Consider the following 250,902-nt stretch of genomic DNA (forward strand, 5'->3'; position numbering starts at 1 on the left):
AATTTGTAAACATTTTTAATATAAAACAATACATTCATTTACTAAGCACAGAACAGCATAAAACATTTTAACAACGTTGTTATATTTTTGAACGCTTTTGAACTCGAGTTATAGGAGTTTAAAACGGCACCTCCTTTACAGTCATAACGTCAGTGAGCGCGAACAGCCAATGAGCTGCTTCACTCACCATCCAATCAGCACTCAGTAACAGTAATGCTAACGTCCTGCTGCCCAAAACCCGTTTGCTGTAGAAAAAAGGAAACATACAGTTTAGTTTTCTTTGCTTTTTTAGTGTACGTCCTAAAATTAAAGGAAGGTTCTGGGCAAGTGTTTAACTCCATTCACCCCCATTCATTGAGGTCTCGCTCACAGGCGCCTTCTAGCATTTTGCAGTCCTGTTTTTGATAAAATGGGGGAAATAGGAAGAGGCCAGGCTCCTCATAAACCGGCTCTGCTCAGGCTACACAACTTAACATGACCAGACTGAAAGAGGTTTTCACATCTTTTAATACTCTTCTGATCATCCTGAAGGCTGACAAACCACAAAGTGATAAAAATGCTGTCGAGCGGTCCTACTGAGCATGTGTATAACATTAGTACAGCATAGTAGCTCAGTGTTGTAAATGTTTTATTGTGTTTTTAATGTTAATTCAGTACATACTTCTAATAATCTGTACATATGCCTAATATTAATACCCCTTGATAAGCTGATTTAGGCAATCAGAATAGCCTAATAATTATTAATGCTGGGAGCATTTCTTGATAAGGACATTTGCATGTTCCCGTTCCACTTTAAATGATGCAGCATTTACATTCTGGCACCTTATCCTGCATTCACACTTCTGACCCTACGTTCACACTGGCAGGTGACAATTTGCTTACGTTGCTCCAAGTTTGTCTCTTATGGGTGTGTCCGAGGTCTCACAGGGGTTGTCATGTGTGGCTGTGTGCATGGACCAGCTTCTGACAAGACAACGTAACAGCCAAAACAAATACTATTTATGTATCGCTGATTTTTTCTTAAAAGTCTTTATTAAATATGTATCTTATTAAATATGTATCTTATTAAATATGTATCTAAATATAAAATAAATTTCATTAATCAAAGTTAATTAATTTAAATTAGATGCAACTACAAGCTAAATTACATGTTTTACAGTTTATTACACATTGACCATCCAGTCACTTCTATTTCCACCTGAAATTTATATATCTGGATAAGCGAATACATATAAATACAAGGCCTAGCCTGACCACATTCATTCAGCAACTATGACTCCCGAATTCGCTAGACTCTTGGCAATTGGTATCTGCATTGGAAACACCACCGTTCATACAGAATGGAAAGGTCTCTCTTCCATGGTAGAACCACACTGTTGAGAATAGGAATGAAATGCTGGTAGGAATAAAAATTTCAGAGAGTAGAAGATGGGGATCTCAGGACCCTGTGTCTACGATTGGTCCGAATATCTTTGTATAAGGGATATAAAAATGTTAGAAAAACGTTATGTAAAAATTAATAATTAATAATTTTAGTACATATATGACACAAATATCATAAGTGTAAAAAGTGGGAAAATATGAGTGGTACCAGTCCAGTGAATAAAGTCATGTCAGAATTAGATAAACTTGATAATAAATATCAAGTTTATAGTAAGTACTATTAATAGATTTGGTCAGTTCTACTGTGGAGGAATGGAAAGCGTTGTGTTCTTGTTTAGAGGCTGCTAACTTGCTAACTGGTCAGTTGTGGAGAGATGTCCTAGGGTGCTATACTAATTCACTGCTCACACTGTAAAAAAAAACTTAAAATTTTAAGACAACTTATTTCACAGCTTCTTAGAGTTAACTCAGCTTGTGGGAATAAATGTTCACCAGTGTCCTCAAGTTGTCACAAATGTAAAACTTTTAAAAATGTAAAGCTTTTAAGCACTGCAGTTTATTAATTCTATGTATGTCATTGATTTAATTTCTAAGCAGAACAAACCAACCCAAGTTCTCTTCCCTGCCCAATCCAAGCAAAAACCAACCAATAACTGTCCAAAGCAGTCAGTGAGTTAGTGATTTTTAAATCAAATGTTCTTTTCAATGTCAGCAACATTTTCCTGACATTTTGCATCCCACTGCAATCTGGTTAGTTCCTCTAAGAAATAAAGACAAAGAAAATAACACCAAAACTGTAAATTCTGCCACAGCTTAAAATGGCTTTCACTGCCAAACTGAGAAAAGAAAGACGAGAGGACATAAAACAAGAAGAAAATGAGGCTTCTAAAGCAACGAGTGAACTTCAGTCTGGCTCACGGAGAGAGCGATGTTGGATCAGTTAGGCAGGTGATTATTTTGCATAGCACATCTGAAGCTAACAAAGTACAACAGCCAAACAACTATTTAGCACCAACAGCAGTTCTAGCCAAGCCAGACATTTTTGCAGGCGATACTTTGGATGGAACACTGAAAACATGGTTTTCAGGCTGTTTGGCTGTTGAATAAAAGCTTCCTACCCTTGCTTGAGAAATAAGGTTTGATTTGGTGTTTACATTTTGATACTCAATTTTTTTCTCTATTTTTTTAAATAAACTTCAGAATTCAAAATAATATTGAATGACACAACAAAATACAAAGTAAGTAAGAAAGACAAACAAAAGCTATAATTTATTTCAATTCAAACATCAAAAACACTTCAAGTCAACTTCTGCCCTGTTTTACTTTTTACAGTATAACTAACTAACTAATGCTACTTCAGGGGAACCAAGGATTGTACTCTGAAAAATCCTGAAAATTCAGTTAAAATATGAAATTCACCTCCTTGCTTGCTGCACGCACTAACACACCACCACCACACCAGTGTCATTGCACCCAAACAATACCTGCTCTGTGGGGGTCCTGTGGGGTCCTGACCAGTTAAGAACAGGGTAAAAGGGGGCTAACAAAGTATGCAGAGTATGCAGAGATACACAGTCTGTAATTGTAGAACTACAAAGTGTGCCTCTTTAGTAAGTGAAGCTGCTATACTGGACAAACAGCATAGAAACAAGGAGATGTTCCTAATGCAGTGTTCAGTGAGTGTATAGATTGTGGCACTATGATTGGGCCCAGCTTCCCCTGAAGCTGACCAGCATACCTGCATCCGAAACACAACATAAGCTTATTTTTCTATCAGGGTAATCTTAGCAAACATATCAGTTATGGATATGCTGTGTTTTTGCAGCTTATATCCCCCCCTGGCCTACCCATTAATATGTTGCGCTCAGCCAAAATGCTTGTCCTGGTGATTCACCAGTCCTGGTGATTCACCATGCTATTGTTTATTCATAAATGTATAACATATTTTCTTGTTTAGTTTTACAAAACAGCACTTATGGTTAAAAAGAAACCAGTGCAGGACTCTGACGGATGATTGTTAGATATGATTAGTATTGCATTCTTACAGCAAAGTATTGTTAAGGCAGGACATTGCAGTAGCTGGTTAATAGCTAATTTAGCTGTAGCTAAATTACATTCATGCCCACTCAATGTGCAGCAATCATGCTGTGTTAGGTTTTTGTTGGATTGATGCCTTTTGATTGCAGCCTAAACTGGTTCTAAAAAGCTTATGGCTTAGGTAATGAAATACAGCATCTGATGTGTAAAGCAAATCTACTTCTCAGATGTAAATCTTCAGCTACAGAAACACGTCACTTATTTACAGTTTGTATCTAGCCCGTGGGCCAGTAATTTGTGATCCCTATAATAGGCAGTATTGCAACTGAGGATAGACAACTTTTCAGAACAACTAATCCTATTGCCAGTGTTTGCATGGCTATATGCTTGAGTTTATGCACCTGTTAGCACAATGGTTTTGGCCGAAATGGCCGAGCCCACTAATTAGAAGAGAAGCCACGTATTTTTGGCCACATAGTGTATATACTCCACTTTATGTCTTTTGCACAACAAAATACTGATGACTACAAATAGATGTGCACAGATGTATGTGGGTGTGTGCACTGTGGTTGGTGACATCAATACATAATCTCTATCATATGGTAATTAACATCCAAGGGATGCACACATACTACAACCCACATGTCTCTTATCAGTGTGAGAGGAGGTGGACATGAAATTTGCTTGCCTTGTCTTTGAGAACACTGAGTCCTACGTGAAGTCAGAAATGTGAGGTGAAAGGTTTAGACACAATAGTTTTTTGCACTGAACCGTTATTTTCCCTGATACTTGCATTAGCATTGAGACAATGTTTTAAAAATGAAATTACAAATTACACCCGTGAACATAATGGCCAGTGCAGTGGCTTGTGTGTGAGTGTGTGTTTAGTACTCCAGGCTGTCAGCTACAGACTGTCTACACAATAGCTATTTTTGGTTGCAGCAGACCACACTTTCTAATCTCTAGCTCCCCAGTTCTTTTTCTTTACATCCATTTCTCCTGAGAAATGAGTTAGCCTCTTACTCTAAAGAGGATTTCATAATTGGATGAACAAAGAATAGGTAACCTGGACATGAAATCAGTCCACCTACAGTTTAATCTTTGGAGACACCAACGCACTCACTCTTTTCAACCAGGCACAGCCTTTTCCAATCGCACGTTTCACAATCCAGCAGGGAATATTATGAGGTATCTCTGAGCCCTCATAACCAGGCAGACGATCTAAACACTAACCAAAGATTTGTAACTGTATTTAAATATATTAACAAGGATGGAAATATTGCTGAAAATTCCTACATAAGTAAGACTCCAGTTAGCTACTGTAGTGATTATAATATTCAAGGAACTTACTAAAGCAAGTGTAAGCTGTTTATTGAGACGTTTTGCTATGTCATTGGAAACAAAATAAAGCAAAACAAGATCTTACTTGGGCAAAAAAATTACAAAGTTTTGAGTGTTGAGACTGATCACAGAATATTCTGCTAGTGTACATTTTTTACATATCGTGTCCTGTTTAAGGCACAAGGCTCAGTAAACAACATGCATTTCAGGATTTAGATGATTATACTATAAGACTTCTTTGTTTTCCTGTTTCCAGCATAATTGTTACAATCTCTGAAGGGCTATGCATACACTCATAAAACGATGGTTCTTCAAGGGTTCTTGAGTAAAGGAAATGATTCTATTTAGAACCATGGGTTCTATTTAGAACCATTTCATGGTTAAATGGTTTTTTGCATGGTGTGGAGGTTCTTCAGATTGATGGAGAATGTGTTGTATAAGGTTCTATGTAGAACCTTTTTAAAAAGTCAAATTCTTGTATACATTTAATCTACCCTTTAGTACCTTAGTCTTGACATTTCATTTACACAGAGATTTAGATGAGAAACCTCTAAGTATATCATGTATAAAGAGTAAGCCTCACAAATGGATGTATTCCTCTGCTTCTCTTCATCTGTTACTGTAAGAACAGTTATATATTCTTCACCTGCCATGTTTCAGATTAAGCCTTTTCTCATAAAGTGTTGTTGGCCGGGTCCTGACCATGATGAATTAATTTTGCCATAGAGTGTAGTAATGTACGTAATGTAATTGCAAAGAGGAAAGGTGCTGTTTCCCTTTTTACATTTGAATTTTGCCATCTTTCTAGCTTTGTGTTTGATAATGCAATTTTCAAATGCATTATTAGAGAGTGTAAATGCAGATAGAGTAAATTACATATTAAATGTTATTTGGACCCCATGGTTGCATAATCACAAAGCATAGCTACGCAATTTTGGAAATACATTTAATTTAAATAAAACTACGTGGAAAGTGTCTAAATCTCTGTGTAAATGAAATGTCAGTGCCAGTATATCAAATGGCACATTAAAACAGCTGTAAGTAAGTAAGTTTGTTGTGTGTGGGGTAATGTTATCCTCCACTAAACTTGATGTCTCTGAACACATCATGGCTGAAATGTAGCATGAAATGTAACCAGCCTTTGTTCTAACTGGTTTACAAGCTAAAACACCCCTTTGTTTTTACTCTGTACGAGTATTAAATTTTAAAGTAGTAAAGTAAAAGTGCTGTAACATGTTCAAGAAATGTTTTGGAAATGTTAGTTCATGTTACTGTTTCTTCAGCATTTATTTACGGGTTATTGTAAAAAGGGCTCTGATTGGGAAAGCAGGATAGTTTCTCCTGTGGGGAAACGTGGTAGAGAAGAACTGAGAGTCAGTCGAGAGCTTCCTGATCTTGTCAGGAAGAGGCTGTTTGACTGACATGCCAATTGACAAACCACAGCCTGCTCTTTTTTCACAGTGTGCAGGGGGACATGAAGGTGTTTGTTTGTTTCCCACCTGTGTGAATAGCCAATCAGAGGGCAACTGACAAAGTCTCGATAGTTGTGTCTTGTTTACACATCAAGCTGAAAATAAACAATTAAACTGAATCATGTACAAGTTGTCAAGAATTTATTTTAGTGATTGATCTTCTACCAGTTTCATCACAAGCTAATAATTCACAAACATAACTGTTTGGCATAGCCAACAGGTTTCCTGTAATTATAATGTTCCCTGTGTCTCTTTTGCTTCTCACTGTTCAAGTATTACATCTCAGAAAATAGCCAAGCTGCTCTTTCAGAAATCTTTTAGAAATCTCAGGAATCTCTCAACCTCTGTCAGAGTAGAAGGACTTTTTTTTTATTTATGTCCAGAACATTTTACAATGAAATGTTTAGTTAACCTTCTTTTCTTCTTCTTCTTCTAATCTTCTTTTCCTTCATTAAAACTTTAAGGCACATATGTCAGGATCTGGTCCTCGCGGGCCAAAACTCTGCAGTCTTCAGCACGCTGCATCATTAAACACACCTCATTCAGCTCATCAGCTAATTACTAAGTCCTGCATGAGCTGAACTCAGAGCATTAGATGAGGGTAAATGCTTATCTCTACAGCACTTTGGCCTGGAAGTTTTCCCAGTTTGACATGACTGCTTTAGGGTAAGCAAGCCAAACACATTGATTAGCTGATTTGCTGTCATAATTTTGCCCTACAAAAGTTTCAATCTGTCTGTGAAACTATTTCATATTAATCATCGCGAATCAACTAATATAATCATCATCGTTTTTTTTAAGTAAAAATGACATTAACTTACATTTGTGTCTAAAATTGTTGTCTTGCACTCTCTGCTGTTTGTGTGCCCTGTGTTCCGCTGTAGGGAGACACATCCCCCTCTTCTTCTTCTTTTGCAAGACACCAGTGCATTATGGTATGCATTGGAAACTGTAGCGTACATCATCTGTACACTAAAATGTGCGATGTATTATGGGTCTTTCATAGTGAACTATCTGGGAAGTGAAATTTACCATTGAGATTTTGAACAATGCTACAAAATGACTAACACTATATAATGCACTCTTTGTGTGACAGGGTGAAACCACATAATACAAACAGTACCAAATATTAAACAGTATGTAAAAGTAGTACACCACCAGTAGTAGTGCATTCAGTGGTGTAGTATGTATACTATGTGGTTTTAGACACAGCCAACCTTTTGTTTTTCCAGCTAAATTCTAACCAGCAAAAGTGAATGCAGCTGCCTGCACTGGACATTGTGATGAAAAATGAGCCTTGCAAGATATTTATCTGTGAGATTCACAATCACCTCCCCCTACACACTGTACCAAAAAAATGAGCTGTGACTGGTCATTTTGCAAGTCAGTCAACCAGCCTCTTCCTGACAAGGTAGGCATCTGATCATCATGTGGTGAAAAGCATCAGACAGAAATCTAGCTTCCATGACTATGGCCAGCATTGAGTGCAAAAGATACGTAGTCTTAGCCTCAGATGTTCCACCCACACAGAAACAGAGTGTCAGAGGTTGAGACTAGTACTGTTGAGAGTAAATGTAATTTGTTACTTTCCACTTCTGTATATAAATATATTTGAATTATATTTTGTTACTGGTACATTTCTCTCAGAGACACGGCACTGCTGACACGTATGTTTATTAAGCTGCAAACACAGATGTGAATTTGTTTTGTTATTCTGAGAAGTGGTGAGTCTATATCTTGGTGTTTATCTGGGTAGAAGACTGATGGGAATTAGATACAAGAGATTCCGCTGCCTCTGTATCTATTAAAAAAATAAAGGAAGGCTTAATCCGTGAATGGTTACTAACTTAAATGAAAGCAAGTCAACATGGCCTCTTGGCTAAGCTTTCATTCTTTTTATGATGTATTTCTTTAAGGCTGCTAAGGCAGAGTGCTTGTTCTGCAGGCAGTACTTATGAACAAATGTAGCTCAGAGCCCTGTCACACTTTCAGAGAAGAATCTTGACAAATGAATATCATATAGCTGATGAAAATAAAAATAATATTTAATCAGTATTTCCAATTAAGAAAACAAGTGAATGTCTGTCACTGCATTTCCAAGGAGCACTCAAATGCCACAGTAGACCTGTGAAGTCAAGTGCCATTTTGTAGTCCAATATAAGAAACTCTAAGCAGTTTTTTCTCTATGGGAGAAAAACATTTTCTCTATCCCTATCATGTCATGTGGTAAATAAAAATGTCAAAGCTGATACTTTTTCTCCTATGTAGATTTTACATCCGGACATCACTGGACATTGTCCTCTGAATCAAGAGATCGCTAAGTATTCAAAATACAAATATTGCTACATCCATGCTACAAGCAAGATAACATCCCTGATTAAGATCATCATACAAATCCAGAGAGAAAATGTACTTCAGACACAATATATGGACTTTGGAACATGCTTGTCTACCATTGGCACAATAAAAGAGAACAAAAAGGCAAAAAATCAAAAAGTTCCAGATGTCCTCTAGAGTTCTACAACATGACCGATGCAGATGAATGTGTCTTAGAGAAAAGTTTAAAATACAAATAAAAAAAATGGACAGCTTTTGCTCAGCAAATCCTTTATTGTTGAACTGAGCTGTCTTATTTCCACCAATCACAAATGTATCTTTACCTGCCAAAAAGAACCCATCTTTTCCAAATGTTGTATACAAATCTGTCCCCTTCATGCATTTATTTGAGTCAGCTTCCTACTGGAGAAGGAAGTGGTTAATAATCTCCTGGTTAATATAAACAGCTATATTTAGATGTCATGTGAATGAAACAATTGAGAATGAATGTGAGCTCAGCCCTGTGAATGAATGGGATATTGTTCATTAAACATTATAATCAGTTCTTTTCACACAGGCCTATGGCCAGTTCAGAAGTGATTTCCCCCCTGCTCAAACTCACTGCATAATAAAAAACCAGCTCCACATAAGACTTGTTTGAGAGAATGTAGTAGGCAATAACCAACCATTAGCTCTTGGGCTGTGCTCTAGATTTCTAATCACACTCTAGCTTCCTGGATGGTGTTCGGTATTGAAGGAAGAAACTTCTGCTCAGATTTTTTTCTCAACAGGGGAGAGACTTACAAACGCCATCTGTATTCAGGTGGAGTAGTGTCGGCTCTACCTATCAAGCCACATAAGCATAACCTAGGGCCTGTGGCCAGGGGGCCCCATAACAACTTCTGAGTTATTGCTGTACTATTATGTTGTCTTGCAGGTGGTGGAGCATGTGCCTCTTTGCCCCTAAATGACAAATAATTTAACTCAAGAACGGCGGTAAAATGATGTGGATTGAATTTTAGCACCTTTTAGCATCTTTGATGATTGCTGCATGTTTAACTGGCCATGTCTCTGACTGACTGCTCTCAAGCCTTGCCTCATATTCTTGGCCCTTCATTCACTGCTTAGCAACCGATTCTATCTGTCATTCACTCAATCAAATCTTCAGTTCAGCAAGCACGCCAAATTTTGAATGTAAATCTCCACATATGATGATAAAATGTACCTGTACCCGTTATTTTCTATACACTTCCGATGACAAAACAGAAATAAATTTGAATTATTCTTTGTGGTTAACATCACCACCATCTGAACTGTGTCTGCTCGAAGGTGAGCCATTCCATTTGGTGGTTAGTTGATAATATGAACTAGTTTGATGTATAATAATCCGTGTACAACAATACACCTGCAAGAAGTCTGTTGCATATTTTGAACCCTGGTGTATTTTTAGCTGGTGTGCTAAAAAAAGGTTAGTCTTTGCTGAACCATCCAAATTGCTGTTCACTTGCAATAGTTATTAACATATTAAAGGCTTTTACAGTGCTGGATGTGCTGTTAGCTACTTTATTTTAAGAAATTCTTTTCTGTTATAGCCTGGCTTGTGGTAGCAGGTTTAACTCAGTTATCCCACAAGTTTGTTGTGTTCCTTAGCTTTTTATTACATTTTATTGGCTGCCAGCTGCTATGAGAATCAAGATTAAGCAGTCAGAATTATGCATTGTTCCTGTGAAAGTAATTCAGTTTAAAAAGCTTCAATCACTGTTAACTATCAAGATATTGTGATATTTTTATTTGATAGTGTCACTGACATTACAAAGTTGACTGATGTTATTCTGAAATAATTATAATAATACTATGTTAATAAAAGCCAATCTAATGGTGTATTAACGTGTGATGTAAGATTCCTTGTTTTATTCTTTTTGAATACTGGTTGTTGCTGTAGATAAAGAGTTATGCTGTAGTTGATGTTTTATCATTTTGGTCCATGTGTCCCATTTCAAATTTTCAAGGTTTCTGCATGGCATTGTATGAAAGCGTGATGTTTATAATGAACATCCAATGTCTCAAAACATGAGGAGGAGTCACCAAAGAAGAACTTATATTACCTAAGCATGTAGTGGATAAAACATTTATAATGGAAAAAGCAATGCTGTTGTCACTGCCACCAAAGTTAGATCAAACTAAAGTTAGCTGGATAAGCAAGAAATCCTGTGTGGTGAGACAGACCCTTGGATCATGAATGCTAAGAAGGTTTGTAATTTAACCCCCTAATATCCCAGGCTTATTACACACCCAAGGCTTAGTATTCAGTAACTACAAGGACTACAATGCAAAGTAGCTGAGCTGTTCTTAGGTTATAGACATATGAAGTAAAACTTTGGGCCTTCCAGTAACTTATTAGAACCCCAGAGAGCGTTCAATCATCAGCAATACACAAATTAGCCAGTTGTACATTTCCTTAATTTTGACAGTTTATGGTAGTCATTGTTATTAGTCACCCTTTAATTTCACAGTACATCAGCTAGTAAGATGGGGGGCCCCCCAAAATAATTCTGCTTAGGCCTGCCAAAAAGCTAGAGCTGGGCACAAAACTCCAGCAGCTGTATTCAGTCAGTGAACTTGTCACTCTCTAACATAACAGGAAACATTTTTTTAATAGCGGAAAGTGCTGTCACGAGAGAGCTGTGAAAAAAACAATTGTCTTTACCATCAAAGCCATTACTGAGAAAACATCCAGGAAAACTTGAGCTGCACCACTGCATCTGTATCAAGCAGAGGGAGGACCATTGACAGTAAATAGAGTCTGGACCTAGTCACCCTGCTCTTTTCAATAGGCAGGCACTTCAATCATGGCACTTCTTAAGTGGCCTTTCGTGCAATGGATACCAGGAACACACAAGATTGCACTGGTCCCTGGATGACACAAAACAGATTTTTTTAAGATTCAAGATTTTTCAATTTTCACTGTAAATCACAAATTCAAATCTGTCCTGTGGTGTGTGGAACTGTTAGCCTGCTAGCTGTCACTGAGCCACTGTCATGTGTAGTTTTTCTTCGGTATTTCCTAATTCTGATTTCACAGCCCAACAGATGGAAAAAGAAATGTATTTATTTGGTGGAAGTGTAAGAGCCAAATAGTGAACATATATGCCATTATGACAACCTACCCAAGCAATTCTACAGCACTGAGCATGGTTAGCCTAACTGTGCCTTGGAAACCATGCTGAATATGTCTATAAGCATTGAGTGATGAAGTGCGTCCATGTGGAAACTCGGAAAGATGGTCATTTGGAACTGTTATTCAGAACTGTTTGGTCCTACAGTGGAGAAGAGACTAATGGCATCAGGTGGCAGGGACAACCATGGTCGCTACAACAGAGTGAAATTTGGGGTCTGTCCAAATAGTTATGTGCAAGTGCATGGTAGTCAGCTCTGCGAGTATACTTAGGGAGGCTATTGGCTACATATTGGGCAAAATCAGCAAAAACAGCTGGCAGTTTGATAAAATTACTTGTGGCTTACTAAGCTACGGCCAGGGTGAGCAAAGGACTCCGCTCCCAAGAATCCATTCGAGGATGATAACATGCATGATTTATCCACTAGTTCATCCTCTTAATATTTACGGGCAATAGAGATAGCAGTTATTAACTGTAAATTCAGAACTAGCCATAGACATTGTTTTTAAATATTGCTGGCGACAGTGTACATTTTCAGAGTTGGTAGATGTAGCACGGTGTGTGCTACCCCGGGCTCAAGGAGGACACTGGAGGCAGGATTAAAGGTTGCAGCAGCCATCTCTTTAATCCAAAACAACCAAACAGACAAAACCAAACAATACCAAGAACCTAAGCTGGCCACTCTTCAGTGGCTTCAGTCCCTTTATCCTCAATAAGGAGCTTTCCAGCTCCTCAGTCTCTTGTTGCTGCTGCGTGTCCCTCTCTCTCTCTCTCTCTCTCTCTGTGTGTGTGTTCCCTCTCAGCTCTTTTAAAAGGCGCTCACGCTGCCAGCCCGATCAGCATCGCCTGGCTCTCATTAAGGCAGCGCGAGCACCTGAGCCGAGAGGGAACGAGAGCTCGCTGCTCCGCCTCCTCGTCACCGCCCCCAGCTGGCGGCTCAGCCGCCCGGGTCGAAGGTGAGGTGTAGTGGAGCGGCCTCGCTGCGTAACAGGGGGCGGGGCCCAGGCGGCGGAGCTCGGGACTCGCTTCTTCCCCTGGTGCCTCTCGTTACCGGCACCGTCGTCGTCTTCCTCCTCCCGCCGTCACTCGCGCCACTCTGAAATACTCTGGCTTTGCGCTCCGCCCCCTCCACACTCGCGGCTCTCTCCCTGCCGTCCTGGCCGAGGTTCGTCGCCGCTGGGTGTTCGGGCCCCGCCTTCCTGCCGACTCTCGCGGCCGTCATCGTCGGGGCCCGGGGGGCGGGCGCATGCCACATACCCCCACCACCCAACTCAGGCCGGGAACCGGACTGAGCCATCGCACCCCCCCCGGGGGAAGACCCAGCACAGGGCGGGAGGGTGGGAGAACCCGGGGCCTCCGCAACTTCTCCGGCGGCAGCAGGCGGGGCCTACGTGACTCCTCCGGCGGCAGCAGGCGGGGCCTCCGCGACTTCTCCGGCGGCAGCAGGCGGGGCCTCCGCGACTTCTCCGGCGGCAGCAGGCGGGGCCTCCGCGACTCGAGGGGAGAGTCGGTGAGCTCCGAGCGCTCTCGGAGCAGGGACGGGAGGGGAGAGACGGTGAGCTCCGAGCGCCCTCGGAGCAGGAAGGGGAGGGGACAGAAGGTGAGCTCCGAGCACCCTCGGAGCAGGAAGGGGAGGGGGCAGAAGGTGAGCTCCGAGCACCCTCGGAGCAGGAAGGGGAGGTGGGAGAAGGGCTCCAGTCCTCCTGGGAGCTGGGACTGGAGGCTCGAGGGGTGGTGAAAGGGGGGCTCCGGCCCCCATGCACACCGAGGGTTGCCGCTCCGCCAGCAGGCTCCTGACCATCTGACGGGTTGCCACCTGCTGCTCCTCAAGCTGCTTCCAGTGCTTTTCAGCATTCTGGAAGACAGCCTGCAGCTCCCGCCAGCCGGCCAGGTGCAGGTGTACCAGGGTCTTGATGGCCTCCTCTTCTGCCGCGGAGACTCCCTCAGTGTGTTGGCGTCCTCCTCCCGGGTTTCGGCACCACTGTAGCACGGCGTGTGCTACCCCGGGCTCAAGGAGGACGCTGGAGGCAGGATTAAAGGTTGCAGCAGCCATCTCTTTAATCCAAAACAACCAAACAGACAAAACCAAACAATACCAAGAACCTAAGCTGGCCACTCTTCAGTGGCTTCAGTCCCTTTATCCTCAATAAGGAGCTTTCCAGCTCCTCAGTCTCTTGTTGCTGCTGCGTGTCTCCCTCTCTCTCTCTCTCTCTGTGTGTGTGTTCCCTCTCAGCTCTTTTAAAAGGCGCTCACGCTGCCAGCCCGATCAGCATCAGCTGGCTCTCATTAAGGCAGCGCGAGCACCTGAGCCGAGAGGGAACGAGAGCTCGCTGCTCCGCCTTCTCGTCACCGCCCCCAGCTGGCGGCTCAGCCGCCCGGGTCGAAGGTGAGGTGTAGTGGAGCGGCCTCGCTGCGTAACAGGGGGCGGGGCCCAGGCGGCGGAGCTCGGGACTCGCTTCTTCCCCTGGTGCCTCTCGTTACCGGCACCGTCGTCGTCTTCCTCCTCCCGCCGTCACTCGCGCCACTCTGAAATACTCTGGCTTTGCGCTCCGCCCCCTCCACACTCGCGGCTCTCTCCCTGCCGTCCTGGCCGAGGTTCGTCGCCGCTGGGTGTTCGGGCCCCGCCTTCCTGCCGACTCTCGCGGCCGTCATCGTCGGGGCCCGGGGGGCGGGCGCATGCCACAGTAGAGGAGAAAAAGAAACATTTCATTTTGAAGCAACCATAAAATCACTGAATTTTGAACTAGAGTAGAAATGTCGACAGCACAGACAGTCCAGCTGCTTAGCATCAAAGTCCTTATGGGAAAATCTGTTCACTTGGTGGCCATCTTTGCAATGCTGCCAGGCACTTATTTCTGGCCTTGACCATGCTCTTTTCTCTTTGAATGGGATGAGATCACAGTACACGAAACTGAAGGTCAAATTACCATTTCAAAAACATGTTTGAAATCAATGGTAAAATCAGACAAAAAGATTTATAAATAGTTTGTAGTGTTTGGCTTAATAACAAGCAGGAAACATGTTGTTTTCTGGTTATTTTGGCTACTACACTTGTGCAGTAGTCCACAATGAGGGTTTTTTTCCCTAAGCTTACTGGCTTTTTTTCTTGAAGGCCAGGACTTTCTTCACAACTAGATATCAGGCTGAGCATCACAAGCTTTCCCATTCAAATTTCAACCAGTCACCAGTGTCATCCTCTGTAGCGTCTCTGTTAGTTAGCAATGCTAGTTCAGTTAGCCTTTTCTGTGGCATTGATGTTTTTGTTGAAAGTGTGTAACTGGCAAATATCTACAGAAAGATTCACAGAAAGATGTTACTGAATTAGCAATGTTAGCTAATGGCTCACAAAAGATGAAACTCCTCAGCACTGTTTTGGTTAAAGTGGGGGCCTGGCCTATCTGTACAATACCTAAATAGGTGTATCCACAATGAACAGAAACAGCTCAAAGGAAATCTGGGAGATATAGGAAATAATGCATTGTATTTTTTTCCAAATATTTGTTGTTCAGAGAAATAACTCTAATAAGACTCCCCATGTGATCTTCTTTATAGCATAGTCACTAAACAGTATTTCTTCCATATTGTAGTAAAGATTCACATTGTAGAAAAGGTAATATGAGGTTTGGTTGAAAATGCATACAGATTTAGAAGGTAGCAGCACATTAGACCCCTCCATCAGGCATCTTCTAAAGTTGTTCAAAAGATGTGGAAAGTGAGATTCACAGGGCTGCAGTCAACGCAGACCTGTTCTCTTGAGCAGTGTACCATGCAGGTCATACCAAGCTTAACTTTCATAAGCTCTAAGCCTTGATGGAGGATATGATTTTGAAAGCACACACAATGCAGGCCACTGCCGCAGTTTGAAAAGCCTGTTTGATCATGCTTAAGACTGCTTGCATTTCTTTGTGCAGGACAAATATATGAGGTGTGTTGTCTGACTCATGCTGAAGTAATTAGATATGTTGTGAAGTACAAGGAGCTTTCAGATGACGCTTTAGACATAGCTTCAAGTAGGGTAGTGAGAGGGTAGCAAGGTAATTAGCTGAGGCTTAAGAGAAAAATCTCCTCTTCCTTGCACAATATGGTGAAATGCCATGGGCTTCCTCCAAAAGGGATCATTTAAAAATCAGAATAAAACATGTAACAGTGAGACGTTAGAGGAAGAATTATGAAGAGAAAAAGAAAATAAGAGCATGTACACTGCATAAAAAATGAAAAAGCTAAAAGACAAGAAATAATCAGTGATTTAGAGGAAAAAATGACTTAATGCTAGTGAAATTACCTGTTTATAAGTAGGTTGTAGTGTATCAAGTTATGTAGTCCCAGTATATAATGTGTATTTCTGCAAATATATTAATTAATTAATTTATCTTCTTAAACCACCTGATCCAGCTAGTTGCAATAGCTAGGTCGCAGTAGCAATAAGGAAAGCAGAGAATCCCAGACAACCCTGTCCCTCGCAGCTTCCCCGGTCTGGGGGACCCCGAGTTGCTCCCAGGCCAAGTTAAAGATATAAGCCCTCCAGCGGGTCCTAGGACAACCTCGGCATCTCATCCCAGTCAGCCATGCCTGGTAAACCTCCAATGGGAGGCAGCTAGGGGGCATCCTAATCAGATGCCTGAACCACCTAAACTGGCTCCTCTCAATGTGGAGGAGTAGCGGTTCTAATTTGATCTCCTCCCAGGGCTAAGCTCCTCACCCTGTCAAGAGTGTAGCCTACCACCCTGTGAAGAAAGTTCATTTCCGCTGTGATCTCATTCTTTTGGTCATTACCCAAAGCTCATGACCATAGGTGAGGGTGGGGTAGACTGACCAGTAAACAGAGAGCTTTGCCTTATAGCTCAGCTCCCTCTTCACCACTACAGTCCGGTACAGCGACTGCATTACTGCTGCCGCCTGTCCCAGCCTGCAGGTGATATCACTATCCCTCTTCCCATCACTCGTGATCAAGACCCCGAGATACTTAACTCCTCCATCTGGGGCAGATCCTCTCCTCTTACCTGGAGGGGGCATCGCATCCTTTTCTGGAGTTAAAATCATTCTGGACAGTGCCTCTGCCAGTCATTCCAGCACACCCTCACTGTTCACTTGGACCTACCAATCTACCAAAGATCTGGCTGCCAGTCTTCCCTGCCATCTGATCCACCACCAGATGGTGATCAGTTGACAACTCAGCACCTTTCTTCACCTGAGTGTTCAAAACATATGGTCCCAAGCCAGGTGAAATGACAACAAAGTCAATCATTGACATTTGACCCAAGCAGCTCTGGTACCAAGTACACTTATGAACATCCTTATGTTTGAACATGGTATTCGTTATGGACAATCCATGACTAGCACAAAAGACCAATAACAATTCACCATTTGGGCTGCTTTAGATCAAGCAGGCCATTCCTTCCAATCACCCCCTCCAGGTGAAATCTCCCAGCAAGACACAGCAGCCAGCCGGGGCTTGTGAGTATCCTCACACCCGCCTGCCGCCTTTCACCCTGTGCAAATCCTGAGTGTTTGAGCCCAACTATATCTATTTGGTAACGCTCAACCTCCCGCACAAGCTCCAGCTCCTTCCCCCTCAGTGAGCTTTTGTTCCACATGTCAAGAGCCAGTTTCCAACGCAGGGGTCCATGCTGCCAAGGACCTCCCCACGATCTCCTACTGCACATGGTCCCCCACTGCACATGGTCCCCCACACTGAACCTTGCATGTGGTGGGCCTACACTGTTGCCCCATGGCCTTTTTGGGCTGAGTCCAGTCAGGTTATATAGGCTGCCCAGCCACCAAGTGCTCGTTGAGGAAGACTACCCAGGCCTGGCTCCAAGGGTAGTTCCCAGTAAGATGATCCCTAGACCACACAAGCCCTTCGCCCATGCCAAGGCTCCGATCCAGGAAGGGATCTACAAAAACAGTAAAGTGTATTTGCTAAATCCTTCTTGTGCTCTTGCAATACTGGTTCAGTATACTGAAGTATGTACTTTACGTATTTACCAAGGTGTACTCAAATATATGCTTTGCATTCTATGTCATACATCTCTAATATACAAGTATTTCACCTGTAGTACACAATAACAATATTCGCAGTAGAGCGCGAAGATCACAGCCTTGTCCCTTGAATACAGAGATTTCTCTGGATTTTCTGAATCTTTTAATAATATTAGTTACTGTAGACTTTAAATGATGTGCACATCATTGCATTCTGTTTTTATTTACATTTTGCACAGCATCCCAACTTTTTTGGGTTGTAAGCAGTTTTAAAAGGAAGCAGTGCGGGTTTAAAAAATGTGAGAAATTCCATAAAAGATTAACCCGCAGTTCAGTTGGATATTTTTATCACTATTGTGCTCCAAAGGTGTGAAGATGCAAACAAAAGAGCAGTGAAGAAAAGAGCCAACACAAATGTAGATTTGATACTGGCGATATGAATGACTTTGTTTTTCCTAAAAGAGATAAGAAGTAATTGGATCGGCAGCCAGCAAAGATAATTCCAGCACTGCATGTGCCTGCTTTGAAATGCTTGATGGAGCACCAGTCTCTCTCAGTGCTCATGTGAGGGATCAAAACAAACATTTAATTCTTAAGCTCCCTTTTTCCAAATAACAAAAGCTCTTTTCTGTGAGGCAGAATTCAATTTCCTCCACATCTTACAAATGCAAAGCAGCTATATAAAAAGGCAAGCTCTCATTTATCAATAAAATACATTAATAAATTCCATTGCATCACTATTCCCTGCTTCAGTGCAGTTTACCCCCCTCAAATTTTCTGCAGAAAGACTGCAGACTTTCTACCACAAGTGCTATGTCTTCAGTTTTGGCACGACTGCTAATCTTAGTGGCTTGATCTTCGTGCTGTAATAATGGAGATCAAGACAAAACACAAGCCACGTTTACATGCAGCCTGATAATCCGTTAATAATCCGACTAATAGCTCAATCGGAATAGAACACGTCCATGTAAACACCTCAATCGGAATAGACTAGTCCGATTGAGGCCATTCGGAATACAATTTATATCCGATTGAACGAGGTGGGTAAACTTCTAAATAATCCGTTAAATAGAAGAATAATAGCCATGTAAACGCCTGAATCCGATTACATTCCAATCGGAACGTGTAAGTATGTTCTGCGCATGTGCGTCGCGTCATGGCGAAAGTTTATACCGTTCAGCATGGCGGAGCAGAAACGGGTCTGCAGAGGAGACGAAGTTTATGCTCTGAGCTTTAAAAGACGGCGGTGGGACGGACGTCCAGCTTATGAGTCTCAGAACACGACGTCTTCCTCTCGCCGCTTACTTTATAAGGACATGTGAAGCACGTTTTCCTGAGTCTGACATCATTTTAAAGCAATTAAAACACAAGCCCGCCAACTGGAAACTCATTTCACGCGGACTGGACCTCACGTGATGTTCGCTGTCATGGTAACGTTTACTCTAAACGCTACTCCACGCATGCGCGTTATTTTGCATCGGATTACTTGTAGTGAGCATGTAAACGAAGATTTTCCATCAAATCGTTGAATAGAGTGCATATAAACACCTCAGTCTTAATCTGTAATCGGATTGTATTCAATCGGATTGGCAAAAATCTTTGCATGTAAACATAGCCACAGACAACAAGAAAATGGAGGATTTGTAAGATTGACTTGTAATACACCCACAGGAAGCATCTTGAAAGGGGATTCTGTTTGCTGCCTTTTATTAACAGGCAAATCGACAATATTATAAACCTAATCAAATTAAGGACATTCACCCTCTCACACTAAACTATTTTCCTCTTTCACTCTCATTGTTTCCAATTTCTTAAGCATCAAGCTATGAAATGTAAGAGAAGAATTACTTTTTTTGGCTTGCTCTAAGCCAGGGGTGTCCAGTCTTATCCACAAAGGGCTGGAGTGGGTGAGGGTTTTTGTTCCAGACAAGAAGAGCACACCTGATTTCACTCCTTTAATCAGTCAGTCTCAATCTTTAAACAACTGATCAGGTCCTGCTCCTGCTTTGTTGCAATGAAAACCTGCTCTACACCATAGGTTCCCAGCCCTGGTCCTGAAGTACCCAGTCCTGCACATTTGAGTGTTTTCCTGCTCTAACACACTCAACTCAGGAGGGGCTTTTTAATTAGCTGGTTAGTTGGATCAGGTGTGTTGGGAGCAGGTTTTTATCAAGAGAAGAAGCTTCAATTACTAACAGTTTAATGATATTTATATAAGGTCAGTGAATTCATCTTTAATGATTCATGCATGTTTAACCACGCCCCTTTCTTTGACAGACCGATTTCAAGCCCTGCTTCATATAAAGCTCCAAATATGATCATAAGATGTTCCTGGAGGACACCCAATCTGACATACTGGAAAAAGGATATTGTTTTGTACCCATTTACAAAGACAAACACTAATAAAAAAAGATCAGCTTTGGATTGGTCTGTGTGGTAAACCTCACCTCACACACTACAATCAATGACACCTCTGTTTGGTGAGTCATTTCAGTTGCTGTTTAGTTGGTACTATGACCTACTTTGAGTAAGAGGCAGTGTGTACAGAAATACTCCTGTAAAAAGTCTGTTGCCTCCTAGTGTATTTTAGTTGGCTCACTAAAAGTTTACCACAATTTTGCACTTTTGAAATTAATATTAACATATTAATTGATCCTACCATGTTGGTTTTGCAGTGACTTAAACAGAGAAAATAAAATAGGCAGTCTACCTGAAGCAAACAGGAAAAAGAAAACAACAAAAAGGGGGAAAAATGGCCAAAAATATCATAGGTCTGTAGGCTTACTTTTCAGATGATAGCACTGTAGGTTAAAATTTGAAAACATATTTTCTTATTTAAAATGGCAGAGGGAAATCAGTAGGTTTTCATGTTGGATGAGTAATGGAGGCTGCTTCTTCAGAGGAATAAGTGAGCTGACACTGACCAGTACAGCACTTGATGCTGATGAGAACTTCTTGTCTTCTACACAAGGTATTTCTCCTCAGTGGATGATGTGTCAACATGTTACTTTGTCAGAGAAATACATTTTCATTTTTCACAGTTTGTGAACTTTGCTATCATCATCTACAGTAGCAAAAAGCTGGACAAGAGCAAGCCACACTACCTTGGCCTACACAGTAACGTCCCTAACAACATGTCTTTGGCAACGACTATGCAATGACTACCTTAAGATGTCCTATCCTACTTTTAAGACTGAGGCACTGGGACGGTTGCTAGCCAGTCACAGGAAATAGGGTGTCATAAGATCGTTAGGATAGCCATCAATAGTAACCTCCATGAAGCTTTGAGAATCTGGCCTCCGAAGTTCAACCCAGAATACTCCCCATAGTGAGCCTTTATTAACATTACCATTTTAACATAAAAAGAACATAGAAAACTATATATTATAACAAACCTATAAGATTTTTTTACTGCTGCAAAAAGAATAATAGAGTCAAAATAATCTATAGGGAGAGGAAAATTGCTTTGGAGAGTATTGCCTTTGAGACATCCATCCATCCATCATGAGAGGGTTATGCACCAACTGTCTGCAGGTCCTGATAACTATGTGGGGTCAATCCTCGTGTAAAGTGTCAGGGGCAAGCACACAGAACTCTTTACATTTACATATCTTTGGCCTTTTTCTTAATGTCCACACTTTCTGTTCAATACTGACATTTCTCTGGTCATTTATCCCTCTCTTTCATTAAGCTTGGCATTGATTTGCCTGCAGCATTCAGCCGAGTAGGTGTTTGTTCACATTGACAGAAGCAGGAAGACATCGAGTTCCGTGAAAAGCATGGGGAGTCTCGAATGCCCTAAAATTACCCATTGCACTGCTGAGTGGAAACCTCAAACATGACCTTCCTTTAGAGAATCAGGTCTGCACCGCTGGTCGCTGCTGATCTTGCCTCTCAGTCCGTCACTCTCCACTCATCTGGAACAAACTGGGACTAGTGGCAAAGTGAATCCAATATCAAAGCAGTCATGTGAGGAGAGAGGGGAGTCTGGTCTTATTAGGTTAACATTAATAAAAAGAGCACTACATTCTGTGCAGCATTTTTGAAAACAGTCAGACAGTTCAAATTAGTTGCAGTGCTGTTCCACTAAACAGACCACATCTATATGGCAAATAGAATTCTTACACTGTTGTTGGGTGTTTAGCTGTACCTCTTGAGTTCCTGGCTCGCGCAAGACGGTCCTGAAGTGTTTGTGTGTGGATGGACAGGTCATACAGATGAGGGATTGGCTACGATCCTTAATCCCTAATCAGGTGCGAACACAGCAGCCACAGGGTTGTGCTCACATATTACTATATTACATCACGAGGAAGGAAAGTAATTCATCAATTCAACAGGCACTGTCTGAGCTGAACTGAGGTGACCAATGGGATGATTAAAGAGTAATCTAGATATTAAAGGGGCAAGCAGAGGGAAAACAAAGTAATCTCATTATAAAGTTTTTTGAACATGGCCATCTTTGGTGCTTTCAACCAAATCATCATTGCATTCAAATGTCTGCTAGCAAGACTTTCTTAAATCAGCTCCCACGCCTTGCTGTCCCTGGTCACGATGCAGGCTAAGGAGGGAAAATGCCAAAGAGGGTAGCCTACCTTGCATGTCTTTTCAATAAAGGAGAAGAAAAGATTTTAAAGAGCAGCTGGACAAAAAAACGCTGAAAGGAATTCAAAAGGTTCAGAAGCTTGCTGTACAGTGTGGGGTACATGGAGATGTTTACATGAAAGGATAATCTTCACTGCCAGGTTTTCAGACCAAATACCAGGTGTGAACTTTTGTGGACGTACTGTTGGAGTAAATATGTAATGTATTTCACATTTACAGCTCAAAAGTGTTTTGAATTTAGCAAGCATCAAGCTTTTCTCACTGTCATTCAAGGATCAGTCTAAAAATTGGCTGACATCAATGATTTTTAAGTGATTAAATGATGAATACATTGTGTAAGTGGTCCTACTAGTGGGTGTATGTGTGTGTGTATTTGATAGAGAGAGAAAGTGAGGCAGACAGAAACTGAAAATCTCATGAAACGCTTGTCTGTGGGGGAGGATGAGCGTGGTCACCAGAGTGTAAGAGAGGCTGACAGTGCTAATGACCTACTCTGCGCTTAGGTTGCGTCCACATCAGCCGAGAAGAGACACAGGGTACACCCACACACCAATTTCTATGCACAACACATGAGTATAGAACACCATAACCTGTACAGAAAGAAAACCCTACACATGGGATACTGCATGATACCTTAGCAGTGCTCAGCATAATAATTTCACATGCCTAATCATATTCTCCACACACCGTGTGCGAGTGTATGAGTGAACAGACACAAGCGGAGCACCCCATAGTTTAATTGGGCTCATAAATAACAATAGAGATAATAGCCCCAATTAGCGGGTAATTAAAGCATGCACCATTGTGACAAACTGTGATTAGCCTGGGGAGTACAGCTCTGCCAGGTGAGTTCAAAAAGCAGAGCTGTCACTTCCGATGAGTGACACACACATAGAGATTTAACAAGTCATCTGCACACTACAATACACACGACTGCAGAGGCGGACAATTTCATGACCACAGCGTCCTGCTCCCCTGACAGTGCAAATCACACATACTCGCTGAAATGAGGGAAGAGAGGCAGAAGAAAAACAAAACATTAAAAAACAAAAAGTGAAAAAAAGGAGAGCAGAACGACACAGGCAGCAGTTCACGAAACAAAGGATGATCAAAGCAAGATTGTGCAAAATTTGGCAGCAGAAGAAGAGGTCAGCAGCTTGAAACCCAAACAGTGACCACGATGGAAAACTAAGAAAATGAGTGAGCAGCAGAGCTGTGGTTATAAATCACATTACTAACTGTGTTACTGTACTGTGGATAATTACAGTCATGCTGGTCTAAATTGTAGAGAATTGGTTACATTAAATAAATGATCAACATGGCATTGTATAAGTTAAAATAGGATCTGTTCAACACATAGATTTCTGAAAAACCATTGTTATTTTGAATGGAAGCTAATGGAACAAGGTTTTTTACAAAATAATTTTGAACCATCTGTGTTGTTCCAGTCACCATGAAGTTTTAGTGCAATGTAATGGCTAGTTGGCATTTTCGAATTCTGTAACAAAATTGGAAAAAATAGAGATTATAATGATAATAACAATAATAATAACAATAATATTCTTTATTTATACAGCACTTTTCATGCAGCTCGAAAGTGCTTTACAGACGGGTGATAAAGCTTAATAGTAATACAAGTAATTATGAAGACTAATTTAAAATCATATTAGAAAATAACACAGATCAAATTAAAAAGATAAATACCAAGAGACGTAGAGTTTTAATTAAACACTAAATTAAAAATGTATGTTTTTAAATGTTTTTTAAAAGTGTGCACTGAGCTTGACTGCCTAATAAAAGGTGAAACTGATTTCCACAGTTTAGGAGCATAATAACCTAACGAGGCCTCTCCACGTTTTCTGTATTTTACGGAAGGTATTTGCAGAAGGTCTGCAGATTTAAGATGTTGCTGCATTTTGTACAAGTTATAGAGGATGTATTGTTTTCTTAGGTTGCCCCAGTAAAAAGAGCATTGCAGTAATCAACTCTGCTTGTAACAAATGCACAAACAAGTTTCTCTGTGTCCATGTTTACATGCGGGATAAAATAGAGCTCAGAGTCTAAGATTACACCCAGGTTTCATACTTCAGGTTTGGTATGTGATGCTAAAGAAACAAGATTCTTATAATGCAGATTTCTCTGAGTTTTAGTACCAAGGATCTCTGTTTCAGTTTTTTTTATGATTTAGTTGTAGAACATTTTGTGGCATCCACTGAGAAATATCTGACACACAGCTGGTAAGCCTGTGTACAGAGTTTTGATTATCAGAAGGAATTGAAATGTGTAATTGTGTATCGTCAGCATAGCTATGAAATTTGATGTTATGCTTCCTAATGACATCATCTAGGTAACATGTACAGAGAAAAGCCAAGGCCCTAAAATTTAACCTTGAGGGACACAAGAAATGTTACATTTTTCTGATGAAGGATTTCCCATTGAAACCACGAACTGTCTTTTAACTATATATGACTTAAACCATTCTAAAACTGTGTCTGAGAGGCCAGTCCAGTAGTTAAGACAGTGGATTGGAATCATGTGATCAAGGTTAACAAAAGCTGCACTATGATGCAATAAGACCATAATAAATGAATTTTGTGCATCAGCGCTGAGCCTGAGGTCATTGACAACACAAACCAATGCTGTTTTAGCACTATGGTTAAAATGAAAACCTGATTAAAACTTCTCATATAAATTGTTTGATATTAGATAAGGATTTAATTGTTTGAAAACAACTTTAAGACATTACTTAAAAATGGAAGGTTTGAAATCGTCTAATATTAATAATTAATAAAATTATTTAGTCCAGAGGGATCCTTCACCAAGGCAGTTTTGAAAGCATCTGGAAAAGCACCTGTTGACAGAGAACAACTTACAATAGTTAAAACATTACTTTGAACATGATCAAAAACCATCTTAAGGAGAGAAGTAGGAACAGGGTCAAGATACAAGGTTTTGTTCTGAAAGTGATGATATGCTGACTAGAGATGCCAATAGGAAATGAAAATCTTAATATCTCTGTAGTACTCATTACTTTACTTCTTAAGCACTCTCTATATCCCTTCCAAATCCATACACCTTCCTTATGGAAATATTATTCAGACTGAGATGAGTCAGACACTAAGGAGGTAAGTCACATGTGTGACAACATATTGATCAAAGTGAGAAAATCTGAGTTTTATTTCACAGGAGCTACATTTCAGAAACAGGAGAAAATAGCTTAAGTCTCACTCTGATTTCAAACTGGACTTAACCGTGTCTAGGAGAAGTACTTGAGATCAAGAGAAGATCTCATGTAGAATATTTCGCTCCTCTGGGACAATTGAGTCCAAACTAAATAAAGGATATAAATGCTTCATGGAAAAATTTCTTGATGGCTTTCAGAGTACAATAACATCTACAGAGTGATAAATTGATGGATAGGTGAAATGAACTATAACGCTAAATTAGCAATGTTAGCAGGATATGTTGAAACAGCTTGCTAACAGTAAAATAGTTTATACTAATAAGATAATTTGAACTAATAAATAAGTTCACAATGTACTGTATTTTCTTCTTTGCTGTACACATAACGATCTGAAAGAAAATACAATGTTCATTATTTGTTTGGTAATTTAACATGCTATCCTCAGGTGTGGAAAAGTAATTGTCCTTTCTAGTGAATTCAACTCAATTACAGGGATAATTGGAACCATCTGTTTGAACTCTTTGGTAAACAATCAGGTCTGATTTGCACTCATTCCGCTCGATGTAAATTTGATTAGCTTTGGCCCTTAATATCAGAGTGAAGCTGGAGGATAAACAAAATGCAGTGAGGCAAAGCCTTTTCTAAAGACCTTTGCAAGAAAAAAGAAAACATGCTATGGCGTGACCTGCCCCAAAGGTATCAGTTTGACTTTTAAAATGGTGCTGACAATACATACATTTATATGAGGCTTTATGAAAATAACTGAAAATAATACCTAATCCCTATAGTCATAGATAAGAGTTCATCTATGAATATAGGGATAATTTATTTCCATGCTGCCTCACTCCCCCGTTATGGTTATTATTCAGTGGTGTTACATGATGACACAACTGATTTAATGACAAAGGCCATAAACCAATAATCTACAACCCTGTTTCCAAAAAATTGTGACACAGTGCTAAATGTAACGTATGTGTTAACGTATACTGCCATCCAGATGACGTCTTTTTCAGGGAAGGCCTTGCTGATTTCAACAAGACAATACCAAACCACATTCCGCAAGTATCACAATATCATGGCTCTGTGGTAAAAGAGTTTGTGCGCTGTCACCTATTGAAAACATTTATGAAACAAAATATGACAAAGGAGACCATGAACTGTTGAGTAGCTAAAATCCAATATCAAGCAAGCAAGGGAAAACATTTAACTTTCAAAATTACAGCAATTGGTCTCCTTAGTTCCCCTTACAGAGTATTGTTAAAAGAATAGGTGATGCAACACAGTGATACACATGCCCCTGCCCCAACTTTTTTGGAACATGTTGCTGGCATCAAATTCAAAATAGGCATACATTTTTCAAAAAATAACAAATTTCTCAGATTTTACACATTTGAAATGTTAGCTAGTTAGTCATGTCATCCATTAAATTCTTCAAGCCTGACACCATATTTGTGCTAACAACACACTCTCAAGAAGCAAACATTAGGCGTCATCACTTGTGTATTAAGAAGCTTGATTTGCAGTTGAGTCATGCAGCATTTGGCTGGAAAACATAATGAGCAGCTCATAACAGAATGAGAAGCTAGAGATGGGAATCAGTACATGACACAAAGCTCAATATTGTCATAATACGATTCCATTGCTGTATGTAAAGATTTGTGATATGCTAAGTATTGTGATATGGCATATTGCAAAATATTGTGATTTACACTATGTTCATCTCTCCACAGTCTTTTTCAATGAAGTAAAACAGAAATGTGAAGCAAAAAAAATGAACATTCAAAAAATTGAGCAAATGTTTTATTCAGAGAAATTTATAATGACATGAGTAATGTATTAGCAGTCTCACTTTTTTGGCACATGTTGGTATCCTCCAACAGGGGATCAAAACCCTGTTCTCCTGTTTGCAAGGTGAGAGTGTTCGCGCTACACAAAGTAACCAGTAGCTGGGTCTCAATCAAGCTGGTGAATTAAATTCAAGAGAATTTAAGCTGTTTTTCATTAGCTCTGTACAAGAGAAAAAAAAAAAAACTCCTTACATCACATCTATAAAAACACATCTAGGAAATATGAATCAAGTTCACTGAGACAACGTAAATGTTAAGCAACTTCTCATTACAATTTTGTATACATTTATGGCTATATTTTACACAGAGAGAGTGCAGAGACAGAATGCACCGGCAAACAGCCTAGGATGGTCATGCTGGGTGACCAACATACCAGTATCTAAAACACAACATATGCTGTGTTTTGCTGGTCAGCAGCAATGGAAGCTCAAGTACTACAACACTGATGATCGCTAAACACTACAATCACTGCTGCTCCGTGAAGAAGAAGTGCATATATAAGGAGAAGATCAGCTTTTGCCGTTCCATACTTATAGCATCTATGTAGATCTAGAACCATTTCGGTTCTTTGCAAGGTGAAATTGTCCTTCTGACTGATGGTGAATGTGTTGTATATGGTTCTATAAAGAATTTATTTAAAAAAATGGTTCTATATAGCACCAATAAGGGTTCTTCTGTTGTCTGTGTCAGGCTTATAACAATAGAAGAACTATTTTCAAAAAGGTTCTAAAACTGGCCTAGCATTGCCCAAGTCTGTTGGGTTAAGTTTCTACCAGCTTTGTACACTGCTTGGGGGACCTTAACTTAGCTCCAGGTTGTTCAGGTTGGTTGGATGGAGCTTGTGGATCGCAATTTTCAAATAAGGCCACTAATTCTCCATTGGATTGAGATCTGGATTCTGACTTGGCCATTGTGGTACATTCACCTTTTTGTTGTTTAACCACTGCTGTGTTGCTTTGCCTTTGTGCCTGGGATTATTTTCCTGGTGAAAGGTAAAGATACTGTATTTTCTCAAACTCACCATGTCTTATTGTTGTAACAGGATCTAACACTGAGGACGCAATAAAAATGTTGCACTAAAATCTTTGTGGCAGCTTATACTTCAAATTGTCTGCAATCTCTGTCCAAAAGCAATCCAAAAATAGCAAGTAACAGCTTGCCTTCATGGGAATGTGTTCTGGGAGGTGTGATTTGTCTGGTTACAATGAATGTTGTCTTTGTAAAAGAGATGCCAGCACTATCCACTCTAATTTGTAGCACATGGAGTGACAACCCAATTAAGAGACATAAGCATTGTCTGTCACTACTTGTTAATACCACTTAGTTTCTGAATGTAGGAAAAAAAGACTTGTTGCTGTTGGTCTGTAGACATACCCTCAAATGGAAGTTTGATTTATTTCTCCTCCAGATAGCCTTATTAACCCTTAACATCCCATCCTATTACATACCAAGGCTTATTATTCAGTAACTACAGGGACTCCAATGCAAATGGGTTGAGCTAATCCTAAATTATAGAAGTTTGTAATCAATTGTTGGGTCTGCCAGTGGGTCCATGGCTTTTTAAGGGGTTAAATCATAAGCTGAGACTCTGGAATTCACAGACCATTTCCTACATAGCTTTTACAGTTGCTATGTGTCTTATTGCACTCAGCAGAGTCTCAAAAGGCCATATTGTGGGACAGCTATTGAAATGCAATACCATGGGGGTCAACCAAATGTGTGTTCTGTCTGTTACCATTCAGTCAAGCCTGAACCAAACCCACAGGAAAATAGATGTCTGGGAAAAAGAGGGGTTCAAAGCTGTATTTATGAAGCACAAACTACTTAATTCCTATAAAGATTTTTTTTTTGGTTAATTGTTAATTGTACACCTGGACAGTTCACACAAAACAGTAAAATTATAAACTGCACAATATACAACTAAGCATTCTATTCAACTAAACATCTATTAAATATACTGTACTGAATACAAATTCAATTCCAAGAAAGTTGGGACAGTATGCAGAATGCAAATAAAAGCAGAAAACAGTGATTAGTGAATTTTGACATTTGATGTACATTTATGCTCATTCCAAATATGATGCCTGCAACACACTCCAAAAATATTTTCTTTAACAGCACATAATGATGACACAAACTGACACAAGTTCTCAACTCTGTTGCATTTTGGACTTTATAATGCATCACATGTTTTCAGTAGGAGACAGGTAGCCCCTGCACTCTCTGATTATGTATGGATTAAGTATGGATGTCCCTGGAAAAGACATTAAAATGCAGCATATGTTCTCTGAAATGTGTATATATCTTTCAAATGGTGCTTTCACAGATGTGCATGTTACCCACTAATAACAGACCTTGGCTTTTGAAATTTGTGCAAATACATGCACAAATTAAGGTAACACCCATTATTTCCATCAACAATCTGAAAGGTTGACTTGTCACACCACAATACACGTTTCCACTGTGTATCAGTCCATTTAGATAAGCTTGAGCCCAGAGAAGTCGGCAGCGTTTCTGGACATTGTTGACATATGACCTCTGCTGGGCACAGTACAGTCCTACCTGCAATTGTGGATGCAGCAACAGCATTTATTAACAACAGTTTGCCAAAGTATTCCTGAGCCCATATGGTGATATCCTCATAGAAGCATGCTGGTTATTAATACAGTGCCATCTGAGGGAACAAAGGTCGCAGACATTCAGTTGTAGTTTTTGTTCTTGCAGAGATTTTTCCAGATTTCCTGCAACTTTTAATAATATTATGTACTGTAGAGGGTGAAATACCTAAAATCCTTGCAAAACTTTATCAAAGAAGAAGTGGTGAACTTTGACCTATCCTTGGTCATAAAGGACTAGGGTTTTACTAGATGCTCCTTTTGTACCCAGCATGATTACATCACCTCTATTAAAATGCTTTCAGAACATTTAACAACATTCCAAGTCTTAAATTATCCGTGTCTCAACTTTATTTGAAATGTGTTGCAGGCATCAATTTCAGAATGAGCTTAAATTTATGAAAAAAATGTTGTTTTTATTTGCATTTCACAAATTGTCCCAACTTTTTTGAAATTGGGTTTGAAAGAACAAATTCAGATTCAGCTAAACAGATTAATTTGTGCATGTATTTTGTTTACATATTTCATTAAAGAGCTTCAACCTGCATTTAATTAAACTTCTGCACTTTCCCCAAAAATGTTTGTAGTTTATCGATTCCAAAACAAAAAAGACTGTGATGATGTTATAAACTTCCCTTGTGAAGTGAGCTGAACTTCAGAATGACAGCGAGGTAAACCCTCAATCGTAAGAGCTCAGTTAGGAAGGGCCCGACATTCCTTTTATTGTAAAAGGGACAAGTGTGATTATTGCCCCCAGAGATATAATATATGAATATATTAATTTGATTTGAAGATTTAGATTATTAGTATTGGGCATTATTTTACTACAGTGTGTGTGCTGTATGCCTGAGAGGCAACTGGAGACACTTCCCTTTGGGGATTGTTCTGCCAGCACAATTTCACCAGTTTAAAGCAGACTAGGGTGAATTGCTAGCCCACATCAGCCCAGACAACAACTCAGCTGTCAAACTGGGGATTATTTTCATCCTTGAGCTTTCATTTACAGCTAAAAGAGGACATTATTGTCTAGATAGCCTGCTATCTCCAGCTCTTCAGCGATGTCCTTCAGAGATGAAGACAGGGGCTCTGAAAAGAAACAAGTGGGTGTAGCATGGTCAAGCCCCCTGATGGCAGGGTCAGAGGCATTCCCATTCTACTCCTGGACAAGTCAATTTGCCTTGAATCATAGATGCACAGAAACTGCTTTTTCAGTCTGAAAGTTAATGCTGATGAACAGGAGTCTAGGGAGAACATTTAAAGCAACTTCTGAGATGAGCCCTAAAACAGAGTTAAGCACATAGAAAAGACAAAAAACTCAGAGTTTGGTATTTGGTAAGTACACGGTACTTACTTTCACCAGTTGTATGTGCCTAAGAGCATAATGTGTCTATAACCAAATACAGTTTGTTTCAATGAAAATAATAAAAAGATACCTGTTTTTTTTCTATTGCTGCAACAGTGTAACTGATAATGACAGTCCAAGTTTTCCTTTTTAGGAAACTGTTCTAGAGACACTTACTGAGTCAGAATCATTCACAGTGGTGGTGATAGGAACCAGACGTCCACCTCTAAAAGCTACCTAACAGAAAGTTATTACATGAAATGGTTATGAATACGCTGCTTGATGTCAGAGACGTTGTTTAATGAGAGTTTTGTGATAAAGTTTTGGCCTGAAATGTCTTAATCCATTCATGGTGGATGGACATTCCATATAAAAACACAGAAGGCACATGTAGGTTCACTGGTGGTTTTGTATAGTAAATACAGTCTAATAATGTCTATATTCATGTTATATACACTGTGACCCCTGATTCCTGTCACCACCACTATAAAGAAATCTGAGTATGTAACTTTTTCTACAGTGAACTATTTTGTATCACTCCGGATGACTTTGTTTATGTGGCAGTGACAGAATTATGCAAAAATTGTGAAAAATTGTTGGAGTTCCCCTTTAAGTAACACAATATATCTTACTCTTCTAGCATTATGACAGGTAGGGAAGGTATTCACAAATGTAAATATATATGCCATAATCTACTTTTGGTGAGAGTGTTCTTAGGTGGAGACACAAACAAACACTTTTGGGTTTTGCAAATTGTGAATTAAACATAGACTTAAATTCTCTTTTCTCAGTACATTAAACTACCAACTCGTGTCTCTCCACCTTTTGAATGCAGTTTAGTGCTCAAGGGGGCCAGAACACTTTGTACCTGAATGATCAGTGGACAGAAGAGTGGTTGACAGGCTCAATGATTTCTTTTACCATAAAGAGATTGTTGTGCACCTGTTCATTGAGCCAAACAGCAGAGGCAGCTGGAAGCAAGAGGACCCCAGAGAAGATATCTGGACAATCCAGGCATGGTATGGCCACAGGCATAAAATTGTTGTTATGGCACTATACCTGCTGAGCTGTGAGAGACTTCAAAGAGCTGCCAAAAAACAACAGACCTGAAATAAGGAACCTGTTCTGCAGGAAAAAGCCAGTGAGATGTGGAACATGATGAATGCAACCATAACATCTCAAAAGGACTGTGTTCAAGCTAAAACTTACATGTAAACTGCATATTAAATAGCTGGACATATTACAGAGAAAAAATGGAAGGAGAAGATGTGAAACTGGGAGAGGTGTTATGATAATGTGACATTGCACCATATCTTAATGAAAACTCAGAAAATGTTCTTTGTATATGGATCTATGTATATGTGAACAACTGAGACCACTTGCCAGAGACAAATGATGTGATGAGAATAAGTCTCAGACACATCAGTGGCCATGAAAGACTGAATATCTTGCATATGAATTTCAGCCATGGTTCATCATTTTTTGTACTGCAAGTTGATGCCGTTGTATCAGAAATTATTATTTTATTGATTTTGGTGGGCACAGTGATGTGATCACTTACATCGAGACATTTAGGTTGTTTTATAGCTTTTTACAATTGCTAAGAAGCATTTTTCAGTGCCAAGTTCACTTGTTCAAAACTCTACATACTCCTTTCTGCAGAAACATGTAGCTCAGCTCAGCAGTTCATTTTATGCCCAGAATGCTCCGCAGCTGCAAAAACCCTGCAAAAACATCCAGTACATTCATTCCATCAAAACATGAACACTAGTGTTCTTACAACAGGAACACTCTGGCAATCACAGCAGTCACCTCAGAAACACTAACAATTGTACACAATAAGGCAGAGCCTTGCTTTTGAGGTTTGAACTGATGTTAAATACGATTTTGTTCATATAAACAAAATTTTTGCTTTGCATTGTTGTTTTAAAACCGGTTAAATTGTTTGTTACCACATGAAATTAGTTTTAGATTGAACTGACAAACCACTTTTTACAGGGAATGAGAAAAATCAGAAAAAAGATTGGTTTATCTGTATTGCATAAGAACAAATTAAGTAATAGAAACTACAAAAATCAGTATTTTATATTATCTAGCAAAGAAAAAAGGTATGTCATGGATACTGTAATGATTACTGTAGCTGGTATGCATCATCTGGCCACATGCTCTCATCCACATCACACCTAATGTCCTCTCTTGCTTACACATGTACAAATAAGCACATGCTTATTATGTTATGGGCCTATAATGAACCAATTGTTGTGAACAACTCCAGAAGTGACCCCTTTTCGTAGTTGCATAGGATCAGCTCAGATGGAAATCAATTGTGATTGTCCTATTTACCTACATTTAGCCAGCAGTTTATCTCTATAGCAATTCTCATTTGGGGCAGAAATTGTACCATTCCAGGCTGTGAAGGGGATGTCAGTACCTTTCGGACCCTTCTCAAGGAACTGAACTGGGCATGGTTGATGTTCATCTTTACATGAGGCTAAAGTTAGCTTCCTATTTGCCAGCTTCTTAATAGAATGTTCTGTTTCAGAATGTAACTGCGGCACCATTTAAGGTGAAACGTAAAATTCACAAAACAAGCTGGCCAATAGGAAGCCAACTTCAGGACAACTTGAATTCAAAGTTATTAGTCTGCTCTGCACATTTCACTCCGGACAGTTTCTTAACCCTTGCACAATATCAAGTAAGCTCCACTCAGCGTTTGACACTAAAGATACTGAAAAGAGGGGCAGTTCTAACTTTTTTAGCATCACAACCCCAACAGCCACCTGTAAGCAGCAGCCATGCTGTGTGATTTTATCCAGTTTTTGATGGTTGAAGATCATCTTAAATTGACTAATTAAACACTAATTAAACACTAATTTCATATGTTAATTATACATGGCTAAATCTAACTAATAAACTCTTGATCCACTTTGGCTGCATAGTTGCTGGTAACCATGCTAGCTAGTAGTATCCATAAAGGTATCTAGACAGCTTGGTGAGTCACTCAGTAACTCAAAATGTAATCAGGCAAGGATAAGTGTGAGAGAAAGCTGCATATTCTCAAAACCAAAGAAAGCGACACAATCAAGTTTTAATATGTGGTCATATAGAGACACATTAGACATGTTATACATTATTATTATGTATTATAAGTGCCTTCCTCAAGGGTCCATCAGTAGCAACTTAGCGGTGCCGGGCATTGAGCCCACAACTGTGATCAGTGCCCAGGGCTCTAATCACTTAGGTTACTTAGGTTACCTCCACTGCCCCTATAATGTAACAATTGCACCCATCATTCTTGGGATAAATTTAAGATTAATTGCAGCAAGAACCAGCTTTATATCATTAAAGGGAAATTCTTATTTAACACATTTAATAGTACTACTTAATAATGTAACAATTTAACACCCCAGGTGGGCTTTTCTGGAATGTAAGCACTAGCTGAACAAAGTGTGCTCAGTAAAATGAACATCAGCCTTTTATTGAATACAGAGAATTAAACACTGGAGACATAATTTGCAGAGAACAGAAATGTCTGAAGAATACATCTCAAAATTACCTACATCTGGCAGTGCAGAAGAAGACATTGACTTATTCTCTGAATCCATTGAGAGCTTCAAAATTCTAAAGGTATTTTTTCTAACCAGGCCACACCACCAGTTCTGTTTTCACACTCATGAGAGGCAGTTACTAGTTACAGTTACTGAAGAAGACATATTGATGGTTTGTCCTCTCCTCTCTGGCTATTTTCAGAAGCTAATCTTTATTTATGCTTGTATATCCGTGAGGAAAATACTTCCAGTTTAATTATTTAAATACAGTTCCTCCTTCTCTTTTAGTGTGTAATTTTATTCTGTTTTGATGGTTTAGCTCCTGGACTGCTTCGTTGTTGCTCACACCTCATTTCAAACTTTGACATTTTTATACCAAATAAATCCCAAAAACAGAAAAATATATCTCCTATAAAACACCTCACTTAGGTTGATAGATTCTGCATGTACTAAGAAGTTCCACTGCAGTTGTATAAGGAACTGTAGGGAATACTTTAGGAGTTTTTGATCTGATACTTCTATTCTGTTTTTTTCTGTTTCCATTTATTTTGGGTCATTATTCCAATAATGTAAATTTATCTTGAGAATGGGCACTTCTGATTTATCAAATTGGAGTGGGATTCTTGCTTTAGTATTAATCTTTTTTTTGTTCATTCACAGATCTTTTGATATTTCTAATTGCATATTTTGTATTGTAGGCCCTTCACAGTGATTTCTTAAACTGCTTGTCTTTTAGCTGCTGTGACTCTCAGTAAGAGCTTTGAGTTCTTTTGGAGAGAATTTCTTCTTTTCTACAACTTGTCAAAACATGCTGAGAGGATCTGTATATTAGTCTCTACAATTCAAATTAGCTGGTTTGAGGTTGTTGTCTTTTACATTTCAGCCCATAGTATTTCACAGTTGGTCTAACATGTGTAGGTTGTTTTTTTGCCATTTCTTAAACCAGGAATTACTGATGGGGACATTTCTATTAGCACGGACAGTACACAGATTGGGGCTATTTTACGATGGACAGGGATCTTGGTCTGTAGTAATGAAACACCTTAGCATTCTCTCTGTTGGGCTTTTGGACAGCAGGAGTGCCAGAGGGACCAGGTGCACTAGAGTTGATACAAGATGGTCTATTACTGACGAGTGCAAATCAGTTTTGTGCAAGAGGCAAATACTCTACCTTAGTTAATGTGGACATAGCAAAGATTTTTTCAGCTTAATGGCCATCTTATGAGCTGACCTATCAATATACCAGAGTGATATACTACAGATTAGCACAGGTGCAAAATATGACATTTACACTCTGATTAGAACAGCTACAGCCCAGTATCATAATTATAAAAGCTCTTCAAATGAACGATACTCTACTCTCTGCAAACAAACGGCACAGTCAGTTTTATTTGACACTAAAATACAAGCAGTAATTTCTGAAAAGTACAAAATGTAAAAATTTTGTGATAGCATGGGAATGCAGTACATGATTTCATTCACTGTGATCAGTACAAAGAGTATTGATTGCATAACAGTGGTTTGTTTTTGCAGTCATTTCAATAATTACTATGTTATAAAAGGAATGTCAAGAAGTATTGGCTCACTATATAAGAAGAATCATAAGGACTGGAAAACACTGAGGTATGGACATTATCAAATCTCAGTAGATACTGTTCTATGTTTATGTATGATATGATATATCATACACACATGATAAAAATATAAAATATTTCTGCCAGCTTTTTCCACATAAATACATTGTACTATGACTGCAAGATACAAATTCTAGGAAAGCCAGCATTTTTCAGAACATTATACTGCAACAAAACGTTGCTTTTTATGAGTTGCACCCTACTCTGTAGCAGGTCTAGCATATAGGTCACAAATAGAGAGTCGTGTTTTTGAGACAGCCAGAGCAGGGTAAAGCGGCTCAGAGAATGTATGCTGGAAACTGTAGAGCAAGGTAAGAGTGCCCTCTTCAGCCACACTGTAGAATGTCAAGCAACCCTCCTCAAAATCCAAGAGTATCCCCACCTTCTGGAGTCCAGTGGCACACACAGCTGAGGTCATCTTGTCATGCAGGGCTTCCACTTTGCCCTTCTCACACACCAGGCACCAGGAGTTTGGGTAGAAGCCAATACGGCAGCTATCTTTCTGTCCCTTTCTGACTATCTGCCCGTCGCTGACACCCACCTTCCAGCGGCCCTCATCCAAAGAGACCTCCACCTCCCAATAGTGGCGGCCCTGGCACAGCGCCTTAGAGCCCAATATCTGGGGGAAGACAGTGAAGCGAGACTCATTCTCTGGGTAGGCCTGCTGGATCTCGTTGTACTCCACCTGTCTGTTCTCAGCAGAAAGGAGCAGCTTTGGATGAGCAGTGTCAGGATCCAGAGTTGGACTTATACCATCTGCAGGAAATACAGGACAAAAGATTGAAGATAGATTATCACACACTGAATACATCGAGCTCATGGTTTAGAAATAGCATGTTACAGTGTAATAACAGCCCAATTCAAGAGGCTTGTGTTGGTCTACTTCTAGTCATAGATGTTTGCTGAATGGGATCAAGAATACTACATGTTGCACTTGTATAAAAAGTCCATTTGTGCACACCTAATCCATCTAACCTATATCATTAAGTTCTCTTAAATATGGGAGCTCAAGGAAACACATTTATCGTGATTTACACTAGTGAAGGACTTACACAGCAGTCTGAACGGGTCCCTGTGAGGCACTGATATTATTACAATCTCAAGTCTTCTCTCGGTCCAGTCTTGCAGGCAGTCCAGTCTGCCTTGATTAACTTCCTCAATGGGCTCCAGGTTGTCCATAGGGTTTGATAGGCTATTAAAACTAGAGAAGGTTGGGGACATGAAGAGTAAGTGTTACTGGTGAATTTACTGACTAAATATTACCAAACAGACTTTGGCAATTGTCTCTAACATATTGCTCACTGCTGTTCAGGAAAAATCATGTACTACAGTAGATACAGGAAGGAGCATCCTCAGGACATGAGTAGCCATAATCTTTGAAGACACCTGCTGTCATATCCACAGTGGCCAAAACAAAAAAAAGCCCATATACTACATTGTCTTCAATTTTTTACACTTATGATTTTTGTGTGGTACCAAAACTCATCACACATCATCAAAACATCATACCAAATTATGATATTACCAAGCTGATGTAACATCATCAGACAGCTCATCAAGCTTGGAGGTGAACATTAACTGCCAATTCTGTTACGTCAGCTAAGATTCCTGTGTTGGCTAGTGTCACAAGAGAGAGCTTGTGAGGCTGTGGATGACCAGTGGGATCAAATTCAGCAGCGCCACTCGCCACCACAAACTTGGAAGGACCCATGTGTACATAGCCTTTTTTGACTGAATTTTACTAGTCTATGTTTGTGAACCAATCCAAGTCATTGATTTGCTATATACTTATGAATCACCAATTCTATCTTGCATTTTTGAGTGTTCTTATTTTGGTTAAGGTTTTGTGTTGCTGGTAATATATGTTTGTGCAAATGTGTTGATCTATTTAGATTATTTTACCCTTTTTACCAATTTTTAAATTGTTTTATTTTTATGTTCTTCTAAATTCCTAAAAGTTCTTTTCGTTTTAAATTTCAGATTTAAAGTAAAAAATTTGTTTACTTTCCATTATAAATTCCAATTTTTGGTCTCCTTTTTTTACCTTTCTTGGTAAATCACATCATATAAATGAGTGTTTTTCATACACTTCTAAATCTTTTCAAATTACCCAACACGCCACAAAAAACTCTTTAAAAAAATAACGTGGGTAAAAATAACCATCTTACTTACCATTCGGCAATCTTTCTGTACTCCTGAAAAGAAAAAAAAGAATTTTGCTCTTTTAGAGTGATGATAATAAAGCATTTCTCTAGTGTCTGTACAACCAATTATCACTTAAAGCATTCTTTTAAAATCTTCATTTCCCAGCAGCCCTTGCAGCTAGTCGTACCATGATGAAGGCCTGTTCCTGAGGTCGGGATGCTCCATGTGCATCTGCTAATCTATGCAGTGAGCTGAAAGTGCTCTGGATGGTTCTAAGTCCATGATTCAGTGTTTCGAGTTGGTCTTCAATGCTTCCCAGTACTCTGTTCTCCTCCTGGGCTACACAGCGCAGGGCCTGCTGTTCCTCCATTTCCAGGGCCTCCCGCATGGCTTGATACTGCTGTACAACAAAGGCCCGTGTGCCCTCCACCGCCTCCTACGAGAATGACGGCGGTAGGTGAAAGGTAGGAACATAAACACAGATACTTAGCGTTTAGGACTACAAATAATATATCTAGTTTATCTCAAGTACAAGAACTAGGGATAAATTACAATTTCCTAGAGTCTAGTCAGACACTTTAAGCAGCTGTATTAGAGGATAATCTTGTGAAATCTCCTGTACAATTTCACTTTATCAAGGCTAACTAAAACACTGCACTGCAAGTCTCTGCACAAGTCGTGTCCTGATAAATCAGCATCTCAAGTACCAACAATTACACTTACCTGAATATTGCTCTTTCTCTCTGTGAGCTCAGTCACTCTTTTCAAGACAGCTGTTTCTTTTGTCTGTATCTTCTTCATTTCACTATTCAGAGTGGCCTAAGAAATCAACAAATTTCAGATAAGCAAGCAGACATGTGGAATGACTCAATTATTAGCCCACTGCATATGACTACAAAGACTTTCAATTTAGTGACGAAACAAAAATAGCTATAATGAAAGGAGCTATATTCAAAATGAAGCTATAATAAATTATTACTGTTCTGTAAGACATTGGCCAAAATGCTTAACCCATCACTGACAAAGCAGAACTGTATGATGCCAAACTCCTTCTGTCTTTGCTCACCCTAAGCTCTTTCTCAGCCTCTCTGATGCTGATGCAGGCATGGTCCTTATGTGAGCCTATTACAGTGCACACAGTGCACACGCACACCCCACAAGGACGGCAGTAGATGCGGTTCATCTCCTGGTGCTCTTGGCACCTCCAAAGTGACACATCCTCCACGGCAGGCACAAGTGGGTGGCTCTGGAAAACAGGTGATTCCAAATGGCTCCGCAGATGCTCTGGGCACATAGATGCCCCGCATACCAGACAGGTCTTCACAGCTGACCTCTGCTCTTGACTGGAGCAGTAGTGGCAAAGCACTGAGCTCTCACTGGAAGGCCCCTCCTTACCAGATACTGGAGATATGTCATTGTGAGCTGGGACATTTTGTGACTGTTCCATAGGACGGCCTGAGGAGGTTTTGGCTTGTTGAGAGGACTGATGAGGATGAGTACTTGCTGGTGATGCTGGTTTTTGTTGGGGCCTCTCTATTCCACTACAGGATGGCTCTTCCAGATCCCCCTCTCTCATAGGATTCTCCAGTGATGATTCACTGGTTGAAGCCATGTTCTTTTTAGATGGTGTGCTATTTACTGGGGATGTAGCTTCTGTTGAGGATGTGTCACAAACAGGAGCTGTTCTTTGGTCTTCTGATAAAGGCGTTCCTGTGGCCTTTTTCTTTTTTGGTGGTGTATCAGGATCAGAAGAATCATTGATAGTGACTGGGCTGCTGTTGGATGGGCCTGTGCCAAGCCTGTAGCCTTCACTGGACGTCCTGAAGGTAGCTGAACTAAATTTCCTTTTCCCAAGCACATTTTTGGGGGAGTAGCGTGCAGAGAGTCTTTTCAAGTCTAAAAAACACAATGGCGATGGTACAGTTAAATATATGCAAAGATGAACTATAGAAACCACTGAATAAGTACCAAAACAGGGCATGGACAAAACAGACATTAACAGTATTTAATGCTGCCTCTGCAGACTATAATTATCAATAAAGATTAATTAAGTAATATTAGAAGCCCAGTTGGTAATTATATGGTAATTATACCATCCAGGGAAAATGCAAGCTGTACATTAAGTATGCAGCACTCACATGTGGTACTTTGTAACTGAATTTGAATCATGATGATACTGTTTATCTATGATTCTGCAAGCGATACCTGTTTGTCTAAATTTACAGTATTGTCCAAGCTTATTGTTTAACATTTTATGTTATATAACATTTTACAGCCCAGCACTGCATCCCTCAGCCTCATCGTTTTTTTCCCATGATTTTATATCCCTTTTGTGTTATCCATCAATGTTCTCTCACTACAGTACCCAGCATGCATTGTGTAAATAAGTCATTGAGAATCTTGTCACGACAATGAAGAAATCCTGACTTCTAGCATAGCCACTGATGTAGAGGCTAATAAATACAGATGTATGATATTTAGCTTCCTTAAAGTGACATTAACTATCTGTCTCTTCTTCCTCTTTAGCCCTGATAGTTTTTCAAATGTCTTCAAAAGTTTTGAAACCAGAAAATCTCGCTCTAGAGACTACTGTGGCACCACTGGAGGCGAGTGGACATGTTTAAAACAGTATATCTATTACTGTTTACATATTTAATTTTGGCCAGAGTGCTCTTTTAATGCATTCCCTGGTTTATCAGCGCAAAAACATAAAGGAATGTGAAATAACACGTTCATTACTTCTAAAGTGAAATCTGCATTGCAGTATTTGTTGTAGCCTTCCAGGAAGTGAGGACGGAATCATGGATCAAGGCTGTGTCCAAAACTACACACTACCATAGAAGTCCATTCATTAGTGTACTACGTTTAGTGCAATAGTGTGCAGTTTTGGATGTTTTTTTTTTTTAAATGTACGCGTTACAGGTCAGTAGATGTGATGAATATCGCGAGAATAAACTGCATTATTTAAATAACAAAGCTGTGGATGTAGCCGTCATTGCGCGCCAAACTGTTACCATCTAGATCAGGCCTAGTGTAGCCTACACTAATATGGCGCACTTCGTCCAGTCGAGAGGAAAACTGGAAGGCACAACAAACGATACAATTCATAAAAAGTAGCTGGAAAAGCGAGGTCAATGTACTTCTGTGCACTGCCGCAGACGAGGAGGCTCCATATGGGTCTCTGAAGTCTGGAAGCTCCAGGTATTCGTAATTGCATTCGGGGCAATAATAAGGACCCGTAGAGGAAACGCTCCACAGTTCTCCAATGCAGCCCTGACAAAAGCGGTGCCTGCATCCTAGTGTGATCTGATTCCGACACTCGCGATGACATAACGGACAAATACCTGGATGGTCAGCTGGTTTATCAAGTGAAGACCCCATCTGATCGGTTTAGCAATGCAACGCAGCACGACTGTTACAAAGAAACGAAACTTGTAAAATGCAGTGGGCGGAGACAGTTTACTCTTAAAGTGACAGGACCGCTGTATTCGCCGTCATTGCACAGTGAACTCTTGTGCTGTGTTCGGGTGCTCATCGGAAGGTTGTATACATCACACGGTTAACTAGTCAATACAACTTAACTCCGATCGGGTGCTTGTCCTTAAATACGCCCGTTAAATGGGGAAAAACATGAAGATCTGGGGCCACACTCTGAAATCGGTTTAGTTACCATGACAACTTCAAATGTCAGTTCAGCTACACAACCTGATATTCCGTTATTGTGTTGCAGTGCAGCCTAAAGCCTAAGCGTGTCGCCAAAGCGTACCTTTCTGACACAGTTGTCCCGACATCAAGGCTAGTCTGAACCAAACATGCATTCTTTTATACAAAAGCTTGTATTTGATAAAAAGCAGCAGTTTAAACGTATATAAAACATACTGAGAAAAACCCACAAACACACAAGCTCTAACTAGTTTTTAATCTCCCTAAACAGATTTTAAATGTACATAGCCTTTTATTTTAGAAACGTACAACAAAAGAAAAGAAAAATATAACAACTGAGAGAAAAATATAATGACTAGGCCTAATATAAAATGATTTTATAGAAAATGTTGTTGCTGACACTGTGCTAGATTAAAATTATTTACTAAACCAATTTACAAAGTATAAGTAAAGAAAGGAAGGAAGGAAAAATGGGTAAATTGGACTGTGAGTGGAAAATGAGCAATGTTATGTGGAATTTTGTCTAACACGCCTGGCAAACGCTGAGCAAAACACCATGGTGGACCGCTAGCTTTGCCATCAGCGGGCCGACAGGGGTCCGCATTCCTCTTGCTTTCAGCGAACTTGGATTCCAGGACATTTTGTGAAGAAGAATGGAGTTCGTTCTTTATTGAACAGACAACCAAAATTCAGGATGATCTAGGAAAACCCTGGATGGGTGAAAATGCTTAAAGAGATAGATACAACACATTCTCCATCAATCTGAAGAACCATTTTACCATGTATAGAACTATACAGTATATGTTTCACTGTAAGATACTGTGGCTTGCTGTTACTTTCCCAGTGCAAATATTCAGTTTAAGTAAATTATTTTATAAAGCAGCTGGAGTCAATTGATTGTTGGAAGCAAGCTCTAAATCTAGACTTAAACATTAGCTTTGAAAGTAAACCTTAGACACCAACATTAGATAAATTTTGAGTGGTATCAAATGCTACAGGTGGCCTTAAATGTAGCAAGCGTTTATTTTTAAATACTGTAGCTGAAATATTTTTTAAAAGTGTCTAATAATGGCATCTGCTGTGCACCTGGTTGTGTATACTCCTACAATATACATTTTATGATCAGGGACATAAGGACAGAATTATTTACAAATTAAGCTTGGACTGATTGCAATGATATCCCTCTGTTGGAAGATTTCATAACTACCAAATTTGAGTGTCTTCAGACCGAAGTTTCCAAGTAATTGCACCATCCCAGTTTTGGTCACTGGAGTGAATATCCACTACTGAAATAAACATAATATGTACAGCAACAAATGAATAACTTGGAGGTTGGATTTTATGTGTAATAAGTTACAAATATGTCATATTTGGCAACTGAACTTTATTGGGACAGCTCCACTTGCATGATATGTTGGTGGTCAATTAGAACTTTTCACACGATCAGAAAATATGTTTTCATCCCAAAGCCCTGAGAACATGCACAAATGGGACATTTCATGTATACAAAAACAAACACAGAGATAAGTTATGGATGAAAAGCGTAAAAGTTATTAGAAATTGTAATCCTGCAAAGAAAAGCACTTGAACACATTGAATTGAATAATATTAGCAAACAACCACAAAGAAACAACTAATTTCAGTCCATACTACTGTCAACCACCTAACTTTATAGAAACCTTTACATTATTAAAAAATTTGACACAATGTGTATTCCTGGGTATTTATAAAAGCTAGTACACTCTAGGGCTAATTAGAAAATGTGAAAATGCTTAAGTCAGATCAATCCTTTTTCCTTTTCATTCTGAAATGCAAAGATCAGGCTGTGATTGTAAGAAAAAAATCATTTACATACACAGTACATGAAGAAATATCTGATTTGACTTGATGTCTAAATGAAGTGTAAAACACATATTTCAACATCTGAAACACCCAAAAGAGAAACTGAACATTTCCTCTTCCATAACTGGCTGGAGTCTTTGCATGCTTTGAATATTGAATGCTATTAGTCAAACTAACAATGAGTTTGTCCCTCAGTACGCTGGGGCGGCATTACGGACGGCACAGCACAGTACCATGGTGAAGATCATCTCGAAGACCTGCAAGCAAAAGAGCAAAAATGAAAGAAAGTAATGAGAAAACAATATCCACTTCACCTTCTGTCAAGGTGCGTTTTCAACAGAATAATTCCAATATTTCTCACTCAAGCACTACTTAATTTTCTCGTAATCAAACTGTTATACACAATGCATACAGCACACGTTATTAAAGGTCATGTAGTATGAATTTGAGTACCATGATGACAGCAATGACGAGGGCAGCCAGACCAATCACATGGAGTTTCTCGGTAAACAGGTCTCTCAGCTTTGTGTGGCAACTCTGAGAAAAAGGACATAAAGCATTAACACCATCTTCAACTTTAATATATATACTTTGTCTGCCACATTGCTGCGAATAAGGGTGAAAAGAACAATAGTCATGTAATATTTCTCACCTTTATAAAATTGTGCAACTAGTCAGTGCTCCTACTGAAATGTACAGTGTATGTTTCAATGTTTATTTCTCAAATAGTGATTTATTTATTTATTTTTTTATTCAAAAGACATCATCATAAACTGGTGTGAAAGACTGAACAATTTTTAACACAATATTCTGCCCAAAATCATGTTATTTGTTATCAGGGTTATTACTGTAAACTAAAAGATTTTTTTAGAAACTGACATACTGACATATGTACCTGTGAGACGAGTGGATCGACTTCTCCTTTAGGACAGAGAGTGGCTTTAACAGCCAAGAATAACACGTTGTCATCTCCTTTACCACAACACTCGAGCTGAAAGAGAAACAAAGGAACCATTTTAAAACCATGCCACAAACTTCATCAAAACATTGAGCTTCAGTACAATTTTAACTCTATATTCTCCACCTCCAACACACACGCACACACACAAACATTACAGACAAACATCACTGCCAGAAAACAGATGAATTTAGTTGATCACAAAAGTAGTTGTAGAGCCATGAGGAAGTCTTCATAACATGGTTATGAGGCCAACAAGAACAAAAAGCTTATAAACTCATTTCCAAAAAAAGTTGAGACACTGTGCAAAATATAAATAAAAACAAAATACAATCATGTGTAAATTATTTAAACCCTATATTTCATGAAAAGATCAAATTGAAATTGGAAAGAAACCATGTCAAATATTGAAACTGAGAAATTTGAATGCTTTTTGAAAAATATATGCCCATATTGAATTTGATGCCAGCAACACATTTTGAAAAACCTGGGACAGAGGCTTGTTTACCACTGTGTTGCATCACTTCTTCTTTTAACAACACACTGTAAGCGTTCGAGAACTGAGGAGATCAATTACTGCAGTTTTGAAAGTGAAATGTATTCTCATTCTTGCTTGATATAGGATTTCAGCTACTCAACAGTTCAGGGTCTCCTTTGTTGTATTTTCTTTGATAATGTGCCAAATGTTTTCAGTGGTGACAGGTCTGGACTGCAGGCAGACCAGTTTAGCACCCAGACTCTTTTAATATGGAGCAATGCTGTTGTAATACATGCAAAATGTAGTTTGAGATTGCCTTGCTGAAATAAGCAAGGCCTTCCCTGAAAAAAGACACCATCTGGATGGCAGCATATATTGCTCCAAATCCTGTATATATCATTCAGCTGTCATAGATGTGCAAGTCATCCATGCCATGTGCACTAATGCACCCCCATACCATCATGGATGCTGGCTTTTGAACTGTTTGCTGATAACAAGCCGGATGGTCCCTCTCCTCTTCAGCCCAGAGGTCTCAGCATCCATAATTTCCAAAAAAGAACATAAATTATGAGTCATTGAAGGACAGGACACTTTTGCATTTTGCCTCAGTCTATCATAAATGAGTTCAGGCCCAGAGAAGGTGGCGGTGTTTCTGGATCCTGTTTGTATGTTGTTTCTTCATTGCATGGTAGAATTTTAACTTGCAGTTGTAGTTGCAGTGACAAACTGTGTTCACAGACACAGAGTGGTTTTCAGAAGTGTTGCTGAGCCCATGCAGTGATTTCCATTACAGAATCATGTTTGTTTTTAAAGCAGTACCGCATGAGGACCCAAAGATCACGGCCAGACAGTATTGGTTTTCAGTCTCCATATTCTCTGAATCTTTTAATGATATTATGTACTGTAGATGATGGAATCCACAAGTGTTTTTCTCTTTTACATTGAGAAACATTTTTCTTTAATTCTTGCACTATTTGCTTGCACAGTCTTTCACAGAGTGGTGAACCCCTCCCCATCTTCTGAAAGCCTCTCTGGCATGTTACTGATCTGCTGTCAATAAACCTAATTAGTTGTGAGATGTTCTGCCAGTTGTTTTTTAGCATTACACAACTTTACCAGTCCTTTGTGGCCACTGTCTCAACTTTTTTGTGTTGCTGGCATCAAATTCAAAATGGGCATATATTTTTCAAAAAACAATAAAATCTCTCTGTTTGTACTATTTTCAATTAAATATAGGTTTTAAATGATTTGCACATCATTGCATTCTGTTTTTATTTGCATTTTGCACAGCGTCCCAACAGGGTCATAATAGGAGCTGAGCTAAAGTGAGTAGAGGAATGGCCTATATGGCTTACAGTTTCATGGAAGACCAACAGAACTTTAGTAGCGGCCTGTCTGGTGACTGAGTCCACTGGATCCACAGCTTTCATGTAGGCAGCATCATAGAAGCCGATGAGCTCTGTGGAGATCTGAATAGAAAATAACTGCAGTTAGCTTTGTATGACAAAATACAGCAATCATTTGTACAACTGTGTGGGGTCAGTGACATGTGAGTGTAATGTGTGTTCATGTACCGTGTCCCTATTGATGAAACCCCATATTCCTGCTGCCACTTCGCAGGCAAACAAGATCACCAAACATGTGAAAAACTGAATGAGAGAGAGAGAGAGAGAGAGAGAGAGAGAGAGAGAACTTAATGTTACAAGAGTAAACAAGTGAACTACCATCCTTGTCTTAATGAGGGTCACTCAAGCAATGGGCAACACAACACATTATTTGGTCAAGAAACATGCAGTCTAACATATTAGTCACTTATTGAAAAAATAGTTCAGGATTTTTGTCAGTTCAAGATTTGATTAACCAGCCTACTTAATCCATCCATTCATCCTAGACAGCAGAACACACATTTAGAATTTTAGTACATCTTGGTAGAATCATGCGAGTAAAGACTGGTCAGCATTAGGTTTAAAATTGTGCTGAACTTCCTTTTAACAGGAAGTGAGCAAAAGGAAAAATGAAAAATGTAACGATCATTCTATTTGTTATAAACATCTTGAAAGGAAGATTTATTGGTTTATATGTTAGGAAAACCTCCTTTCTGATGATGTATCTCAGAGGTGGAAGAATTTTTTGAAAGATTTTTTTTTCTAGCTGGCCTAAATTCCTTTCACAAAGAAGAAGTCTGATGAGCAGTTACAGTTAGCACTTTATCACTGAAGCTAACCATAACCACAGATGTATTTATTAGCCTGTTAATGCATGCTGGGTATTGTAGTGTGAGAACATTGATAGACGAAATCATAAGAACAATACAAAATCGTGAATTCTGTCAAACTGATGAGGCTGAGGTATACAATGCAGCGCTACAGAATACTATGTGACATAACAGCATATTAAATGCTAGTTTTAGGACAGAATCCCTGCTGAAATGACGAGCACAGAACAGCATGAACTCCATGCTGGTCTATGCTGGTTTATGCTGCCATCTGGTGCTAGTGTAGCTGGTCACCCAGGATGGTCAGGGCCAGCATCCAAAACACAGCACATGCTGGTTTTGCTGGGGACCTGCTGTGTTGATCTAGGCTGTTTTTTTCTAAAAGAGATAGTGGCTAAAATGTGATTCTCTGGTTACTATGTTGTCTGGCTGTTTTATAAAAAAAACAAACAGTACGTACTGTTCCAAGTAGGCACTGAGACTCTTGAATGGCACCGTAGCAACCAAGAAATCCAACAAACATCATCACAGCTCCAACAGCTATCAGGACATAAACACCTAGAAAAATGACCAAACATTTATGTGCATGAGCAGGATGTTTCAAAAGCGTCTCTTCAAACATCTTTTCAATTATTCACCTCAGTTTATTGAATTGTTGTGTGGGCATCCAGGGTTCCCCTTTATTCAGCCGTTTCACTGTTCTAGTGCATATAGGTATATGTAAGTAAGCGAGGCCCATTCCATTTCATCCAGTGCAATCAATAAGCTGAAACGCATAATTAACATTTACTAACAGGCCTGCACTTGTATGAGAAAGAACTCATTGCAAGAAATACACATAACCTTAATTCAGCTTGTGAGTTTCTCTAAAAGATTTTGGTCTTTATATATGTATTGTTGACCAAACAGATTTAGCATATGAAGTTTGCTCCACTCTTGTCACACAATGAATCTCACATCTTTATCATCCTGTCCTGTGAAACTTCCTCTTCTCTTTGTGTCTGCATTTTAATCACTAGCTTCTCTCCCCTCCAAGCCTTTACTCCCTCCTTTTTTCTGTATAAGACATGATGTTGTGGTCACTGGGGGCTGACATCTAAGCTTCACAATAATCTGCATTTCTGCCGCTGCCTTCATCACCACAGCAACATGTGGAGGGGGCGTCAAAGAGTAGTTCAGCCTACTGAAAGGAAAGCAATTACAACCATAGGGAAAGCCAGACTAAACAGAATCACACCACATCACAGTCACAGTGGTCTGAAACAGATTTATATAAAAGGTGAACTGAGTCAGAATTGTTTATAGAATCAGACATATAAATTATTTAATGACAATAAAAGCTACCTCAGCTACCTCATTCAGTTAAATGGTAACGAACACATTGCCTGATACCTGTGACATTGTTTTATGATAGCTTTTAGATGGTTTTGGCATGTAATGTATTTTTTAAAACACTGTCATGGCGGAGACATACAAACCCAATTCCAAAACATTTGGGACAGTAGGAAAAATGTAAATAAAAACAGTTTTCGGACTGTATTCACTTGAAAACAGTACAAAGACACAATATTTAATGTTTCAACTGATTAACTTGATTATTTTTTGTTAATATATATGATTATTCTAATTTTGATACCTGCAACACATTCCAAAAAAGTTGGGACATTTATGTGCATGAGCAGGATCACCTTTCCTTTTAAAAGTCTTCAGTAATCGTTTGGGACACCAATTGTTTTCCCATTCTTGCTTTATATAACACTGGGTTCAACAGTCCAGGGTGTCTGTTGTTGTATACAGTGCTTCATAATACACCTTACATTTTCAATAGGAGACAGATCTGGATGGCAGGCAGGCCAGTCTAGCACTCGGACCCTCTTTCTAAGAAGCCACACTGCTGTAACGTGCAGAATGTGGCTTAGCACTGTCTTGCTGAAACAAGCTGAGATGTCCTTGAAAGAGATGTTGTCTAGAAGGCAACATGTGTTGCTCCAAAATGCCTGTGTACCCCTCAGCATTAATGGTGCCTTCACAGATGTGCAAGTTACCTATGCTATTGGTACTAACACACCCCCATACCATGACAGATGCTAGCTTTTGAACTTTGTGTTGATAAGTTGGGATGGTCTTTTTCTTCTTTGGCCCAAAGAAAACGTCCATTATTTCCAGAAACAATTTAAAAGGTGGATTTCCACTTAGCTCTCACTTTTAGATGAGCTTTAGCCCAGAGAAGTTCTCCAGATTCTCTGAATCTTTTAACAATGTTATGGACAGTCGATGATGAAATCCCATCTACTGTTGGAACGTTGACCCAAACTTACTCATAAATGACTGAGCCTTTCATCAATACTCATGAATCAGGATAGCATCACCTGTTACCTATTCACCTACTGAAAGTTACAAAATAGGTGTTTCTGATTATTCCACAAACTTCCCAGTTGTACATTGCCCCTGTCCCAACTATTTTGGACTGTGTTGCAGGCATGCCATTTGGGATTAGCATATATTTACAAAAATGAATGAAGTTCATAAATACCTGTAAAATATGTTTACAAATTGCTGCTTTCTGTTTTTATTTGAATTTTCCATACTGGCCCTAACATTTTTAGAATTAGGTTTGTACATGCAGAGCATTACAAGACAAAACAGTAAGCTTATTCAGTTTTACCACTATTGTACCATTATCAAAATTACATGCAGAATTCAGAAGACAAATGTAGGTAGTTTGCCTTGGATAGTAAATAGAATGGCTATATTTGTGTTGTAGATCCAAGACAGCAAGTTTCTCTACAATGCACTACTTCACATCTAAACACTCTGAATGAGTTTACATTCCTTAACATCTTAATCAAGGACACACGCAAACACACACATACACACACATACACACACATTCCAACTCTGGAAGTTATTTACATAATTTTGATCTTAATTTTATTAACCCTATTTTAGCACTAATGTCATGCATTCCAGCTAAAGATGCTAATGTTTATTAGTGAGTCATGATGATATTGGCAACAGCAGACAATTGCTCTGAATACTAATGTCAAACAGATGATGGTGGTGTTATTTTGATGTCCTGTGTGGAGAAACTGGAGTTAATCCAGCATTAATCCAGAATGGAAAAGAAAGAAACAGAAAACGACAAAGAACAAAGGTTAAAATCTGTTTTTCAAAAGGCAGGACAAAAGAATTGTAGGATTTCACATGGCAATCATGGCTACTGACTCTGAGTGACTCCAAATTTCAGCTTTTGAACATTTCTAAGCTGTTATGATTTGCCAAAGTGGCAGGGCCTAAGCATATTTTTGAAACAGTTTAACCAGCAGTTAAGCAATCCAGCGTACTAAAAACATCCACTGCACGTTCTAATTTGTGGAGTAATGAGCACATGTGTAGGATTATTTGAATTACTCATGGGTGTGCAGTGGAAGCCCAGAGCATGATTGACAAGATGAAGGAAGAAAAATAAAGTCTTGATCTTTCTCTTCTTTGCTTGGGTGGGCCAAACCAGCCAGCCAACCCCTCAAAATCAAAAGAGAACATCGGTGCTATAAAAAGCTAAAGGCGGAGGGCACTGCAGTTTTCGCCTTGTAGTTAAACTCAACAGACGGAGACAAGCAGACGGCCCCTACGCAAATGAATGGCCACTAACTGCAAGTTAGTGCCCACAGTAAGAGAAGCACAGAGGCTGGATGAACTATGTATCCTCAGCAGCTGCATGAATCTCAGGGTACATAAAGTACAGGGAGTGTGTGTGTATGTGTAAGGGTGGAGTGTAACACACCCTGTGGTAAAATTGTGCTTCTCCCTGGTCTAAAATTAGGGCCACTCTCCACTGTATGGGTGTGGTTCCACAGAGAGTTGTATTTATATAAGGGCGAAAGGGGGGTACATTTACAAAAAACATATTTAAGTATGGGAGGCACTGAAATTCTTTAAATGACAAAAACTTAAGACTCTTTAAAACAGGTTTGCATAGAGTTTAGGGGTCCGGATACCACTGTGAATCATAAAAGATAATGTGAATCAGAAATCATAATGCATTTTCTTTCCGCACCGTCACGTTTGTGAGTGAAACATGGTATGATAGTTGGGAATGGTGGGAGGGTAATGCAAAACATGATATGACTGGTTAATTGTTGGTTACATTTTTCCCCTCCTGCTGGTGCAGTGTGATGTAATCAAAGTTCAGAAGACGTTTTAGAGGCAGAAAAACATTACTGCACATCCATAAATTTACAGGAAAACAAGAATGGTGTGAGATGATGAATATGCTGGGTGCTTAATATAACTAAGCAAATGATTTTGGATTCAAGTTTCCTCCTAACATATGAGGGAAATTACACAATAGATTATTTTGATTGTGTATAAAAATGCCCTAAGACCAGTGAGGAAAGATAAACAGTAGTTTATAAATAATTGGTAATTTATTATCTATTATTGTGGATTGCAAAATGATCTGCAAAGAATCCATGTTTGACCATTTAATACACATTTACCGCAAAGGCACTCAGACACACACACACACACACACACACACACACTTATTATATATGATCAACAAAACGTAGTTTTACTGAGTTTGTTAAGCATTTGACTATGTAGACATAGGAGCAGAAAACGTTGAAATTTTGTTGAACCCTTTATGAAATCATCAAACTAAAATAATAATATTACTAAGGAGAAACAAATGGCCCAAAATATTTCACTTCAAAACATAATGTATTAGGTAGCATCATTACTTACACTATACTGCCTTCATCATTTGCCGAGCACAGTCCCTGAAGGACTCACTTTGCCTAAAATAGCTTGTTAAGAATGAATTGACAGATGTATACAAAAAGAAACGTTTGTTTATTATATTATGACTTTAAATTTATAATCCTGTCAGTAGTGTGTAAGCACACACACATCATGACCCAGTGGTCCATGCATTCTTGTGGTTATTAAACTACACAAAAGACAGAGGATGTACGCAGGTCCTGTTTCCTGTCTCTCTCTCTCTTTCATATGGTAAAGTGGAGGTTTCAGGACTCATTGTTCACAGCTCACTACAAGGGAAGCCAGTAACATCCTAAAAGACCACCCTGGTACCAACTACAATAACTATATGGATTATATTTATTTATTTATTTATCCATAAATGCTTCATTGATGCCAAGTAATCAAACGGTTTGTTGATTTGAGTGATGACAGCACAATTCCCAATTAAATCAAACATCTGCACAACAACACACTTTACAGTCCAGACAGTCCATGTACACTTTCAATATCCACCTTTTCTGAGTATTACATATTAGGCCTTATAGATTTACCAAAGCAAAACTTCAAGTGACATTTAAGTGACTAAATAAGATAAATATGATGTAGCCTCATGGTATGGCTCAGATTAAGATGCTTTGTCATTTGATATAATAGGTGCAATCATTCTCTAAGGCACACATAACCACCCCTATTTGTTGGGGAAAACTAAGGTCTATGCTGGCTAGCTTAGCCATGAAGTGGAAGTGCAGTAGTACTAAACGTACATTATATAAAGTGCATGTTCATTAACTGATTTTTATTACATTACACCTTCTTACTGGTGGGTTGAACACTTTTGATCCAGCATATGAAATATTACAGCATCAATCCTTATGACTTACTGATGTAGAATGTTCCTGGAGCTTGGGTCCCCTCTAACTGAAGCATCAGGAGATTGCTGGTTTGAGCATCATGGCGAAGCCACAGAGCTACTCCCAAAATAACACCCCCAGCCAGCTACAACAGAAAAAGATATGTAAAGTAAGAAAAACAAGCATATGACTGTACACTCTCTATTAACAGGCAGTTCTCTAGGGATGAATCAGTCATCTGGTTAATCCATCTTCTAAGGTCACCTCTTCCACAAATAATAGGCCTGACAGTTTTTAGGATGTTTGTGTTTTGAGTACTATGTTCGTGCGATATTTAGTGGGTGAGAGAGGAGCCTCTTTGGTTTCTGGATGTCAGCGGTTTATAAGATATCTTTTGGCGTATCAGTGATCTCTATTCAATTGTTTGTTGAGCAGCAGGAACCCACAGCTCCGGTGAGAAAAGTGAGGCTGACACTCTGTGACGCTCGGTCACCAGTGGAGCACAATAAGTGGAAGTACTGCATGACGGTTTGCCACTTTGTTGCATCAGATCCAAGAACATGGATCTGATGAAAAAAATAAAAAGATGCCACACCTCTAGCACAACTGGAGACTGGAATAAAAGTTGTGCATTTGTGCATGAAATGAAAGAAGCCAGTCATGAGCTTTGAACTCTAGGTTTGTCTTTCCAATGCTGGGTAAAAAAGACACAAGATTAAAAAGGAGTGTAGTGAGCATGAAAATTAAAGGGGATTTACTTCACATAATTAAATCATTAAGAGGTCCACAAAGTCATCCAGAGTGATTTGATGTGAAATGCCCTGTACTAAAGAAACTCACTGAGTCAGAATTGCACACAGAGCTGGTGATAGTAACCAGATGTTCAAAGTGTTTAATGAAAGCTCACAGAAAGTTCTTATGTGAAATGGTTACAAACACACTGCCTGAATTATTATTTTACAATAGTTTTAAGACCATTTAGGTGATGTGAGGCAAAATAGAAATGATGTGAATATCATCAATCCAAAAAAAAATCAGAAGACACATATAGGTTCACTAGACATTTTGGATAATGAATACAATTTCATATTTGCATTGTAGATATTGTGACTCCTGGTAACTACTAAGTCAGAAATCTGAGTCAGAAAGATTCTCTACACCATTACACCATTTACAACGCAGCATCAAACCACACTGAATGACTCATGTTTATATCTCAAAGCATGAAGTGTTTCCTTTTGAAACATCAGTGGAATTCCACTTTAAGTTGGACAGATCTGGGCTGAAAATGGTGCAGCAAAATTAAACAGCAAAATGTCAGTGGAAGATGGAAAGACGCAAAAGTGTTGAAGCCACACAGTTTCTAATATTGTTGCACTCACATTGTATTTTGCCATTCTTTCCTCAAACTAAGAACTATATTGTCTTTTGCTAAAAAAAAAATAAAATACACCACACAAAAGCCTGCACTGAGAGGATAGGGTTTAGAGACCTACACATGCCACGTGTAAGTATTTCATGATCATTCCTCTGGCAATGGCAAATCCAGTTTTATTATCAAAGCAAATTGTTTATTCTTCACCTTTTGGGATTTGCCACTGGAGCGCAGTTCATCAGTTCATTAATAGGGAATAAACCATTAAATGTCAACATTCATAATTTATCATATGTTGCTTCAAGAAATCAGCTAAGACTGTAGCAGTAAACAAGATAATTAGCTTGGGAACAGGGCTGGAGTCAGTCTCAGAAATAAGGCTACGTTTTAGCATCTTTCAGTCCTGCAGATGTTATTACTGCTCTCTAAACGTCTTTGCTGTGTAGCTTCGACTGTACAGCCACGTAGTCGCCACTCTCTTTATATCAATATTAACCAAACGACTTCTGATTTCACACACTATGAAAAATAGTAAAAGAAGAGGACTCGTTTTATGCACACAGCTTATGTCGCTGTTGCTCTTTTGGCATCTTCTCCTGCTGCACATTAAGTTTTGGCAAAGTCACCGGAAGAACACAGAATGCTGCATGACTAGCGCTGCTTGGGAAAAGCTCATGTCTGTTACACTCATGGTCTTATCTGATAGAAGTTTCCGGATATTGAATTCATGGCTTGATTTCAGGATCGTACAAACAAACAACAAACAAACAAAAAAAACTTAATATAATCTACAGCAAGCGCTGCTGCTGCAGCATCAGCGATAATTTAGATGAAAATAATATCATTTAGGTGGAAACAACTGTTTTTTCTCGGTTTCAAGCGCTGAAATATGTTCATATGCTCAGTGTAAATCCACGCGTTCTCTCTAACCGGCTTTAGATAAAACTACATAAAAACAAATCCAAGATTTTTTTCCGCTATAATCTGTGACTGTGAATTTCGATATTACAGACATCTTATTTTTTAACTCAAATGTTAGTTTCCGTTTTAAAGATGCCTTAGGCTACTCAAATAAATAATGCATAAACTCACCCAAAAAATGAAATTGAAGAAAAAAAGCATGTACTTAATACACTGAGAACAGCCCGTTAGAACCATGGTTGGCTGAGGATCCTCGTGAGTTCCAATGAAACGATGCTGGGTGTAAATTAGCCTCAGAAATGAGTCTACAAAAGACTACAAAAACCATCCAAGCAGGGCTGCGTGCTGTCAGAGGGCTGTTCCACACTATGTTCATGTCACACACAGGAGCCCAGTGAAGGTAGAAAACTGAGACGGCCCACAATTTGAGGCCGTGAGGCGGACACACTGTGCCTCTATCACACAGCCCCACATCAGATTCTTTAAAGTGAGCTTCATTTTGACCGAGCAATGTTTTCCAACTATAAACCATTTAGGAAAAAAGTCACTGTGTTTACTCCTTACTCCTCCAGTTTCCGCTCAACTCTTTATGTGCAATAACTGCCTCAAATAACTGCGACCCAGTTGTGTCACTAAACTCTTGAATGCTCTGCCAGATCTTTATGGCAGACTCTTACAGTTTGTTTTCAGGGTTTTCTAACTTAAGTGTCCTCTTCGATAGGCAGGGGTGTAGCATCAAAATTTACCAAATTTGGGCCCCAGACACAGCTTACTTGCTGCATTGAATAAAATTCTGTGCTTCTTTATCAGCTTCTGCTTGTTACAAATGACTGCAAATGTAGCTAATTTCACTGATATGGCTAATTGCTAGTTAGCTTATGTTACAAAACATTTACTTTTGGCACTTTAGGCTCACCTGTTTTCTGAAAGAAACGAGTCAGAAGTTGTTTGCCCATTTATTGCTTTCTTGTTTGCCACTCCTTTTGTTTCTGAAATCTTGAGTTTGGTTTCATTTTGACCAGGTCAGAATTGGTACACAGCCGCTAATGAAAGACATGCACGCCGGAGGACTGAAGCACTTTTGAACTTATCATGGAAGATGCAGGTGTTTATTGTTTATTTCTACAATAACAGAAAGTAACAAAATTAGAAAGCAAAATCAGTTTATTTCTGAGGCTTTTGGGGTACCCCTCCCCAACCAGGGGGGCCACCTAACCAGGGAGGGCCCTGGTTAGTCAGGTCCATCATTACCTGTGGTACGATGCCCCTGTCAACAAGTGAAATGCATTCTCAATTGTGTTTAAATCAGGAGACTGACTAGGTCAGTCTATAACTTTTGACCATATGTTTCCAATGAACTTATTGGTTAAGTGTGTGCTGTGCTTACGGTTATTGTCTGCAACACATTATGAACCCAGTGAGTTTGGAGGCATTTGCTTGGACATTGGGAACATAAGCTGTTTATGTACATTTCAGAATCAGCTATACTGGCCCAAGCCATGGTGCTGCCTCCAACTTGCTTAAATAGATGGAATTGTGTTCATAGGATCCTTTGCAGTCCCTTTCTTTCTCCACACTTTTCTCTCCCCATCACTTTAATAAAGATTAATCTTCACCTTATCTTTTCATAAAACTTTGCTCCAGAACTCTTTTAGCTTTGTCTGTCTTTGCGAATTAACGTAAAATGAAACTTTAATTCAAACAGATTAAAATGTGATCTCAGCTTTAAAATGTGATTTGAGCATGGTTCATTAATGAGTTGTAAACCTTACAAATAGACATTACAACATTAAAGGAATGCTTCTCAAAAAAGAATTTAAACAATTTTCCATTAGCCCAAACATAATTCATCAGCCAGAAAGATGTATTTGGTGTCCAAAATTTGCTTCTTCAGTTTTGCGCTGGAGCTAAGATACTCATGTAGCTAACAAGTAATGGATGTCCAGTTTTGGTGGCAAACTTCTAGTATATCAGCCATGTAGCTCCAGAGCAAAATAAAGAAGCAAACTTCTTGTACCATACATGCCATGGCTGTTCAAATATGTCTGGGACTGTGGCATAGCCAGAATTATATGGAAGGGGGAACTTCATTATGCTGTGATGCTGGACAACCACCAACTAGTCCACTGCATTGTAGCTACTATAGTAAGAGAGAGAGAGAAAAAAAACTAAATGTTAAACACAACACAATTGCTGACCTTGCATTTATTTTATTGTCTAGTTACTATAACAGCTGACAGCATACCATAGTGAGTACTGGCTAATTAACCATAGGTCTTTTACAGCACTACAAGTAGTCTAGAACCTTTACCATTTACTTAGCTTGCTAGTAACCTAGCAAGTAAAAAGGGTTGTGCTGTGCTTTATTGTAGAGTTGATTTATAACTGCAATGTTAATATTACAGCTGTGTAACAATGCCATGATAGCAACCACTGAAAACTGGAGGTCAAAGAACAATTGGCTGTCACTTTTATTTTAAGGTGGTTAAAAAAGCAAGATGATGCAACTCATCCTGTACTATAAGGGGAAGACGAATTACATTTTATAACAATTTCATTGGCATCAGAGGAGTCTTTTGGTCTTTTGAGCAGTCAGAAATCTCAAAGGGCCCAATTGAAGATGCTTAGGCCCCCCTGAGATCCCTTCATAGCTAACCCCTAGTTTGGGCTTGGGAAGAAATCTGAGTTTTTGGTAAACCATTATTTGAACCCTAGAATAGACATTTTAATAAATTTGTTGAAAACAAACACACCTTTACTTTCAATACTCTTAATACAATACGGAGAGTTCCCAGGACTAGAATATAGGGTATAACTTTGGACTGAACATTGCAGGGGTTGAAGAGGACCTCCTTTGGCAGTCTTGCTTGCATTACAGCCATGGGAAAGAAACGGCAAAAGCTAAACACCTTTTGGAAATATGCAAAAAATATAAGGATTTATTCTTACCACAATAATTCCAATAACAAAATGACATAGTTTTATTGGTTAGATTAAGTGATCTAAGGTATATTAATGAAAAATACCGACATGTTTCTAGGCAGAGTTTGTTATGTGTACTGTTGTCACAATACTGTGTCCTCAAAATTAAGGTCTTAATCCTTACAGCAAAATATTATCTATACTGTTGTTGATCCTTTTTGGTCGTCAAAAAGGCCCAAAAATGCCTTCATTTCCACAGGAGGCTGAGGAGAGTAAACCTCTCACATCAGCTCCTTTGCAACTTCTACAGGTCCACAGTGGAGGGCATTCTGACCAACTGCATCACAGTCTGGTATGGCAGCTCTACTGCTGCAGAATGGATGGCTCTGCAGAGGGTGATAAAAACTGCCCAGTTCATCACTGCACCTGTCCTCCCACAGGACATTTACAATAAAAGCTGTCTGAGGAACGCCAGTATCACCTCAGACCCCACATACCCCAGCCACATCCTGCACTCATTGTCCATTTTATCAGCTCCATGTACCATATAAGTGCACTTTGTAGTTCTACAATTATAGACTGTAGTCCATCTGTTTGCTATGGAAATGGCCTGATGCACATGCTACAGTCACTGGGGATTTTCTGACTGAATCAATTATTTTACGTAGCACTTCTAAATTTCTGATTCTTGGTGATTTTAACATTCATGTTAAAATTTATCACCGCCTGTCCGAGCCTTTAGTAGGAGATGTTATTATTGTAACTTATTGACTCTTTTAATCTGACTCAGTCTGTTACTGGCCCTGCTTATGAGCATGGACATACTTTAGACCTTGTTTTGTTATTTGTTTTCTCAGTGTGCAATTTAGAGATAGCAGATGCATGTTTGTCTGATCACAGACCAGTCTCCGCCCACAAACTAAACAGTTTGTCCCACTTCTGCCTGCGCAGTTTCGTTAAGGTGAACTGACATCCAAGATCTGACATAGTCTATTCACAAATACATTATCCCCTGCTGAAATAACACAGGAGTCATGGTCATCAGGCTCACTGTGTGCCATTTATTGCCAGTAAACACAAAGCAAGAATGGTTACTTTTGGTGTTTTGCTGGGCTCGACAGCTGTGGCCATCAGACTGAAGGCTCCGCCAACTCTCTTAGCTACAAGAATTTGATGTGATCAGTTGCTTCGCAACTCTTTAGAATGACTTTAATTATTTGAATTGTTTTTATGTTATCATTTTATTTTGTTTATACACGTGTATATGTCTATGTATATATATATATATATATATATGTATATATATATATATACGTATATAAATCATACATATGCATATGTAAATCCTACACACACACACACAAATATATATATATATATATATATATATATATATATATACATGATTTAGTGATCGGTTTACTTTACGTTTTACTTTATTTAGGCTATTCATTAATTTGCAGGCCTGCAGTAAGCTAGTTCCAGCTGCTCCTGCACACAACATTGAAAAATTTGCCCCGTGCCACAATATATTGTGGCGGGTCCAGCGGAAATCCGCAGAAAGCAGACCTCTAGTCTCAGCCATGGCTCAATGTTGACACTTGTGCATTTAGATAGGAATGGAGGAAGGCAGAACGGAAATGGAAGAAAGATAATCTTCAAGTCTCTTACCAAATCAGTGTATGTGAAAGCTGATATGCCAACATGATCGCCAAACATTCACATCTTATTAATTCTTTTTAAAACAATCAATAAGATACTGCATTCTACCATTATATAAACCCCTGAGGCAACTGCTGAAATTTATGAAGATTTTATAATTTTATTTTTTATCCGCAAAATTGACAATATAAGAGCACACATCTCATTTTTGGCCCATGACCCCTCTGACTTACCTACATGTTCTGTTTTCCTTAATGAGTTTGAGCCTGTGTCAGTGTTTTATCTAACTGATTTGATTATGCATATGAAGCCTAACACTTGCTCCCTGAAAGCACTTTCCACACGGTTCCTCAAAATGTGCTGCCATCTGTTGGTCTATATAGAGTATTTTGTCTATAATAGCAGTCTCATCAATAGCGTAGTTCCTTCTTTTTTAAAAAATGCTCACTAAGACTTTTTAAAAAGCCTGGCTTAGATCCAATGGTCCTCAACAATTTTAGACCAATATCTATATTACCGTTCTTGTCAAAAGTTTTGGAGAAAGTTGTCTTTCTTCAACTTTCTTCATTTTTAAGCATACATAATATCAAGGACACATTTTAATGACCATAGTACTCTGTCTGCTCTTCTTAAGGTATCTAACAACTTACTTTTAGCTGTTGTGCTATTTTAATTTTGTTAGACCTCAGCGCAGCCTTTGACACTGTCTTTGACACACCACTTTGTTGGATTGCCTGAAGTGTGGTGTTGACATCCAGGGTATTGCGCTGAAGTGCTTTGCCTCTTATCTGGAAAATCGACCCTTTTCTGTCAAGATGGGTCACTTTTCCTCCTCCTCAGTGCCTGTTACTAGTGGGGTACCTCAGGGCTCTATTTTGGGTCCTATTTTGTTTTCTTTATGCATGCTTCCTCTTGGTTTCATTTTTCAGAAGTACAAAATGACCCTATCACTGTTATGCATATGACACACAGCTCTACCTCTCGCTAAAACCAGGTAAAAATGGCTCTCTGCACCCCATGTTTGATTGTCTGAGAGATAGAAACTGCTGGATGTCTAAGAACTTATTTAATCTAAACCAGGACAAAATGGAAATTATTATTCTCGGAAATCCAAATCCAGCCAGAGCTATAGCTAATGATCTGGGGTTATTATCATCTTGCGTACATAGCCATGTAAAAATCTTGTTGTTTTTTATTCTGCTCTTGAGAAGCAAATAAATGTTGTTGTGAGGGGTAGCTCATTTCAACTTATGAGTATAGCAAAAATTAAAAGCCCGGAAACAGTTGTTCATACTTTTATTTCCTCTCGTATCGAGTATTGTGACTCGTTGTACTTGGGAATCTGTCCATCAAGTTTGTCACTTCTACAGCTGGCCCAAAATACGGCCGCTAGGCTCCTAACTGGTACTAAGAACATGACCTCCTCTGCTTCTATTCCACCTCACAAGCCCTACAATCTTCTAACTAGTTGCTCTTAGCCATTCCACACTCTCGGATGAGATTCAAAGGCGACTGGGCCTTTTCTGTAGCTGCCCCAAGACTCTGGAATTCTTTTCATAAAGGAATCCCCCACAATAGACGTTTTAAGTTAAATGTAAAAATCCATGTATTTTCTCAGGCATTCGTGTTTTTTCAGTGACTTTGCATTCAGTATCTGTTCTGTCTTGGTTTGTTCTGTCTTGCCAGTGTAGCTCTTTTAATTTGTCTTATTGTTTTTATTTGAGAGGTTTTTGCATGTTATTTTCCTTGTTGAATGTATTGTGTAGTTTTGAACAGTTAATAGTGGTTATTTTAATTGATATTATTGTGCAGCACTTTGGCCAAAACTTGTGTTATAAATGTGCTATAGAAATGAAGATAAAAAATAAAATGACTTGACATTTCTCAGTCCAGCAGTGACACTGAAGTGTTTAAAAACTCCAGCAGCACTGCTGTGTCTGATCCACTCAGACCAGCGCAACACACACTAACACACCACCACCACATCAGTGTCACTGCAGTGCTGAGAATGATCCACCACCCAAAAAGTAACTGCTCTGTGAGGGTCCATGAGGGTCCTGACCATTAAACAACAGGGTAAAAGAGGGATAACAAAGTTTACAGAGAAACAGATGGACTACAGTCTGTAATTGTAGAACTACAAAAACTACATATATGGTTGGTGGAGCTGATAAAACGGACAATGTGTGTAGAAACAAGGAGGTGTTAATGTTATGCCTGTATTTCTGAACAGCTTATGTCAGTAATTGCTGTGTGACGATAAGCTTGACGTTGGTCGATGTATGATAACAATAATGAAAGTTAAATTGAATAATGTGAGATTAGCACGTACATTATGCTCATTTTCACAGAACAAGCTCCTCACCTATTAGTGCTAAAATTAACCCAAACTATTACTGGGTCTATTGGAATAAAAGGGGACTTAACCCTAGACATGTTTCTGTGGGGTCTTGAGTGTGGGATGTTCTGGCTGCGACGTCCTGACGTCTCACCACTAAACCAGACTAAACGCTGCCTGCTGTGTTACCGAAGGTGTCCGAGGCGCGCGCCTGACGGAGAGGGTTTCTATGTCTGACTGGACGCGAGACTTCGTGGTTGTAAAATGAGCTCTTCAGAGGAACGGTGTCAAGGGACAAAACGACCCGCATCTCCAAATGAAGTATGTCTGATCCAAATAATTAGCTAACGAAGCTCTTTCTAAAAATATCCAGCCATTCAGACTAACACAGATAGCTAGCTGCTAACTGTAAGCTAACCTATATAACCTAAGGTAGTCATTAGGCTCTCTGCAATGTAGCTAGCTGGCTAGCGTGCTAATTTCTTTAGCTATTTATCTTAGCTACTTACCCACACTTGTACTCTATCAGTGTGTGACACGGGCCACTTGCATATTACAAATGAACTGAATTACTTCAGAATATATACTGGACTTGCAGTTTACGTCGTTTTCGCAACAGATTGTTCCCCCCATGCAATCCCTTGGCAGGACAACCATTAGCTGCATTTTCTGGTAGGCTATGTAGTTAGCTAGCTAGCAAGGCAAGTTTTTTTAACAACCATTTTTATTTTAAGAACCAATTTTAGTAAGTAGACCAAATATACAGTCGTTTGGTTTGAAAAAAAAGTTCTGTTTACTTTGCTAACTAAGTTACGATTATGTGATCTTGCAGCATCGTCCAAACAGTGACATGCTAGCTAGGTAGCTACTTGCTGAAAGTAGTTAGCTAGTCATGCTCTTAAGGGACCTCTCAACAGTGTCAACAGCTACGAGTAAACTAAAACTGGTTCCATAATTCCTCATTCTGTTGCACAGGCAGGATCCACAAAATGGGCATCAGCAGACTTGGGAACAGATGAAAGGAGACAGAAGTTTCTGAGGCTGATGGGGGCAGGAAAGGTGAATATGAAATTGACCCAAAGTAGTTGACAAACACAAACAGTTTTGCAGACACTATTGAATCCAGTGATCATGATTGATCTTTGTACAAATTAAAACGTGTTACCTTTTTGGCATTTCTTATTAGAAAGAGCACACTGGACGCCTTGTTATTGGAGACCACAAATCAACATCCAATTTTCGTACGGGTGGGTAAACGTAAAATACAAATCTAGTGCATTTTCTTGACCCAGTTTTGCATGTGCAGTGTTTCTCCTTTGTGTGTCATTGAGGAATTCATTGTCTTGATGTGAAATGGTTAGTCATAGAGAAACTTGCAGACTCTGATTTCTCTACAGTGGTTCTACAGGGAACCACATTTTCTAAAACAGAAATATAGCTATTTTTCTGCAGTCCAAAACAACATACATGTGTCTTGAATTTTTAATGTTAATAATGAAAAAAAAGATATTTTCTGGGTACTATTTTTTTTTCTTCCAGGAATGGATTTAAAAATATATATATTAGGTCAAAGCTTTATCTCAAAACTAACGTAAGAACTTCATGGACACCAGGCGGTGTAAGCATTTCATGTAGTAACTTTCTGTGAAGTAGCTTTTTAGAGGCATTAAACGCTTGAGATTTCACTTTAAATCCGAATTACTTCTACGTTTTGATGATTGAGTGATGCAGATATTTGGAAACTTTGTTGGAATTCCCCTTTAAAGTGAGTTTAATTCACAGGATGCTAGCACAAAATATGAATTCCAAGATGCCTTGTTCATAGTGCTCCAAACAACACCAGAAGGATAGCGGTTCGTTCATTTTTGATCAGTATGAACGTTCACATGTTCTGAACTGTCACGTGATCACACTTATTCCTGAACATTTAACCTCATAGAAAATTTAGTTTCAGTACTAATTTAACACACTTTGCTGTAAAGTTCACAAATTTCAGACCTCTGTGTTTTGGTTAATAAGATGTGTTATGTTAGGATTGGAGCATTGCAAGATGAGATGTCTCAGGGGTAGAGTTGGGCACCCTTGTTCTACATGATTACCCATTTGGATATCTGTGTTGAAATTCTTAATTGTCAGTTATAACATGCTTTTTCTTCTGCATGGTTCTATGGTCTCTCCAGGTGCAGAAGATCAGAGGATGAACTCTGAGCTGGAGCACCAATATCAACAAGGACTAGATGGCAAACTTTCTGGCCGGAACAGGAGACACTGTGGCTTAGGTTTCAGTGAGGTGAGAGCACATTCATCCTGTCAAATCAGCAGCTTTTTATCAGCAGGGCCATTTCTTGCTGTAAGTGGTAGCAGCAGCTGCTTAGTGCCCCTGAGCCACCAGGGGGCCCAGGAAGTGGGCAGTTGCTTTTGCCCTTTGTGACAATTAATTGTGCTCCAGACATTTGTTCAACATTAAGTGATATTGGCCACCACTAGAATCATGATATTGTATCATTATCTTGAGAAATTACATCACAATATGCTTTTCTCAGCATATCGTTGATATTGTCAGCACTTAAACAACACCGACAAATTCCATGTTTCATTAGAGCATAATTAGTCCTGATTAACTGTATTGGGTGAAGCATGTTTATTGAAATATTGAATAAAAATAACTGTACTTAGTTTTTGATATTTTTAAAATGTGACTCTAGTGGGGATTTTTTTCAGTTTTAACTTATCCAACTTTTAAAAAAAAACTAAACATTGAGATACATGTGTTGTGAAAATGTCTTCAAGCATTGAGATACGTATGTTTTGTCATATTACCAACCGCTGACTGATATTAGCAGAAGTTTAGTCTAGTTGTAATGCTGGGGAAAATTCCATTCTGTCATATAAAATAGGAATGGGGTGTTTGGGGGCCCCAAATATTTAGAAGCGGTCCTGTTTCTAAAGACCCGTAGGTGGGCCACTAGATGTGTATGTGAAACTGTGGCCATTGTATTTTTGATTTTCGTTTTTACCAAAAAGTGCACCATTCATAGCTCTGTGTGCTGTGTCAGTTTTTAATAGTTTCCCTTTCTATGTCACAGCCTGATCCACAATCTGAGAGTCAGAGCACCGTTGAATCAGGAAAGCCGGACAGCCCCAACCTGACCTCTGAGAAGACACATGAACAGCAGGAGGATCAAGAAAAGACACATTCACCAAGCACAGACCATGAAAAACAGGAACAGTCAAAAAACACGAAAGACTCAAAGGAGGACAAAAAAAAGACTTTTAAAATGGCGTTTGTCAAGGCATCATAAAACGTCTCAGTAATGTCTTCAGATTCTTTTGTTCTTTTCTCCCTAAAAAAAGGTCCCTCCAGTGAATGGCAGAGAAAGGGCAGTTTTTAACCAAAACTGAAGCGTTTTTTGAAACATCAGTTTGTCTGTGCCAAGCAGTTTGGATCTTGAAGGGTTGCAAAGAGGATTTTCCTCCCTTTACTTTTTATATGTGCAGACATTCTGAAAAATAAAGCCTGTCATTATATAAAATTATCAGTATCAAGTGTAAGCAAATAATTGTCCTAACATCAATAAAGCTAAGAAGAATGGAATTTACATCAGTACACGTGGCTCATCATGTATCATGAGAATGTATAATATTAGTGGTATGTCAGTCGTGTATGTTGCAATATGATTGCAGAAGGATATTTGTTCATATTTGACAATCTGAAAAGACCATCAATAAGGACAGGATATCGGAAGACTACAGTTACTTAATACATAATTCAACATAATACAAGAGACATTTTTATTTTGAATATACTGAGAAAAAATATAATTTGAACACTTTTTACTGAAACAGTCACGAAACAGAAATCTGGCATAAATGTTATGAGACCACAATCTGGCAGCATGACTCATTTCTATGAAAGAATTCTGGATTTCTAAAATTAAAACTCCTGCAAAATGGAAGTAAAACCAAAAGTATTGCATTAATATTTTTGATCAGTATATTTATAAAAATAGCACCTCTTAAGATGTGTGCTATAAAAGTATCAAGTATGATTTGGGCAGTATAAAATACACAAACCCCATACCATGGAAAAAGTATTTTAATGGTACAAATGTAGTATTTGGTGATTAAAAAATGTGAAAATGTCAGAAGACACATCTGATGCAGATACAGATACAGGAGGTGACAAACTAACAGAAGCAAAAAAGTACTTCAACTTTGAAGTAACTAGATGACGATCACAAAGGCAACCACAGCAGTGAACCATATTAACTGGCAGCATTTGTCATTTATAAAATACTTCAGAAAACTAAGGGTCAATTCCACATATCGAAGTGCCCTGAAAGGACAGTTACTAAACACCAACCTTTAACCCATCACGCCTCTTCCGAACATGGTGGCTCCATAATGTGGTGTGTGTTATGTGGGAGTCAACTGGTATGTTTTTTTTAACAGGCAAGGTCATTCAACATTTAAGGTCATTTTAGATGACCAGGTGCACTCTATGGTGCAAACACTGTTCTTTCATATTGCTCCCATATTCCAGGATGACAATTCTGCCAGATACACAATAAACAAGTACAAGAGGGGTTTCATGAACACAGGAACGCCAGCCTCTGTAATCACCAGATCTAAACATCTCTGAACTTTTATGAGAAGATTCAATGTGAAGAGTACAAAAAAGACATTTCCACCTCCTTCATCCTTTAATTAATTTGAGGTGTTTCTTATTTAAACGAAAAGGTCCAATGTCTCTACACAAAAAAAAATAATAAAAACAAAAAAAGGCTTGTAATGACAGGCAAAGGGCTCTTTTGCTGGAGTAATATTTTGCTAGGTGCTTCCATTATTATGTCCCCCTGTAAGTAACTGCTTTATCAAAATACATGAAGTCTTTCCATCTACAACATGCAGCAAACTAGTAATTATCCTAACAGCAAGAATAAAAGCTTCTAAAAATTGCTAATAAAAAGTTATGCAGGCACAGCAATTTAAAGTGCATCATTAAATATTAAATTAGAATCAATTAAATACGAAACAAAATTAGTTTTGTCAATATTAGATACAATCTTTGGCAATTTAATATGTGTAAATATTTGTTGTGAATCAAAAATTGTTCAAACTTTAGGAATTACACACTGAAAAACAGTACACATTCTGCTGATTATGTACAATCTTCACATATCTTCATATACTGCTTTGGCTGAGAAGAGAAACAGAAATGACAATCAAACTCAACAGACAGACAAACACATTAATGCTGGGTTTGCTAGTCATACATTACATTCAAGAAAGACCTTTGCATGTTTAGTGTCTGACAGAAAGTCAGAGTCATGTAAAAGAATCTGATGGATTATAAACAATCAGCAGTGCATTTTACCTTCATGCCCAACTGTTGCATTTAATAGAAAGGAAAGTTACAATTTTGGGGCCATTAGGGGCCTAAAGTCACTGAAGTGACAAACATACCATTGCTTTGAAGGATCATTCTCAAGTAATGGATCTTGTAAGGCAGAGGCCTAGTTAAGAGCATATAGATGGCAAAAAAATTAAAGGAAATGAAAAGAAAAACCTGAATAAATACAGGACAAAACAAGAAAACATTACTGTCAGAGTTCTAGCCATATTTCAAATAATTTCGAATCAGGTAATAAATAAGTAAACAAAATCACTAGTTTTAATTCAGACTCTTATTCAGTCTGCTTATCAGGGCGTAATGATTGGATGATGGGATACTGGCCCACTAAATAACCATCCTGACACCAGGTCTGCCTCTGGTGGCTGAGGACATGAACAACTGTTCATGTCTGCAGCCACACAGGTCTCCTAAATAGAAACTGGTAATCAAAATGTTAATATCTGACAGTATATTTACTTTTTCTATTTAAGCACATATAAAACCACACAATGTTATACTTTTGCACTCGAGTAGAAATGTACTTACTCAAGTCATATTTTACTAGTGGTGTTTCCACTACCACTAAAGTACAGAATGTTTGTTATGGAACATGTTTATTTGCACATACAGGAAAATATGTATTAAAATTATCTGTTAAGTTCACTTAATTATCATGCAAGTTAAATCTTCCACAGAACTGATGTATGCAGCTTTTAACTAGGCCTTATCCTCTGCTTTATAAGCTCTATTACTTAGGAGTGATGCTTCACAACAGCGTTACAAATCGAACAAATGCCCATCATTTTAGTTTAAGGCCCCTTTTATCAGTACTATGTCACTGACGTCAATCTTATCGTCATCTAGCAATTACTGGCATAAGCTGTTCAGAAATATTAAACTGTTGCTTTATGATACTCAATGATTATGTTTATTACGCTGATTATTTGTCATGAAGTTCCTGTGTTTGTAGCCCTCAAATAAAATGTAACTTATACTTCTCCAGGTTAACTAAGCTCAGAGATTTCATACTGGTTCACCTTCTGTGAAGAGAGTGGGAGGCAAAGTCATGATCTGCTCCTGCTGCTGAAGGACATGGTCTAGGTCTGAGAAGTCCAGCTGCTCTGAGCCTATGGGAAGCAGTGCAGGTGGGATACTGAAAAGAAAGAATTTTTTTTTTCATTTTAAAGAAAAGAAAATAAGAGAGCTATTTTAAACCATAAGATCCTATACAATAACTGGAGCTTAAAGACATTCTCTCTTACTTAGCAATATCAAGAATTTTGAAATCCATGGCAGTATTTTATGCATTTTAGTAAGTATATCATATATGAATCATATAATATAAAAAGTCATATGAGAAAGGGTAACATACTGCCATCACTTATAAAGCACATAAACACTGCAGAGCAGGGAGAGCAGTGGTCCCCATCTTCAGCCCTCAAAGGACAAAGTCTAGCATGCTTTGGTAACTTCTCTGATCTAAAACTCCCATTAAACCTAGTAATTAACTGAAAGATTTCCTTCCTAAGGAGGGAAATCTGCTAGATTCCAGGTTCCCACAACCCCATCTCCACCTCAGCTCAGTCATTCAACATAAAATCCAAATGTGTCTAATGAATGAAAACTAACATAGCCAGTCAGTGCAATGCTTTCATTCATATATTCATTAGTACCTTGATTTAGCAAGTAGGTTCTTTATCTTTTGCACATTGCGAATGCGTTCCTCTTTCTCCTCCTGGCTTAAGGGTTCTTCAGGCTCTGTCTCCTGGAAGCGCTTTGGTATGGATATCTTTGGGGGAATGGAAAGCTGGAGGAAGGAAATCTAGGTAAATGAATGAAGGTGCTTCATATAGCGCTCACAAAGGATCAGGTGAAGTCATTCCGTTGTATGGACAGCCTTAAGCATAAAAGGGGAACTCCACAATTTTTTTTCCAAAATCTCTACATAACTCAATTCATATGTAACAAAGTCATTCTGAGTGGTTCCATGTGAAATGCTTAATTATAGAGAGACTTACTGTGTCAGAATTATTCACAATGGATTAGATGAAAACCAAACGCCTGAAAAGTTTAATGCCTCTAAAAGCACTCAAGAAATACGACACTGGTATTCGACAGAACAATGATGAAGCTTGAAAAAAACTTCATCATCTCTTTGGTTCTGTGGATGTGAAATCTGGGCAATAAACAATTGAGACAGTAAAAATATTGATGCCTTTGAATTTTGGTGATGGCAAAGACTTCTGAGAGTACTTTGTAGAGCACAGAAAACAATTAAATAGATTCTTGACCAAATTAAGCCTCACTTCTCACTTTAAGCCCAGATAACCAAACTGAAGCTTGTTTATATTATTAATAATAATAAAGGCTCAATAAACTCACTGAAAGCTATTACATGATCTTACAATGATTACAAACACTCTGCCTGATGTCTAAAAACATATTTTTAATAGCTTTTAGATTAACTTTTGGCCTGAAACGTATTTTTAAAGAACAATCATGACAGGTACATGCAAGGTAAAATAGGTCATAAGACACATGTAGGTTTACAGGCCATTTTGAATAGGAAAGTTTCTCTAAAATGGACTGTCACATCGAAACACTCTGACTTTTTACTTCTCATCAATTGAATTTTGTAGAATTTATTTAAAAATCGATGGAATTCCCATTTAACACTGTAAGCAGAAGATCAGATTGTAATTTTGTGCTATTGAGGGAGACACAGTTATTATTTATTTCATATTTTTATGACAACACTATTGATCATATTTATTTATGGTATAAACATAACAAGTAAGCAGAAACATACTTCTCTGCTGAGGTCCAGGTCAAAGTCAACAGGCTCCAGGTCATCTATTCTCATAGGTCTGGCTAGAACTGTGAGCCATTCATCTGTTTTCTGGGCTCTGGTTAGTGGGCTGTGATCCTCCTGGCCTTGCCTCTCTGCTGTTTGCACTGTCCTCTCCGAAAGCTGCAAATCAAAGCCCTGCTCCCGCCTCAACTATGGGCGTGGACAAACAACATACAGCAGAGAGCAGTCAGTCTATATGTTAGATGTGTACATTGTACAGGGAAGACTTTTTAAAACAAATTTCAGTTATCTATAGCACACCAGGGACCAAAGGACCAAAAGGTGAACAACCGAAACCAGAAATGACTGCCCAGTAAACTGACCCCTAAAAAAAAGTTAGGGTGCTCCTGGTCAAATTACGTTTTGTTGATGTTCTAATAGAAAAATGGTACACATCATCTACAGAAAACACTCTTCTGCACATTTTAATGCAAAATTAATTCGCTAAACTTAACATACATTAAAAAAATCATAATAAAATCTGGCCTGTGCAAAAGTTAGGGCACAGTTTATAATTTATGTGTCAACACATCGTTTACAGGGAAAAAACTTCAATACTTGTATGCAAATTTTAGTGCACACATTCTATTTATTTGAGTTTAACATACTGGGAACAAAATTAAATATCAAGTGTGACGTGTTTGCATGGTGTGTTTACACAGGCATTTTATTATATATTTTTTCCAATATGTTAAATTCAGCAAATAAATTTAGCATTAAAATGTGCAGAAGTGTGTTCTCTGTAGAGGATGTGTACTTTGTACTTACCTTCACTTAGAAAATCAACAAAACATGTCATTGGACCAGTGATGTTTAAACCTTTGCAAACGACGGTACAAAAATTATGTCGCATTTAAAGCTAAAAGTGACAAGGACATGTTGCAGTATGATGACAGCTGGCCTTCAGACATCAGTGGTCAGGAATGGGACAAGTCAATATACTGAATTTTCTTAGACTAACAACCAATATGTAACAATTGCCTCAATCAGTATTTCTTTACGGAACTGCTAAAAGACCGTCAGAACAGCCAAATGAATTACAGAGTGAGTTCCAGTCATTACCACACATCACCGAGAGTATGGGTTACAAACAATATAGATTACAGAATTTAAACGGTAGAAAACCCATCACCATTTCATATCATGCTTGATTAAGAGGCGCAAGGATGTGTTTGGAATGATGTGTTTCCAGTCAGTGATTCCCAATACATTCAGTAATTGCACACTTCAAACATGCATAAAACCCTCAACAGTTTGGGCAAGGCTTGTAGTATATGATATAGCAAACAAGTTAGTTTCATGTCTTCATGGCAAACATCATGCAAAAAAATTTCTGAAATCTGTGACCATATTAGCTTATTCATAAACCCAACTTTCTTCAAACAAAAAAACAGGAATCACACCATTATTTTGTGTAGTTCATGTAGACACTTCCTACTTCTGCAGCAATAACAAACAAATTCCAATGTTAGTTTAAAATCCACAATTTTATTCATTATTAGTGCAAAGTTCTACATTAGAAAATAAAGTGCCTACGCAGTGTATGATTTGAGGTGTTATTCTAATTGCTGTAGTGATAAGCCTTGTGCTAACTGACTGCAATAATGTTAAATCTTAGTCCTTTTGACGTGGTTTTGCAGATGAAGCCTGATCTAAACTGCAGTCAGTGGAGATTCTGGTTTTACTCCAAAACTAGGCTGTAAAACTCCCTTTGTGAAGGACCATTTTTCATAAGATCATATCCAATCAGAGCAGTCGTAGTAAATACGCTGCCTAATGATTTGTCACTTTTCAGCAGTAAAGACAGTTGGAGTGAGGGTGGAGTAGGATAACATGTTCAGGTTCTTCTGTCACATCAGAGCTGAACATTTCCTTGGGTAATGCACTTTGGTAGGTAATGCAAAATTGCTGTTCTTACTATTAGATGTTAGGTGTCGATTGGAATATGTGTTCTATGATTCTAGATGATATTCAGCACTGAAGATGGTGGTCAACATAGTACCCGTTAGAGAGAAGAGCAAATCACAAGCACAATCATTATCTATCTAATCATCAATAACAACAGACACCAGTTTCATCCATTAAGGGCTATACTGAGTCCAAATTTAGAGAAGGAACTGCTAAAGTTATTGTTGCTTGACTCAGCTCATCAAGCAGCACCTGACATCAACCAAGACTTTTGTGTGACTAACCCATGGATGAAGGGTTTTAGAGGTGTTTATGTGCCAGGTCTTCACCATCTACGTACTAGCACAAGCACTGGCTATATTCTAACACAAAAACAATCTGTCAACAAGGTGAGTTGTATTACTTAGTACTCAGGATGTCTGTAGTCCTCTCAAAGACAGAATCGAAGCTTGAATCAAAGATTCACGCAATGGTGTAAACAGGAACCTGATGGGGTGGCAATTAAGAAATTCAGGCTATAGCAGCAAGAGGGTAAGCTGTGATCTAGTGAGAAACAGATTGCAGCCATGATTCATAATAGCCATTTAGCTCAGCCAAAAGACATCTTTGCAAGGTATATGCAAGAGCTTGTGACTGGTAGAAATGATAACAGTTACAGAAACTGTGCAAAAAGACAATTATAGCATGTACTTAATGCTTTGGAACATATGGCCCCTGATTTCAAATGCAGCATGATTACAGGACAGAGGGATGATGAGGCATATCAGGGTATGAAGAGGCACTTCACCGATTTTGGTCAGCTATGAGGGAATATGTATGAGAATGTTTTACACACAAAATATGTACATCCTTTTCCCAGTCGATCACCAAAAATTACTGAATAACAAGATTTACTCTAATTTATGAGGCAGCAAGACAGAATTTCTCCCACCATATTAAATTCATACAAAATATAGGTTTACAAATGTTCTCTGAAAATATATTAATAATGATTGTATAAATAATTGTGTGAATTAACATGAGAGAAAATGTACAATTAAAAAAAAAACATAAAATCTATTGTGGGAAAGAGAATAAGCAGAGCAGATTATGTCTTATTCACGAATGTGTACATTCACAAGTCAGAGGTCCAGAGGTTACATACAGGACTGTCACCTTATTGCTTATCTCTGTGTCCCTGCCCACAGCCGCACAGCAGACAAGCACACCTTCCAGCCAATTCTTGCACCCGCAGCATGGCCCAGTTCTGCCCATAACATAACATGTAGCAGTATCACCAGCATAGGTTAAGCTTGGGAGGAGGCGTTTTGTTAGCATGTTAGCTGTCTGAATCTCAGGCCCTATGTGGGAGGGGCATAGCGAGCGTCCCTGTATCTGTGGGGGAGGGGATAACGTACTGGTCCCAGGTCGGAGCAGACGGTCCGAGAGGAGGCCCGCGAGCTGGATGACTGCCGCTCAGCCTGATTCAGGTTGCGCTTGCGCTCACGCACCAGTGCCCTCTGGTGTCTTTTCATCCTCTCCAGCTGTTCCTCCACACTCATCCTCCCTCGCTGGGGTAGCTGACGGGGCTCCTCGGAGTACAGCTGCTCCAAGGCACTCTTTGGTCTTTCCTGTGGGCCAAAGGAAACAGAGCTTGTGCAGAACCTTGGATGTACATAAGACAAATATCTGTGAAACTGGAAAACTGTTTCACCTGTGTATCAAGTCATTTAAAAAGTTTAGACTATAAGACAGGTCAAATTACATGTTTTTTCTGATTTTCTAAATGAAAATAATTGAACATTTAAATGTGGCACTTTCTGCAAATTTCAGTGCACAACTTCCATTTACTTTCTGAGTTTAACATATTGGGAAAAAAATAAATATAAATGCGCACATTTTTTTGTGCAGAAGTGTGTTCTCTGTAGAGGATGTTATTTTCACTTAGAAAATCAACAAAACATGCAATTTGACCAGGGGTGCCCAAACTTTTGCATATGACTATCTGTATGAAAGCTTGTGCTTACCATCATCGGTAGGTCTCTTTTCAAAGCGTTGTAGGAGGAAACAGTGGACTGGTTGAGTCGGAATAAGGAGCCTGACAGACCTGCAGGGCAGAGAGGAAAACTTCATAGTCTGCATTAACAAGACATAAAAGTTTCTACCAAAGGGTTTTAAAGAAACGCAAGCAAGCACTCGTAGCTGAGAATCAGAGCTACAACAGATGTCCAGATGGTCCATATAGTAGTTTCCACATATGGAAACTAGGCTGCAAAAACAGCCCACTTTGAGTTTGTAGTATTAGTGCTGTGACAAAAGCGCATTCACATTCATCTGCATATTCAGCCTACAACAGTGTAGCATTGCCCATTCATGCTGTAGTTATAAAGAGTGTTTAAGCCCAGTGTTCTTTAAATGAGGCACAATATAAGACAGCCAATCAGAGTGGAGGTCATTTACATATATCAGTACAGCAAACCATGCAAAAAAAGTGGATATCAGGGAGAACGGAATGCAAGAAAAATGTAGGATATTGGCTGATAGCAGAAATCCAAATATGGCCTCATTCATGCCTAAATATCTATTAATTAGTGCATATGAAAGTTATGAACTAGAAGTGCACCTCTGTTTGGGAGTGTCCGGTAGCTTCCTTCTGTCTGGTCTGACGTGTCTTTACTTCCAGGTAGCTCTGGTTCACTTAAGTAAGAACGTAACTCTACCTGCACACACACACACAAACAAACACACACACACACACGAACGCATGCACGCACAAACACAAACACACAAATACAAATCCACTGCTGTACAAATGCTGTTGCAGGTCTTTTTCTGCTCAAACAACTGAATCATATCATTAGCTAATTACAAAACATGCCGAGAGATGAATCAGGTGTCAGACCAGGGAAAACATGTAACATGATGCCAGCAGAGAAGCAAGATTAAGCCTAATCCATGCTCATTTTAAGACTAAGGCCAGCATATTTTCCTTTCTCAATACTCATTATCTTGTTTTGTGAGACGTTAACTAAGAAAAATGTTTGCAATAAGAGAAGCGCGTTTTCATACTCTGCAACAATCTAATATCCACAGACAAACTGCACTTTTTTTGCATCTGTGATGTAAAGTCAACTAACCCTGCAGTCTCCGTTAACATAGCTACTCTCTCTGTCGCGTTTCCTCTCATCTGACTGCCTCTTGAGACCACGCACTGACGTGTGCCTGATGATAGAAGTCTCTTTCGGGAGGGGAGGAACTGCAGGAGGTATGTCCTCACTGTAGTGGAGGGGCAGAGGTGGTCTTGGTGGGGCAGCGTCTTCCACCTGTTAACAGATAACATATGACCAGATTCAACAGTTTAAAACAAATATCTTGACTGACAGATGTAAATAAATGGTACAATTTCTTAAACGAGCTTTCAGGAGAATGCATACTTATAAGCTCTCCTCCACTAGATGACCTAAAGAAATGACTGTGTAGGTGCAACTCTAATTTTTTTATAGCCAAAGTGGCTGATGACCAATTTTATTGGTTATTTTTATAACCATCTGTTTTTTAAGCCTTAAGCCCACACTGTGTGGTCTAGATCAACACATGAAACACGCACTATTTTCAGTGCTATTTTATTATTTTGGTAGAGGTGGCACAGTGGATAGTGTGGTCCCCTCACAGCAAGAAAGGCCTGGGTTCGATTCTCTGGCTGGGCAACCAGGGTCCTTTCTGTGGGGTAAGAGTGTGTGTGAATTTCTATGTATGTGTCTGCCCTGTGATGGACTGGTGGCCTGTCCAGGGTGTTTCCTGCCTTCTGCCCAATGACCGCTGGTATAGCTTTCAGCAGCCCCCGCAATACAAGAGGATAAGGGGCTAAGATTGTGTGTGTGTGGCTATTTAGTCTAATGACTAAGTGCACTTACCTGACTCATCAAATTTAACACAGATCTGCCAGGATAAAAACAATAAACTGGACCATTGCTGACTGTGTGTCTGATTCCGATCATACAACCCTAGTATTAACTGAACATCTCTGTTTGGTGGCACCAAGCACATACCCACTTTGGCACAGACTGTGACAGCTGGGTACATGAGTTCTCAGCGGACAGTGGCACAGGACTGGAAGTGAGACTATGCTGGGGGGTGCGTATCTCTGCTGGGGTCACAGACCTTGAAGGCAACTCTGTCACTGAAGGCACAAGTTTCCTCTCTGCAAACATACAAATATTGGGACGTCATATTTAGAGGTTGACTAGTTCCACTGAATCAATACATTAACAAAACTGGAATAAAATAGCCTCCACCTGGATTCTGCATCGAGTCAATGGTGATTTTAAAGGTGTCTTTGGTGGAACTGAGGCCGGCCATTACATCCTCAATCCTCCAAAGTTCTCTTTTCAACTGGGTTTTCTCCTGAACACATACATTGCATCACACACACTATCCAGTATTACTTATCCAGTAATTGATTCGGTCAGTTAGAATAAGTGGTCCAAGTTGAAATCCCTGTTCACATTCCCTCATATAAGTGAAAGACAGAGAGAGAAAGACAGACAATGAGTCACCTGAGGTACTGTGCAGAGGTTCATCTGGGCTTGCAGTGCCTCTCTCAGCAGCTGCACTGACTGTTCTAGCCGACCATATTCCTCCCATGCTCTCTCCATCTCCTGCATAACACACCAACAAACAGGTAAATCCTCTGCAGGACATACACAGTACTGGCACATAAGAAAACATTACATAATCAAACAGCAGTGCACAGGTCCTAGGTCTCCTGTTTACAGTATTACTGTAACCTGTACACCCAATATAACTGGACATTAACAGACATGAGTCTCAAGGCTGTGCTAGTGTTATTTGTGTTCAAACTCACCGTGGCCACTCTGGAGATGTCAGCGCGGATGTGGACCAGGTCCTCCTGAAGCAGCCGCTGCTGGTAGGCGATTTTCTCTGCGTGTGCTGGCTGGTCTTGGTACTGCTCCATCTGCTGGTGTGACACATCCAGAACTGACTCTAGCTTGTCCTGGGGAAGGAAGCAAGAAAGAAAGAAAAACTGAGACAAATTTAAGTATACTGTATGGGCCCATCTAGATTTAACTATGATGAAAGGTATCGATCTAAGTTATTTATTATATTGTTTTAAAGTGTCAGCAACATTTACAGTCATATGCAAAAGTTTGAGTATGCTGATCAAATGAAATGTTTTGTTAATTTTCTAAGTGAAAGTAAGTTAACACTCTCAAGTCAGGGAACAACATAAATATGGAATTTTTCTTAGTACATAATTTAGTACAAATCTTAGCACATAATGTGTTTTTACTTGGTGAGTTTAACGTATTCTAGGGAAAAAGCATGAAATATAAAATGTGCCATAGCTTTTGCATTTTTTTTTGGTCCAACATGTTACATTCAGCAAATAAAAAAGCAATTATGCATTAAGTGTGTTCTCTGAAGAGGATGAGTACTTATTTCCACTAAGAAAATCAACAAAACATTTTATTTGACCAAGGGTGCCCATTTGGCATTTTTTAATTAAGGGCTTGAAATGAATAGGACAACTTCACATCAAGAACATCACATTAACTGTGGAAGCCTGTGGTACAATTACGGGATGCGGTAGGACTTTTAACCAGTGATATAGTACCTTATCCTCCTTTAGCGTGCTCAGTTTGATCTCAAGCTCCTGCAGGATTTTGTCCTGTTCACATAGACGACTCAGTTTCACCTGCAGATGGCGACAGATAACCTTAGAGACTAACATTTGAAAAGAACTTATTTCCCCAGGCAGGACAGGACTGGGTAAATAACAGCTTCAAAGAATGAATGAATGAATGAATGAATGAATAAAATGCTCCCTTATGCTATATATATATATATATATATATATATATATATTCTCCACTATTTAATAATTTCCCTGGTTTGAATGCTGTGGGAGGTAACGGATTTCTACACACACTGCTTTTCACTTTCCTTCTGCTCATAACTGAAGCTACTGAAACCAGAAGTCTAGCTATCTAGACTTATAATACCTATGTGTTTTATGTTAGCTAGACAGCTAGACTTCTGGTTTCAGTAGCTTCAGTTATGAGCAGAAGGAAAGCAGAACATTCAGGAGCTTGGTGGGATTCTGTAGCACTTTTAATCATAGCTTGTTCATAACTAATTTATATTCTTTCATAAAATAGGATATAATGTTTAAAGTATAGTGAGGTGAATAAACACAACAATCTAATTTCATCACTGTAGTTCAGATACTGTTAGTTTACAACAGAATGTGGTACATGCTGCAGTAATTCTCATCAAAAGGCTAATAAAGTAGCAAACTGAAATGTTGACATAAAAGTGGAAAACAAATCTACTGCAGAATACACTTCTTATAACCATTTCCACTGAAAGCAACATCTTTTCCTTGAATGAATTATTCATGCCCTTAATCTCTTTGTGTTATTGTTGTTTAATTCCATAAAATATTCATAGCTGACAGAAATATGCTGGCTTTATAAATAGTTAAATATTGTAAATAAAATATTCTTTGTGGCACACAAAATGAAAAATAAGGGCCCAAGGCTCTACCATTAAAAATCTCTTTTTTCTACACATTCAAACAGCATATACAGAAGAAATCTCAAGAGCCCCAAACATCTACAATTACCAAAAAGTTTAATTGCATTTTATTTGGTAAGTTTTTTCAAAAAGACTTTATCCACCAAAAAATTCTGGAGAAGTATATGAAATGTAGTATATAAAGGAGCAATGATTGAAAGTTGTATGGGGTTTGATCATTTCATACTCACATCAACATCACTCTCTGCCACTTTGACTGGTTTGGGCGGCCGTCCTTTCAGTGTTTCATTCCCAGCCATCTACAGAACAGTTCAAGGAAAACTCATTTTCTTTTGGGTCTCCAAAATAGAATTACAGAGAACAGAATACAGAAAAAAGCTCATAAATGAACTCTTTATAAATGAACATGAGTATGAGCTGCACTTGCCCTTGGACCCTAGATGAAGATCATGCTAACAAAATAACGTGACAAAAAAAGCACTGTATAAAGTAAACTCTGCATAGACAAATACTGCATCCTTGGGTTTACTTTTTCAAATGAGAGAGCCAGAGAGAGGGAGAGAGAGGGGAGAGAGAGAGAGAGAGAGAGAGAGAGTGAGAGAGAGAGAGGTAAAGTAGGGAGAGCTAGAAAGAAAAAGCAGAGACTGGCTAACTATACATTACGCTTTGAACATGCACTTGGCCACCTTTCCCCCCCATCAAACCGCCAATCATCCAACCAGTCGCCACATGATAGCAATTGCACAACACATTGGGGGGAAAGGCATGTGGGGGTGTATGGCTTGAGCTAACATAAAGCTGTAGGCACACCTCACATTGTTAAGCAATGAGGGGATGGTGACACTCTGGAGGCAGTCAGTGCTTACGTTCCAGAGAGGTGCCAAACCCCCCGCAGTGCAGGTTTGTAACATACTGTGCACCATGAGGATCAACGGCTCTATGCTTTTCATCTGCATTAAACGAAGAAAAACATCTGGTCAAATGCAGTTCTGTTTTGACTGCTGCAAGCACTGCTCTAGTGTTAGCAAGTTGACCACTACTCTTTAAATTGGATTGAAGCGAATTAATACCAAAGAATAAGATTTTAATTAATCAGTTTTGTGACTTGGCCCTATAGACGTTTCAGTGTTATTGTGTTGAGAACAGGAGAGGATAGTCAAGGACAAGACCCAATAATGGAGAGAAGTCTGACTTCGCCAAGCCCCACCTTCAGATCCAGGTACTCCAAGTCCTTCTTCAGCTGCACATAAGTATCATCAGCCTTCAGAAGGAAAAACAAGACACAATATGTAACTTTTCATGCCTGAAAACTCTAAAAACTATTGATCGCTCCATACATTCAGTCTGAAACTGCTCTCACTGAAGCACTGAAACATGTCAATAATGAGGGGTGTTGTATGAAATACATGATCAGCTGTTACATGTCTCCACCCCAGAGGTGTCAAACACTGCACTGCAGAGTTCACATATATCATAATGTTATTATTTTTATTATTATTTTTTAAAGCCAGTTTGACATTTCAAACCATCTGTACCAGTGTAGGCTAATGTCTATTGTAGCCCTCTTGTTCAAACATAGCTTTTAAATAGTCTGCAAAGCAATACTTTAAAAGCTTAAGAATGATTATTAAATATATATATTTTTAAATATACAGTTATAATGGTTGGAACATCCAGCTTCTGTTGCTCTCACTGGATGTCATATGAAAGCTGGAAACTGTGTTCACCCTATTTTCATGTTCAGGTTCATGTGAGCCCTGAGTTCACACCATGACAACAATGTTACTCAATAAAAGTAATAAATACAGTTTGATTAATCTTTTTTGTCAGCTCATACAGCTGTAACAAAATGCACTAAAAACAATATTAATAAAAATCTAATTATGATTAACCACAAAAAATGGGATTAATTATTGTAACCAATCGACAGCCCTACCTACAACATTCAATTCAAATCCTGAACAGTTTGGTCATTAGTTGATGAATTCAATAATAAATACACTAAACTCTGCAGTACTGTGATCTATACGACTATATAATAGACACTGTAATGATACACATATTGTGTGCAGAATATTCTGGATGTGTTAAGACAACTGTATGAGGATGAAGATGCAAAGTACTTTATTAGAGCTGTGAACAGTAAATTTATCAATGATTATCGGCAACAGCTATAAAATTGATAAGTGGAATTTACTGTTATCCTTTCTTGCATAAGTGTTCTGCACTCTGGTTCATGGTCTGAAATTACAGTTACAATTTTACCTTTATTTTACCTTATTTTCACACACTGCTGTGAGCTGTGGTGTGACTGACTGTCACACTGGCCTGCCATGAGAACAGTATTTTTATTCTTCATTTTTGTTTCATATTTAGTAATTGGGACATCTTTTCATATGAAGTTTTTACGCATGGAAAAAAGAGAGCATCTCACTTCAAAACTTCAATGCCGATGCACTTTAATCCTAAACACTTAGGATGAAGACAAAGGGGAAGAAAGAATGCATCCACCGAGTAGTAATGCTGGCTACTATTTTTTCTTTCTTTTCAAACAGTTTGGTGAGTTCCAAAGGAGCTGAAGCTCTACAGCAGGCAATGAGGGGTGGTGTTCAAGGCTCTGCTTTAGCTTGGAGTGCCAACCATGAAAAGGACTGTCCTAGACATACTGAATATTCAATGGTAAAATAGTTGTGGTTTTACGGTTCTAAATAATTTAATAAATAATTTGTTAATTATAATCTATTTATTGATCATTTTTATCAAAACTGCTTTTCATCCAAGCCCTAGGTTTACGAGTCATCCTGTAAGGCAATTAGTGAACCATAGCTGTTCCCATAGTCTAAAAAAGAAGTGATTAGTTTAACATTTAAGCGATTTGCTCATTCCACAACTGTATCAGTCATTTTACATTTCAGATGGTTGGTTTGAACATACACATTTTTCAAGCAGACACAAACAAACAAAAAAACTGACAGCTTTTACTATGAAGCTCTGGAATGAAAACAGGCCTTCAGCAAATGCACTAAGCCAAAATCCATGCTGACATGGTTGCGGAACTAGAGGTGGCTAGTTGCATAACATGCCATGCCAACATAACACTACAGAACACAGCTATAACAGCCAAATGGACAGCTAGGCACTCTGGGGGCAAAGGAGGTTGGTGTATTGGTGTTGCCTGCAGTACAGACGGGCTGGAGGCTGCTAGAGGAGTGAGATTAGCTGGACCAAGGCCTGACCTTCGGTCGGGAGAGCTGCCGCAGATGGGCCAGAGTTTGGCTGCGCACCCCTGCCATCATAGCCTGGTGTCTCCGGAGCTGGATAAGCAGGAGGGTAAGTTCCTCCGGCTAACCAGAGATTGGAGGCACCACAGTGGGCAGAGAAACAGGTGTGATGATTACTGTATGCCAGCCCATGGCTCTGACAGACAGGGTCAATCAAAGACTTTCCAGTAAGAGACTCACTCAGTGTCTTAACTGATGGGTTAACCAACTATTCTATCTGTCCTGTCATCCATTTCATTACATAAAAACAAGACAGTGCACTTCCTAGGAAATATAGCAGTGGGACAAGGGCCTTACTGTTTTTCCATGAAGACTAGGAGCACTGACAGTGTGAGTGATGTAGCCTGATGGAGGCATGGAGCGTCTTTCGATTGTGGCAGACTGGAAAAACAAACAGAAACAGGTAATAAATGCAGTTGTACAAAACACAGTGGAGGTAGCTATACAATCAAATATCTTTAGCTCAGCTATTCACAGAAAACAGAAACGAGCTTTAAATCATTATGTTACCTTTGTTTTGAACGTAACACCTTACAGAATCAAGTAAGAGAATGCCAACTTTTTGAGGGCACAAAACAAAACAAACCAAGTTAGCTGCCCAATTATTATGCCACAGTAATTCTCTCTGTTTGGTTAAAAGGGCTCAGAAAATAAAGAGAGCTCCATGTGGTTGCCCTTGAAATGAATAAAAACTCATCTCAATCTGGCATGTTAGCATCTGATCTAGGCTGACAGCATAAACACAGTTTTAGAGTGATGACTCCTGGTTTAGAATGGAAACTAAATATTTACACAGTAAAGATATCACATTATCTTTACTGTGTAATTCAAATTAGTCAGTTACATACCTTTTGAGAGTATATTCGGCGGGGAGAACTGGACGGTGGCACCTCCACCATGGGCCTGTCCTCCAGGGGCTTGACCGTCACCCGCTCGGCAGGGGTGTGGGGTCTCCGAGGGGACAGCACTCTGGGCCCCGGGGGGCCTGGAGGAGGGATGTCGGCAGGAGTAGGGGGCACAGAGACAGAGCGTGCAACGTCCGGGTTCACTCTGGTGGAAGAGACAGCGGTGGAGTAGTCTGGAGCTGGAACATAAATGGGGGCAGTGGGGCTGGCGTGGCGATACTGCTGCCTCTGCTGCCACTCATACAGCTGCCAAACGGTGCCATCCCGCGTGGTAGGCTGAAAAGGCTGGCCTTGGGCTGCCCGGAAGTGACTAATGCGGTCCTGGGCATATTTGTAGTCGCTGGTAAGCTGCCGGTGTGAGTTTGGTGGGCTGTGATATGGAGTCTTGGACATGGACTGCTGGGCTTCGGCTGCTCCAAAACTGGACTGCACTGGAGGGTTTTGGCGTGAGAGCGTACCTTCACTGGAGATGGCTCTGGGTTTTGGAGCATGCCTTAATTATTTCCACATCAATAACTAGACTTTTACAGAGAAAAAACATGGATGCTGATCTCTGAGGTGTTAGTATTCGACCACCAGAGGGAGATGTAAGAAATATTTTCATGTAAGCCTCTTTTCACTGCATATTTTGTATTAATTGTGTCTAAAGGAAAAGGTGCAAGCATGCATGATAAAGAAGGCTACAATGATTAACTGGCAAAGCTGATTAGTCATTGATGACACTGATTACGGAAAGTGTCAATTCTGTCACAGTAACACTAATATGATTGTTCACTTAAAAAAGAAAGTGCTCTATAATCAATAATGGTTATTTGTTATGCATAATTTTTCCAAATAATTTGAATAGACTACAAAGAATTGTTAGCGTTAATATTTCTTCTGTTATTTTACTGAACCACAAAAGAACTCTGTAGCTAAGAATGTAAATAATTAACCTAACTAAACTAAAATGAAGCTTGCGGCTAAAAAATAGACAACCGTGTGCAAAATAGACATGGTTGTGCAAAATTCTAGAGAAAGGCATGGTAGACGCCGATGGCATTAGAGAGCTACTGAGGTACAATGAGTCAAAACTAGTCCAGTCATGGCATTATTCATGCCGCAATAATACGGTATTCAGTTGAACTGTGCGTATATCAAGTCTTTTATTAAAGTTTCCAAGGTGGCTCACCCGATCGCACTTCAAGGACAGCACCCATCAAAATATCAATAATAAAACAGGTAGTTTAGGTTCTAAAATCTGATTGGCTAAGCTTGCCAGTTAGTGATTAATTATTGAATAATGACAGTTAGTTACTGGTCAAAAACATTTGTCAACATACTTGTAGCGCAGACAGAACTTTGAATAATGGCAAAATGTTCAAAATCTTTCAGTACCTACAGATACCTTAATTTTAATACAGATTCCTGAATGGTACTTTTTTCTTTTTTCAATACCTTCTTAAAATATAGAGTTAAATTTACTGCTTTAAATAAAATATTATATTTAAAAATAAACTTTTTTAAAATTAAGAATTGCTAACATTAATAAACATGCTTAAGGAATGTCATTTAGACAGCCAATCAGCAGTCTAGATTTTGGAATAGGCATGCTCACTGGCTTACTGATGCTAATAAGGCTACCTAGCTACTTTATCCAGTACTCAGTTGGTATCATAAAAGTACTGAATTTGATATCCACCCCTAGTTATGACAATGGTTATCACATGATCAGCCCTAACCACTGATCTGATAACCTGATGTTTTTGTAAGAAAATAGGATTTGGTATCAGAGTTTAGACTCACCCTCTGTGCTCTCCTTTTTGCACTTTGACCCAATTCTCCACCTGCTCCAGAGTGCTCTTCCTCCCCTGAGTGTGTGTGGGTGTGTTGGAGTGCGGCGTGGTGCCCCTCTGATATTCCACCACTCCGTTTTGCTCCAGGGTCACCCCGCTCCGAAAAGAAGCTGGCAGGGTTGATGCAGCACGGGAAGGGGCGCAGGAGGGGGCCTGAGAAGTCACCACTACTTCTGGAGCTGACAGTTCGACCTCCAGCGTCCTAATGCCTGGTGACTTCCCCCTCACCTGCTCCATTTCGGGCAGGACAGCCCGGCTCTCCTCCTCCCCCACTAACACCTCCTGCTTCTGCAGCTCTGTCCTGTCACTTTGAGAAGCTTCTGCTTGGAGAAACACGTAGCTTTGGATGTGGTTGATCTGAGGTACTGCCTGCTTCTCGAGCTTCTCACTTGTGTCCAGGTTGTCTAGGTGATCTGACTCTTCAGAGACTCTGTGTGGGAAAAATGAGAGGGTGTTATTTTCTCATTCTGCTGATTAATTTGTCTGGAAAGTGCCATGAGAATTCTACAATTAACCGTGACCTAAGATCTGGTGCCCCTAATAACCATGGCGTCATTTGAATGACATCATGTGGGTACCAAAACACACAGTTCTGCCAGCTTGAAATTGGAAGTGAAATTGGATGAGTTTAGATTAGAGTAATGCAAGCTTTGGGGGTCTTCGAACTATAGAAAGCTTAATTAACCCCTCAACCTTCCAAAGGTGACTGTTCTCTTGCTCATTCTCTCTTATAAAAGTTACGTCCTTGGTCAGTTACAGGAACAAAAGAGGTATTTGAAGAAAATTAAGTGAATTTCAGTTCCAAACTCACTTACATCAAAAGATTTTCTCTGAAGACCTACAAGTATTTAATCAAATTTAAAAAGATTAACAACACAGTATACTGTTAAGTGAGTTGGTCAAATTCAGGCATTGGTCATTTGTAAGGCTGGGTAGTAATACAATATTTATAACAATCAGGATACAAAAAAGATCACTGTAATCTGTTATCGTTACAGAAAAAATGCAGTAATCAGATTTCAGATACATTATAAAAATCGAGTGATTAGCAGCAAGATGAGCGGCTCGAACTCGCTCCACCACTGTTTATCGTCTCTGTAGTTGGCATAGCAACAGCCAGTGCCACTGGATGGTTGAGTGCCAGCACATACAACTTTAAACAAACATCAAAAGGCTTAGTTTGTCCTCTGCTTCATCACATACAGAGCTGCATCTCCCAAATCAGCTCAAACTGGCCTACAGACATCTGAGCTAAGTGAGCAAAAGTGGCTGAGCCAATGGCATCCTTTGCCTTTTTTAATGAGAGACAAAAGATATTTTTGTCACTTGTAGACATCTTTCCATTTGTGCACACAACACAGCAAAATTACATGGCTGCAGGAAACCACAGATGAGGCACTGAATGGCACTTTCTAGCAGCAAAATGTAAACACTGTACCACCTGGCCACTGATTATCCTGACTGTATAGCTGTGCTAGTTCCTAGTATAAGCTTCTATTTACATAGCTATAGTTAACTAGGTAAGCCATATAAGTGACCATGGTAAAGAAAACCGTTAACAAAAAGTTGCAGGGTCTACCATTTGCCCTAGACATCTACAGCTAGTGCTCTAAAGGCAGGACTCGAGATTAGTGCTGCGTGTGTTAAATGACTTTAACAGGAAAAGTAAAAGCAATGAAAAATAATCAGATTACATTACGTTAAAATGGTAATCCTTAGGATTAGGTGACATAATGCATTTTTAATGTGTAATCAGTAATCTGTACTGGTATATGTTTTTAAGTAAACCTTCCAACCCTGTTTATTTGTAACACTTAATTCAGAATACTAAACTAGCTAAACAGGGCACTGAGAGACTACTTGTATACAAACTATGCTTGTCGCCAGTTGACCGTATGTAAGCAAGTCTATGTTTTATTCCAACAAGAATAAATTGCCGCTGGTGGCAACACTCATTCAGGCCTCAGACTAATACAGCACCAAAGACGCAGAAGCTGCAAACATTTGCTTGCATTCTGAAGGATGAACAATGAATACATACGCCTCAAGGCTGTAGAATTTGCAGAATTCACAGATGGGACTGGGAAAAAAAGAACAGAGGGAGATTTTGCACAACGAGCTTGGTAACTTGACTGCTCCAAAAAAAAAAAAAAGAAAGAAAAAAAGCACGCACCCCACACTTGTACACAAATATACAGTATTACTGAAGAATTCAACAGAAAGGGCAAATGAAGTGCCAGTGGGTTTCAGTTGTAGATGGTTATGAAGCTATGAAACAAGGTGACTCATAACTGGGGATGAGAAATGGGTCGGGGAATGGAAAAGATCTTACACAAACTTACAAATGAAAAACATGGCCTTTAAGTATTTGAGCAAGAAATTATCTTCAGTTAGGTACTGAGGTAACTGTATGATGTGAACTGCCAAATTAAAGGGATAGTTCACCCAAAATGCTAACACTGCTAATAACGAGTCAAAGCATAATGGGTGTCAGTTAGCATTATATGAATTGTATAAAGCAAACTTGCTTTATTTTTCTTTGTTCTACTTCTGTTAAACTATTCATTTAATACAGACATCACAGAACATAAATAACACGCTGCTTGAAAAGGAAGATGTAAGAGATTTAAAGTATGTCAGCATCAAACCCCCTATCTTTCTCACAGTATTGATTGTGTAGGAAGAGACTTACATCGGCAAAACAAATTGAAAGCAGTAAATTGACAAATTTAATGAGCCCTATTCAAACTCTCTACATGAAAATGACATAAATGGAGCAAAAAGTTCAATATGAAGGGCATAGTGTTAAGTCGTGTGTGTACTGAATTGTCAGCAGTTCAACCATGCAGCATGTGAATGAGTCTGTCTATGGGCGTTTGTGAGTGTGTATGTGTGCGTGCGTCCACTATATATGCAAATATCACTGGCTTTCTGACTGACACAGTAGCAACATGTCCTATGTTAATATGCGTGGGCTCATCGACTAGAACAAAGAGTTAAAGCTGGCAAGATTCAGACAGACAGAGAAAGACAGAAAGGAAAGCACTAGCGAGAGTTGTGTCACACAAGTCGCTGTTAACAATACACAGCAATCTGCCTCTTCTTTTGGAGCTGCAAAAGAGAGACGCATTGTCCCACTTCTTTCAATCACTCACACTGACGGCCTGCCACCCACACCACATACTCTCTTGTATTCAAACACTGCACAGCAGGAGGAGGAAAAACAGAGACTTATACAGCACAACAGAAAGACAGATGCACATTCCAAGGAAACAAACACTTCCCTTACAACACACATTTTCAACAAAAAATATGTTGTCATAGCTTAGATCCACAGTGATGAGTAAGAGCATAGCCTCTGTAAGAGTATGTGTGGCTAATACGGACCTCTTCATCGTGTGGTTCTGCATCAGCGCAGCTTGGTTCATGGCTCTCACCCAGCTGTTCATGTCCTCCTGCGTGTCTGCACTGAAGAAGTATGTCCTCATGCCGCTGTGCTCTGCCTGTGAGCCAATCACAGAGCTGTGTTTGTAAATGTAGGAGCGCATCCCTGTATGACTGGCCTGTTGAAAGAGAGCAGAGAACATCAGCAGCGTAAAGGTTGCTTAGGGCCAACAGTACAACACAAATATAAGCAATGCCAGCCAACACAACACCAGTGGGTTGGCCAGGAGTACACCTGGAATCCACTGCTGGAAAAGAGGGTTATAGAGCCTGTTAAATCTGGCAAAAAAACCCCAAACAAACACACAGTAATGCAACAATATAAAGCAGGATAACAGGAGACCTAGAATGGCCTAAATACTGTTTAACCAAGTTAACAAAGACAAACAGATGCCGAGCTCAGACGCCACCGAAACATGCTGAAATAATTCCAATACGAATATGAGCACAACCGCTCCAAAACATTAGCAACAGGTGATAACTGACAAGGAGAAAAAGAAAGAATGCAAAAAATAACACTCCGAGCGCTGGAGTGTTGCACTTCACAGAAAACATCCCAGCCTCAGTAATATCAAAACACAGTCTGCTTATTAGGGTTGGGCAGTATAACAGGTATAATGCACTACTTAAAAATAATGGCAGTATTTCAAAATAATGACAGATTTTCAACATTATGCCTGTGTCAAATTTCTGCCCCACATCTATCTAGTAAATGGACAGTCAAACACCTATTACACTTTGCTTTCTCAGACATTAGTTTTTATAGTCTACACTCGGGTCAGCAGAGCACCGGTTAGTTGGAATCAAAACTGTACTGTGGCATGAGGCACTGACTGAATCTGACTGAATCTGTAGATCTGTAGATTAACACTTAACAATTACACAGTCCATTCTATGTATAATATCTTTTTCTACCATAAATGTACTAGATTTCAGATTGAGAAAGACTGAGATAGAGACAGGCTAAAAACACAAGGTCTAACAATAGCTTGCATTTCCATCTCTCTCTTTCCAAGTACTCCTTGTACAATGTAGGGCTATTTCAAGGTGCTATCAGATTTGTCGAGCCCTCAAAAACACTGCTGGTTTCCAGCACTGTGTCCCTAGGGCCCTCTAAAAGCGGAATGGGCTGGAGATAAGTAGGAACTAAAGATAGTTAAAGGATATATGAATAGTCTATACTAAGACACGCACCAAAATATTTAACGAAACCAGTATGAAATTTCACATAAAGAAAATCTTTTTGAGTCTGCATGTAGTACATGGCAACTCTATTTTAAAGAAAGTGTAACCCAGTTAACCAATTCTATTTGCTTAAATGTTTTTGGTTTAGCCTAAATTTAGTGGATCAGCCAAGACATGTTTGGTATTGGAACTGGGCCTCTTTTTACTTTAGTAATGCAGTTTTTACAAGCAAGTACCTCACCAATTAGCATGCAGTTTGCTTGTGACAATCTACAAGTCAGTCACACTGGAGAAGAACACAAGAGCAATGGTAGGAAGGTACCTATAGTTACAGTAGACTGGCGCATGTGTCTCACAACTTCTCTGGACTGTCACGCACTCCTCACAGGCAGCCAGCCCACCAATCAGAACAAAAGAAAAACACAGTTCAGCAAATAGAAAACACAACCAATTGATCACCACCTCTGTGCTTGAGATATACTCAGTGGCTGCTGGACGTTATGTGTACAAACACTGGGAAAAAGCAAGTGTGATGAAAGCACTACACTGTCAGTGCTACAGTGACAAGAAGATGACAGAAGCACACAGCATGAGCTGTTGCAAATAAACATGCCACATCACACAAATAAGATTGCCAACATGACACACAATGCCAGCAATGATAGACTGAAGCCAGGAAAACAAACAGAGAAAATGTCTAGCTTCTCTCACATCTTGGTGCTGCTATGTACAGGTCCAACACGGAAGCCATTTTGTCCCCCGCCACAGTTGTATTAGCATGTAGAGCGGGGTTGCTGGCCGAGCAGAATGCGCCACAATAAGCCGTCTCTTTGATAAGGGATTAGGAAAAGATTAGAGTGCCTCGTCTGCCCATCCGAGACAGTCCACTACCAAATATCCAGTGGGATTTGCTTACAAACATTCCCCCCTCATACAAAGCCTACAGCAAACATCTCTCTACACAATGAAAACAACAGAGGCTTTTGTTGGTCACTACAATATTCAACAGAATTGCTAGCTGCAGCACAGGATAATGTAAGCAGCCATAGTAGCGAGGTGAAACAATGGGCTAGAAAAGTGGAGCAGAAAGAGACAGGAAGGAAGGACGCTACTGACCTCTCTACACTAGTCTAAAATGTGAGAAACGATACTGACTGCTTTTTGGAAATGAGACAATCCTCTTCCAATGGTTGACTCTCATAATACTGTTAATAGGTCAGAACAGGTGAAGAGAGCAGAGAAGTGCACTGATTTTGGTGTTTCTCTGATGCCTAATCCAATAAATTCAACAACTCCAGACTACAGTGGTCCAGTACATAAAACCATGCAGTTAACATACACTCACCAACTACTTTATTAGAAATACTTACTTTATTGGTCCACTTTGCTGGTGTACATGTAGAGTTATAGTTACAGTTTGCAAGGCTAGCCTTTTATCAGTTTCTGACCACAGAAACTGCTCTTGGCTGGATTTCTTTTTAATGTAGGATGATTCTTGACTTAGCATTGTAAAAACCCCAGCAACACACCTACAGACTACTCTGCCATTACTGTGTCTGTGTCACTGCTGCATTGAGAACGGTCCACCACCCTAATAAAATCTGGACAGCAGTGGTCATATGGTCAGAAACTAATAGTGAATGTGGTAGGGGACGGCTGATAAATTCGCTATGATAACAGACATATACCGTGGACATATAAGTAGCTAATGAATATAAGGCAGGTCTTTCTAATAAAATAGACAATAAATGCACATAAACTGTACATGACAATGGCAAAAACATGACAACTGCAATGCTGCACTTAAACCCAGCTAACAGACCAGCTCACAACACACTCATGTCTGCAAAATGCACATACAACACCTCAGTGATATTCTTATGAGCAAAAAAAACAAAAAAACACAAGAGCCTTCCAACAGTTGAGCCTGCAAACAACAAAGTATCTGCAATAAACCCACAAAGAACAGCAAAAGGCAGCTGACAGACAACATTCAATAAAACAAAGTGGTATATATTGAAGCTATGTCAAGCACCAGGTGTGCTCCCAAAGTAGCAGCAAGAGGCTTGTTTTTTAAGGATTGTTAATTACACTATCATTGTGAATGTAGTGTGGTGTATAGTGATGGGTGCACGCTCAGATCTTACCTTGAAGGCATACTTGCGGCTAATGTGGTCTTCAGGTCCCACTGGAGAGATGGTGTAGCTGGGCAGAGGGATGCTGCCCAGCACGTTTTCCTCTCGACTGTCTGTGAAAAACAGGACGCTCCGAGTTTAGCTACTACTACTTAGTCATGCAGACACAGCAGTTCCCTTCCACAGTGCTCTCTCTCTCTCTCTGTCTGTTTCTCTCAGGCAGGGCATTCCTCTGCTCAATGCCTCTCACATTGCTCTGCTAATATCATAATTCACACATTTATATTTAGTTCCACCACTGCACCCCCCCCGCCCCATTCCCTGACTGCTCCTCTGCAGAAGATGTGGCCGTCAGTATGAGACAATTTTTAGAGACTGTGCAAGATAGTGAGTGTGTATTTGTGTGCTCACGTGTCTGTGACAGAAATCAGTAGTAGAGGAGGTGGTGACGGTGCTATTGTGATAAGTGATAAGGAGGGCCCGATTACGTCACATGGAATTAAAAAAAACTTCAAGGCCGTTTGAAGGAGACGTTCTCCTAAATGGAGCCGACACCTTTATCTACATGAGAAGGGGCTGACTGGGCTGAGACAGGCTGTCTGGAAAATGAGGATAGATTACGCTCTGTGGTGATGAACACACGTGTGTGCACACAGTCAATAAGAACCCGGGGGCTGTGGATGTCAGGAGTCGCTGATTCTGTTACTCTATTTCTTAACAACACAAGCAGCCATAGTTAGCAAATTCTAGTAAGGCTTTGAAACAAGTCGAAATAAAATTGATTTTGACTCTATTTTGGACTGTGATTCAAATTTGAGAGAAAAATAGAGAGATGGAGGAAGCTCTTTATACAGCTGTGCGCAAACGTTTTAAAGTTGGTTTTCTAAGTGAAAGTAATTTACCACTGCCTCCATAGGGAACAAACTTAAACGTGACAGCTTCTTGCAAATTTTAGCATTTACAGTCGGAAAAATACTGGAAAAATAAACATAAAATATGAAATGTGCAATAACGTTTGCACAGGCCCCATTTTCCAATTTATTTTCTTTCCAATATATATTTAATTCAGCAAATAAACAGCAATTGTGCATGACATTGCACAGACCTGTGTTTCTCTATAGAGAGTGTGTGCTTATTTACAATCAGAAAATCAACTAAACCTGTAATTTGATCAGTGGCAGCCAAACTTTTGCAAAAGATAGTAAATATTTGCTTGGGGTCAACAAAATGACAAAAATGTTATATACTTCATCTTGTTTGCGACATATTAATATGCTTTATGTTTTTGGAAGTTTGATAAGTTGGAACAGACGAATAAATTAAAATATTATTCGTCTGTTCCAACTTATCAAACTATCATATTACCCACCCCTATTTTAAATGTAAAATAGCAAAGAACTTGGGGATTTCATCATCTACAATACATAATGTCAATAAAAGTTTCAGAAAATCCAAAGAAATCTCTGTATGCAAGGGATAAGGCCGAAAATCAATATTGGCAGGCCATGATCTTTGGGCCTTCAGGCGGCACTGCAGTAAAAACAGACTTCTGTAGTGGAAATCACTGTATGGGTTCAGGAACTCTTCTGAAAAACCACCGTCTGTGAACACAGTTCATCTCTGCATCCACAAATGCAAGTTAAAACTCTACCATGCAAAGAAGAAACTTTTTTAATGCTGACATTTAATTCAAAATGGACAAATATTTTATACACTTTAACAATAATTGTTCTCAGTTTCAACATTTGATACGTTGTCTTTGTACTATTTTCAATTAAATATAAGGTTTAAATGATTCGCACATCATGGCATTCTGTTTTATTTACACTATGCAGAGCGTCCCAACTTTTTTGGAAACAGGCTTGAATAACGAACTAATGAGATATAATAATTCCAAAAATAAAACCATTCTAATTACTGATATTTAGTTAAAGAAGACTTACCTTTATAGTAAAAGAGGCAATAATCGGCCAGCACAAACCACTTCCGCCTCCAGAGCCGCATACCTGAACTGTCCTGGAAGCACAAACATACACATCTCTGTTCAAACACTTGGCTAAGTGATGGAGACAGATCCCTGCATGCACATTCTCACTGAAGTTGCCAATGCTAATCTCAGTGTGCTGGCAGCATATACACTATGTTCACTGTTAGTTCAGTTAAAGCTACTTTTTGTCTTTTGCTCAATGCAGATCTGCAGATATAGGCATGTGTATTTGCTTGTGTTTTGAGGGTGTGTATAGATAACCATGCAGTATAAACTACAGAATGAGCAAAACATGCTCAATGAAAATATCTTGCACAACAAATATCATTTTTCAGATGGTGTTATTTTACTGTCAGTTATTTTGTAAACTTTTGCAACACTCAACCAATCACTGTTTCTGATGTCTCTGACATCAATGACCAATCAGTTGTGTTCCAGCAACCATTTTTGACAAACGTCAAAAGGTTGTTAGTTTATCCTCTGCTTCATCACTGAACTATGGACATCCAAACTATATGTGAATTAATTTTCAGCTTCTCAGTGAGGTGGTGAAACTCTCTGTGCTACTTTTGAATTTTGGAATGGAAAGTAGTCTCCCCACTGCACATCTTTTTTGTGAAGAGTAAAGGACATATTTGTCACTTGAAGACCTGCCTGTTTGTTCACCTTTTTCGAGATGCAAATAACACGGTGATATTCTGAAAAAAAAATTGCCATGTCTCTAGTTTTGAAATATTCAAAAATATTTTGCCTTTGCCTATTTTGCATGTATTTGGATAATTTTGCATAATTTGGATGTTTATAATTCATTTATTACAGTCTTGATGGCAAAAAGATAAGAAATTCAAACTTTCAGAAATCTAACCCTTGAGATTATTCACAGAAAACATTCATATAACATTTTTCAATGCTGTTTTGGTGCTGTAGTATGTTTTAGTGCATTCATTACTATCGATCTATTCCTAGATTCCTAGAGCACATGTATAAAATATGTATACTTTACAATCCATTTCTGGAAAAACTGACAATTATCAAAATGGTATTATCTGGGGTGGAACATATGGAAGATGCCACCAGAGCTGACAAAAGAAGTTCCACTAGATTTACTCAAGAGACAAAATGGTATTAAACTCAAACAGGAAGGATCATTACTCGTAGAAGGGAAAATAATATAATGCTCTTCTGAATGAACGGGCAAAAATTCCCAGAGACACACTCCAAAATCTTGTGAAAGAATGGAAGCTGTTATAGCTGCAAAGGAGGGACCAACTCCATATTAATGCCTATGGATTTAGAACGGGATGTCATAAAAGCTCCTGTAGGTGTAATGTGTAGGAGTCCCATTATGTTTGTCCATACAGTGCATCTGAAAAAGCACTATTTCTAACATTTACTTACCAGTATATCTTTCTACAGTTTGTTTGGTTCTACCTACAGCAGTGTGCAAAATTTTTTTTGACCAAGATTTTAGTAACTTTTTAGCCGATTACTATTGTCGCATTCTTTCAGAAATGCACTTTTCCCCAAGTTGCTCCACACAGACTTTTTTTGTTGGTGACTAATGTCAGTCACCTTGAGTAAACTTGTAAGCTAAATGACTGTCGACATTTTCACTCCCCAGCATGGTCTGCCTAAAATGTAAGCAATCACATTTTAGAGAAATAGCTTGTATTCACCAGTGAATAATTTATGGGATTTAATCAATCACATCTTTGGTTTGTGAGACAGGCTGCTAGTTCTCTGTGTTGGATCAACACCAGAAATAGGTCTTAATGTAGATTAAGCCAGGTATGTGTCAGAGAATGAGCAAAGAATGCAATCATATTTTATTGTATAACCAGCTATTCTGATGGTCATTTATGAGAAGGTTACTGAGATGTATTTATACTTCAACCCAATGGATGTCTTAACATGTTTTCCACGATCACCAGATTTGTACTGGATCCAGTCAAAACCACTATGATTGAAGAGTACTCTCTTCATAAAAGACCTCTCATCATCATAAAGAGTAGATCTTAGTCATTCTTTTTAAAGACGAATGGAATTTACTCTTTTGTTATTCTCTAGTTAAAATCCAGCAGAGCAGGGTCAACACTCAAAGAAGTGAGGCCGAAGAAGTAACATCTGGCCAATAATTCTGAACAATATCCACCGATTTTGTATAGATTTGTGCTATTTATTTACTGAAATATTTATGTTTGTATTTTACCCTTATTAAGGCATAATGCAGTAATGTAGTCAATGCAGGAAAAATGATTATGAAAGAAACCCTCACCTGCTTGTGGATCCATCCACGCATCACCACTGGAACATTTGGATTCCTCTTTATTGCACTGTCTCGCTTGCCAAAGCTATGCACCCTCCCACTTGATCTGGAACCCTATGAGACACATGCACACACACAAACACATACACACTGATGGTGACTACATCACTCACTCATTACCCAGTAGTGCTAAGAATCTGCCAGGGTTGAGTCATTTGTTACAGATTTCTTCTGCTACAATGCCCAGGAACAGCAATGAGATCCTCAACACTGACCACTTTTCACACACACCAGCACGTTAATACATCTCGTACATCATGCCCATGTGCCATCTCTGCCAGGAGGTTTTGGCACAGACTGCCCGAGACATTCATCTGCACTAGTCAAAACACAGGTGGTAGATGACATGGGTAGCCTGTCTAGCACTATATCTCTTTACAGTTCTTTGATTAAACTTTTTTTTTGATGAATGATGAATGCGTATAACTGATAATGTCTTGTAGTAGTACATGTAAGTATGTGTTTTTGACAGACATTCTGCATATTTTTTATGGCATGAACAACGCAGCAAAATAAAAAAAATAAAAATAAAAAAATAACTGTTCACTGTGCATAGTTTCAAAATATTTTGCGTTTGTGTCGTCCTTTTATGTATATGCAACATATGCATTATGTTCAGTGTGTAAAGTGTGTAAAGTGGGTCCAGTTCAAATAGCAAAAGGAACCATTTATAAACTGATAAGGCTGCGCAAATTGACGCACGACACTAAATAATGTATGACTGTGAAACAGTGATGTTGCAAAATCAATGTATAATTTAATATTAGCATTTATTATTACAATTTTATAACTGTATCTAGCTAAACTAAAAAGATCATAAAACCACTTGAATATCCTATGCTTTATTTTAAGCTTGCACAGCTGTTTCAGTGTTTTTCGCCTTAGTGTTGTGCTAGGCCTGTGAAATGTAATTTGCTTCAATAAATGGTAAATTTAACTAAATAATACTGTTTAGCTATATCACTTGGGTTAATAACATATAGTACATATTTGAATTGCACAACATTTTATTTTTATGAGTGAAACAAATATTCATGCATCTCTCCCAACAATAAAATTGAAATTTTATGAGTTAAACAGAATCAGTGCAGACATTGTAAGTAGTTACATAACAGTAACAGATTTGTGGTCTCTTGTCAAGGCTTCTAAAAAAGCAAACCAGTTCCAGGCATCATATACATACATGTCAACATATAAAAAAGTGCAAAAAAGTGAATTATTAAAATTAAGATTCATCTGACAGTTCCAGTCGAGCAAAAGCAGATCAAACACCAGGCTCCAAAGAAACAGAGAAAGTCTGTGCACTTCTTTTTTTTTTGTTTTGTTGCTAGCTGCCTTGAGAATGCTTTCTCAACTCAGGGGAGTAAACAAACTAATTACCAGAACCGCAAACTAACCACGCATGGAGAACATTCTGCAAGGGGCTCCCATCAAAGCTGACTTGCTCATGTCAATCCACTGGAGATCCTTTTTTCCTGCTTTTCTAATCAGAGGAAATATTAAACAACAAATTATCAAAACTTCGGTTGTATCTGGGTGACAGAAAGGAAATACTGTTAGTTATTAATGAGATGCTTTTACAACATCTGCATGTCATACTACATGCATTTTATTTGTGATAATTATTATCTTTACACTTTTTTTTGAGGAAAAGGTGCATTTGAGCAAAAAGGGTCCTTGACAAAGGTGTAATACAGCGTCACTAACGAACACTCAAACATTCATATGATAAACAGAGGGCTTCAGAGGGCTTGAAAAATGTAAATATACTGTTTCAGGGTTGCAGAGGCTTAGCTTTAACAGTTTAACTGTAAAACATACAGCATAATTTCAGCGCACAGGAGGGGTTCCTCTGTAACATCATAAGCTGATTGGTCACACAAACACATTCTCAGCGTTGGCAAAATGAATAGGTGGCACAGTTGACCTGAAAAAGTGAAGAACGTGGATAACTCAGGCAGTAATTGTTTTGATCAGAAAGGACAGAGGATCAGAAAAGGCTTTTCTAGTGTTTCCAGATTATAAATCATGACCAAGTCTTCCTTCCACCTGCAGTGTAAGAATGTGTTCAGCAACTGCATTTCAAAAGCGCAATGACACTGGTAGTTTGTTGTCATACAGTCAGAGACTGGAAGGGACACTCACAGGAAGTCATTTCCTTTTGGTGTGACTCAGAGGACAGAATATGCTTAAGTGATCTCAAGGAAATCAGCCCAGAGACCTCAGTTACCTATAAAGCAAATTTAAAGACCACTGGACACACTGCGTGAGTCACAATCATTTTGATTATTTGGTAATCTGCATGACAAAAATCCATATTTTAAAGTCTCCTACTTACTTGCCGTACAGTAAGAAACAAACAAATCTTTTTTAAAGGTGCCCTAGGTTTTTTTTTCCTGATAAGTATTTTAAATCTCTGAAAGATTATGCGTTAGGGATGTAAATGATTAACCAACCGTTAACTGAATAATTAGAATTGTTCAACCAATGCTAACAGTTAAAACATTAATTTTAGAAAATTTCCAATAAACAACAGTTCCTGTTTGACTTTATTGTTCAAATTGAGGAACGTTTTTGAATTGTATGCATGAGGGAGCAACAGACACTTGGTTATGCTATATATCGCTGTTATAAAGATACAAAACCATTTCTCCATTTTTGACGCTTTTCAGTTTTTTACATAATTACCAATTATACCTGTTACCCTTTACATTATATGTAAATTTCATGATGAATGGACCAGAAGAAATTACGTAAAATGACTTGAAAAAATGTCTGGTTCATTGCTTACATTAAAAGTAAAGTAGGTTTTTTCCTTCTCCTGTAAAGTTTTGATTTTGGTGATACAAGGTTTTCTTCCGACAACAGCGGCACGTGTACTAAAAAATGAAAAACTAAAATGGTGGTATGGGACTACTATTCAAGAGGACTATAACGCAACTACAGCAATGTAATATATCAGAACAAACATCCACAAGCAATACGTCAAACAAATTTTTGTCTATGATCTCAGAGAGAAAGTGCAATGCACGGCAGTGTGAGGTAAAATTAGAGAAGAGCATGGAAGATGGGGGTGGCTTTAGAGAGCTACTGAGATACATTAGGTCAAAGTTAGGCCTGGACATGGTATTTACATTTGGTTTTACTTGGGCTAATAAGGAGTGGCAAACATAACATTAGATTTTTAGAATACAGAATTTTCAGTAGCCCATCATGTTACATTCCACTCACTTCATTTAGTGTTTGGTCATATAATCAAAAAATAATATAGTTATCACTCCCTCAGTTCAAACAAAACTGGGCTCTTATTCTTTGTGGGGTATTTTTTATTTTTTTTGTTTTTCCCTAATTTTCTCCCCAATTTAGTTGTCTCCAATTCCACCCACTAGTTAGGACTCCCCCAATCACACAATACTACCAATGCTAGGAGGGTGAAGGCTAACACAGGCTTCCTCCGAGACCTCTGAAACCAGCCACCGCATCTTTTCTAACTGCCGCTCACGCAACGTCATCGGACAGCTGAACGCGCTCGGAGGAAAGCACCAACCGCCAGATCTGTTATGTCATCTAACAGACGCCTGTGCTGACTAGCATCGCGGTGAGCGATTGGTTAGTGAGGGGCATCCAACCCACCCAGAGAGCGAGGCCAATTGTGCTCTCTTGGACTCCTGGCCAAGGATTGTAGGGTATGTTTAATACAGTTTCGGGTCTTTACTTCATATGCATGGTTATGCCTGGCCTTACCTATCAGTACCACATTCTACACAAGTACCACTTTTTAATATTTTGGGGCATTAATACAGAATACAATTGATGTCTGTGCTTGTAAGTGTGTGTATTTTATATATTTTATTTTGTAATAGCTTCGAATGCAGCTCAGCTAATCAGATTTCTGACCCAGAAACATCCTTTTTTGTAGGGATTCTACAAACTAGTGGAGACTAGGCTTGTTATTGTAAAGTCCATTTTTTTCTTTGGCCTTTTTAAAAATTCTGATTACTTGATTAATTATTAAAATAATATAAATATAGAAATAAACATAATAAAGGATTGCTAATATAATTGATAGCCATTTGTTTCTGGCCAGTTTCAATCAGAGCAACCACAAACCTTTAACCAGAATAGCCATCATTCTACTGAAAATCCTCCTTTCAGCTTCCTTCAGCACACCAGATACATCCTCATCAAGGCTTTTCACAGTATATACTTCTAGGTTTCACCCTTTTGGTGATGTTTAATTAAATGGGCTATGTGTGAGCAGTACAGTGTATTGCCAGTAATGGAACTTTCAACTCTCTGCCGGCCATGCTGTCCTGGGCCATTCATCACCCCTTTTCCTATCCATGAGTCAGCAATCACAGAATGCACACTTGCGAGGCTGTTCACCAGCCTGTTAAAATGCCTGCACCACAGTAATGGCAAATGTCACCCATTAACCACTTTTAAGTCATAGGACCATGCTAACTATAAGTGCCTGTGGCTACATTTACGTTAATTATATTAAAGGAAACACAGATGGGCCATTACTGTAGCCCTGTTACTGAGTCTATCCACAGTGAAAGATTAAGAAAGAAATGCAGTTCAGAACACCAGCCAGCAGTGGCACTGACAAAGAGCAGAAAGAAATGTACTAACCTTAAAGACTGGTGTGGTGTCCAGCGTAGAAGAAGTGACTGTGGTGGAGGCTTCACTGACTGTGCTGGAGGGCCGGAGGGTTGCCTGTGGTTTGGGCATGCGTCCACTCGGCCTGTAGAAGAAAAGCACAGCAGAGAATGGACGAGATCAGAGACGTTTCACTTGTCGTAGAGTATTTTTGTGTAGGTTAAACAGGTCTACATTGTGCTACCATCTAAAAAGTGGCTGCTGGCAATCTGTGAGCAGGAAAAGGACAGGTGTGTAAGGCAGCCTTTCGTTGCCTGCTTTTCATTCTCTCTCTCTCCCACACACACACACACACACACACACACACATTCCAAACACATCATGCCCCAACCCCCTGCAAGAGAGATCATATGAACCATACCAAGCATGCCTGTTTCATACCAGGATGTGCCAAAATGATATGTGGATCTTACTTAGAAAGACATACTAATAGAAGAAGGAATGCATAACATGTATGCGAGAAAACAGGAAGGTGTTCTTCACATGCAACATTACAGCACAGTGGAAATATACACCTCTCAAACGAAGCAAGAATAGTTTTCCAGGGAAAAAGTCACACTTCACTATGTCTCACCTAAGGTTATTACAAGGAAAAGGCGCCCAAAAAGAAAAAAAAAACATAACAACTGGGAAGGAATCACAAAGGGTTCCTAGCACGGTCAGAAGAGGAGCCTAGTAAAGAGGGATTCTGCAGTACACTGCAAGACAGTAAGACTGATCTGCTATTCATCCCTGCAACTACAGGTCCTCATCATGATCTTGCCATCTCATTTGAGAACTCTCTGAGTGTCCCGTCAGCAGAGGCAAGAAGTCTTGGTGTGGTTCTGGATCGCCAGTTATCGTTCTCGACTCACATTGCGAACCTAACTCCGTCATGCAGATTTCTCCTGTTCAACATCCGGAGGATCCGACCCTTTCTCTCTCGAGAGGCCACCCAGGTGCTAGTGCAGTCTCTTGTCATCTCAAGGCTTGACTACTGCAACTCGCTCTTGGCTGGTCTTCCGATGCAGGCCATCAGGCCTCTGCAACTCATCCAGAATGCAGCTGCAAGACTCATCTTCAATCTCCCAAAGTTCAGCCACGTCACCCCACTGCTGCGCTCCCTTCACTGGCTTCCTGTAGCTGCACGCATCAGATTTAAAACCCTTATGCTTGCCTACAAAGCCAAAAATGGACCAGCCCCTCCCTACTTGATGGCAATGGTCAAATCTCGAACTGTACCACGAGCCCTTCGAGCTTCGAGTACAGCTCGGCTTGACCCGCCATCCTTCAAAGCGCGCGGAAGGCAAGCATCTAGACTGTTCTCTGTGCTGGCACCCAGGTGGTGGAATGAACTCCCACTGGCTGTCCGTACAGCAGAGTCTCTCGCTGTCTTCAAACGCAGACTGAAGACACACCTGTTTATTCAGCACTTAAATGAGCACTAAATTAAGTATTGATTGTAATGTATTGTACAGCACTTATGTATTGTATTGTATTGCACTGTTGAGTGTTTAACTCTGTACCTTTTCACTAGGTGTCAATTTTCACTAGGTGTCAATGACCTTCTGATTCTAGTAGTATCTGAGTTTAGGACTGGCTTTCTCTCTAACCTATTGGTAGCTAGCGAAGATTCTTTCTCTGGATAGACAAAGCACTTTTTGTAAGTCGCTCTGGATAAGAGCATCTGCTAAATGATGTAAATGTAAATGCATCGACTGGGTTTCCTCCTGACAGTATATATTATTCTCTTCAGCAATGAAACACATCCTTAACACTCACTTTGAGACTTACGAGAACAGTCAGGGCAGCGATGTGGAGTGAAAGTAGTTAAATTCAGTGCAAACCTATTCCTTTTATTACTAGTAACTGCCTGGAATGCTGGCATGGAAAATCTTCCTAATTCCTCTTACGTTCTGCTTTACCAGAGTACAATGAATAAAAGAGTCTTCAAATATCAGTTTGAAATACACATTAAATCTAAACATCTGTCTAATATCGATCATTTTAAGCAACTATCAGCTGATACCAATATGATTACAATTTTGATGTGCATCCCTAGTTAATATTGAACTTTTGTGTAAATCTATATCATGGTCCCATTCACAACACATCCAAATATAAACTGGTATAGGTATATAGTACAAGTAAAAACCTGAATGGTTACTATCATATTTAAATGCCATTTGGACAGCTGCAATGACTGTGCCTCCAGCAGTGACTTGGCAGGGTCTCAGGTTAAAGGTGTTTCAATATTGAATGATGCGCTGGCAGTTTGACAAAAGGCCTGGGCCCTCTGTCACTAACAGATCGTCCACGACTAATAGGCCAGACAGTCTTGGCTTCATTTCTCAATCTAATTGAAAGGTCACACATGGGCCAAAGCAATTTACAGAGTGCTGGAAATACTCTATTATAGCGGAGAGTTAGCACAGAGAATCCCTCGTATACTAAATAAATAACTAAATAAATGGCAGACAGGGGAACAGGAAAAATCAGAAAAATGAAGGACAGTTACAGCACTAATTTTAAAGATTAGACATCATGTTTACACTTGTTTAAAAAGCACAACTCTGAAAAACTGTTGTAAGTACAGATGAATTCCTTCCAAAGACGGTTCCACATGCGGCCTTGAGACTTCTTTGCATTCTGAGAAGCAGCCTTGATCTTGCATCTATCTGTCACGTTTATACAAACAGTCACATGAGAAGTTTTCAAAATATTTTAATGCGCTTTTTAACATTTTCATTACAGAAAGGCATATCAAACCAAGAGCAACATAAATGCTACTTTGCTAAATTACCAATATTTAGCATATTATACCATTATCATGTACTGGTGTAGAGTACCCCATTATAGAAGAGGAGAGCTTAAATTTCAGTACTGTAAACCTAAAGAATTCAGCAATGAAACTGCTTCATGTGTTTGTGTTATCAATATCTAAATTCATGAAGAACTGATTGATTTGCTAATCAAATATGCAAATACACGTGGAATTTATTAATTTATACTGACTCATTAAATTTATGAGTAAATTTATATTTATATTTAAATTTATATTTAAGTTTTTTAATATTTTTGTTTGTGAAAAGCCTGCTTCTAAACTTTCACAAAAAAGACCTTATATAGACTTCCACAAGGCTTTTCAATAAAATTCTCATTATCACTCCTGGTAAACAGAAACTTGTTCAATGGTAATGAAGCTTTCACAGCTAAGTTAGCTACTAGCAGTGAATGCAAGCATGGTGCAAACTATGGCGTTTACATGTGTTCAATTCTAAATAGTTTTTAATATATTTTATGTATTTATTTTTTCCCCTTAATCTGTGTATTTTTAGGAAATTATAATTAAAGTAGAGTAATAGATCCGGACTAGGGATGTGCACATGTACTGTATTGTTTAATCATTCCAGGTGCCAGTATGCTACTCCAGGTGCAACTGTGAATTTGTTGTGGCTTCCCATGGTTACACAATTATCTATATATCCAGTAACTCTTAAAGATACTTCAACATCCAAATTGAAAACCGAGCGGCTGGCAACTTATGTTCTTCAGCTAACTAACAGGCTAAAAGATAGCCAACAGCCTAAACAGCTCCACCATTAATATCACAGGCTTGAATTAAAGTACTTACGGTGATTAACTGTAAAACGACATAATAAAGTCTAAAAATGTCACCTGAATGGATTACATGCTTCAAATGTTCATGTTTCAGTCAGAAGTGGCGTCAAACCCAGGCTGAATCCCAAACGGCTCTGTAATACCTAAATAGTGTGCTAGCTATGAAAGTTTAGAAATTCTGGCCTCTACAGCCAAAAAGTGCATCGTTTGTCGAGTATGGATGTGGCTGAATCCCAAATGACTATTTCTTATCTTTATTTTGCACCATTGGGGTGCAGGATCCAGTACTGAAATTCCTACGTAGTGCACTACGCAGGGAGCTATTTGAGATTCAGCTCCAGCGTAATAAGAGGGGTGCCGCTGGATTGGTGCTAAATAAGACTCGCAGTGATAATTTGGTGACCAAAAAGTACTTATAAAGCTTTTTGCATTAACAGTGCTGTGTTATCAAATGTTCATTGTTATACAAGAAAAAGTAAAAAAATCCATTAAATGACCGCAACATACAGCGATGGGCAACTAAACGTTCTCCTCATTCAGCGGTCTATGGCTGCTTGGCAACGGTACCATACACTAAAGGAACTAACAGTTACAATTTTGTCGGAATACTTGTTGAAGTCGATTATTATTAATAATAAATAATTTCCTGAAAAATTGTGTATTTTATCAAATTTTATGATGGCCGCCATTTTATAAAAGCAATAAGCCACTTGAGGCCATGCGTTACTGTGCTTGTTTCACGGGAAGGGTGTTCTTAAAATTCCCTTCCCTGTGATAATATCACAGTAATGCACAGTGTCTCAGGGCTTACTGCTTTAATAGGAAACTCAATTCCTCAATAATACATAACAATAGAACAACTTTATTAATAATAATAATTAATAATAAATATAAATATTGACCTAGCTACCAATCTTAATTCAACTCTGTATTCTATGTTTTGAAAGCAAATGAAAGTAAAGATATTTTTTTTTCCTTCTTGGTCTTAACATTAAGCTATACATGTTAATTAATTGGATATTACATGACCTGTCCCCGCCCCCATTATCTAATTTCAAACGTGCAGAAAAAAAGCCAAACCTCTAGCCTTTAATAAGAAAGTATCGTGCTAATTACTTTTTGATATCATCTAGATATACTCTAGACAGATTACACACATCACGTTTCAGCAACAGTGGAATCTGCTCTGTACATTACTAATTTACAGTGTGGTGTCCTCAATCACAATTGCTCTCTTCAATAATCTCTCAATAGGCAGCTCACGCATCTGCAAATCTCTGGAATTATGAGAACCCTCATTCTTTTCCATTGTAAACTGTCTAAAGGATGTCACATTTTAATAAAACAAAAGAACACAAAACGTATGTTATAATGGTGACATATGAAAATACAGTTTTCATATTTGGCTGATGTATTTCCAGTGTTCTGCTGGCAGACTATGCGTATATGCATTTATCTCCATTTTCTGTTATTTACATCCTGAAAACCTTACTAAAAGTTACCTTTTTACAGAGCAAGACAGATTGATCTGTCACAGAGCCGTGATGAGCTGTGGACTCCCAGCCAAATAGGTCATCACTTGTGAAATCTCTTCTCCGACGACTCAGTGAAGAACCATTTAGAAAGAAGAGTCAAAATGCCAGGCCGCAAGCATAATCAATTTATGAGCTATAACTATAATATATAATATAAACTATAATATAAACTCTAATTCATATCATTTCTCCATCACTACAAATGCAGCCAATCAGCCAAGGCATGTTTGGTAAATGAAGTTAGCCTTTTTCTCTTTCTATTTGCAATGGAGCCATGAGGCTTATGTTGCGAAATGTAACATTAGTAATGAAAGTCTATGTTGCCCAAAATCTTTCCTGGAAATACCTGCCCATGCACTTCTCTCAGACCGCGCAAAATGCATCCAGCTCGTAAGAAACACTACACACACTTGCTGATGTGGTTCGGAACAGTGTATAACTATGATCCATAAAAACAACCTAAACATCACCATGGGGGCAACTGGACAACCAGAACCACATTTCTCCTTAGCGCAATATAGTAGATTCCACTGAAGACAACAAAAGGCAAGGCTGTTTGAATTCACAACGCAGACACAGTCAAGTAACACTTGCTATAGCAAAAATGCTACACAAGTGTACCACAAAATCAACAAGATATCTGATAATGAATTTAAGGACCACATTTTCATCATAAATGAGCTGCAGGGATAGGGTGGGTGATATGGCCAAAAATATATCACGATACTTTAAGACATTTTCATAATATGTATCACAATCTTTTGACATACAGACACAAGTGAAGCCTTCAAAACTGTAAGTACGATTTTCATTCATTTCACATAACATGCCACACTTAATCCAATTAAATAAGACTATTTATGTTCTATTTACAACTAAACATGCAGCTAGTCAGTGTTCTTTAAGTGCAGACAATACCCACAGTATGCTCAGAGAAGCCTGTTGTTCATCACAATAAATATTTATCACACTAACAATGAAATATCGGCATCCTGCCCACCTCTGTTTCAGAGTCACACAGCAAAGCTACATTCTGATTGCACACCTTAAAACACAAACCAACAACTTCCTTTAATTAGCTCAATAAAAATGTGGCTGAAGATGGTACAGCAGTAAATTTCAGAATATCATGCTGTGCAAAGTTGTCATTGCACTGTTTTATGACATGACCACTCTGCACAAGAACGTATTTTGGAATCTTCTGTTCAGAAATAAAATGGTTATTTTTCTGAAACAATGACAATCGGTGCAGCATGTGATTAGAGCTCTGTTAAACTAAAACATTTGATTTTGATCTAGGAAATTATAAAAACAGATTAGAAAATCATATCAAACCTAAAATTGTTACATCCAAACTTCAAGTATTCAGAATATTATGCTGGACACCTAGCTAGTGAATTTCAGGGTCTTACAGAGAATCTACAACTTGACTACACACCTTAAAGCATAAAGCAAAATCCAGCAACCCTGCATGTTGTATTAGAGCAAACATAAAGCACAAAGATGTAGCCAAAGATTGGACAGCACTGGATTTGAGAATATCAAACTACATACCTTCCAGCTAGTGTTTTTCAGAGTCATGCAAAAAAGCTACATTTTGACTGAACACTTTAAAGCACTGAGTAATGCTTGAGCTGCCAATAGCAACAGTAAACAAAAATCTCAACAAAATTATATAAAAAATTATGATGCTTACCACAAATTCCCCGTTTGGAGGTAAGAGGTACAGTTTGATGGTCCATGGCCAAAAGTCGCAGATTACATGATTCAAGATCACTAGGCATTCAATGGTAATGTACAAGACTACCCAAGGATTTTCCTGTGGTGTTACATTCCAGAACTCTTTATTTCAAGATTTTAATTGCAGAATGTTCCTTAATTCAGGTTCCAAACTCGAAAATAACAAAATAATTCACTTGACCAGGGAAGCTGACAAATCATTGTGCTAACAAACTGCCCACTGGGTGATATCATTTGCACTAGTGGTATATTACAACTAGTGTGAAGGAAGAATTATAACGAAGAGCTAGAATTTGTGCAGATGATACCACAGTCCCACTTTGAACCTTGAAATTAGTAAATACAGTCTATCTATGCTATTCTACTAAACTGTTTATTTAAAGATGATATTACTTACTTTAATGACATTTGTAGCAAATACATAAAGATCTAAAGCAAATACACAAAACTAAAAAAAAGCAAATCAGGACACCAAACATGTTGGCTGTACGACTGCATTTAGGCTGACTGGAAAACTGTGTGAACTTGCTCCTTCACTGAAATGTTCCTTTATCTCTGAATCACTTTCAGTGAAGTACTGAAAATGGGGGGAAAACGCATGTTCAAAACAGTGTATCATTATTAGTACTTTATAGTATTTGAAATATTGCTGATATGTTCTATTGTATTTTCCAAGGGCCTCTTATTTGCTCTCTTCCATGGAAACCATAAAACATGAACAACTGAAACAGTAGTTATAATTAATGTAGATATTTTTAATGTGATTGTAACAATTTGATGTTGCTGTTTTAGGAAGTTGAAAATGGGCTATATAAGCTACATAAATATAAGGCAGTTTTGTACTGTTTATAGCTCAGTTGCACTGTTTTATGAGATGATGACTCTGCACAAGAGCGTATTTTGGAATCTTTAGTTCAGAAATAAAATGGTTATTTTTCTCAAACCGGACAATCAGTGCAGCATGTGATTAGAGCTCTGTTAAACTAAAACATGATCTAGGAAATCATAAAAACAGATTAGAAAATAATATCAAACCCAAGACTGTTACATCCAAACTTTAAGTATCTTACAGACTGTCACTGCAGCTCTTTAAAAAAAGATGTAAAATCAATGACTGCATCCAAAAAGGACAAAAAAATATAAGGTTTAAATGTCTCCTTATGCTGAATGAACAATTTTGCATTAAATGTTTGAATCTTGCACTGGCTTCAAATACGGGGTCTACTACTTCTACTTCTACTTCATTTCTCTTTATCTGGCAGACAGAGAGTCATTTAAATGCAATGCATTGTCCTTATTTATTTATTGTGAAAAGAAATGTCAACCTCAGCTCCAACTAGCATAAAGAAAAGGAAGCCGCCAAGAACGGTGCCTTTTGATTAAACTGTGAAGATCATGTTCTGCATGCACTGTTGGCTACTATTAGTCACTGACCTTGGGCACCTCAAAGCCTCTTGACTCAACACAAGAGAGCATCACCTCCCACAATCTGACTGACTGTTGGAAAAACACAAGATCTTAGGATTAAAAAACAACTGTGTGTGTGTGTGTGAGAGAGAGAGAGAAAGAGAGAGAGAGAGCTGGGGGTGAGAGCATCCAGAGGTCTCTCTCCACCTAGCACAGGCAGACCAGTTATATTTCTACTCAAATTATATGCAAAATATAGTGTAAACTATGCTTACACTATATGATTCGTTCTTACTTGATTACATTCAATTAATAAACATTATATCCCCACGGGTCCCCCATGTGCATCCTAATGACGTCTGTCTGAAACAGTCTATAGTAATCCATGGTTAGCTTTGTGCTAACATAACACTGGACAACCCTATAGCAATGATAATGTAAATTAGCATTATGCTAGCATTGTTAATCATATGAAGTTAGGCTTAACTTCACTAAACATTGCTGGCACGTGTGGCTGACACATGGCTATATCTGGATTTCAGTGAGAAATGGCCGGTATATTCAATGCAAAAAATTGACATTGCAACTTAAAGTTGAGTGGGACAGAATCTACTGACCATTCACTCAGTCCCACATTAATGAAAGCATCCAGATCCAGTGCACTAGCTTAGGCTATGGCCCCGTGTCTGCTAGGGCAGTTTCGAAATTGGCAGAAACAAGTCCTTTTCTCACATCACAACATTCTCAAATCATCCTGCAAGAGCTTTGATGTCCCCTCTTAAACAGTCCCGCTGTTTCACTGTGCCTTATAAACTGTGCCTTATAAACTGTACCTCTCACAACTGGGCTACACTATAGGCCTCGTAATATGTATGTAGACCTTCTGAACACTGGTGTGATGGTAGCCAGATCCACCATCCCCAGAAGGACACTTACAGGTCATGCCAAAGCCACCGCTGTATCATACATGACCAGAGAGCATTAATGAGCGTCACCTGAAGCTCTGACTTAACAGAATGCAAAAGCGCCTAAGTTAGCCTGCATAGATGAGTAGTGAGTGACCACCTTTAACTTAACCTCTTGTCTTTTGTGTTCGCATATACAACCGTGTTGGAGACTGCATGTGGCCAAGTGTACTCCTAACAGCCTGTATCTTCCAGCCCACAGGTCCTTGACCACCTTTCTTGATCACATACCTCAAACTCTACTTAGGAAAAGGAGCTGTGTTAATGGTATTTGTAGTGTTCACTTATTTGTGTTTAGCCCTCTCCTATTACAGCTTCTCACACTGGTCATTAGAGCTGCACAATAAATAATATTTTTTTAGTTATCTTGATTTGAGTTTCCACAATAAATACATCGCTAACGACAGAAAGGATTAAATGACCTCACATGCGCAACACTAAAACGACATAATTAAATTATAGAAACGCGTTGTAACTTTTCTGTAACTTTTTAGCTAAATGTAATTTTTGTTTTAACAGCCAAAAAAAAGCTGGTACCTGCGATACATCCAGTCAGAGGCACACTATTTTAATAATACTTTTCATATTGTCAGTGTGATATCCAACAGCTTTATCTATCATCACATTTTATGTCCATACTGTGTCCATATCTAATAGTCATGGAAAAATCCTCAGCTATGGGAGCTCTGGTAATGTGTGGATTTGGTACATTTTTAATGTGGAATTAGGAACAGTGACATTGGGGAAGGCAGTAAATTTCATGTTGCCATAGCTAGAAGAAAATTACTGATTCGGTACAAAACACACTACTCTTCCCCAAATGGCTGATTTCAGTCATTCATCTGTATCTCCTGGTCTCACTGTTGATTGTAAATCAAGGCTATCTGGAGCTCAGCAGCTAAGTTTGCTCCTGAGGCAAAAATGGACATCCATTGCTAAAATATAATTCAACCATGATGCTTACTCCATCCAGTACTAATGTCGCCACGATCTAAAAAATCATTTCACAACTAAAACATTATCTGTTTGTTGTCTGGTGCAAATGTTGCAAGGTAAAAGCTTCAAGCAATGAAATGGAAAAACAGCCTGTTGCACGTAGGTGGGCACACTGCAATTAAGCTAATTCTCACAACAATGAATGACCCATGTCTGTCCTTGTTGCCCAGCTTATTCTGTCTTGCCTAGTTTGCAATTAAAAGTCTATAGCAAATCAGCAAAAGACAATAAAACAGGAAAGCCATTCTACAAACAGAGAAGTACAAAAAAAAAACAAGACATATTTGGTAACAGATTGCGTAGATATGGCACTGATTCAATACCAGGTATCAATACTGAGCTGATATTAGCAGAAAATCATAAATCAAATATAAAAGGGGAAAAATGAAACTATTCTGATCCAATCCCATTACAAATTAAGCCTGAATTACCACACACTTACACTTTGTCATGTCATGTTCTTAGGGTAGTAGTAGTGTTTGAGTAGTTTGAGCATGATATTTTTAGTCCAGCTTCAGATTATCATCTTAAGTGAACTGATTTAATTAAAAAAGAGCTCATTTTAAAGCTTAGTAGCTTTTAAAGAAAAAATATCAGCGCTGTATTGGATAATATTCAAGGTTTCAATACTGGTATCGGTATCTGTATTATACCGTTTCTAGGTAATTGTTTTGAAATATATCACACACAGACATGATTGTTTCTGCATAAAGAAGCCCAGCTCTGCTACTTTCACAGATAAGGGCTGAGTCACATGCTGAGCCCTTTTCAGCAGATGCTACGGCTGGCTGCTATGCTGAAAGCCTATGACACATTAGCTGAAGCCCTCATATAGCCACGTACGCCCACATAGCTGTTAATGAGACGCATCCATCAGAACGGGGCCCTCCTGCTCTCAGGCAGATGGGAAAGAGAAAGAGGCCTGGCTTTGGCAATACCAGCTTTAATTTGAGCCACTTTTAGAAAAACTGGGGCTACAGCAGTCTAGCAGGTAGCCGTTAAAACTGGACTCCAGCGTTAACACTGGGGAAATAATGGATACATCTATCTAGGAAAGTGTGAAATGAGAAAGCAGATAAGGAAATTTTGTTGGTTTGCTCTATCTTGTATGAGCTTGGATGAGTTAACACAGCCATTTCTGATGTAAGACTCTTTAAGTGTACACTTACATCACTTACGTGATGCATAACTGATGTCATTGCATCAAGTAAGTAAGCTAAATAAATAAATAAATCTGCATCTTGTACACAGGACATTCTCAGAAATCTGTTGCACATGGAGACATGTGACAGCATCTAACTCTCTGAGCAAGTTCCCTTTCATGTCTTTCAAAAAATGACAGCACCAGAAAGATCACTTCAAAAGCTAGTACTTAGGGATTATCACACTCAAAGGATGGAGGAGAAGGCACAATGTTCAGAATCTCACACAAGACAGAGGAAAACGCAAGAAAAGTTCCAACACTCAATTGATCCCAACATAAAGCTGCATGAAGTCCCTTTGGTTTTCACAGCAGAACAGAGGCCTAGCAGATGAGGAGAAATCAAGCCTGAGTGTTTGAGTACAGGAAATGTCTCTTTTTTATATTCTTTAAACACTAGGGGGCATTTCTGAAGTCACATTTCAGCAGCCTGCTGCCATCACATGCCTGAAGTGGTGAGTTTCTGAGTTTGGAAGGCATGGCACAGGGGAGCACAGGAATCGAGGGCAGGGCCTTTTTTCCCCAGCTGCATGTACAGTTTGGGCTGCTCTTTATGAGACAAGAGTGATAACTCAGATATAGACTTGGGGCGACCAGGGAGGAAGAAGTGTCTAACACACTGACTGTCATTTATGAAATAGGACACTAGGACAAACTATAGCCTTCTAGCTGGAGCTCTGCCAGCATCTCTGAGAAGTCAGAGCTGCAACAAGCTCTGTAACTTCAAAGCAATTCCTTGAAATGCATTAGGATTCACAGCAAAGTTAGCAGTAAACTGGATAAACAGCCAAACAACTGGACAATTCCAACGGAACACGACAAGCTTTTTATATGTTATATATGTTGTACGTTATAAATAAACAAAAACTATTATTTTATGCACATTTTACCACAATACATTTCTCATACTTTCATATTTTTTGCATTTGAAAGAAACAAAAAGATGAACTGTTAATACTGCAGATATAGGAAATAACCTAAACCACTAAAAAGAGTCCCATTTTCCATTACATCATCGGTAACCACTTCACTTATCTGCAATAGCCTGCTCACAATCTGACACTGCTTCATGTTACTTTAAAAATAATGCCCCATGACATCATCTTCACGACACCATTTAAGATCATTTCATAAAGGTAAAACTGACAATGACAACAGCCAGCACGCAACTCCATTATGCTACAGTATAAAGCTGAGAATGTCATCAATACACTGCAAAAAAACATTTGACACTGATGATTCTTTTTAAAGGCGCTGATATTTTTTGGTATTTCTGAGTGGGTACCGAATAGTTGTTCTCAAAGTCACCCTTAAAGGCAACAATATCTCAAGTGGTTTCAGTCATACACCTGACAGTACAGATACGTTTCCATTTTAATCATTGTTTCAGACCGCACCACCTTTCTGTCCATCTTTGGCTCATCAAAACACAAGCCCTTCCAACCTGTCACATTGAGACAAGTCTTTTTTTTTTTTCACTTGAAAGTAAAATAACTGCAAGCTCCATAGTAATCTAGTCAAATCACGCTCTTCCACATTCTATAGCACTCTAAAACATATTTAAAATAGTGATTTACTACATTGTTATGGTTTTGTAGTTGCAGAGCAGATCATGCACTGCACTGACGGTATGTGGAGGCAACTCTTCCGTGATACCAACAGCGGTAAAACATGACTGTGATTTTGTTGGAATAAACAGATCTGCTGTTCGTGGTGTCAAGTTTTAAACTGTTTAATTATAAAAGAAAAGCAGAAAATAAAAAGAACTGATATCCCTGCCTGAAGCGGTTATGTGATGGAGTCGAGTCGGAGGCAGCGTGGATTTTTGTACTGATCATTTGATCATTCGAAGTGCTCCACACGTGATTTCTTACGCATCTTTGCTCTTTTAGCATCAATAGCCACCTAGAGAGTGTTTGGTGCACTCTGAGGCGAGGTGACATGGATGTCTAGAATGGCTATTTAATGCATTCAACCAATCCAGCTATGATTTAGAATAAGATGACACTTTTGAGTACTACACAGAGAAACGGATACTGTTTGCAATGAATTAATTCTCATGTAATTAAATTAAGAATATCTAACAGCAAAGACTTACGTAACCAATTCACACGTGCAGTTATATTTACCTACACTCTGCACGTGTAAGCGTGCGCAAGTACAGAGTTTATAAATATGCTTATTTTCCGAGGCCTGCATAAGATGCCACTATCAGCAAAATGCTTTGTTAGTGGAAATGCACCTTGTCGCACTTGCGGGTTTGAGATCACTGTAGATCAGTAGCCCTTGTTCAAAAGACAAAGGAGCAAGATGTGAGTGGGCCTACATTTCCACAGCATGTAAAAGTGAGCTGAAAAAAAAGAAAAAGATTACACAAAACAAACAAAGGGAAAGAGAGGCACTCACTGCTCCTGCAGTCTGAACTCCGTGTTCTCTGTTGAGAGCTGGCCTGTCACTGGGTGTCTGAACACTGTTGTCCTCTGGTTATGGCTGAGGGCAAAAGAAAAACAAAGAAGCACAGCATTAGCACGATGGTAGTTTGCCCATTTACCACTTACATGCGCACACACACACACACACCATTTAGGAGAAAAGACGGGATGTGATGCTATTGCCCATGGCTTTCTCTGAGGGCATTACGAACTAAGGTGAGCTACCAAAGGCTTTCTTAGATGAGCTTATGTAAAGCAGCTTGGCATGAATCACCCATGGCAGCAATTATCGATCCTAGTTGACATTTTGCTGCTATTAATATTAACAAACAGCAAAAAAAATCAAAGCATGACTCAAAAACATGGCTAATTCACACACTGAACACAACAACACAGTCAAAGCTGAAATGGTTGGAACATTTTCAATGCACAATAAAGTGTCATTCTTCTACACAGAAGTATTTCTTCTAGTCCAACAGAGCTAATGTGGTGTTCAGACTAAAATACATTGGGAGACATATACATATAAAAATCTGAATAAAAAGTCTTAGGTGGGTGCTGAGTCGCCAAGAACTGCCAGAACATCTTCACAGTGCACTGGTGCATTTCAAAGCACTACAAAGTTTCAGGAATTTTACTGGCGGGGCAAAACACTATTCTTCCAAAAGATATTCCCTCAATTAGTGTTTGATGGTGGTAAAGAGCACTGTAACACATAGGTCCTAAATTTCCCATAGGTGTTCAACTGGGTTGAGATCAGGTGACTTTTCATTGTGTTGTTCATTAAAAGATATAACATTCACTAAGAGAATACACACAAATGCAGAGTGAATGTCAAGGGAACTATGATATTTTAACGTTTAATGTCCCACTGTGTTTAAAGAAAAACAAAACCTTCTGTATCATTTCATCTGTAAAACATAAAGCCACACGCAACTATCAGATATTTCTGTCTCTGCTGACAGCTAAAAAGCTTTTCACAGATTTTAATGGCTGAAAAAAATGCAGTTCACTTAAGACATCCATTGTGTGAAATGGAACTTGGGCTCAAACTGTCAGAGAAAATATGCTTTCACCTTTAATTTCAGAATAGCCTATTACACTGAGAAGCCTGAATGACTAGTTATTCTAGACCATAAAAATCACTTAAAATTACTAGAACTATGGTGGCGTTCCTTAGTCTGAGTGAGAAACAGTCAGGGCACAGAAACTGATTTCATAGTATCCAGTTGCAGTTGCATTTTCACTCATGAAAGCTGAAGTTTGTGTCATGAAGACAGCACTGTCTAAGGTCTGTGTTGACGTGACAACCCAATTAGCATGAAAACCCAGGAGGCCCCACCTGATGGCTTTCTGAAGTAAACGACAGAATGATGGATTGAGGCCGATGCCATATGCACTAACTATAAATCTGTAAAGGACACTCAACCAGGGCATGTCAAATTCAACAGCTAATTCACCTGTGGAGCTATGCTGTCACTCTTAAGCCAGAGTGTAAACAAACAGACCTGAAGATCATTGGTCCATGGCAGGCTTCAGAGTCCTGGAGTGAACAGATGTCAGCTCTTTCCCAATGCGCTACGTACTGTGATCACTAGTGTACACTGATAAAGGGTGGTCTACAGTTGTGAGACGTTTATTAATACATGGGTTGGGCATTTCACAAGTTTTTTTTTTTATAGATTTGAATGGAAAAATGTGGAAAACAATACAGTCATACAGTCATTACATATACAGTCGTACACAACGTTTTCCTACGTTTCATGTTTCTTTCCAATATGTTAAATTCATCAAATAAACAGTAACTGTGCATTAAAATGTGCACAAGTGTGTTTTCTGAGAATGTGTACTTATTTTCACTTAGAAAATCAACAAAATGTAATTTGACCAGGGGCGAACGGTTTTGAAACCTGCGTGGACTGCACTAACCACTGGTTAGAAGAGGAAACTTCTAAATGCTTTGCACAATCAGCATCAAGTGGCTGCAAAATCAACACCACCTGAACATTTATAAGACGTCTACTTGATTAGACCTTTATACAAGACTGGCAACTGGCATGATACTTCTTGTAGTTCACTCCTGATGACAAGAAAATCACCGTGACGTTAAGCGGCATTGTATCTGAAAACATAAGGGCGAATGAGTAGTGTTGACTTTAGAGCTATACAAAAGCAGCTGAGGCAGAAAATGTTAAAACAAAAACAAGTTTCTCTCTGTAATGGACAGCTCTGAGTACCCCTAAGTGAAATATTTGTCTCCATATCGCTTGACCCGTGCAGCTGACACGTTATAAAGGGGATCCGAAACACATAGCTTCAAAACATCTATTTGCCATGTGAGTGTGTTGAGTCCAAAGGTCACGTCTATTTAAAGACATCCAGACGAGTTGTGTTTGAAATGCAGCAGAGGATCGGTGAAGAGCGTTCTGCTGAGGGGCTGCCTTGCAGGAACAAGGTCATTCCTATTCACATCACTGACAGAGTACCATGTGAGATTTTTAATGAATCTTTTGAACACAACTGAGCAGAATGACTCAGTAGACAATCAGTTCTGAATCCCACAGACTGCCACTGGAATGCAAGTCTCCCAAAAACAATGAAAGCTCTAATAAAGGCAAAGGCTGGACACACTTTTAATGCTGCTAAATAAATGTTTTTGCCATTTTTTCCTGATGTCAGAAAATTAACAACTTATACTTAATGGCATTTTTGCCTCTAAATTTAAATAAATAGGAAGGATGATCACTGTATGTACAACAAATGGCAGTTCAGCCATCAAATAAGCAGAAATCTCTCAAAAACACATCTAAACTGCATCGTTTAAGTAAGGATGTTTACTTATAATAATTTACTCCAGTGAAGTTTCAACAAAGGTAAATCCACCAACTAAACGTTCATTCAACACTATATTTTCCAATTCACATCTAAATTTGTAATAACACAAAGCTTAAACGCATTAAAGAAAATTCTTGTTAAAGAAACATCAATTTAACAAACTCTCCACACCCAACGATCCACATCAAAACATGATTTGAATAAACAAAGCTCTCTGAACTAAAAAAAGAAAATTAGAGCTAACATTGTGCTGTATTATCCAAAACATCTGCCAGGCAGAGAAACTGTACTTAAGCTGTACTGCGGCTGGCTTCCACCCGAGCTGCAAGCTGAGACTGCCAGGGTTCCGAACTGAACCTTTTCTTCCGAGTATAAACATGACCTTGTCCCCACTCAACATGCCTCTCCTGCCATGAGGCGTGAGGAATAGAGGGAGCACTCTTGTCTACCTGTCTCCTTGTGGTTCAGGCTCTGACTCTCTCATGGACTGCTCATGTCTGTTGGCTGCTACTGGCTGCATTTGCCCTGTCTAGCATGGGTGAGATGAATGAAATGCCAGCATTAGAAGTGGTGTAATGTGGCAGTGACAACTTAAGAGGCAGCGGGTGGGGTGAGGGGGGCCTCAAAGCTCACATGTCCACATGGCCACAAAAAAGCTGCTGCAGGTTTCATGCTATTCAGCAACTGTTTGATAATAATCTCAGCTACATTTCTGAGAAAAATGAATTAAAAAATGGGCGTGGTTTTCTCACATGCTGGATGATAAAGCTATTAGCTTTCTTGTTTGCTTCATACATTTAACAAGATAGAGTGACATTGTGTACTCACTAGGAGTGGGAATCTCTAGGCACCTCACGATTCGATTACGATTCAGAGGGCTGCGATGCGATTATAAAACGATTTTTGATGCATCTCAATGCATCTTTTTTTTCTATATAGCATTTATATTTTTTCACTGTGTGAGCTCAAGGTTCGAGTTCAAGTTTCAACTTTATTTGTCATTTGCACAACATATCAGGACATTTATGCATTGAAATGCTTGTGGTGAGGCTCAGCTAATCACTCTACAGAAAGTAAATAAGTAAAAATAAAAATACAAGAAAAACCAACTGAAATATATTAAATATACACAAAATATAGAGACCATATACAGTTTGAAGTGACTAAGTGACTCGGTGTTACTGTTATTTAAAGTACTTTTAAAGCAAAGTATTTGTAATGATCCATAATGAACTTACTTCAAATATCTTTTTTAACAAAACAAATGGGAGTGATGTGGCAAGTGAACTAGAAGGCTCTCATTCAGTGCTCTTGTTTGGAGCACGAGAAGCTGCTGCTACTCATCTGCGATAAAATGCGCAGTTACGGTGAAATAAGATCCAGTGTCAGTGGATGTCCACGCAGCACGTTACAGCTATTCTACCCGCTTTCTTTAGTGATTTTATAACTTCGGTTTTGGTCTCGTTGTAGAGACGGCGGGGGGGCATCGCTGTGTCAGTAAAATATTTTTGAGATGGGATGTGTGCAACTGTTTCGCAACGACTGAGAACCGGCGTGCAGACTGCAGGTCACATAGCAGCGATGCGTTATTCGCATTTATAAGCAGCGGATTTGGTTTCCTGGTACGTTAAATCTGCAACGAGAGACTCACACACTAAAATGTGGCGAAGCTGAAGTCGCTTCTCTTTCGAATTCTCCCGTTCCATCTTAAATGGTGCCGCATTTACATTCAGCGCTTCAGTTAGAATTTAAGGTGGAACGGGTAAATTCGAACAAGAAGCTGGAGAATAAGAAGCGACTTCAGCCTCATAAAACAGTCGAACGTTGAGAGACATTTAACTGATCTACTTCTGAGGAAAAGTTTTCTGGCGGAGATGGGAGGAAAGCGGCTACTGCTAAAGCTTAAAGCAGAGTGAAGTAAATCTGTGCTCTCATTTATATTGTTTAGTCTATACTAGGACATCAGCACATACTGAGACATACTGGACATTAAATGTTGCGGCTCCCAAGGTGGTTTGATTTTTGTTGAAAGGACAAAATGGCTCTTCTTAACATTTGGGTTCTGACTCCTGACCTAACCTGGCTTTTAATGCAGAGATTGCCGGTCGGATTTCTCGCTCATACAGTTGTTTTTTGTTATGTGCCACCACAGACTGTCCGGGTGCTGCACTTCCGCACTTCCAAGTTCCGCCTTTTGCGTTCCATCAACATTACGTTATAAATTAAATATTTAGAAAATCGATTTTTGACATTTGTGAATCGATTCAGAATTGTTCACGTCCGCATCGCAATGCATCTAAGAATCGTTTTTTTCCCGCACCCCTACTACTGACTGTATAATCAGGGTACAGTTTAAATGGCAAGCGGGTACTGCGGCAAAATAGACTGCCTGCAGTCTACAGCAGGCCTGTAGCTCATATTTTCCTTTTAAAACTTGAAACTTAACCACACATATCTGAAGGCCTGCAGGCTTTCTTGATGCAGGTTTAATTTTTCATGAGGCTAATCATAAAAGTAAAAAAATCGATGTACCACCTTTAACTCAAGATTCCTTGTAAAAAATATATCTGAAGCCGATTTTGTAAGACCCACTGAGGTTTGTGTACTACCCATGCATGGTGAAAAATTGAAGTGGTCGTGTCTGAGCGGGCATAGTGGGCAAAAATAGATGTTTTTTTCCTCTTGTCTAGTCTAAGCCCCTTTTTTTCCATTCACCACCACCAGTCACTGGACTGCCAGTAAAAACCAGGGGTGCCAATTCCTGGTCCTGAAGATCTCCTACCCTGCAGAGTTAAGCTCCAACTCTTTCAAGTGTTGAGAGTGTTGGATATGAACTCTTCAGGGTGGTAATGTGCCAGGACCAGGATTGGGCACCCCTGCCTAGCACAGGCCTGGCCCTGGACATTGTGAGGCATATTCTAATATCTACCTTTTTTTAGCCTGATCTGTCTGACAGTAAGGCAATTTCAACCATATCGCATTTCCCGTAGTTCCTAAAGCTCCCTAGCTAAAACCATACAGGATATTAAGGGAAAGTCTGCCTCACTTTTCTGGTCCCAAAACACACAGCAGATCCCACATTAGCATAGTGCAGAATAGCAATGCTCTATTTAATATAAGCCACACACTGAGATATCTATCCTCTGAGGCCAGGATCTACCCACAGGTAGCTGCATGATATGAGTCCGCCATAGTGAAATCATAACCATTTAAGTCTCAAGTCTTCACCCCAAAAGAGTCATCTTGGACTCACAAACATACACACACAATGCCACCAACAGTCTGAAAGGAGTGTCCAACGAATCAAACAACTAAAAGAACCAATATTTCTCATGGCCTTGATAAACTGGATCATGCATGTTAGATCAGGACTGGGCATCCCTGCTGTATATCAATCAAACAATCATTGTGAGGGGAAATCACAATGCTAACTGTATCACAAAGCTAACACAGTGGTAACTGGCCTGGGCCCAAAGGATGAGAGACTGATTTTGGTCTCTTGGGGCTACAGTATGGAGACTGTTGTTGGCTTGTGCCTGTGACAGAATCACAGCAGTAATGTTATTTGCGATAACGCACTCTCTCTCGTGTTCTTATTGCATTTAAAGAACAGTTCTGCAAAATGAATAAAAACCTAAAGCAAAGAAGCCCAGAACTTTGTATCAAATGTGCTCTAATATTAACTATTGTATAAAATTTTACTATATACAAGTTACTGTGTGACATGACTGCGTAAAAAAAGGACTGTAAATACCACAGGCAGGTCAACAAATGAACACTTTCTATTTTATAATGAAGAGGTCTACATTTATGGCCCCAGCACTGAAATTAAAGGCATGTGAACATTACAAGGACACTTGGGGGAGTTATTAACTGTTATCTGTAACTGTAACAATTTACAGTTACAGGAAAAAAGCCGTAAATGAGTTTCATGTATGTGCGTTTCCAGTGGCGTAACTAGGATTCTATGGGCCGCCAATACAAAAACAATTACTAGACCCCCCCCACCGTACAAAAATTATATTCAGTTAACAAAAAATTACAATGTAATTTGCGTGTTTATTCAGTATTCTGTCATATCTCAAACAAGTTGATGATCTCAAGGCATGCCACTCCACCCACTTGCATCTAATGTTTTGGTTTGCTATATAACCCTGGAATAAATACAAATAAATGCAAGTACACTAAAAATAATGTGTCATTTGGTAGTTTAGGTGTCAGCTGGAACAACACAGGCTTGCTTCCTGACTTCTCACTGCACTCCAGCCATAAAAATGAATATCATGCATGACCGTACCATAATAAGCTGTCACTTAAACATTCCAGTACAAATAATAATCCATTCCATACAATTTTTTAAATAGTTGGACACATGGAGATAAAGCTAGTGATACCTGTACATTAATCCTTTGAACTACATTTTTGTATATATGGTACAATGTCCATGTTTCCTAAGTACTCTGTAATGTCTCTAAAATATTAATTCAAAAATAAAAACTTTAATTGGCTGGAGCAGAAACTACAAATGTAAGAAAAGTTTCCACATGTTTAATGACTTCTGCTAGTTTCTGTTTGTGTAAAATCAGTGGCAAAATGGTTATTTTAGTGCTATTTTTTAAGCAAAAATCGATAATGGAGATCATCTTGGTTGATGGTGGATTAATTTGATATTTCCTGATGGAGGTTAACCAACAGCAGTAGACTTAGTAAATCAGCTAAATGATCAGGTGAGTAGAAGAGGCTAAAGTCTGACCTGTTGCTCTGTTACTGAATTGGTTATTCTGAGCACATTCTCTCCTTTCCTCTCAGTTCCACCTTTCTCTCCCTTTTTTATCCATCTAGTGAAGTTCTGAACACAAAATGCAATGCTGTAGAATAGTTAACTAACAAAGCTAGCTAGCCAGTGAACTGTACTATGTCCAGTTCAACTGCCTGCCCTGCCCCATCTAGTTATACCACTGTGTGTTTGTCTGTGGAAAGGCTAACAATTAAATATTACAATACTGCACCACAATATTATTGAGTTGTTGTACATTGAAGATGCTTAATCAAATTAACAATACCTGAGTTTGGTTAATCAGATTTGATCATTTCTATGGGTTCATCTAACTACTGAACAATTCAAATGAGGAACAAACACAGCAGTTTTGCTCAGCAGTAAAATACTAACATTGTTCGACATATCACTTTCTAAAAACCTTGCTGGCATTGAAAATATCGTAAAGCATATCATCTATCTAACCCTTGTTGGCTCTCAATAGCTCAGCCACATTCACAGTTACACCTCAAGACAATATCCTTAAATCCCTAATCGCAGAAGCAATGAAACATGAAATACTTGCTGCACAACAAGGTCGGGTTTGTTATGTTTTAGAGAGCTCAAACACAGTCCAACACTAATGTATAGCAGGCCAGGCACTCACTGCAAGAAAGCTTTTAGGCCTCTCTAAAAAGGGAGGGATAGCTGCTTAAGAAGTAAAACTAGATAAGAGTTTTTATTTAATCTGGTTCAGACAAAGTTGTGAGGAAGAACAAATCAAGACCAAAAACCAAGGCACTCTAACCAAAAAATTCCATATAACTAAATACTACCCATCTATATTACGGTAAGTAATCTTTATCAGAGCATGTCAACATATCATAATTCCCACTTTAAGTATTAAGTTCATCCACTGGTATTCATAAACATGTCATCACATTAACTCAACACTGAATACTAAACTGAAAATCAAATGCCTTTCTAAAAATGTTAGGGCCACAGCCAGTTTTCAATACATCAACAAAAAATGATTTCATAATCTAATCCTGAAATAAGGCTATGCACCCAGTGGGTGTGTGTTTTAATTATAAAACAGAGAGTTTTGATTCTAAAATCTGATTGGCTGATATACGTTCAAAGCTTTTGTAAAATACTTGATATATGCTCACCTATAAGTGCCCAACAACAACTGAATTCTGTATTACTATACCAAGTCACGAAAAATCCTTGCGCTGTGAATGGAATAAGCAGTTATGTTGCTTGCATGTACCACTGAGTGCACTGATGAAGTAAGAACCTGGTTTTGTTTGAACTAAGAAGCTGACAAGATTGTTCAACAAGAACAAGATTTCTGAAATCACACAGTGTATGTTTGGCTTTAGAGGACATTCAGCTACAGGTCAGACAGCCTGCTGTCACTGTGCTACAGAGACTGTTGCTGAAAGATACAGCTCGGGGTTAAAAACTAAACCTGTTCCTCCCTACTGCAGCAGTACTCGATCAAAGGTAACTAGCGTAACATAGCTAGCTTATGCATCATTTAACATCTCTCTCAATCAGCTAGATTTCTATTATTTAACTGTGGTATTGGACTCAGTATCGTCAGGGGCTAAAAAATATGTACTCATACTCAGTCTGAAAAAAATGCTATCGATGCATCCCTAATATACAAGGTAACAATTACGACTTCTTGTTAGCATACTTATTATATACCATCTTTACTAAGTCCTAAAACACATTCTCATCCCACAATAACACAGATATAATTTCAGTATTACATTTTAGTATCACAAAATTCATAACATTAGTAATGACACTACTACAAAATTGAATATTGATCACTGTGACTTGGTGTGTAGTGGTCAGCATCACAGTCACACACACTTTCAACAAGAGGCTCTTTATGCTCCAGCTGCCTCCCACGTTAGGTCCCTGCCATGGAATCAGGGTCTTGGCACAGAATTAGCATGGCTATAAATATTTATGAAGGATAATCTGAGGTGATTCACCATCGAGATTTGGAGATGTCGGCAGTGTGCTCCGAGACGTTGATGGCTGTTTAATTCCAGGATCGATTGTGACAGAGAGACAGGCAGGATGCAGGAAAGGAAAATGCAGGGCAATCAGTGAGTTTAAAGGATGAAGAGTGAAGAAGCCATTTTTAAATTGTGTTACTTTTGGCTATACAGTTATACAGGTTTCACATACAGGAAGCCAACCATATATGTGGGCTACAGAGAAACTAGAAATGCCCGTGTCCCATTTCAGTGCACACACCAAAATGCAGAAATTCATAATGAAGAAGATAATTTACATGAAAAGGAGAGAGAAGGGTTAGAGAAAGGTCAGCTTTGGTTAGGCTTCTATCTATTTAGTCCAAAGGAGGAAGCATAGAAAGACTACTGCAGCCGTCTAAAGGCTATCACACATCAGACAAACGCTGCAGCAGAACATACCACATAAGAACCGTTGCAGAAATGCAGCTATATACAAAAAGTTCAAGTTAATTTTACACAGAGACCTAATGTAATAAAACTTCCAACATCATTTAGTGCAGGGGTGTCCAATTCTGGACCTGGTGATTTACCAACCTGCAGAGTTTAGCTCCAAGTCTAATCTAACACTAGCTGCTAGTTGCATAGCTGACTGACTACCTTTTGTTAGTATGCATTTCACCTATTATGGCTTTTTGTGGTCTGGCTGAGTTTAGAAACATTGAAATATGCTGGGAGTTTCTAGCTGTCAGCGTGTGGCAACACCGAATGCTGGTGGTGTTGTGTGCACTTTCATTAAAACAAAGGTTTTGAATGTTTGGACACCATAAGCCTAGTGCATTAAATGTGCAATAAATAAGATAAAAGAAAATGAGCCATAATACAACAAAAAAATATTTGTATTATGACTCATAATTTTGAATATTGGATTTTTTTTTTAATAACAGCATAGAAATTTAACCAAAATGTCCAACACTGATTGGTAACCTTAAGCTCATAACTAACAGTAAATGATTAATTCAAAACAAAGAAGCAATACATTAACTTTTTAGACTCAACCTGTTACTTTCCATTTAATGCTGCACGCTGTTTAATTAACCTACTTAAACTTCTGAAACTTTCAATCCACTCAGAGTACTGAATGAGGTAGAACTCTGGCACAGAAAAGCAAAGAAACATATCAATAGTCACTGCCAGTGGACCATATGATAATTTTTTGGGCACCACCCTCAAAATAGCCCTCAGGGGTGGGTAATTTCTTTAAATATTTGTTTAAATGTCTACAATATGTTGGTTTTATATAACATCTCATTGTGAATGGTGTAATGCCATGAGCATTTTTCAGGTGCTTTCAGACATAATCAGAGAATATAGCATTATTATGAGTTAAGGCTAGAGCTGGATGATGATAGTAACACAAATCACTGATAGATCCCATCCACCACGGTTGACGATCATATTGGATGATTTAAATGAACTACATTAATCATATTTGTCTTGTGATCTTTGATTTCTTTTAGCATGCTTACTTTTAATGTGAGGTCCATCTTCATCTCAGTCTATCAGTTGTGTGGCTTCAAAACAATCTGAACATTTATTAAACCTATAACAAAAACTACTAAACCATAGCAAGAACAAAATTTGAAAAACTATCAAACCATAGCAAGAACAAAGTTAGCTTTCATGTATCTGAGCAGAAACTCAAGAATGTTTTCTTCTCTCACTTAAGTAGGCTTCTGTATGGTGTTCCCACACAACCTGCCATGTGGCTACTGGAGAAAAGAGTTGCAGAAAGAAGCAGCGTTTCAGTCAGTATCTGCCTGCTATTTGCACAGCTTTTAAAAAATGTATGCTTTTAAACAACATGTTAGCTTGCATCTGGTTAGCGTTGGTTAGCTTTGGCTGTGCTGATCCCCCATAAGGAAGGTTCCAACAAGAATGAAAACCTCTATGCCAGTGGTTCCCAACCCCTAGTCCTGGAGCACACCTGCCCTGTATATTTTTTATTCTAACACACATAATCTAGCTAATCAACAAAGTAACAAGCCCTTCCTGAGTTTAAGTGGGTGTGTTAGTATGGTTACTTTTTCCAGCAATTAATTAGACAGCAAAATGCATACTGCCAGTGTCAGCTTATCAGTCTCATACTCTTTTTTCTTGAATTAGATGGGCCTCATTAGCATAGAGCAGTGGTTCTGAACCCTAGTCCTGGAGTAACCCTAACCTAAGATGTGCAGCTGAAAGCATTCACTTTGTGGGGTGCCATTATTGTTCAAAGCAGTATAAATTTATTAAGTTGCTGAGGACCAAGAGTTTGAAGGCACTGATTTCAGAAGTTCAACTCACAAGGACATATTGACAAAAGGGTCATTCTTTAGAAACTCACCTAGGGCATCAGGCATTTCCATTTAACGCAAAAAATCTGTTTAACTAATGCAACCACGTAACATTTTAAAGCCGTAATCTATTTTTTTTTTTAGTTAGCGTTAGTTTAAGTTTTTACAGTATTACAATATTTTGTTTGAATATTTTCATGGAAATCAATGATGCAACTGGACAGGCCCTGGGTGAGTTGACCTAAATTTAGTCAGGCCTTGCCCCCAGGCCAAGAGAAGCAGGAACTATCCTATACACAGTGTTCTCATACTATGTAACTATATTAATCATTCAACATTTAACGACAAGTAGGATATTAAATGATACAGCTGAGTGACATTTAACTGCAGTCATTTTCACAACCAGTCCCATTTCCGCAGTTTGAAATGCAGAATACAACAAAGACATTAGCCAACTGAAGACCCTTCCAGTGAAAGGGATCAGTGAAGAAGTATGTTCATCTTTGTGTGGATAGTGCTGAATGCAGAAGGGATGGTGCAGGCCAGATAAGAAAATAACTACATACCTTGAAGCTTGAAGTGAAAGGTGAACAAACATCACCAAGTCTTGTAAACATAACCTGTGCAGGTCTATATCAGTGATATAAGGTCTCAAGAGAGCAGCTTTCTGTTTTGAACATATACTGAGCACTCAAGACAAATGCAGCACTGTAATCGTTTCCAGGGCAGCGGGAATGTTTCTCGCTGGTTTTGATCCTGACAGCCTATGGGAATGTGCAAAGTATAACTCATGTTGGGGACGCAGCATTTAAATGTTATGAAAAACAACTCAACAATGAGCGAAGTCCACACTGCATAGGTGCACCAGCTGCACAAACAAGTAGATTAATCAAGATAGCATGAATTTGAAATTTGAATGCATGTATCTAATGAGTGGCCAAGAGTCTCTCCAGTTTTAAAGATAACAGTGTGTCACAAGGCACATAAGCAAGTCTATTTGAGATTACTTAACAATTCATTTGTGGTTTGAGGCAAGTGTGGGAGGGTATACAGTTTGCACAATGATAACTGGAGCTGTAAAAGTTTCCATTCCTTGTTAGCTACATTAGCCTTACTCCAGTACAAAACTAAAGAAGCAAACTTCAGACACCAAACAAGTCTTGGCTGATTAACTACCTTTGGGATAAAAAGAACATTGTGTAAATTCTATTTCTCAATGAACTATTGCTCTAATTTTCAAATGTGTAAATTTTCAAATGTGTAAATTTTCAATGTGAGTATTTTTAGGAAACCAATAAAACAAGATTAAATCTATTCTATAAATCTATTGTATAAATTTTTTATTATACAACCCCGTTTCTAAAAATGTTGGGACGCTGTGCAAAAACATAAATAAAAACAGAATGCAACGATATGTGAATCATTTAAACCCAATATTTCATTGAAAATAGTATAAAGACAACAAATCAAATGTTGAAACTGAGAAATGTTGTTGTTTTTTGAAAAATCTATGCCCAATTTGAATTTGATGCCAACAACACATTCTAAAAAATTGTGTAATGCTAAAAAAACACCTGGTGGTTAATTGGCAACAAGTCAGTAACATGATTGAGTATAAAAAGAGCATCCCAGAGAGGCTGAGTCTTTCAGAACTGAAGATGGGGAGGGGTTCACCACTCTGTAAAACACTGCACGATCAAATAGTGCAAAAAACTCAAGAATAATGTTTCTCAACATAAAATAGCAAAGAACTTGGGGATTTCATCATCTACGGTACATAATGTCATTAAAAGGTTCAGAGAATCTGGAGAAATCTCTGTATGCAAGGAACAAGGCTGAAAACAAGTATTTGCTGGCCATGATCTTTGGGCCCTCAGGCGACACTGCATTAAAAACAAACATGATTCTCTAGTGGAACTGCACGGGCTGAGAAAAACTTCTGAAAACCACTGTCCGTGAAAATAGTTCGCTAAAGAGCACTCAGCTTGTTATCAGTGCACAGTTCAAAAGCCAGTATTCATGATGGTATAGGGGGACATTAGTGCATATGGCATGGGTGATATGCACATCTGTGAAGACACCATTAATGCTGAACAATAGATACATGTTTTGGCAACATATGCTGCCATCCAGATGACATCTTTTATAGGGAAGGCCTTGATTATTGCAGCAAGACAATGTAAAACAACATTCTGCATGTATTACAGAAGCAGGGCCCTATATTAAAAGAGTCTGGGCACTAAACTGGCCTGCCTGCAGTCCAGACCTGTCACCCATTGAGAACATTTTGCGCATTATGAAATAAAATATATACTGCAAATGAGACCCTGAACTGTTGAGCAGCTGAAATCCGATATCAAACAAGAACAGGAAAACATATCACTTTCAAAACTACAGCAACTGGACTCCTCAGTTCCCAAACACTTACAGAGTGTTGTTAAAAGAAGAGGTGATGAAACACAGAGATAAACATGCCCCCATCCCAACTTTTTTGGAATGTGTTGTCAGCATCAAATTCAAAATGGGCATATATTTTTCAAAAAAAACAATAAAATTTAAAAATATGGTTTACATGATTTGCACATCATCTATATATATACATATATCACCAATTCTTCCCCATCACCAATTCTTCAAATTCACTTTCTTCTAAACTCCTTCTCCTCTCTCCATTTAAGTGTGCTACCCTACCACACTGAAGACACAGCGCAAATCAAGCCTCACTGTAGAAAACATGTTGAAATGTCAAAACATTATAATTTTGTATGATTCATCATCACAGTGTTGGAGGTCAGCAAAGATGCTGCGGGCAGTGCCTGAGGTGAACTGCCTTCTGGACAATTCTCAAGGGTGCCTTGAGGGTGTATGTTGCCATGGTGGTGACATAATAAAGTTTGCAGGACATCTGGTGTGTAACATTATAGGGTAATTGAGTAATGTAACTAGACTGTTCCCAGAAAGGCATGGAATTCTGATAACGAATTTAACGAAGTTTACATTCGATTTGGAAATACACTCTAATAAACCTCCAAAAGCCTTGAAAATCCATGAACAACAAAAAGTCTATTTTTATTTACGCCAACTATCACAGCAAGATGTAAAAGCCATGTCTACAGTGCAAAGACTATGAAGAAGACCTGAGACCAAACAAGCTATTCAAAGTATTCGAGGACATGTAAAGCCTCTTGCAAATTACTACCTAGAGTGGGAAAATATGGAGGGGAGATCCATACCTTTTGTGAGAATTAAGACAGCTAGAAAAACAATATAGACTTTCCAAAATAGATGAGATAGTATTTTAAACTCTGTTGAAACTGCTAACAAGCTACTCCAACATCAACAAAATAACCAACTAAAAAACAGCAGTTTTCCACAAAGAATATTCTGCATTCAATTACAGTGCAGCACATTTTCTATACTCAGTACAAATGCCTGATTGACAGCCAAGCTCCAAAGTCAATGAATCCAAGCGGCGACATTATAGTCTGGACACAGGCCATCAGCACACTCCTATCTGCTCATGCCCTAGGTTTCTCCCACTAATGGGACTAAATGGGGCCAATTGGACTCAGTCTAGTGTTACCATGCCTCAGGTTACTTCTGATAGCCTGATCTGACGTCTGAAGCATCCAGACCAAGACAGATATAACACATCCAGTTATCATTACGCTTGTCATATCAATCATATGTATAATTCATGTATGTATTAGATATAATAACTCAAAGCCATAAGGCCTATACACCCTTAGGCAAAAAACATGACAAGCTTTAAACGTTAACAATTATAACTTCATCAGATACTAGCACGCAGTGCTGCTGCACAGCATCAGATCCTGTGAGCTGGAGGAAGTCCTCGTGCTGTTTAGTAAACTTGCAAAGCAGGCTGGTAACCAGCATCTGCATCTTTGAGTTGCAATGGCTGAAACAAACTTTGTGGCTGTGATGAATCCATTTCTTCATCCCCCATTATTAGCGCTAAATAAAAAATTTATTGGACTTCATGTTTCAGTTTGTTAAAACCATAAAAATCAACTTGGTGTACAAAGACTTCAAGACAACTAACCATTAAACTATGATCAATTAAAAAATACTGCTTCTAATGCCATTTTACCTGTGTGCCAGCACGACACTCACTCATGCCTCCAACTGCTGTATGTGTAAATTATAAGGATGAGTCAGTATTTTTGAGTAGCAAACAGTAAATTAGGACCTTTGATATGCAAAATTAGATACTCTCTAATGTTATACATTCTCCTGAAGCCATGTCTGAACTCCACCAGACGGAGGCGAAGAGCCTGCATCTTATCTGTTTAGTGCAAAGAAGGAAGCATAGAAAGACTATTAAAGCAAGTTTAAGGCTACCGTAAACCTTAGAAGACGCTCTGTGCTGCACCAACAGAGGGTCTCTGGCACAAGATAGCAGACAGTACAGAGCTCAGTTATTTACACCCTACTCATATAGATGTAATAAAATTGTCAACATCTTTTAGTGAATTTATCAGATTTGGTATCAGCTACATAACTCCACAAATTCACTGGTATCCAGCTAAAAGTATGAGGTGATATACAATGTGGGTAGACTAATAGTCAAGTCAAAGGTCATTTATATAGCACTTTTTACAACAGGCGCTGCCGCAAAGCAGCTTTACAGAAAAATCCAGGTCTAAGCCCCCATAAGCAAGCCAATGGTGACAGTGGCAAGGAAAAACTCCCTAAGAGCAGGAGGAAGAAACCTTGAGAGGAACCAGGACTCAAAAGGGGGACCCCATCCTCCTCTGGTTGATACCGGATAGAAAAACAAAAACACAAGAGCAATATGAACAGAGAATAAGGTTTTACCATTAGTATAAAATATTAAAATATAGATAGGAAAAGCATGTGAAGTAATGAAAGCAGCTGAAGCAATGATAACATCAGCTGAGGTGAAAACAGATGGACAGTAAAAACTCTTGAAGACTTTAGATTGCCTAAATTTCAAGCCTAATCTCACCTACTTTGAATTTTTGATCTGGAGTTGGGTTTTGTTGTACTACAGCAATAGAAAGATGCTGAGTGGCATCACCGTCTCTGCTCACTGTCTCTCAATGCGTCTCGTATGTGGTAGCCAGTAGCCTTATGAAAATTGTTGTGGTGGTATTAATGTCTTACAGACTCGAATATCAAATTTGACCGAAATGCTAATCTGTCGAAAAAATGTAAAACTAGGAGTGCTATTTTGGATAATGCAGAATGCTCATGCATACAAAAAGGAAAGAAAAATAAATCAGTGGTCAAAGCCCTAAACTCAATAGCCAATTAATAAAAGTTCCAGCCAACTCAAGTTACTGACTTATTATTTCCACTATTCTGTCTTTCATCAGTGCCTTATTCGGCGATACCAGGGTTTGCTTACATTCATAAAGTAAATCAGGGTTAGACATTCTACAGCCAAACATATGAGACGCTAATGTCAAAAAATCCTCAAAGTCTGCTGATATTATTGCTTCTTTACACATCTGCTGAAGTGTCAAAAAGAGTGTACAATAAAACATGTGGCACTTGGTAAGTTAAAGAACACAGCTGTTTAGGTCCACTGAGGCCAAAAGAATCATTTGGCTTAACATAGCTGTTAACTTCACAAAGCCCAGTGCAACTCTTTCCTCATGTGGAATAGATGGAAGTTTTGTCACCAGAGAGACTGTGGAAGAGCCTCTAGGCATAGGGACAGAGAGACAGGAAGCAGGTAGTGTGGTCCTTTGATCTAAGCCTCTTCCAGCTGACCGTTTGTTCTGCCAAATCCATTGTTCCCTCCTGATTCAATCTGCTGCATATATGAGTCACACCACACACATGGGTGTATACACATACGCACAGAGGAAGGGAAGATTAGATTAACTAAGAAATGCACTGTATTCAGTGAACTGTGAGTATATGTGGGCGTGCGTTTCAAACTGGTAGACAGAGGCTGAATAAGAAGCACTGCTGACTGTTACAAGGGCTCTGAAAGTGGGGGGACACATTTCTTGTGTAGCATATCCAGTGTAGCCTTGAGGTCAAAAGACAATAACAAGATAATCCAAGTGTTTGGAAATTCTGGTAAATTCAACACACAGTTCTTTGTCTCTCTGGCCAGAGGTCACAGGATTAGAAAAGAGCAGAGGAGAGTGCACTGGAGCTCAGATTTCACAGTCATTAGACGGTTTATGCACCAAATTTGAGCTGGATCAAATGCAATCAGTTGTATTTCATCCAACTCTAAATCTGTCTGTAGTCCATTATTAACCACATCAACCTGAGAAGGTATCGATTATGCTCAGCCTCACAACAGCCTCACAATAGCAACTGAGCCTTCTTCAATTTTATGTAGTTGCCATAGCAAATTAACTCACTGCTTTTGCAATGAATAACAAGTGAAGAAACAGTCCAACAGTCTGTTTTTGTTGTTGCTGTGATTTAGTTTTTCTATGATACACACAGGCTCACTGATGCAGGAGCATCTGATACAGTAGCCCTGGGATGGAACAAGTCCAGGTCAGAAATCACAAAATAATTTTCACTAATATAAAAAAAAAAATAACGTCAGCCTTCCTGTGGTAAAACGATGTGCTGCCATGGTTTAACGTTTACCATTTATGGTCTTATCAGGAGGTCACAGAGCATCTAAAAGTTGTGTATTAAAGAGGTGCATTAGACACACAGCTCAGTAAACAAAGTTTCTGAATAGACTAGGACTTTGGATTAATAAGGTTGTTAAGCAATAAATGTTCTCTCATATGTGGGTCTCCTAAACACACTGGTTAGAGCCTGGGCGTCCAAATCTGATCCTGAAGGGATGGTGTCCAAGCTTTTTTAAGGAATAACTGAAATAAACAGCTCAGTAGTAGACATTCCTGCGTGACGAACACAGCATCAGTGTTGTTTTTATCATGTTTTATTGTTACAACCAACAAGGTAGAAAAACAAACAAAAACAGATTTCCCACACACTGTTCATCTGTCAACACCCAAACACAAGCTACTTCCAAAGAGAAGATGAGCATAAACTGGACTATGTATCATGCAGGCTATGTACTTTGGCATGACCTGTACATGTTGTTAACTGAAAATTTTACAGCAAACTACTTTTAGGTACATTTGCAGCGTTTTGTTATGGGGACATCTAATTGCAGAAAATACAATGATTTTACATGATTTTTCATTAAATGTGTGTATCAGGGGTGAACAACTGGTGAACCGTGGACAGGTTGAGGACCCAGCAAATTATATGAGCCGACCAATGTAATTCAAAACCGAAGTGTCTTATCTGTTCACAGTCCGCGACACTGGTCAAAAGTGGAAACGTTAAGCGCAATTGTGAAACAAAACAATCACGAATTATTCTACCAACAACAGGTCTGAGGACGAATAAAATCATAATCATGAAAGGTCCACCACAGTGCTCGTCCATTCACTGACAGTGCAAGAGCATACACTAGCCAATGTCCACACAATTTTAAAATTCTGTTATTTTATTTTTTGCCTGGACTAAACATTGTCCCTATTCACTTATGTTAGTTTGGTAAGCAAGAAATTTGAAGTAACTTTTCCTAATTTTCCATAATTCCTATGTAAAGAAATTGAAGGATGCATGACTGCTGGACCCAATATGGGAGTTTTTTTTATTGTCTTTGTTTTGTCCCAAAACAGAAACTAACAGTACCTAACTCATATACTTATTCATTTTCATTAAAATGCATCCCCAGTGTGACAAGATGAGCTCAGCTTTTACTTTCTCATGTTAAAAAAGTTGCCAAAGAATGGAAAACTATTTACATTGGCAGGTAGAGGGTGGTAAAACGAGTCAATTCCAAAATCCTAAAGTGTTCAACAGTTTTGACTCATTAATATTTATGCACCCAAAATCGACATACACCAGTCCACGTTCTAGCCCAGCAGGTATTGTAAAAAATGAAGGCAACCCAACAGAGCAACAGCAATGAAAATGGCAGACTATGTGCAAAAGTGGACAATATTGAGCAGGCTTAGCTCAGCCTTTGACACTAAAGAGACTGAAGAGGAAGGCAATTTTTTTTAGCATCACAACTCCTACAGCAACCTGTAAGTGGCCATGCTCTGTGATTTAATCCTCTTTTTGACAGTCGAGGCCAGATCAAGTAACTAGCATAGCTAACTAAATAGTATGGTGCCTAGCTTATTTAAACAAAGGTTCATTTTATTTTCCTGCTTGTGTCTGTTTTGACGTGGTGCTTCTGTGTGCGCCTTCATGGTGCCTCACTGTAAACCAGCAAATCAGGAGAGCCCATCAAATTCACCAAAAAAAGAGTAAAAGGCTTGTTTCTTTCTAGAGCCAAATGAGCTAAATCATAGCAGGAAATGGGCACGTAAATCTGCAATAGGGGATGTAAACATTTTTCACATACTTTCTATGTAAACATCAGAGTACAATTTAAAATACTGAATAACTTCATTCTGTGGCACCTTTAAAAGAACATCAGCACATACACCGCTCCATTGTGGGCAAGGGAACAAGAAAAATGCAACACAAGGGTGTCAGGGCTTTGAAACAATCCCACATTAAAAGAACATCAATGCATATGCCATTTCTGTTTTACATTCATTTACGTTTACAATACAAATGGACAAGCTTGTGGTGGACACTATAGTTGACCGAAAGTTTCAGGATAAACCCTGCATCTTGTGTTTCCTGGTATATTCTCTCACCTGCTAGTCATCACTCGGCACACACATTTCTGCTGTAACTCTATGCAGATATGGAGCACACATTCCATTTACAGTTGTGTTTAATTTAGTCGAGATCTGTGACTACCTCTGAACGTGGTTTGAGTGATCTGATCAAAATCTGATCACAATGCATCCTGGCTGTGTTTATACTGGCTTTTCAAATGAGTGAAATGCGAATGTGATCCAGTCATCAAAAATGAATGTTGATGCAGGGTGTGACAAAGCCTCAGAAAGACCTGACATACAGAACTAAAAATGGCCACTGAAAATGGATAGATTAACTTTGCCCATTTAGAAAACTGGGCTTCCCTAATTACTCCTAGTCTTGCATTGTTAAACAGTCCATTTAGATCAAGAAATAATGAAATAACAAGATCATGAATGATGTCCTGTTTTTGCATTTTTCACATATGCAGCTTTGGTTTCACATGGTACGGAGTTACACTAATTCAGCCTGACAAAAAACAGAGCTTGTGCATAAACTCACTGACACAAATCAAGCGCCACAGGGGAGAACAGGCGGGCTTAGGGGTGCAGAATTAAAATTGAAACGTGCTAAAGAATATTGTTGGCTCAAAGTAGGCACTGATCCCCAGATCATTTTGGAGGATGATTAGACACAACACTCCCTCCACCTTTGGCTATGTCCTTACACACTTCTACCTCATTCCAAAGTTATATTTAGACACCTTTTTACTGAGGCAGTTGGTGTTCATTTTACTATTCCCTAGATTCCATTCAATGCAACGGATCAATCTTTGTACTTTTTGGTGATTCAGACGCTATTGGCTCCAGGTCTTTTAAGATATTTGGTGGTTATGGGTTCTGTGATTGCACACAAAGCTATGGGAGATTATGATTGATCTGCCTCCAATGAGCGTAGCATTACCCAGAGGCCCTGAGAGGTCTTCATAAAGGGCTTGCATGAATTAATAATGAAGGCCACACATACACACACGGCACCTGAGCATAAGCTAGGCTGCAGCCCAGGTCCCATGTTGGAGAGCGACATTTAAATGCCAGAGAGTTTAGAGACAGGCATGAGAAGCCTACACAAAACTCATAAGCAAAAAAAAACTTCACAACATACATTTTAAACTGGCCCATCCATCACAAATCAGTATGATTAAATACTCTTATATTTTATGTTATTTTGAGTTTTTAGGAATCCGCAGCATCTTTTTAACCACTATTAAACAAGAAGGCTCTGCATACATTCTTACCTCACATGACCCTGCCTGAAGCATTTCCACAGACAGCTGCTTAGCATGTTGAGCCTTGGGGCTGAAGGCACTAGGCTATGATATCTGCTTCTTCCTAACCAAAGTCGAACCCCTTTTACTCACTGAACAGGTGGACCCTGGGAAGCCATCGTGCCAGTCCCTGCTCATCAGGCAAACAGATGGAGATGGGACAGGAGAGCAGGGTCTGAATTTCATTTGCTGCTTCCCTGGCTCACACCAATCACGCGTTCACATCTGGATCATCCCCTCCCTGATCTTTGATCCTCTCAATCTTCTGACAGCGCTGAGTAAATCAGAAATCACGTCAGGCTGCAAATTACAAGTGGGGCTCCAGCTTAGACCAGACACTGCATTTTTCTTTCTTTCTTTTTTTTAAGCCCTTTAGTCTTCGCTAAGTAGCAAACTCTCAGTCTACCATCTCCAAGATCTGTTCTGGGATGAAATTGGTTCATGCTCACACTGCAGGAGCAGACTGGTTTCCTAAGAAAAGCAGTTCTTTATAAATGGTATCAGTGAGCTGAAACAGTGCTGTAGGTTTCTGTTTCTGAGCCAGAATCTTTATGCAGACGTGAATGTCTCAACTTTATCCATCTTATCTGTACTCAGACACAAACTATGGCTGAATATAGCACATTTACAAAGACAAAACAGACAAAAATCTGACGTACGTCTGAAGCATAATGTCTGAAGTAATGCATTAAGTGTTTATTGCACAAAGGGCATAAGAAGGAATGCTTACTCATTTGAGAGATACGGGTTGGTTATCCCTAGCTAATCCTCCATGAGCTGTGCTGTGTGGCGGGTAAGGGAATGAGAGCAGGATGGGCACCGCAGACACAACATGATGAGTCAGGGCTCTAAAACAATCTGCTTTCTCACTTATGCCTGCTGTGCAACCAACCCCAACTATTTACTGTACAGTGACAACTGATGGAGCCCAAATATTAACACAAACCCACAGGCAGGCACACATTCATATTGCTTACTGATGAGATCAACTTCAGCTCACTCTCTCTCACACACTCACACACCATCATAACATTCTTCTTTACTCTCATAAGACGTTTTCTTCAAATACAAGACAGACAGGTCCTCCAGGGAGGCCATTCAGTATCACATAGGCCTTCCTGCTGAGAACAGCTTGGCACAACAGCACCAGGAAAGCTTTTCTTCACACCAGCACTGACAACGAACGACAAATACATTAGTGCGGAAATTCAGCTTTTAGAAACCAGTTGATTTTTGTCATGCCAGTTCTTACTTAACAAAAATCATCTGACTGGTTTACAATGAGAATTGATGGGGCAGGTGTCCACACTTAAACAAAGCCAAGTTCTAAAACACATCTCTCCAAAAAATTGATACATGGTCCAGACCACATTAAATAAGTGCTTAGTTAGGAGGTTTTAAATGAATGTTGTCTGTTTTTGCAAGGCTTTCACTAGAGAAACTGTAATTATGAAAGTCTAACTTGAAATTTTCATCCATGTATGACAGCTCTGTCCATGAGGCATTATAATCTGAAAATAATTTCCAAATACAGTGACTATACCTCAATATTTAAAAAATGCAAACAACTATTAAATAAATTTCTACATGCATTCACTTTCCTTACAAAATGGAAGGCAATAAATAAACACAAAGCATTTTTTTGTTCTTATCAAATATCTATAATTACAGCACACTGAGACTGTCATTTCCAAATGGTAATAAGCTCCCTTAAAAAGAAAAAAGTGAGATGTGAAGATAATCAAAGACAGAGCTGATGAATTGCAACTGTAAGATAAGTGTAATTATGTAATTACATCAGTGAATGTAATTTGAGGTCTACTGACAAAGCAACCTTCTTCAGTGCTTCCCTAGACAGTAAACAGCAGTTTCCCTCTCTGGAACCAGAGGCTCTGGGCCACATTACTGGGAATGCAAAGAGATTCAAGATTTTGACCCTGACAAGTAAGTCAAAGCAACCTAGCCTAGGTATTCGATTTTTTGTCACAACTCTTGTAAACAGGTTTGTAAAATTTAGTGCATTGAAAAAAGCACACAATGTTCAGTCTCACATAAAGATAAATGAAGGGGGGAAATGATAAGATATGTTTTGGAGCACACCTATGACAGCGTGGACACACAGTACTTTATCAGCTAGAGTCATCTGGGCGTGCACCACAAGAAGAAAAAAAAACTTGCAAGCTCAACCGTTTCCCCCTTGTTCAACTCCTCCCAAAAACCAAACATTACCTAATTTTCATGCCATAGTGATGATGCTTTCCGAACCTGCCCTCAACCCTAGAAGAGATGTGTGCTTAATTTCACAATGGTCTTCCCACAAAGCATTTGGACACACTGCAGGTGAAGAAGAACATGCCTTCACATTCCAGATTTTTGTGACTTATTTCTGGCAGCACAAAACCTCTTCCACCGAATACACTCAACCAGCCAGTTCAACCAGCTCAGAGAATCCGTTGGAATTCACATGCAGTTGTGAAGCTTGTTCTTGTTCACAATTATTATTATGAAAGCTGCCTTGTAGTACAGGTGAGTGCAGTTTGACAGATTTATGGTTTGGGCCAGTTCAAATGGAATCAGGTGAATATCTAAGACAACAACTGAAGTTCATTCAAGAAAGCTATCATACATGAAAGAGCTTATGTAGAGTATAAAGATGTTTCATCCCTATACCAATCATTGTAGGCACGGATCTAAAATCTTTTAAAATGCCACAAAAACTACTAACAGGTTCCTAAACACTGAACAAATAAGCATTTGTGATATGTTCTGAACATCTGTACCAGATGTTCTTCACGTGCGATGCGAGAGAGGGAGAGGGACCCACCTGCAGGGCACATGGTAGAAGGGATGTCCAGGGTTTGGTGTTTGTTTGGAGTAGCCTGACTGACTCCACATGGCTAGTTCGTAATCCAAACAGTTCCAGGTGCCACAGACACACTTCCAGTCGGAAGGCTAGAAAGCCACATTTACAACACCTGCATTCTGACTGCTTTCACGTCCAGACGAAGGCAAGATGGGGAGAGAGAAAGACAGAACAAGTGTGAAGTCTGTATGAAGAAGAGAAGGAGATGGAGAACAGGAACAGAGTCCACAGTGAGAGAAAGCTAAAGAGCTAGTGGTGGTTCACGCATCTGCTACAGTCCCTGCTTTCTGAAGCCTGGTAAGTGTGGCCATCAGCAAAGAGCTGTCAGAGATTTCAGCTCAGGACAGGCAAAAGAGGAGACGCTCCAGAAGCCGAACGTTCGCCCTGCATGCGCTGCTAGGAGTCCCAAATCTCTGCCTCCGTCTGTTTCCTCCACTGGCTCACACCGTCACCAGCCTGAATGTTCACACACAGCCACACACACACACACACACACACACACCAGTACGCTGCTCTGACGTACCACTGCACACACACAGAGGAGGAGGAGGGAGGGGAGGAGAGAGGGAACCTGCTCTTTTACAATCACTCACTCACACTCTCACTCTGTTTCAGGCAAAATGTGCTGGGCTGAGAGGAAGGGTGAGAATGAATACAGGGTAAGGCTGACAGATAGACTGAGACAGGTCTATCTGGATAGAGATCTGTGGTTTCGTTTTTTTTTAGTGTTTTTTTCTTTTCAACTAGACCATATAACTAAGTTATATAAACAAGAGAGAGAAAAAAATGGACATTTTCCTTGTTCAGCTAATTAACAACTGTCCCCATATTCTGCAATCAGAAGCACATTAGTTCAAAATGGCAAGCTTTCCTGTCCTGACATGACACATTTTATTCTAAACGACACAGCGCAGGCAGGTCAGATTATTAGCCTGCTGCATGAGCCATTACGCCCCAGTTACTGCAAACAGAAAATAACACAAATAAATACGTTGCAGACGCAAAGCCAGGTCTTTAATCTGCCAGGCAGTTACCCAACCACAATGTCATTACAGAGAAACTCCAGGTTAAACCCACTTCAGAAATTCTAAACAGAAGTCAAATTGTGTTGCATTAATTTATCTACAGAAGCACATTTCAGAGAAATCAGTTACCAAATGCAATCATACCAGGTTTAGACTAAAATGGGAGATTTTCCAACCCTACCCAAACCATTTAGATAACAATACAACATCACTGTGAAGATACCCCGAAGCAATATGTGACCATGAGTTAAATGTCAACAGTGTCAGGCTGACAATTATGGCAGAGACAGAGAATTTTACAAAACACAGCAGGTTTATCCTTCCAAATCCAAGTACGTCCACTAGAGGCACTGTGACATCATATGCCACATCACGGCTGATTAGAAGTGAAAGTAAATCAGCAAGCAGGCGTTGGGGAGGCTGTGCTACATTGAACATGACATTTAGGCAGTGACGTGGCTCAAGAATGCAGCAGATGACTGCTATATGAATCTTAAACCACAGACCCAGCACTACCATACAGTCATCCAACATTAATATCAGTATAACAGTATTTTTAGACACATTTGATCACAGTAGATTAAACCATAGAGGCATCTGCATGTAGGCTTACAATTTCTGCAATGCAATGAACACTGACAGAATCATGAAACTGAGACATAAAAACCGATTTCAGGTATGAACACACAACTGTGTGGAATTTGGACATTTTGGAGAAAATTATTAAAAATCTTCTGAACATATTAAATTGTGTAATTTGTCCCTATACCTTCCAAATATATTCACATTTGTTGCTCATTTAACAACCACTAATCTTTGCAGAAATCCTGTTGTGCCTCCAGAGTTTGGCAGAATACCTGGAAGCAAAGGTAATGGCTCGATACTGAATACAATGTCCTAGTAACGTATTCTGTTACAATACATTAAAAAGCAATGTATTCAGAACACATCTGGGCTACATCCTGATAAAACGTGGAAAAAACGTTGCTGTAATTTTTACTTCATTCACACTGTACCTCACTGCTACTGGTTGGCAGTTTTATTTATGTAACTGTTCTGTTAGTATGTTTTATAAAAAGCAGGAAATAGTGCTCCCACAGCTTCCTGAGCAGGACTGCCGACTGTCTCAGGAACTAAGCAAAGTGAGTTACAGTGCTCCTAAAAATAAATGTCTTTGAATACAAATGAATGCAGTTTAATTGGATATTATATAACCTCACTCCACATTTCAGTCCTAGAGTTCTAGTGCAAATTGTCTTCTTTGTTTAATTTCCTTTTTTCAGTAACGGCTTCTTGACAGCTACACATCCTTTCAGACCCATAACAGTTGTCTTCTCATAGCAGAAGGATGGACTGAAACAGCTGTGGATTTTTTCCAGATCTGAAGCAAAAGTGGAGCTTGATTTTCTTCTGTCTCTCAAAGATGAAAGCTTTAAGTACTGCTGTCTGAAGGTGATAGTTTTAGTGGTCTATTGTGTCTTGCACGGTTGTTAAGACTCATATTTTCCCTAAATCTTGTAATAATTATTTTAACTACAGTTTTGGAAACTCTTGTTTTTTCCATGTAGTTTCTTTAGAATTTCCCCCTCCCTTATGCAAGTGGATTATCTCATATCTAAACTCCTAAACTCCTAATCACATTTAGCAAGGCAGCTGAGGTGTGTTTGGGTAGTTGCTTGTGTGAATGTTAGTGTTTCTTTGAATGGGAAAAATGTCAGTGAGTCCTTTGGGAACAGCTTTTGTTGGGAGCATGCAGCTGTAACTCGTTTAACTCGTTTTGGAAGGATAGAAGGGTTAAATTGGCAGTATAGTGCACAAAAGTAAAGAGTAGACAAATTAAATACTGACAGATTCGACACTATTCTAAGTTTCGGAGGCTAATGTGTAATTTTCTGCTAACTACATATTTCTGCCTTTTTTCATGACACTGAAATATAAATAACTTTTGCATAATGGCCACTTTTACTGGAAATTAAACAACTGTAAGAGTGGTCTCTAACTTCTGCACTGTACTGTACTCAATTTTGCTAAAGTCTTCACACTTGAAAATAAAATAACTTGCCATAGTTACAAAAACAACATTCTGCAAATCTGACTATAAAGTGGGTAGCTGTGTGATTTTCAGTTAATGACGTGTGTAACAGTGTGTAAAGTCCAATACAAAACAGATGCTAAGCTAATCAATGAGGAGATTATCAGTTTAATTATCTCTATCGATCAAGAGAAAGTAAAGCTGAGATAAATATCTCTCTCTTCACACTGATTTATCAGTCTACTCATGCTTTAGCAGGAACTTCAGTGCCTGCAGCGAAGTCATTTGTTGAGTTCCTCTTCAGAGTCTGTCTGAGTGAGGGAGTACGTTTTTTATAAACTTCAACTTTGACTGAATTTTTGTGCTGTTACTGAATATTGTTCAACAGTTCAAAAAAGCATTATTTGTGTTACTGTAGTTTTTTTATAGACACAGTAAAAAACAGAATCTTGGAAAAAGTAAAAAAGAAGAAAAAAAAATGAAAGGTCCCAATCTGCATTGCTTGGCAGGGGATGATGTGCATGGGAGATCCTTTGAGGCTGTGACTGAGCTGTCAGGTGGTTTTCCAGTCTTTTCTTAAGGCTGCAAATGTGTCTGTGCTTCTGTGTGTATCTGCTGAACACCACAAGCTAGCTGTAATTACCTCTGCCCTCAGCCCACCTACACAACTCACACACACACACATGCAGAGACTTGCAAATGCATACACACACAGACAAATGCATTCACACAAACCACATCAACAAATACTGGAGAGCTGACTAGCTCATTTAAATAAAGGACAGAAAACTAAAGACACTAAACAAAGCAATAAAAAATTATGTAGATGAGTATATATATATATATATATATATATATATATATACTATATATATATATATCATATATACATATATATATATATATATATATATATATATATATATACATGTGACATCATAAAATCTTTATCCACTGAACTGATGATGTGTATGGTGCTAAAGAATGAAATGAAAGGAGAGCCCATGATGCGATATTTCAAATTAGCTTATCTGCACTGCACAGCAGTGAAAACCTGCACTACACACAGACATGCAAATACACTTACTTCCCACAGACAAGGTGAAATCTTTACTGATATTCAACCCTCCAACTGTACAAAGACATAGATATGCACTCTTATATGTATGCTTAGATATATTAAATTAATAAGATTATACAGATATTTTACCGCGACCGTAGCTGGACTAAGCGGTTATGATGATGATGATGATACAGATATTTTGTAAGGAAATGTTTTTCATAATAAACATCATTTTTTTTACAATGATTATGAAACACTCTTTATGAAACAGAGATAATGTATGGATGTACTGAAGGTGATTAAATGTGCACTATATTCACTAAATCTGTTTCACAAATAGTTATATTTGCAAAAAAAATGCAGGTGAAAATAATCTCAATGGCAACAAGTACTCTATGATCAACAGTTCTTAATAAACTTAGATGTGCACTGATGTGATTATTAGGGGTGTAATGATTTAATTCTATATGATACAGTGTTGTTTCAATTCTACACATATTTGAATACAGTAAAAATAAGCAGCATAGGCTGAAAGTGTGCCTTACATTAATATGCTTTCATTTTCAGTTTATTACAGCACTCAACATTATAAATGTACAATATTTAGAACAAAAGCTGTGCTTTATAGTGTCCTGATCCAATGCTCTAACCACTAGCTAACTTGTTAGCCCAATGCTAACACACTAATCGTTAGGTAAAAAGCTAGTCACAATACTGTAATACGATACACCATGCTACAGTTAGATACAATACTTTATGAAGAATTTTTATGCTAACATTAGCGTAATACTTCATATACCATCTGATACATTATGTAGCCAAAAAGTGGTCACCCTCGCTAATCAGTGGGTTTTGCTATTTTGGTCATACGCATTGCTAAAAGGTGCATAAAATCAAGCCAAGTAATCTCCATAGGCAAACACTGGCAGCAGAATGGAGCACAATGAAGAGCTCAGTGGCCTTCAATGTGTAATTATTCCAGGATGCCACCATTCCAACAAGTCATTTTCTGCCTTGCTAAAGCTGTCTCGGTCAACTGTAAGCACTGTTATTGTTAAACTGTGAGACTGAGACATTATAATGAATTTGCGATTTGGTGAAGCGGTAACTAGAGAAGACTAGGAACAACCACAGCTCAGCCACAAAGAAGGAGGCCACACAAGCTCAGAGAAGGACACCACAAAGTTTCCATGGTTACCATGGCAACTGAGCAGCTGTATACAAACGTACGTTCACCATAGGCAATGCCAAGCATCGGCTGGAGTGGCATAAAGGACTAATGGATCTATATCAGACTCATGATGAAAACAACATCAGTACAATGCAATGAAAACACCCATTGTAAAAAGCACTATTTCACTACGTGAAATGAACTAAATTGAATTAACCAGTAATTAACCTGTAATATTAAAACAAAAATTCATGGTATCACTTTTTGCCACTTTTTAAATGCTAATAGCACCCCTTGTGGAGAATTTTAGTATGAGTGAGGGAGTCTGCATAATTAAATTGTTGCGATGTAATCAAAGTCTCTTTGGTGACAGACACCAGGGCTTGCAATGTGTACAACACAAACACAGCCATTTTATTTACTATCCACAATGACCAGCAAACCTACATGTCTGCTAAGGTTTTATAGTAATTTTGATAATGGTAAAATAATGCCCCTTACAGACATTTAATGCCTTAAATATCTGGTTCTAATCACCAATGTGACAAATCATCTCTATAATGATGCATTTCTCGTCTAAACACTCTGAATGACTTTTAAATAATCAGTAATTTTGAAAATCCATGGAATTCCCTTGATAAGTGTAGCACACTGTAACCAATTTTAAATTTCTGTAATGTAACCCAGCAACAGAACCATCAAAATTTTCAGTCACTTGTGTTGAAAATGACTGATCTGGCAACGTCCTACTGACACTGTACAGCTCTTTCTTTCTACCATGCCAATGCAGCTATATACTTCATTTAGACGTGGGAGAGTGTGTGAGTATGTGTGCCTGTCTGAGTGTGTCCATGTTTTATTAATTTTATTCTCCTGGTCTCATGGGTCTCAGTGAACCAGATATTTTACTCCAGGTTTGTGAAAATACTTCTTGTTATTATTACAAAATTATTTAAAAATTCCATTTAAGCCTAGTCCCTAGAAGCTTATATCGCCACACATAAAGAGAGTAACGATTCGTCCACAAGGAATGGACTGAACTAAGGGAAACTGGGAATCAAAATATCTTTTCATCTGAGGACTCTACAAAACAATGGAAACCATGACATAAAATTAACACACTGGATTACATTCAGTGCATGAGGATGTAAGTACATGGTCTGCAGAAAAAGAGTTTTAAAATGTTGCTTCTAAGATCAAAGCCTCAACTCCCTCTTTAATCTGGCCCTCTGCAAATTGCAGTTCTGCAATTTCTGCAGATAAGTGCTAATTATACTAATTACTCCTATTATTAACCAGAGTGTTACTTTTTTTCTTATTTTAGTAGGGCAGCTGGCTTTATACACAGGTCTAGGGACTTCATTCATTTTGGAGATGTCAGTGCTTTAAATTAAACCCATCAGGGCTAATGTATCGATACTTTTTACAGAATTCTCTCTTTAGGAAAAATGTATATACTGAGGCCATGAGTTACTATATTCAGGACACAAATTAATATATTGAGACCACATATTAAGTTTCTTGTGGCCATGTGGCATCAATATATTAATTCATGACCACTCCTGGTCTCAATAATTTAATTTGTTGTTCTCTTATTAAAAGATAATCCCCATGCCACTTCAGGGCTCCATACATTACAGAGAAATAAAACATTTATTTCTGTAGGGTTACAGATAAAATGCAGGCAATACAGACATTTTAGCACAGTAACTCAGTGTCACCTAAACAATCTGCTTTCCTAGAATACATCACCAAATATTATATAAATCTATATCTATAAATCTATATCTATAAATCTGTCTTATATATCTATAAATCTAAAAATCTGTCTAATGCCAATATTTTTAAATATTTTTTAGTGACAAAGACACGGGACATGATATTATTGTGCCGAGAAAAAAATAAAATAAAATGCCAGCTCTGCTCACCAGAGAACAGGTTTGATTCTGACTAACAAAAAATGTACTAATGCAGGGAAGTGAATTGGCTGATGTTAGAAGTACAGAAAGTTGAAATTAACACAGCAGGCATCAGTCAAATCGATTGAGCCACTGAGCTCCAGCATTATATCCCCACACAATATAATGCTAGTTAAATGAATAAAGATAGTAGAAAAAAAAGTGGGGGGAGAAATTGTTGGGATGTGTTACCCACACACATGTAGAGACACAGAACACACACACGCTTCAAAAATACAATGCTGGGCACAAATCACTCATCCCACATGCATTCCTGCATCGTAAATTCTCAGAATACATGACTGTGATCCACATAATCAGTTGAGATATACCAGGGCCAGTCCGCTAAATGAATAAATAGAAGTGTAAAATCAAATGATGTCAGCATTAGGTGCTAAACGAAAAGAGATTAAAACCAAGACTAGGCAATATAGAATAAACTGTGCTGTACACACAAGTGCATGATAATATCAGAATCACTATGTCAGCAGATTATTGCTCACAAAAGAGTGTGTATTAGACAGACGTTTACATTTGAAATATCACTATTTCAAACCAATTTTTTATGATTTATTACAGATCAACAGAACTTTTAGGTACCGCATCCCTACCTACACTATATGGACAAAAGTATGTCACACCTGACCATCAAACCTACAGTCATGTGAAGAAGTTAGTATACACCATGAAATGTTTTTTTTGACATTTGTGGACATATCAGTATTTGATCTTCAATTAAATAGCATGTACAGATAAATGTTATGTATTAAACAAAAAACAATGGAAATCGGAAATTACTTGAGATGTCATTTTTGTCTGTTGAAAAAGTAAGTATAGCCCTGGCTTCAGTAATTGGTACTCCCCCCTTGGCAGAAATAGCTTTATGTAGGTGTTTTCTATAACTGTCTACCTGTTTACTGGGAGAAATGTTTGCCCATTCCTCCAAGCAGAATTCTTGCAACTGTGCAATGTTTGAGGGGTTTCTTGCATATACAGCCTGTTTCAAATCCCTCCTACAGCATTTCAATGCAATTTAGATCTGGGCTTTGGCCTGGCCATTCCATAACCATCCATTTCTTCCTTTTGAGCCATTCCTTGGAGGACTCACTTGTACGTTTGAGATCATGATCTTGCTGGAAGGTCCACGTCTTCAGCATTTTTAAAGATGGTCTCACATTCTCCTCAAGCACTGTCTGGTATGAAAGAGAACTCATAGTTGATTCTGCAAATTATTGCAAGTTGGCCAGGCCCTCAGGCAGCAAAGCAGCCCCAAACCATAACATTTCCACCACCCTGCTTTCTAGTTGGTATGAGGTTCTTCTGTACAAATGCTGTATTTGGTTTTTAACAAACATAGCTTTGGGCAATATCTTTGGCTTGTCTGTCCAGAGCGCATTGCCCCAATGTTCTTTTTAGACAGCAAAGACTTCCAGTGTTAGCACTTGAACAGGTGCACCTGATTTCAATTTGACATGTCTGAAGAAGTGATATGCAGTGGTGTACTTACTTTTTCCACATAAGAAAGTTGCATTACTGTTTGTTTCAATTATATAAAGGATGACAAAAACGTTAATTCTAAGAGTCACATTTTAAAATTATATCAACTTTATCTATCAACAGTTTGTGAAGACTTGGTATCTGTATCCCCAAATACGTTGAAAAAGTCAAAACTTTTAATGTGTTGTACTTCTTAACAAGACTGTATGTGAGCTTGTTGGACATCCTCTTCCAAAATCATGGGCATTTATATGGAGGATAGGCGATTTTTATGCACTACGCACTTCAGCACTCAGCGGCCACACTCAATGAGTTAACATGGTCTACCACTTCGTGGCTGGTGTTGCTCCTAAACACTTCCATTTCACAATAATTTACATTTACATTTACATCATTTAGCAGACGCTCTTATCCAGAGCGACTTACAAAAAGTGTTTTGTCTATCTTCACTAGTTACCAATAGGTTAGAGAGAAAGCCAGTCCTAAGCTCAGATACTGCTAGAATCAGAAAGTCATTGACACCTAGTGAAAAAGGGACAGAGTTAAACACTGAACAGTGCAATACAATACATAAGTGCTGTACAATACATTACAATCAATACTTAATTTAGTGCTCATTTAAGTGCAGAATAAACAGGTGAGTCTTCAGTCTGCGTTTGAAGACAGCGAGAGACTCTGCTGTACGGACAGCCAGTGGGAGTTCATTCCACCACCTGGGTGCCAGCACAGAGAACAGTCTTGATGCTTGCCTTCCGCGCGCCTTGAAGGATGGCGGGTCAAGCCGAGCTGTACTCGAAGATCGAAGGGCTCGTGGTACAGTTCGAGATTTGACCATTGCCATCAAGTAGGGAGGGGCTGGTCCATTTTTGGCTTTGTAGGCAAGCATAGGGGTTTTAAATCTGATGCGTGCAGCTACAGGATAATAATAGTACTTACACTTGACTGGGGCTGATCTAGACAGAAATTTCACAAACTGACATAAAGCAAAAATAGCATGCTATGACAGTGCCACCTTTAAAGTCACTGGCTATGTTTACATGCAAAGATTTTTGCCAATCCGATTGAATACAATCCGATTACAGATTCAGACTGAGGTGTTTATATGCACTCTATTCAACGATTTGATGGAAAATCTTCGTTTACATGCTCACTACAAGTAATCCGATGCAAAATGACACGCATGCGTGGAGTAGCGTTTAGAGTAAACGTTACCATGACAGCGAACATCACGTGAGGTCCAGTCCGCGTGAAATGAGTTTCCAGTTGGCGCGCTTGTGTTTTAATTGCTTTAAAATGATGTCAGACTCAGGAAAACGTGCTTCACATGTCCTTATAAAGTAAGCGGCGAGAGGAAGACGTCGTGTTCTGAGACTCATAAGCTGGACGTCCGTCCCACCGCCGTCTTTTAAAGCTCAGAGCATAAACTTCGTCTCCTCTGCAGACCCGTTTCTGCTCCGCCATGCTGAACGGTATAAACTTTCGCCATGACGCGACGCACATGCGCAGAACATACTTACACGTTCCGATTGGAATGTAATCGGATTCAGGCGTTTACATGGCTATTATTCTTCTATTTAACGGATTATTTAGAAGTTTACCCACCTCGTTCAATCGGATATAAATTGTATTCCGAATGGCCTCAATCGGACTAGTCTATTCCGATTGAGGTGTTTACATGGACGTGTTCTATTCCGATTGAGCTATTAGTCGGATTATTAACGGATTATCAGGCTGCATGTAAACGTGGCTACTGACCTCTTCAGTGTGACCCATTTTACTGCCATTGTTTGTCTGGAGACTGCATGGCTCTGCGCTTTTAGACAGCTGCAGTAGTCTACTGTTTCATTATATCAAACAGATAAGAAACTCTGATCGAAATGGATGATTGAGGCCCTCTAGTGGAGCATAGAGCTCAGACAGCTGAGATGATTATATATAACATTAGAGAGAAAGTAATTACTATTCAACAGGATATTATATCAAGAAAATGAAATCATATCTCAAAAAGCATTCCTTATTTATTTATTTGGCTAAATCAGATCATGCACCTGCACAGCAAACGAAATGAAATCAGACAAAGCACTTCAAACAACCCTCTTACATAAAATAGAACAATATCTTCCTTCTTTCCATGAAACATTTTGGGAAAAACTTTAGAGACTGTATAGCTTTTCTTTGTTAATTGCAGGCAAGCAGGCAAAGAAATCAATTTGTGTGGTGCTCCCTTGGAGAGAGGTCCTTCTGCAAGATCAAAATATGTATTCTACTTTAATAAACAAACATGATAACATCTTATGCAAGCAGTGTAAATCACCCTTGACAGTAAACTATCAAAGCAGGTTTGGAGTGTTTGTTTTAGTGGGACCTAAGACAATGCTTCAGAGCTTGTTACACTTGTAGCAACTTTCCTTGGTTGTAAATGTGGTGTTTAGTGAACACTTAAATGTCTAAAGGAGACTTCTCTTAAACTCAGCTCGCTGAGATTTTCTAGATCAGAGAAAGCTTGAAGCTAATTGTAATTACAACATGTTTGCATTTAGTTATGAGCATCTAAAATTGGTTCAAGTAGTTCGGGGTTCACATACAGACCTTAATGATAAAACCCCATTTCCAAAAAAGTTGGGATGCTGTGCAAAATGTAAATACAAACAAAATTCAATGATGTGTAAATCATTTAAACCTTACATTTCATTGAAAATAGTACAAAGACAACAAATTAAATGTTGAAACTGAGAAATTTTATTGTTTTTTGAAAAATATATGCCCATTTTGAATTTGATTCCAACAACACATTCCAAAAAAGTTGGGACGGGGGGCATGTTTACCACTGTGATTCATCACCTCTTCTTTGAACAAAACTCTGTAAGTGGTTGGGAACTGAGGAGGACCAACTGCTGTAGTTTTGAAAGTAAAATGTTTTCCCATTCTTGTTTGATATAGAATTTCAGCTGCTCAACAGTCTCCTCTGTCATATTTTTCATTTTATAATGTGCCAAACGTTATCATTGGGTGACAGGTCTGGACTGTAGGCAGACCAGTTTAGTGACACTTTTAATACACAGCCATTGCTGTTGTAATACGTGCAGAATGTTGTTTTATATTGTCTTGCTGAAATAATCAAGGCCTTCCCTGAAAAAAACACTGTCTGGATGGCAGCATATGTTGCCATCATTCAGCATTAATGGTGCCTTCACAGATGTGCAAGTCACCCATGCCATGTGCACTAATGCACCCCTATAGAATCATGAATACTGGCTTTCAAACTGTGCGCTGATAACAAGCTGAGTGGTCTTTAGCCCAGAGGACACAGTGTCCATAATTTTCAAAAAGAATTTCAAATGTTGATTCGTCGGACCAGAGGACACTTTTTCACTTCCCCTCAGTTCATTTTAAATGAGCTGGGGCCCAGAAAAGGTGGCAGCATTTCTGGATCCTGTTTAGATATGGTTTCTTCTTTGTGTTTAAGAGTTTTAATTAGCATTCGTGGGTGCAGCGATGAACTGTTTTTATAGACAGTGTTTTTCAGAAGTTTTTCTGAGCCCATGCAGTGATTTCCACTACAGTATCATGTTCGTTTTTAATGCAGTGCCGTCTCAGGGCCCAAAGATCACTGCCAGCAAATACTGGATTTTGGCCTTGTCCCTTACATACAGAGATTTCTCCAGGTTCTCTGAATCTTTTAATGATATTATGTACCGTAGATGCAAAAAAAAGCAAAAGTTCTTTGCTATTTTATGTTGAGAAATGTTATTCTTGAATTGTTGCACTGTTTGCTCTGCAGTTTTTCACAGAGTGGTAAACCCCTCCCCATCTTTACTTCTGAAAGACTCAGCCTCTCTGGCATGCTTTTTCATACTCAATCATGTTACTGACCTGTTGCCAATCAACCACCAGGTGTTTTTTCAAGCATTACACAGCTTTACCAGCATTTTGTTGCCCCATGCCAACTTTTTGGGGGGTTTTTGGGGTTGTAATTACTCTTCATTAAAAAGTATTCACACTGTATGCACCATAATACAGGTGTAAAACATATTAGTTATTACTGAACTACTACAACATTAAGTAGAAGCAAATGACACTTGCTATAATAAGTGAGCTTTTGATTGAAGTGAATGTCCATGAGATATGACACATTGTGAATGGATAATGATTGCTCTGTAGATAGCAAACTACACTAAAAGTCACAGGATTTCATGCTACAGGCTGGGTAAACATTTACTCTGTTTAGCATATCCAAACAGCTGTGCCTCGCTTGTTTCAGAAAACTGCCCTCTCACACAACCTTTGAGTAGCAGTAGCAGTAGCCAAACCCTGGACCATGAACATTATTGCTAAAGTAAAAAAAAAAACACTCGCATCTCAGCAGCATCTCATACTTGTATAGAAATAGGGCCTCATCAAAGTACACAGATGATGCTACTTAAGGGAGCAAGTAGAGCTGCAGCCAACACCCAGTAATATTCGATAATTATAATATTTGAAAATGGTAAATTAATTTTGATGTCAAAACAGACAAGTAATTTAATTGAGTCATTGAGACAGAAACAGAAATAGTTTTAATCACATTGTCATGATATTAGTGCTGGTTACTCTATGTAACACTACATAAATTGAACAATCCTGTTCTCAATTTGTTGACACCCACAGAAAAACAGGGCTCCCCCACCTCAAAAATTCCAATTTAACCCCTAACATTTTTGCCATACTGTCCAGCTCAATTTCAAGCTCTTTTAAACATGGTTATGACCCTCAAGCAGCTAGTATGCCCATTAGTAAAAGATCCTGCTGTCCTTCCCTCCCAGTGAGAACTTTCTCAGGTTTCCAAGCCATGGATGGCACATGGCGCTCCTAAGACTCAAATCTTAATCCTGTTCCTTAACTTAAACAACCTTCTTCTACATATCTCAAAGAATGTATGGCTAACAAGGCTAAGTTCAAGCATGTTACACTAAATATTCAATAACCAGCTATTATTATACTGAATAATATCCTTTCAAAATTACAAGGCAACACTCAACGTATGAATTTGCCTCCCAAAATACACATTCTGTCATCTGTCCACTCCTTTTAAAGAAATATTCTAAACTCTGTCACTAAATGTGCCAGCTGCCTGCAGTCCACCTTCTTTTGGGCCAATGAAGCAGGGCCCAGAAACCGCTGAATGTGCTATACTAAGGCTGGGACCTGCAAAGAGGAAGGGGGCACACAACAAGCTTAAGCCTTGAATGTATCCAATAAGCTCTCACACAGCACAATGCTAATAAACAACGACTAAATATCACGTATTTTTCAGGTGAAAAATGCTGAAGACAAATACCTGTCTATCTTCAAGAAGGCCTTGTCTTCCTGTGGCCACGCAAACTTACGTCTGACCACAACCATCTCATGACCTGAATCCCCTTCGGAACTAATCACACAGCAATTCCCCATTTCAACAGCCGCAGTACTTCTGAACCTGTCCCTAGCAGCCTTCTCTTGGGCCACATCACTATGCCAGGACAGGACACATGATCCTCTGACGCTGCACTCGGATGCCAGTGCTAATGTTTGCAGTGCTAGGGGTTTGGGTGGGGGGGGTGCAGCAAAGAGGGATGAAGCCAACGCCTTCTGTTATCCTGCAGCATAACATTAGCCACCAGCTTCATCTGCCCCTCAATCCCTCCTTTGTCTCTCCACCTCCAGGCAGAGCGGAATACATCAGAGCCCACAGCACAGCCCACAATCAGTGATAAACATCAGCATGAGGCACCAAATAAACCAGAATGTTCATGGGTGACCATACAGATGACCACAAGTGGTCATGTACAGCCATGCAGAGGGCCAATGATGAAAAAGTTTCACTAAAGAGTTTTTCCAGGTTAGCCAAGAAAAGGAAAAGAAGAAAAGAAGCTAATTTCAAAAATGCATTCCAGTGCACTGAATCATGGTTATTACAGTAAACTAAAAGGAAAATAAAAACAAGTTATTAAATAACAACTATTTTCCTACAACTCTCAAATGGTCAAAAACATCTTGTTTTTTTAGCAAATAAACCCAAGACCTCATGTCTATTTACCACAAATGGCACCACGTTTGAAAAAAATCTTCAGTTCCACTAAAAATTCTAAGAGATGGTGTATCACATGCATTACTGGCTACTGTACTAAACAACTTGTTCTCTAGCTGCTCGTTTACTTGCTAATAGCGCTAACGTTCTTCAGAGCGCTAATCTTCAGAGCCACGTGGTGTTAACTTGGCAAACTCTTTACAAAGTGAGAATTCACACACATGTTACTCTGAATCATGTACATAGTCAGGGAAAATGTATATTTTTTTTGTTCACGTTCACTAGCTGCTAGCACATAGCTTCCTCACCAGCAAACATTACATTGGTAAATACATGTAAGTTTTGCAAGGCACTGTATTAGTTTTTTTGCATATATCTGCTTTTTATCTGACACTGAAAAATGAATTTGTAACTAATTGCTGACATTACTTAAATGAAGGATGATCTTTAACTTTGGCACAGCACTGTACGTGCATGTGTTCATGTTTTTAGTAGTGGTGAGAATGGAGCATGGAGCAAAATCTCCACGGCTCTGAGAGAGAAATTTTCTTGCAAATAATTTGATTATGCAAATAAGTAATTATTTTCTTCATTTTCACAAATGATAACAGCAAAAATAAGAAATTCAGAGAAACATTTCTTGTGATGTAGGTGTAGAAAATAGAGAGTGGGCTAAGTGTGTGTTAGGGCAAAGCAGTCTGAACAGCTGGCAGAGAGGTGAGGATGACTCACTGCCAGATGGAACAAGGCTGTCTCCAATCCTCTGGAAAGGAGGAAAACTAAATAGATAAAATAAAGATGGAGAGAGACAGAGAAAGACTGAGATCCTGAGCTTGTCTTATCTATGAAGCAGGCATCCTAAAGGCTTGTTATGATTAAAACTCCTGCAGAGCCCTGATAGCGAGTGATCAATCACTATTGGCAAGGCAAACCTCTAACGGGCAAAGCCCAAACGTTGATGACATCACAGCTGATAGGGGCATACATGGGTTTCATTATTTTTAAAAATGCATGGACAAGAGTTAACATATGGAAATGTTACTAGAGTCAGCACATCCTCTAAAGGATAGTCAGGGTGTGCTTCATACACTGAAGCAGGTATGTACCCAGACAGACCTCAGTAGGGATTGAGCCTTTGCCATTTTGCCCTCAGACTGTTCAACTGCACTACTGGTTGGTTTGTTAATAATTGTGCTTTATATAGTCACTCTTGAAGATCTGTTTCATTGAGGCTTAGCTCTGCATTGCTCCTGGAGCAGAGTTTGTGGGTCGGCTCTGCTTCATCGCTCTTGAGCACATCCTCTGATGCAGTACCGACCACCAATGGAGATTCTGGCGTCTCTGACCTCATGGATGCAAGACTAAAGTGCTGGAAATCCCACCAATAAAGCACTAAATCTCTTTAAGAATATGTCACATTGCGTAATATGTTTACTTTGAACAACCTAATGCCAGTAACCAAGTATTTTATTGTGAAAAATAGGTCCTCAGAATAGTAGCAATTAGAGAGCATAGTGGATGACATTATAGCCTTGCATGGGGTTCATATCACTGTTTGGGCAGTATAGTCACTATTTTTGTCTTGGGAAAAACTCTACACTATCTTGACTTTACTCTGAAACATGATTAGACTATTCTAGGAAACTGTAATTCTAATAAAAGTATGCTGTAAATTAAGTTCATTAAATTTAAATTCAAATTCACATTCATAATGCCTTTTTCCCCTTGAGCCCCTATCCAGCAAAATATCTGTACACAGGCCTGTACTAAAGGTATACTGTGCGTATACGGACAAGTACAACAAATAAATTCAACATTTGTGTGCAGTACATACAAAATGTACTGTATATGTGGAGCACATCGCTTCTTAACAAGACTTAGTATTGTTCTGATCGAGGAGGCCTTTATTACAATCAGGAAAAAAGGAGCAGAGTGTCTAACATTTCTCACTCACTCTCTATACAGCAGCAATCAAGTCAAATCCATCTACTGAAGCATTGCTTGTGAAGCGAAATGAACAGACAATAGCGCTCAGTGGATTTCTCCCACTCACACAACCCGCAGGGCACATATAAATATGCAATACGGCTCTCAGAAGTTAGCTGCAGTCATTAAGAAGACACATTAATATAAAGTACAGTATGATGTACTGTTTGGATTATGCTGTTTGGAAGTGACCTAGTTTTTTACATCAAGAGGGGTTGCAATAGTTGAACATAGCTATACAGTACAGGGTTAAGGAACTGCAGTGCTGTTGAAGGAAATGTTAGCAGTAACAGTACTTGATGTGCTGAAAACAAAAACAATACACTAGTAACAGAAGGTTTTAGGACAATAAAATCTTTAGACACGGGACTGGATGCTTGTGTGACATTTAACCAAACAGTACAGTCCGTAATCATTCTTATGATTTGCCTGATATGAGGCCACAGCCACAGATTCCAGATGCAAGTAAGTTGTCCAGGAAAATTTGTCCCATAAACATGGGTCATGTAAAAAGGGTTGTAACTCCTAAATGATTCACCTGATACAGATGTACAGTTAAGATGACTGACTGCACTTTAACCTCAGATTCACTGTTTCATTTCAAATCAAAAGTGCTGGACTACAGAGCCAAAACAATAAAACTGCGTCACTATCCAAATGACATCCAGCATCCAGATTATAGATGAAAATTTGTAGATTGCACCTAGCATTTATCATGTAGCTTAACAAATGATTACAGCTGACTAATGTTTGAATCTTACCATCAGATAGTCTGTTTCATGTAATTAGGCAGCTGAAGGGAAGCCAATTTCAGCTTCTTACGCTCTTCACTGTTCTGTGAGAAAATATTTTCTTTTTTCGTTTTTTTTCGTTCCTCGTTCAGTTTCTAATTACTGTTCACTGCAATCCTAATTATGAAAGAAATGAAGAGTTTTTGTTATAAAACGTTACAGCAGATGGAGAGCAGTGTTAGCATATCATAAAGGCTGGTAATTAAACAAACTTGTGCTACTCAAACTGTTTCCTGCTTAAAACACGCCTCTATCAAACTGTCCCCGTAGCCAATTACAATGAAAAAACATAGAGTCGACAGAGTCAAAGAGTCCATGGCAGAGTGTTGACACCAACTCCCAGATGTGTTGGAGTTGTGAAATCAACTCTTTTGGAATCAACTCTAACACAATGCAGAACCCATGCTAGAGAGCACTGCAGCCCCTTCTGAGAGCTGTGAAATGCTCCAAACAAAGTAAAGCATGTGATATACTAGTCATTTCTTAAAAACACTCTTGACCAGACACACCGGTTTACTTTAATACAAGGGAAAGAGATCATGCAATTTTAAACGTTCATTCCCCCTCACACATCCTGGCACATCTTTAGTCATATTATTCACTTCATAGATATAGAATATAATGATGTATTGACAGAGGTGTTCACTAAGTGTTGTTCAAACACTGCAGTAGGAGACACCGGCTCACTAGCTGACCAAAACACAAAAAAACTGGAGCTTAACTCTGTTTGTTTAACTCTATTTAACTGGTTTACATTCTATATTCTCTGCACTCATTAGATTAGGCTGACCAGTTCAGCAAAAAGCTAACAACAATGTGACAGAATATTATTTTAAGTTTAATCATGTTTGCGTTAAATGTTAAATTATATGTTACAGAGTATAATATTAAAATTACTAAAATAAATATCCTAAAATAAAATCAACCACGCCACTAATGAGTGAGCCACTGTAAAATATAAATGGGTGGAATGAGTTCATTTAGCCATTCAGACGTGAAATAGAAAACTGACTCGTTTTTAACATACTGTTATCATTTTTAAATACCAGCATCATTTTTTCTTACCACAGTACTCCTTAACAGTACTTAACTAATATAGAATAAGCAAACTTCACCTTAAGTCTTGGTGTAAATCAGATGTTAATGGTGATTCTACATTGATCACAACACTCAGTCTATAAATCAGCATTGTAGAAACTACAAAACAGAATAACAAAACATTAACACTACCACTCAATATGTTAAGTCAAAATGCCAAATCCACCACTACACCGTCTAACCTTAGGAAAAACAAAGCTCTATAAATTCAGTTTTACTCTCATGCAGGCTACTGTGTGCAAATGAATATTTATAAAATCCCAAACAACCACAGCAACAATTCATGCTCCTAATTTGAAATCAAAGTGGACCTAGTTAACCTTGTTAGTTCATGTCCCTGGTCAGCACAATTCATCATATCAAACAATTTAAAAGACAAAATTATTGTTTTCCCATAATCACTGATTAAAGTGTAGTGATTTTTGCCTTCCTCTAAAACATCATCTAAGTTTTGATTATGTCACTATGCATTAGCACAATAACCAGTAATATCATGTTTCAGCATATTAACTAGTAACATGTTTAATCTTCCCCTCCCACCAACACTCCCCTAGCTTAGAGATCATCCATAGTATTGCGTTCTACTCTGAATATGTCATATTACAGAAGGACACTACATTATGATTTCCAATTAACAATGAAGTGTACATTATCGGAGAAAGAAATAAAATGAAATTTCTCATCTTTGTGAAGCGACTAATAAAACTAGATAAAAAATTGCTGTCCTCCAGCTTAATAAAAACCTCCAAACACACATTATTTATCCAAACACACTCTATTTGTTGCTACAGACAAAAGTCATCAGCACAGACTTTCCAGTTCAATCAATAATATTATCTGTAATATTACCTCTGTGATGTTCACCAGTACTATTGTTGCTGGGAAATTACTCTGTGGGATTTGATGATAGTTGGGCTTCACCTGAGAGACTGCAAGAGCTAATCATCAGCCTTCAACATAATTAGCTCAAGACCCCATTTATAAGCATCCGGCACAATAGTTTTTCCATTTTAAGCTTTTATTTTCTGGCAGAAATCTTACTTTGAATCTGTGTGAGATACTGAATTACAGAAGTCTGTTGGTCTACATTAAGTCGAATAAACCTAATGTCTGCAACATGTCCCATCACTTTGTTAGAAAATCAGTGTCGCACTCTTTGTTTTGCACAATACATATGCTCACTCTACTGGGCTAGCATGCTTATGTGAGCAGTTTTGAGCCATCTTGGCATTTTCATGCTGAAAATGCTGTTGGTGCATTTTGAAAAACAGAGAAACAAGGCTAACTTTTGAAAATTGTCCAGATACATGTGGACAAGGCGTAAATTTTCTGATTTGTAATCCTTTCCTCTCCTGATATAGTCACAATGTTAGAATGATACTTAGTATGACACTTCGGTCAAAGCCTTACACCTAGTGGCAGTGAAGTAGTGTAAATGTAGTAACACTAATTAAACACTATGCTTTTCAGAGACCACCTCTGCCAAAACTGAACCTAGAAATAATAATCAACCTAATTACTTGGCTAATAATAACAAATGTGGTGTGTCATTCCATTACTGTTTCTAATTTAGGGTAACAATTTAGTACAACTTCACCATTGCCAGAACACTGTATTATATACTGTCCATTTCCATGAACATGAACTGCTAATTACTGGTCAAGTGACATTTTTATTATGTGGCTTTTTACTTCTCTTTTTCAAATATATGGCTTTTGCTACCTTTCAACTGTTAAATAAATCATGTCAGGCCCGAGGTTGATCTAAAATTCAGACGGCATGAGTGGATCCAAACAGTGAGTCAGACAGTCGCTCTCAAACTTCAAACCTCAAGAGAAAATAGAGACTCCCACCTGCATCCCACCAGAGTCTGGCCAGAAAATCCATAAAAAGGAAAGAATCCAAACACAGAAAAGGTACTCTGAAAGCACCAAATAAATCACTGACAGTTTCAGGTAGGCCTATGTGTGCCTCAGTTGCATGCTTACCATAAATGCATCAATCGCAGCCCACATGTATGCAACAGGCAAATTATCTAGAAAGCAGAGGATATTATTCCAGAATTTCAAATCAGTTGGTCCTCATCATGGCACAGCCAAAAAGAGCACCATCTCATTTTCAGAGAAACTTTGTGTCCCAGGCAAACCTACCTATCTTCCTCTAGTACCGATCAACATAATATGAAATAAACCCATTTGGGTAAGGGGTTTCTTTCAAACACAAGCAAGTATTTTTCATATAGTAAAAAAGGGTATTTCTTTTTTCAAGAATCATATTTAATGGTAAATGGTGTTTCTACAAACTGTTTCACACATATGAACAATTGTATGCATGTATCTGCAACTAAATTGGTTTTATATTATTGAAATCAGTGATTTCAAACTTTTGAACAGCAGCACTAGTGCACAGAACACGAAAGCTGAACTACACCACTGCACCACAAAGTAGTCGTTGATACATTCCCCAGCAGAGAAAACAATTCACCTTTGATGCCAATTCTAGTTAATTATCTACTAAACCCAACGGATCACTTCCCTGGTTTACTTCCTTATTGTTGGATGCTACACAGTTGAGTGGGTAACTTTATCATGACGAGGGGCAAACAAACCAAAAAAGAGGTGAGGAGAAGCACACAATAGGTCACTATACCACAACTGACAACAGTTCTTTATTAATTGCATTTTGTTGTGTTGCACAGAAGGTCAGTGTCCATCTACACCTTGTTTTGAGACATGTGTGTTTCTTTATGTGTCCATTTTGCTCAAAAAGTGCAATGTTTTGTCAGGGAAACAACCAAAAGTTAACTGAGCTCAAATTGCCTTGAACTTGTTTGAGGTGACATGCCCAAATTTGGTCTTTTATTATGTACAAAAGACATACACACAGAGCCTCATATTATAATGTGCTGTTTTGTGTTGTACAATGTATTTGAAAATTATGGTACAGTCAGGGGCAGGATGTGTTCCCATTTTTTGGGCTTCTTTCAAGTCTTAGTTCTAGAAAACAGATTGACTGTGCAAGGGTACCTATAGATGTTGTTTAGAATGCTACACAGTTGAGTGGACTGCATGCACTGAATATGATATACATTACTTATATATCCTACATAACAATACAACATGATCTCAATACAATACCACAAAAGATTCACTTATGTGCACTCCCAACTCCCTCCGTAAACTTTCGTGCACCGGAGAGAGCCAATCTGATCAAACACAGCATCCATAAAATCAGACGTGGGCCTAGAGATCTTTCAAACATCACAACGGGCTACAATACAAGACTGTCCCACAACCATAATACATAAAATCAGCTGTCATAAGCATTAAGATTGAACACAGCTCTTGTAGACACCGAGAGTGAATACACACACACTAACCTACACACGTGCTTACAGTAATTTAAATACACAATGGCACATTTGTTCCAAAATTAAATTCAAAGGCAACAACCAAAGCTTAACAATGACTGACCACTGAGCAATAACAAACATGTTTGTTGTTCCAAGTTTTCCAATTATCACATGTATGTAAAAAAGTGTGAAAACACATCTTCCTACCAATATGCAGACAAAATACAGGACAAACACAAACAAGCTCAGGCAAGAGAGTTAACATTATGCCTTGTTTGAGGAAAGTCAGAAGACAAACAAGAACTCCATGTCAATAATAATGAGCAACACTCTTATGAAGAACCAGAAGTGCCCCCTGTAGAGAATCTTTAGCTTGCTAAGGCCCAATCCCATTTCTTCTTTTGACCCCTACCCCTTGTTTTTCGAGTGTCACCCTAACCCCTTGGAACTGAGTTACGACATTCAACTAAGATAATATGATGGTTATTGTGTTTTTTAACATAGAAAATACTTATATTTGTGTGTTTTTTTGGTCGCTCGCGCAGTCATCTTGACGGTTTTTCTTTTTTTCTCGTAACACTCCGTTTGGAGTGTGCCTCTGAAAAACCTCCGTTTGGAGGGCCATGTAGCCCTAACACTTCACCCTACCCCTCTATCTCAACAAAAATTGGGACACCCTACCCCTAGACATGAACACGCAAAACAGAGGGCTAAGGGCTAAGTGGTAGGGGCAAGGGGTGAAATGGAATTGGGCCTAAATGTGTGTGAGTAGCCAGTGTAGAAACATATTGTTATAAATAACAGAACGTTTAATTAATTATTCGTATCCACGGCCCAACCTAAAATTCAGAAAGCTCAAGTCTATCCTAGTGGTACCACCGTAATTCAATGCCGGTTTTATGCATGACCGAGCTGTTCTCCCCTCTCATTTTTCTCACTTGTGATTAATCGTGGTTCTAGAGACTTCGTATAAATAGCCATTTATATCAATATATTGATTCAGTTTGGCATAAACTTAACAGTCAGTACTCAGTTAGCAATATCTGCTTTAGGATATCACTGAATATGACCTACAAAACACAATTAATTTGTTAAACACTTACTAACACATTATTAACATGCCTTATGACTGGACTGATTTAACTGTATAATTTGTATGTTTATAATTATTTATATAAATATTAATTTCTGAACTTGCCTTGAAGGTAGAATTCAAGGCAAATTTAGAAGTGAAGCACGAGTCTCAGTGAGTTCCCCCTAATAAAGAGCCAACTGGGCACTGGTAGGTAGTTCACAGTATGGTCTGTTTCAAAATACAAGGGAAATAACAAAATAAACACAGAGGCATATTATTTATGTATTATGTATTATTCTAAATAGAGATAGTCACTGAAATGTATTTGGTTCCTTGTTAACCAAAAACGGAGCGGGTCATGAAAAAGAATTCCCATATTAGTGTCTGGTGTGACGACCATTCGCCTGTAGCAGCACATTTCGAAGAAACAATCCTGTATTTTATACAATCTAAAATCTGAGGTGTCTACAAATTTGTTTCATAAATAGCATTTTATCAAAAAGTACACAGAGCACGACAGTGGAGCAGTTAAGCCACATCATTTGCATCTGATCACACTACGCCTGTGTCTGTCTACAGAATGTTATAAGTGAACAGCCAGTGCTTAATTCAGATTAACTGCTAACTTTACTTTTCTAAAACATCTGCCATTTGCTGTGACCAAAGCAAGAACAGGTCAGTGTGGTCTCTCCCTACTGCATCACTGGTCCAAAGAGCCAGGCAGCTCTGTGAAGCTAGTCAGGTGAGTCCAACAGGTGCCACCCAGTTCAGAGGCGCAGTGTTCATAACCAAACAAACAAGGAAAATGAAGCACTGTCAACCTCACTGTCCTTCATTTGTGTTTTCTCATGTTCCTTTAATCCAAACAGACATCACATTAGCAGTATTGACTTTAACTTCAATACATTAAGCAATACATTTTGCAACAGGATGTTTCTGTTTGATTAACAGGAGAACAACCATTCAAAGCAAAAGTTGTACTGTATATAAATTGCTCCATGCCCTTTAACAATTTAAGAAAAAACTTGCGAAAAAGATTTTGGATGAAGGTCTACCACGTATAAATGGATCATAGTCTGCCCTGATTTTCTACTAAAGCAGTACGTACCATCCGCAGCTCAGTGCCCGGATCATGCCTCAAAACTGGAGTTAGGCAGGAGTTAAGACCCCAGGGCAACAGACACATATTCCTCCCAGGTTTATCCCTAGTTTTCCTTATTTGTACCAGGGATTTGAGCCCGCCCTGTTGCTCAGAGCACTACTGCAGAGAGGCTGAGACCCATCTGTGGCCCACCATGAGCCAGAGAGGATTGTCTTAAGCACGCAGGTGTTCACGTACATACATTAACAATTCACATAAAGGTAACTACTAAAAGCAGGGGTCAACGAGGGGTCAGCTATGCGAACATATATGTACTGCAACATCCTGCAGCAGCACAGCGACAAGAACCAAGCACAGTGACCTTTGTAAATACCAGTCATAACGAAAGTTTACTGCAGCTTAGTCTCCTCATTGATTTATACTACTTCAAATCACACGATGAACAGTTTTCGTTGTCTGATGTTTTCACCATGTTTCACCAACTCTACTCAAATATATTTACGAATAATCTAAGCAGAAACTAGACAAGACACCTGAAACCGAGCCAGAATCACCAACCAGTCAACAATATAGCCTACGTGCAACGTTTATTGTAACCATTATCAGCAAAGGCATCCCTCACAGACTAGCATAATACTAGTGTATGTAGCTACATTTGTTTGAATTGGTCACACACAACATTAAGTACAGTATAAGGGTCTAAACAAGGACTTTACTGCTCGGGTCTAACATTTATGGCTATATCGTTATAAATCTAAACGATAAAAATCAAGGTGGGCGTGTCGTAAGCTAAACTCACCACAGCCACAGACTTTGAACTTCGACAGCAGGGCGCAACAAAACAGAGCGCTAGAAATGAGCCCAACGCTTCGTTAACCCATTCAGTCGTAGATTCAGTCGTAGACTTCTCTCATTAGCCTAATACACATTAATTCTCTAAAGCCCAGTGAGGATGAGCTGAGCCAGAATTAGCCCACCTACTAACCTCGAGGTAACGGGGCTGAGACGTGCGAAAGCTACGTTCATACGTTAACTGACGTGAAGGTGGGGGGGTCGCAGACATTGCTGCAGCTTCAGTAGCTTCTCCAAATCCAAGTTCACTTACTCTATATAGAAGCTCGCTCCCTCTTTAGTGAAACCCTCCTCCCAGCCCTTCGGCAGGTCTAGTGCGGAAAGAGAAGGACACACGTTTAGGAGATATTATTAACAATAATGTTACAAAAAAACTTTCGTCTCGTTCAGTCACAGCTTCATTTCATTCCCACCTACCTGAGCGTATCATGTGTCCGGAGTTCACCGGTTCTCCGGTCCGCGGATGGAGCCAAGTAGTGCTGCGCGTTTCATCGCTGGCGGGGAAACAAACCACCTGTTAGCGGATGCAAGAAAAAAGCCTGGAACATAGAGGCACTCACACGGAGCCGTGCGGTGCCATTTCTGTTTGTTTTTTTTTTTTAGTTAAAACACTCACTCTATGAAAAACACCCTGCCGTCTCGACACACCCCGTACGACCAGTGCTCAGGTAAAGTGTCCCGCCGGAGCGGCGCCGCCATGATGCCGCGTAAACGGCGCTCGGGCTCCGCTCTCCCGGGAGCAGCTTCACCCATTAGCTGCTCCAGAGTAAAGGCTCTTAAAGGGGAGGGGCCAGTCAGTATAAACTCAGCCGACGGAAAAAAGGCTGTGTTCAAAACTGCATACTACATACTAAACAGTATGTCAAAATAGTACACTGTACGTAGTACGTTCGTTATTTTAGCACGCATAGTATGCATAACACCTGTCACGGTTTACCCGGAAGACCCGTAAGTTTTTTGCTTTTGATATGGTCTCACGACATCTTAATTTGATGCAGCCTACACTATTTCCCACTTAACCCAGATGTAGTCCATGTTTGGTGTCCAAATTTTGCTTCTTCAGTTTAGCATTTGAACTATAAGGCCAGTGTTAAAGGCTTACTTTTTTTAACCAAGTTCTACTGATTTTCCATCGTCCACCTCCCTATTTCTGTTGGATCTAGGTTGAAGCAGTATTGGGCTTAGTATATACACCAATCAGACATAACATTATGACCACCTCCTTGTTTCTATGCTCATTGTCCATTTTATCAGCTCCACTTACTATGTAGGTGCACTTTGTAGTTCTACAATTACTGACTGTAGTCCATCTGTTTCTCTGCATACTTTGTTAGCCCCCTTTTACCCTGTTCTTCAGTGGTCAGGACCCCCATGGACCCTCACAGAGCAGGTACTATTTGGGTGGTGGATCATTCTCAGCACTGCAGTAAGGCCGATGTGGTGGTGCTGTGTTAGTGTGTGTTGTGCTGATACGAGTGGATCAGACACAGCAATGCTGCTGGAGTTTTTAAACACTGTGTCCACTCACTGTCCACACGGTGTATATCTGACAGTGAAATACATTGGTGGCGTTCCAACTGTGTCGGAAATATTGATAATAAGAATGTTAACACTGCAAGAACGTCCGCAACTACCTGTACCACAATAAATATCCACACATGGTCTTAACAAGCTTTTGAGCAATTTTAATTAATTCAGAAATGAGTGCAGATGCTCACATTAATGTGCACTTAAGTAAAATCATAAACCACAAGTGTGGTTTTTGGGATAGGCCTTTGGTTTTGGAATGGCGCAATACACATATCAACTATATTCTCACCCTCAGATGCTCCACTCACACTAAGCTGGACACAATCTATCTAATTCTATTCTGAGTGGCTATCTGTACATCGTGTATGCATCTCCATGCTCCATGTTTAATCTGTCTTATGAGAAATTGGGAAACAAACTTTTGCAAGCAATTGCCTGCTCTGTCTGCTGTGATGAGTATTTTGGACCAAGACAACCCCCCCCCCACACACACACACCAACATCCATACCCCACCCCTTCAATGGATCTATGGTTTCCACTGTGGAGTCACTCAAGTTCCTAAGCAACACCATATCCAGGGACATCAAGTGGGAGAGAAATACGCTCTGCATAGCCAAGAAAGCACAGCAGAGAATGTTCTTCCTGAAGTAGCTGAAGAAATTCAACCTGTCCCTAGTGATCCAGTTCTACACAGCGTTTATCAAGTACATCCTCACTCTCTGACCATCTAGTTTGGTTCCTCTACTTCACAAGAACAAGCCAAACTCCAACTCATAGGGCAGTGGAGAAGTTGTCTGATTCTGATGTAGTTGCAGGATTGGAAAAAAAATGTGAATTTCACGGTAACATGTTTAAATGTTATTCAGTGGTTTACTGTTTGCTGTACCCCATTCTAAAAATCCCATACGCGTCAGACAAAAAAGTGGTTTGTGGCTGGTTATGTTGCAAGTCAGTCAAATGGCTCTTGCCCATGTTAAGCACCTGAAACATTTCATAAATGTATGTAGCGTAAAAAACAACTGACATCAAGCAATCCAATACTTAAATATACAGATGAATAATACATATAAGAAAAGTTATTCGTTTGTATGTCGAATATAGTCTCCAAATATCTTGAGGCCACATTAACCCATGGCTGCTGCTTTAGTTGTCAAGAGCAAAGATACCGAAATTAAATTTTATTAGTTATAGCACGTTTTGCAATGGATATTGTCACAAGGCAGCTTTACAGAAATGTGGTTCTAAACCCCTCCTGAGCAAACTAAGGGCAACATTAGCCAAAAAACACTGAGAGGACCCAAGACTCAAAAGCGAAGCACATCCTCAATTAGTCCACACACTTCTTTTCAAACAGGATCTTTTTTACTACTATAAAATGTTGTGAAGATTAACTTTAGAATGATCCTGTACATTATTATACTTCCCTAGATTAACACACAGAAGGTCTCAGGAGGCTTGAGATCAAAAAATGACAATATATGAATGAAATAACTAATGTCTTCCTGCCTATACTAACTTGATCCAAGAAGATACTACACAAGCATTTAGGAAGATGCTAGTCTTCATGCTTCATAGTTTTCAGAGTCCTTCATTGTTTGTCACATTACATTGAATATTTGGTTTACATTGTATCTCTGGCTGGAGTAACATGTAACCTGAAGGCACTGAATATATGGGAATGGACAAAATAATGCTAACACCAAATAAAAAGAGCATATAGCATCTGAATCACTATAACAAAACTTATTAGTAAGTCTTAGTAGCACAGATGCTAATTCGCAGTATGTGTCAGCTATAAAAGAGGTCTAAGAGTCTTTGCTTTCATATGTGGGTTTTCAAAGCAACAGGAGACAACTAAAAGTTCAGAAGATGCCAAATAATCAGGTCCTGAAGTGTCAAGGAGAAGAATCATGATAGCAAGTACACAAACAAACTGCATAGACAGACACTCAGAAGGCTGCTAAATACAGCAAAGCTTTCTAAAATGTGTTCTTGAGAAAGGTCCTAAAAAAAAGTCTACATCAGATTCATGATGTATCTGATATGACGTATTTGCGATCTTTAATTGCAAAATTGTTTGCACCTTTGTGCCCTTGAGTGTTGTAGATTTTGTTCTTACCTAAGAACAAATCTCAAGTAAGAAAACATTGATGAATGTCAGAATCTTTGTAAAAACAGTGTAAGTGGGTTTCAAGAAAAAAAATTCTTCTTAAAAACGGTTGGTGAATGAGGCCCTATGTTCTTAAAAATGACCACAGAGCTGGATCATCATAGTCTCAACACAAAACTTGTGCTGTGGGCTTTACAAAGCTGCTTGGTATCCAAGGTCAGCATGCAAGACCAGTAATGCAACTACAGTCACATGGGCCCCAGTGCAAAAAAATGAATGGGCTCCTCATATGAAAGTTACATTCAATTAATAAAAAATTGACAATATGCAAGTTTATTCTATTGTTGTGCCTCAAACGAATTGATGTGCTCAAGGCATGCCACTCCACCCACTAGCATCTAATGTTACAAGTAGGGGTGGGGGGAAAATCAATTCTTAGATGCATCGCGATGCGGACGTGAACGATTCTGAATCGATTGACAAATGTCAAAAATCGATTTTCTACATATTTCATTTATAACGTAATGTTGACAGAACGCAAAAGGCGGAACTTGGAAGTGTGGAGGTACAGCGCCCGGACAGTCTGTGGCGGCACATAACAAAAACACAACTGGATGAGCGAGAAATCCAACCAGCACCCTCTGCATTAAAAGCTAGGTTAGGTCAGGAGTCACAACACAAATGTTAAGAAGAGACATTTTGTCCTTTCAACAAAAGTCAAACCACCTTGGGAGCCACAACATTTTATGTCCAGTATGTCCAGTATGTGCTAATGTCCTAGTATAGGTTAAAAAAATATAAATGAAAACACAGACTTACTTTGCTCTGCTTTAAGCTTTAACTATAGCCGCTTTTCTTCCATCTCCGCCAGAAAACTTTTCTTCAAAAGTAGAACAGTTTATTGTAAAATGTCTCTCAACGTTCGACTGTGTTTTACGAGGCTGAAGTCGCTTCTCATTCACCAGCTTCTTGTTCGATTTTCCAATTCCACCTTAAATTCTGCCTGAGGCGCCAGAATGTAAATGTGGCACCAATTAAGATGGAACAGGAAAATTCGAAAGGGAAGCTGACTTCATCTTTACAACTTTTTAATGTTTGACAGTCTATCATTGCTGATTTAACGTGCCAGGAAACCAACTGCACTGCTTATAAATGCGAGTAAGTCCATTCATCTCCAAATGTTAGTCTTAAATCTTTCTCTTTGCCTTTCATTAGTTACTAGCTAGGCAAGACTCTCTGCGTTGCTATGTGACCTGCATTCTGCACACCAGCCTTCAGGCTTATAGGGTGGTGGATTAGCAGCATTTGAGACCATCTATTATTAAAATAGTGTTAGAACAAGATCAACATAGCTTTATTTTACTGCAAGGGAGGATTATTTTATTTTTATCTTAAAATCTAATTCTGCTGTGGAGCCACATCAGGCCAGTGAAAGAGCCGTTTCTGACCCCTGAGCTAGCGTATGGAAGCACTTCGATGGAGTTGAAGGGGAAAAGGACCTGGCCAAGAGCCACACTATATGCAAGTTCTGTCACACTAAACTAAAATATTTTGGAAACGACAAACATGAGAAATCATATTACATGTTTCCGCCCGTTTTCCGTCTGGTTGTACTTGCTGCTAACCAGAGGACCACTGAGCAAGTGATGTCAAAGCTTCCACCCAACTCAGTAAGGGCGAAGCGAACTACAAACTCTATCCCAACTTTTATTGCCAAGGATTTGTGTCCGTACTCAGTCAATCTCGGGCTTTCGCGCTATGTTGGACACTTTGGAGCCGAGATACAGCGTCCCGTCTCAAAGATATTTTACTGACACAGCGAGTCACTGAAGAAAATGGGTAGGATAGCTGTAATTTGCTGCGTGGACATCCATTGCCACGGAATCTTTTTTCACCGTAACTGCGCATTTTATCGCAGATGAGTGGCAGCCAGCGTCTCATGTGCTCCAAACAAGAGCAGTGAATGAGAGCCTTCCAGTTCACTTGCCACATCACTCCTGTTTGATTTATTAATAAAAGATATTGGAAGTAAATTCATAATGGATCATTACAAATACTTTGCTTTAAAAGTATCAGGTCATCAACAGAGTGAGAAAAAAGAAATCCTGTATAGAAAAAAGATGCATCAAGATGCATCGATAATCGTTTTATAATCACATCGCAGCCCTCTGAATTGTAATCGAATCGAATCGTGAGGTGCCTAGAGATTCCCACCCCGTAGTTAGAAGTTTGTTAGACTAGCTATTTGGACGTCTTGCTGTAGTCCGGCCATCGCATGGATTTGTCTGATTCTATTGGCAACAAAACTGCACTAATTTATTGAGAACACATTAGATAAAATAGTTATTGGATAGTAATGGTAAATACTGAAATTCATCAAGAAAGGAGAGCTATGGGAAATGGTTAAACTAACACCCACCAAATGGACTGTTTATTTGTATTTATTCTGATGTTAGTGTTTTTGGAACAAATAAACACTGACTCCATGTTTGTCCCGGAAAGCCCACTTCTTACAATCCAATCAAATCCTGAAGTATAAAATCATGTCCTGCCCACAATTATTTCACACCCAATTAGCCTGTTTCAATTGGAAATACATTACATTAAGGAAGAAAAATGCAGTATGATTTCAGATTCACATTGACTTTAAACATGCCAGTGTAAATAATCCTCTATTCCATATTTTAAATACTGGGATTTGTGTAAAATTAAAGCTCAGTGATACCTTTAATCATCCTGAGCAGAAACTACACATGTAAATTTGTATGCATTAAAAGGGTTCACGTGATTAAAGACAGTTGAACTGCCCCAAGCTAGAACCAACATGAGCTCAGCCACAAAGCTGCCGAATAGTGAACCACATAGCGTGTAAAAATCACCCATCATTCACTACAGAGTTCCAATGAAATTAAATGTGTTTCCACGGCCAAGCTGCTGCACACATGCTTGAGATCGCATTGTGCAATGCCACACGTTGGCTGGAGTGGTGTAAAACACACAGACCACCACTGGACTCTGGAGCAGTAAAAATTTGTTCTCTAGAGTCACTTTCTGGCAGTCTGATTAATGAATCTGGGTTTGGCACATGCTAGGGAACCTACCAAAATGCATAGAGCCAACAGTAAAGTTTGGTGGAGGAGCGATAATGGTCTGGGGCTCGTCCCCTTAGTTCCAGTGATGGTTAATGCTACAGCATTCAAAGACATTTTAGACAATTAAATGCTTCCAATTTTGTGGCAACAGCTGTGGCCCTTTCCTATTCCTTTATTATTGTGCTCCTGAGCACAAAGCAAGCTCCTTGGATTGATGAGTTTGGGGTGGAGGAACTCCAGTGGCCTACACAGAGCCCTGACCTCAACCCCACTGAACACCTTTGGGATGAATTGGAAAGATGATTGTGAGCCAGGCCTTCTCATTCAACATCAGTTCCTGAACTCACAAATGATCTTTTGACTTAATGGGCACAAATTCCCACAGGCACAATCCAAAATAATGTGGAAAGCCTTCCCAGAATAGTGGGGGCTGTTATAGCTGCAAGGGGGCCAACTCCATTTTAATGCCCATGGTTTTGTAATGGGATGTCAAACAAGCTCATATAGGTGTGATGGTCAGGTGTCCACATAGTGCATGCACACACGCACACACACACACACACACACACACACACACACACACACACACACACACTGTAAATTAAAGTTTGGACTCACCCTTTAATATAATATAAAACCAATTTTGTTGTGCCACTTTTACAGTAAATTAAACCATCTTTACAGTTAATTGTTTATCACAGAATAAAAATGTTCACAGAAATATTAAAATATTGAATAAAACTTCTAAAAAAATACCTTTTGGCAAATCTGTAATAATTTGGTAAAGCTTCTAATAAATAACAAAATTGTTAATATGTCAAGCCATTCCAAACTTTAGTGTATAGTGTACAGGTAGTGTATATACAGAAAAAGTTTAAACCCCCCTGGTCAAATTATGTTTTGTGAGAATAAGTTAACATGTCCTCTACAGGGAACAAACTTAAATATGGCATTTTTCTGCAAATTCTACTGCATGATATTTTAAGTTTAACATATTGGAAAAAAAAATTAACACAAAATGTGCCATAACATCTGTACAGACCAAATTGTATGCTTTATTTTTCCAATATGTTGAATTCAAAAGCAAATCAACAGTAATTGTGCCTTAAAATATGCAGAAGTGTTTTCTCTGTAGGGGATGTATTAACTTATTTTCACTTAGAAAATCTACAAAACGTTTGCATACAACTGTACATAGTCTGATGAGGTGTCTTTGAACCTTCTTCCTACATCTGAGCGAATGGATGACTGCAACTCACAATGCTTAATGCCAACTGTTAAACAAGGTGGTTGCTCTAAGATGGGATGGTACGATAGTTCTACATGGTTGCATAATAGACAAGGATATGAGGTCGGTTTACAGGACCCTAGGGAGCAAACACTGTTCCACCATGATGTTTCCATATTCTAAGACGATAATGCCTCCTTACACACTGCTAAACAAATTCAAGAGTCACATACCACACCCCAGACCTGCACATCAATGCACTTTAGAGAGAAGTTCTGAAGTGAAGTGTGCAAATTAGCTTTACACCTCCTTCATCTTTACAACTGGAGGCTTTTCTTATTGATCAGTAGCACAATATTTCTCTATAAACAGCCAGGGTGATATTAATACAATTAAATACATATTTTACTCACCTCTGTATGCACTCAAAATATAAGTAGAGTTACATTTTATATTAAAAGAAAGAAGGATAATGAATACAGAAATTGAAAGAGCAGTTTAGTGCAGTTTAGTGATTTAGTGAATGTCATGAATATTCTGTAGGCTTAATATGCCTAGAACATGAACTGCTGTCTAATATAGATCATACAAAATAATTCATTTGCATTAATCATGTGTGCATATCAAAAGCTTTTTCATTTATATTTCATAAAAGAAATACATGCAAAGTGTGTTTATCAAACATATTTGTTAATGTATCAGTCTTAGCCCATTTTTTCACTCATTGTGCTTTAGTGTTTGGAATATATAAATAAATATACATATACCCATGTATTTATTTCAGTGTAAAGACTTCAGTACACTAAGGTCTGAGATGAGATATAAGTATTTAATAATTCATACTGCTGGTGTGTGGCTTGTATGTCATAGTGCTCAATGTAAGAACTTTAATCAAAATATTGTACGCTATTGTTCAAAAGCCTGGAATCACTTATAATACTAACCTTTATTTTACTGCGCAAAATAAGAGACCAACTTTCGTTTATTTAATTTCCAGTCAAAACCTTTTAAAGTTGTTTATTTTTCAAGAGATATTTCTGAGGAGATTAGATATGAGATTGAGTAAAGAGGGGAAAGTCAAGGGAAAATGGATGAATAACAGGAGCTGACAAAACTAGAATTAAAAAAATATATTAAAAGATGTAGAGAAAATGTGACTCTGCGTTAGACCTGGTAGACCAACAAAACGGTCACCAACCACCATATAAACAACACAAAGCTTTCATCTTCGAGAGAGGAGAAAATCAAGCTTCCCTCTTGCTTCAGATCTGAAAAAAAATCCACGTTTTTGTCCATCCTTCCGCTGTGTAAAGACAACTCCAAAAGCCTTTCAACTGTCAAGCAGATGCTACTGAGAAAAGGAAAAAAAAGGAAGAAATTTGCAGATTAAACAAAGAAGCTGCTGGTATTCTTGGAACAATGGACTGGCCACCCCAGAGTCCAGATCTCAACACCACTAAACGTGTTTGTTATTACTTGAATTGTGAAGAGCAGAAAACGCTACCAAATTCTGACTTCTGTGAACTGGGAAAAATTATTCCTGCAGATTTCTTAGAAAAGTGTAAAGTGACAGAACCTGCCAAACAAGAGGCTTTACTTGTAAAGGGTTTGACAAGAATCGTAGTCAGTGAACAGGCATAGGTTGAATCCAAAAAAGACAGAATACAGAAAAGAACAAACATAACAAGGAACTAATCAGGCAACCAGATCCAAAAAGGCAAAGTCAGAAAATCCATAAACACGGTCAGAACACAATAAGACAAAAGAGCCCACAGGAAACTCTAGGTAGCTGTACTATGAGAAGCAATACATCTCCAAGAATCGAATCTAAAGCCCAGGCTTAAAATCTAAACTAAGGCTAGTCACATGACACACAGAGCAGGTGAAACAGATCAGTATCCAGTTGATTGTTAACTGTAATAGGTGGATTACGGAGGTTCTACCGTCATATGATCTTCCCCGTGGATTCTGGGAAATTGAGTCCGTCGGTAAGTCAGAGGCGGAGGGATGCGTGACAAACAGCTGAAAGCAAGTCTTCCAAAAAGAATGAAAGCTATAATACAGGCAAAGGGTAGACACAGTAATACTGAAAAAAATATATGATGTAACGGTTTGGGCTTCTGTGTATTTTTGTCTTAGATATATGTGTTTTCTCTTTGTGCTGATGCTGAAAAATAAATGACTTGTACTTAATGGCTTTTTTGACAGGAAATTAAAAAAAAGAGGGATTGCCTCTGACTTGTGCACAGTATTGCATAAGCAATAATAATTTATCTTGTGGATTTAAATGTTATAAAAGACATCATTTTAGCATAAAAAAATAAAGGTAGACTGTTACCTTTACCATTCAACTGAATAAAATGTGTTTGACCACAGTAATATGAATTGTCTACAATTCTAAGTTCAAACACTATGAGTTCAAATGCATTGCTTACCAAATTGTAATACTTTCTTCTTGACACCTCAGGATTCGAGCTGCTTCCATTCTGGATGAAAACTGATTTTGTCTCGATGTCTTTCAGAGAGTTGTAGCTGGCACGACTGTGAGCTGGGAGGTGATCTGTAGGAGGAAACAGGCCAAGGCTCTGCATATGGCTCCAAGCCCAGAGCAGATACAGCAAAGCCTCCGAATATCCGGTTTGCTTCTGATCACTCAGCTGTGGTCCATTCGACTAGGGTCTGTAGAAGAACAGTTCATCAGGACTCTGCCACTCTGTAAAAATAACTAAGTATGTGCTGCCAGTCTCCTAAAAAACTGGAGGTGGGACAACTAAAGATTTTATATCCTATACACTTGTATTTTAAAATTGCCCCTAGCATGTTCTATAAAATGCTTTCCAAAAACATTTAATATTTTTTCCCCTCATGACAAAGAGTGATTAGCAGACTTTTACATGGTGACACTGTAACTAAAGATTTTCCTGGAAATGCTTCCTGTTTGTTGCTCTTATCTGCTTGGCTTGAACTTGCTTTAAAGGTGTGTGCTGGACCGCTGCACTGCTTACACCAAGCAGATTTTACAAACACAGCAAAACATGAAAAGTTTAAAGTACATTGCATTAAATCAAACAGGGGGACAAAATACAGGAAGGCTGGTACAATGCAGGCAAATCTATAACAGATCAAAGAACAAAGCAAGAGTGAAAAAGGAACAGTGAAAAATACAATGACCAAATCTAAGACATGCACAAGGAACCAGGGAACTGTGCAAAGAGTGAAGACAAACAATGTAGTATATTTACAAGAGTAAAGCTGCAGGTATGTGTGTAATTGTGAGAGGGTGGAGCTGGAGTGAGCCAATCCTGGAAGCAGAGTACACATACAGTCTCCCTGATCTGCATCCTCAGCCCGATTTGCACCATACATGCACACCACTGTGACGCATGCTTAGAGAATATTACTTTTACCGTGACTAACCAATTTGTACTGCAAATGTGTGAGCAATTTACAGCAGTTTAAAATTGTAGTTGAGCCACAACAAAACATTGCCATATTTTTCAGTAGTAAATTCATGTGTATTTTACTTCCCTGCTCAGTTGGCATGCTATCCTTCATGTTTATCAGTAAAAATGTAGAGCTTTAAGGTGCAATTATCCACCTAAGCGATTGGCATTCTTAGCCTGTATTTGCACTACAATAACAATACATGAACAAAGTTGGGCAAAATATAGGCTCAATCTCATATGGCGTCCTACACCCTATGTAGTGCACACTGCATAGATCGTTATGTAAAGGCTTCTACACACAAACAGTGCAATTATATGTCAAAATAAAAGCCATTTATTATTCAGTCATAGCTGAACAACATCCTATCTAACGTTTAGTGCACTTTTTTGGATGTAGAACCTGTTATGCATTACATAGTATAGAGAGTAAAGAGCCATTTGAGATTTAGCCACAGACATGCTCTTACACCAAACCAAACTAGTGCGAAACAAAAAAACAAAAAATTGCTTATCATTTTGGTTTGGCATGAGAGCATGTCTATGGCGGGTCTGTGGCTAATATGGTGGGTGACTGGGGCCTTTTCCTATGAAAAGCCCTTCCTAACCCCTTAAAATCCCAGGCTTATAACATACTAAGGCTTATTAGGGACTTCAGTGTAAACTGGTCGAGCTATTCTTAGGTTATAGAAGTGAGTAATAAAACTTTGGGAGGCCCTGGTGATTTAAGGTGTTAACAAAGCCTATTGTTGATGTCAAATTACTAATTTAGACAGGCCCTTAAGTGTAAAATATTATAACAATATAACAATATCCTATTTCATAAATAATGATTTTTTTCATTAATAGATGTGCACTATAAATGCTATGATAGCTTTTAGGATTACAAATCCTCCTAGAAATGTCTACAGAAATGTCTAATATTCCATTTAAATTTCTCAGAACACATAAGACTTAGCCCACAGCTTTACAGCATGTATAACGTACTAGCTTCATCAATAATGAAATACTGACATAAATAGTTTTGGATAATACACAGTGTTATGCAAAAGTTCAACATGCTATTCAAGGCCCCTTTCACACAATATAATTTATGAATTTCTGGTCACACTTTATAATAAGGGTACGTGAAATAATTTTAATTCATGCATATCCCTATTGTGAAGCATTACCGAATTTGTATGTTTATAACACCTTTCACACTACACAGCTTCTAGACTTTCATTCTACAAGGCACTTATGTATAAATTAACAGTGTCTACTCTCAAACTAACTCTCAAACAACCATCTGTATGTCGCTAATAATTAGAGTAACCATTAACTAGTAATTATTACCTATTTAACTATATTTACATGTTAGTTATTTAAGCTTAAATAGACAGTTTCAGACTGCTGTGTAAGAGAGACCACATCCAAAACAGAGATGGGTGAACTCATGTGACAATATAGCACAGAGCTGAATCACACTTACAGCTGCTTCCCCATATCTTCACCCCTCAGTCTTCCTGTGCTTATAGAAGGATCACCCAGTCTTCAGTCCTCCATCGAAACAGCCTGAAACTCATACTCTGTATGCAGGCTGTGACAGCCAGGCTTATGACTGTTACTAATAGAAACAGAGGCAGCAGAAAGCAGGACATATCCTAGGATGACCCAAATACAACACACAGTCAGGAGACCACCGTCTCTCACAGCCCAGTAGAGGTCCATTTCATCACCACATGAAAGCAGACTGAGGCTGCGGGGCCCATGTTCTGAACTACACATACATTTAAATAAAAAGTGCACTGCTGGTCAGTAATATCTTTGAATGCAATCAGTGTTCATGCAGTTGAATTATTGTCCGCTACAGCAGCTCTGTATGAAAGCTATGGAGCAAAGAGCACAAAATTACAAACCTTTGTCAAGTGTTCTCCTTCATGACAAGCCATGCAACAAATTACATGAGTAATATTTGATCACTATGTTTCAGCTGGCAGTAGGATGATGTCCCAGATGAATAACCCATGATAACATAAAGAAAGCTCTTAGACTCTTTCTTGTGAATTTAGTAAGAGCTCTGTCAGGCTTGTGGTCCTATAAAACAGGGGTTGGACATGCATACTAATACAAACTGAAACACAGAAAGATGATCAATGTCGCCCTCTTCTGGAGCCTCTACTTCAGTAACTCATTTAATGTTACACACACAACAAGAAGAGCCTTAGGAGAGACTAAGAAGAGAGTGGGGCACAAACTAACATTAACTTTTTATGTTTATTTGTAGTAAACAAATGCTTTTGGCCTTGTATTCCCATAGCAATGCCATCCATGAATATTAACAGCAATCAGACTGATGTTTACCAAAATACCCCTGAAGTCAGTTTTGTACCATTAAAGTAAGTTCTTTAATCATATGTTTTTGATTACTGAGCTGTGTGTATAGCTGTGTGTATAGCTGAGTTCACTCTATCAGATATATTAATTTATTCACTCTCTTGGTGGCAGATGCAATGTAAATAAATATATTCAAACTTTATAATTCCCATATTAGCTCTGGAGTTTGCCTGTTCTCCCCGTGTCTGCGTGGGTTTCCCCTGGGTGCTCCGGTTTCCTCCCACAGTCCAAAGAGATGCAGTCAGGCTAATTGGACATGCTAAATTGCCCCTAGGCATGAATGTGTGTGTGATTGTGAGTGTGAATGTATATGTCTGTCTGTCTGTCTGCCCTGCAATGGATTGGCGACCTGTTCAAGGTATATCTTGCCTTCCACCCCATGACAGCTGGGATAGACTCCAGCGCCCCCCGCAACCCAGAGGGATTAGCAGTTAAGATGATGTGTGTGTGTGTATTAGCTCTTCCACTTTGTGATCAGAAGTAAATTTGTCAGCATGATATATCCCCTTTTCACTAATCATGTATTGAGGAATATTTTTATGTGTTTAAAATACATAAAATTTACTTAAATACATAAAAAAATACATCAAATGTGTTTTAAATATATAACTTGAAAGTTTGTCTCATTCCAACACCAAAGCATTGTACTGAAATAATTGTGTTTGCATGTGTTCAGTTTACCAGACTTTATTGTTACGGACACATTTACCTCCCCAGTCCATTACAATTAAGCCTACCTGTGGAGCAAGTTGTAACATTTGCATTCACTCCATTCATGACTAAACTGTTAATGGTAAGTGCTGGAAACAAAGTTTATCTTTTCATTTGGAGCAGAGATGTGCAGGCTGCTTGTTTTTAAATAAATATAATCATTTTGCTTAAAAGCTATTAAAATTGTTTAGCAAAAACAAAATGTGTTAAATTGTGCTCTCTCTCTCTCTCCTACACAGATCCACCAAAGGCGAGGCAGTATGGTAGGGGAGAGTGGAGCACACACTAATGTGGGCTAAGGCGTAATTTTTTTTGGAATTAAACAGATTCAAGTAGAACATGTTTTTAGGCATGGATCCACACACACACATATGAAACACTGTATTGAAATATAATTACTGCATTTCATTGAAATACTTCACTTGATATAACTGTAGATCTGACTACTTGCATTTTGCACTTTTTATTTCCTCAACAAATGTCTGACTTTTTTTGACATCTTTTACTTCACTTTTACTGTATCAGCCAAATACTGTGTTCCATTGCTGTTCTGTGTTGCTACCTCAGTGACTGCTATGCTCATATACGCTAGGCTATCTGCGAATCTGATAATATATCATAGTATGTTACACCCTCCTTTGCACTGCTCCACATACTCTTCAGTACTGTGTACTGTCTGTGTTCTGTTTTGTATTTATTGTACGTTTTTTTTCATATTTATTGCACTGCATTGTCTGCACTGTGTATATTGTATTGTCTTGCACTTGTGTTCCTGTGTTGGTCCTAGAGGAATGTTGTTTCATTTTACTGTGTACTTGTATAGAGCTGAAATGACAATAAAGCCTGACTTGACTCTTCTAGTATTCACATAGCATTGTGAATGTTGACAGCTCTGTAACAGATATTTTTCAAGATTCACCATAAAGACCATTTTTGTATCATAAAAGTATTTTAAAATTATTTTTATGATTTTTAGTATTTTATGATATAAATGTATTTTATTGCTAAGTTCTATGAATAAGTCACATAAATTAAACCTATTATTTTAATAATGCTCTTGGTTACTTTACCAAGACAGGCAGATGGTTATTTTGAAGCGTGTAAATGACTCACAGCGAGAGCTAGCCAGGCTAAAATACAGGCACCACAGTAATTAGCATTCCTACATACTCTACTACATGGTACTTAGTTCATTTCATTAATTTAATATTTAATTAAAATTTTATATCCAATTGGCCAAAAAACTTTGCAATGAAATGCATTTTTAATATTATCAAACCACAATAACAGTTAAGTCTAGAAATATGTATGAATAAAAATCCCCTTCAAGAATTTAATTTGTTAAAATGAGCTTTTAGAAATCACAAATACATTATCTTTGCCAACCTAATACAAAGGGGTATCAATATGTGAAAAAAATGCATACCAAACTCTTCTTACTGATCTGTCAACATGAGGAAGTTCAGGCATTCAACTGGAATGAGACAAAGGTTACTGGGCTTCATAAATCAGCCCATGCTCATAAAAAAAATAATTTTCACAGATTTGAGTTTTAAATCTCCACCACAAGGGCAATAATGTAAGTTTTGCATGTCATAAATCTGCATGAGCAGGGACAGTTTGCCTACACTGTTAGAAACAAAGGTTCTGTGCAGGTATATTCTTTGTTCATCAAGGTACAAACAATGTAAATGTGCCTTCAAAGGTACAACAGTGGTTTTAAGGTGCAACTGTCTACCTTAACCTTCATGTGGTGTTGGGGTCTGTGGGACCCATTTTTTAATGTTTACCAAAATAAAAAAAAAATGATGCGATTTATTATTATTTCAACCTCAGATTCCTTGGTCCTTGATCATTTTCTGTGAAGAACATATAAAATAACACATTTTCAGTGACTTCACTCTGTACACCCCCTACACATTTACATTACACATGTGGTGTTCAGGTGAACCCACAGGGAATAAAAGTGTGGAGGTGCTGTGTCCCTTCACTCTGTTGTCCTCCTACATCGCCTGCTGTTAGTGTGTCTGTATCTGTATGTGTTTGTATATGTGTGTGTGTGTGTGTGTGTGTGTGTGTGTGTATGTGAGGATGGACAACATGGACAGGCTTCCGACTGGCTACAGATGCAATAGGAGAACCCTACGCTGGCCACTTGTGATATTTTAAATCTATCTAATCTATATCTGGTATTTTTACATAAATTGATATGGTTATTTTTTAAAAAACAATAATGGGGTGGCTCCACCAGACCCATTGAGTAACAAAAACATGAACACTACACAAGGGTTAAATAAGTTTTTTCCCAGTGGAAAAGTATGTATCTGTATATTTTGACAACCTAATGTTTTAAAACAGAACAATAAAATAAAAAGGCTGGAGACGAGACGGGGTGTGTGGAGTCAATACAACTTAGAAAATAACATTTTCAAAAGATTATGGTACAAATATGTTCCCTGACTAAAGGTTCTGAGATGTACCCTTGAGGGTATCACCCCATTGACAAGAGGGGTACTGCCCCAGTGACAGTTTCATGCCTTTTTTCTGAGAGTGTACATAAAGAAAGTAAAGGACAGTTTCAGAGACACGCAAAAATCATTCTCCAAGCATTCTCCAGGCAATTGGAGAAGTGCAGATAATGGTTGGATTTTCAGGTAACCAGGCCTCTATGATGTAGATTCATTAAGTGAATAACTCAATTTGATAATACGCCTCTACTTAAAGCACACATTGAGGGGAGTATATTGTGTACATTCCTGCTGAGTTAACCATCATGGTGTTTGTAAAACAACACTATAATTCAGTGGGCCAGATAAGCCCAATATAGAGCACTTTGGCTAACATCACTAAAGAGACAGATTTAGTACAGAAAGCAGACATTCATGCAGAAATATATTGTCCCTGCCTTTAAGTATGGTGGTGGATCTGTGGTCTTGCTTATAAAAAGTTCTGGGAACCTTGTTAGGATATGTAGCAAAATGGATCTGGGATGTGTAAGAATTAAATGTGACTCTCTTCTCCAGCAGGACAATGATGCCTGATTTAAAGCACTGCTTGAGATGCAAATGTAATAACTGTTCTCTAAGGAAACACATAGATTTTTTTCTGAGCAATGGCATCACAGTTAGATTATATTTTTTTATAGTGATGCTCAAATAATTTGGTGAAAAGCTTTTTTATCCATTATTTCACAAAGTAGAAAATCAAACTTGGTGTTATCACTACAGCTTACTGCCTAAACAGAAACTAAAAGAACTGAACGTCTGGTAAAATGAAAACTACTAATTAGTGTAAACTTGGCAAAAGATGACAATGGACTAGGTACTAACTGACAATGTACTCATCTTGCCCACAAAGGACTGGTGTAGCTGCAAGTTTTCATTTCAGTGCATGTAATCACACTTGTTTGATCAATTAGGTCTCAGTCTTCAAACAACTGATCATGTGTTATCCTGCTTTTTCCTGCTTTTTTTGGCAATAAAAACATACAACCACACCAACCCTTTACAGATTGACACATCCTTTTGTTCCTTATCATTGGTCTCTTTGTGATGACACACAAGCCTGGCAGACAACAGTCAGCATGTTGGCCTGTGCACACTCTAGACTGTTGGCAACACCCAATAGGTAGACCCAAGAACTACAAAGACAAAAAGTACTTGAAAAATCAGAGACCACCCTTTCATTTATTGAGTTTCCAGTCATAAAATATTTCATTGCCAGAAAAAAGCAGAAAACATATGTTTATAAACGTTATACATGTTTTTTATAATATGTAATATAATAAAATCATATTATATGTGTTCTACAATGTGTATAAACATAAAACAACATATCAATATAACAATATTAAATTCAGCTATATGAAATTTTCAACAAATCAGTTGACGGAATTTCTTCTCTCCTACATATTCCACGATCAACTGTAAGTGGTATTATCGAAAAGTATTTAGGAACCACAGCAACCAGAGCTCTCAGGTGCATAGTGCATAAAAGTCACCAATGTTCTGCTGACTCAGTAACTGCAGAGTTCCAAACCTCCTCTGGCATTAACATCAGCACAAAACTGTGCACTCAGAGCTTCATGGCATGGGTTTCCATGGCCAAGCAGCTGCATGCAAGCGTTACATCATCAAGCACAATGCCAAGTGTTGGATGGAGTGGTGTGAAGCACAACGTCACTGGACTCTGGACCAGTGGAAACGTATTCTGTGGTGCGATGAATCACGCTTCTCTATCTGGCAGTCTGATGGACGAGTCTGGGGTTTGGCAAATGCCAGGAGAACATTACCTGCCTGACTTGTGAATTGCGCCAACTGTAAAGTTTGGTGGAGGAGGGATAATGCTATGGGGTTGTTTTTCAGGGCTTGGCCTAGGCCCCTTAGTTCCAGTGAAGGGAAATCTTAATGCTTCAGCAGACCAAGACATTTTGGACAACTGTATGCTTCCAACTTTTTGGGAACAGTTTGAGGAAGACCCTTTTCTGTTCCAGCATGACTGAGCCCCAGTGCACAAAGCAAGGTCCATAAAGGCATGTTTGGGTGAGTTTGGTGTGGTAGAACTTGACTAGCCTGCACAGAGCCCTGACCTCAACCTCATCAAACACCTTTAGGATAAACTAGAATGAAGATTGCGAGCCAGGCCCTCTCGTCCAACATCAGTGTCTGACCTCACATCTGGTCTTTTGGACGAATGGGCAAAAATTCCCACAGACTCATTTCAAAATCTTGTAGAAAGCTTCCCAGAAGAGTGGAAGCTGTTATATTAATATTCATCATATTAATGCCTATGGATTTAGAATGTGGTCATAAAAGCTCCTATAGGTGTCCAGCTGGTGAAGTTGTGTGAGCGGAAATGCATCTGCTGAGTGCTGACTAGCAGGTAAGAGAATAAACAATGAAATTAAATATGGAGGATACGCAAGGCTGAAGTTACCCCTAAACCAAGAGCCTTCATGCACTCCAGGCTGATGAAAGTGTCCAGGACAAGCTTGCTTGTATTGTAATAGGGAAAATAGTAAACAAAAGTAAAATGAAACTTATGCGTTGATGTTTTTATGTGGGAAGATGTTTTTATCTGATCTGCTCTGGACACATTTTAATGAAAAGTGTAAATGGAATCTGACCAAAGTATATTCAGATATAACTAGCCATTAAACACATGCTAACACAAGGTGTAAACAGGCTCAAACATTCCTCCTAACTAATAATATACAACTACCCAAATCCAAAAATAAATGGGACTAACATCTAACACCTGTGAGAAGGCTATGGGTCTGAAAGGATGGGTAGATGTTAAAAAAGCTGTTCCCGAGAAAAGGAAAGGACAACTAAGATGTGGATTAAGATTTTATGTACTGATGAGTCTAAAGTTGAGATCTTTGGAAGTAACAGAAGGAAGTACAGACGTCACTATAGCAATGAAAGACCCTTCAAACCATTTCTACAACCATCAGTCATGTATGGAGGAAGACCAGTGCAAGTTTGGGAATGTATAACAACATCTATAGTTGGGAATTCATTTTTGATTGAAGACATCAAGAATGCTTATGGGTACTAACAAATTTTAATACATCATGCAGTACCCTCTAGAACATGCTTGATTGGAAAGACATTAATTCTACAGGAAGATAACCCCAACTTCTGAGAAGATCAGAAAGAAAGATGCTGGTTCTCAGAAAAATGTACTGGGCACCCCAGAGGCCAGACCTTAACATCATTGAATATGTTTGGTACTACTTGGATCGACAGAAGCACAAAATGCAACCGATTTTCCGAACTTTGTAGGTGTGGAAGAATATCCATGCAGGTTTCTTTGAAAAACTGAGAGCAAGCCTCCAGAAAAGAATATAATCTGTAGTAAAAGCAAAGGATGGACACTAAATACTGAAAATATTAAAATTATATTTAATTGTTGATGCTTCTCTGTAATTTTCTGTTAAATATATGTTTTCCGCTTTTTTGCTGATGCTGAAAATGAATAATGTTTTGACTGGACATAAAATACATTAAAGCGTGGTCTTGGATTTCTGCATGGTATACCATATGTAGGCCTGATAGTTTGACTATTAAAAAAAAATCAAAACAAAGGAATCAGAAGCCTTAACTACACTCAAGATAGTTAAGTATAGCCAAAATCACAGCATTCACTGCTCTATGATTACAGATTGACAAGGTGACTCATCTCAATGAACGATTTAAATCATCTCACTGAACGATGAGAATCAGAGAAGCTGTGCCCACTATGGGCCCAGAGGGGATGTGTGAGTTTACCTGTGCTGCCTTTGTGTTTCACTCACAAAGGCTGCTGACTGTCTTATTGCATCAGGCAGTGTGTGCAGGGTAATTGAGACTCCAGAGATCCCCCCACTACCACAACTCCCCCCCTCCCCTCAGGTTCAGAACTCTTCAGGATGAGTAATAGAGGCAGGGGCCATGTTGGCTGCCCTCCCACAACACACCCAGCCCTGCTGCAATCCCTTGCAATCCTTTCACAGCCACCAAACGCGCTGCTCTGTTGCCTGGCTACCAGGTGCACCAGAGCCCTGGCTGCCCTAGGAGATGGAAAGACACTCTGCAGCATTCACCCACACACACACAGACAGACACAATGATCTGTCCATATGGTGCTCTGTCAATCAACAACAACAGATTATGTTACAGTTGTGTAAACAAAGCCAGTGGACAGACTGGTTCACCTCTTTTGCCTTAAGGTAAAGCCTGTTTGTTCGAGAACTCGCTGAGAACTTGTATACAGCTCTTCCACAAAGGGTCACTGGCTTAGTCAAGCTACAAATCTGGTGTCACAATCAGCTGTAAAGATTGCGTACATCATTGCTCCTCTTTACACCATACAGTTTGTGCTACCAGTGATGTGTCTAGGGGAGATGCTAATTGATTTCTCCTCAAGGGAGAGAGTTTCATCATGCCTTGTTTTTAACCCTCTCTCTTATACCAAGTCCTCTTGAAGGAGAAATCAGTCCTCAATGCAAAACTGAGAAACATGCAAATATTTGCAAGAGAAAAAGCGTAGCTTCTAAAAGTGACCAAAGTGACCAAACACAGAAAATACAGAATGTAGGTTGAAAATGAGTGCTTGTTTTGCACAAACTACTTTATTTCACTTTTTTTTTCTCCACAAACACAAATGTTAGCAATTTTTCTTCAATATCATATTCCTCACAACTTAAAAACAACAAAATCTACTATAAATATCATCTATCATCATGATTAAACCAGCTGTCCCATTAACAGTGTCATTTCCATTGATGGTCAGTAAGGCACAGAAAAAAACAAAACAAAACAAAACAAACCCAAAAAACATTCTGATGACATATGAGGTTGGAAAATGTGTTTTGAACACACAGCTGAGGTATGGCTGTTAAGTTGGAAAAAGATTACTGGCTGGCCAAGAAAACTACACAGCCCAGCATCTCAGTCAGTTTAAAGTCTGGATATAAGCAATTCTATGAGTGCTTATTTGGTCAGTGTGTTTTGTTGATAGGCTGCAAGCTTTTTCCTATGCGACAGGCTAAAACAGTATCCAATGGCCTGCTCAGTTTCCAAAATTCTCCTCTGGAATCGATCCCTATCTCGGGCGTGCTCCTCCCATGGCCCCTTACGAGATGCCTGAAGGGCAAAGGACCAGGCTCGCATCTTGTGAACTTGCACAATGGGAGAGAATTTAACCTGGGGGGGGACATGATTGAGAGAGTCAACATACATAGAGTCTATAAATAAAAAGAAATAACAGTTTGTAAAGCCATAAATAATAAGCCGATAATTACAAAAGTAGTTGTAAATGTCAGTATAACTAATAATTTAGATAGTATACCACTCAATATCCTAATGTGTGTGCTTGTAATTAGCCAATGTTAACATTCTTAAGAAGTCATTTGCAGAAGTTAAAGTATTAGTAAAAATAACAGGTGATTCTTAATCTGATATCATAAACAGTACAAATCTATTATTCCAATCTACTGTCATAATGTGTCTATGTACAAGAGCTGGAACAACATTTTGATTTCCTGTTAGTCATTACACAAACATAGGAAATGGGTATCTCAAGTGCAGTTTTGAGACAGATTTTAGATAAAGGCTAACTGATAATTACCCTTTTCACCATAAGAATCTCCTTCTTCGTGCTACTCTCAGCTGTCTTCTTTAGAAGCCTTTTCCAGGGCACTTTAGAAGGTTTCTCCAGAGACAGCTGAGGGCATTTGTGACTGACTACTCGTCTTGTTGGCAAAAGTGGCTTTTTGCATGTAGTATCTGCTGAGTCTCTGGATGTTTTAAGGCTTTGCTTACAGTTGTCAGGTGAACCTACAGCATGGTCCAGGTTCCCATTACGCTCGTGTGTGCTGCAGGCTGCTCGGCTGTGAAGAGGAGCTCTGAAATTCAAAGGGTGATATGGGTCATCGTTCAGGGACAGAGACTTCCACAAGGAATCCTCTTCATCTTCTGATGAGACAGTTCCAGTACTTCCTTGCTCGCTAGTGTCCGAGCTCAGAGATGCACTGGACTGGCATGCTGAAGACATATGCTTTTCTTGACCAGTGCTGGAGCTTTCTTGTGCTCTCCGTTGGTCAGTAACTGCACTGGACACACATGCTGTGAAATGCAGAGGATGGTATGGATCAGTGGACTTGGTAAGAAGGTCCCAAAGTCTGTCGTTGTCCTCTTTGTCCACCTCCACACAGGAGCTGTCGGAGCCACCCCAGCTGACCTCACTGTCTGAACTCTGGCCTCCTGACTCTTGCTGACAAGGCCTGTGGCTGCTGTCTGTAGAAGAACTAGATAAACTTCGCTCGAGTCCTGCCAAAAGATCATCCTGCTTTTGAAAGTCCTTCTGATAAAGACTCGACACACAAGCAGTAAAAGCAACGGGGCAAAGGTCATCTTTGTACGCGCCTTCAGAACCCGTAAGCACATTCCAGCTGTGTTTCCAGCTGCAGGGCTCTCCTATGTAAAGCTCCTCACTGTCTGAGAGACACTCTGTCGCACGGGACACAAAGTCATCCACCAAAGAGCAACAGAGCTCGTCGTTCACCAGGCTGGACAGAACAGAGCGAGAGTGAGAGTCCAAGTCGAAAGGATCCCCACTTTTGTTGTTTTCGAACAAGGATGACAGAAGGAAACCATCAGGGGCATCTCTGGATGAACTGCTAATGTGCTGAATGTGCTCCCCTGCATCATCCGTGATTCTCACATGAACCTCAAACCTAAACATCTGAAACACTGGAAACCAAAGAAATGATGTAAGACAGCAGAAAATGGAAATGAGCAAAATAACATCCTTCCATATGAGGGCGTTTCTGCTACTACAAGCACTTTTGGCTGTCCGAAGTTTAGAAAATGGACTTTAAATGAAAAGAACTTTGAGTATCAGAGTCTGTAATACAAATGAGCTCTACAAAATTGCATATAATTAAAAGTAATCATCTGAACTGAATTTCCCTTTTTAACACTGAGCTATTGCTGGAAGGACACCACAATAAAGACATTTTCCCTGGTTTTGAGTATAAATGACAATCAGCACATTCTGTTATATTGGTTTTGAGATAACTCCTCATTTATTTGAACTTAGCATTAATATTATGAATATAACATAATATGTTGGTCAGTACTACTGTAAGAACATACAAATGTGGGACAGACATATTTCTGTAAATAAATGACATCACTGATCAACAGAAGCATTTGTTTAAATATGTTTTGATTTAATATTTATACAATGCACTTTCAAATGAAAGTTTTGCATTTTAGTAATTCCTTTTATGCAGTTGAAAAGGAATCATAGGTGTGGGACTTGGTATATAAAAAACTGGTGTACCTAAAATGACATCAACTCATTACTATTTTGTATGTAAAAGAGGACTTTTAATGACAGTGATGATGTGCTCTATACTTCATGCAAAATATGAACATAGATTAAAAAAAATGAAAACTGCCCGCAATTGCAGAAAAACCTATAAGCAAAAGAATTAGCACTCGAATTCAGAAAAGTTCAAACACATTTTTAACGTCTCATGCTAGGAGTCTCAGACTGAAAAGCTCAACAGTACAGCTCTCGCTTACCTGCCATCAGACTGTAGCAGATGACCTGCAGCAGCAGGCGGAAATGCTCCCACACCACCGCCAGAATCTGCTTGGTCCACGGCAGGAGCATCATGCCGCCGTGGCCGAAGCGCTGCATAGCCGTCCTCGGAGAACCTGCCACAGCCTCCATCTTCAGCACGCAGCTTCAACTGTCACGTATTCTGATATTCGTCCCTCGCAGAGATCTGCTTACGGTGGTCTGATGAATATTCCTGAATGTTCATAAAGCACATCTTCCCTCTGAAGGAGAAACTGTTACGAACTGCGAGCGAAACCGTCCTCGGTCCTCATGTTCCCGAAATCTGATCGCGTGCGTGTTCAGTCTCCAAAACAAACGTGTGGAATGGCTTGGGCGAATGTACCACCCTGATATAAACAAATAGTTCCGCTTAGTAACCTGTGATTGGACCACGGTCGTGTCCCTCACGTTCTGATCCCGCCTCCACTAACAGATAACTCCGCCCACAAACAGAACTCGGCGCTGACGCTCAGGCGCTCACACACAAGTTTCTGATCCAGAGACACTCGTTACAGATATTACAGTGGGCACATAATACAGTGTCAAGTGGAAATAAAAAGCCGAGGAACAAGGAATTAGTTTTGAAACTGCTTTTATTTATTCAAAAAGGTAAGTTTATGCCACCAAAGCTGAAGCTGTAAAAGATTCGCCGGGAAGAAAGAGAGAAAAATCTAATTGAAAATAGTGTTTTCACAAATATTAGAAGCTTTTCAATTGGACTTTTTTGCTCCATACGTGGTACGTATTTCATCTCTTTCTTTCCTTTAAGCTACAGGAAAATCATATAACTCACTTGAAAATAATCACTTTTTCAGTTTATTTCATTTCCACCTTTCCACTTGTGCATTTTCAGGATATCACTTGTTTACATATCACTCTCATTACAAGTCTGTTTACTTGTTAACGTGTCTTTGAGACACGACAAAATCACCTGTGAAATGTATGAGACTTTTCTATGGACTAAGTCAACACACTAGTAGTAGCATAGAGTTTTCAATACCCACAGCTTGTCTCAACGTGCAAATCCTACCAAGTTAAAACAAGAATTGAAAAAGACATATGATTTGACTATTACAGGTTTCCTTCAATGGTAACCAAATACAGGTCAAATTGTAACCCACCTCTCTCCATCCACTCAAGTTCACAACCAGGGAAATACATGCAAAGTATTTTTTTACACTGTACAAAAGCAGCTGACCAGCAATATATCTATAAAACAGCAACATGAAATCTCGCAGTTCTTAAATGTGGTGACCTTATTGTGACAGGATGTCCAAAAAAGTTGAAGAGAAGAAAAAGGTTTTGCATCTCAACTAGAGCTTTAATCAGGCCTGAAATTTAGGTCCGAACCCAAATACAGCCTGAGAATTTTATGCCCTTTCTTGACATAAACTTTTATTTATAATCAATTTCAATTGTGTTTTACTAACATTCCACACAACACTGTGATAAACTGTGTAGCTTGGTGCCAGTAATGATGCAGCACTTAGATTTTAGATGTAATACAATAGCTGTAATGTATACCTACATTACAATCATATTTTACATTTTAAATTTCATTAACATTTCAGTTGCATGATGTACAAGAATAAAATCAACTGTGTATGTGGCAGTTAATGATTAATGGGTTAACACTAGAATCCACTGTAAAGGGCACAGCTAAGTGGAAGTAATAATGCACGACCTTTTTTTTTATAAGTAGTGCAATATCAACTTTACAATATTTTTCCATTTTGAATTTTTATAGCATATCAAAAACATATGATATGCAGGATTATAAGGCACAGCTAGGTGTCAGCAATGAGGCATAAACTTTGGATTTAAAAAATGATGAAATAACTACTTCATATATATTTTTTTTCCATTTTGAATTTCAATAGAATTTCAACCAAATTACAAATGATCAGCGGACATCATTACATACATCACTGCAGTTAACTGTGTATAGTACTGGTAGGTGCCAGTAAAGTCAAGTCTTGGTGTCATTAGGAAACATGATAGCAGTTTTCATAGCTAAGCTGATGACACGCAATTATGCATTGTCATTACTTCCATTCCATTCCACTATGAAATTCTATAGCATTTAAGCTGCAATATAAACATTAAAAACAACTGTGTATGTTGAAGATAGCCTTCAAAAGCACACAGAAACAACTTCTGGATTTTAAATGTAATGTAATAACAAATACTATTTCGGATGCATTTTTAATTTCAATAGCATTTCAACCACATTACATAGGGCACTAAAATTAACTGTGTATGGTGCAGTTTGGTGTCAGAAATAATGCATAACCTTTGGATTATGGACATAATTCAAGAGTTTATATGATTTTTTTCTATTATGAATTTCAATATTCAAATTAAAATTTCAAGGTCCAGACTTCGGGGTACTCACAGCTATGAGCTTTCCAGAAATACAGTTTTATTTTGAAAGTCATCACTGAATACAACCCAAAGTAAATGAAAGTATTAAACAAAGAATACATTGCAAAAGGGAAAAAAAGAAGTCTGCGTCTATTAGGTTATGAAGAGTGAAGAAATACAGGTGGTGCTGAGTCTTGTTATCTGTTTTAGTTTTTTTGAGTTGATACATACTTCATTTTTTGTGTGTGTGTGATTGCGATCGCAATTGTTGACATTCTCCGTTTTTTGTAAACTTCATAATAAGTCATAAAGCTAATTAGGCAAACCCCTTCAGCTACTAAACAAAGTGGCCAATCAAATGTCTCACGTCACCTGTTTTTTTCTCTCAGTCAGCGAATCAGCACCAGCGCAGTGAACTGCAGCGTCAGACAGCTCGTTTATCTTATGGTTAATCCAGAGACAGTGGGGAGAGGAGAACTGCCACTCGGTAAAGTCTTCCGGGTTTGTCAAACGCTAGAGGGCGATAGATCTAAAGTGAGTCCTAAATTGAAGAGCTTAATATGGAGAATTCGAGCGAAATCTTAGTTTGTAAATGCTTAAACATTTTTATAGACGAATGCATTCATTTCCTGAACAGCATTAAACATTTTAACACTGTTGTTATATTTTAAAGCGCTTTAAGCTCTAGTTAGAGGTCTATATTGCGGCGCCTCGAGTTTGTTAATGACGTCCGATAGCACGAACCGCTCCACTCTTCCCGCCTATGAGCTGCTCCGTTCTCCAACAGTTAACACTCAGTAGCAGTAATGCTAGTACCCTACTGCCCAAAACCTGTTTGCCACAGAAATATGGAAATATATAGGTAAATGTTCTTTGCTTTTTTAGTGAAATATGCCCTTCTACTTTCCACAATTAAAGGATCGTTCAAGGGATTAGAAACTATTTTAACTATTTGTTTTTAGCCGTTATGTTCCATTCGCTCCTCCTCACTGAGGACTCTCTCTCTCTCTCTCTCTCTCTCTCTCTCTCTCTCTCTCTGGCGTTCTGCAGTCATGTTTTTGATAAAATGGAGAAAAAATGTCTAATCTAATGTCTAATCTGGTTAGACACACCAGGTATTACCGGAATAAATATTATTTAATTTGAAGATTCGTAACAAAAATGTAAGAACAATTAATTTGTATGTTTATCAGTTCATTATAACGTAGGAGATGGAACCAGTCTACCAAATAGAGGCTAGTGACAGACAGACCAGAGGACCTTGGGTCACGTGGCTAATCTTATAATAAGATATATTTAATAGGCTGCATGTGAGCTAACATATTGCCATGCTAAATACAAACCTGTTTCTCTGAATGTCTCTTTTGTCCTCTGTGATAGTTTGTCTTATTGATTCCCAACTGAGCTTAAGTCCTACCAGGTGCCGACCTTATAAAAAGGGATCACTTCTGGAGTACTGTTATGGGCCCATTACATAATAAGCAAGTGCTTATTTGTACATGTATAAGAAAGACAGGTACTAATAGTAAGCCAGCAGCTTGTGATCTAAGCAGGCACTACGGTTCATAATAAGAGAGAAGTTCACTCAGGTACTGAGGTTGAGACTGTTTAGAGCTTTATATGTCAGTACAGGAATTTTGTAATTAATGCGGAATTTAACTGGCAACCAGTGTAGGTTCGATAAAGCAGGACTGATATGATCAAACTTTCAGGTTCTTGTGAGGACTCTGACTGCAGCGCTCTGGACTAACTGAAGCTTGTAAAGGCTTTTGCTGGAACATCCAAACAGCAGAGCATTACAGTAAGTCAGACTTGAGGTAAAAAAGGCATGAAGTAGTTTTTCTGCATCCTGTACAGTGCGTTTCTCAATTTGGCAACATTGCGAAGATGGAGGAAAGCTACTCTAGTAATATTGGTTATATGTGCATTTAAGGACTATGGAGCCCCGGAGGGGACGGAGGTAAAAATAAAAATTAATTGGAGTGAACTTCTGCAGTTTGTATGCACGTTTTCTTTTATTTGTGGTCACGATTTCTCAATTCGTTCCCATGATTAACAATTCTCTCTCTCTTTGTTTTAATCGTGCACGTTTTCTTTACTTCGTGGGTACATTTTTTAAAATTCGTAATCACGATGTCTTAATTTGTTCTCTCGTTTACTTTTTAACTTTTTTTTTCTGATTCGTGCGCAAACAAAATAAATGTAGCTCATACAAGCCGCTAACAGCTCCCTGAGACTGTCTGACGGGTTTTGATGTGTTAGATTGATGTGATAATATACAGAGATGATCATTAGGTTTGATTTTGATTTGGGGGATTATGAGGACACTGTAGCTCCTCTTCACAGCGACCAGCCCTCAGGCTCATCAGTGCAGCTGCAGTTTGGTGGTGAAATGAAGGAAGACAATAAACTACAATCACAGTCTTCACTAAACTGCACTTTCTAAAGATTATATTTAACAGAGACGTAGACGTAGCGTGGCTGCTTAGTCCCATTTCTGCTCCCATGTCAAGCTGCGGTGTTGTTTTAACAAACTCAAACACACACAGAAACATTTATGTGGGATGAGGTCAAAAGGCAAAAGAGAGTTTAATAGATCTATGGATTAGATGTAGATATATTAATGTGAGGATGCTGAAACACTAAAAATGTATATGATCAATAAATATAACCATTAGAAAGTGCAGTTTACGGAAGATTGTGGTTGTAGTTTATTGTCTTCCTTCATTTCACCATATTAAGTTTTCAATGATTTGTATAAATGAATGAACCAATGATACACTTACTGCAAACAAACTGAATTGAAATGGATTTAAGTGAAGAGGGAAAAAAAAAAAAACTAGGCCTATAACAATTAGAAAGAAATTGCCTGAATGCAGTTATTTGAGGTGTTATTTCAGCTGATCACAGAATGTGAATTGAGTGCCTTTTCATCCTTTAGGATGTTGCAAACATCTAAATTAAAGAAAGCAGAAAACACACTGAGACACATCATGGGTTTTACAAGGACTACAAAGGTTTTAACTTTTGACTGGTGCTGTAACACCTTTAAAGGGCCACAGAGAGAAATGTTTGTTTATTTGAGCTCGAGCTGTGTCGTCATTTGAGAGCTACTATGTATTGACAACTAGTTGTCAGCTAAAATATCATGATTGTGAAAGGCTTTTCTCACAACACATAAATTCTAAAGAGGAAAGCAGAAGCTGTGATTGTGACCCAGCAAAAACAGCAGAGAAAGCCAGTGTCAGAACCACAATCTGGGCAAGCCTCAGGTGACTGTGGCAAGAGAAGGTCCCCGCATCACGTTTAATGGAAGAAACCTCGAAAGAACACAGGCTTAAAAAAGGGACCTCATCCTTCTTGGGGCAACAATGGAAAAACATATACTAAACATAGCTTACATACGAGAAATTATGTGTGCCTGTATTGATTATGATTCTCCATAGGAAAAAAAAAAAGTTTGCTTAAGAATCAGAATAAAATGTTACATAAGAAACTGGAATCTGTGATTGCTTCCTTCATGTCATGCTGAGGCAGAGCGTGCAGCAGCAATTCGGAAAAGAACCGCTTTAAGTGTACTGCTGAGGAGTTGAAAGTGCATCTGAGGTTGCCGGCCTGGCAACCAGTCCACCCACTTGCTCATCCACCCCCTCACCCACTCACCCACTCACCCACTAATCCGCTCAAAACTAGACTCTGCAGGAATATCTCCAGCAGCAGGGTTAGGGACTAGACAGTTTAACCCAGATAATAGGTAAAGAAACATACATTTATTTGCAACCTTCAATACAATTGTAGGATGTTAGGAGAGACTGACAACTAAAATGTCTAAGTGTATGTAGGTCCCTTAGAGTTACATTCTGATAGTAAAATATCAAAGTGCCAATCCTGCCGCAAAAAAAAAAACACACAACACTATCACTGAAGATGAAACAGAAACCTTAATTTAGGCTACTGCCCCACAGAAATAGCTCTAAAATAGTATATAATAAAAGTTTATATTTACTTTGCAGTAACATTAAATATGATAAATAGTAGTATTTTACAGGTGATGACAAATATAGCCTATTAACATATTGGGAGGGAACGTCCCCACCCAATATTTAAGTGGGCTGTGTGTCACCTTGTTATGTCGTGCAACAAGTGCACTTTTAGAGCAAACACTGTCTTTTAAAATGAATTAAAGGTAAGATCATTTTAGTCGTCTTGGGCGTTCACAGAAGCAGAGTGATTTTTATGTATATAGTATTCCTTAAATATTGCTACTGTTTACATCAGTTTGTGTTTATACTACCATGCTGGACATACAGTGCACTACAAGCATGCAGAAGAAAAATCTCATAACTCTACATAGGGAGAAGGGAGCACTTTGAGTGAGAGTAAAGAGAGAGACTATATTGGGAGTTTGGTGAGAGTAATCTTCGTATAGTATGTAGAATAACGGATGTCACATGATTGCAGAAATCTCAGGTGTGATGCTCCCACAACTCATTATACAGCCATCAGCTAATTATACAACTCAAACAAGTTCCATTTTTTTATAAACCAGCCAAACTTGGCCTCTCTGTTCAGGTTACAGCAGTTTAGCCCACCCATTCACTCTGAAGTTACAGAGGATCATTTCCTGATTGTGTTCAAATCGTAGGTTAGCCATGAACTGAAAGTGTATCATGCTGCAATACCTACATCTTCAGTTATATTTGACACTGATAGTGTTCCAAATGATTAAGTGACAGGAAAACAGAACTCCAGTTTTTTTAACCCAAAACAGACTACACAATCCATCTCCTGGATGACACCAACGCCAACAAAATGTTTTATAGTTCACCTGTATTTTAACCTTTACAGTCATACGGCTCAGCAAAATATTCTGCTGCAGTTGACTTCAAATCCATTGTGCTTGTATGATTATAAAATGAGTTTCAACTTCAGGCTTATTAAATGTCTCTATGGTGAAATGTTTTGAACACACCCCACAGTACGTCTGTACTTTCGCCCTGCAGAGTTCAGCTCCAACCCTCATCAAACACACATGATCCAGGTAATGAAGGCCTTCAGGAGCATCTGAATATTAGAGCCATGTGTGTTGAATCAGAACTCTTCAGGGTAATCTTCAAAACCAGGATTGGACACCCCTGCAGTAGGACATACAGCCATTTTATCAGGTGTAGCTGTATCTCAGTGATAGGTGAGGGTGCTGTGAGGTGAAACATGGGATAATATTTTACACTTAACCTGCATATATATAAGTTACAAATGAACAATTAAATATTAAGTGGACGTAATCCATATTCTGAGTCAAACGTGATCAAAGAGGGTCTCTAAAGTAGCTGAGAATTTTCAATCAGTGATAGGTAAGGGTGGCGTGAGGTGAAGTGAAACATGATAGAATTATAATTTGATATTTGAATGCTAGAATTTTCATGACCAGAAATTAGAAGATGGAAAACAAGCATTTTGTATTTAACTTTATGGTATGACAAATGAACTAACAAGGACATGAACTAACAAGGTACCATGCGTCTTGGGTGATCGGATCAAAGGGCACGGCTCTTAGTACAGGTGTGAATGCAGTCCAGTGTGTTTTGTAGACACATTGTGATCCAGTCTCTCAACTTACCTTCAGAGGTGGCCCCGGACGCATCTGACCACGTAACGTTTGTACTGCAAAAGCTGAAGCAGCCTGACGCCGACAACACTAAATTTTCATATGATTTCCAAAAGAGAATGTATATACAACACAGCAACACATGCACAAAGCCCAAGGGTAAACAATTCTACTTTGTACATTATTAGAATATGGGAGATTAAGTGGCCAAGTAAGAGAACATCTGCTTTTAAGGCCAGTGGTGAAGTGTACATTTAAAACACAAGTGTCAAGCTACGATGCTCACGGGCCAAAACATTGCAGACCTTAGCACACTGCCTGAATAAACACACCTAATTCAGCTCATCAGCTAATTAGCAAGGCCTTCATGAACTCAATTCAGAGCATTAGAGGGTAAACGCTAATCTCTGCAACACTTTGGCCTGGAAGGTCCCCAGTTTGACATGTCTGATTTAACACATGGCCATGCATTTCAGAGATTCAGCTTGTTACACTGTTGGACAAAATCGTGGATTATTTCAAGCAGTAACAAGGTTACTGTCATGCTGTACCACTGCTCTTTAATGTAATTTAATTTATTTAATTAGAATATTTATTTTTATTCAGAACTTTTCTCATTTTCTGAATAGTTATTATTTGGAGACTTCTCAAGGAAATGTCTTATTTTCTTATTGAAACAAAATTACAAGTTGCAGTTGAAGGACATTTAATTCGGTTTATGTGGAAAAAGATTACAGTACACACTGATTCGTCCAGGTTAAAGATAACCAATTAACAATAAATAACTGGCCTTGTTAAACCCATCTTGTCATTAAAAAAAAAATCATTAAAAGAACGAATCAAGTCCTGTTTGTGATGTGAGTGACGCTTGTTTTCTAAATACTTTACATTTAAAAATATTTCCAGGTAAACTCATGATTCCTTTATAGCTCACTAAGTAGCTGGACAGAGGCAGCAGCTTCTAGTCATTCCTGCTATTCCCTTTTCAAAGAAAGAAAAAACAAGAAATGTCAACTGTTCATTATACAGTCTCAAGGTTGTGCTAAAAAAGGGGGCCAATTTACATCATTAAAAGATTTCATGGCTTGAATGAGAGCAAATCAATTAGTTCAGCACTCCATAACGTGCACCAGAATCTCAAATAAGGTGGAAGAACTCTTTAAATTATTATTGTTTTACAGGATATCAAGAGTATTGAGAAACACAAAGAAAAGAAATATAGTGAATCCCACCAAGGCATCCTGTTTTGTTCCCTAGGCAGAAGAGTGGTCAAGTTGTTTCAGTTCATTTGGCACATGATAAGGAAAGCCTGGGACTCTCCTTTGTCTGCCGAGATACCCAAAAGCCTTAGAAGCTGGCAAAGCCTCCTATTTAACTTTGTAGAAAAGTAGAGTGTAAAAATGAGCCCCTTTAAAAAATACATGTCAGTCTATATATATATATTTATATAATAATATAAACTCTTCCTTAATGTAAGTCATTTTGGTCCTCTAATGACAAAATTTACAAAAAAAAATAACTTTTAAAGAGTTCAAGCACAATAGGTATATTGCTTGCAAGGAGTGGACCTTGATTAGTGTCACTGAGACAGGGGTTTAGGGAATGGGGTGTGAAATTTGTGAGGCATTGTAAGGGTTTGAGTCGCCCTCTGAGGGTTTTGGATTGAATCTCATTGCCCTCTGTAGAAGACCCGGCTGGGAGGAACTAATCCTAGAAGTAAGGTACTGCCGTGAGCTTGTACCACTTGACCGTCTCTTGGCTCAGGTCAAAGTCTTTGAGGCTAAGGGTGATACCACCCAGGTAGCAATTCTCTCGCAGAGACTCGGCGCTGAGCACGCTCAGTTGCAGCTCTCTCTGCTTCAAGGTCTCCTTGCTGTAGCCGCTGTACACCAGCTGTGGGCAGAGAATAAAACAATTTATTAGTAAACACATGAGAGATTCATCAATGTGCACTGCAAGCTTACTGTACAGAACCTAGATGAAGAAAAGATTAAACATTGTTGGCGTTTTACAATGTGATGGTGTTACAATGGTGATACAATGCTAACACTGTGACACTGATGTGTCTGTTAAAGTGTACTGCTGAAAAAACTCCAAGAGTGGTCTACATATCATGACATTGTACATCATGCAGTTTTAGACTCAGGACCCCAATTTGACTTTGTTTTCCATTTTTTAGTTTGATTGCTACAGAGGGGCAGGAGCATAATGACAAATTTCACCTTAAAAGGAAAAAACTGACAATGCCTGAATAGTTACGGCTTGAATTATTTTAACAGCAGGTTTTCAAGATCAAGTTTACCATTTCATTAAAAGTGGGATTCCGTGTTTTCCTGGAGATCTTCGTTTTGCGCTTTGATGTTTTGTGGGGATCTGGAAGTAAGTAGGTTTTCACGTATGGGTTGGGGTCTGCTCCATCATCAGACACCTGCAGGATGTTTAAAGGGGGAAAAAAATTACATCAACAGACTATGGCCATGGTGTAGTTGTACCGACAGCAATTTCAAGAACTGATCAAAACTCACCAAGTCTTTGATGTGCATAACCATAATGAAGAGTGTGCTATTCCGATAAGACACGGACAACTTCACCTCACCCTCCACGCGGCCCGCAGTGGGACTGACCGGAGTCACCTCTGCAAAACATGCACCATTATATAAGCAAACCCTGTTCATGAAGTGACAGATACAAGCTGACTCGTAAAATTAGCTGAATTAGCTTAACATTAGCACACGTTTCTTTACCTAAAAGACTGGCTGCCTCGGTCTGTGTAAATTTCAAGCAATGTGATCAACTGTGGCTTTCTGTGTAGGTCTGGCAGGAATATATCAAGGCAGAATGTTTAAAGTGACCGACGGCTTTGTGTCACGAAGTCAGTAGCTACACACGGCTTACGCAACGCAGTATCAGCTATTGGTATTGGAAAGTTAGAATTTTTCTGAGTAAGAGGAAATGAGCAGGGTATCGGACCGTTACCTGATGTATCCCTATAACCGCAGAATTTTTTGCACCATTGTGCTGTTGTGTATGTAGATTCTGTTCTTATCTAACAACAAATCCCAGACAAGAAAATGTGAACGTCAGAATCTTAGTGAAAACTGTGTGGGTTTTAAGAAGAAAATTCGTTTTAAGAACAGCTGGTGAATGAGGCCCAGAGGTTCCAAATTTTTGTTCGCAACGTGATGCCACAAATGTCACTCGCGGACTGGTGCCACACATATGCAGTGGGAAAAAATGGCAGAGATAAGCCAGAAGCTATTAAAATAATTTTCCACATTCTGGCTCCTGGCTACATCTGTGTTGTCCGTCCATTCAGTAACCTCGGACTCACAAACACTGACCCCAATCTGAAACTTTCTCAGCTCGGAGGGCTGATATAAGTGAGTGTGTGTGAGTTAAAAGTACAGACAGGATCAGTCTGGCTGCACTGTTGCACACCAACAGTGAACAGGCAACTATTTTAATATTGGTTAGAGCACTTGTGATGGCACTTCACTATTTTTAGAAAAACCAATCAATGGATTAATGGAGAAAATAACAGCAGATTAATCCATAATGAAAATTATCACTAGCTGGATACAAAAAATTCAAAAGGGCTCCATCTCAACCAACTAGAACAGTAAAATCGTAATAATCTTGCTTTTAATAATTTTGAAATCTTGTATACCATAATGCTGTGAAACCCTGATATTTTCAGGGTCTCATACCATTGCAACCCTAGTAGTATGTGGGATGCTGTAGCAGAGACAATGGGTAGATCTTCAAAACCTAAGAACTGTAGTGAAGCAAGAGCAGTGGAGCTCTGCCAAGGTCGATAAGGACTTGTTGATATAACCACAAAAGCACATAATTGCTGTAACAAACTGCTATTATATAAAACCCATATAAACAAATATGAAGGATTCCTTTCAGCTTGGGTGGGTTTTGTTTGCTCTGCACTTAGTAGGCATCACAGAAAACTAATGGGAAATACTCAGTTTGAGTGGACTACCCATGCACCTGGAAAAGGTTTCAGTTCTACAGACCCTGGCTGTGACCGAAATGGATCCCTTGTCTAAGTTGTAAAACGGAATTCTACGGTAATTTGAAGGGCCCTACAATTATCAACACTGCACTCACAATTTGTAATGAAGACCAAAGATCACTACATCAGTTGAATGTATACCAAAATGAACTGTGGGTCTCGTTACTAAGCACCAAAGGAATGCTGGCCAATGTTAATGGTGGCTGGTGAGCTATTGTTTGTAGTTGCCGTTTTGCATGCCATTTAAATGTCCCTTTCCTGTCAAAGGAGGATGTTCTTGGTCATGTTAAACAATGAAACTTGCAACACTGCTGTGAAAAACGGCAGCACTGTATAATTAAAAAGAAAGACCATAACTGCCTGCTGCTCAAAGAAAAGACTGAATGCTAACTACTGTACTTTACTGCAATTATGGACAAAGAAAGAAATTGCCTAGTCTTTTGGACGTAGAATCAGTGCAGTTCCATTTACTGACAAAGTGTTCGGCCTGGGTTATGATTAATGATATCTATATAAGTCTATTTACAAGAAGGTTGTCATTGTGATCCTGTATGTCATTGATCACAGTCCTGATCCTGATTCCCTGCACTGTTCAAAAGAATAAGAATAAGAAACCAGTTGCTTCAGCCTCAAGCATTAATAATTTCACATTGGTTTATTTGGCTAATACAGATCAGAAAGTGTCAGAATTCAGTTACTGATTCATGTGTTTTTACCACTGTTTAGTAAACCAAATAGTTCCCCATATATAGCACAAAACTCATTTCACTCACAGCCCTTAATGACTTTGGAATGTGAAATGAAAAAAAGATCTGACAAAGAGCTGGAAAGCTCTTGGCTAGGAGCTCAAGAGAAACTGAAACAGAGACAGCTGAAAGCAGTCAAGCTTCTTAGAAAAAAGTCGACTGGGCACACCTGGTATTTTGGGCAGTCCGTCTAATCCCTCTGTCTTGTCATCTCTTGCAATGGGATGGAAGAATGTGTAGACAAGATCACACTGCAGAAACAGCAAAAAGCAAAACGCAGTGTTATCATTACATCTTGGTTAGGTCACAAATAAAATTTGCAAAAAACATCAAATTTCAATGACTTAATATTCTACCAGCTTACCTGGCTGACCTCCGTTGAACTCCTCATCAAGCTATGTACATAACTGTTCAGCTCCACCTTCCTCTTGGATGCCACATCCTTGATGTGTGTGCGTCCCAAAACCATTTTGTTGGGGAAGCTACAGAAAGGAACACTGTTACATAAGAATGCATTTGAAAGGGACACAGGGACATAGCCTAGCAATGGATCTGAAAGTAACATGGAGTGTGAGGAGTGACGTACCCTGGCAGCTTCCACAAAGGGAAGAGGATGGTTAGCTTGTTGTGTAACTCCTGGAACTCGTCAAAGGTGCGGAAGACAAACTGTGGTTCATTCTGGCCCTCCCTCAATACCCGCACTACATACGTCTGTAAGAGAAGATGTGGTAATTCAGCATGTGCGAGATCAGTTGTTTGTAATTCTTGAAAGAGGGTCTCCTCTGTATTTCTCACCAGTAACATTTTCTGATAAAAACAGCCTTGCAAGTTTTTTATACACAGTGAAATTCCACTGTCTCCCTATGATTTTTACATGATATAAAATAATAATTCCATCTCAAACATTTAGCATAGTGCTGGCAATATATCATCTACATACCATATGTTATTGCTCTCCTGTTTTAGTAATGTTTTTAGTGATATATTTGGTAGATCAGAAGCATTTTCTGTACTTTACTCATGGAATGCAAGCATTGACATTTAATTTGTTTAAAATACATAAAAACAAGGAAACTCAGGACACATGAGTTTATTATCTTTAGTAATGTTAATCTTTAATATCATCTAATAGCATGATAATGTGGTCTATTTGATAAATGAGTTATCAGTACCACTCAGCACTACTATAACAGACAATTGAGAGGATAAAAGAACTACACTGTGTACTTATTAATTTATTATTAAATTAATGTTTAAATATCATTAACTAGTAAGGCAGAATGCAGTTTAAATGGAATGAAAGAGAATGCATTTTAATTTGACCCATGTATGGATATCTGCACCAGGTTTAACACTCTGACATCAGAGAACAGAGCTGTCATATTGCTCACTGCATTAATATTTTGTAAATTTGTTTTGACTCCTCTGTAATCCATATTCTAATATGCAAACACAGCCACTGGTTTCATTTTTAAAGAGTGGTTTAGTGTCTTGTCAAAACATGTAACAGATACATGGAAAATGCATACACATCATGATTAGGTGGACATGCTTGCTAACTGATGTTTTATTTGGGAGGGATTGGTTTTACATGGTGAGGGAAAGTGATGTTTATATATGGCTAGTGGTGTTTTTAGTTCAGTCCAAATCCGCAATGTCAGTAACGTCTGACATAATTTTTGACAGGCAATTAAGTCCATGCACAGCTACATTAGTCTAGGGTCTTGAAATGTTTTTTGCAATCTAGACTGTTTCAAACGTGATGAGATGAGGAAGGACCTAAGAGGGGAAAAGTCCAGGAAATTAAAGACCCTTTTCATGCCCTTGGGATATGAATTACCACCCTTTCTGTTATTGAACATCAAATATTGTTCAAAATCCTCAATTTGAAATGAAAGTTAGTCTGGCCAGCCATTGTGACAGCCTTTCATTTTAACTTAACACACATTTACATTTTTTTAAATGTACATTAATGTTGATACAGACATTCTTTCAGAAAAAATGTCAGTGGAGACCAGAGCTCCACAACATCCAGTCAAAAGCCTGACTCACATAGTGCTTGTCAGGGTTGTATCTTTTCTGGAAGGAGTAGACGAAGGCATCTCTGATTCGGCCGTCCTGCTTTAGCGTGTATGTGCGTGGAGAGAAAGAGAGGATGGGCTCGTCATTAGATGGCAAGCCAGAGAAACGCAGCTGGGCCAGATTGTGGATAAAGAAATTAAACTTGGTAGCTACACTGCCAAGACTGGACTCAATCAACCTAAAAGAGAGAAAGCAAAAATGTGTTATGATTGACGTCTAAAACAGACTTATAACAGAAAACAATTCAATTCAATTTACAATAATAATTCCATACCTTGTGAAGAAAATTGTGGCTTCTGCATCTGTAGTCTGAGGCTGCAGAGCATCATACACATACTTCAGGTCCTGGGTTCCAGTCAGCTCAGGTAACCCTGACTGTGTCATCTGTCATGGTCACAAAGACGAACTGTTTTACGAACTGACTGATGTGGCATTGAGCAGTTCAAAGCATTATTGACCTAATACATGAATCACAATATTTGCGATAGCAATTACATGGAATGCATAAAAGACTATAAAGAAATTACAACTATTATAGAATATGAAATATTACATCGATTATTTCCATCTTTGAATTTTCTATCAAATATCTCAAATATTTTGTAACAATAAGAAACTCGCAGCATTTTTTTTACTTTAATGACTGAAAAAATTCTTACTGTTATTTGTTGTTAATTTTATTATTACTATTACTATTAGTTATATTGTTAGGTTGCTTTTTTTGTGTGATTTACGGAATCTATTTATTTGTTTTCTTTTTCATTTATGCTTTGTGCTGAAACATATTTGAAATAGGACAATGTAATGAAAAAAACTTCACTGATAAACATTTATCATACCATGAAATGCTGTTTAAATGTGCCATGTGATGCCTACTGGAGGGTTGAGCTGATTACTGACATCAGCGCAATTTTTTACATTTTTTTGGTATTTCATTTTTTTTGCTGAAAGTTGATTTACCATCATTAATCACACTTGGCATCCCTTTACTATCATTAACAGCTTTGTGTTAGTCAACTGAAAAAGACCAGGCTGTAACGTCAGCCGATATCTAAAAGACTGATTGCCTTTCTCTGAGTAAATTTCAAGCTACACGTTATCTACTGTGGCTTTCTGTGGTCTTGATGTGGCTTTAACTTAACACAGTAATGATAAATGTTGAGTACTGAATGCCTGAACGTTTCAGCGACGGCTACACACACACCACATGTTCGATTTCAGCCTTTGCTCAGTCACTCAACTTTACTTTCTCAGATATCCTCTAAATGGGTGTCATTTTATCATCAGTTTGTGGGAAACAAGCCTGTGCTGTGTGGCATGTTTGGCCTGCTAACTAAAATGCTACAGTCCCAAACACCACAGAACAGCCTTGTTTTGGCCTTCTGTTACTAACTTGACTTTTCTGCTGTCAGTTTTTATCATTTAAGATTGTGCCAGCAGAGAACTGCTTAGTCAGAATCAAACCTGTATGGACTGTGAGTCTGTAACCTGCTCACTAAGCTAACATTAATAAAGGTTTAATTGTGCTTTCCTGTCCCATCAGTGCCAGATGCTTGACGTTTGCAGCACTGTTTAGCATTTATCAATTGCTGAATAGATGGTTTAACATTTATTGAATGGTGCATTGAAAATCATGCACTGTGTTCACTTCTTTAATGGTCATGCAAGCAAACTAAGTTTTTTATAATTTTCTTTTCTTTTTTATGTCACTTAAAAGACTGAAGTACTTTTTATTTTTTTGGGGGGTGGGGATGGTGGTGGCATTCGTGATAAACCACCAAATTGTGGGGGTACATTGCTTTTTCATCCCTAGTGTTTGCTACTGTTTAGCTTGAGAAACATAAGTTTGTTTCCCATTGGACTGATGAAAAACACTGTACAGAAGAGAGTAGTTAAAAAAAAGGGTCACAGTACAAGTTTTTTGAAAGGCTATGCTGTTTTCTAACACTTTAAAGGGGGACCAGTCATGCAGTTAAATAGCCTTGATCAAATAGCTCTAAGTGTACGCATGTTGCAAGCCATATTACTGTCCAACTGTGGCTAGGTCTATATTCTTGATTGGTAACACTGTCTTTTCAGTTGAGCTAGTGAAAGGGAGTGACTGAATGGGAGAGTCGTGCCACTGCCCACATGCCCAAAAATGTCACTGTGCGTGTTTTCTCCTCACTTTTTTCTCTCTGATGTGGTGCTTACAGCAAAAACGTGTTTTTTTTTTTGTAAACCTGTGGCGTGATGCATCACCTTCTGAAAGTAAAAAATAGCCAAACATGGCTGTCAAATTTATCTAACTTTATAGAATATTCTTTCAGCTCTGCTTGAAATATCTTTTTTCACTTATACAGTTTCTGAATGCATTACCAGGGAGAGCAGGTTGAGGAAAAGGCTGGAGTGTTTGCGGATGAGGTTGTAAGCCTGGGAGCACAGGTCGATAAAGAGCTGGAATCGGCTGGTGGGCCTCTCACCACCGTTGATGACATAGGCCATGTCAGAAGTTAGGACAAATGGGGCCCGGTCCCTGGACATAAAAAGGTCAGACCAAACCACTGATCCACAAAGCTAGTCTTAAATTGAAATGGCAAATTAACAAAACTCAAAAACATCACAGAGGGCTTTTGTGGATAGTGCAATTGCTCCTCATTCACCTTTTGAAACTCCCAATCATTTGCGCATGGCCAAGAAACTTGCCAAAGTCAATGTGAAACATGTGGCCCGTCGTACGCAGCATAATGTTGTCATTGTGCCGGTCGCAGATGCCCAGGAGGTAGGTGGCAACACAACAGCCTGCACATGAGTAGATGAAGTTCTCAGATGCCTGCAGAATGATACAAAAAAGTTCAAACTGCTTCAGCCAAACAACAAAAAAAAACCCTCAGCAAATTATGAAAAAGCTTATTTGATCATTCTGCATGTTGATTCTCACAATATGGCAGAGAACAGTAAAGACTTGTTTACTCTACAAACAATTTTCAATTACCTTCTCATACTCATCCTCAGCAGGGTTGTACTTCCGTAGCCACTCAGCCAGAGGCTTGTCCTTAAAAGAACCTGTGACTCCGTACTCCACCTGAATCTTCCTTAATGTTTCCGAGGATGAGACTAGTTCCACCATGCCTGAGTAGGCAAAAACACATCTGTCAGTATAATAAATGCATCATCAAATATTGGATTGATGACAATGACTATTTTTTTTTAAGTAATTATCAGCCACTATAGATATGATTCTGACATAACTGTGCATCCCTACAACAAAAAATAATATAAACAATCACATGAAAGGTTTTATGCCAAATTTTCTCCCCAGAAAAATAAATCAAAAGTATAAACACATAAAAAGCTACTGAGACAGCAGCTAAGAAGCCAATGGTCCTCAACAGCACCCCAACCTTTTTACATACCTTTGTCTTTTCCGGTTGAAATGCATTTGAAGTTGACAATACGCAGATCCAGCCCTTCCTGAAGCCAGATTCGATCCATGATCCGAATCATCTGTAGTGCCAGCATGTCTTGCCTCAAGTCCTCTCCTGCCTGTAATGTTTTTATGATTGTATATTGTACTAACGTAAAATATGAAGAATAGCGCTGATACACTGACAGTGTAAAACTTGACAAAACTCAAGACATTTTCAGCTATGACTCAGTGTAGAAGCAAGACTTTTGTCTCCTGTTCCTGCCACCAGAGGGCGTCTGACTGAAATATGACTGAGATCAACAAATTTTATTTGGACTTACTGTGCATCGCCTATGTTCAAAAACAAGAACACAGACCCAAGAATCAATGCTAAACTCATGCAACATGCATAAAAATAGCTACAAATGTGAAGTTTTTAATTTTTGTGTACAGATCTATCCCTTTATTCCAACAAAATTCTGGTCTAATCATAATCCACGACAGACTCTATACAAAGAACAACAAACATAAATATATAATAAATACTCCATAATTGTAAAAGTTGTATAATTGTAAAAGTTGCTTTCTTACAACTTAAGGTCATAATAGGGACTTAGGGACCTAATGTTCAAACATTTCTTGATAATGTAGCTTGCATACAAAACTCCACTGCTCCTCACCTTAAACATTACATTGATCTCTTCTCCCAGCGGGTCTGCGTTGACCAGCGCGAGCTTCAGTGGCACAGCATTGGAGTTGAAGAAGGAGCAGGCCTAGTTTTAGAAGGGGGGAAATGAAAAGCATTTCTGCATGACAAAAATGCTGCATTAGCAAAAAGAGGTGTTGGGCTAGCTTCTATGGCCCAGCCAAGATGACAAAGGGGGATGCTTTTAGTCAGAGGCACTACTGTCTGACTGGAGGAGGAACGAGGTCAGGTGTTAGAGGCAGCTGCAGGAGACATAGTTTAGACTCTGCTGGGTGTGCACGTTTCCCGCTCTCAAACAGGAAGAGATTTAGAGCAAACAAGGAACATAGGGAAGTAAATGACACACTTGTTAAGTGCACTTGCTCACACACACAAGCTAAGCTGCAGTGTAGGTGGGATGCATTTCTAAACCGCAGACTGATGGGTGTATTTCATGGCTGTATTTGAACTAACATTCAAGCCAACATTGTATTTCTTTAGTTGAGTATCTGTTTAAGAGAGTGTAAACTGAACGCATGGTATGAAATGCACCTGTTTTTAGTTTTTATTTTTTCTATCAAATTTCATGTGGCAACTTCTTTCTGATGACATGATACAGTAGCCTTTTAGACTGTTCCATTTTGCATTATGCAATACAAAAAGAGGAGCCTGTATGTGGTCCTACGATGACCCACCTTTCTTGGCTGCTGGCTAGCCAAGACAGAGGTTGGAGCTTAGGCTAAAACTATTTGCATACACACAGTCTCCATCCACACTGACAAAGTGTAATAAGAGAACAATTATGTGGCTTCTCTCTCTCTCTCTCTTCGGAAATTTTGCATTATATTCTGCAATGCCATGTCCAATACAAAGTACATCTACCACCCATTCCACAATAAGCTGGAGCGAAACGGCTGCAGTTAATTTTGGGTATTATGAGAAGCAATGGTTAGCACTCACCTTTACATTGAGTTCCTTTGCAACCAAACTGGGACTGAGGGGAAGTCTGCAGTTGTTCCTCTGGAAATAGGACTGCACTCTCTCTAGACCCTCCTGGAGCACCACCTTCAGCAAGGAACAGAGATATACACAAGGGATATTAACTGCCATAGCTTAGGTTTTACAGTCAGCCTAAGGATCCTATAGGATTATAAACTTTCTAATGAGGCCTCTACTTTAGCTCTACGTTAGCAGTTTCATCTGAACCAGGCTTGTGCGATATAACAATTTTATCTTCCCTACACAATCATACATGGCCAAGATATCTAGTGACACTGACTCTGATTATATTTCACTAATTGTGCAGGTTTGCCATTTAATTCTTAAATTCACTCACTTTAAATGGTGAAAACGTACAAGATTTACCTTTAAGTTTAGAGTTTTCTTGTTAGTTTTGCATATTACTATTACGCAGCTTGTTAAAACAAACAGGTGCCGTGACCTTGTTATGAATCCATCTGCTATGATCACAACTGAGGAAAGATAATGGCGGAACTTGTTCAAAAGAAAAAATGCTCCAGTCTGGCAACGTTTTTGATATTTCAGAACTTTTTAGATGCTCAACAGTGCCACTCCATGGTTTTAGGTTTTACTTTTTTGTGCATGAGGTTTTTTATCTATCTGTTTAAGACCATTACATTGTTAATTGAGATTTTTAAAAATAGCAAATCGCGAGCAGGGAAAATCGATATCCCACAAGCCTGATGTGATCACCGTATGTAGATCCAGCAGTTGCTTCTTACCTGTCGGTTGGAGCTACTAGCTTGCCGCACTTTTTCAGCCAGGGTCCCCAGCAGTTGCACCAGTCGTGTCTGCTTCTCCAGTTCAGCCCTCAGCCTAGCACCGCACAAGCACAGCAGCGCCCCCAGCACATAGCTGTAGCGCTGACCAAATGCTGGGTCCTGCACTGCATCCTTCAGCAGCCTGGACCAAAACAGAAGCAGTCAGAACTTATCTAAACTTCCCCACACTTCAAAATACTACTGTGTTTTAAAGTATTTTGAATGGAAACAAACTGTTAAAACCAAAGCACTATGTACTAACCAGTAAAGGTAGTGTGCAATGTTGATGTTCCCTTCTGCTCGTGACAACAGGAAAATCACCAAAGAATTCTTTAGGTGGCATTCAAACTTTAGGGCCTGGAGGATTTAAAAGGCAAAATTGCATAAGAATGTCTTGATGACAGATCATGGCGTAGGCCCTTTTCACAACAAACTAAAGCATGTAAACAACTGATTAAGATTACGATACAATGAATTCCGCTATTGCCTTACAGACTCTTATTACCCTGAGAAATAGTGACATTCATATTACTTAAACTCACGATGGAAAGGTATGTTATGTCATCTTTGTCATAGTTGCCGAGATTGAAATTCAAGGATGTGATCAGAATTGTTGGAAAACACCAAACACAAAATGATGTGGAAGTCCAAGCTGAATAAAGTATTTAAATGGTTTGTGGAAAAATTCCATGATAACATCAGCTAATGTCTGCAAAGTGAAACATTTACACAATGGACACTATAACTAAAAAAGAAAAACTATAACCAAAATACTACATTATCCATGATGGCTGGAGATGTCAAAACAGCTTGCTAACAAACTATTTGGCAACGCACATACCAGCTGTGTCATCAGGGTCCGTAGCACCACCGCAGACGTTTTCCACATTCATCGACTATCTCTCAAAGGTCGACAGTTTTTGAAGGGGAACACGAAATATGAAAAGGGCCTATTGTTTGGGTATCAGTGTGTACCTGTACAAGCTGAGGAAGGTAGTCAGTTAGCTCATCATCACTACAACTCTCGATCCAGCTCACGGCCATGCTCCGAACCTCTGTATCTGCAAACCTGCAAATGCAATAGTTACATAATCAGAATTAGACTGCACTCAAAATTGTGTTAAATTATTTGAATTCATTACTCGATCTGATTCAGTGTGAGCACAATGCTTCTGCACCGCACTGGCCACGCACAGCTTTTGGCATAAAGAGTCACATGAATGATGGTGGGAGAGATGCGCACTCAAAACTTTAAGATTTCCATGAGCTGAGTGCCACTAGATGCATTCACAAAACACCCCTATGGCCTCTTTGAGGCTTGTGTTAGCCTCTTAGTGTTATTGATATTTTTGTTTGGTGATTTAGAGCACGCAGTGGATTAACTAAAGACTAACTACATTAGCCTAATGGTGTGATACAGGCCTATTCTTCATTTATGGCAACGGAGTATTAAAGCAATTCTATGTAAGTTAAGGAGATTTAAAGACCTCTCTAAGGGAAATGTGCAATTCCAAACAACGTGTGGAAGGACATTTTGCAGCGTTGGTTGTGCTTGTTTATGCAAGCAGAAGAATCTGATGATTGCAAGCAAGCTGAAATCAAAGAAAACTCAGTCAAACCTTTGTAAAAGATGGTTTCTAATGAGGATGTAAGTGAACTGTCCAGTATTGTCAGCATTTCTTTGCCATTATTGTACACATATTGCATATGAGACCTAAATGACTTTTAAATGATTATTTCAGGCTTTACAGGGCAATTTGCATTAGTGCACGGATGCTAAATTTGAGTGTTTTCTAGTCCTGATTCTGTAAGTTCCCTTTTTTTAAAACTTTAAAAAAGCATTAAACAAGAAAGCTAAACAAATATTCAAGGTTTTTCATACATGAATGTGTGCATTCTTATGTAAGCCTCCCTATATGCTACAGTTGACTTGTTCAGATTTGTTCACAGGTCTAACAGTTGGTTTCTGTTTTATCTGTTCCAGAATGAGGATTTCAGCAATTATTTAATTTGATTTACTTAAATTACACTTTATTTATAAATGAGTTCATATGCTTGTAATAGCTGTTTGCATCTGAGCTGCAAGTGTTAAGTAAGAATTAAGTACAAACAAATATTGTTCCTCAGAAAACTGGTATGTTGAATCGTCTGTGATCTCAAGGCTAAGCCAAGTAAAATTGATTTCCATTAAAACAAGATTTGTACAACCCTAAATCAGACCTAACAGTGTGATGTATTACTTGTTACTTGCTACTTTCTGAGATGTAAGATGTAGAGAGTAGTCATTTTTGATATCACATGGTGAAGACAGGATGTCACATGAGTGAGTATGTGTAAAGATAAAGCGAGAGAAGAGAGAGATAAAAAGAGCAGATGAGGCAGAGAATGAGAAAAAAATAGGCAGTTTAGGATGCACATCATCAAAAGTGGAATTCCTGGTTCGGTTCCACTCTTGCAGTACATACTTTGACTCGAGCAGCTCCAGGGCAGAGACGGGTGACAGCGGCGGCCAATGGTGCAGAAGTGCGTGGATCTCAGCCATGCTGCCCCAGTCCCAGCTGGGTGCGCTGGCTAAGATCTTGGGCAGGCTGTGTTCATGGCCCCTGCAATGGTGCCGGTGGTCCCAAAGCAGCTGCCTGTCTGCCCGTGTCAGTCTGTGGGAGGAAAGAAGTGAGTGATCTCCCCCGTTAAACCCGGAGCCATGCAGCCAAAAAGCTGGACCTGTTCAAGAGCTTAGGAACCCAGGAAAGTCACACCTTCTAAACGAGTTTGCAAATGTGTAGTCAAGCTGGGTGTCTGGCAGCTGTTCATTCAGCTGGGTGTTCACACAAAAACACACTAGCACGGGCGCACACACAGGAACTGCGCATGGAGAGCTGCCCACACTCTAAAGCTCAGTGTTGTTTGACAGCCTCCATCAAGCTGACTGCGCTGTTTGTTCTACCTCCGACTAATGCTTTTCAAACCCAGTGCACCATTCAAGGCCCAACAACTGTCTCCCTCCCATGGCAAACACCATTTCTTGTATTTAAGTAGAGCAAGAGGACTTGGATAGTTGACTGTGTCTGTATATTGCAGGTATCTGATGTATTCCTGCCCTCTTTATCTTGGGCAAATGACATTTCTGTCTGGTCAAACAGCAAGGTTACTCAGCAGAAAAAAAGAGCTTTTAAATGTAGACTGGAATACACTTAGTTATGCTCCAATTCATTCTTCCCATGCATTTAATGAACTAAAAATGCAAAAAAGAGGGCAACATAATTGCATGAAGAACTTTGGCTGCATCAGTCAAAGATGCTTTCAGCTACTCTTTTGTTCCAAGACATAAAAGTTATTTCCAGTGCATGTCATTCAAGAGCTCATATATGCTCCATGAAGTGACACTCTGGCCAAACAAAAAATTCCATCACTACCTGTGTTGTAAACATGTTTACTTGCATCCTATAGCGGTGCCAGAGAAGAGTCTAGAGTGAGATTTTCTGCTTTAAAGATTAGAAAACCCCCCTTCGGATGATGCATCTTGAAGGTGGAAGGAACTTGTGAAAAACTACAACCGCTGTGCGGTGATTATTAGGCAAGAGGTGTTTTTTTTTAGCCGGTGTCAGCTGGTAAACGCAAAGTCAGTTAACATTATTGCTAGAAAGGCTCAGATCTTACTGCAGCCATATAACTGTAGTTACTGTCTTCAAATCATCATCTCAATAAGGAACGGAGTATTCAATCTACAGAAATGACTCATCAGACGAGGAGAGCAAATGCAGTTAGCAACGTTGCTACCTGGCTATCTAGACACTTTAACTACGTTTTGCTTCATTTCACTAGCTGCTCCAGCATTTCTTCTGTTTGCCATCCATGTTGTGTTGAATAAAGATTTTCTTTATGATTTTCTTAGATAAGTGAGGTGAGAGTTACATAAATACTAGCTTGGCTGTATTTATCCTATAAATTAGTGGCTAGGCTACCAGTCAGGATTGGTAAAGTACCAATGTTTTTTTGTAATGTATTAGCAAAATGCTGTGTATTGCAGTAAGAGAACAGTGCTGAATAAAAATATGCAAACGACAGAAAATCGTGAGTTCTGTGATGAGGTTGAGGGCTACAACATTGCATTACATAGTACTGCATAATACACACAAAAAGTAATAGATTAAACTACAGTTTTAGCTCTGAAGACCCCTTTAGGGGCTATCACAGCCAGATGGATTAGGGTGCCCATACCCAAAAGCGGATGCCCGCCCACAGAGCTTTTCAATCTTCCTCTTGATGTCCGGATCAGGTGTCTCTAGTGACTGAGGGTCAGGGCACTTGGTCTCCTGAGGGCCCACATAGAGCACATCTACTGGAGGACTTGGGAAATCTACCTGTGTGAGGTACAGTTGAAATTCAGGTGATGCCAGTAGACATGTGTGTGCATGAGAGTGCAAGTATGTGGTAAAATTACAGTGTGACAGACTACCTGCAGTATGATTCTCTCTGCTAGGTTCTTCCTCTTTCCTGCAGCTCCGGAGGGGGAAGACTGAGGAGACATCCACAAATTCAGCAGCTTGGTTCCTCGAGACAGCACCCTGAAACATGCCAATGTCTGTTTCAGTAGTTCATTAGCATTCCAACATGCTTTAAAATGATCACACTGAGAAACTAACCTAACCTAAAACATTACAGACAAAAACATTCAAACGTTAAAACACAAAAAACTTCCGCTATCAAAAACATCCAAGAAAGCAAGCGCACACACAACAAACACACAGAAACAAAGAAAATAAATAGTGCAATTTAAAAAAAATGACAAAACACAAGAAAGCAGTTCGGAAAGTATTTGACAGAAATAATAATAATAATGTTTTTACTGCTAAACAACACTGAGGTGGAGAAGCTGAGCACATACTCAGTCAAACGATTAGCTGCAGAGTCTTCTAGCCACTGCAAAGCTTAGAGACAAGGACAGTGACAGTACGCTAGCTAATCAGTTTTAATGCTAGCAAATTCCTATCAGACATGAAGGAGCTTAAATCTATATGAATTTACTGTAAAATATTAGAATCACTCATTAAGTCATCAGTCCTCAATTAGATTTATGTTTATCTCTCAAAATTATGTTGCCTTTCACCTGGCTCAGAAGTGGGGAGACAGAGCTCAGGACTGCGTCGTTTTCGATCTCTGTGTTTGAATTTCAGAGTGGGGGGAAAAACATGGACGCCTCTATAAAAACGAGTATTGTTAGCAATAAGTTAGCCTGCTACTGTTAGTATTTACCTTTTCAAAACACTGAACTTTATGGTCAATGTTACAGATTTAACCAGGTACGATGTCTGTATGTTGACTGATCTAAAGCAAATCTCGTTTCAGGGGGGGTTAGTGTTGAGCACCCATGTCGATCTGATGTCCTCAACGCCAAGCTCAGCGTATGACATCATACTCACTTTCTGATTTGAGGAGGGATTCTCTGTGATTTTTTGTAGCAGTTGGGAAATTCGGAGTCACGAGCTTCAACCATTACTTAGCAGTCGAATATGAACTGGTCTATACATTCAGTAAAGCTGCTAAACCAACTAAGAAATATATCACTAAACAAAGATTTAAGAAGATTTACATATCATAACTGCTCTATATGTTAGCAAAAATCAAGGCAGATTCATCTGTCTTCTTACCCGTCATAACACTACAGCACAAAGTGACTCTTGGTATCTTTGGTACATCCATCGTAAAAAAGGATATAATGTGCAAAACTATGTTGTTAAAAATTCAATGCTGGGATATTTTAATTTTAAAAACTATATAAAATGAATGAAGTAACAAACAAAGTTAGTTATGAGAAAAATTATTTTTAAGTCTGGTTTTGAGAACAAGTATTTGAGTACTCCTTTGGAAACACCAATGAGCATATGAAGCATGTAAAATGCTATTCAGGCCAGCCCTACACAGAAGTACCTTCAAGCCTTACCTCCCGAAGTCAAAGAGGGGCATGGTGACTTTGCCCAAAAGCTCTGGCCCCTTGCGCTGCTTGTTGGAATCAGGCGAATTGCTGGCGTTCTGGTTAAGAACACCATAGAGAGTGAGACTCAACATGGTCTCCAGTGGTAACAAAGCCACAGAGATGGGGAAGTTTATCCTGCACAAAAAGGAATGAAGATCCATCATGAGAAAAAGGCTGCAATCCTGCGGCTACATGTACACGGCTTCTCCTAATTCCATAAAGCTCAGGAAATGCTTTTGTCGTGCAGGTTGGCTCAAGAGGCGGATCACTTACAGTTCATCCCATTTGATGTGATAGAAAAAGCTCCTGTACGTTCCAACCTTCTTGGACTGGACAGGCTTGAAAAGATTCCGACCGTTGTGCGTCAGGGCGCACATCAGGTAGTATTTTTCATAACTAGAGGAACAGGAAAGGGACAAATTACACATCTGCACATAAAAGAACAGAAGGAAAGTTCTTGTGGTTCATAATGAACAAACGCCAAGCTGAGAAAAATATGGGGTAAAATCATTCATGTATGAGTCTACGTGAATTGCTTGAAACTCATGGCAGTACGTTATGTAATAACTGTTACAAACTGCAACAAGAATGACAAAACAAAGCACAGATCACACACAAACACAAATCACACACAGTCTGACTGCAATGACACACAGTATCTCTGGAACTCTCTAAGGACTTCATGAACCAAATGTTTTTGGTAGCATGCATGGCATTGTGATTAGGGACATGCATTTTTGGATCTCTTGGTATGACATATGGAAATGTTCCTCAGAGCTATAAATAACCCTCTGCATGAGGCATAGTGGAGAAAGCCTTATGGGGAAAAGTCTGTTGGTAACAAGCAGCCCTTTAATTTGGAGTTCTGGAGAGTCCAGCATTAAAAAGACCTCAGTAGAGTGTCACTATGACCCTGCACAAGGGCTAGACTTGCCACACCCCTGTAACTCTGTTCAACTATGCAGCTCTGAATTGAAATCAGTGGAGTGAGTCTATTTTAGCCATAGCAGATAAGTGCCACTGTTGACTGCAGATACATAAGTCAGCTGGGGATAGGGTGGGACCCTGCTTCAAAGTCTTTGCAGTAAGGCCTGCAACAAAGTTCCTTGTTGCTCTCCTGTATGGCATGGCATCAGATTAATATGACAGCCTGTGAAATGAAGAATGAAGGACTAATCACATATAGTCTAGTGTAGGGGTTCTCAATCTTTTCTGCCTCAAGGCCGACCCTATTTATCTGAAAATGTGTGTTATGTCCCTAGTGTGAATGCACACTACAGACATCAACAAATTAACATTAAAATAAACACATGAACACGAGGCATATATTGAGGCGCTCCTTGTATTAGCTGTGTCAAAAAATGAAGCATATTGAGATACCACTGTATTGTATCAGAATTCTGTGCATCACTACACCCCTAGGACTAGAGATGTCACAATCCCTATGTTAGTATGGGAATTAATTTGTCTGCATGGTTGATCAGCCAAGCTTTCTGAAGTGGTGAGGATTCTCAGTTGAGCAGCAGCTGCTTTTGACAGGATTCAAGGAGCCGCCAAGTGCCTATTCTAAAGGGCCAAAGAAATAACTCGCTTCATAGAGATGTTAATAGCTACTGATTTGCACCTCTATTCAGTTGTGGATTCTGCAATTTACGGCGTAATTGAGCCACATTAGAAAATCTCCTCACATTTCTTTTTAGGAAAAATGTAACACGTAATACAGAAACACAAGATCAGAGTTTAAATAAACTGTTATGCTCAATTCATTTACAACCCCCTTTCCAAAAAGGTGGGACGCTGTGCAAAATGTAAATAAAAACAAAATTTAATGATGTGCAAATGATTTAAATCCTGTATTTTATAGAAAATAGAACAAAGACAACAAATCATGTTGAAACTGAGAAATTTTATTGTTTTTTTGAAAGATATATGCCCATTTTGAATTTGATGCCAACAACACATACCAAAAAAGTTGGAACGGAGGCATGTCTACCACTGTTTTTTGTCAGCCCTTGTTTTCTATTCTTGTTTGATGTAGGATTTCAGCTGCTCAACAGTTCAGGGTCTCCTTTGTTGTATTTTTCATTTCATAATGCACCATGTTTTCAGTGGTGACAGGTCTGGACTGCAGGCAGGCCACTTTAGCACCCAGACTCTTTTAATATGGAGCTATGCTGTTGTAATACATGCAGAATGTCGTTTGACATTGTCTTGCTGAAATAATAAAGGCCTTCCCTAAAAAGATGTTATCTGGATGCCAGCATATGTTGGCAAAACATGTATATATCATTCAGCATTAATGGTGCCTTCACAGATGCCACCCATACCATGTGCACTAAGGCACCTCTATACCATCATGAAAAATGGCTTTGGAACTGTGCACTGATAACAAGCTGAGTGGTCTTTAGCCCGGAGGACACAGTGTCCATGATTTCCAAAAAGAATTTCAAACGTTGATTCGTGTCACCACTTTTTCACTTCGCCTCAGTCTAAATGATTTTAAATGAGCGCGGCCCCAGAGAAGGTGGCAGCATTCCTGGATCCTGTTTATATGTGGTTTCTTCTTTGCATAAAAGAGTTTTAATTAGCATTTGTGGATGCAGCGCCGAACTGTATTCATAGACAGTGTTTTTCAGGAGTGTTTCTGAGCCCACGCACTGATTTCCTCTACAGAATCACGTCTGTTTTTAATGCAGTGCCGTCTCAGGGCCCAAAGATCATGGCCAGATTACACTGGTTTTTGGCCTTGACCCTTGCATACAGAGATTTCTCCAGATTCTCTGAATCTTTTAATGTTATTATGTACCGTAGATGATGAAAAGCAAAAGTTTTTTGCTATTTTATGTTGAAAAATGTTATTCTTGAATTATTGCACTATTTGATCGTGTAGTCTTTCACAGAGCGGTGAAGCCCTCCCCATGTTTACTTCTTAAAGACTCTCTGGGATGTTCATTTTATACCAAATCATGTTATTGACCTGTTGCCAATCAACCACCAGGTGTTTTTTAAGCATTACACAACTTTACCAGCCTTTTGTTTCCCCCGTCCCAACTTTTTTGTAACTTGTTGCTGGCACATATTTTTCAAAAAACAATAAAATTTCACATTCTTACCTGCTGACCCACGCAGTAGAAATTCCATGTATGGCATACACAGTGAACTGCACATGCTCTGTGGTGCCAGAGGCCTGCTTGCTGTCTCTCTTGTCTTCTGTAGGGTCCTGTTTCATGTGACCAGGGGAAGCTGGGCAGAAAGAGCGCAGGTAGAGCGTAGCTAAGTCATACACTGCATTTGTTAGTGCCTCTATGCGCTCCTCCACCGGACTGGAACAACCTATAAATAGAGAACAATACTGTCAACGGAGACAAGATGCTGCCTGGAGCTGGAGAATAAGACATTTTATCATCTGAATCAAATAACATCAAATAATAAAATTATAACACTAATATTAGCTCCATTTATCTGGATTATTTACTCAACTTGACGTTTTGGAACACTGAGTAAACTACACAATTTATTGGGATACTGCACGTACAGTGTTTCCAGTCTTACCCACTACCACTGTGAACAACAACGCAAGTCATTTTGTTTATTGGCACATACCGTTAGTGGAAACAGCAGATTTGGCACCGGCCTGTCAAATAAGAAAGTGGTGTGAACGCAAATTTATGATAAAATAAAAATTTAAAAATTATATATATTATGTATACTAACCTCTGGAGAGCGGGATTTAGGGAGGTTGACCGAATGCTTCAGTCTCTTCACAGCATCAGTGATGGCTGGCGTTTCCACCTCACCCAGCGCACAACACAGATTTTTAACAGCCTGGATTACTCGATCTACCGTTTTGTACTGGGTACTCTAATGAGAGAAACAGAAATATTGCTTTATTTATATCTATTTATCATATAAGTTTGTGGTGAACTGAGGAGTTGGCTTTGAGTTCTTTTATGTATAACTGGGTACCTCATTCTGAAGGCAGACGCTGACTTGATTATCATAGCCCTCTAAATATTCAGCAAGGTTCTCTCTGGAGGAAAAAAAAAAGATTCATCTGAGGATGCGTAAAGTCAACATGCAGGATCAGTGACTTCAAAGACGTGTGGTTGTCCTGGTATTTTAGGCAGGCAGAAGATAAGACAAGATGCATTCCTACCTTGTGACTGTCTCCTTAAATGGCCTCTCGATGTGTCCTAGGTATTTCTCCAAGTCAATGGGGGAGGTGTCATCATCTACCTGTTGGCGCACATGGAGAAAAAGCCCATTTGAAGAAAGGAGGTCTGAAGAAAGTTTGAAGGTTATGTGAAATGCCAGTTCAAAAGCAGTTAAAACTGCTAACCGGCCATCATACACCTACAGTGCTTTACAGAATGCGTTCTTGTTCTAAATGTGCTATGCCCACAGGCTTACCGTGCCTTCAGATATTATCAATGAGAACTCTGGCATACCGTTCGGGCCAGGTCTCTTCTCATGGTGCTCTGGGCGAGGAGCTGCAGCTTAATCTCCGTCTCCCACTTCCTGCAGTTCTGCACGTACTCGTGGCTGCCCAGACTGTGCTTACTGAGAAATTGAGAGAAGCTTTAAGTTAGGGTCAAGTAGCAAATGCAACAATAAATAGCATCAATGTCAACAAACAGCTCAAACCATGGAGAAAGCATGAGATTTAGTTCAGTTACATGTCTCTCTAGGAAGAAAAAACACAGATTAAAGAAATAATGAAAAGTGGAACACATTAAATGAGTTTAACTAGTATCCCCTCTGACTCCAAAACATTTACTTCTTTGCATTTTTCAAAGCTGAGAAGTACTGCAAACAGTCTCAGTCTAACATGTACTGTTCTGCCACTTCACATATTTACATGCTTATTTTTAGACGGTACACTCTGATTCACTACATATAAATGACTGACACATCATCTAATGCTGAAAAGCAACCAGAAACAGCACAGGAAAACATGTGTTTTCTTTTTAACAGGCTAAAAATCAATTGTACAGTACTGTTCAAAAGCCACTTATTTCCAGTCAAAACAACCCTTAATTAAAAGCTATTAATTTTTTAGAAGCAGAAAGCTTAAACTGAACAGAAAAAAATAACAGAAGCCTCAACAACTAAATACATTAACAATTTTTTCAGTATTAAGTGAGTCCACTCTTTGCCTTTATTACAGCTTCCATTTGTTTCAGGGGTCTTGCTTTCAGTGTTTCAAAGAAATCTGCAGAGAGATTTTTTTTCACACCTCCAAATTTCTGTCTTATTGAGGTTCATTGTTCTGAAGACACCAGCAGCCTCTTGTTTGATATGCAAATTTGCTTCTTTGCCTTTTTCCTTTTCTCCGTAACAGCTACACATCCTTTCAGACTCATAGTGTTGAGCTGTCTTCTCACAGTGGAAACATGAACAGAAGCAGCTGTGGATTTTTTCCACATCTGAAGCAAGAGTGGGGTTTGATTTCTCTCTCAAAGACTAAAGTTTTAAGTATTGTTTATCTGATGGGGACAGTTTTGGTGGTCCATCAGGTCTTGCACAGTTCTTAGGAGTCACATTTTCTCTATATATTTCAATAATTTTTTGAACTCAAGTTTTGGAATCACCTGTCATTTTCCATTGATTTTCTTACTTTTGCAAGTGGCTGATGTTATACCTAATGTCCTCAGAAATATCACCTAAAAATGAATGAAAAAAAGACTTAACAGTCATTCTGAATGGAAATTAAATGAAGGGTGCTTTACACAGTACCATATAAATCCTTTACTCCAGGCGACACTGGCACATGAATAATCTGACAGCCAAAACTATTCAAAAGAATTGAAAAGAAATGGGCTAGAAGACTGTGTGTTCCTTGTAAGGGTAGAATAGGCTGTTCCCAAGTTCAGTCTGTACTTAGCGTTCACTAAGAACTGATGAGGTAAAAAAGCCCACATTAACAAAGAGCCATGAGAGAACCAGAATGTCAAAAGGGAAGCTGACTCAAGGCTTCAAAAATGCAGAGTTGGACACAGGAACAACACACACACACACACACACACACACACACACACACACACGCAAGGGACGCCTTTCATTAAAGAAAGCCACTGGATAATTCCCAAGGTCCGCTTTCCATGCTCAGAAACTAAGAAATACATTCACACATGTACACACTAGAGAGGATAACAGCTTCAATGAAAGAACAGTGTAAAATCTCAGTGCCCCCCACTTCTGGACTTGTGTGCTCATACACTATGGACAATGTAGTTCTGTTGCACAGGCAAGTGAATGAGTGTGAGAGCTTGTGCGTTAAAAGGATGAGTAGGCAGGTGGCATCTTACAGTGAGCATGTGTTGCTAAGATACAACATGATGCAAGACCCAGGCAGGAGAACAGGCCTGCACACAGACATTCTGTGGAGCATAAGTGAATAAAGACAAGATGAATGTAAATTAAACAATTTCATCTGCAGCAGCCACTCTTAAGAGAGATGGTATAATGATGTTATAAGCAAATGTAGTGTTAAGAGTTTTTCCAAGGCAGCCAAAAACATGAGCTTTATTGCACAATCAGAGATTTGAACCCCAATCTCCAGTTTATAAAAGTGAAATGCTACCCTATCTAGCTGCATCTCTATTTAATAGCTCTACAGAGACAGGCATAACCCTTGTTTTTTTTTCAACAATAACAAAAACTTGGTTTAGCAAGATACTGGCACCCCTTACAATTGATATCAAGTTTGGATGTTTGGATCTGAGTGCTTTTTAAAGAGTTTCATCGGCTCAATTTCCACGGCTGTGGAGGTGCACACATCTGTGTCAAGTCAGAGTTACTGAGAAGAAATGTCTATAGGTGCTGGAATTGCACTGGGGGTGGGGGCAAGAGCAACACAGCTTGTGGAACGTGGGCTGCTTCGCTGGCTATATTCCTGGGGCAACCGATCTTAAAGAATGACCATATAAAACATTATTTTACATGCCTACCAAGAGGGTACAGTCTAAGGGCAAAGTGACAGGTGCTCAAGCACCTTCCGTGGTTTGTCTGTGCATGTGTGTGTTCGTATAGTGTAGCTGGTATAGTGGTTGGTATAGCATACTGGGTAACTCCTCCACGTTGCAGACAAGGGTTCGATCCCCCAACTGGGCAAGCACCTTATGCTATATCAGTAAGAGTCCTTGGGCAAGATAACTAACACTGCCTTCGCCTACTTCTACAAAAAATGATCAAATTGTAAGTTGTTCTGGATAAGAGTGTCTGCCAGATGTCATGTGTGTGCATGCCAGGTATAATGTATTTGCCGTGACAGCATTTAAACAACTGATCTGAGACGATCTGAGTCCAATGCTTTAAAGTGGTGATTCTTAATCTTTCTCCTAAGGACCCACTGCCCTGCACAGTTTCAACTTTTCCCTACCTCAACACACCTGATCCAGCTCATTAAGGGCTTGATAATCAGTTAATGAGCTGGATCAGGTGTGTTGAAGCAGGGAATAGTTGAAACTGTGCACTGCAGTCGATCCCCCAGAGCAGGATTAAGAAACACTTCTTTATAAAGAATACTCTAGGGTTTTCCACCAAATCTCTACCTGCTGCATAAGCAGCATATACCCAATTACCACAGACAATCTCTTTTAATAAGTTATTAATCTTTATGAACACTACATAGAAAACTCAGAAGACATATGCAGAATCACTGGTCAGTCTGGATGGCAAAAATATGGTTATTTTTGCATTTTAAACATTGAGACCCCTGGTTCCCATCACCACCATGGTAAAGAAATCAGAGTAGGTAAGTTTTCCTACAATGCAGAACACCATTAATGCTTTTGTTTACATCTCGATGATGAAATTATACCAAAAGTTAGAAAAATCTCCTGGAATAAAGTGGTGAATGTTTAAAGGTTAATGTCTTATTGTTAAGGAACTGATTTCAAGTGACTGGTGATGTAGAGGCTTTATCTGATGTTGGCCAAAGAGCTTCAGTAGTTTATACATTAGCAATTTTAGCGACCAGTCAGGCAGAATCAAACCTGATCTGTGGGGTGTGGAGCTGCCTGGTCGCTAAAATTGCTAATGTATAAACTACTGAAGCTCTTTGGCCAACATCAGATAAAGCCTCTTGGCACACTGTGGATGAGCCTAATGGGCTAACTGACTGTGAAAATCAAACACAGTGTGTGCGTGTGTGTGTGTGTGCGCGAAAGAGAGAGAGAGTGAGAGAGCGAGAGAGCGAGAGAGAGCGAGAGAGCGAGAGAGCGAGAGAGAGAGAGAGAGAGAGAGAGAGAGAGAGAGAGAGTTTTAGCCGTTTAGCTGTTTCTATGAGCAGTTTTGTACACTGCTCTAGGTTCACATCGTAATTTAAATTTCAATTGCAACACTGGTCAAAAAAAAAAAAATTATAGCTTCCCAAGTATTATCTCCAAATTGCTCAGCCTTATACACCCAAAAAGGTACTATAACGCTACCCTCAAGGGTATGTCTTCAATATCTTTAGTTAGTAAACATAACTCAACCATAATACATTGCAGTTAAAACCACTGACTTCACACACCCTGTCTTTACTCCAGGCTTTTTATTTTTCTGCTTTAAGAGATCAAATCATGAAAAAGTACAAATACATAACTTTCCTCTGGAAAAGACTCATTTTAGGTACACAGCTGGACCTTAAGACCACTGTACTTTGATGGACAAAAATGGATCTGCACTATACATCTTCTTCCTCACAGTGTAAGGTGCTTATATCATGGCACAGCCACAGTTATTTTTTTAACATTTCTTGATGTCGTTCATCTCCTTTGCTAATCTTTGCAAACTCTGTAAAAATGAGCGATGAGGAACGAGATGGGGAGGACTTACTTCTGCAGGACCTCTTCCTGCCCACAGACCTTGAGGATGTAGCTGCCGATATCCACTTGGCTCAGGTCATCATGAACCCAGCACAGAGCCTGCATTATCAGCAGCTCCACTGGTGAACTCACTATAAGGGGGAGGCACCAAGGAAAGAAAAAGAGAAGCAAAATTAAGAACAAAGAAACAAAGGCAAAAAGACAGGAGAAATCAGGGTGGATATTGGCAGATGCTGGTGGGAAAAGAAAAAGCAAGAGTGATAGTAACAGTAATATTAGTAATAGTAACTTTGTAATACAGTAATAACTGGAACACAAAATGTGGGTATTGTGCAGGGTTACACTGTATGTGAGCGAGCTTGGATTAAAGAGGTCAATTACACTATATGAAAGCAAACCTTGCTGCAGTATAAAAAAATCCATGCTTTAATTATGCTCTGGGAGCAACTTAGGTTACATTATTTATTAATTCCGGTACTCATATGCTATGAGAAAAAAAACAATACTCCCTGCTGTTTATCAGCATTCAACAGCCTAAGGGCCTTGAAACAAGCACGATGGCCAAACTAAATCTTCTCTAGGGCTCCTCTAAAAGCATGACCTCGATAGTGAAGATCAACTCCTTACCTAAGAACAAATTCTTGTCCAAGAGTCAAGTGTGGAAGTCTTTGTGTATTAAGAAGTTCTCAAAATAGAGCTGGCATAGAATGCAAGCCCCAAAAATCTTAACAATAACAAAATCTTGCACCAATAACTCTTCTTCACAAACTAGTTCCTGGGGGTCTTTCATGCCACCCCACAGGGCACGCCAGACCGGAGCAATAACAACCCCACGCCCATATGTGGCATGAGCCATGCTCGAAAACCTGAGCTTTAGGCTGGATTAAGGCTGAGTAGCCTAGGCACTGTTTCACTCTTTTCATTCTTGTCTTTTTCCTGCCCAAAAAAAGTTCCGGAGGTCATGGCCCATTACTTTGGGTCTAGTGTGGCTTTGAAGAATTGTGGGATGCCAGTAAACACTACGGATGGAATTTTTCTTCACCAAGAGAAAAACTGTGCTCCAAGCAGCCCTCTTTGCTCGTCACAGCAGTGACACACATAGTGGTGATATGGTGAGAAGGGGTAAGGTTTAAAAAGGAGGGAAGTGTCAGGTCACGAGGGAGTCGCTTAAGAGGGGAGGCTTGAAATCCACATTAGCACAATCTGTGCGGAACAATATGAGAGAAGCCTCACGTCCAATCAGCTGCCAGGAGCAATCTTGGCCTATTGGACTACAGAAGAGCTGACTTAACAACTACATGGACAAATACCCCTAATTGTAATGTAAAAACTAAAAGCTAAAATAACAGGCAAAAACGTGGTTTTGATTTCTGTTTTAAGTTTGATGGTGGTAGAGGGGATGAAAGAAGGTCTCACTGTCTAGCATCAAAGACCGGAGACAGTTAATCCAGTTTATCTTGGCCTCTCAAGCTTATTCCACTTAATCACAACCAAAGCCTCCACTTTGGTTCTCCTCCCTTTCATGCCAAGGTATGCGTGGTATTGCTAACCTAACTTTCTCACCTTACATGCAGCCAGGCACCTAAAAACAAACATTAATAGACCAAAACAAAGACTCTGGGGATTCAGAAAGCATACGCCTGTGTGTAAGGTGAACAGACAAAGGGCAATAAAATCAGAAGCCTGTAATTGTGAAGGACATTGCTATACTGAAAACAGTAAAGTAATGTGAAAAAAAAAGCATCCGCACACTTAAATCTGTGCAAAAAAAGTGTCTGGAGAAAGGAAATGAAATGACAGTGAATAAGGAACACTGACCTAGTGGAACAGATTACTGAAAGACAGAAAACAAAACAAAAAAAATCTTGTGGACTACTTTCTTTCTGCTCAAAGAACTGAGGCCCATTGTTACAGACCTGGCTTTCCACTGTGGCGAATCTCAGGATCTAAACCAAACAAACTGGGTCAGCATTTTGACAGCAAACACAAGAAAGAATACTATGAACATTAGAACAAGTTATAGGAGGATTGGTGCAACTATTCCTAAGCAAGAGCCCCTTTAAACAACAGATCTATAAAGCACACCTAGGTCACAAAATACTTCTTCTCTTTGCAAAACAAGTTTCGCCTTCATCGTGGGTTTCTGGGCTTATCTGGGACAAAAACAGCTACGCAGGCCTGAGCAGCAACAGCGCAGACAAACTCTCCAACACAAAAGATCAGTCTTGACTTTCTGCCAGGACTGAGGTGGCCAGGGACACCACACAAAAGAGAGGGGCCCTGTGGTCTCCAGAACACAGCCACCTCACAAGGACGTAAGCCAGGGCCACTGCAGCTAGAGGAGAGGCTTTTTTCATGAAGCTCCCACAGGCAGGTCATCCAATAAGAGACCTTAGCTAAAAATATTTGAGCAGACAAATGAAAGACCACAGGAACCCTGGCTGGAGCATCGATCTGTGGAGCAGACACTCTGTGTCAGCTATGCAGCTATGTGATGAGAGAATGTGGCCCATCTTCCAAGAGATGGGGGGGGGGTTCCCTGGCTCAATGACAACTTTCACATTTGAGATCTTATTCAGAAGTCACATTCACAGGAGCACGATACTGCTAACATACACGGCTGGTATCGTTGAATTTTTTTCAATTACTGGTACCTTGACTTCGATACCAGTACAGTTAATTGTGGTTTTAAACTATTCTTTTTGGTCAGAACATGACAAACACCTGCTAAAAAGCAGAACACTGTCACAATCTGAACAATCTGTCATGGGATAGTGGAAGAAAGTTTCGCAGGTTAGCTGTTTTTACCAGCTGGTTAACGCAGCATTCTCACTCAAAGCACGGCTGCGTTTTTTTTAATATTTATAATTTAAAAAGAAAACAGATCTTGGTTTTAGCTGTCTGATGACAAGTGCTACGCTATCTTGTTATAGGTGCTTAACTGTTCAGTTTCTCAACAAGGTCAGCTTAGTAAGAACAGCAAACATTAGGTGGCTCAGTACGTCAACGATGGATCACCCTGTCTTACTCATCTCTCCTACCAATCACATTCATGTCAGAGCATATCACAGTACTCAAACACAAGCTAGCAGACATCTGGATTTCTCTACACTGTCATAGTAGTTTAAGGGATGGAAGAATCGCAAAGTATCTGACGCTCGCTGTGTAAAAGACTGATCTCAGTGGGATCAACTGCAGTGTGATTCTCTCGCAGTAGACAAACAACGTCCTCCTTTTAGGTGTGTTTAAATTGAAATCAGTGCTTTTTTTGTCTTGTTTGATCACTGCAGTTCGCAACAATAACATGATGAGAAGCTAGCTAGTGTTCTCCCACTCTCCCATGCCACACATACAGCATCCTCAGTTTACTTTCGTTTAAATTAGGGCTGTAACTGGCATCAACCCACTTCTCTCTTTCACTTTTGTTGCTTGGGAATGCACTAATGCTAAAATATGACTGTTTGAGTGCTGTAATACACAGACCACTTCCACTGTAGTAGTGTGGAGCATGCTATCAGATGCTATCCTGTGGTTTTTGGGTTGTCTCTCTGTCTCCGCAAAATGCTGGCTATCCACGTAGGTTCACAAACTTTACATTGTGTGTGTATATACATACATACACATATATATATACATACACACACACACACACACACACACACACACATATATATATATATATGTTCTTGAAACAAGTTAAATTCAGAAGTGCGTGACAACAGAGTAGTGTCGCTTTTCTTACAGTAAGAAATGACAATTTATCACCCAGCCCTAGTTGGTGGTTATACATTTGGGGGATTTCTGTCTTTGGGGAAAAAACCTCCCTCCTGGCTCTTTGTATACTGGCACAGCAGTCCACGTTAATTTCTGGAATCCTTTTTTTCTTTGACAATCATCAGATCCACTAGGTGTTTTTTCAGACCGAGTGGTAGACCATCTAGCTAGCACAGTGGACATGAAAGGACAGCACTGCAACCGTGAGCAGTGAAGATGCTTAAACCAGTGACCCACTAAAAAAGCGGTACAAACATCAAATAAAGCATAACATTACAATTTGACAGTGTAGTGGGAGCTTGTGAAATGAGAGCTACACTGCCACTTGTTTGAAGGATGGTATTTTACAGTGTCCATGGGGACAATACTGTGTGTTGAATATTACGGTATACCATATTATTGAATATCGGCACATGTCTAGTAAGTGACAGAATTTACTTCACTATTACAGTGCTATTCCACTTCGATACACGATACCAAACTTAGTGACTTCATGCTAACCTAAACTTATGTCACAGAACATTCAGAACTAAAGGATTTAAGACAAAAATCTGACAAAAAAATGGTTGGTTACTTGTGCCATCAAGTAAGCAAATCTCAAAAGAGGACTTTTACCATCACAGGTGAAAGTTACAGGTTGCTGGGAGTCTGATATCTCAATGGAGACTTTCACACTGCTGCTGTTGTCTCCTCCTACATCCCTTTGGGAAATCACTGGGCTGAGAACATATCCAGGATTGGTAGAGAGGTCATCATGGGTGAACTTTGACCTCAGTCTGTAAAAGAAACAAACAAAAAAAAAAATGTAGGGTTGTACAGTCAGCATTTTATACCTTGGGTACTTGAAAAACGGTTTTATTTTATCCCTCACACTGGAGGGACATTGTCAGCATGCTAAGACACGACTGTCCTACAAAGAACTGCAAAAACATGATGGCACATATGCAAGAAGAGCATAATTCACATCTCCGCCCTGAGGAATGGCCTCAGCAGAGTTCACACAGACGTAATGACAAACACAGAATCTGCGCCCTCACTGTTCACAAACACTTCCTCCTTCACATTGCATGACTTACTTTGCAGTGTCTTCACAGAAAGCTACGACTTCTAGGTTCTGGGCCTCCTTTTCCTGTAAAGTGGCGTACTTTGTGAGCGTATTCCCGCCTCCCTTACTGACCTGCAAAACAAACAGATGAAGACATCAAGGAAGCAAACTAACGACCAAGCACACAGTTGTTGTCAAAAGTTTGAACACCCCCGGTCAAATTTAAAAATATGCCATTAAATATGCCATTTTCTGTACAGTTTAGTGCACAAATATCTATTTCAGGAAAAAAAAAGGGTCATAACTTTTGCACAGGCCACATTTTATGTCCCCCACCCAATATGTTACATTCAGCAAATAAACAGTATTGTGAATTAAAATATGCAGGAATGTCTTCTCTGTATAGGAAGGGTTAATTTTTTTACTTAGAAAAATCAACAAAACATGATTTGACAAGGGGCGGCCAAACTTTTTCTTATAACTGTACAGTCGAAAAGTGTGTAGTCATACAGCAAAATATCAAACCAAAAAAGAGCCAAGATCCTTGAGAAAATTACATCTGACTGTACATCTGGACTGCCAGACCTCAAGAGGTGTACGTTATGCAATTTTACTTAATTACGACATGATGTAGTCTGATGCCATTAAAATTGTAGTCCTAAGTTTTTAACGGGAATATCTTGGGTTAGACAGTGGATATAGAGAATGTGAAGAATGTCTGCAATGCCAAATAGTCATTATTTTTACATAATGCAGATTTAATGTGATAATACAAAACACTTTTTTTATGTCACGCAAATTCCATATTGTAGTTTAACCAACTTCTCCCACCTTTCTAGAGCTGCATGACATGATTCAGTGGTAAACTGGCAGTGACTTCTAAACAGAAATTTCCAGAACTTATGTTATGCATACTCTTGTTTCTTTTGCATTATTTTTTGGGGGGAAAGTTAATAATTACCCCTTCTTAAGCGAGACACAGGAAGTTATTTAACATGTAGCTAAAGAACTGCAGGACAACTAGGTTTTGTATGTTACAAATTAAAAATTGAGTTCACAGCTTTTTTATTCTAAGGGTGTTATTTACTTCCCTGTTGTCACGGTGTAAAACTAGAGACCTTCTACTTTTTGCAGTAATACAGAGCCTTGAGATAATATTGAATCACTCAGCAATGTAGGCATTTTGTGTGAAATATATCCAAATCTTCCAGCACTGTTGTCCATTTAGCACTGGTACATTGGTAGTATATTGATACTGCTTTTTAACTAGGCCTCGGCAGGTCAGAACTAAAGCACAGCTGTTTGTAATTGGCAGTGTTAACAAGAGCTAAAATGTACCATTCCAATGTACCACATTAAACTATTTGTCAAAGGCACAAAATATGTGGTGTTTGTTGCCTTTTTATTTTTGATTGCATCACTTTCTTTCTAGAATGTTTTGCTTATCACTGAAAGAATCCCCACTGAGTATCATTTTGAGAAGCAAATCTGGGCCCAATCCATCCAGGGAGAATGTCTACTATTCATCATATTAGTTCAAAAGGCAAATATTTTGGCCCTGTCTGTGCAGGGTTTATTATTCACTCCAGCTTTAAGAATCAAAATACACACTAAATTCCAAAAAATCTGGGACAGTATGTGAAATGCAAATAAAACAGAAAGCAGAGACTTATAAATCAACTTTGACCTGTATTTAAGCAGTACACAGACAAGATGTGTAATGATTATCAATTTCATAGTTTTTTGGTAAATATATGCTCATTTTGAAACACCTTCCAAAAAGTTGGGACTAGTCCTGTATGAGCAAGGCTGGGTCTAGGCTCGTCACAAAAAAAATCAGCATCAGCAAAAAGGCCAACTGTTCAAGAACATTTCTCAACAAGCAACTGCAAGGATTTTAGGTATTTCACCCTCTACAGTGCACAATATTATAAAAAGATAAAGGGAATCCAGAAAAATCTCAGTGCTTAAAAAGCAAGGCCAAAAACCACAACCGAATGCCTGTGATCCCTCAGACAGCTCTGCATTAAAAACCAACATGCTTCTATGATACATCACCGCATGGGCTCAGGAATACTTTGACAAACTGTTGTCAATAAACAGTGTTTTTTGTTGCGTCTACAAATGCAAGTTAAAACTGTACTACGCACAGCAGAAGTCATATGTCAGCAACATCCAGAAACGCTGCCTACTTCTCCGGGCTCGAGCTTATCAAAATGTACTAATGCACTGTGGAAACATGCATTCTGGTCTGAAGAATGAACCTTCAAATTGTTTATGGCAGTAATGGATGTCATGTTCTACTGTCCAGACTGTTACCAGCACAAGAACCCTTAACACTGAAAGATACATACACATTTTGGAGTAACATGCGCTGCCTTTTAGACATTGTCTTTTTCAGGGATGTTGATGCCAGTTTCAAAATTACAATGGCGAGAAGAACTCTGCAAATGTTACAACAGCACGGCTGCACAATCAGGCAACGAAGGCCCCACATGGTTGCACAGCTGAAGACATGTATAACTGGAGAATGGCAACACATTTTGCATTCAGAACAGGATCAATTTGTGTCTGCAGTCTTCAAACGTTTATAAAGTGATATTAAAAGGAAACTTGATGCAACACAGTGGTAAACATGCTCCTGCCCTGTGCTCCAGACATAATACTGAACTTTAAAAATCTTGTTTTTGTCCCATTTTCAATTTAATACACGTCAAACAGAATTTGCTCATCATTGCTTTCTGTTTTGTCATTTCACATACTGTCCCAATTTTTGGGAATTGGGTTGTATTAGCAGATATGAGTCATCTTTTTTACAGAATTGTATTCAAAATATTCAGCTCCAAGCACGAAAGGCTAAAACAACAGACAACAGAAATGTATTTATTATTATTTTAAACAGAAAAACAAATTTTGCCTATATAGCCCTTTTTTCAATCTAGTCATTGTCATTAAGTCTGGGAAAGAACAATCAACTTATGACTTGAAAAACTCACAAATTATTCATCTTTTTTGCTGTGAGACATGAATTCAGATGACCTACATAGAATCACTCCATTTCCACTGACTTTGCTTACTGAGCTTAATAGTTCATTAGGATGCTGCTAGGCCAACCCACAGACCCTTCAACAGGATAGCAGGAACTTATATCAAGTAAACAAACCATAGAAATAAATTCACAAATAGAGAAACTGCAACAGGGCAAGTGGTTTCAGGTTAACAGCAGCCCAACTCAAGACCAAGCATGAACAGAAAAACACTACTGACTAGATGTGAAAGGAGATGTGAAACATTAATTTGAAAAAAAAAATGCCTTTTTAGAAACCATTCTGCAAAAACTGTGTATCATTAAATTATGTATATAACAAGGCTATTAACTTTCACCCTGAGTAGGATTAGTGCAGGACTGGTGCAATAGTTCAAACATCACATCCTTTTTGCAAGTGGTTATTTTACAGTTATTTTTCTCAAGGAAACAAAGAATAAAATCTGCACCTTTAGATTTAACTGCACTGTGGAATACTGGAGATTTTTCCAGTGTTGATTCTGATTAGATATCTGTGATCAAAGAAAGGATTTTCAAACCCACCTCCCACAAGGTTACTGACCACGGTTCACAGTTGTATTAACAGAAACAAGGGTCGTAAGTGATTAACACTAACTATTATGCGACAAAAACAAACCAAGTAACAATTGTTCAACTAATGATATTTTTTAAAAAATGTAATACATTTTATTTTATTGAAACATCAATTTTCAATAAATGAAAATAAACAACCATGACACCACACAGGTGTAATTAGTTTCACTTGGCAGGCTTACTAAGAAATGAAGTGGGTCACTTTAGAGAAGACGAAACCATGGATATAATGATGTACATCATCAAAAACAAACATCCTCAAAAGAGAAGACAACAATTTCTGAGAGAAAGTGTGATGCACAATGTGAAAAAACCATAAAAGTAAAACTATAGTGCAAAACTTGTAAGACTTTACTTATACCCTGCTACATACCACTGACATAGCCATGCTATGAACATGTCACTGCAGAGGTCAAATGCTTTTATGAGTTTGATGTCTGAGGTCATGACAGCTTGTGTCACGTATTAATTATTGCTAATCGTATTCTAGTTAACCCATCATGACAACATACGTTCATATTACCAGGCTGAAGTGGCACAAATCAAATTTTTTGCCCTAATGTGACTCAGATCTGATGATTTCAGGGCTGTGTGGACACGCAAGTGATCTTTTCAAATCCGACCTGAGCCACTTTCATATGTGGTCCTAGATTGGATACGTATCCGATTCGCGGACATGCGACCTTAATGTAAACGCTCAGATCGGAATTCATGTGCTTTTTTCCACTGCACATGTGCCATCATTCAGCGTTACCATGGCAGCAGCGCCGAACAGAAGTTAAAGCGTGTAAACAGAGGAAAAGCAACACATCTCACCCCCTTTGTCTCGCTCTAATCAGAGTTAATTATCTTCACAGAGAAGGCTCATTCCGCACGTTAGTTTGTTTGTTGATGATGCACGTGATTCATTCACATGATGTACGATGTGCGCATGCGGGTCACTTCAGGACGCCGGTTCGTTCACATAAATGACAGGTTTGAATCACTTACCTAAACCAGTGTGAACCATCGTGTCAGAGATTTGAGCAAAAAATCGGATTTAAGCAATGAGGCTTGTAATGTGAACATAGCCATAATGACATTTGTTAAGATCTTTAACAGTAATGGTAACATGACACTTACATTAATAAACAAAATCTGTCATAACAAATCACGTCAGCATATGACGTCTGCCATGATAGGTTTATTGCACAGTTATTTCAATGTTAGTAGCAGGGATTGAGTAAAGGGTTTCTGCAAAACTATAGAGAATGTGATGAATGACAGAACTTAACAAAATGTCGGCAGTGCGGGTTGACAAGCAGCAGTGAAAATGCTCACTAATTAGCTCGCTAATAAACTATATATAAGCCCAACAATACAATGTACAAACAGTGTAAAACATGCTAACAGGAGTCCCGGACGTGTCAGGCCTTTTCAGTAATCCCACACACACACACACACACACACACACACACATATATATATATATATATATATATATTTCACAAAAATATAATATTTGAAAAAAGGATTTGTATAAATATCAGGACTCCTAAGCTAGTTAGCTAGTTTAGAAAGAATTAGCATTGGTATTCAGTATTAGCTGATACTTAAGGGTCATATGTCAGCGTCGGTATCGGAAGGAAAAAGGTAGTATCCCTAGTAGAAAGTACTGTTGATATGTGCATTCATAAGTGCACTTGTGTCAATTATTTTTCAGTGTCTTCAGCCATGGCTCAGCCAGTTGGATTTTAGAACCAGAACTATCCATTTTTACAATTGATATTTTGATGGGTTTTCAGACTTCAGGTAACAGTTAATTTCTGACTAATGACAGCTGGCAATTGGTTAAAACACACACACCGAAAGCACCAAAATGTGCATCCCTAACCGAAACAAAATCCTGTATACCAACTGCAGCTTACTCTCCCCTATAAATAGCCAACTACTCTCTTTTTGCACAGCCTAAAAATCCTGATATGCATTATACATTGTAGCTTCCTTTTGAAATCACACCTTAATCAGATGAAAGGTTAGTGAAATAGCAGAGCAGAAGCATCAGTCCACACAGACTTCCCCAGGCCCAGCAGCAAATACAACCCAGTGGTTTATTTGTAGACATAATTAGATATAAATGGTTGAAATAAAAGACTCCCTGACTAAAAATGCAAGGTTAACAGCTGTGCATGCGCAGTCTGAATACTCAGTAATTTGAACAGAGCAACAATACCTTACTTACAATGACTTTAAATAGACTTCTGAAGAATGACCTCAGTATCTGTGTACTGTTCATTTCTTATGTGTGCTTGCTGCCATTTCTCGCTTGGTGATTATTAACACAGTGTATTCACCAGGAGCTGCAGGTAATATCTTCAGAAAACAATATGCTTTACTGAATTCCTCTCCATGACTGCAGACTTTGAGCTGGTGTTCATCTGGGATTAAACCAGATTATCTTTATTCCAATCTAGAAAACAATGAAATCATCTGCCTTTCTTACAACGTGATGCATAGCATGTCAGCAATGCAGCAATGGCAACAGCAAGCTCACTTGCACTCAGCCTGTTAATCCTGACAATAACAAACAGGCTTTTGTGTTGATAACGTGATAAGAGTGAAGCACAGCCTCAGGACGGATAAGGGTATCAGGTGTGCAAAGTGGTGAGGTAACTGTAAACCGCAGCCATAGCTACAGATGAGGCCAGATTAGTTACTCTTCCCACACGCCCCACATAAGAAAAGACTGCTATGGCAACACGGAGCAGGAGAGCCCTGTTGCAGGCAAGTCAGAGTATAGCTGATGAGGGAAAAAAAATAGATAACCAGAGCTCTTCTCTGCTGATAAAACATGTTCCTGCACACACATGCATACTGAGTGCTACTGTTTAAGAAACAGAATGAGGAGCCAGTGCCAATGACTAAAGCAGTGACAGAATAGTTAATGCTTATTCAATTACACAGCACACAGATAGACTGGAAAACCTAGCCTGGGTCAAAACACTGTCTACCATCTAAAGCAGACCTGCGCTTTTTCACTAATTTATTCATGAACGTCATAGTATTTCCTTTCCAGGAGGCTGCTCAGAGGGCACAAATGCTCAAAATTCTCAGAGAGAAGTGTGACAACAGCCAATCGCCCAACTCAGACAGAGAAACACAATGAAACAGGAAGCGGGATTTCGGGGAAATAACGCCTGCACAGACCCGCACACAAAAGCACACACCCTCCTGGAATAGAACTGAACTCTCACGCATTCTGAGTCTCCTCTCAGGAAATCCTTCTTTATTTACGCAACTCTGCTGAGAATGAAAAAAAAATGCAGATGACAATCAATATAGGGCAAGGCGAATAACGAAACAGAGGAGGTATAGAGACTTCTGTTCAAATAAAGTTTGTACTTTTAAACTACAAATCATCCCTTTAATCACTGTATGGGTGACACATAATGCTAAAATATTCCTACAATTTTTAGGTTCCTCTGTAGCCTAAAATATGGTTTAGAAAAAAAAATAAAAAAACAAGAAAGTTATTATAAAAAAAAGCACACAAATGAAATGCAAACAAACCCAAGGGAATGAGGCCAAAAGAGGTGATGCAAAATTAAAAATTCTGACAGTCTTGCAATACTGCATAGTTTCTGTATAAACAGTAGATGGGGTCACAGTTGAGCGGTAGCGTGACATGCACATGGGTGTAAAACCAAATGGCTTTCACTTAAAGACATGACCATATAACCATTAATCCGTGAAAGAACTTTTAGAGTACAGCACACGGGTTGCACCTGTTTTGCACAAGCTTGTACTTAAATTACGCACAAAGTCTTGACTATGTCTTTAGTTAACATTATTTAGTTTCAAACTATATATTTTTTCATAAATCTGGTTGCACTACAAATCCTTAAGTCATGTCCTAGCTAATAACAACTAACTAAACCATTGGTTGCCAATTTCTGGCTACACAACAACAGCCTAGTTTAGACACCGAGTCTCACTGAACTGGAGTTGTGAGTGTTAGCTTCATGTTTGGAGATCAAAACCAAGGTCACGATTACAGCACTAAGTAAAATCACAGTGTGTAGCATTTAGTGTTTTTAGCTTAGTTAACCAAAAAAAATCATGTACCATTAAACAGACTGAGCTTCCTAGAATTCAGGACAGAAGAGAGCTGGCTTGTGCCAGAGGAGCAGCATCTAACTTAGCTTTAGTCTTCTAATCACCAGACATAAAAAATCATCTTCCTATAACATTCCTCAAGTCCTAATAATCAAATGCAGATTTATCTGGGCTTTCTTAAAGGCTTGAGAGTTCAAACAGCATTTAGGGCTGACCATAAATGGACTCCAATCAATCACAATTGCACTTACTGGAAATACATGTGGGGAGAGCGTAAAAAAATGATGTGTTTTACAGTTTTAACTGTATTTTTAAAAATAATTCTAGCTAGTAACTTTGAAGGTTCTACCATCCATCGTTAATGTCATGCTATACAAAGACTAATAAAGCACACTAGATACAAATATGCAAAGAACAAATATGCAAAGAAACTGATACACCTGACACACAGGACCTGTCCAGCATGTTGTATGACATTTTAATCTACACTGTATACAGGAAATAAAGTGAACCACAAAGAATAACTACTGCTGCCAAACTTTGCCATTCCTCAATGCAATTCTTACGCAAGGCTTAAGAGTCGTAAATAATAGGACACCACACCAAGCCAATCAGTGAGGGCTTTTATTTAGAAATTACAATGGTCTATTTTTTTATTTTTTTTAAATATTCACTTGCAGTGGAACATCATCAGTTCGCATCTTTTGCTGACAAGCATACTATTTACGATCTCTATTTAAACCATAATTTATAGGTCAGAGGTTAACTAAAGAAGCAAAAGATTAAAATTGTAGCTCAAAGAATTTGGGAACAATAATTGTTTCACTTGCTGATTTGGCTTGCTGCCCTTGCTGTATGTAATGTGACTACTGCACTTTCACCACATTTATCTTCTCATTGCCTGCTTTCAATTGGACGGTTATACCACATAGTAAACTCAACACATTCACCTGAAGAAGACCAGGTTCACTGAACAAAATGCTCAAAACCTACTGAAGCATTGTCCACAAATGCATTCTATCATAGCTATTGCTAGGTTTGACAATTTTCACAGAATACTGGCAAAAAAAAATTAATTTAATAAGAATCTGATGAATAAATCAATAGAAAGCTCCAGAATTCCATTAAATTTTGTTCTATTAATTTCTGTTCAAAGTTAAGAATGTTTCTCCTTCTCCTTAAAAGTTATCACTTTGGAGATATGAGGTTTAACACACACTAGGTGCTGCATAGACTACTTGACTTTACTCCTCAGCGATGAAGCTTTAAGCTTGATGTCGACTAGTTGCTTATCACGTGATTACGACACTAACAACATTGACACCTCATAGAAGATAAGCCGGCAATGCGATCCAGGGCTCATTGGAAAGGGTACGTCATGCTCTACTGACTAGTTGCTTCATTCTTACATTTATCCTTTCAAGATCAGACATTGAAAGTCGTTATCTCTGTTTTCCCGAAGACAACAATAAAAAGTCATGCATCATTGGAGAGGGGGCGTAACGCCCAGTACTGCTGTAAAGTTTGGAGTCAGTTATTTTTGCTGAGTTATAGCGCTCTAAATTTCTCTAGCTCTCCGGACCTCCACCACAACCGAGTGTCTTGGCAAGAGCTCCTAGGGTGCACCTAAGTTGGATACAAATTTGTGAGATTACAAGGTACATATCTCTGGTATTCTGGAGGCTAGCAATGCAATCCAAGGCTCGTTGAGAAGGGCACATCACGCTCTACTGTCCTGTGGAGTTTGGCTTCGTCAGGGATTTCTACAGTTGGATTTTTAAAGTCACCTGTTGCAATTCATTCCCTTCTTTTGTGGTTTTTGCATGTTGCATGTGTAGCTATAAAGTCTCATACCTTGCTACAGCGTATATTCACAGTGCAGTGTTATTACTGCCATCTACCTCATTCCTCACTGCCAGTCACCTGTACAGTTGGGTGCCTTTTCATTTATTGTTGTGTGATATCTTGTTTCTGCAGTACCTCCCACCTCTGTATCCCCTGTATAATGATATTTCTATTTCTTATTTTACATGTAGGAGCATGCTGTTGTACTCTCTGAATTTCATTGTATTTTTTGAATGCCCTACATTCTGAACTCATATGAAAACAATCCCATCTTGAACCTGTAATCTTATCATTAGCATGATGGCAAATTCAATGGTAGCAATTTCTAATCTTATTACTTTCAATTATGTAGCCCAGCTCTGTAGCATAGCATTATAAACTGGAAACTCAGACTTTTGTAGTGAATCTAAACTCCAACCTAAAACCATCACCTTGACTGAGATTTTTGCCAACATTCTGCAAAGCTTGTCTAACCTGCATTTGGACAGAATGCATTACAAAGTTAGGTCAATTAAGATTAATTAATATCACAAAAATAACTTCAACCTAGAGCTGGGCGATATGGCCAAAAACGTTATCACGATAAACAAAATTCATATCGTTCGATATCGATACATATCGCGATAAATGTCAAATCATGATTTCTTTCACGTTTGAAGGCTGATTTTGCTCCTGGGTGGTTTTAAACTATCACTTATGGTCTGATCATGACAAACACTCGGCAAACAGTGGAACATTTCACTAAACTGTCATGGCAGAGTGGGAGAAAGTTTCTGAGCTGTTTTTATCAGCTTGAAATGCACAGCTGCAATTTTTGTAATAGTCATGATTTAAGAAAGAAAACAGATTATTTTTAGCTGTCTGGTGACGAGCGCTCGGCTACCCCGTTACAAATGCTAAACAAGTGGCCAACAACAGTGCTAAACTCTTCAGTTTCTCAACGATGTCAACTCGGTTCGGTAGGTCACTGCTGTCACTCCTACCACATCCATGTCAGAGCAGATCACAGTATTCAGACACCAGCTAGCGACGACTGGGTTTCTCTATGCTATCGTAGCAGTTCAACGGGTGAACCGCAGTATATCTGACGTTCGCTGTGTAAAAGCATTATCTGCAGTGTGAATCTCTCACACCAGTCACAGAGTCCTCCTTTTAGGCATGTTTCAACTGAAAGCGGTGCTTTTGTGTCTTGTTTGATCTACCGTATCATCAATTCACCGTGTTTTGCCGGAGCGCTGCTTCAAGTTAGCCAGCAGCTAAAAACAGCTAGTCTGGAAAGACAGCGCTCTCCCGCTCTCCAATGCCTCACAGCTTCCCCAGTTTACTTTCAAACATTCTTTCCCACTTCTTTCTTTCACTTTCGTTGCTCGAGAATGCACTAATACTAAAATATGACGGTTTGGCGCTGTAACACGGCGCTGTAGACGTGATTTAACACCGCTAAAGTTGTTAGGATGCATGGAAAGAGGTGAGTTCGCTGTAGGACAGTACAGTTACACCACTGACCTCGTCACTCACACTCGGTCACAGGAGAACAGATCGCCGATAACATCCACTCAGACAGGGAATGTATAACTCCGCGTTTCAGCCGTTGCTAAAGTATATTTGGCGATCCCTTTTTTAACTCGTGGCCCCCTCCCTCTCTAATCAAGTCGAAAAATTCAGAAGTGCACCCTCTCCTGGCGACAGCAAAGTAGTGTCGCTTTCCTTGCAATAGAAAGCGCCACCAGGGCTTTCGCTAAAACGTGGAACTGTGAGAATGGTGTAGTATATCGAAAATTTATCGAACCTGTCTTATCGCTCTATCGAGGAAAAGTTATATCGCGATACTTATCGTTATCGTTTTATCGCCCAGCCCTAACTTCAACCCTGCATGTTTATTTGTCTGTTGCAAATACAGTGGGCATGCTGCTTCCTGTTTTCTTTCAGCAATAAAACCAGATTATGCTGAAGATGCACCAAGTACCTTAAAGGGCCCATATCACGGAAAACTGAAACAATTTGTTGTTATATGTAAATGTTTCAACTTTTGAAAATGTACCATTCACTGCCTACTCCACACAATCCATATAAGGAAACTTAAAACAGCCCACTTTGAGTTCACTGTATTTGTGATGTCATAAAAAGCAACAAATTTACATAACTGCCCTTTTAGCCTATAGTTTTGTCCTGTCCATTCATGCTTAAGTTAAAGTAGCACTGCAGCCCGGACAGCTTTTTGAATGAACTTCAGAACACAGAGCAGCCAATCAAAACAGAGCACATTTGCATATATTAGTCTATATATTTAATGCAAATGATGCCTAGCCAACGCAACACAAACACACAGTCCTTCTGTACGAACTCACCGTGCATTCTTACGTTACTGTGATGGTTAAAACACTCAGTGCTCAAGGGTGCGATAAAGGACACATCAGAGCAGCAGAGTACGTTATTCCCACCTCAACAGTTAAATGTGGACAGCAGAGGAATGAGCTGCTTTACCTGCTCTGTTTTAATGAAAAGGTGATAATATATCACGTATGTTTGTTTATGTAAGCAAACCATTTATGCATGAGACTCTATTTGCTCTCGTCTACTATGGCAATTGAGAAAGCATGTAGGTGCTACAGGACCGTTTGGACAGGCTTGGCTTTCTCTAACATCCCTTGCTGTAAAGCTCAAAAAGCAACTCGCACTTGCACCGCATTATGAATTGCGTTGTGACACATTTTTGAACACAACAATGCGCGAAACCTTGTCTGCGTTCATGTGCTTGTAAAGTACGTTTCTGGCCTTAAGGACAGAGTAACAAAAACAGTCTGTTTAACTCTAGGTGATGAAGAGATTTTAGAAAATGGTCATGTAAAAATGAACTACAGCAATTTTTGGCACATAAAACAAATTTTATAAGTGGACCATAGAGGGAAAAACAAAATGCAAGAATATTTGTAGGATACTGGGCCTTTTAATCATGCTGTTATTACTGTTAATTAGCTACTTGCTACATTTGCTATTTGCTACATTTACTGTAATTTACAAAGAAGTTAAAAGGAAAATGTCAAGCAAACAATTCCGATGCCATCAAGTAAGCTTGTTATCACAGTGTATGATCAGACAGTTACCCCACAGTCAACTGGGGTTAACACAGTCTCTGTCTGCTGCTGTCTATGCAATACTTTTCCTGTTGTTCCCTTAAACCAGTAGCTGTTATTTGGGCTGTGACTCCCCCACTCTCGTCTCACTCTGACATACACTAGTTTCTTCATGCAGGGGACATAGACTTCACAGCACTGGTCTCTACAGTCTAAGTCTGTTGAAAACAAATGCAGCATTGCTATGTCTGCTGCTACTTCCAGTATGGCCTAAAGCCATACTGACTGGGCTTATTGGGCCCCTTGTACCCTTTGTGCCCAGTCCCAAGGCCTTTATTAAATTTTTTTACAGAGCATATAAAGCTTGCTTGAGTACGTTAAGATACATTAAACTTCAATTTCGTTATACGATCTATAAGTAAAAACTGAAAGGTTTATATGGGAAAATTCATTTATTTAGATTTAAGCAGACTTATTGAGGTCTTTTTTGTTAAAAAAAAAGAAAAAAGAAATGAGAAAAATCTCATTCACAGATTGACAGTTTTGCCTGTAATACCTAGATTTTCTGGGATGGTGTTATGTCTGAATGAGTCAAAACTAGGACTGGGTATTGTCAGCAACTTCACTATATAATTCAATGACAATATATATATACACAACAGACATTTTGGTTACAGTTTACCTTAAAATCCGTTCTAAGAAAATGGTAAGGCCATTTTTGTATTATATTTATCGCAAATTATATGAAAAAAAGAATCAGGGACAGTGATCACAGCAGAGAGGGAGAAGACTATAACTTTTTCAGAGGCCTGCAAGATAGGAGTATGCGTGGGTGAGAGGGTCTGCAAAACTATGAACTGAACAAAACATTTTCACTAACGCATCCAGCAAAGTAACATCATTCGTTTATTTTTTAACAGTTATACCTTACATGCTAACAGCTCAGCCCTAACCACAACAGCTAAAAACTAATAACTCATTACATTCATGTCTGTGAAAGTCAAACTACGTCAAATACATTACTAATAAGAGTCATACATCCCTTTAAATAAATAACAAAAAACAAGAAAACCTAGAGCACATGTTTACTATGCACTGGATATCACACTCTTAGGCTTGAACACAGCATTATTTTTACTTGTGAATTACGCCGCAAAGATTCTGTTCTAATAAAATCAGATTTCAGACGGCCCTCACAAAGCGTTGTTGGGTCCACCTCTCATGTCCATCTGTTAAAGCCAGCAATTGATGGTAAGTTTGTTTCTCTGTAGCAGAGAAAATGTCGACCCTCCCTACTCTAAATTGTGCATGAATAGGAGGAAGTACCTAGATTTGGCACAGCAGAAGTGGTTCTCCTACCTGTTTATTCTGGTTGTGGTGAGAGGAGGTAGCAGGAATGTTGAGTGAGTGGCTCCTGGTGACGGCCGTGCCTGTAGATGCTCTCCTTTGCTGAGATGTCACAGTATGTTGGTCTTTCACTTGTGTTGAAGGACTGCTTCTGCCAGTGACTTCAGTCTCGTCTCGCAACACTGCATCCCAGGGATCCCCTGCAGGTGCAGACTCCTCCATTACAGCCTCACCCTGTGCACTAGTTGCCTCTTCAACCTCTACTCGACGTTTGCTGAGAGGGTCCAGATCCAGCCAATCAAAGCGGCTGATGCTAGTGGGCTCAGGGGGCTGGGGCACAGGCTCCAAGGACTTGATATTTGTAGAGTCTGCATCCAAGCTGGAAGACTTGCCATTCCTCAAGTACTCTGATGTGCTGGCAATCTTGTCAAAAAGCTTAGCCATTTCTGGTGTTACTGTAGGCTGTTGGAAGACCAGAGGACGGGGAGGCTGGATGTGTGGAAAAGAGAGGAAGGGGGCCTGCTGGGCAGGGAGGCGGACAAAAGGTGGCATGGCTGGGGTAAATCCATTCTGGAATGAGCAAGAAGGTTTGGGGAAGGGTGCTGAGGGAAAGACACTAGCCTGTGGGTGCGTTGGTGTGGACAAAGCAGAGTTTGATGGAGTGGAGAGCGTGGGCGTCCAGTGAAATGGAGATGGGCTGAATGCTTGCCCCCCTGGGTATGATGCACTGAGATTGCAGCCCAGCAGAGATGAGGGCCTGGTCATTTTGCTCGCTCCAAAGTTGTCATCTAGAAGCAGCTTCTCTAGTTCCTCATTGGTTAACTTCTCCACGTCAATGTCTGCAAAAGCATCCTTCTCTTCCTTCTTCTTGGCCTCTGATTCTGGGAAGACGATGAGATCTTTTTCTGGCCGGCTGGTGGAGGCTGTGGATGCTCCTGGATTAGGAAGTGCTTTAGTGGATGAGGCAGGGGCAGGGAGGGTGTGTCTCTTTTCACGTTGCAGTTTAGCCAAAGCCTCTGCCTCCATGCGCAAAGCCTCCTCTTTCCCCACCACTCCCTTGGGCCGAGCCCCCAACGGAGAGGATGGCCTGTCCAGCTTATACCCATTGCCACTGGAAATCTGGGCCATGGTGTCAGCTTTGACTTGCCATGTACACGTTCAACAGTGGTACAAGTGGGTTCTAACTGGAGTTGATGCCTACAATAAAAAGAGAGAAAGAGAGAGTAGAACTCAACAAGTAAAATAAGTAGGGCTCTATCAAATATTTAATGATATTCAGCAGCTGTTTCATCGGTTCAATGAAAAAGAGAAACAAAGCTAAATATTAGCTATTGAGATACTGTGGGCGACATCACATAACACACACATAACCTACGGAGCTCCACAGATAACAATCGGATACAATCAGACTCATGGTTTGAAGGTGGGAGGGTGGCAGAGCTGTACAGTGTGACGTGACAACTAATAACTCATTACATTCATCAAATATGCAGGCAACATTTTGCCTGCATCTGCGTTTAAAAAAGTATTCTGTGCAAAGATTAATGCAATTACACCCACGCAATCCTTTGCTTTCCTATCTTTGAAATTTGCTAACTATCTTTGAAGTTTGAAACTTGCTGGACAACTGTAACAAGAAACAACATAATGAGCAGCTTGTATATTATGTTATGTTGAAAGTAAGCATTTTAGCTGCCATTTCAACTAAATTCTTTACAAATAAAAAGTGAAATGTACAAACCAAGCATTAAGCACACAAATTACTAACATAAATAAAAACAAAGGCAAATAACAGTCCTTTGTTGAAGTGTGTTACTGTTCCTCATCTCACATTTCATTCAGATTCTGCCATCTGTCCCCAAATGCTTGGTTTTAACCCAAAATAATTCTGGCCATTTATAGCCACAACAAGCTAAGACACAACCTCCATATTGTTAGGTTTTTTATTGGCCTTCTGCCCCGATTACACATGGGCAAGGCCTATACAGCTCCCTGGAGGAGCCTAGGATAAAATTAGCATGAATTTCGTAAGATGAACAAAGACGTACAAAGTATTTTCTTTGCATTTGAATAATTTCCTAAAGAACTGTAAATGAATCAAATTGCAAAGCAGAGAAATGACATGACTCACAATATCTAATTCGATACCAACAAAAACCCTAATCTCAGGCAATCAGTCAGGTACTGAAAAATAAATTTAAAAAATCTGTGAACATTAACAACTACATTTGCATTTTGTAAAAGAAATACACTGCTTGTAAGGCAAGAAAATAATTCTTAAAAGTTTGTGCAGAAAGAAAGATGGAAAATAGGAAAGAAAGATACATCAGCTGTATCACTTCCACAGGACTCTAATTTACGTTATTTCTTGTCATCAAATTGACAAACGTCATAACTTGTTCCTCTAAAAATAATATTTCTCAGCAATGAGTCACAGGATTCAAATGTACTGAAAAATGATGATGAGAGTGAGAGGGAGGGCGAGACGGAGGGAGGGAGTGAGAGAGAGGGAGTGCAAGTGAGAAAGAAGGAAAGGAGAGGGAGGGAGGGAGGGAGGAAGGGAAAGAAGAAAGAAAATGAAAGAAAGTAAATCACAAAAAAATAGATGAACACTAAGTAGTGTAAAGTTAAAAAATAACCGTTTATGAAAAAAAATTAATCACAACAACTCGGCATGGTGACGCCACAATACATTCTGTCAGCACATTCTTGTACTATATTTATACATTTTACTTGCACTGTTAAAATGTGAAAATATACACCATCTCAGCTCAGGCATCTGACATCTCGCTCATTTACAGCATACTGTCACACTAACGTGGTGCTAGACAACATGTATTCCCACAGTGGCTGCAAGCAGTGCCCTGCCATACTGTACCCTTACTAGTGCCGCAAAGTTTGCCCCTTCTACCAAAGCCCATCTATGCACTGTACTATTATCCCCTAGGCCGCCACTGAGAGAGGCTAGCAGGCCTGGTAGAGGGGCACTGTGTGAGTCGCAGTGCTCTATGAGGAAAGCAGCTAGCCTGGAGATCTGGATTTCACAGTGGATGAAGCCACAGATACACTTTCAACATGGACGTTGGATGCAGATTTTTTGAACGACTTCCTCAGCCCCCTACCCCTCCACCCCTACATATCCCCTCCCCTTCATCCCCAAACATCAGCCCACCCCCCACCACCTAAAGGCCGAAGATTTAAACATTCGTTGCTGATTACAGCCCAATAAATGGTATTCACAGCCTGGAAAATGCTGACCTCAAACACTGACCTTAAGTAAAAAGACGGAGACAAAGAAAGAAATGAAAATACAGTTTAGTAATACTGCTTTTTGTATGAGACCGATTATTTTGTGTAATCAACAGAAACTATGCATATAATCAGACATCATCAAATCCATGTTACTGTGTCTATATATTTAGCTAGTATTCAGAAGAGCAAGCAAGGACTCTCCTCTTTAACACAGGATACAATTTAACAAGCTATTACAGAGTTCAAAGTACACCACTCAACGTTAAGATGAGAATGAATAACCAGGTCATGCTCATAGCTTTAGAAAGTCTTTGCAGCAACTGTAATTTGTTTAGCTCAGTCTAAGAAGCTGAGCTCCCTACTGTTCAGCCCATCCATGAAACGCTACAGACGAACAAAAGCAAAGCAGAGCCAAAAAACAAGAAGAGCTATACAAGAAGCACAGTACGCTGCTTCAACTCCTGACACAAACAGCCATTTGGGCAGAAAATCACCACTACATACACTAGACTACAAAGTCTGCAACATACAACAAAATGCTAAAATAGAAAAACACAAACATTTTAGAAGTTCATAAGTTCACAGGTAAATCCGCGGCTAATGGATGTCAACACTTGTGCTATTAGGCCATAACCCTAGAATGCATCACTGCATTCTAGAGCACACATGGCAAACAGCTTTCATCCGGCCTGTACCACAACACCAAAGTGATGAACTCAGACCTCAAACATCATTTATTCAGATTAGAAGGCATAAATGTTTTGTCTGATAACTCTTCATTAAATTAGCTCAGCTCTGTCATCTTCTCAGCTCTGCTATAACCAGTCATCACACTGATCCAACGATGCTCTAAGTAAACACAAAACACAATTTCAGACCAGAGAGTAAGGACGCACAGTGACATCAGAATCACAGTAGTCGCAGCAGATAACTACTTTCAAAAATTACGGGCATCTAGCAGATGATTAGATTTGGCCAATATTTCAAATAGACATTTAATGATGGATTTATCGTTGCTGTTCTGGTGACACTGGGATACTATGCTGAAAGTGTGTTCGTTTTATTTATTCTACTGCATTTTTAAGCCTAAAGAAATAAATGTTATTTCTCTGTGGTGCTAATTCAGGTAGATGTAGTCCTAGTTTCTACATTCTGTAAATGTTTATATGTCTGCATCGGTGGATATGTACATGAAAAATATCAGCTGTAGGCATCAGCCCACAATTCCCAAATTGGTGCATCCCTACTAGAGATTCCACTGGGATTCCATTGAGCAGACACATAGACCAGGATTTGTTCCAAAACCCTCAGGCAGAAGTGTGTCAGAGACCTGCTCCTCCAGTGTTCACATACTTAGCTAAATCAGCACTTTTTCACCAGGATGGAAGAGTGGAGGTTTTTCAAAGGTGCAAGAAAAATCAAACACCCACTAAAAGCTCAACTGAAAGACCTTCGAATTCCCATATCCCACAAAAAACTCCCACAGCCTACTGGAAACAGAATAACACAGGATTTAAGAATAAGATTTTGTTGTTTTTATTTACAAAAGGGCTTAAATCTCTGTCCTTAGAGTTTTGAATAGACATTCAACAGTAAGGTTGTGGGAAGCCAGGCCTAATTCTGTTCTGACCCACAAATATTTGGGAATCTTGGTGGTAATGCTGAAAACTTTCCCTGGTGTGCTCTGGCTAATGTTAGCCTTAGTAGGTTAACCTAAGTATTTCACTGTCTGTAACGTTAACATTCGCTTTTCTGCCAAATCCATCACTAGTGCCGAATTCGCCATTGGACGGGCACCTGCACCAAACAGCCAGCCAGCGAATGCCAAACTCTACCACCTCTAACCAAACATTTCACAGCCCGAATACAATCCAGCACAAAAAGAACGAGCGGAACTGTAAATCATGGCTACCACGGCTACGGACATGAGCTTAAAGACAGCGCAGTTAAAACAAATCAGGAACAAAACCTTTAGCTAGCTGGTAAGAACAAAAGTTTGTTTATAGGACCAGTTCACTAAAGCTAGCCTGCTAGCTAACGAAATCCGAACAGCTCCCGCAGAGGAAAAATTGCTTATCAAAGCCAGATACAGCAAATTAGACTAAACCATTTCATAACAACATAACCAGCTACTAGTATTTCACGTTCGTGACTATTAATGTACGTACTTTAAGGCGACAGCGATCGGAGTTAAACTACGCGTTCCTATAAACTAAGTTCTGCACAAAGTTTACCAGATATGTGTGCAATGTTTGGGAACGCGGCACCTCAACTCAACTCGCCGACCAAGTACAAACACGACAAGAAAAGCGAACATAAACTCGAAAAAACTCTAAAAACTTATGACGGGCACGCGAACAGAGACACCAGGACTTCTTTACCTTCGCATGACAACGACAAGAGTGAATTAATAAACAATTCTCACCTTCAAACCCTCCGATCTTTCAGGTTAGACATTTTTCCTACGGCTGGAAATTTTGCTCGTGCAGTCGTAGACGCAACGTCAGTTCCTGCTGGAGCGACTGCCGAGAACGCGGCCCAACAGCGACCTCGTGCGACACTCGGAAGAGCTCACTCACTCACTGCGACCTGCGCGCGACTGGCTGTAGCCGAAAATGAAGGCGATGCCTGCGCCGTATCACAGGGTCAGTGCCTTAGAAGGCAGCGTTGTTCATCGTTTCTACAAACAGTAGATTCGGACATGACCGGGTGCCTTTCGGCCTCAGAAGGCATTTCCAATAACTGTTGCCGGCTCTGGGGCAGTGTCGCGCAAAAAAAGTGTCATGCAAAGAGAGAAACTCTATACAGATTTACAGGCCAGTTCTGAGTCCCAACGTAGACTAATATGGCTTTTAAACTTAAAAAGCATCGTTTATCGCAATAATTACGTTTATACCAACAGTTATATCTCCCACACTGCGTTTCAGTGTTAAATCTCACCATGTGGCTGTGGGTGTGACACAGGTTACCGCGCTGCACATCAACAATCTGATTGGTCGCTCAGCTTATTTGCATAAAGGTCGTCCAGAAGGAGAAAGCAGTTCAGCGAACACAGTTACATTGCAACAACCTATTGTTTTGGTTCCCACGATGCTGTCACTGTGTTGAAATGCTATTTAAGCAACAGAACACGAGAGGGAGTGTGTTATCGCAAAATAACATCATGGCTGTGTAGATCATCACAGCCGTGATGTTATTCGTGATAACACACAACCTCTAGAGTTCTATTGCTTTTATACAACAGTTAAATAAATAAAGTAATAAATAAATAAATTGGGCCGTGAACATGGCATTTAATATGTTTTAATGTTAGCAGTTCCTTCCGCCAAATTATAGTTCCTCAACAAGCAGCTTGTTGCTACGTCAGAGTAACGAGCTTCGCTCACTCGCTGCACAGCCGGCAGTTCGTTCTCCAGCTCCACACAGACCAACTGACAGTTTGGGAATTTAGTGTAGTCTCACCTTCAGATTCTGACCAAAACGGCTGTAGGTCAGATGTAATCTTAAAAGTATCCATTTTCCGTTTGTGACCAAAGTAAGAAGTAAAAACGTTCAAATGGCTTGAGCGTCTCCTATCAAAGACGTTGCTTAGCAACGGCGTCTCAGCGGAGTGATACAGTGTTTGTGAAAAACCCTTGATGTTATGGCGAAATAATAGCACGCTTCTCAACCAATCAGCTTGCGTGGCCAGAACTAACTGTTGTATAATAGAACGTTATCTAACAACATTGTGACGCCGTAGTGGCAACGCTGTCAGTGCGGCACGTTGTCACAGCCTCCTAGAACCCTTGTAAGTTCCATTATGTTGCACATGGAACTCCATGGAATTTTGCTATGTTGCAAATAGGTGGTCATAACACTAACAATATGACAGAGCCTTGTTCAGACAACGTGAACAGCACCACCTTTTCACAAAGTTGTAGCAATGTTGTAAGAAAGTAGACAACGTTGTGACAGTAGCCACGTTTACATGCAGCCTAATAATCCGTTAAAAAGAGCACGAATAGCTCAAT

General features: G+C 39.1%; 6 protein-coding genes across 22 annotated transcripts; 1 reads left to right on the plus strand and 5 right to left on the minus strand.

Annotated features, from left to right (window-relative positions):
- Positions 1-36,200: 36,200 nt before the first annotated feature.
- Positions 36,201-42,078, minus strand: si:dkey-29p10.4 (E3 ubiquitin/ISG15 ligase TRIM25). Of its 2 annotated transcripts, none has more exons than XM_036561746.1 (7): positions 41,966-42,078; positions 39,688-40,517; positions 39,345-39,440; positions 38,809-39,057; positions 38,649-38,671; positions 37,529-37,677; positions 36,201-37,232 (listed from the first exon to the last, which is right to left on the minus strand). In XM_036561746.1, the coding sequence occupies exons 1-7, from the start codon at positions 42,000-42,002 to the stop codon at positions 36,676-36,678; spliced, it is 1,941 nt and encodes a 646-aa protein (XP_036417639.1). In that variant the 5' UTR covers positions 42,003-42,078; the 3' UTR covers positions 36,201-36,675. The 2 variants fall into 2 exon arrangements, with proteins under 2 accessions (XP_036417639.1, XP_036417638.1); XM_036561745.1 differs by having other exon boundaries at positions 41,762-42,065.
- A 1,570-nt stretch (positions 42,079-43,648) lies between these two features.
- On the minus strand, positions 43,649-56,122 carry cd81b (CD81 molecule b). The gene is made up of 8 exons (XM_036561741.1): positions 55,860-56,122; positions 53,423-53,537; positions 48,238-48,335; positions 47,137-47,211; positions 46,918-47,031; positions 45,022-45,117; positions 44,580-44,663; positions 43,649-44,383 (listed from the first exon to the last, which is right to left on the minus strand). The coding sequence occupies exons 1-8, from the start codon at positions 55,923-55,925 to the stop codon at positions 44,318-44,320; spliced, it is 714 nt and encodes a 237-aa protein (XP_036417634.1). The 5' UTR covers positions 55,926-56,122; the 3' UTR covers positions 43,649-44,317.
- Positions 56,123-62,694: 6,572 nt separating this feature from the next.
- On the plus strand, positions 62,695-66,209 carry cunh11orf58 (chromosome unknown C11orf58 homolog). The gene is made up of 5 exons (XM_036561700.1): positions 62,695-62,931; positions 63,586-63,669; positions 63,797-63,857; positions 64,791-64,900; positions 65,697-66,209. The coding sequence occupies exons 1-5, from the start codon at positions 62,875-62,877 to the stop codon at positions 65,910-65,912; spliced, it is 528 nt and encodes a 175-aa protein (XP_036417593.1). The 5' UTR covers positions 62,695-62,874; the 3' UTR covers positions 65,913-66,209.
- Positions 66,210-66,688: 479 nt separating this feature from the next.
- On the minus strand, positions 66,689-165,512 carry plekha7a (pleckstrin homology domain containing, family A member 7a). 16 transcript variants are annotated; one of them, XM_036561684.1, is made up of 28 exons: positions 165,362-165,512; positions 165,163-165,239; positions 164,999-165,056; positions 114,912-114,995; positions 101,035-101,146; positions 96,349-96,453; positions 94,030-94,102; positions 92,099-92,199; positions 88,710-88,825; positions 85,273-85,752; positions 83,431-83,962; positions 82,880-82,963; positions 82,538-82,645; positions 80,509-80,562; positions 79,532-79,600; positions 78,379-78,459; positions 77,608-77,757; positions 77,300-77,401; positions 77,039-77,147; positions 76,793-76,944; positions 75,881-76,066; positions 75,367-75,463; positions 74,771-74,850; positions 74,162-74,374; positions 70,815-71,006; positions 69,679-69,812; positions 69,043-69,158; positions 66,689-67,810 (listed from the first exon to the last, which is right to left on the minus strand). In XM_036561684.1, the coding sequence occupies exons 1-28, from the start codon at positions 165,496-165,498 to the stop codon at positions 67,785-67,787; spliced, it is 3,828 nt and encodes a 1,275-aa protein (XP_036417577.1). In that variant the 5' UTR covers positions 165,499-165,512; the 3' UTR covers positions 66,689-67,784. The 16 variants fall into 16 exon arrangements, with proteins under 16 accessions (XP_036417577.1, XP_036417576.1, XP_036417578.1 ...); XM_036561683.1 differs by having other exon boundaries at positions 88,710-88,885; XM_036561685.1 differs by lacking the exon at positions 82,538-82,645 and having other exon boundaries at positions 88,710-88,885.
- A 21,006-nt stretch (positions 165,513-186,518) lies between these two features.
- Positions 186,519-189,659, minus strand: ppp1r15b (protein phosphatase 1, regulatory subunit 15B). Its single transcript, XM_036561723.1, has 3 exons — positions 189,313-189,659; positions 187,349-188,472; positions 186,519-186,924 (listed from the first exon to the last, which is right to left on the minus strand). The coding sequence occupies exons 1-3, from the start codon at positions 189,461-189,463 to the stop codon at positions 186,712-186,714; spliced, it is 1,488 nt and encodes a 495-aa protein (XP_036417616.1). The 5' UTR covers positions 189,464-189,659; the 3' UTR covers positions 186,519-186,711.
- A 9,185-nt stretch (positions 189,660-198,844) lies between these two features.
- pik3c2a (phosphatidylinositol-4-phosphate 3-kinase, catalytic subunit type 2 alpha) lies at positions 198,845-249,405 on the minus strand. The gene is made up of 33 exons (XM_036561631.1): positions 249,315-249,405; positions 243,650-244,834; positions 229,668-229,768; positions 229,207-229,367; positions 224,828-224,948; positions 220,453-220,564; positions 220,161-220,240; positions 219,971-220,034; positions 219,719-219,865; positions 219,608-219,638; positions 219,118-219,337; positions 216,278-216,400; positions 215,972-216,139; positions 214,487-214,595; positions 214,249-214,391; positions 212,496-212,684; positions 211,006-211,099; positions 210,293-210,387; positions 209,992-210,172; positions 209,210-209,314; positions 208,245-208,337; positions 207,572-207,701; positions 207,151-207,287; positions 206,819-206,988; positions 206,535-206,691; positions 204,451-204,560; positions 204,147-204,354; positions 202,681-202,805; positions 202,459-202,576; positions 202,264-202,345; positions 199,850-199,959; positions 199,627-199,752; positions 198,845-199,217 (listed from the first exon to the last, which is right to left on the minus strand). The coding sequence occupies exons 2-33, from the start codon at positions 244,763-244,765 to the stop codon at positions 199,035-199,037; spliced, it is 5,109 nt and encodes a 1,702-aa protein (XP_036417524.1). The 5' UTR covers positions 244,766-244,834; positions 249,315-249,405; the 3' UTR covers positions 198,845-199,034.
- Between the last annotated feature and the right edge of the window lie 1,497 nt (positions 249,406-250,902).

This window comes from Colossoma macropomum, unplaced genomic scaffold (assembly GCF_904425465.1).
Source record: "Colossoma macropomum unplaced genomic scaffold, Colossoma_macropomum, whole genome shotgun sequence".
In the NCBI taxonomy this organism is placed as follows: Eukaryota; Metazoa; Chordata; class Actinopteri; order Characiformes; family Serrasalmidae; genus Colossoma; species Colossoma macropomum.

Bases quoted from the DNA above. Each gene is read 5' to 3' on its own strand.
- cunh11orf58 (XM_036561700.1), top strand. From the start codon at position 62,875: ATGAGCTCTTCAGAGGAACGGTGTCAAGGGACAAAACGACCCGCATCT. The intron at 62,932-63,585 runs GTATGTCTGATC...TCTGTTGCACAG, and splicing joins GACCCGCATCTCCAAATGAA to GCAGGATCCACAAAATGGGC. The intron at 63,858-64,790 runs GTGGGTAAACGT...TGGTCTCTCCAG, and splicing joins AACATCCAATTTTCGTACGG to GTGCAGAAGATCAGAGGATG.
- pik3c2a (XM_036561631.1), bottom strand. From the start codon at position 244,765: ATGGCCCAGATTTCCAGTGGCAATGGGTATAAGCTGGACAGGCCATCC. The intron at 212,685-214,248 runs GTATGGGCACCC...TTCCTCCCACAG, and splicing joins GGGCGGGCATCCGCTTTTGG to ACTGACACGGGCAGACAGGC. The intron at 207,702-208,244 runs GTGAGGAGCAGT...AAAACATTACAG, and splicing joins AGATCAATGTAATGTTTAAG to GCAGGAGAGGACTTGAGGCA.
- ppp1r15b (XM_036561723.1), bottom strand. From the start codon at position 189,463: ATGGAGGCTGTGGCAGGTTCTCCGAGGACGGCTATGCAGCGCTTCGGC. The intron at 188,473-189,312 runs GTAAGCGAGAGC...TTTGGTTTCCAG, and splicing joins CTGCTACAGTCTGATGGCAG to TGTTTCAGATGTTTAGGTTT. The intron at 186,925-187,348 runs GTAATTATCAGT...GTCCCCCCCCAG, and splicing joins AGATTCTTATGGTGAAAAGG to GTTAAATTCTCTCCCATTGT.
- cd81b (XM_036561741.1), bottom strand. From the start codon at position 55,925: ATGGTTCTAACGGGCTGTTCTCAGTGTATTAAGTACATGCTTTTTTTC. The intron at 53,538-55,859 runs GTGAGTTTATGC...TTTCTGTTGTAG, and splicing joins TCTTCAATTTCATTTTTTGG to CTGGCTGGGGGTGTTATTTT. The intron at 47,212-48,237 runs GTACGTACTGTT...TCTCTCATTCAG, and splicing joins CTCAGTGCCTACTTGGAACA to TTTTTCACATGTTTGGTGAT.
- plekha7a (XM_036561683.1), bottom strand. From the start codon at position 165,498: ATGGGTGAAGCTGCTCCCGGGAGAGCGGAGCCCGAGCGCCGTTTACGC. The intron at 88,886-92,098 runs GTAAGATCTGAG...CTCTTTCAACAG, and splicing joins GCCGCAAGTATGCCTTCAAG to GCCAGTCATACAGGGATGCG. The intron at 78,460-79,531 runs GTGAGTATGAAA...CGCCATCTGCAG, and splicing joins TGGCAGAGAGTGATGTTGAT to GTGAAACTGAGTCGTCTATG.
- si:dkey-29p10.4 (XM_036561745.1), bottom strand. From the start codon at position 42,002: ATGGGGTCTTCACTTGATAAACCAGCTGACCATCCAGGTATTTGTCCG. The intron at 39,441-39,687 runs GTGAGCAAAGAC...TTGATTTCTTAG, and splicing joins AGGCTGAGAAAGAGCTTAGG to GCCACTCTGAATAGTGAAAT. The intron at 38,672-38,808 runs GTACGACTAGCT...TTTTCTTTTCAG, and splicing joins AGGAACAGGCCTTCATCATG to GAGTACAGAAAGATTGCCGA.